Source organism: Taudactylus pleione, unplaced genomic scaffold (genome assembly GCF_031769625.1).
Source record: "Taudactylus pleione unplaced genomic scaffold, aTauple2 ptg000644l, whole genome shotgun sequence".
NCBI lineage: Eukaryota > Metazoa > Chordata > Amphibia > Anura > Myobatrachidae > Taudactylus > Taudactylus pleione.
In genome coordinates, this window is record NW_028285046.1 from 536,421 (window position 1) to 824,778 (window position 288,358).

General features: G+C 45.2%; 4 protein-coding genes across 11 annotated transcripts; 2 read left to right on the forward strand and 2 right to left on the reverse strand.

The window, feature by feature from the left end:
- Positions 1-501: 501 nt before the first annotated feature.
- Positions 502-36,188, reverse strand: COLGALT1 (collagen beta(1-O)galactosyltransferase 1). Its single transcript, XM_088455121.1, has 12 exons — positions 35,820-36,188; positions 33,084-33,194; positions 31,925-32,042; positions 24,969-25,103; positions 24,549-24,753; positions 23,114-23,233; positions 21,583-21,659; positions 19,816-19,922; positions 5,392-5,524; positions 4,693-4,820; positions 4,006-4,212; positions 502-1,275 (listed from the first exon to the last, which is right to left on the reverse strand). The coding sequence occupies exons 1-12, from the start codon at positions 36,041-36,043 to the stop codon at positions 1,008-1,010; spliced, it is 1,833 nt and encodes a 610-aa protein (XP_088311247.1). The 5' UTR covers positions 36,044-36,188; the 3' UTR covers positions 502-1,007.
- Positions 36,189-43,242: 7,054 nt separating this feature from the next.
- Positions 43,243-122,199, reverse strand: PGLS (6-phosphogluconolactonase). 7 transcript variants are annotated; one of them, XM_088455130.1, is made up of 6 exons: positions 122,180-122,199; positions 82,480-82,741; positions 70,563-70,670; positions 68,942-69,043; positions 65,528-65,668; positions 43,243-43,998 (listed from the first exon to the last, which is right to left on the reverse strand). In XM_088455130.1, the coding sequence occupies exons 2-6, from the start codon at positions 82,732-82,734 to the stop codon at positions 43,861-43,863; spliced, it is 744 nt and encodes a 247-aa protein (XP_088311256.1). In that variant the 5' UTR covers positions 82,735-82,741; positions 122,180-122,199; the 3' UTR covers positions 43,243-43,860. The 7 variants fall into 7 exon arrangements, with proteins under 7 accessions (XP_088311256.1, XP_088311250.1, XP_088311252.1 ...); XM_088455124.1 differs by lacking the exon at positions 122,180-122,199 and adding an exon at positions 88,163-88,261; XM_088455126.1 differs by lacking the exon at positions 122,180-122,199 and adding an exon at positions 85,486-85,570.
- Positions 96,429-104,093, forward strand: NXNL1 (nucleoredoxin like 1). The gene is made up of 2 exons (XM_088455173.1): positions 96,429-96,757; positions 103,623-104,093. The coding sequence occupies exons 1-2, from the start codon at positions 96,429-96,431 to the stop codon at positions 103,945-103,947; spliced, it is 654 nt and encodes a 217-aa protein (XP_088311299.1). The 3' UTR covers positions 103,948-104,093.
- A 4,785-nt stretch (positions 122,200-126,984) lies between the features above and the next one.
- GMIP (GEM interacting protein) lies at positions 126,985-232,615 on the forward strand. 2 transcript variants are annotated; one of them, XM_088455132.1, is made up of 22 exons: positions 126,985-127,180; positions 127,853-127,990; positions 135,709-135,802; positions 135,887-135,962; positions 168,534-168,594; positions 172,573-172,698; positions 173,612-173,676; positions 174,212-174,322; positions 176,967-177,047; positions 177,804-177,986; positions 179,393-179,530; positions 188,645-188,835; positions 200,601-200,704; positions 201,446-201,547; positions 201,739-201,834; positions 202,875-203,029; positions 203,169-203,357; positions 203,679-203,816; positions 206,954-207,129; positions 222,113-222,374; positions 226,831-226,870; positions 231,551-232,615. In XM_088455132.1, the coding sequence occupies exons 1-22, from the start codon at positions 126,985-126,987 to the stop codon at positions 231,712-231,714; spliced, it is 2,886 nt and encodes a 961-aa protein (XP_088311258.1). In that variant the 3' UTR covers positions 231,715-232,615. The 2 variants fall into 2 exon arrangements, with proteins under 2 accessions (XP_088311258.1, XP_088311259.1); XM_088455133.1 differs by lacking the exons at positions 126,985-127,180; positions 127,853-127,990 and adding an exon at positions 132,890-132,954.
- The last annotated feature ends 55,743 nt before the right edge of the window (positions 232,616-288,358 follow it).

Consider the following 288,358-nt stretch of genomic DNA (forward strand, 5'->3'; position numbering starts at 1 on the left):
ACATTTGGGGACAGCGACGGCCAAAGTTCCAGAAATGTGGGCGTCTACCCGGTTTTCTATGCGTGCCGAAGCCAGTGGCTGCATCATTGGACGTAGCCTCACTGGTCCCGGCAGCATGATTTTAATCTGAGGGTTACTCAGATGTCCTATGTTCACAGAGTTGATCCAATACTGCATCTTCAGACTCAGCAGCTGATCAGAGAATCAGTATGTGGGAGTCTTTTTACTTAAGATGCCTACTGCGGCTTGTGCATATTTGCATTTGTAGCAGCTGCGTACAAGCTGTGATATAGTGTCCATCTCTATATAATGTCCTGAGAGACTTAGTATAAGCAGCCATTTTGTGAGTTCTTCATTAGAATGGAGATTATCAATCCCCTAAGAACCAATGACATTACTAAGGGATAAGGCACTTCACTGTATTTAGGAAACAGATATATTTTAAAAAATGCACTTTGGTTGTTGCCACTATTGACATGTGAGAGAAATCAATCTAGTTACTAAAGTTTGCTTTACTTTATCCACAGCCATTGGTGACATCACTGAGGGAGGATGAAGGGAATCTGGGCCTACCTGCTTCCATCAAGTTTTCTCAGATCTCAATAATAAAATGTTACTACATCCATCCGACCCCAATCATTCTCTTTACAGCTCTATACTGATATTTAATGTTTTCCCACAAACAGCTCAGCTGTCAGGCTTTAGATCTACCTAGACTGAGCAGATAGAAGTTGTTTCAGTCATACATGTAAATATATAAATTATTATTATTAATAAATCAAGAGCCATGGCCCCACCGTTCAATTTTTCTGATGCGCGTTAGAATGTTCCAATAGACTTCACTAAGGAGAGGGGTTGTCGAAAGTGTGGGAGCAAGCATCCATGCCTAGATCACCCAAAATGGTCCACTGCACCTGTGCCTCACCATTAGTGATCAAATGGATCCCCTACACAAAGACGCTGCAAGGACTGTTCCGCTCGCGTCAGGGTCATAGACTATGTTAAGGTCATAGCTCATCTCGGGCAGCGCTGTCGAATGGGGAACGGAGGGATGGGGTGTTTACGGCTTCACTGCGCAGCTTTTCCTGCTGTTGGGTCTTTCGGGATTTAGCCCTGTCCCAGTCAGTGGTTTCAGTCATGTTGTCCCACAGAACAGATGTCTCAGTGTCACTAATGTAGCCTTCATCTCCAGTGTAATGGCTGGGGTACAGTAGCAAAGGCTCCACAGAGAAGGCATGCAGGTCCCGCGAGGAGAATTGGGAAGAATAATCAGAGCTGGAGAAAGAGAAATAAAAGGGTCAGTTGTGTGTATAGGGCATGAAGGGGGCAACAGACTCACACAGCTGCAGACAGAAAGGTTTCCAGTGACCCAAATATTTTATGGACTTATTGAAGAGAGATATTTGGAGAGAAGTGTCTGGAAGCTTTCACAAGAAATCAAGTCTTCAGATAACAAAGAACAAGTCAGCATGAGGACATGAAACTTCATTAAATAAAATGTCCTAATGAAGGTAGCGGGATCTGCCAAACATGTCACCATAAGGTTTTGTACATATACTCTATTTAACAAGCAAATACCTGTTTACCTGGATTACCTAGTTACATGACTAGCAGTAACATGGAAACTACTTATCCTTGGATTTCACAAGAACAACAGTCCCAGGAGAAAAGGTGCGTACACACTAGACGAAATTATGCCCGATTTGGCTATTTCGACGCAACGGAAACAAATCGCGCGTAATATGTGCAAATCGCGAGTGTACAATCACGATTACATTGCGCGTACCTGCGGGTCGTAAATCGCATCTTCAGATCTTGCCTACAGCAGGCAAGATCTGCCAATCTCATACACGATCCAGCAGCATATCGTTCAGTGTTTATGCCTACTAATACAGCGAAAATATATAAATAAATTTTTTTTTAAAAACACGGCGTGCCCCCTCACACCACACCCCCCACCCCCCCCCCTTCAAAGCACAGCCAGCCCATGGCTTTCATGACCCAGTACTAGTTGTGCTAAATACAGGAGAACAAATGACGTATGGGTCCCCTGTATTTAGCGCAACCAACACTGGGCTCTGATCCGGTCCTGGAAACACAGGGGGAAAAAAATAAAAATAAATAATGAGTAGGGTGTTCCACTGTATTTACCAGAACTTTACTTTTTCTAGCAGGTGGCTAATGCCACAGCCAGGGAAACACTTTCACAGTAGCCCCCGGCCAAAGCATTACCCCTGACTGCTAGTCAGCCCAGGACGGGGTTCCCTGGGGAGTTGGAGACCCCACCAATATAGGGGTCCTCCTCCCCAGAGCAACCCAGGCCAAGGCTGATAGCCCGGGGCTTTTCCCGACACCCCTGGCCGGTGGGTGCCGTGTTATGTAGTGTGGTGCATTTCAAATAGTTACAAATATTGTATTTTGCTCTGGAACTTCAGGTCCCAGCAAGCCTCCCCCGCATGCTGGTACTTGGGACAACCACAAATTCCAGCATGCGAGGCATTACAGGCCCGCTGGTACCTGTAGTTCCACAGCAAAAGCTATATTTAATACCACAGAACACACAGTAGAAAGTAAAAAATCCATACACACACTCACCTAGGTATCTCTGTAGCCAATCACGTCCTCAAATGTAGAATCCATAGGGTACTTGTAAAAAAAAATAAAAAAATCCATACTCACCTGCTCCTATGCGTGGATCATGTCCTCTTCTGTTCATGTAAGCATACCCCGGTCTTGGCAAATACCCGGACCCACGAACTAAGTAACGTCATCTAATGACAGTACTACCCAAAATGACAGCTCAGCCGCAGGATTTCACTATGGAAATCCCGGTGCTGAGCGCTCATTGGCTGAGATAGGTATGCATTCCTTGACTTCAATGGTGAGAATCGAAAGGTTACTTAAGGTCACCTTTGCGGTTCTCACCATTGCAGACCACCCAGCCGCCAGTCCGCTAACTACATCCCGCTGGTACTTATGGTTCTCCCAAGTAACAGCATGCAGGGGTGGCTTGCTGGGACCTGTTGTTCCACAGCAAGAGACAATAATTTGTAAATATTTCAAATGCACCACACTACATAATCAACCCGGCACCCACCGGCCAGGGGAGCCGGGAATAGCCCTGGGCTATCATCCTAGGCCTGGATAGGAAATGGATAGGGGTACCCCTTAATTGGTGGGGTCCCCAACTCCCCTGGGATCCCCGGCCTGGGCTGACTAGCAGTCAGGGGTAATGCTTTGGCTGGGGGACCCGGTGAAAGGGTTCCCCTGGCTGTGGCCTTACCCCCCCACTAGAAACAGTCCGATGTTGGTTCTGGTATATACAGGGGAACACTACTAATTTTTTCCCCCTGAATTTCCAGAACCAGGACCGGATCAGAAACCAGTGCTGGTTGCGCTAAATAGAGGGGACCCTTACGTCGTTTGTCCCCTCTATTTTGGCAACCAGGGCTGATTCTGAATAGCCTGGTGCTGATGGGGCTTAATACAGGCGACCCCCTACGTCATTTGTCCCCTGTATTTAGCACTACCAGTACTGGATCTCCAAAGACTAGTGCTGGCTGTTCCTTTAGGGGGGAGGGGGGCACGCCGTTTAAAATAAATAAAATAAATAAATACACAGGTTATTCATTTTTCTTAAACACAACAGCACAGACGGATCTCACTGATCCCATCCATGCATCCATGTGCATTTTTTTACACAGATGCATGCATCACGAATCTCCCAGATCCGTGCAAGCATCTGTGTCTCAAGATCGGCATTACTTTGCACGACAGATCTTGTGTCACATCGTGCAGCTTTTGCTGCACATCGTGTCCTGGAGTGCCGGGGAGAGTTCAAGGGAAATCGCTCACGATATCGCATCATGAGCACATAGTCTAGTGTGTACGCACCTTAAGATTTCATAGTTTTAGAAGGTGGCCAAATGTAATGGGGAATTTTTGTCTACATACGTTGGTCCTCTTATGATACTGAGTTCATACAGTGGTTATTGTGGCACTCACATGGGATGCTTGTCGTACATGACCGGTAGAAACTCATCCACAGGAAGCATTTTGCTCAGAGGTTCAGCATTTAGAAGCTTCCTTGCCCCCTGCAAAGAAATAAGGTACCCGAGTGTCCAATATGAGTAATCCGACACAACTAAGTTACGGACCCCAGGTACAGACTCTTCAGGTTCTTCCACCTGCATCCTCTTTCTCCCCAGGTAACTGCAAGAGAGAATGGGGGAGATCATCAATAGTATTTGGCAATTCCATCCCTGTGTGTTCAGACATGCATCATTTGAACCCTGTTTTAACTACATCAATGTCAACTTTTGAGTAATCCATCTAAGGATTAGCACTGAGGTCAGTTTTTGGAGAGGACAAGAAAGAAAATGGCTAGCAGGGGATGTATTCACATTAGACATAGTTACCATGTAAAAACAGGAACTCAAGAGACAGCAGGTCAGCTAAGGCCACACTTACTAGATGTAGTCATAGTGATCAAAAAACAAAGACTATCTTAAAACTTAAATAAATAAGACTATTTTACTCCTGAAGTCAAAGATTCATCAACACCATTTTATGGTAATAGGGTGCCGTTTTAAAGGCTACTTTATTTTTAATACTATATACACCCTACTCTACATGGATTAACTTCACGTTTCTCCTTTGTTCCCCCATCAGTCATCCCACCATCAATCTCACATGAGGTCCCAGTCCAGCCGTGCTTTCTCCACATCCTGCAAAAGGTTCTCTAGTCGCCTCTTAAAGAATATTTCAAACCTCAGGTCATCTTCAAACACACCCGAAACAGCAAGCGAGCGCTCCGAGATCTATAGGGACAAACAGAAACCATCTTCAACTATGCATTTAGTAAAACAAAAGTACAAAAACATATATAAAGAAAAAAATTTTTTTTTAAATCAACTGACGGTGGACAACCCCATTAAAAACCAAGGTTGTTACAGGTTGACTCTCCCGTATCCAAATATTCCGAAATACGGAATTATTTTGGCATGACTGAGATAATGAAACCTTTGCTTTTTGATGGTTCATTGTACACAAACTTTGTCTAAGGCACAAAATTATTAAAGATATTGTATAATTACCTTCAGGCTGTGTATAAGGTGTATATGAAACATAAATGAATTTCATGTATGTACACAAACTTTGCTTGAGCCACAAAATTATTGAAATTATAATATAAAATGACCTGCAGGCTGTGTGTATAAGTTGTATATAACACACAAATGCATTCTGTGCGTATATTTGGATCCCATTCCCAAGATCTCATTATAATATGCAAATATTCCAAAATACGGAATATTCCGTTATCCAAAATACCCCTGGTCCCAAGCATTTTGGATATGGGAGACTCAACCTGTAATAGGCTACCCCACTCACCTCCTTCCAGATGTTGTAGTGGCTGAGAAAACATCCCATTTCCCCGCGTGTCAAGGGTCGCCCATGATACGGATCCTTATACCCAGGGAGCATCTTTACTCCCATAGCAGTGACCTGAGATTCATTCAGTGCCCTGAGTACAGATAAATCACATTTACTGAGGAAGGGCTGAGAGGTTAATATAATTCTGGGGGAGGCAGATAGAGAGTCATTTACATTTAGGTATAGGATAACGATACAGACATGGAAAGCAAGAGTGTAATTAGAACCTCCAAAGACCAAGCGCAAAGCTTCTTAGCCAAACTGTCCTCACTCGTAGATGCCGCTACCTCTCAGTATACATTATTAAGGGACATTAAGTTATGGAGACTTGCAGAGTATCTTAGGCACTAGACACAACATGAGTCTATTCTATGCCCCCCCAGGGCAATGACCCACCCTATCCAGTTTGATGAGGAAGGAGAGCTCAAATGGATATTACACATGGTCCCACATTTGCAAAGCTTGGATCTAAAGAAAAATTTATTAATTCTGTTCAAGGCTGCTTACTAAAAGCATATGGGCAGAATGTGCTGGCGTTACCAATCCCATAACTGTATATAACATTCAAAGAAAAGGATTAAAGAAAAGACACATATTTGCATATTTCTGTGTATAATCATAAGACCTGACAAATAGCCTGCAGCCCAAAACATGCAGAAACCAGCATATCCTCTTCAATCATTGACTTTAAGACATAACAAAAGCAAAAAGTGGCCGCTACACGTGCCCCATCATAATTCTGAACATACTGAAAATATATTAAAAAAAAAAAGGTAGCACTATTCAGAGTTATGCAGATGCCAATAATCTTTGCGATATTATATATTTTGATAAATAATGTGCTGTGTTCACAAAACTCCTGTAACCAGTAGCCACAAGAGACACGGGGGATATTTACAAAGTCTTGAAGAGAGATAAAGTATCAGCTCCTAACTGTATTTTTTCAAACACAGCCTGTAAAGTGACCGGAGCTGATTGGTTGGTACTTTCTCTCTCTCCAAGGCTTAGTACATCTACCTCACACTTCCTAACCTGTGCTGGAAGAGTGAGCAGTAGAATCTGACTGGTTGCTACAGACTGCAGCATATTTACACAAAGTTATTGAATAACCTCCAGTATGGTTACTATTACTGTTCTATTTACAGCATACTTGCCGACAATCTGGCTGCTCCTTCCGAGAGGGAGCAGCCAGATCGGCAGAACAGGGGGCGTGGCCGGCAAAAGGGGGCAGGTCCAAACGAGGTGAGATCGGTTTGCGGGCGTGACAGGGGCGGGGCCACGCGATCGCATCATTTTAGCCTCGCCCCCGCTACACAATGCAGGAAAAAAAAAAGGTATTGCGAAGCAGGGGGCGGGGCCAAAATGACGCGAATCGTGTCAGGGCCCCCCCCGCTGCTGGGGTTTATCAGGTAATTCGGAGGGGGGGGGGGGGGGGGGGTCGAGGGATCGGCGGCAGGCGGGAGGCTTGCCTGCCTTTCCGGGGGGGTGGGAGCTGCACCCGTTTATCGGGAGGCTCCCGCCCGAATCGAGAGGGTAGGCAACCCTGATTTACAGTGGATGCAGATATACAGTCAGGTGCATAAATTTTGGGACAGACAGAATTTTCATATTTTGGCCTCTATTCAGCACCACAATGGCTTTGAAATGAAACAAACAAGACATGCTTTAACTGCAGACTTTCAGATTTAGTTTGAGGGTAATTACATCCAAATCAGGTGAACGGTGTAGGAATTACAACGGTTTCTATGGGTGACTCCCACTTTTTAAGGGGCCAAAAGTAATGGGACTATCCATGAAATAGCTTTTGAGTTGACTGGTGTGGGCTATTCCCTTGTTATTTCATTATCAATTAAGCAGGTAAAAGGTCTGGAGTTGATTCTAGGTGTGACATTTGCATTTGGAATCAGTTGCTGTCGTCTCTCAATATGAGATCCAAAGAGCTGTCACTATCAGTGAAGCAAGCCATCATTAGGCTGAAAAATCAAAACAAACCCATCAGAGAGATAGCAAAAACATTAGGTGTGGCCAAATCAACTGTTTGGGACATTTTTAAAAAGAAAGAACGTACCGGAGAGCTCAGCAACACCAAAAGACCCGGAAGACCATGGAAAACAACTGTGGTGGATGACAGAAGAATTATTTCCCTGGTGAAGAAAAACCCCTTCACAACAGTTGGCCAAATCAAGAACACTCTCCAGGAGGTAGGTGTATATGTGTCAAAGTCAACAATCAAAAGAATACTTCACAAGAGTGAATATAGAGGGTTCACCACAAGATGTAAACCATTGGTGAGCCACAAAAACAGGAAGACCAGATTAGAGTTTGCCAAACAACATCTAAAAAAGCCATTACAATTCTGGAACAACATCCTATGGACAGATGAGACAAAGATCAACTTGTACCAGAGTGATGGGAAGAGAAGAGTATGGAGAAGGAAAGGAACTGCTCATGATCCAAAACATACCACCTCATCAGTGAAGCATGGTGGTGGTAGTGTCATGGCGTGGGCATGTATGGCTGCCAATGGAACTGGTTCCCTTGTATTTATTGATGATGTGACTGCTGACAAAAGCAGCAGAATGCATTTTGAAGTGTTTCGGGCAATATTATATGCTCATATTCAGTCAAATGCTTCAGAACTCATTGGACGGCGCTTCACAGTGCAGATGGACAATGACCCGAAGCATACTGCAAAAGCAACCAAAGAGTTTTTTTAAGGCTAAAAAGTGGAATGTTATGCAATGGCCAAGTCAATCCCCTGACCTGAATCCGATGGAGCATGCATTTCACTTGATGAAGACAAAACTGAAGGGAAAATGCCCCAAGAACAAGCAGGAACTGAAGACATTTGCAGTAGAGGCCTGGCAGAGCATCACCAGGGATGAAACCCAGCGTCTGGTGATGTCTATGCGTTCCAGACTTCAGGCTGTAATTGCCTGCAAAGGATTTGCAACAAAGTATTAAAAAGTGAAAGTTAGATTTAGGATTGTTTAGTGTGTCCCATTACTTTTGGCCCCTTAAAAGTGGGAGGCACATATAGAAATCGTTGTGATTCCTACACCGTTCACCTGATTTGGATGTAATTACCCTCAAATGAAATCTGAAAGTCTGCAGTTAAAGCACATCTTGTTTGTTTCATTTCAAAGCCATTGTGGTGGTGAATAGAGGCCAAATATGAAAATTCTGTCAATGTCCCAATATTTATGCACCTAACTGTATTAATAAAACTCTCTCCTAGATTTGTATTAGCCTTCAGAGAGCACAGAGTATTCCCTGAGTTATAACGTTTCTGAATACCTGGGAAGAATAACTGAACACTCAATTAGAAAATATATAGCTCTGATCTTCTCATTGGTTCAGGAGGCTGAACAATGCAATGATTGGTTTGTTTAGCTCACATTTGAATGCAATGATAATATATCTAACTAGCATCTAAATAGAAGTCCACACTTAATAGGGTCTTTGTTCATTAAAAAGGGAGAAACTATAAACAGAGGGGGTACATATTCTTAAACAGCTAGAAAAATGTTCCATAGAAGGATCAAAATGAAAAAAAAAAAAAACACAAAAAAACCCCTCACAAACACTCTTAAGTAGGATTAAGATCCCCTCTGTATCAGACATGGGAGTACCGCTATTGCTTAAAGCAGGGGTCTTTAACGATGGTCCTCCAGCTGCTGTGGAACTACACATCCCAGCATGCACTGCCACCTTTTTTATATAACAGCATGCTAAAACTATGGCAGTGCATGCTGGGATGTGTAGTTCCACAGCAGCTGGAGGGCCAAGGTTGAAGATCCCTGGCTTAATGAGTCATACAAAACTTTTCTTTAGTTTGTTATTATTTACGGTTATGTTCTCAATTGTAAAGTACAAAGGAACGTGCTGGTGCTATATAACTAAAGGTTAATGAATAAATAGAACAATGGTCTGTACCTCCAATTATTTCATCTGGCATGCCAACATAAAAACATTTCTATATTATACAATATTACCATAGTAGTATTTATTCTGTATATAGAAAGTGGATTGTATTGGATCCATTAATGAAATAGACATTAAGAAAACTAACTGGGATATGTATTCTCAGGAATGCGGAACAGCTGTTGCTGTGGGAGGAGGGGGCCTCAGGGATGCCCAACAGCTGCACAGACGGAGAACCAGAGCTGCTACAGCCCGTTTTCAGCAGAAGAAGAACACATCAACGCAAATTCTGTGGTTGAGAAAAGAGGTTTCCTGGCTGAAAACCAAGACACAGTTCTGCTGACTGCTGAGAAGAACCCCGTGCAGGAAGAAGAGGACGAGGGGAAGCGGCGACCATCACAAGCCACACAATGCAATCTCTGCTGAAATAAGCTTTTGAAAACTGAAGTCCTAAAATTACCAAAAAATTGTAGCAAAAACAGTTATCACACAAGAGACTTACACAGGCACGCTGCCAGGATCCATCGCCCTGCAGCAATACTTACTTCTTTTCCTGTGTAGTGTTACTTTACTAGTGTAGAGACAGGAAGCATCTTCTTTTAATAGATTTCCTAAGAATTATTTGCAGTGGCATGTATTACACAAGGTCTTCAAATAAGACACGTCAGCAACCATGGCTTTTGAGAAATATAACGGTGCTAAAATTAAGTGATCTTGTACTTCCACTAGGAGGCGACAGCAAGCACATAATAGAAGTGATATACCAGGAAAAGTACAGTTTACAATGGTGTATACAGGCAGAAAATAATTTTTTTTTTTTTTTTATATATACATACACACAAACATGTGAACAACATTTAATCAACTTATGTATTTGTTTTTCTGAATCCTCTGAGTGCCACTACCTACTGCATTTCTATAGAATTATATATATAGTACCAGTTAAAAGTTTGGACACATCTTCTCATTCAATGGTTTTTATTTTAATTATTTTCAACATAGTAGATTAATACTGAAGACATCAAAACTATGAAAGAGCACATATGGAATTATGTTGTAAACAAAAAAAAAGGTGTTTCAAATATAAAAATATATTTTGATTTGTTAGATTCCTCATAGTAGCCCTTTTTTGCTTTGATGACAGCTTTGCACACTTTTGGCATTCTCTCACTCAGCTTCATGAAGTAGTCTTCTGGAATGGTTTTCCAACAGTCTTGGATGAGTTCCCAGAGGTGCTGAGCACTTGTTGGCTGCTTTTTCTTCACTCTGCGGTCCAACTCATCCCAAACCAGCTCAACTGAGTTTTGGTCGGGTGATTGTGGAGGCCAGGTCATCTGACGCAGCACTCCATCACTTTCCTTCTTGGTCAAGTAGCCCTTACATAGCCAGGAGGTGTGTTTGGGGTCATTGTCTTGTTGAAAAACAAATGATGGTCCCAGTAAGCGCAAATCAGATGGGATGGCATAGCGCTGCAGAATGCTGTGGTAGCCATGCTGGTTAAGTGTGCCTTGAATTTTGAATAAATCACCAACAGTGTCACCAGCAAAGCACCCCCACACCATCACACCTCCTCATCCATGCTTCACAGTAGGACCCAAACATGCAGAAACCATCTGCTCACCTTCTCTGCTTCTCACAAAGAAACGGCGGTTGGAACCAAAAATCTAAAATTTGGACTCATCAGACCAAAAATACAGATTTCCACTGGTCTAATGTAAATTCCTTGTGTTTCTTGTCCCAAACAATTCTCTTCTTCTTGTTGTTCATCCTCAGTAGTGGCTTATTCCCAGCAATACGACCATGAAGGCCTGATTCACGCATTCTCTCCTGAACAGTTGATGTTGAGATTTGTCTGCTACTTGAGCTCTGTGAAGACTTTGTGTGGTTTCTAATCTGAGGAGCTGTTAAGTAGCGGTTTCTGAGGCTGGTAACTCTAAATGAATTTATCCTCTGCAGCAGAGGTAACTCTTGGTCTTCCTTTCCTGGGGCAGTCCTCATGAGAGCCATTTTCATCACAGCGTTTGATGGTTTTTGCAACTGCACTTACAGAAAATTTCAAGAACTTTAGAATGTATCCTTATCGACTGACCTTCATGTCTTAAAGTAATGATGGACTGTCGTTTCTCTTTACGGTTGAGTGGTTGGTGCCATAATATGGATTACAACAGTAGTCAAATAGTGGTGTCCACTGTGTTCTAACCCTACCTCTGCACAACACAACTGATGGTCTCAAACACATTAAGAAGGCAAGTAGTTCCACAGATTGACTCTTGACAAGAAACACCCGTTAATTCAAAACCATTCCAGGAGACTACCTCATGAAGCTGATTGAGAGAATGCCAAGAGTGTGCAAAGCTGTCATCCAAGCAAAGGGGGGCTACTATGAGGAATCTAAAATATAAAAATATTTTGATTTGTTTAACACTTTGTTTACAACATCATTCCATATGTGCTCTTTCATAGTTTTGATGTCTTCAGTATTAATCTACTATGTTGAAAATAATTGAAATAAACAAAAACCATTGAATGAGAAGGTGTGTCCAAACTTTTGACTGGTACTGATGTATATATAATATCACTCTGCGATGGGTCTGTGTAGTCTCTGCGATCGCAGTCCCAATCGCAGTGACTGGTTCGCGCACTTCGATGCATGCGCAGTACCCAACAATCGGTCGATTGTGTGCGTATTAGCAGCTGCAATCCTTGATGAATAAGGCTCTATAAACCTACAAAATCCCTGAGTTTGTGCAAGTGTACCTAGAAGAACTGATGCTGTTCTGAAGGCAAAGGGTGGTCACGCCAAATATTGATTTGATTTAGATTTACAGCGCTTCACTTTTACTACATTTTATGTTGCAGCCTTATTCCAAAATGGAATAAATTCATTTTTGCCCTCAAAATTCTTCACACAATACCCCTTAATGACATTTAAAAAAGTTTTTTTGCAAATTTCATTAAAAAAAAAAAAAAAACCTAAGAAATCACATGTACATAAGTATTCACAGCCTTTGCTCAATACTTTGTTGATGCACTTTTGGCAGCAATTACAGCCTCAAGTCTTTTTGAATATGATGCCATAAGCTTGGCACACCTATCTTTGGGCAGTTTCGCCCATTCCTATTTGCAGCACCTCTCAAGCTCCATCAAGTTGGATGGGAAGCGTCGGTGCCAGCCATTTTCAGATCTCTCCAGAGATGTTCAATCAGATTCAAGTCTGGGCTCTGGCTGGGCCACTCAAGGACATTCACAGAGTTGTCCTGAAGCCACTCTTTTGATATCTTGGCTGTGTGCTTAGGGTCCTTGTCCTGCTGAAAGATGAACAGTCAGCGCTCTGGAGCAGGTTTTCATCCAGGATGTCTCTGTACATTGCTGCATTCATCTTTCCCTCTACCTTGACTAGTCTCCCAGTTCCACTGAAAAACATCCCCACAGCATGATGCTACCACCACCATGCTTCACTTTAGGGATGGTATTGGCCTGGTGATGAGCGATGCCTGGTTTCCTCCAAACATAACGCCTGGCATTCACGCCAAAGAGTTCAATCTTTGTCTCATCAGACCAGAGAATTTTGTTTTTCATGGTCTGAGTCTCCTTCAGGTGCATTTTGGCAAACTCGAGGCAGGCTGCCATGTGCTTTTTACTAAGGAGTGGCTTCCGTCTGGCCACTCTAACATACAGGCCTGATTGGTGGATTGCTGCAGAGATGGTTGTCCTTCCTGAATGTTCTCCTCTCTCCCCAGAGGAATGCTGTAGCTCTGACAGAGTGACCATCGGGTTCTTGGTCACCTTTCTTCTCCCCTGATCGCTCAGTTTAGACGGGCGGCCAACTCTAGGAATAGTCCTGGCGGTTCCGAACTTTACGGATGATGGAGGCCACTGTGCTCATTGGGACCTTCAAAGCAGCAAATATTTTTCTGTACCCTTCCCCAGATTTGTGCCTCGAGACAATCCTGTCTCGGAGGTCTACAGACAATTCCTTGGACTTCATGCTTGGTTTGTGCTCGGACATGCACTGTCAAGTGAGGGACCTTATATAGACAGGTGTAGGCCTTTCAAAATCATGTCCAATCAACTGAATTTACCACAGGTGGACTCCAATTAAGCTGTAGGAACATCTCAAGGATGATCAGTGGAAACAGGATGCGCCTGAGCTAAATTTTGAGCTTCATGGCAAAGGCTGTGAATACTTATGCACATATGATATTACATATTTTTTTTTTTTTTTAGTAATTTTGCAGAAATCCCAGAGAGAAAGTCCCCCTATATACAACAAAGGTGTTATGCATTCCTATATATGCCAGAGAGGATGCACCCTATGTACAGCAAAGCAGGTATGCATTCCTAAACATCCCAGAGAAAGTCCCCCTATATACAGCAAAGGTGTTATGCATTCCTATACATCCCAGAGAGGAGGCCCCCTACTGTATTTACAGCAAAGCAGGTATGCATTCCTATACATCCCAGAGAGAAAGTCCCCCTATAAACAGCAAAGCTGTTATGCATTCCTTTACATCCTAGAGAGAAAGTCCCCCTATAAAGAGCAAAGGTGTTATGCATTCCTATTAGGGGTGAGCGGGTTCGGTTTTACTCGGATCTTTAAACTGCATTTTATTGGCTATCGCCTATCATGTGTTTTGGGTAGCCAATATAATAAATCCGAATTTGCGGTAAAGTGGCGATAAGAACCGAGTAAAACCGAGCCTGCACATCCCTAATTCCTATACATCCCAGAGAGGCCCCCTAAGTACAGCAAAGCAGGTATGCATTCCTATATATCCCAGAGAAGAAGCCTCCCTAGCATGGCCCTCTTGTCCCCCAGTCATGTTGTTTCATTACCGAATGTAGCTAGTGCTATAAAAGTAAAGGTTATTAAAGAATAATAATAATAAAAAAAAATAATAATGTACAGCAGTTATCCATTCCTATACAGATGTGTCCTCATACATCTAGCCTCTATACTCCAACAGCGCAACCTGCCTGATGTGAGTGAGTCGCCAGGTCCCGTGCTACTCTGCTAGCGTCGAGCAGCTTTTTTCAGAAAAAAGCATCTAAATGGCAATGCACTGTGACTAGGACGCACCAGCAGACTGCGCTGATTAATGTGATATGTGACAATTGTATATCTGTGTGCACCTGAGTCTGTATATGAAGCACAACGAAACTTGGAATGAAAAAAATTTGCGGCCGCTACATTGTAGCACTTCATATACAGCTTCAGAGACTCAGGCGCACTCAGATATACAAGTGGGGATGCCGGACATCGAAATCCAGACGCTGGAAGCCTGACTGTATACTAAAGATAGGAGTCTAAATACCGATGCCTATCTTTAGCCAGGCGCTGAAATCCCGACGTCCGGCATCCCGAACGAAGGTAAGCGGGGACTGTTAGCCGCGTGAGTTTTAGGCACCTCCGGGAGGACTTAGGGTTAGGCGCCACTAGGGGGAGGTTTGGTATAGGGTGCGGGAAGGGGAGGGGGATTAGGGTTAGGCATCAGCAGGGGGAGGTTAGGGTTAGGCACCACTAAGGGAGAGTTAAGGTTAGGGGAGAGGGGGGGGGGTTAGGGTACTTACCAGCCCCAGTAGGGATCCTGACTGTTTGGACTTCCAACGTCTGTATTTAGTCCGGCGGCATTACATACCGATTCCTACAAGTGTTGCATATCTAATTAATCAGCACAGTCTGCTAGTGCGTCCTAGTTGCATCGCATTGCGACAGACGCATTTTCTGCGGAAAAAAAGATGCAAAAGAGACACCCGATGCAAGCAGAGTCTCACAGGACATGGTGCGCCAAGATGAGCATTTTAGTGTGCCTGCAAAGATGTACCAGGACACATCCAGGAAGGAAGTCCCCCTATGTACAAGAAAGGAGGTAACCGGTCCCTGAGAGAAATCCCCCTTGGACAGCCGAGCTCTTCTCTATCCCTATACATCCCTGAGATCACATTCCCTGGCTGGCTGCAATGAACAGCCTGTAGTAAGGGATGCGGTCAATATCCCGACCGCAGGGATTTCGGCTGTCAAAAAGCCAGCCCCAGAATCACAACACCTTTCACAATCCCTGTGCCGGCATCCCGCATGCCAGAATCCCGAAGGTAAGTAGCAGGGTTAGGATTAGGGTGTGAGGGAAGGTTAGGATACCTACCGACAGGTGTCTGTATCCTAACCCTGTCGTGATGCCGGCTTCCGGGATACTGACCGCCGGGATCCCGTTCGCCCGCATCCCATACCCATCTCTGTAGTAGCATAGGGCCGATGGTTTGCGCACAACTCTGATGTTTGAAGATCTGCGCAGGATCTGAACTGCACATATCTCCCCTTCTGCGAGATTGCTCGCAGTGCTTTGATGCCGCAGCTTGATTGACAGGGAGCGTTCCTGAAAACGAGGGAGTATCGGTTCGTTTTCTGGGCGTGCTGAAGCCAGTGTTGGGGCCTTGTAGGCAGCTTTACTGGCTTCAGCAGCGTGAAAACACCGGGCATCTTTAGTAACCCGAAGGTATTCTTGCACAGCGGCTGTGCAATAGCGTGCAACTCTAAATCAGACCCATAGACCAAAATGCTGTGTTGGGATTTCTTCCACTGACACATGGAAGCCAATGTGAAGACGGGTTGGGTATGGAAGACCGGCAGTCGGGATGGCTGTCCCCCCCCCCCCGTGGTGCCTAAACCTAACTCTCTCCAATCGGGATGCCGGATGCCTGGATTCCGGTATCGGCAACTCAGCTGATGTAGAGATTCCGGCGCCAGTGTTGTGGCTGCAGGTCGGGATTCCAGCACCAGGCTGATTTTGCTTTTTAAATGATCAGAGACACTTTTCCATTATCCCCAAAGGGGATAGTGGGCAGAGCACACCGTCATGAGATTATTCACATCATTGTGCTCGGCCAAACACTGAGGAAACACTGGAGAGAAGATTATTATTAATAATTATATTTACAGTGCCTTGCAAAAGTATTCAGCCCCTTTGGCTTTTTACCTTTTTTGCTACATTACAATCGGTAATGTATTTATTTTGTTTAATCTGAATTTTATGTGATGGATCTGCACAAAATAGTCTAATTTGGTGAAGTGAAGTGAGAATATATAAAAAAGAATCTTTATAAATAAAATTCTGAAAATTGGCATGTGCATATGTAATCACCCCCTCAAAACTTCTGGTGCAACCAATTACCTTTAGAAGTCACAATTAGTGACATGAAGTCCACCTGTGTGAAATCTAAGTGTCACATGATCTGTCAGTATAAACACACCTTTTCTGAAAGGCCCCAGGGGCTGCAACACCACTAAGCAAGAAGCATCACACCATGAAGACCAAGGAGCTCTCCAAACAAGTTAAGCTGGCCACATATATAAAGATCTGTCCAACCAGCCAACTAATTGATTGGTTGGAATGAAAATCTGGAAACGAATGAAAGCAAATTACAATCTGCAATTTGCTCCCAAACGCCGGAAAATGGACAAAAACTGTTTGAAAAAATTGTTTAGATCAAACATTTAACAAACTTGTCTGACGACCATTTTCATCTGTTTTCTGCCATTTAGGAGCAAATTGCTTATCATCATTTACTCCCCTATGTTACCAGATTTTCATTCCAACCAATCAACAAGTTGGCTGGTTGGTTGTAAATTGGTCTAGTGTGTGGCCAGCTTTAGGGACAAAGTTGTTGAGAAGTACAGTTCTGGGTTGGATTATAAGAAAAAAAAAAAATATCCAAATCTTTGATGATCCCCCGGAGCACCATCAAATCCATCATCATCATCATCATCAAATGGAAAGAACATGGTACCACAACAAACCTGCCAAGAGAGGGCCCACCACCAAAACTCTCAGACCGGGCAAGAAGGGCATTAATCAGAGAGGCAGCACAGATAGCAAAGGTAACCCGGAAGGAGCTGCAGAGATCCACAGCAGAGACTGGTGTATCTGTGCATGTGACCACAATAAGCCATACACTCCATAGAACTGGGCTTTATGGAAGACTGGCCAGAAAAAAGCCATTACTTAGTGATAAATATAAGAAGATACCATTTGAGTTTGCCAAAAGGCATGTGGGAGACACCCCAAATGTATGGAGGCAGGTGCTCTGGTCAGATGAGACTAAAATTTAACTTTTCGGCCACCAAAGGAAAACGCTATGTTTGGCGCAAACCCAACACATTCCAATATCCCGAGAACACCATCCCCACAGTGAAACATGGTGGTGGCAGCATCATGCTGTGGGGATGTTTCTCAGCAGCAGGGACTGGGAAACTGATTTGAGTCGAGGGAAAGATGGATGGTGCTAAATACAGGGATATTCATTGTGTCAGATTTCCCCTTCAACTCTCCCCCAGCAGCTCCCCGGCAGTCATGGGCATGACTTGGTGTTAAAAACTGTCCAATGTGACAAACGATCCATCGTGCCTCCTAACTATTCCAGTGCATCGTGACTGAGATTGTCAGATCTGCCCTACAGCACAGCAGATCTGAAGATGCGATGTACGACCTGCGGGGATGCGCATTGTGATCGTGAGTGGACACTCACGATTTGGGCATATTTTACACGATTTGTCGCGATGCGTCAGAATCGGGCAAACCGTGTAAAATATTGCTAAGTGTGTAGGCACCTTTAAGACTGAGGTAAAAGTCACTGTGGGAATATTGTTTTATGATCCGGTGGGATCCCGCACTGTCCACCACCACAGGACACGACTGTGGCAGTAGCGACGAACTCTATGCAGAGTTGGGCAGCGAGCAACGGCATGACTTACCATTTCAAAAATGGAGTTGCCATTTTTTAAATTCAAGATGGCTGCAGCGAGCAGTCATCGTCCCGCTCTGTTTTGCCAGCTAATATTAGCTACGTGAGGCGGCGGGAGACAGTCCTGCGGCGAAGCGAGGAAGAGCTCCAGAAGGTTGAAGATTCATAGGAAGTCCTGGTTGGGCGCTGGCCATGCAAAAGAGCTTACAGGCCGCCGCCCCCCACGTGAAGGTGCAGTAAAATAAAATCATTAAAAACAAACAGCGTTTTGTTTTTATTTGAATATTTCTTTTACAGGGGTACTATAGATACCAGCAGGCACTTAATGCCCCGGCCTGCTTGTACTTATGGTTCTCCAAGTACCAGAATGCGGGGGAGGTTGCTGGAACCTGTAGTTCCACCTGCAAAAGGACAATATTAAACTTTTACTAATGGACTATCAACTTGGCTCCCACAGCACAGGGGTGCCAGGGATAGCAACGGGCTTCATCCCTGGCCTTGGGTGCGCTGGAGAGGAATCCCCGGCCTTGGCTGCCTAGTTAGGGGGGGATGAATGCTTTGGCCGGGGGACCCCGTCAAGTGTGTCCCCCGGCAGTGGCATTACCCCCCCCACCCCCCAGCTAGTGGAGCCCAGTTCTGGTTCTGTATTTTTTGAACCAGGGTATGCTCAAAGAGCCCAGGGCTGGTTATGCCTCTGTGGGAGGAACTTTGTTTTTTTGGAAACCTGAAATCCTGTCCACATCCAATAATCAGGCAATAAATTCTCAACCTCTCAGTCTTCACCATTATAATTACATTCCTCATTAATAAATCCTCTTCCCTGCACAAGAATTGCATGTAGAACCTGCGACCTTGTATAAACAGTCTGATCTACGGTCTGATCTGCCGTGGACCTAAGTCAAACCACCTGTGCTCAACCATGGAAACGTTGGCAATAGGGAATATTTTTGAAAACTGGTGTCCAGAAGTAATGGTGCTGTATCCAATAGTAACCAGGTATTTATACGGTTTCCTGAACATTACTTGTAATTTGTACAGCTTGAGTCTGATTCTATATCCTCCAAAATGTTTTTAGAGAAAGTACTATTGTTATATTTCACAAAAAGATAAAGAAATTGATTATTTTATTAAAACTAAGCTAAACTTTAATCCAAACACTCTCAATTAGATCTAAATAATGCACCAAGCTGTCAGGTTTTACATCTTAATATAGACATCAAAGAAGTTGCTGATGGGGTAAAGGGTGAAAAAGGTCTCAGCATATCTGGTTCTTAATAAGAGAATTTAAATTCATTCAGATCACCGACTTAGAATCTGGAAACGAAATATGGCAGAAAGGAACGCCCAAGGCAGTTTTTAGGACAAGACTGTTATTCCAACATTAATGGAGAGGTTAGCGTTACAATTCACTTTATATAATATATCAACCACTCATCTTGGAGTATAATTTCACGATCAGCAAAGACATACAGGTATTGCTAGCCAGAAAGCCTGGGTGGAAGGGAAGGAGTGGGACAGGGCCATACAGCTTAAAACACCACTACAATGGATCTCAGACTTGGGAACTGCCTGAAGGGTTTCTCACATTTGTTCTGTGGCTGTCTTTGGTTAGCCCATGACTCAGCTTGTACAGGGAATACAGAGTTACAGTACAGTACACACTTGCCTGCCAGTACACCATTCTCCAAAACCATGACACTTTCATAGATCATAACTCACTTGCCATCCACAGCATCAGAAAACTTGAAGTCAATCTGAAGCTCATAAAGCGTTCTCTTCATACGGTCTCTCCTATCTTGCCGGCGCTTCAGGTTAATGAGAAAGATCTGCGAAGTGCAAAGAAGAAGTCACAAATCTTCTAACAGCTTGTGAAAGTAGCTTTTGTCAGCCTCACTAACCCCGATGGTCACATGGAAGGAATCATCTCCTAACCACTTAACTGGCTAATATTTTTTCCAAAAACAGCTCAAATTGTAGTTTTTTTTAAATTCTTTTTTAAATTGAATTAGGTCAAGTAAATAATAGGCGGCACTCCGAGACTTGTATAACTAATTCAGACTGTATTAAAGCCTGTTACAGCATCCTAACGTTTCAGGGCACTATCGTGCTCTTTTCTTCAAGGTAACATGTGTATGCATAAAAAAGTCTTACCTTATATAACTCACCCTCAGTGCGCCGGTGTCCGGTGGGGATGACGTAATGGATCCCACAATGTGCCTTCATGTCATTTGAGCACTTTTCTGTCTTTCTATGTACTTTTCTTAGTCTCTGTGGATGTTGTTATACATCCTCTTAGGCATCCAGTTTACTATTAGGGAATCTGGTAACATGTTCCCTTAAAACATAAGTTCCTTATCATGTTTATGGTATACTGATAGACAGCCAGTAAATAGAGATTATACTTTATATTTATATGTTGTTATCTCTCACGTGTTGTTATCTACTCCTTTAGGATTCCACAAAGACGCGGCTGCCGATCACCATGGCAATCAGCTAGGAATTGTGGGATCCGTGACGTCATCCCCACCAGACACCGGCGCACTGAGGGTGAGCGCCAGGACCGGAACGGGGACAACATGCAGGTGGTGGTGAGTTATATAAGGTAAGACTTTTTTATGCATACACATTACCTTGAAGAAAAGAGCACGATAGTGCCCTGAAACGTTGGGATGCTGTAACAGGCTTTAATACAGTCTGAATTATTTTATACAAGTCTCGGAGTGCCGCCTATTATTTACTTTGCATTTACTTACCACGGAGGAGGGCACCCGTGTAATTGTGAGACATTGGACATTGAGTGCCGGTCCGCTTTGGGGACTTCTATATATATATTTTTTTATAAAGAACACATAGCATTAATAAAAAAAAAAATAATAATCATTGCCTGCCATTATATTGGAACATTGATAATTGGAAGATCGCAACTTTTCCAGTGATTGGCTGCACAGTAGACACTGTGGGAGGATACAAGGATGCAGAGGGGCGGGGTGGTCCCTCTAAGATTAGTGGCTGCTGGAAGATTATCTTCCAGCAGCCGCCTAGTGGGCATGTCTGACTGGCCACATTAAATGCGACCATGCAAGGAAAGTGGTTAAGATTATACCTGTGTTCTCAACCTCTATTCCTCTCCTCGAGTATTCATTCTGCAGATTGTGGTTTGTAAGATTAGGATATCAATGGTTCATGAACGATAAAGTTAGCAAGAGACAGAGAACTTTCAGACTTGTATGCAGGTGAAAGAGCAAAGCCCTCCATTCCCCAATCTCGCTGTGAAGGCCAAGAAGGTAGGCCAGAGAGACTGATGCATTAAAGCAGTGGTACCAAACTCCAGTCCTCAAGTACACTCAACATGGTGGGTCAGTATTACCCTTTCTGCTTCCACAGACAGAAAGCCTCAAAACATGATTTGTTTGGTTTACTTGAGGGCTTGGGTTGAGAACCCCTGAACTAAGGGAGAACTAATGAATTATTACAGTCTGTAGTTACCTCATCCAGGGTCATCTTGTCAGGCACTTTTGGAGAGATAGATATAAACCTTGATGGCTCAGCAGGAGGACCCTTCACTGGGGACACAATACAGAATTAATGTTATAGGCAGACATTATAAATGCATTGATACAAATGCTGTTATATAGACAGGCAGTCTCAGTAGCCACTTGCATATTTATAGCACTAGGTAAAAACCCCCTTTGGCCCCAGAAAAGCCTCATTTATTTCTGCCATGTACTCAACAGTTGCTAGAAACATTCCTTAGAGATTCAGGTCCATAAGGACATTATAGAATCGCGCAATTGCTGCAGATTTGTCGGCTGCACATTTATGCTACGAGTCTCCAGTTCCACCAAATCTAGAAGGAGCTCTATTGTACTGAGATCTTGTTACTGTGGAGGTCACTGGAGAGCAATAAACTCACCGGCATATTTGTAGAGATGACACTTTCTTTGTGACATGCGCGTTATCCTGCTGGAAACAGTCATTAAGCGATGCACATGGTCAGCAACAATATTCGTCTAGGCTGCAGCATTTAAAAGCCAAGCTGGTTTTAAGGAGCCTAATGTGTGTCAGGGAACATTGCCCATACTATTACACCAGCCTGAGATGACACAAGGCAAGATGGATCCATGGCCTCAATGTTTAAGCTAAATTTGGACCCTGCCTTTCGAATGTTGCAGCAGAAATTTAAATTCTTCAATCAGATAACAGTTTTCAAATCACCACATGTCCAGTGTCAGCGAGTCTGTGTCAAACTACAGCCTCAGTTTCCTGCTCTTAGCAGACAGGAGTTCAACCTGGTGTTGCACAACCACTTCAAGGTTCTTCGTGCTGTACATTCAAAGATGCTCTTCTTTATACTACTGTTGTAACACAGCTACGGCAGATGCTCTGAATAATTATAGCTGTCTGCGATTATTCAGAGCCACTGTCACAGCTACTAGGAGACTCTGCATAAACACAGACGGCTCTGGCTTTGCCCCTGTCATGGTGGCCGGGGCCGACTGGTCCTAAAGCTGAACCTTCTGGGACTTAGCAGGTAGCCCCAACCTCTCTGCACACACAAATTGCCGCCCGTGACCCCTCTCCCTTTATCTCCCCACTGGTACTGCTCTTTAAAAAAAAAAAAAAAAAAAAGGATCAGCAGATGCTCTGATGTGGAGGGAAGGCAGCCTGTAATGCTGCCCCCAGCAGGTGGTGTGCTTAGGCACCTGCCTTGTGGGAAATCCGCCACTGACAGCAGATACCTTATGAAGAGCTCTTGGACAGTAAGGGGTCTATGTACTAAGTTTTGGAGCTAGATAAAGTATCAACCAATCAGCTGCTAACTATCATTTTTCAAACACAGTCTGCAAAGTGACAGGAGCTGATTGGTTGGTACTTTATCTAGTTCCAAGGCTTAATACATAGACCCCTAAGTTTTTTAAATTGTGCAATATATGTACATAGACACACAAGCACATACACCCAAGAGCAGTGTATTTCAGAACCATCCCTCCACAACTAGCGGCAATGACAAGCTCACCCATGATCTCCAGTTTGGTGTGCAGGAAATTGTCAGTTTCATCCAGCAGAGAGCTGTGTGCACGCAGAGGAACCGGAAGATGCCCATAATCCGCCTTATTGCAGAGGAACATCTGAACATCTGAGAGAATAAAACAATCAGTATACAATTCAAGCAAACATGGCCGCTCCCAAAAAGAAATGGAAACAAATGAAATTCTCTGTGCAAAATAATGTACGCACGTCTTACAAACTACTACAGAATATTAAATAAACAAGACTTGTACAAGAGGGTATGCAATGCCTTTAATATATCGCTCAATGAAAAGGAATGTGGGGACCATGACACTGAACACTTGCGGTGTCTGAATGCTAGCTAATATTGGCCATGCCGGAATATTGGAAAGGAGTAAGGAGTGCAGGCGATAACACTATCCAGCACCTTTACCAATGTGCTATGCAACAACTTGTTTCTACTGTTCATCAACGAGATGATGGCGATACGTCCAAATCCTGTTGTGCTGTACATGAAATTTAATATGATTTACTAAAGTTAATTAATTAGCTATGAGCAAATATATATATATATACACAGACAGTAGCCTCAACGCTTACTGCCTATGATTACCGAAAATGGCTGCACTGTACCAAAAACTGCTCTGAATATTGCAGGCAAGCTTCTAGAAACCATTCGCAGAAAGGGCCAGATTCTTAGTCGCATGCTGGGATTGCTTTAGCGTCTTTTGTGGTAGTTTGTAACTTTATGCTAAAGCTAGTATCAGCCCATCTCCTGGTGTACAAGTATGTGAGACGCCCACTTTTTGCCTCTTTGATGTTAAAATCCCACTTGGGCATCATTAGATGCTACAATCAGACGCACCATCAAAACTAACACTAGCCCCATGCTAGGTGCAGAATCTCAGTCACGGTACGGTCTCCGATAGCAGAGATTCAGCATCTGAGTTTGCAACATGCTTGCGACACTCCCATAACACAATGCATTTTGTGGGTCTGAATAGCCACCTCCCAGCCCACACCCAGGAACGTATTTCCAATATATTTCTGAGCCGTGCAACTCAATCCTTACTGCGGCTCTGAATACACACCACTGGACACATGCGCTTTGTGACATTTCGGCTACTTAGACAGATGCATGCACAGTTGAAAAACATAAAACCATTTGCTGCAATTATAATGCAGGCTCTAAGCGCCATCATTCTGCAACAAGCCAAGCAATAGGAGCAGTGCTGTACTATAAGGAGTTAGTGAGATCTAGCCTGCAAAGTGACACTTAGGAGCTGATCGGTTGGTACTTTATCGCTGTCCACTTTAGCTCTCTCCAAGGCTTACTACATAGATTTCTTAATTTCTAAACTGTATCCTCCAAAACTGGTCAGAGAGGCCTTTACGTTATCACTCAAAAACCTTGGGCTCCCCGAGCCAGCTTCCTAACTCACCTGCTTGACGGCATGAATAAGCAAATACTATGATATCGTCGAATGCCCAAGTGTAGTCTTGGTGAGGTGGGTAGAAGTCCAGATATTGGCTTGCCTCCTTCCGCAAGTCGATAAGAAATGTAGAGTGTAACATGGGTACCGCAAAGCAGCCACGACGTTCTTTGCGCCGGATAGGCATGTAGGCGGGGGTACGGCGGTAATATCCCTGTATTTAGATAAAATAGAATATTTAATATACCATGCACATTATACATTGAAGGCAATTGTCAACAAATATTGCACAATATAAATCTAACAGGAGATGGATATCAGATGATATCAATAACTACAAGACCATTATAAACTGCTGTGAAGACCAGATATGTAACACACAACTCATATGTACAATATGTGCACGGTTTTGTACAACATTCGCCTCACCTGAGTGGTCATCCCACACCAGAAGTTAGAGTAGGCTGCCCTGGACTCCAACATGGGGGCAACCACCGTCTTATTCTCAGTAATCAGCAAACTCAGGGTGTCTGGGTTCGTCAGCAAGTTATCAGAGTCTATAAACTGTGGGAACAAATGTAAAATTAGTAATTAAAGTGCCCCAAAAAGGTGAAGGAAAAATTAGCAAAAATGATATTACCTAAAAACTGTATTTTGCAAACTACAGGATGCACCCAAACTTCAGATGGAGTGTAGGGGTGTGGGCAGGGTGTATGCGTGTCACATTCGCCACCTCAGTGCCATCCTAGTCCAAGGAATGCAAAAGGGGCAGTAGTTCCAGAGAGAAGTCAAATAAATTTAGATTGCAAGCTCTTTATCACAGGTTTCTCATTGCTATTGTGTAAAATGTTATATTACATTATGTAATCTTCATAATTAAAACAGCCATCAGCATTTATGTAAGAAATGGCATTACATTTCCTTTTATACAGTTAAGAAATATGAAATGTACAGTGCATACAAAGCTAGTGGCAAGCTTGCCATTTTATATGGGAGATAATTACATAGTTCCTAAACTGAATACTAGGGGTTTACTAAAAGTCGATTAAAATTAATCAAAAAAAAAAAATCAATTAACATCGATGTTGTGTTTCTGGAGCAAAACTACACATTTACTATTAAACATATATATTTTTTTAAGTATTAGTAAATGTGTGATTTATTTAGCCCCAGAAACACAACACTGATGTTGATCAATTTTCAATCAATCAAAATTGATTGAAATTAACCTTTTGCAAATATGCCCCCTAGAGTATGGTGAAACAATGGGGAAATTTATTGAAAAGTGATTTAAAAAAAAAAAAAAAGGAATATTTACACTGTGGGATTTAAAGCAGCAATTTGTTTATTTATTTTAAACAAAACATACAATATTGTGTTGGAAAAACAGGATTTTGGTATTTGCCATTAAATCCGTTCTCCGATTCCACAGGGGACACAGGAGATCAAGACACTGGGATATACAGTAGACGGGTGGAAGAGTGGAGCTGGCACCTTAAAATTTAGAAGTGCGAGCGGCTCCTCCAACTCTATCCCCCAGAAGACCCAGTTAGAGAAACTGAGCCAGAGGAGACGGAAACAGAATCAGAAGACAAACTGAGGAAAAGGAATCAACACAACAAGAAACGTCCAAAGCCGAATAGAAAACACACATAACAGTGCGTACAACATATGTAATAACAGAACACAATGACAGGTAAAACAACGCTGGGAGGGCGTCCAGTGTCCTCTGTGCAATCAGAGAAATGGACTTAACAGTAAATTACCAAAATCCTATTTTCGCCTTCATCCACCAGGAGACACTGGAGATAAAGACACTGGGGACGTCCCAAAGTTTTCCCCCCTAAGGAACCGGGAAAACCCTGCAACCAAAACTAAAATCGGAGGCTTCAAAAGTATCAAACAGATAGAAATTAACAAAAATATGAACCACGTGGCCGCACGGCATAATGGTGATGGTGAGGCGCCACGATGGGCAGCCCAAGGAGCACCCACAGCACGAGTGGAATGTACAGAAATAGAAACCAGCGGATGCCGGGCACTAGCAACATACGTCTGTCGGATGGCCAAAACGGATCCACCTGGCTAACATCTGCTTAGAAGCAGGCCAAACGAGTTTGGCAGCATCATAAAGGACAAACAAAGAATCTGACTTGCATAATGCTGCTGTACAGGCCATATAAGTGCCCGTACTACATACAGGGTGAGTGAAGAGCCCGTCTGACAACACCGGAATCACAATTGGTTGATTGATGTTGAAGGCCGAAACCACCTTAGGTAGGAAGGACTGTTTAGTACCAGAGTTCCGCACGATCATCATGAAAAATTAGATAGAGAGGCCGACAAGAGAGGGCTCTTAACTCAGACAACCGCCTGGCCGAAGCCACGGCCAAAAGGATGACAGTCTTCCAAGAGAGGAGTTTTAGATCCACATCCTCCAAAGGCTCGAACATAGAAGACTGGAGGAACATCAGAACCAGTTTCAGGTCCCACAGAGATGTAGGTGGGACACTCCCTGTAGAAAAGTCTGAATCTGAGAGAACAAGGCAAGGCGGCGCTGACAAAAATATCGACAATGCAGACACCCGAACCTTGTGAGAACAGAGGCATAACTCAGCATCCATAAACTCTAAGTATGATCTGTGCTGGGTGTCTATGGAAATTATGTTGTATACTTAAACTGTAACATATTAAAAATCCATAGAAATGATGGTCACAAAATATTTATTATTTTAATGGATAGTATATAACTGTCTGCACAATTGTACTAAAATTGCAATATAATATATAACCTGTTAAAAGAATAAAAATAAAAAAAGAAGATGAAAACAGCAGCATATAAATGACTACAAAAATCTAAATGTGAATAAATACAAGGTATAAACATGCCATAAAAATTGGCTACAATATGAGCTGTGTATATCAATATAGTTGCAATGTGTAACTGCTAATTCCGGATAGAAGGCCTTCTGTTGTATAAATAAAAAATGTCCACTGTAGGAATAAAACAATGATGTTGCAAACTGTAAGTCAGTTTCCAAGTGAAAATAACCTTTTGTATAAATGGTGTGATCCCATATAAATATAAGGGATCTCTGTAATAATTCGCAGTCAGCACAATGGCACAAATATGTGGCCAGGTAAATCCTGAAAACATGTAGAACGTTCACATGAAATGGGCTGCGTGAGAGGAACTTGCTGGGCTGTTGTTAACGAGGATATTCCAATGCAGTAAAAAAAACATATATCCAGATCAATTATGCAGGCATCAATATGCATAGTCCCATCCACAATAATACCACTTAGTTATAATGCTAACTTTGAATAGGGAGTCGCAATGGGTATCAACTTGTGTGCACAATCAGGCGTTATGCCATATTCTGACTCACAATCTGGTAGCCTTGGAGTGTTGGGCTCTCCATCCGAGCGTCCGCGGAGTTTACAGGAAGCAGTCCTCCTGATGGTGGCTACACGAGTCCCGGCCGGGAGACGGGACGACAGGCAATGTGCGATGCCGTTCTAGCCGTGAAGCAATGAGGTGAAGTGGGATCACTAACGCGTTTCGTCACAACCCATGTGACTTTGTGACTTTTTAAAAAGTCCAGGCCCTTCTGAAGGAAGTGGAGACGAGACAAACTGAAAGCAGTGGTGGGAAACCCCCGCTCTTCACACCAAGCCACATAAGAATGCCAGATGCGATGATAAAGAGCTGACTTAACCGGCTTGCGAGCTCTGAGCATGGTGGTGGGAACTACAGAGTCCGGAACTCCGCTACGTCTTAAGTTAGCTGCCTCAACAACCACGCCATTAAACGCAGCCGCTTTAAGTCTGTGTATACGAACGGACCTGGAAGCAGAAGGTCTAGGCGAATAGGTAGTGGCCAGGGATCCTTGGTGAGGAGCAGTTGGAGATCTCAGAACCAAGGACTGACCTAGTTAAGTGCCACCAGGATGACTGTGGCCACTTCTCGCTTGATACACTTGAGGACTCATGGAAAAAGGGGAAAGGAAGGGAAGTGGTACACGAGATCGTACCTCCAAGGTACAGTCAGTGCGTCTTATCGCCTCTGCCTTCGGGTCCAGAGTTCTGGAACAGTATCGAGGCACCTGATGATGTTTGTGCCTGGAGACCATGAGATCTATGTCCGGCTGGTCCACCTTCTGACTAGCTGTTGGAAAAACTCTGTGTGAAGGGCCCATTCTCTGGGATTAAGGTCCTGACGACTGAGATAGTCGGCCTCCCGGTTTTCCACTCCTGGAATGACCACCAGCGAGATCACCATCACATGGAGCTCTGCCCACCGAAGAATGTGACTGGCCTCGCACATAGCCATGCGGCTGCAGGTCCCTCCCTGACGGTTAATGTATGCAACAACTGTGGCATTGTTCGACTATACCCGAAACCGGCCGACCCTCGAGAAGGGAGGTAGCTTCCAGAAGATTGCGCGGAGTTCCAGCCCATTGATAGGCAACGTTGACTCGTGATGAGACCATCGACCCTGGAAGTGGTTGTCCAGAAGAACCGCTCCACAACCTCTGAGACTGGCATTCGTCATCCAATCCCAGACGCCGAACCGGTGACCAACTGCGAGATAGTCGAGCTGATACCACCAAAGAAGGGAAATGCGAGCCTGAGGAGACAGTCGGACCAGGCGATGCATATGATGTGATCCGGAACATTGAGCCAGAAGATTCAACTGGAAGGGTCAAGAATGGAATTTGACGAATTGTAGAGCCTCGAAAGCTGCCACCATCTTGCCGAGGAGACAGATGCACAAATTAATTGAAACCAGAACAAGCTGGCGATTTGCCTGAGCCTTATCTACTGGGAGGAAGACGCGTTGAGAGGCCGGAAGACCAAGATCATGCCCAGAAAGTGGAGATGCCGGGATGGAACCAGACTATTTCTGGAAATTGACAATCCAGCCATGTTGGATGAGAACCTGGTGCGTCAGAGTTACATGGCCTAATAGAATCTGAGGAAATGAGGCCTTGATGAGGAGGTCGTCCAGATACGGGAAAATGGTGACTCCCAACGAGCGGGGATGGGCGATCATCACAGACAATACTTTGGTAAAGATCCGGAGTGCCGACGACCATACGAACGGCAGAGCCCGAAACTGAAATTGGGTCTCCTTGATTGCAAATCGAAGAAAAGATTGATGTGGTTCCCAAATAGGCATGTGGAGATAAGCATCCTTGACACCAAGAACTCCCCCTGTTCCAGACCTGCAGTCACGGAGAGAAGAGACTCCATTTTGAACCAGTAAAACTCCAAATAAAAATTTTGCGATTTCAGGTTCACAAAAGGCTGCTCCATTTCAGCGTGCCTGAGACAGCTTAGTGTTACATTTGGAATAAGCAAATTCCTTCTGAGATGCTTTTGCAGCTGTCCCTTTTCTTGTCATGGCATCTGTTCAACACACACACACACACACACACACAAAGAGCAGAGTGAAACAAATACAGGCACAGAGGGAGAGGAGTCATTGATTCCCTCCCCAATGTAATCCCCTAAACACTCAGCAGCCCAAAGAAGCCAGTGCACTCCCAACCCTCAGGATCAGTGCTGGAGAGTCTGCAGCCGAGCAGTGGACAGTAGAGCAGCACAGGCTGGGAATCTGTAGCTGCTGCTAGCCTGTGAGCACGCCTGTTAAAATGGCACCGATGAGAGGGGCAGTGGGCTGGTCCAAACCTCCCCTTACCTGGATGGAGGTCAATAGGAGAGCTTTCCTGCAACAGGAGAGCTGCAGAGAACTGCTGACTACAGCCCCTCTCCACCCCGCTGGCACTGAGACACGCAAGTATAAAATGACAGTAGTGCTACTAAGCTGCTGTGTACTATAGCAAGCCGCGCTATCGCTGCCAGTGAAGATGGGTCTAGAGGGGCATGACAGGGGGCAGCAGATTTCATCTTAATCCAAATGCTAGTCAGGGGGAAGAGTTATACTTACAGCTGCTGGCTTTCAGGTCTATGAGATTGTCAAACTGCGGCATGGACACAGCTTCTATAATAAGCTGCGGCATGTCCCTCCCAAGGTCAGGGTGCCAGGGACCCGGACAGCCACCCTAAAACAGCGGCGGCGGGTCCCTCCTGAAGCCTCCTTGTAGCAGGTTGACAGATGCAGCTTTCTGTCAGCCTGTCCTCAAATGCTTGCGAGAGCAATATTAAATAAAATAAAATAAAAGTGTGGGCTGAGCACAGTCCCAAGTGTCGCTCCCTCGGGCACAATTCTAAATCTGATGCTTTGGGGGACTGAGGGGGAGGAGTCACTTACACTTCTAAATTTAAAGTGCCAGCTCCACTCATCCACCAGTCTATACCCCAGTGTCTTGATCTCCAATGTCCCAGATTTGTACAGTAATGTATTACAGTATATAACCTTGCATGTATTCTCAAATGTGGCCTGGAGTGGTTGCAACACTTGGGATGTCGCTTTCTACTTTAGGAGATGCATCTTTAAGCACCGAGCGGGTGTCCTGCTAAAACAGACATGCTGGAGATCGTACATGGTGATAAAGACTGGTTGTCACCTTCTAGGCTTGTGGATTAAACAGTATCTTTCCTCACTTCATCTGTTCAGTGCCGTATAAAAGGTTCTATCATCTGTGCAGCAATGAATGTGTTTGCACAAATCAAGTGAGAAAATTTTTTTTTTTTCCCCAAAATCTGTACGCAATAATGGGCAATGCAGCATTGTATGCAATTCAGTCATATCTCCACTTACCATCAAAGGGAAGCTGTAGCAGGGCGCTATATCGTAGCCTGCGCAATGAGGGCATGTCAACAGCACCGCAAGCTCGGCAGGGTTGTCCGGAAGCATAAAGCCTGTTTTCAGACAGATCAATTGCATCTAGTATAGTACTAAATACACACAGAGGATGATGACTGTTAGGGTAGGTTATGCAGCAGTGCCAGCAGCTCTGCATAGGGCGAACATCCGCATTTAGTTATGTGCAAGTAATGCAGAGACAAATATGGCCGACTTATGTTCAACTCTCCATCAGCCCCATTGTGTTTCAGTAGAGCAGGTCTGGCCAACCTGTGATGAAACTACAAGTCCCAGAATGCCCTTCCACAGTTTGCTATTATGGAATGCTAGGGACTTGTAGCTTCACAAGAGGAGAGGCACAAGTTGGCCAGGCCTGCAGTAGAGGAAGGGCAGCGACAAGGCCATGTTATTAAGGAAAATAGAACTATTTCATGACAAATGTCCACTGCACAGCCCTGCCAGCTCCTATAATGACAACATACAGTAGTGCCATGTTCTAGAGGGCAAGATCCTGTAACTCCTTTTTAATACAATTCCTCAGTGTTTTCTCGTCATCTCTCATTTAATCCAGACATTCCTGATTACTTACTGCATTTAGGTGGTCATTACATACCATTATGTAGTCAGCCCACATTTCCCGGGCAGAGGTTAAAGCTGCCTGACGTAGCTTCATGATATACTCATAACGAGAGCGTGACCAATGCTTTGGCCCCTCCTCATCCTGAAACCATCTGAAAAACAAGACAAGGATCATGAGAGGGGTTATCCTATAGAAAATTACAGCATGTCACGCAGGAGTTAAACCTTAAAATATGGAGAAGCCAGGAAAAAAAAAAAAAAAGGACGGTTATGGGTAAGAAAATGCTGAATTAAAACACTTCCTGGAACAGACACTGTTGTACTCTAGTTTAGTGTGCACCAGGCACCATGTCCTGGGAGTGCCAGGGTACATATATTGTGAATTTAGGGGCTGTATATGAGGGAAAACAGGGTTAATGCGATAAAGAGTCTAACTGTATGGCCAACACCTACATTTTACACTTACTGCAAATCTGGGTACTTTATTGGATGGGAACTATGACTTGGAGACAGAACTATTAGTATATATAGAAGTGTGTGTTTCCGCCCACTAGTGCTGCTGTGGGAGAAGTGTTCCCGGACTAAAGCTGCCCATCCACTAGGCGATTAACTTGAGCGATTGAACAATAACTATATCATTATCGTTCATTAATAGTTTGCAAATCATTCACTAAAATGTCTAAAACGACCAGCAATGTGACCTCCCGCTGGTCGTTTTAGACATCCATCATCGGGCAAACATGCTGGACAACCTGACGATAACATCAGATTGAGCATGTTAGCAGATGATTGATGTTCCTACACAGAACGACTGCTCGATCAGTGTGGGCACATCACAGACTGACAAAAGACTGCACGATTACAATGATGTAATCGTGCAGTCTATTGCCTGTCTTCTAGTGGATGGGCAGCATTACTCAGTTATCTCTCCAAGACATTTTTTTTTACTCAAATTGAACAAATGTACAATAAGGCAATGTTACATTGACTGTTTTTCTATTAGGGAATGCTAAAACTGTGGCAGGGCAAGCTGGGACTTGTAGGCTTCAAACTGGACAACCCTTTAATAAAACAACCCTGTTCATGTTCACATGATGATGCCCTAATAAAAACAAGTCCCGCCATGAAATAATTGTAAGCCACTGAGAAAGGGGAATAGCTAACAGTGCTACAATCATTATTTCTCCTGATACCTGGGATGGTCCTGCGGTCTCCACTCCACATGGTGGTACTGTTTCTGCACATTGATCAGCCATTCCCGTAGGATACCGCTTGTATTGTCCAAGCTATGATCTGTGGCAACCCTGAGAGGGGCAGAGACAGGCAAGCTAAAGATATGATATACTGAAGAAACACAGATCGCATCCTTACCATGAGACACAAATATTGCTTTAATCTGAAAACACGATTAAGACTGGTGCATTGATTATATTCAATTCAGGAGCAAGGGTTCACAAGGATTGGGTTAGGAATGTCAATCCGCAATGTAGTGTTAAAATATGGGGGTTTATTGCAGAACTGAACACAAATCAGCCATAATTGCGCCTGCAATGAAAGCGCAAAACTAAATTATTTGTCTTTTAAGCTGGGTTGTACGCATCTTTGGGATAGAGTGGCCTCTTTGTGTGTGCTGGATTGGCATCCCATCATCAGTGGTCACTAGCACCGGCCCTATCCTTGGTGTAAAAGTAACATTTATTGCACTTCCAGCCAACACAGCACAGCCCACAACTCCATCAACATGCCATATGGGAGTATGGGGCAGAAGTATGTAGCTCTGGAAAGTGATAAACGACCACCCAATCAGCTCCCAACTGTCATTTTTCAAGCACAGCATGTAACATGACAGTTAGGAGCTGAGTGGCTGGTCATTTATCAATCTCCACTTTATCACTTTCCTAGAGCTTCATACATCTGCCCCTATGCCCCATTACAGCCCAGTAAGTGAAGAGACAACTGTAACGTGTACTACTCTGCACCACTCATACTTGTGAGCGCTTGGTTCTGCAGTATGTGCACTGTGCAAACACGCAAGATATGGATTGCAGACTGGCGTGCACTGAAATCAGCATTAATAGGGTAATGCTTGGTCAGTGTTATGTCTCTTGGTAGAGAATGTCCCTTTAGTACAATTCCCATGATGAATGTCATACTCAGAAAAACGTTTGTAACTAGGTTGAGCTATTGCACACAGAACCAAGTCACTCTCCTTCACATACAGAGATGGTCTTTACTTTATATTTGAGAGGAGAATGTTTCATTACTCAGACTACTGATGAATGCATGGGCCACGTCTTCACCGTATTATTACAACCATTTTTTTGCATTGGTTTTGGAGCACACCAGCAACTAGATATGGATCTCTACAGTCTGGTTTTACGAAGCTATGGGGCCTCATTCTTTACTAGAATGTCTCAACTATTTGTTATGACAGCAGTGAGAATATATAATGCTGGGCATACACTATACAATTGTCTGTCAGATCTGTCTGGTTGAAATGAATACTTGGTAATGTATGGGAGCAATTAACAATCGATTATATGGTTTTAAAGACTGGAAAACAGAAAAAACTGTTGTTCAAATTGGTTAAATTTGTTTCATTTAACCAATTTGGCTGAAAGTCCATTTTTGTCTGTTTTCCAGTGTTTATGAACAAAATGTTCGATTGTCATTTGCTCAAATACATTACTAGATTGTCATTCCAAACAGCCAGATTGGACAGATATCTGGTAGATAATTGTATAGTGTATGCCCAGCATTACAGATATGTAGGGAGTGTAATTGCAACATTCAAAAATAAAATGAAAATCAAAACTGAAGCTCTGAGTTCAGAGAAGTACAAAGCATATGAACTAACTCCAGCGCAGCCATATTGCATGTTCAAATGTACAGGGTTAAGGCCCCCATACATAAGCAATCTGAAAACCACCATTGAACAATTTGAAGATTTGTTGCCCGATTTTAGGATTTCCCAAACTAGCAATCTGCGCCCATACATTACTGATCTGTTTCAGTGATTTGCAGATCATTTTCATCAAACACAGATCTGCCAATTTTGAAAGGCCCATCATTTTACTGTGAACAGTCTGCAAATCTGCTGGTCATGTCCATACACTAGCAATCTACAGCCACAATCCATCTGTGAAATCCAACATGTTGGGCAATCTGATCTAACAATTCCAATCACGTTTTGGTTGCAATCTGCGATCTTTGAAGCCCATACATTGCAGATTTTTATACACAAATCGATTGCATATTGCCACAATCAATTGCTGATGTATGGGGGCCTTTACATGCCACATCTGGTATGGAAGCACCGCAAGGCTACAGTAGCTAAACATAATGGGACCAGGTGGTGTCATTATATAAAGTATTTTTTGTCCCGTTCCCTCCCCCGGATACATGTACTGTGTAGCTGCAACTTAGCATTATGTGTAAGAAATCTGTCCATAAGGATTACTGATCAGCTATTTACATACATTTACATATTGTATAAAGTTGCATTGTATGACCTACTAACATCATTTCATCATAACTGATAAGATTTAGGGGGGTTCACTGTGCAGAATGTTCCTGCTTATCCCCAGGTGATATTTCACTCCCTCCACCCCCTTTACTGCCTATAGCAGAGCTGCCTAGTCTGCTCACAGGTGATATGTCTACCCCCTCCCCAGCCCCCATTAAAACCTAAACCAGAGCTGGCCTCCCTGCCTACAAGTGATATATATGTATATGTCTTCCCCCTCACCTTTAGCTACCCTGTCTGTTCACAGGTGATACGGATTTGTCTACCCCCTCCCCATTACTGTCTATAGCAGAGCTGTTCCTGCCTGTACACAAGTGATATACTGTACGTATAACTCCATCCTCCACTGCAGAACTATCCCTGCCCCGTTACATCGGTGCCTATGAGCAGGGCTTGTTCTCACCACAACGAGATTCTGTCCTTAGGGTATCTCAGTCTGTCCACAGCGCCCAGAACTTCGGGCAGGGACCCCTCGGCGTTCCTGGCTAGCAGGGTGATCAGAACGGTGGGCGGCCTGAGGGGGGACTCTGGGTTCCAGCGCTCCTCCGGGAAGTAGCCAGTGCTTCTCCCCGAGAGCACTACGAGCAGAAGCCCCAGCAGCGCACACGCCGCACAGTTTCGGGACATAACTGCTGCCGCTACTCCGGTCACTTTCTGACCTCCGACTACAAACCCAGTGGCCGGAGGAGTACTTTAAAGGGGAGGCGGTGAGAGAACGGGGATTGGCAGCGTGAATGGAACTCTCCTTAAGGCAGTGGATATTTCACCTCCGACTGGCTGATGTGGGAAGTGTTCTGTCATTTGAGAGCACTCTTAAAGGGATGGGCGAACTGCCAACTCAAAGCCGTAACACACCGTCTAGCAGCGCAGCACTGAGCTTGGATGAAACTAGATGTATGGCAGCGTTGGGAGAGCTGTATTACCTCTAATAGAATACTAGCCAGAAAAAAAAAAAAAAAACCCTCTGATGAGGTATTAGTATGTGAATGACCCCATTCAGTAAACCAATACTATGCTATGGTAATGACAACCCCATTCACTAAAACGGTGTTAATACTCACTGACAGATAGTGAAATTATATTATATTACCCATTATGTTATCTCTTTTATCTATTATTTTCTCTGAGCTCCTCTTAAATGAGGGGTTTCCCAGCTCTGTATGAGCACTGAGAAACTCTACATTGACAAAATAGAGCTAGGATCTAGTTACTAAGCAGTGTTAGGAGACAGAGTGAAAAGTGATAAGAAAGTGATAAGGTGCAAGCCAATCAGCTCCCAACTGTCATCTCACAGGCTGTGTTTGAAAAATGACAGTTGGGAGCTGATTGGCTGGTACCTTATCCCTTTCTTATCACTTTTCACTCTGTCTCCTAACACTGCTTAGTAAATAGTCCCCTTAGATTCAATTGCTGGCAATGCACATAACTTACGGTGCGCATATTCCGCATTTAATTAGCTGAGAGGTATTTTTGTAATTACCCACAGTACTATGGGGCTGTAAATAGAATTTGAGAATTTGGTGATTTTGAGGCAATTTGGCATTCTCTTGTAGCTGGCAATGCAAAGCATTGTAACAGCACATTGCAGGCAGGACCCACAAGGCACAACAACCCCCAATGGAAGAAATTCAATTTGGTACAATATGCCACTGGATATTGCTGCAATGTACAGTTTAACATATGTGCCCATAATAATAGTCACCACATTGCTGATTCTCCTGCGCAGTTCTATGGCTGCAAGGCAAATTTGTCAAACTAGGGGTCCCGCAAATTGCTTTTTAGCCTTTTCTGACCCACATCCCAGCCATTTTCATATTCTCCCTGTGCTTGCGTGGGTTTCCTCTGGGTGCTCCGGTTTCTTCCCACACTCCAAAAATATACTGGTAGGTTAATTGGCTTCTAACAAAATTAACCCTATAACCCTAGTGTGTGAGAGTATGTGATAGGGAATATAGATTGTAAACTGCACTGGGGCAGGGACTGATGTGAATGGCCAAATATTCTCTGTAAAGTGCTGCAGAATATGTGTGCGCTATATAAATAACTGGTACTGATGATAATATATTTAATATGCATAATTTGTAACTATTGTGTATGTCATCATAAATGTAATAAAGTGGATTGACCTAAAAAAAATAATACAACAGTTCCTAAAACAAAATGAAGGTATAATTTTCACAACTGCATTCTTCATGGTCTTCAATGTCCAAATGATGAGGCATACGGTTATTGGTTAGCTAAGTTTCTATATATTGTGTTTAAATCTTAATATGAAAATCTCATCTGCACATGAGTATAACACCCATTGAACCAGTCAAATTTAGTCCCGATTGGCTGGCTCAGTGCTGCCTACTCTCTCTCCCAGACTGGTATTATGGCAGAGATGTATATTGTTTTTGGTTCTATGTACAGAGCTCATATTGGTTATTTTCCAGTCACTGGTGTTCTTGAGGTGAATGTCAGGACTGGTAACGTATTATGGCTCCCACTGTACTGACTGAAGAATCTGAGTTTTACTAAAGAACTATGTGGATCAGCGAGTTTTCATATGGAGTCCCCATGGCTCTTGTGGCTGTGTGTGACTGCCAAAGGTGGGATGAAAGTGAAACAGGACAACTGCTTTGCTGGCAGTGTCAGGAGTCTCTGCAGCCTAGGATCAAGCCTGGAGCAAGATCTCCAAGATTGGCCATTATGAAACTGGTATAGAGTTGCTTTTTGTGATTTGTTTCACTTGCTAGTGTGATTTGTGTTTGAACGCATTCAGAAAAGTGTCCTAAAAAACTTGCATGCCTTTATCAGATATTTGCTTGGATGTATAAATATGTTCCAGTGTCCACAATACAGGGGGTAGACAGTAGATAAAAGGTAGCCAAAGTAAACACTAATCTTGTGCAAGAGTCTTTGCTGGGCCATCCTGGGCACACTCTCCGCCAGATGGCCCAGGTAAATAGCATGTACTGTGACAGCCCCACTATTTGCTATACAGGGAGGCTTGTTTTATTGAACAATGGTTGTCCAAAGCTTAACTTGTCAAACCCAAACATTTGTAAATGGCCAAAATATTCTCTGTAAAGCGCTGCGGAATATGTGTGCGCTATATAAATAACTGGTAATAATAATAATAATAATTTGTAAACCCATCTGAATTCAGCCTATTACTACCATACATTACAAACTAGCAATGGTACTAGGAAACAAGCATTAGACATGGATATCAATTTAAACCAAAGTTCGGGATATGCGCTCCCCTTGTTAGAAAATGAAGTTAGTGGTATGAGATATAGTATCACTTCGGATACTGGTTACCCTGGTTTCAAGTTCACTGGCGTGAGGTTTTCTTAGTCCCACATTGATAGAGTAATTCAAGATGCACTCTGGCTGTTTCTTAAATAAGATGATGGCTGGAGATACCTGCTTGGAATCCCGACCTCACCTTCCTTTGTGCATTACAAGTCACTTTATCCTGCTTGGTAGCTCAGGAAATATTGAAACCACAGTAATCCGACATACTTATTGTCAAAACGCATCCAAAATGTCCACTTTATTTATTAACAGTTTCTTATATAGCGCAGCATATTCCGTTGCGCTTTACAATTGGAAACATTAATAGAACAAAACTGGGTAATAAACAGACAGATATATAGGTAGGAAGGCCCTGCTCGTAAGCTTACAATCTATAGGGAAATAGGCATTGATACACAAGGATAGGTGCTATATATTGCAAGTTTGGTCCAGCCAGAATGCAGAGTTTCTTGGTGGGCTGTATGATCCAGTCACACAGGAATGTTGGCCAAATGTCATGAGGATGTGAGAGAAAGACGATGTGTGAGGTTATGTGTGGACTGTGAAAGGGGATGTAATTAGATATGGACGCTTTGAAGGTTATGTGGGGGGTTCTGGAATCTGATAAGCTTACCTGAAGAGGTGAGTTTTCAGGGAACGCTTGAAGGATTGGAGACTAGAGGAAAGTCTTATTGTGCGTGGTAAGGCATTCCATAGAGTGGGTGCAGCCCGAAGAAAGTCCTGTAATCGTGAGTGGGAGCAAGTAATGCGTGGGGATGAGAGACGCAGATAGATCTTGTGCTGAGCAGAGGTCGGGTTGGGAGATATTTTGAAATGAGTGAAGAGATGTATGTTGGTGTGGTTTGGTTAATAGCCTTATGTGTAAGTAAAAGTATTTTATATCGAATACGGTAGAAAACCAGCAGCCAATGGAGGGACTCACAGAGTGGTGCAGCAGATGATGAACATTTGGCAAGGAAGATAAGCCTCGTAGCTGCATTCATAATGGATTGTAATGGTGATAGCCTGTTTTAGGGAAGGCCAGTAAAGAGACTATTGCAATAGTCAATGCGGGAAATAATGAGTGCATAGATTATAGAGTTTTAGCAGTGTCTTGTGTGAGATTTGGTCGAATTTTGGATATGTTTTTTAGATGTACAGTCAGGTGCATAAATATTGGGACATTGTCAGAATTTTCATATTTTGAATATTTTCTATTCAAATGAAACAAACAAGATGTGTTTTAACTGCAGACTTTCAGATTTAATTTGAGGGTAATTACATCCAAATCAGGTGAACGGTGTAGGAATTACAACGGTTTCTATATGTGCCTCCCACTTTTTAAGGGGTCAAAAGTAATGGGACAAACTAAACAATCCTAAATCTAACTTTCACTTTTTAATACTTTGTTGCAAGTCCTTTGCAGGCAATTACAGCCTGAAGTCTGGAGCGCATAGATATCGCCAGACGCTGGGTTTCATCCCTGGTGATGCTCTGCCATGCCTCTACTGCAAATGTCTTCAGTTCCTGCTTGTTCTTGGGGCATTTTCCCTTCAGTTTTGTCTTCATCAAGTGAAATGCATGCTCAATCGGATCCAGGTCAGGGGATTGACTTGGCCATTGCATAACATTCCACTTTTTAGCCTTAAAAAACTCTTTGGTTGCTTTTGCAGTATGCTTCAGGTCATTGTCCATCTGCACTGTGAAGCGCCGTCCAATGAGTTCTGAAGCATTTGACTGAATATGAGCATATAATATTGCCCGAAACACTTCAGAATTCATTCTACTGCTTTTGTCAGCAGTCACATCATCAATAAATACAAGGGAACCAGTTCCATTGGCAGCCATACATGCCCACGCCATGACACTACCACCACCATGCTTCACTGATGAGGTGGTATGTTTTGGATCATGAGCAGTTCCTTTCCTTCTCCATACTCTTCTCTTCCCATCACTCTGGTACAAGTTGATCTTTGTTTCATCTATCCATAGGATGTTGTTCCAGAACTGTAATGGCTTTTTTAGATGTTGTTTGGCAAACTCTAATCTGGTCTTCCTGTTTCTGAGGCTCACCAATGGTTTACATCTTGTGGTGAACCCTCTATATTCACTCTTGTGAAGTCTTCTCTTGATTGTTGACTTTTACACATATACACCTACCTCCTGGAGAGTGTTCTTGATTTGGCCAACTGTTGTGAAGGGGTTTTTCTTCACCAGGGAAATAATTCTTCTGTCATCCACCACAGTTGTTTTCCGTGGTCTTCCGGGTCTTTTGGTGTTGCTGAGCTCTCCGATGCGTTCTTTCTTTTTAAGAATGTTCCAAATAGTTGATTTGGCCACACCTAATGTTTTTGCTATCTCTCTGATGGGTTTGTTTTGATTTTTCAGCCTAATGATGGCTTGCTTCACTGATAGTGACAACTCTTTGGATCTCATATTGAGAGTCGACAGCAACTGATTCCAAATGCAAATGTCACACCTAGATTCAACTCCAGACCTTTTACCTGCTTAATTGATAATTAAATAACAAGGGAATAGCCCACACCTGTCCATGAAATAGCTTTTGAGTTGATCCCATTACTTTTGGCCCCTTAAAAAGTGGGAGGCACATATAGAAACCGTTGTAATTCCTACACCGTTCACCTGATTTGGATGTAATTACCCTCAGATTAAATCTGAAATTCTGCAGTTAAAGCACATCTTGTTTGTTTCAATTCAAAGCCATTGTGGTGGTGAATAGAGGCCAAAATATGAAAATTCTGTAAATGTCCCAATATTTATGCACCTGACTGTATGTAACATGATTTTGAGACGGATTGGATGTGGGAAACAAAGGACAGTTCAGAGTCAAGTATGACACCTAGGCAGCGAACTTGTGGGGCGGGGTGGATTGTCGAGTTATCAACAGAGATTGAGAGATCAGGTTGGTAACTGTTATTGGCTGGTGGAAATACAATTAATTCTGTTTTAGAAACATTAAGTTTCAGGTGGCGAGATGACATCCAAGATGAAATGGCAGAAAGACATTCAGTGACACAGACCAATACATCTGGGGAGGATAGGTAGATTTGAGTATCATCCGCATACAGATGGTACTGAAATCCAAAAGAGTGGATTAGTTTGCCAAGAGAGGTGGTATAGATTGAGAATAGCAGAGGCCCCAAGACAGAGCCTTGCGGTACTCCAACTGATAGAGATAGCGAAGAGGAGGCAGAGTCAGAAAAACGAACAGTAAAAGAGCGATCAGATATGTAGGAAGAGAACCAAGAAAAGGCTGTGTCCTTAAGATCTAGGGATTGTAGTGTTTGTTTGAGAAGAGAGTGGTTAACAGTGTCAAAAGCAGCAGAGAGATCTAGAAGAATTAGGAGTGAGTAATGACCTTTAGCCTTGGCAGTGACCAGGTCATTTACTACCATAGTCAGTGCTGTCTCTGTGGAGTGTTGGGAACGAAAGCCAGACTGAAGTGGGTCCAATAAGTTGTGTGAGTTAAGAAAGTGTGTGAGGCGGGTGTAGACAAGTCTCTCAAGTAGCTTGGAGAGGCCTGGGAGCTGGGAGATAGGACGGTAATTTGACTTTCTTTAAGAATTTTAAACAGCAGAAGACAAGGCAGCCGGGGAGCTCAGCAAATGAACAATATCCTCTTTTTTCTAGGTAGATTTCAGACTTCCACTGAACTCCCCCTTATTTCTGCTTCTTTCCCGTCCCTTCTCTTTTTTTTTTTTGCTCAAACAGTAAAAAAAAAAAAAAAAAAAAAAAGGAGCTCAGTGAATCGACTAGAAGGGAGCACTTTTTTTTTTCTTTTTTTTACTGTCTGGGAGCAAAAAAAAAAAAAAAAGAAGGGACAGGAAAGAAACAGAAATAAGGGGGAGAGGGGGAGGGGAAGAGTACAGTGGGAGTCTGAAAATCTACCTAGAAGATATTGTTCATTTGCTGAGCTGCCTTGTCTTCTGCTGTTTTAAACTTCTTAAAGAAATTCAAAGTGGACATTTCGGATGTGTTTTGACAATAGGTACGTGGGATTACTGTGGTTTCAATATTTCCTGAGCTACCAGGCAGGATAAAGTGACTTGTAAAGCACAAAGGAAGGTGAGGTCGGGATTCCAAGCAGGTATCTCCAGCCATCATCTTATTTAAGAAACAGCCAGAGTGCATCTTGAAGTGATACTATATCTCATACCACTAACTTCATTTTCTAACAAGGGGAGCGCATATCCCGAACTTTGCTTTTCATTCAGACTTTCCAGGTGTCTTTGTGGCCTTCGCCTTCTGGGATTATAGCGGCACTCCGTTGGTTCTAGCGCAGTTGTACTGTTGTTGTTATTATTATGGATATCAATGTAACCTACGAATGCTCTGCCTCTTATGTGTATGGAAACTGTTCACTTGGAGTTAATACAAAGTGTAGTGTGCACATAAATGATTTAAGGCATTAGTCCAAGGGGACAAGTTGTTATGCATTTGTTATACCATATCACATATGTCCTTGTTTTAATGTATGCAGTGTCGTATTGATTACAAAACACTTCTTGAAATTATTATTTTATTTTTGTTCATTCATGTGATACGTTCAGAATGTGCAAATCTTTTAAACGTTTTGGATCATCTAACATGGAGGAGCAGATCCTAGCGGGAGGCAGATGTGAGAGGGGGACAGATTTTGAAGGGTACAGTGGGCAGAGTCAAGAATATAGAGGGTGGGGATATACTGGGCAGATCTGCAAGCTTGATGTTCTGCCCATGATGTTGTCTTCAGTTCTGTGTGCCGATCGGTTTGGGGATCTGGCTATGGTTTTGTGGATTCATCTCTGGATACCCATCTTTATTTTCATGGTCCTCCGTCTTGGTTCCGATTCCAGCTCAGTCTGTGGCTAAGGTGACTGTCTATGTATCCGTGGCTTTTGTTCAAGTTCAGTCTTTGGTCCAGAAAGTCACTGTGCCCATATACATTAGTATGTTCAGAACAACCACTACATGTAGCTTTTTTTGTTAAGTGTCTCTTCATCCCATTGGCGGTCTTGTCCTTGGCTTGACTATGACCTGTAGCTCTGCTCTGTCCGGCTCTCTGCTTCTGCCTGTGGCCCTGGTTGACCCAAGGATGAGGTGTGGGGAGCTCCGGACTCTGGTTCTGAACCCACTCCGGATGCTGTGCTCTTGGAGAGACATTACAGGACAGAGTGTTTCTCTACAGGACAAGTCAAATCCCGAGCAGCAGATTCATCAAGGAACCAGAGCAATTTACCATTCACTGGGGAGACCCGAGCAGCTGGCAATGGATCGGACTCCTCCACTTGGAGGATACGCTGGAAGACACATGAGGTAAGTATATTTATATGCACATCACAAAAAAGTAAAAAAGGTGCAATAATAATAATATACCAATAATAGCACTGTTAATAAATATATATATATATATATATATATATATATATTTTATTTTATTTATTTTTTATTTTTATTTTATCATTATTCATTTATTTATTTTTTGGTGGACCTCATTAAGCATTTACCTGAGGTCTAGCATTCTCCCATCTTCAATTTGGTAGGTTCTGTGATGCCTAGGACAGGACTGCGGATGCTCCCCCTGCTTCTTCTACCACTTGCCTGTTTCAAACGGAATCGGTATGAATGACCGCCGGACCTATGTCCAGCGGTTCAAATCCCGACACCGGAAGACCGGCTGCAGTGAAGATGCCGATAAGTAAACTAACTATACTCAACCCTCCCTTAGGATTGCCTAACCCTAACCTCCCCCCCAAAATCTAACCCTCCCAGGGGGGAACCTAACCCTAACCTCCCCCCGGGGGTGCCTAACCCCCCCCCTTCCCCTAGCTTAACCCTAAGATCCCCCCTGTCCGCGGGCGCCGCCCGGCTTACCATCGTTCGGTATGCCGGGCTCCCGGCGTAGGGATAACGATAGGCGTCGAGATTTCAACACCTATTATTAGTCCCCTGTTGGGATTGCACAGTCGGGAAGCTGGCGGTCTGCATTTCGACCGTCGGCTTCCTGACTGCATACCGTTTCAAACAGGCTGTGGGGTTATGAAAACCCCTGCACAGTAAATGTCACATTCATAGGAATAGGAGTTCACAAAGGAGGAGCTTTAACATTTTGCTGCTTATATGCAAAAAGTTCCATCTCTGAAAACTGCTGAATCAGAGGAAATAAAGGACTATCCTTTGATGCTCACAAAAAACATTAAACACTCTGGGGCTGATGCAGAGTCAAGTCGGTCCTGTAGACGCATCTTGCATGCTTTTATACTGTGCATGCTACGCAGCCCAGCGTACACATCTACAGGCGATGCAGAGACATATTCATTGCAATCTCATCTCCACTAGCAGCTGAAGGGGAGTAGCTGGGTGGTAACGATTAGTTTGCACGCAGCTAATGTCTAGCCAGGGCATATCAGCGGAATTGTGGTTTATGCAGATAAGTACATATACAGTGATAGGTCTATTTTAAGATTGATCTATTGCAGAGCCGTAAATAGACTTTTTGGTGCTCTGTGCCAGAAATAGCATTGGCGCCCCCCCCATTTTTCAAATAGGGGCATAACGCACCCAAACAAGGGGAATAGCCTCATGGGGAAGGGCCAGGGAAGAGACAGGGGAGGCCAGGAAATGCTGGGGATGAAATAAGAGGAAGCTACAAGTGAGAATAATAATAAATAAAAAATTGACAGGCCCAAACAGCGCCCCCATAGCATAGGCCGCAATACCCTAGTTACGGCCCAGATCTATTGTACCAAGGACAGAGCCAGTGCAAGTGTGGCTGTAAAAAGTATATGGATAGGGGTGGTGCGGTCACATGGATGCGTACTACTCAGCAATGGGCAAATATCCGTATTTACTTCTACGCACACAATTTCATCCAGCTTGTGTGCATCAGTCACCGTATATAGCCAGCACAGGAGAAGATCCTGGGGAAAACCTCTCAAATCCTAAATAAAGTATTATGGTTGCTAAAGCATAGAACAACCTCAGTCATGAAGGAATTAAACCGAGCACCTAGGTTAAAGCCTAGATTGCTCTACATGCAGTAAATACGTTACCCTATCCAAAATCACCAAAGCATTATTTTAATTGGATAAATGTGTAGTTGGTAGACATGAGGAAGCTTAAAAATTAATATTAGAAGTAAGAAAATAAATTAATATAATACCATTATATGCTGTACCCAGACTGACTAGTCCTGGAGGTATATTTACTTAGCAGTGGCAATTCATAGTGGTATCTAATAGGGCAATAAAATGAAAAACCAGGAGTGTTTTCCTTTTAAATCCAGTCGCCAGACGTGTCTATCCATAATTCCTCTTGTCCATCTAAAAATAAGAGTTATGGTAGACTTACCTTTGTTAACGCTTTTTCGTCGAAGTCCACGGGATCCACAGGGATGCCATGGGGTTAATGTGGTTTTAGTGATCCAGGCACCAAACAGTTAAGCTTTTAGTTCTCAGGATGCCTAAGATACCCTGCCTCTGGCCACAGGCATTCAGTTTTGTAAACCAGCCCAAGGAAGGAGAAGGAAGAACAATCGTACACCAGAAACACTCATAGAAAAGAGGGAATCTGTGACCGAAAGAAAAATTACCTAAAGCAGCCAGGAGCGTCAGGGTGGGTGACCTGTGGACCTCAAAGAAAAAGAGTTAACAAAGCCAAGTCTCCCATAACTCTTATTTTCTTGTTCAGGGTTCATAGGGATACCATGGGTATGTCCTAAAGCAGTTCACCTAAGGGTGGGGACACTCCTGAGCAAAAAGGAAAACTCGCTGCCCAAAGGAAGCACCCTGAGAGGCAAAAGTATCAAAAGCGTAGAACCTAAGATAAGTGTGGACAGAAGACCACGCGGCTGCCTTGCACAATTGCTTAGGAAATGCACCATGACGAAACGCCCACGATGGTCCCACAGACCGGGAAGAATGTGCTGTTGCCATGTTTGGAACAGGGAGATCAGCCTGCGTGTAAGCCTGAGAGATAGTCATACATAACCATCGAGCCAGAGTTTGTATGTTAGCTGGCCATCCTCGTTTGTGAAAACCATATAACACAAAAAGAGCGTCTGATTTTCGAAAAGAGTCGGCACGATCCACATAGATACGTTGAGCACAAACCACATCCAGGGAGGCTTCACCTACAGAAAGGTCTGAAGACTGGAAAGCTGGAACCACAATCTCTGCATTCACATGAAAACGGGACACTACCTTAGAAGGTAACCCACTCATGTATGGAGAACAGCTCTATCCTGGTGAAAAATCAGAAAGGGAAGCCACAAGAGAGCGATGCCAAAGCAGAGACTCTGCGTGCAAAAGAGATAGCGAGGAGAAAAATTGTCTTCGCTGTCAACCATTTCAAATCTACTGAGCCCAGACGTTCAAATGGGGGAACTTGCAGCCCTTTGAGAACCAAGGAAAAATCCCACGGTGACACCGATGGGATAAGGGTGGCTGAACTCGGAGGACACCCTGTAAAAAAGTTCTAACATGCGGCAAAGAATCAATACTTTGCAGAAACCTGTACTCTCATGGTGGCCAGATGGAGACCGAGGTCTAATCCAGCCTGGAGAAAAGAAAGTACCTGGGAAACCCTAAAAACCTTAGGGTCAAACTTTCTGTAGGAACAGTATTGACCAAAAGAATGCCAAACTCTGTAATAGATGCGGGCAGAGGAAGGTTTTCATGACCTAAGCATCGTTCACAGAGCTGGAGAAACCTTTGGCTCTTAAAATGGAAGACTCAAAAGCCACGTCGTCAAAGACAGACGGGGTAAGTCCGGATGTAGGCAGGGACCCTGTGCTAACAGATCCGGCCATAGAGGAAGAGGAAACGGAATGTCTATGGATAGATTCTGTATGTCGGTGAACCAATGGTGTCTGGGCCAAGCAGGAGCCACTAGTATCACTGTTCCGCCTTCCTGCTTGAATTTCCTGAGGACCCTTGGGAGGAGGGAAATCGGAGGAAAGAGATACCACAGCTTGAAGTCCCACCTCACTGCTAGTGCGTCTACGAACGCGGCTGAGGGGTCTCTGATCCAGGACCCATACCTGGGGACCTTGTGATTGTGACATGAAGCTATTAGGTCTATGTCTGGTAGGCCCCATTTGTTCACAAGGTCTTGAAAAAACCCCGGGTGGAGAGCAAACTCACCTGCCTGTATGTCCCGATGACTTAGGAAATCCGCTTCCCAGTTGAGGACTCCCGGGATGAATATTGCCAAGATAGCCGGAAGATGACGTTTTGCCCAGATTAGAATGTTTGTCACTTCCCTTATGGCTGTGTGACTTTGCGTGCCTCCTTGATGCTTGAGACAGGCTACTGTGGTCGCGTTGTCGGACTGGATCTGGAACGGCCTGCCTTGGAGCAGGTCCTGTGCCATGATAAGTGCTTTGTATACTGCTCGAAGCTCCAGAATGTTTATGGGTAGATGACTTTACTGATTTGTCCATCTTCTCTGAAAGGTGTGGCCGGTCACTGCCCTTCATCCGCAAAGACTGCAGTCTGTGGTGAGAAGCACCCAATTTGGAATCAAGAATGTGTGACCTTTGTCCAGATGATCCTTTTTTAGCCACGAGAGAGAGACGAACCTCCGGAGTAAGAAGGATCCTCTGGGACTGTATTAGATTATACTGTTCATTCCAACATGAGAGAATCAATTGCTGCAGAGGCCTGGAGTGGAACTGAGCATATTGCACCATGTCGAAGGTGGATACCATTGACCCCAAGATCTGCATCGCTGATAGAATGTATACCCTTTGATTGCGTAGCAATTTGCGTACTCGCAATGATGGGGCCGCAATCTTGTCATCTGGCAGAAACACCCCTTGTGCCTGAGAATCCAAAAGTGCCCCCACATGTACCATCCGATGTGTTGGAGAACGAGGATTTCTTCCAATTTATGATGCAGCCATGCGTCTGTAGGCAGGCAATGGTCAGTTGGAGATGGTGTTGTAAAACAGCTGGAGACTGTGCCAATATCAGAAGGTTGTCCAGGTATGGAAGTATTCTGATTACCTGACGCCTGAGGTAGGTCGTCATAACTGTCATTATTTTGAAGACCCGATGGGCCGTTGATAGACCAAAGGGCAGTGCCTGAAATTGGTAATGTTGTTGCAGGACAGCAAACTGTAGAAATTGTTGGTGGGATGGAATAGGTACATGCAGATATGCATCCTGAATGTCCAAGGAAGCCATAAAATCCCCAGGTTCCATTACCAAAATAATTGATCCAAGAGTCTCCATACGGAACTTGGGTACACGGATAAACTTGTTGAGGATTTCCAGATTTAGAATAAGTTGATGAGACCCATTTGGTTTCTGAACCAAAAATAGATTGGAATAATAACCCCTTCCTTGTTTAACCACAGGAACCGGAATTATCACCCCTGCCCGCAGCAGGGAGTAAATGGCCTCCTGGAGGGCCATGGCCTTGATAGAATCTGATGGGGGAGTTGTGCAAAAAAAATTCTGGGGAGGACACCTCCAGAAAGAGAAGGCATACCCGATAGACCACTTCTCGGACCCAGGTGTCTGTTGTTGGTTGATGCCAGTAGTTGCAATTGAAGAAGTCAGCCTCCCACCCTGGGATCCCCCAGGAGAACGTCCGCGCCATCATGGAGAGGGTTTGTAGTCCGGCTTAGAAGCTGGGCGTCTGGCCAGCCAGGAACTCTTAGTTTGCGGCTTGGTAGTCCCGCGAGAACTAGACGGTCTGGATGAAGACTGTCCTTTTGCTCGGCCCGGAGGATGAAAGGGCCGAAAAGAAGACTGCCTAGACTTTAATGTAGCTGTTGATGGCAGACCTGCAGATTTAGAAGCTGCCAGAGTAGCCACTATCTTATCTAATTCTGCCCCAAAAAGTATATTTAAAAAAAAAAACACATTCCAGAGCCTTCTTTGACCCCCATATCTGCTTTCCAGGACCTTAACCAAAGGGCTCTACGAGCCACAACCGAGGCTACCGATGGTTTAGAAGCTAAGAGCTCAGCATCTATTGCAGCTTCTCCCAAACAGGAGGCCGATTCCCATATGTTGGAGATATATATGTCAGCTGTTCTCTAGTAGCATTCTGTTGAGTATCTTCCAATGCCCCCGTCCATTCTTCAACAGCTTTGGATACTCAAGCCCCAGCCATAGTTGGTTGAGTAACAGCTCCAGACATTGAAAAATATGAGATATGGTAAGAACTTACCCTTGTTATCTCTATTTCTACGAAGTCCATAGGGTCCCACAGGATACCTTGGGGTATAGGCGAGGGCGGCAGACATCCAGGCACCACAGAGTTAAATTTTCAGCCTCCCAGGATGCACTGGGGTACCTCTCCTATAGCCCGCCCCCGAGCCTCAGGCCACTCAGTTTCGTAACAAGCCATAGGCCGGAGCAGGAGCAAAAAAGAGAGAGAAGACAGTCTGGAACACACAAGAATCACATTCTCACCAGAAGGAGACGGAGAAACCGGTGACCAGATCAAAGCCCATCTGCAGTACAGGTGCGACAGGGCGGGAGTCCTGTGGAACCCTATGGACTTCGTAGAAATAGAGATAACAAGGGTAAGTTCTTACCATATCTCATATTTTCTACTTCAGGGTCCATAGGGTATCCACAGGATACCTTGGGGATGTCCCAAAGCAGTATCCTTTAAGGGTGGGGACGCTCCTGTGCTGTAAGGAGAATCCGCCGCCGAAAGGAAGCATCCTGAGAGGCGAAGGTATCAAAAGCATAATACCTTACAAAAATATGGACAGATGACCACGTGGCTGCCAATCACCGCTGAGGCGCCACATCGAGCTGCCCACGAAGGACCCACAGACCTAGTGGAAGAGCTTTAATAGAGGATGGAACAGGAAGACCTGTGAATCCATCCTGCCAAAGTTAGCGTAGTGGCAGGCTAACCCTTTTTATGGAAACCAGAAAGGACAAAACCGAGAGTCTGATGTCCTAAATGGACTGGTACGGTCAACTTAAATTCTTAGCGCCGGTACCACAGCCAAATAGGCCTCACCAGCAGAACAGGACTGGGGAAGTAAAGGCAAGCACTGCCCTGTTCCTAGGAAAGATGAGAAAAAGGGAGGTCTACATGACAGAGCCTCCCATTCTGAGATCCTACTGGCCAAATTAAGAGCCAGAAGGAATACAGTCCTAGCCGTAAGCCATTTGAAATCCACTGAGCCCAGTGGATCAAATGGCTGTCCTTAGAGAGCCCTAAGGACCACAGCCAAATCCCAAGGAGCCACAGGTGGAACAAAGGGATGCTGAATATAACGTACACCCTGCACAAAGGTGCGGACATCAGGAAGAGTAGCAATCCTACACTGAAACCATACTAACAGGGCAGAAACCTGCACCTTCAGGTAAGCAAGGCGAAGACCGTTATCTAAGCCCACCTGTAGGAAAGCCAACCTCTGGATATCCGAAATACCCGAGGAGCCTAGCCTCTAGGGCGACACCTGAAAGAAAGTATACCATACCCAATGGTAAATTCTTGCAGATAAAAACTTCCGAGCTCTTAGCATGGACAGAGCCCCTGTTAACTATAGAGCTGGAAAAACTCCTAGACCTTAAGAGGGCAGTCTCCACCGCCACACAGTCAAGGACAGACAACCCAGGTCTGGGTATCAGCCAGGATCCTGAGACAACAGGTCTGGGCGTAGAGGCAACAGCTTCGGAGTGTTAACTGAGAGGCTCCGAATATCTGAGTAATAGTGCCATCTGGCCTACGCTGGAGCTATCAGCAGGAGCGTGCCTCCTTCTTGCTATTACTGGAGGAAGAAGGGATAACGGAGGGACGAGGTACACAACTTGGAAGGTCCACTGGACCTACCTACGTCTATCAGAAGAGTCTCATCTCTGAAAGGCTCCACTTGTTCACCAGAAGATTGAACACCTCCTGATAAAGAGGACATTTCCCTGAATGCACGTCTTGACGGCTGAGAAAGCCTGCTTTCCATCTGAGGATTCCTGAATGAACACTGCCGATGACGGCAGGGATATAGCCTTCCACCCAAGCCAGAATTCGGGACACCACTGTTAGTGTCGCCTGACTTCGGGAACCTCCTAGGTGGTTTACATAAGCCATCATGATGGCGTTGTCAGACTGTACCTGCACGGTACTTCCGTGGAGGACCTGTCCTGCATGCTGGAGAACCTTGAATACTGCTCAGAGTTCTCAGATGTTTAAGGGAAGCGCAAAAACTACTGGTGTCCACCTGCCCTGGAACAAGTGTGGACCCATCACTGCTTCCCAGCCATGGATACTTGCGTCCATCGTCAGAAGGACCCTGTTCGCAATCCCAAAGGGGGTGCCCCTTGTTTAGGTGAGCTTTCTGCAGCCACCAGGCCAGAGAGAGACAAACCTCCGGGGAAAGCCTATTGACTTTATCCTATGGGGCAACCCATCCCATCCGGAGAGGAGCAAGTTCTTTAGAGTGAAGCTGGGTACTCTCCACCATGTCGAACAGCGACATCCTGGAACCCAGGAACCACATTGCCAAGTGAATAGACACTTGGCGACTCTGCAGGCAACTGCGTACCTTTGCCTGTAATGCAGAGATCTTTTCCTCAATCACAAAGATCCTCAGATGTTGGGATATGGAGCATCCTCTGTGAAGAATCAGAGAGAACCATTTCCAGTTTATCAGTCAGCCCTAACGTAGCAACACAGATATTGTCCGTTGCATATGGCACTGAAGTATCTCTGGAGACCGTGGTAACAACAGGAGGTCACTCGGATAGGGTAACAAGCGGACCCCCTGCATCCGCAGGTGGGCTGCCATAACTACCATGACCCTGGTAAACCGTGAGGCGCAGAGGCCAGACCAAGGGGCAATGCCAGAAACTGGAAATGCTTATCGACCACTGCAAACCTGAGGAAAACACTGGTGTGCTAAGAAAAGAGGGATATTCAGGTAGTCACCCTAAATATATCCAACGACACCACAAAATTCCCAGGCTCCATTGGATGATGGAATGCAGGGTCCCCCTCCCGAACCGAGGAACCCTTAAGAATTTGTTGAAGGATTCGAGGTTGAGAATGTCCTGGTAAGACCCATTGGGTGTCTGTACCAGAAAGAGGATGGAGTAATACCTCATTCCCCTTTGGGGCAACGGAATAGGTACTATAACTCCTGCCTGGAGCATAGAGTGTAACACCCTCAAAAATTACAGGGCCTTGTCCTGAATTGACAGAAGACCTGTAACGAAAAACCGTCTGGGAGGCTTTTACCGGGAGGAGACGACATACCTTCAAGAAAATACTTCTCTTACCCCAGTGTCCGTGGTGGTCAGACACCAGCACTGGGCGAACTGGAGAAGCCGGCCTCCAACTCTGGGGGCTCCCGAGAAGAGGCCCGTCCCATGAGGCTGAAGGCTTATAGTCCAACTTGGGAGTAGGACGTCTTGTACTCCAAGCCTGTTCTTATGGCTGAGCATATTTCCTGGCTACTGACTGTCTTGGAAAGCTGTATTTTAGACTTACCCTGGCCTCACAGGGCCGAAAAGACAAAGCCCCAGACCCTGATGGGACTGTAGCCGATGGCAGACACGCAGACGTAGCTGCTGCCTGCAGGGCCACAAATGCGTCCAGACGAGGGCCAAACAGGACTTGTCCCGGAAAAGGCAAAGCATTCCAAATGGAATCTGCGTCCGCTTTCCAAGAGCGCAACCACAGGGAGCGGCAAGCCGCTACTGCTGCCGAGGAGATTCTGGAAAGGAGTAGGCTATACGTAAGACCGTCTCATTATGAACATGGCAAAGTCTCTGAGAATTTGCCACTATCCACCTGCTCTGCTGGAGAGTCAGTGTGCAGAGATCCAGTTACCTACTCAGTGTTCCATGGCTCTGGCCCCCCAGCACCTGGCCATAGCCGGCCTGGAAGCCCCTCCAGAAAGGGAATATTGGATTTTAGATATATTTGCACCTTGCAATCTGGAACCTCCTTCAAAGAGGACCTGGAGGGCATGGGCAACGTAGCACTCCTCACTAGGCATGTAACATGAGAATCTACCCGTAAAGGTAACTCCCATTCGGAAATGTAATTATCCGCAAAAGGGGTATGCAAAAGGTCAACCGTTTTTTGAGGCTGGAACCGCTTACCCGGATTTTCCACGCCTCCTCTAAATGATCCACCTGACCAGATAGAGGAATTACAGTGGCAACACCCTTATCCTTAAAGAAGGCATATTTGGATTTAGCCACGGGGGATATGTAATAACCAAAGCCGCACGGACTGCCCTTAGAAGGCCAAGGTATATAGACTTTAGACCCAGACTACGCCTCCTTTGCACTAAGGGGCTCGTGTCTGAAAAAGTCAATAATGTCACCGTCATCAGACGTCATGTCTTTACCCGTCTGAGACCCTAAAGGCCGTCAGGTGCTATACCATTTGGACAATAAATTCACCCACACAGGCTCCTGCGAGACCTGGGGGGGCGAAAAACAGGATACACTGGGGTACCATCAACTGTCCAGGGACCCCTGCATGTGATGAGACCACCACAGGCTGCGATAACCCCTATGGGGAAACGCAGAGGGCGTTGCCCACAAAGGCTGTAAGCATCTTAGCCAGCCGAAGGCGGTCCCTTTTTTTTTTTTTGTGCAGGCACAGTGACAGAAAATATGAGATATGGTAAGAACTTACCCTTGTTATCTCTATTTCTACGAAGTCCATAGGGTTCCACAGGATACCTTGGGGTATAGGTGTGACGTCAGTCGCAGGGCACCAAAGAGTTAAGCTTCAGCCTCCCAGGATGCACTAGGTCCCCCTCCTATACCCCGCCCCCGGGCCAAGGCACCTCAGTTAGTTACCAAGCCATAGGCCGGAGGAGGAGAAGGAAGAGAGAGAACAAAGATCTGGACACATACAAGAATCACATTCTCACCAGAGGGAGACGGAAAACCGGTGACCAGAGCAAAGCCCATCTGCAGCACAGGTGCGACAGGGCGGGAGTCCTGTGGAACCCTATGGACTTCGTAGAAATAGAGATAACAAGGGTAAGTTCTTACCATATCTCATATTTTCTACTTCAGGGTCCATAGGGTATCCACAGGATACCTTGGGGATGTCCCAAAGCAGTATCCTTTAAGGGTGGGGACGCTCCTGTGCAGAAAGGAGAATCCGCCGCCCGAAGGAAGCATCCTGAGAGGCGAAGGTGTCAAACCTGTAATACCTCACGAAGGTATGGACAGAAGACCACGTAGCAGCCTTGCAGATCTGAACTGCCGAGGCACCACGTCGAGCTGCCCACGAAGGACCCACAGACCTAGTGGAATGAGCCTTCAGAGAAGGAGGGACCGGTAGGCCTTCATGAAGATAAGCTTCAGAAATAGCCATACGGATCCAGGCTGCCAAAGTTTGCTTTGAAGCAGGCCAACCCTTTTTACAGAAGCCATAGAGGACAACAAAGCGTCCGACTTCCTAAACGAAGAAGTGCGGTCAACATAAGTCCTTAAGGCCCGCACAACATCCAAAGAGGCCTCACCCACGGAAAGACCCGGTGAGTTAAAGGCCAGAACAACTATTTCCTCGTTAACATGAAACTGGGAAACAACTTTGGGAAGAAACTCGGGCCGAGTGCGGAGCACTGCCCTGTTCCCATGAAAAACCAAGAAAGGGGGTCTACAAGAAAGAGCCCCTAACTCAGAAACACGTCTGGCCGAAGCAACGGCCAGAAGGAAAACAGTCTTAGCTGTTAGCCATTTAATATCCACTGAGCCCAGTGGTTCAAACGGCGGTCCTTGGAGAGCCCTCAGGACCACAGCCAAATCCCAAGGCGCCACAGGTGGAACAAAGGGCGGCTGAATACGGAGAACACCTTGCATAAAGGTGCGCACATCCGGGATTGTAGCAATCCTACGGTGAAACCAGACAGATAGGGCCGAAACCTGTACCTTCAAAGAAGCAAGGCGAAGCCCATGATCTAGTCCCGCTTGCAGGAAGGCGAGAATCCGAGACAGACGAAACTCCCGCGGTGCATAACCTCTCGGTCGACACCACTGGAAGAACGTATGCCACACGCGATGGTATATCCTCGCGGAAGACGGTTTCCGAGCTCGTAACATGGTACGCACCACAGAGCTGGAAAACCCCCGAGACCTCAGCATGGCCGTCTCAACAGCCACGCCGTCAAAGACAGCCGAGTCAGGACCGGGTGAAGACAAGGACCCTGAGACAGAAGGTCCGGTCGTAGCGGCAACCGCAGAGGACTGTCCACGGACAGACCCTGAAGGTCTGAGAACCAGTGCCGTCTGGGCCACGCGGGAGCTATCAACAGGAGCGTCCCTCCTTCCTGTTTGAATTTCCGGATTACCCGTGGAAGAAGGGAGACCGGAGGGAACAGGTATGCGAACCTGAACGTCCACCGGACGGACAGAGCATCCACCAGAGACGCCCCTTCGTCTCTTGTGCGAGACCCGTACACCGGCAACTTGTTGTTGTGCCGGGACGCCATGAGGTCGATTTCTGGAAGACCCCACCTGTCCACCAGTGTTTGAAAAACGTCCGGGTGCAGGGACCATTCCCCTGGATGAACGTCCTGGCGACTTAGAAAGTCCGCCTCCCAATTTAGCACTCCCGGGATGAAGACCGCTGATATGGCCGGAAGATTGCGCTCCGCCCAAACCAGGATCCGAGAGACCTCTACGAGAGCCGCCCGACTGCGAGTTCCTCCTTGCCTGTTTATGTAGGCCACGGTGGTAGCATTGTCCGACTGGACCTGCACCGGGTGACCCTGGAGAAACCGCTGTGCCTGCAGGAGAGCATTGAAGACCGCACGGAGTTCCAAGATATTTATTGGAAGCTCCGCTTCTGTCGGCGTCCACCTGCCCTGGAACAAGTGTGGACCCGAAACTGCTCCCCAGCCCCGAAGACTGGCGTCCGTTGTCAACAGGACCCAATTTGGAACCCAGAACGGACGTCCCTTGTTGAGGTGGGTCGTCTTTAACCACCACACAAGGGACAGGTGAACCTCCGGGGTGAGCACAATCGTCTGGAACTTCAGAGACTGAGGCAGCCCGTTCCACTTGGACAGGATCAGGTGCTGCAGAGGTCTGGAGTGAAACAGGGCGTATTCCACCATGTCGAACACCGACACCATGGAGCCCAGTAACCTCATCGCCGAGTGTAAGGACACCCGGCGGCTGTGCAGACAACTGCGCACCCTTGACTGTAAAGCAGAGATCTTGTCCTCCGTTACGAAGATCCTTTGCTGTCCCGAGTCCAATAAGGCTCCAAGATGCAGAATCCTCCGAGACGGGATTAGAGTGGACTTCTGCCAGTTGATTAGCCAGCCGTGCCGTTGCAGCAGTGCAATGGTCAGGTCCAAGTGGTGTAACAGGAGCTCTGGAGATCCTGCCACCAATAACAGGTCGTCCAAGTACGGCAACATGCGGACTCCTTGCAGCCGCAGAGAAGCCGCCATGACCGCCATCACCTTGGTGAAAACACGTGGTGCTGTCGCCAGGCCAAAAGGTAACGCCCGAAACTGGAAGTGGTCGCTGCGGATTGCAAACCGAAGGAACTCTTGATGGCGCAAAAGAATAGGGACATGCAGGTAAGCGTCCTGTATGTCCAATGACACCATGTAGTCCCCAGGTTCCAGCGCCAGAATGATGGACCGTAGGGTCTCCATCCAAAACTTCGGGACCCGCAAAGACTTGTTGAGTGCTTTGAGGTTGAGAATCGGACGATATGACCCATTGGGTTTCTGTACCAAAAATAGATTTGAATAGAAACCCTGGCCCCTCTGGGAGAATGGAACAGGCACTATAACTCCAGCCTGGAGCATAGTGTGCAATACCTTCCGCAGCTCCGTAGCCTTGTTCCGGTCTGATGGTAGACCCGTGGTGAAGAATCGAGCCGGGGGTCTGTGCCGGAAGGAGAGGGCATACCCGTGGGAGACCACCTCCAGAACACAAGTGTCTGTCGTAGTGAACGACCAACACCGGGAGAACTGCAGCAGGCGGCCTCCCACCCTGGGATCCCCCAAGGGGAGACCCGGACCGTCAGGCCGCAGGCTTGTCATCTGGCTTGGGGGCCGGACGTCTGGTACTCCATGCCTGTTTCCGGGGCTTGACCGATTTCTTAGGGCCAGCCTGTCGAGGAAACGACTGTGGTTTGGGCCTGCCCTGGGCCCTAGATGACCGAAAGGACGATGGTCCAGAACCAGAAGGAGCAGCGGCCGACGGGAGACAAGCAGATTTGGCTGCCGCCAGCGTGGCCACAATCTTATCCAGATCCGGACCGAAGAGAACTTCTCCGGTAAACGGCAACGCTTCCAGACCTTTCTTGGAATCTGCGTCCGCCTTCCAGGATCGCAGCCACAAGGTGTGACGAGCAGCTACCGCTGCTGAAGAAATTCTAGACACCAGAGTACTAATGTCTAGAGCCGCCTCGTTGATGTAGGTGGCCGAATCACGGAGATTGCCAATCAACTCCGCCTGTTCGGCCGGACAGTCGGATTCAAAAGAAGCCTCTAATGAATCCGCCCAGCGCTCCATTGCTCTGGCAACCCAGCAAATGGCCATAGCCGGCCGTGCTGCCCCCCCTGCAAGGGAATAAGCGGACTTCAGGCAGATTTCTACCTTGCGGTCCGTAGCATCCTTAAGGGAGGACATGGATGGCATCGGCAATGTGGCACTACGGACAAGACGGGTCACGTGGGAATCCACCTGTGGAGGGGATTCCCACTTAGCAAAATAATTATCCGCGAACGGATAAGCCACCGCCAGGCGTCTCTGCGGCTGGTATATTTAGCCGCTGGGGGAACTTCGTCCTCAATCACCAAGGCTGTGCGGACCGCCCGAATAAGTCCAGGAATATATACTTTGGACTTAGCATCAGCGTCCTTAGTATGGAGAGGTTCCTGATCGTAAGGATCCAGAATCTCCCCATCATCAGACGTCCCTTCGTCATCCTCATAAGGAGCGGACAGAGACGCCACCGGCCTTTTATGAGGCCGCATCACAGACTCCCCTTGCAACACATCCGACAAGTGCTGTACAGAACTCGTCAGGGAGTTAACCCACGCTGGCTCCTGAGAACCCGGGAGCGGAGAAATAGGGAGACTGTGGGGTACCACCAATTGTCGTGGGAACCCCTGCATGGGTGACGACACCACAGACTGCTGGGACAAACCCATCGGAGTAAACGCGGGCTGCGGAGCTAACTGGCCCACTAAAGCTGTTAACGCCTGAGCGAAACAAGCCCAGGGCGGCTCCTGTACCGGTGCTGTAACCGTAATAGGCCGCGCCATGGACAAACACTGCCGGCAAAGGCCCTCCGCGCTACCCTCCCCCTCCGCTAACGGTACTTTGCACGTGGTACACTGTAGCCGGAGGGGAAAATCACTTTCAGACATGATGGCACCACGTATGTGACCTCTCTCACCAATTAAGTATTAAATAGGCGAGAGACCACCCTGCAGCACCGCACCGCAAGGGCTTTAGCAGAAGAACAGGGACAGTAATAAAGCTGACAGTTTAGAGAAGAAAAGTTACAGGCAGCGCTAGCACAGTCACATACAATGCAGAGAAATAACAATTCCTGCACTAACAGCGCTGATCACTCAACTACACAGACACAGGGCCTGGTAGGACACAGCGCTGCATACACAGACCTGAGCCACAGCGGAGGAGAGGTATGCGGGGGGACCCAGACCACGATGCTTCCTTCCAGACTTCCAGCAGCGTTCACCATGCGTTGCAGAGAAGATGGCCGCCGAGGAGCAGAGAGAAGCTGGCCTGGGGGAGGAGCGCTGACACAGGACCAGTCAGCACAGTGCAGAGAGGGCTGTGTGCAGCGGGGGAGGCGCCGGCTGTGAGACAGGGAAGGCGCGCTCCCCTGGCATGCATTTAACCCCTGGGACGCCGCAGCGCTACCGCTCTGCTGCGGTCCGCTGTCCCAGGGGGTAGTGGAAGCGCAGGTTGGTCGCCTGGCTCCACGCTGCAGCCAGTCCCCAGGGAGCCCCCTGCCTGGGGACTTAGGACCATGTGATCAGCGGGGACCCACCGCGGGACCCCGCTGCTTACCTCTGTCCCCCTTGAATCCGGCCATGGTCCGGAGCATCTGGGGTCACCGCTAGCTGTGACCCCAGACGCCCACCAGCATCCCCGGATCAGTACCGGCGTTCTGGTACCGGCGGGGTGTAGGGAAGACAGCATGGACGTCAGGACTGACTGTCCATGCTGTTCATCCAGATGTGCAGCCACAGCTGCATGAAGAAAAAGCTTCAGGGGCTCTTCTAGCCCCCACTCCAACAGGTGCACCCGACTCCGGCCGGGCACCAAACTAAACTGAGGTGCCTTGGCCCGGGGGCGGGGTATAGGAGGGGGACCTAGTGCATCCTGGGAGGCTGAAAGCTTAACTCTTTGGTGCCCTGCGACTGACGTCACACCTATACCCCAAGGTATCCTGTGGATACCCTATGGACCCTGAAGTAGAAATGGGGCGTGATATATAATACAACATGCCCTCCATAAACCCTCAGCGTCTACATATCCCTCCGCTAACTGCACATGATATCAGTACATTATAGCTGGAAGAGGATATCCTCGTTCACTTTCCGACATGAGGAATGTGAACGGAGCGTATGTGACCTCCCACACAGAAAAACCACGTTTACTGTGAGGTAATAAACACCCTGCGACACCGCACCGCAAGGGCTGTAGCAGAAGAACAGGGATAGGAAAAGGCTGACAGTCAGAAATGAAAGTACAGGCAAACAGCGCTAGCATTTAAGTCACATACAATGCACAGATAACATCCTGCATTACAAGCACTGCGATCAACTACACAGACCAGAGCCTGGTAGGAAACAGTACTGCATACACTGACCTTAATTGAAGGAGAGGTATGCGGGGGACCCGGACCGCAATGGCATCTGTATCAGCTTCCAGCAGCGTTTGCCATCCCCAGCACATGTAGTGAGAAAATGGCCACCGAGGAGCAGAGAGAAGGCAGGGCCCGGGGGAGGAGCGCTGACACAGCCCGCTCAGACCGCTGTGGAATGGCACTGTGCAGCGGGGGAGACGCCGGCTGTGAGACAGGGAAGGCGTTCTCCCCTGGCGTGCTATTAACCCCTGGGACGCCGCGCTGTACCGCACATGCTGCGGCCCGCTGTCCCTGGTGGTCTAGTGGAAGGCGCAGGATCAGTACCTGGCCCCACGCGCAGCCGGTCCCCAGGGAGCCCCCTGCCTGGGGACCAAACAGAACTGTGTTACCGGCGGGTGCCCACCGCGGGACCCCGCCGCTTACCTTGTTCCCCGTGCATCCGGCCACAGTCCAGGTAGCCGGGGATCACCGCTAGCTGTGACCCCAGCTACCTACCAGCATCCCCGGATCGGTACCGGCGGGGTGTAGGAGTGACAGCATGGACGTCAATACTGACTGTCCTATGCTGGAGCACTCTAGTTGTGCAGCCACAGCTGCAAAGAAATATTCAGGGGCCTTAAAAAGACCCCCCTCTGTACGGTGCGACTGGTCCGGCCAGGCACCTACGAAAACTGAGTGGCCTGAGGCTCAGGGGCGGGGTATAGGAGAGGGACCCCAGTGCATCCTGGGAGACTGAAAATTTAACTCTGTGGTGCCTGGATGTCTGCCGCCATTGCCTATACCCCAAGGTATCCTGTGGATACCCTATGGACCCTGAAGTAGAAATACTGCTTTAAAACATGTTTCAATTATTCCATCTGTTGGATCTTTAAGAGAAGATGCTGACAGAATAGGCAACGTAGCACTCCTGACTAAATGTGTCACATGAGCATCCACAGTAGGAGGGATTTCCCACTTTGTATTCTTTCCCAGCTACTGAATGTACTAAGATGCTAATCTTTTCACAACATGGAACAGCTTAGCCGAGTTACTCCATGGCTCTTCTAGAAGTTCAGTGACCTGCTCAAATTTAGAAAACTCAGCTTTTACCACCTTCTGGTTAAACACTGGAGCCTTCTGTCTAGGAGCTGGCTCATCATCCTGTATATTTAGGATTGATTTAACCGCCCTCACCAAAGAAGGAACATCCACTGTAGAAGGATGGGTCTCCTATCCAGAGATAAACCCTGGAGCCTGGCGCATCATCTGATTCCTCCGATGATGCATCTGAATCTACATGCTGAGTAGACTGATAAAATAACGTCTGCTTAGGCTCCTGTACAGGGGGTGGTAGACTGGACTGGTGAGGTGGTTCTTAATAACGGACAGCACACAAACCATCCTGTACAAAGTCCTGAGGGGCTTTACCTTTTGACATATCAATTATAAAGGAAATAATGCAATGTAATGTGACAGCCTTCACAAGTAACTAGTAAATGTGAAGTAGTGAAAAAACTGCCCACCTGTAGCAGAGGGATGAGGAGAAAAAAAAACACATAGTTATAACAGCAGTAAGAAATAAAAGGCAGTATCAACACAGCACCTAGCAAAAATTCACATACAATGCATATCTAAATTAGTTGCAATGGACCCTGAATCAACTACTCAAACTTGGTAGGATATAGCGCACTATGGCCCTGATTCAGAGCCGGACGCTCTGACAGAGCGCTCGCTCTGATTCAGGGCCCTCCTCCATTAATATGGAGCGTCCTCCTGGACGCTCGTATAGCTGTGGGTCACCACCCACAGCATATACGAGCGTGCAAAAAGATGGTCGCGATGGTCTTGACCATCGCGACCATCGGACTTGCGAGGGAAACCCTGCGGTCGGGTTTCCCAGCCGCAAGGCCAGGAGTGATTTTGGCTCTATCAGAGCCAAAATCACTCCCACTGACATCACTAGTGATGTCAGTGGGGCCGGCTTCAGACGGTAGGCGTTCCAATGGGAACGCCTCCGTCTGGCAGGCACGCCCACCAAAGGGGGCGTGCTGTCAATCAACATCGACAGCACGCCCCCTTTGGTGCGAGACCCGGAGCGATGGAAAGTCCTTCGCTCGCCGGGTCTCGCGCATGTGCACGACGGAGCTCCCTCCGTCGTGCGCATGCGCAGTGGGGACCATCGACCCACTTGCGAGCGTACTGCCACTCGCGAGTGGGTCTGAATGACCCCCTATATACCTGCCCCAAAGGAGAAATATACAGGGAGACTGATCCAAAACCTCCTGAGACCAAACCGCTTCAGCAGAGCACAGACAGTGGACTGTGAGCGTCTCATATACACAAGGAGGGTAGGAGGAGCAACCCAGAGGCGGGAGAAAACCTTTGATGATTCTGCATCTGGGTCGGGGGAGGAGCTGCTGGGGGAGAGCCTACCTCCCCTAAGCTGCATCAACCGGCAGGGTACGCTGGCCTCATGGCAACAGAAGCGTCTGCTGCCGATCCCCGGCGTCAGACGATAAGGCCATGGTAGTCTAGTGAGGGAGCAGACGGCCCCAGGCACTAACTGCAGCGGCTTCCGGTGCAACTCCATCACTGGAAGCAAGAACTGCCACGCGCGATTTCCCATAAGTGAGGATTCGCCTTACCCAACATCTCCGTGCATTCGGTTGCAGTTCGGGCCCCAGCGCCACCGCTAGCAAGCTCTGCCATGACCCGTCAAAATCACCAGACCTGTTACTGGTGTTGCCGCCCGGTGGAGGTAGACGGAGTCACAGTGCAGGAGTCTATTAAGACGCTCAGCACTGCTAACTATTAAAATAAAATATAAACAGTCCCCCTGTTTTAAAGGTGCGTCTGAATCCTGCTGCACCAAACGAAAAACCTAATGCCTGTGGCCAGGGGCGGTGTATATGTGGAGGAGGACATGAGGCATCCTGGGAGCTAAAAGCTTAACTGTTTGGTGCCTGGATCACTCCAACCACAATATCCCCATAGTATCCCTGTGGATCCCTATGGACCCTGACTAAGAAATATCCTTTAGTTGAACATGGTAACCTACCAAGATTTTGAATTGCATCCCTGTGCTGTGCTGATATTTCTTGGCACATCGCTGAGAATTGAATCCCTCCCAAGTGAGGAAAATCTTGCAGTGTGATAACAATGATGTCATCAGGAATTTTCCAAGTGCTAGGTGGACCAGGGAGCTGTTAGTAGATCCACTCTCATCGGGCTTGGGCAGTAACTTCCATATCAGTTGCTAAAACACAGGTTACACTATGGCCCTCATTCAGAGGCGCTCGCAAAATGCGAACGGTCGCACTGAATGTGGGCGGCCGCTTGTATTTTGAAGTGCGGCCTCCTGGTCGCTAGCTAAGCTGTGGGTTACCACCCACAGCTTAGCGACCGACCAGGTTGATGGTCGCGATGGTCAAGGCCATAGAGGCTTGCGATGAGACCCTTGAGGTTGGGTCTCCGCAACCGCAAGCCCCAGGGAGCTCCCCACTGACATCACTGCTGATGTCAGTGCGGCCGACCACAAAACGGCTCCGTTTGTGAAACCACCCCCCCCGACACGCCTACAAAACGGGTCGAGCTGTCGATCAACATCGACAGCCGCCCCTTTTGTAGCGAGCCCCGAAGCAAGAGAGTTTCTCTCTCGCTCCGGGGCTTGCGCACGCGCAGTGTGGCCGCTGCGCGTGTGCAGGGCCTAAACATCGACCCGCTTGCGAGCGGGTCTGAATGAGATCCTATATCCGTAATCCTTGGCAAAATGGGATGTGCTTTGAGTAAGGTGAATTTAAAGAAAAATATGTCAAAATAACAAGAAATGCAACAACAAAAAAGAAAGAGGGTTACTTCTGTATCTAGACCCTATAATTGTATCATACCAGCATAAATAACTTTTATGCCTATAATTATCGTTATTCTCATAGTTCGACTAACTAATAATTTGGTTAAAAGTTTTGCCATCATTTTCTAGCATTGCACTAATCGGTAAAAGATTAATAGAAAAGTGTATTATTTGCTAATTTTGTTTGTTTCTACTTAATAATGTAAATAATATAAAAATATTTTCCTATGCTACTTAAAGTTCAATCTGTCCAAGGTAAAATATATTACTTATTTATTCAGAATACAGAAACGAGTATTTGAAAAAAATAAATAAAAAAAAAGAACTACTCTTGATTTCACCAACGCAGAGCAAAAGAAGAAATGAAGGACTTCAGCTGTAACCTGGCTCGGGTTTATGTGCTGGGAACTATCAAACAAACAATCTGTAAGCAGAAGCAAACAGTGTGGTTACCAGCCATTAGTAAAACTCAGGATACATGCAATGTTTGTTCTTTAGTATTAAATAAAATATATATATCATATGGGCAGTCCTATACTATGGTCCATATCAATGTTTGGAGTATTATTTTTAATGCTTCTGAATCCCTCTACATGTTACTGCTTATTATTTTAATGCATTCATTTATTACGAGCAATGTGTCAGAACTTGCTGGTGGATCAATTGACGGCAAGGTGCTGGCAACAGCTAAACATAAATGTTAACCCCACTTGACATCCCCCGTTCACCAGTATATTAGTATTGTAATATTGTTATGTATTTCTTATGGTTATGTGTGTGTTAGGATGTATTACTGTTACTCTGGTCTTAAAATGGGGCCAGAAGGGTTTCCTTAGGCACTGCTAGAGTTTCTAACATGCCCTCTTAAAGAGCTACCATCACCTGTGATCACCAGTGCACCCAACCAACTAGAGGTAATCCAAGAAGTTTTGTCGCCAGTTGGCTAAAGTCTAATGCGGAAACTGTTCTGGACCATTCTCCCCAAAACAGAATACAAAGGATTAACTAAGGACAGCAACCAGGGGGGTCCAGTTCCTATTGCGAATGTACTGGCCAAAGGCAAGCACCACACACAAGGGCCTTGATCAGTGTGTGTGAGTAATCCTTTTTTATTTATTTTTTTAAGCTTCATACACCATCAAAATGATTAAATGGAATCATGAGGTACTAGTTAACAACCAACTTACTTTCAAAACTGCTGCTTTACTCTCTCCGGTGGTCACAAACACCACTGTTTTAGCTGCATTAATCACTGGGAGAGTCAGAGTGATTCGCTGGGGTGGAGGCTTGGGAGAATCGCTAATAGGAGCAACAATTTGGTCTGTCACCTGTTGGGAGAGAGGAACATGAGAAGTGGCAGCATTAGGAGGAGATAACTATGGATATACAGTGGCGTGAAATGTTTTTGTTCCCTTTCTGATTTATTTTGTTTTTGCACATTTAACGTACTTAATTGTTTCAGATGTTCATTTAATATAACACAAAGACAACAACATCAGCAAATACAAAATACAGTTTTTAAATTAGCATTTCAATTATTGGAGGAAAAAAGTTATCCGACATCAACTGGCCCTGTGTGAGAGTGTAATTTTAGCTACAAGGTCTCAATAAGTAGCACAGTATGCCACAATCATATATATCAGTCTGGATAGGGTTATAAAGCCAATTCTAATGCTCTGGGACTTCAGTAACCAGTGAGAGCTATTATCTTCAAATGGAGAAAACTTGGTACAATGGTGAATTCTCCTAGGAGGGGCCAAAACTCCTCCAAAAACACATCATCGGCTATCACGGAAGTCACAAAAGAATGCAGACGGACATCTAAAGAACTTCAGGTCTTGCTCGGCTCAATTAATGTCAGCATTCATGATCCCACCATAAAAAGAGTCTGGCCCAAATGGCATCCTTGGGAGAGCTGCAAGGTGAGGACCACTGTTAACCAAGAAGAACATAAAGGCTTGTCTAATATTCGTCAAAAGACACATTGTCCACCCTAAGCAGATCTACCATGCAATGCCGAGGACCACCCTGGAAACGACTTACAACTGGAAGCTTGCCCTCTAGTTGCTGCCCTGCACAGAATTGAAGGTCAAAAAGAAAGGAACAGAGATCCCTTTTCGGAGCAGACACCGGGAGGAGAGTACTCTTACCGCCCGTGGCCTCCACAATTACCTTATCCAACTCTGGTCCAAACAAAACACTTCCATCGAAGTGAAGCACCTGAAGAAAATTTTTGGAGCCTGAGTCAGCCTGATAGAAATGCGAGAACAGAACCCTTCTGGCGGAGAAAGCTGAAGCAAAGACCCTGGAAGCCACTTTGGCCGCATCCTTACCTACCTCACAAACATACTCCACAGCCCCCAAGAGCTATTCCGTGCTCATCTTCCTTAGATGGGTTCACTTGAAGGTCAAATAGGAGCTGGTCCAGCCAATGTTTCATGGCTCTAACCACCAAAGCAGAAGTCAATTTTTGTCCAGCAGATACCGAAAGGACGACGACCCTGGCACCAGAAGAGTAGTTGTCTTGGCTAATCACACCACAGAAGCATCCACCTCGGGGGCGCTCCCACTTCAGCATGTGATCTTCAGGCAGCAGATAAGAGACGCAAAAACTCTCAGTTGTGAATTTCTTATCCGGAGCCTTCCAGTTATTTTCAATTAAGTCAGAAAGATTGGAGGATGAAGTCGAGTAACCATTCTTTTCTTCTTGCATTTTAAGGGCCCCGTAGCCTCGGCTTGGGAATCAACCTCCAAGCAGTCCAGGCATTGCTGGACCTCATTAATCAGATCCTTGATGCCCTGACTGGGGAGAAGTAGGACCACGCCTTCCTCCTCCTTTGACCTGGAGTCCTCTCCAAAGGAATCTGCGAAAAGAGATGATGTTTCTGTGACTCCCTGAGCTGTGGTTCTTCAAAGAACCTCTCCAAATACGAAGAGACCTTTGCAAATCCCGACATGGAACGCTCCCTAGAATTGACCCACACCATTTCACCAACAGGGTGAAGCAGAGTTCACGACGTCCGTGGGGGCCGACATCCTGCACAAGAGTAAGGAGGCCCTAGCCTGCTCCTCCTGCTGGGTACCTGCTACAAGCTTGACCAGTTCCGCAACAAACAAACCCAGAGCTTAAACCCATGCAGGTTCCTCCATGATAGGTGCAGTGCCTCCCAGAATAGTAAAAAGACAAAAGTGTGTTGGGGCCCTTTCCACCTGCAGCCTATTCTGTTTTATATAACAGTACCCCTACTGTTTAGAAAGACAATAGATATAAGTAAAAAAACATATACAGGCGCTATGGATGCTCAAAAAGTGTCTCCCAGAGCCTGCACGACACCGTACCTCACAGAGCAGTCCACGCATAAAACCCCGGAATCCAGCCATCCACATGGCAGTTTTGCCTTATATTTAGGCCACATAAAAAAACATGGCAAAAACACCCCATTTTGATTTAGAGGACTTTGCCTCATCAGCCATAATAAAAGAATAAAAAACAGTCAGTCAGTCAGTCTGCTAGATTGCAGAATACATAAGTGGCAAACACACAGTTATCGACCAGCAAAGTTTATACTGTTATAATAATATAAAGAACAAATATAAAGGCAATACTAAAACACTGTATGAGGGGATAAAAAAAAACAGTGGAATACTTAGTCTTATAGAGGCAAAGGATCAGGGGTTACAAAGGACAGGAGCAGATGTCACCAGTAGATCGGTCCCCAGAGAGCCACCTGGAAGCTGCAATACTGAGAAATTGCGTCTTTCTGTTCCTCCTACTCAGCTGCAGCACAAACCTGCAGGGGCTCTAGCACCACGTGGGGGGGGGGGGGGGGAGGACTGCAACAAGCTCTCCCCCAGTAAGAGCTACAATGTACTATTGAAACCACCACGAACTTTCCTCCAGGGATAAAACGGGTGGTACGGCCTACAGAAGGAGCTGCAAGTGCAGCCCCAGGAAACTCATCCCTGCTCTCATGGGCACTTAATAATGATGACCAGGGATTGCAGAGGGGAAGAGCTCTGTCTTAAAGTTATACTTGTATATCAAGTGCCAGCTCCTTTGGACCCTGTGACAACCCATGGTGAGCAAGGTCCCTCAGACTTGAAGAAGAAGAAATTAATGTTTTGGAGTGGCCTAGACAAAGTCCTGACAGATCCAATTGAGATGCTGTGGCTGGACCGTAAATACGCAGTTCAATAGTTAAAGCAATTCTGCAAAGAAGAGTGTGCCAAAATTCCTCCACAGCAATGTGAAAGACTGATCTCCAGTTATCGGTAGCGTTTGGTTGCAGTTGTTGCTGCTAAAGGTGGCAACACCATTTGTTACGATTAATAGGGCAATTCATTTTTCACGTGCGATATGGATGTTGGATTATTGTTTTCCTTGAATGAATGAAATTATTTAAAAACTGCATTTTGTGTGTACTCAGTGTCTGTTTTATATTCAATTTTGTTTGAAGATCTGAAACAATTAAGTGTGACAAATATGAAAAAATCAGGAAGGGGGCAAAAACGTTTTTCACAACACTGTAAGTTACTCAGTGACTGGGAAAGAGTGATGCAAAGCGGGTAAAATAAACTTGTGAGTCGTAAATGGTTCTCACCTCTAACAGGGGGTGGCCGGGGAACAGAGAAGCTGTGTGTCCATCTGGGCCAACTCCTAAAATCAGCATGTCAAAGGCTGGAAATTCAGCTCCGGGAAAGATCTAAAGAAAGGGAACAACATAACCAGCAGGGGAGATACTATACATTTAAGTAATGCCAGGCTCAAAATCCAATATAAAATCAACCACTTTGTGTATAACTGAATTGTAGTGTATTATGGGGTATGTAGCATTGTATAATCAGATGTGTATGTGAAGGTCTGTGGTGTGGTGGAGAAGGGAAGTAGCTTTTCTACTATACAGCTTAAACTAGTAACTATTATAGACTAATATAGATAATTTTTGCTTAAAATGTATCTATCACATAAGCACAGCGGAGATAGACATCTGGGGTTCAGTTCAATCAGGAGCAGGGGTGAGTTACCGTTATAACTCGAGGAAAAGCCGCCAATGGCACCACAACTCGTGCCCTAAACTCATGGGATTTTTAACGTAGCCCTATGAGTCTGCAAACAACAATCTACAAGTCTGGCGGTACTGTAAGTGTGGCATATAGCTGCACTTACTCACAGTCCTGAATATATTGTGCTTAATTGAATTGACCCCTTGATGGGCCAACCTAATATTCCTGAGAATGTAGCCTCTCTCTTCACAAGGAAAAAAATCTTCTGAATATAAAAGTCATGAATGAAAGCTAGGCCTCATAAACATACGTCTGCCCATCAGAGAGCTCACTGGCTTCTAGAAAATCATGGGAGGTATGCACACTAGCTCACCCTACATAATGCAACCATCTACTCTGCGTAGATGACAGGTCCTCCTTAAGCCTTTTGTTTTAGCTCTCACATTTTCAATAGTAAACTCATGAGGGCAAAGCTGTACTCATTTCTATGTGGGTAAGAATTTCTATATTGTTATCTACATTACTTGCTGTGGTTCTGTGCACATTTTGCATTCATTTATTCACATTCAATGTTATTAAATATGTCCTAATCAGCAGTGGGAGACAGAGGGGAAGTGGGAGATGGAGGGAAAGGAAGAGAGAGAGAGAGCGAGGGAAAGGAAGGATGAGCGAGGGAGAGGAAGAGGAGACAGCGGGGTATATTTACAAAAGTTTGATTTAGCTTGATTTTGGATTTTTGGTGTATTTATAGGTGATCGATTTTGCAAATTCAACTAAAAATAGACTGCCAAACCGACCCAAACAATGCACCTGCCTGAGGCAGGAGAGTTTGGGAGAAGTATGCACAGATCACTATGATCTGTGCATGCTTCTTAGGGATAAATAAGGCTAAAAAGTACAAAATACAGGAAAAAACACAGTAAAATGTGCCCCCCTATACCTGTAACCCAGCCCTGCACCTTTTAGCCTGTTCTTGTCACGGAAAATCAAGGGGGAATGCATTTACACCTGCCAATATCGACTCACATTGCATTTGATTTTAAAAAAATCTAATGTTAGTAAATGATAGATTTTGGCAGTGTATTACACTGTTGATTTTGAGTCGATATCAAATCGATTTAAATAGACATAAAAATCGAACCTTTAGCAAATATACCCCTGAGAGAGAGATTACCGTACAGCTTACACCCAATTGCAAAAGCATCATTGTATGCTCACCTTCTGCAACTTCTTAGTATAATCAGCAGCTGCATCTTCCACAGACAATGATGGATCAATGGTGATGAACTGCGACTCTGACAGGAGGCCAAGAGGAACAAGGTGACGCTGGGAGAGAAAGGAAAAGAATATGAAAAATAGTTGTCTGATTCCTAAAGAAGCCAACCTCAGTATTTCAGTATTTCTCAGGGGCTTTGGTTTTAACATGAGTAGCAAACCAGTACCAGGGTAACCACATGAGAAGGAGGATGACAGCTTTGGGCCACTATGATTGTGGTTACATTATAGTAAACCGCTTGTAACAGCCCATGCCTGACACTTGAAGCCTGTAATTGTAACCACAATTGAAGCCTGAATCCATTACATGTTTAGAGACTACTTGTATGGCAAAATAACAGTAGTCTGCCTGACCGTCTTCAGACCAGTTTAACGTTCCTCACTTCAACTTCAGACTAGATTATAGGAGTCCAGGTACATTAAGCAAATGCAGCCCACTAGAAATGAAAAAAAAACAAGACAGATTGTGTGTAGATTATATGCATTGAGGTCAACTAACAAATACTGAAGAGCATCTGGCATAACAAGCACATTGCTGATTACAGGGGAGCTTTATAAAAGAATACATAGATTGACTGTGGCACTCTGCAAAGTTCCTATCAGTGGCAGCCACTCTGGTAGTTTTAGGGAGAGGTTTGGGGATGACAGAGTATTATAGAGCTGAGGGTAACTAAAGATGAGCAATATTAAATATAATACTATAGTATTGAACACTTTACACTCTGCAATCCTTAGAACATTAGTTTAACATGAAATGCTACTGATTAATATTAGTAATGAACTGATTAGCATCTCTCCACAACAGAACAATTTAATTGCCAGTGCCGAATCTTAATTATTGCACTTGATTTTACCAACAAATTAAATATAAGCTATTGCAGTTGTTCCCAAACTGGGTGCTGTAGCACCTTTGAGTGCATCAGGGAACTTGGAGGGGTGCCACGGGATTAAATCAAATTATTTATGGTCAACGTGATTGGCAAAACCAATGCTGGTGGTTGCCAACCAGAAAATAGGTGGAAAAACAGAAGCACAACTCTGTCCACCTTCACATAATGGAGCCCAATGAAAGTTTGCAAGCAATGTACTTTATATTGTTTTGTGATTTTATTAAAAAAAAGTAAAATAAACTTTTGATCTAGGGGTGCCATGAAAAATATACTGAAATTCTAGGGAACCACTGAGCTATTGCAATAAATCCAGGTTCCTTGCCACTTGTCAATTTCCTCCCTGTTATATGTTGCTTTATTCTGCTGTAAAAGAAACATTCACACCACAGAGCTAATAGCCATGAGTTCGTAGTCTACCAGTGCCTCATGAATAGTAGTCAGTACTAGAGAATAGAAGTCAGGTAGTGCATCTTAAAGTGCCTACACACTTGGAGATTTTTTTACACGATTTGCCCGATTCCGACAAATCGAGACGACAAATCGTGTAAAATATGCCCAAATCGTGAGTTTCCACTCACGATGCCGATGCGCGTCCCCGCTGGTCGTACATCGCATCTTCAGATCTGCTGTGCTGTAGGGCAGATTTTCCAATCTCAGTCACGATGCACTGAAATAGTTAGGAGGCACGATAGATCGTTTGTCACATTGGACAGTTTTTTAACACCAAATCATGCCCACGACTGCCGGAGAGCTGCTGGGGAGAGTTCAAGGGGAAATCGGACACATCGTCGGATCGTGAGCACATCACCAAGTGTGTAGGCACCTTTAGGAATGTAATTGATAGGCTCCTCTACTGGATCAGCCTATAGAATATAAGATTCCATTATTTGCACATTTAAGGTCCAACTGAAGTATAATTTTAAGATGGTTACAATGTGTGCTTTGTAGACATGATGGCAGCTATTTTGTCGGCTGAATTGCTGTTCAGTAGCCTCTAGATTTAGGGCAATCATGGTTCATGAATGCATACTCTAAGTGGGCTTTTCACAGTTACAAATTTCTAATTCAGCAGTACACAAACTAAATGTATATCTTTCTTAGAACCAGATTGGTTGCTATAGGCAACTTCTCCACCAGTCCCCTTCATTTCAGGTAGGTCCTCCTTATGGGGATCCTCTGCTTCCAGTAATGCACTCTCTAAAATCAGTTTCCCTATAAATAGCAGTCAGGAAAGTGCCTACTAACTAGGTCCGCCACCAGTTACTGATTATGAATCCTTGTGATCACTGAAATCACCACTTTTGCCAACAGCCTGGGCTGACTTTCAACCCAACAAGGCATATTATACTTGTAATGGGTAAGCAATTGCACTGAGCACCCAAGAACTAATGGAGTTATCCCACCTGTCAAAAATAGGTTACCAGTGGCGTGCTTGGCTACTGCCAGCAAAAAGATGGCACGCGCAAAATGCCAGAGTATTTATTTCCTCCTCCATTGCTCCTAATGTTGACTGACAATCTTAAACTCTACATCATTTTGTCCACTATTTGGAAAAGTTTTCTCTGGAGTTGGGTATCTTTAAGTACCAAAGGTAATGAATGCAAATGAGATGAAAAACAAATTCAAAAGACTTACTTTAGTTTAAAATGAAAGATGGCTTCTGTTGTGGATTATCAATATTTTTTTTTTACCGGTTACCAGATCAAAGTTTGTGATGTTATGGTCTCACTTTGTAACTCTGCAAGAGTATTACAGATTTGGGGGCAGGTTCTGAGTTTCAAGCAATTTGGAATGCAACCTTATATCACAATTTTAGGCAAACTGTGCAGTTGTCATGCTCCACAAACACAATTTACAGCACCTCCAAGATATTCTGAGTTGTGCTCAGCTTAGACACCTCTCACCGATGGCGGAACAGGCGCTACTGGGTGACAAGTGGGCAGTAACAGGGCATTTGCACTTAGGAGATGCATTCGGACGACATGTAGTCAGATTTGCAACCTATTCTGAGTTGAGCTTATGCAGATTTCATCCCATTATCAATTGAATCTTATGTTCCAGGCATGGATTAGGGCCATTACGAATGAGGATGGCTACTCTGGCGGCTGGGACTGGTACGACCCCATAGATGCATCGGACTCAAAATATGGGTGGATATTAGCATGGGGGTAGTGTAGTATTTAGAAGGAGACCCTGCTGAGGAGGAAGGAGGACACTATCAAACGGGGCCCCATTTGTGTACAACATATTGTGAACCTCCTGATACTTTAGGTAGGAGTCCTTCCATATCTTCATGTTTTTTTTGTTTATGGTATTGTGTTTCTGGATTGGAATGAAAAAAGTTGTGAACTTTTCCCATAGCTTTTGTACTCCATACATTAATTGGGAGTGAAATACGAAAAACACTTATTCAAAAGAGGAGGAGGCGAGAGAATCTTTTGAGAATAATACAAGGCTACCTGATGTGTCTGCTTTAAGTCCTGAGTTTGTGAGTGTTTTGTGGAGGGGGCATATATATGGTGATGGGGACGTGTCTAAACAGAAGCAAGACTGTCTTGTGATAGGCCTTACTTACACTTGTAACCTGTAAATGCACTGTTTGGGGGTGTTCTTACCACAATATAATAATTATACACATTGACTACCAACCATAATTCCCAACTGTACTACACAAGGAATTTTGTGTGTTTGTCTCTTTTTGTGTTGTATAAACCGAGGTTGAAAAAGGGGGAATAAATCTTCATAAAAAACCCCAAGGGAAGTAACGTTAATGTATACTCTAAGTGCCATTACACAACAATAGTGTGTGTTACTTCAGGATGGTAGCATAGGACTTTTGGTCACAGAATGCAGCTAGAAATCTGACTGCATTAGGTGCAACTCAGATCTTTGGTATTTCTATTAACAGTAACTCGCTTCTTACGGACCACTCCTACCGGCTCACATAAACCTTCTGCAAATGTGAAATGTGCCCCGACATGGTGCCACCAGTATTAGAAGAATAGTCACTGCCACAACCAGGATTCTTCGCCAACACCTGGAACAGTTTGCATATGGCTGTTGTGTAAATGCTGCATCACCTCTTTGCTGGTAACTGACTCCAGACATCTAAATCTGAACCAGTCCTGCTCGGTAGCAGGTGGAGCATTTACACAGGACTCTGGGCTTATCCTAGGACAACAGAGACAGACAGAAACACACATCTTTACACTTTCATTATTTGTGCTATTTTGCTTGTTATATATTTTTTTTCTGTTTTTCTCATGTTCAGGGCCAAATATAGGGCCTCATTTTATCACCAAAACGAGTGATACATTTCACTGTGTGTGATAACGGTGCTCCAGCCAATCAGCTCCCAACTGTCAACTGTTAGAAATGACATTTGGGAGGTGATTGGCTGGAGCACCATTTATCATACACAGTGACATTTGTTACTCGTTTTGGTGATAAAACTCGTTAATAAATGGGGGCCTACAATACGGTGGGAGTTTAGAAAGTGTGAGAGTTTAGCAGTAAATTCTCACATTGGTCGAATTTACCTTCAAAATGGGAAAATATCTGAATGAGATTTCAAATCGGGAGTTTCTTGAGTCTGAAAAACATGTGAGTTTGCTCTGTTGCTTTGTTCTCTGACTCTATTACATTGGCAGAGTTTAAAAAGTGTGAGAAAACTAACATTTTAAAGACTCTCACCCTATTACATTTGGCCCTCAGTCTGTATTTGATATTTAATAGCACCCATTTTTTAATGAACTAATGAAAAAGTTACATTTTAGTATGAGCCATCGTATATCCTGAGTATGACCCTTTTTCTAGAGCTTCTTTTTCTGTCTGGTTTTTGTTCACATTTGTATTGGGGCACATCATTTTTGATAGAATACTTGGATAGTTTAACTCAAACTATTAGAGATTTGTTTCTTCTGTAGAAGAATCTTTCTCCCCTGTTCTCCCTTTCCCACGTACTTATCCCAGGACAGCCGGCAGAAGAACTAGAGCACTGCACAGTCATCCAGCACTGCACATCACTGCACAGTCATCCAGCACTGCACAGTCATCCAGCACTGCACATCACTGCACAGTCATCCAGCACTGCACAGTCATCCAGCACTACACATCACTGCACAGTCATCCAGTGCTTCACCTCCTGACTTGTGCCAAAACTAATGTTGTTAATGTTCTGTGATGCTGTAACTGGTGGATACAAATATCACTTTGCACTTAATGGAGTAGTTTTATAAAAATAAAATAAAAATTGACAACTGGAAATAAAAAAAAAGTTTTTTGGGTAGCCCAGAGGCAAATTTACAGCTCATGGGGCCTCCCTTCCTCTCAAACAATCCATAGCACTATATGCCCCCCCCCCCCCCCTCCCCATTATTGTGAGCAGGGCCAAGCTCAGGCAGTGTCAGTGATAAAGTATGCCCCCCCATTTGTTGCAAGCAGGGCCAGGCTGTTAGTGTATGCCCTCCCCCACTCTCAATCTGTAACAAGCAGGGACAGGCTCAGTCAGTGTGTATACCCAACCCCACCCCCATTTGTAACAATCAGGGCCAGCCTCAGTCACTGTATACCCAACCCCACCCCCATTTGTAACAATCAGGGCCAGCCTCAGTCACTGTATACCCAACCCCTCCCCCATTTGTAACAATCAGGGCCAGGCTCAGTCTGCAACAGTGTATGCTTCCTCCCCCCCAATTTGTATCAAGCAGGGCCAGGCTCAATCTCAATCAGTGTATACCACTCCTCTTCCCTCATTGTAGCAGTCAGGGCCAGGCTGGCTCAGTCTGTTTGTGTCCCCTCCACCCCTACCCGCACCCCCCAATTAGTAACAGGCGGCTGATAATGCACTCAAAGACTGCAGGCAGGAGTAGCTTGGCAACCGTTGCACCAGCAGCACATACCTCGGGGCTCGACGCACCCTCTCCACCGGGTTGCAGATAGTTCTCCCTCACTAGGTGTATCCTGACTTCTTCAGTTACTCCTCTCCACTCTCTTCTGTTCCCAGGCCAGCTCCTTTCACTGTGCAGGTGATGTCATACGCGCGTGGGTCATGACGGCTCACATGCACAACACAATGATCGGGATCAGGGCCAGATCAAGGACTGTGGGGGCCCCTGGGCAACAAACGTGTGGGGGCCCCTATTATTAAAAGTTGAGTAATATACATATACACACACACATATATATATAAATAAAATGTGTGTGTGTAAATATATATATTATATACACACAGGGCCGGCTCCAGGGGCTGGAGCACCCTGTGCCAGCTGTACTAATAGCGCCCTATAGTCTTGCACAGCAAAAATGGGGGAGCGACCAAATTACCGTAGGCCACGCCCCCTAAGTGACGTTATGTTGAGGCATGCCCAGCACTCCGTCACTAGCTGTACTTCCCCCAGCCCTCTCCCGGCACTGAATGGATGCCGCATGCATGCGCGCAACATCCATTCAGCTACTCCGGGATCCGGCACCGCTGAGGCGGTGGGGGTCCCCAACCTCCCAATTTGACCACAGCGGGTCAGTACTGTCCCGCTGAAACAGAGATGTTGGGGAGGGGTGCGCCCTCTATGGGGTGGCGCCCCTGATCAACCTCACTGGTCGAACACCCCAAGAGCCGGCTCTGTCTGTCTGTCTGTGTATATTTTATATATATATTTATTTATTTTTATTAGATAGCTATACATGCACACACACACAGACAGACACACATCTATACATTACTGCTGCTTACTTCAGTGGCAGCAGGCCAGCAGCAGAATAAGGGGCGGAGCCAAACGCAGGGTCGGGGCTTAATTGCGGGCTGCGGCTCCGTTAAAAGATAAAAAAAAAGAAACAGTTCATCTTGGGTATGGTGCCTATGTGTGCGGGCCCCAGTACGACCGCCCCTGTCGCCCTCCCTATAATCCAGCCCTGATCGGGATGCAGGTGCGTGCTGGAGCTAGCACCTGGCAGCTGTCTAATTACTGACAGCCTGCCGGGAGACAGGGACCCAGCCAGCCCAGCGCTCAAACATTTCCGGCGGAGCTAGTGGTCCGCTGGAAATAAGAAATGCCCTTCATGATTCTGCACCGTCGGTGGGCCCCCTGGCCCTAAGCAGTCGGCTGGCTTGCCCTTCCTTATAATCTTTATGCAAGGGGTCAGGGTTCAGGTCATGGCTCAGTTGGTAATCCAGTGTTCATGCACTGTACATTCCGTTTCTGTATTGGGTAACTTCCCATATTACACAGAATGTTGTCCTTATTTACGAAAGGTTTAACTTATGAAACACAATTGCTGTATTATGTTGACAGCATCTGTAGGCTGTCATTTAAAGTAGAAGAATTACATTATTATGTGACTTCATGACACAGAGGCCCGGATTCAGACCCGCTCGCTGCTACAGGAAGCTCGCAGGGTCTGTGGGCATTTTTTTTTTTTTGTGTGTCCAGGCCGCTTGGAAAGCTGTGGGTGTCCACCCACAGCTTGTGCGAGTGGGCTGGAGACCGTCGCAATTATCGCGACCATCGGGCTTGCGACGAGACCCTAATAGAGCAGGAAGTCCATTACTGACAGTAGGTCCTCCCACAAACGCCCGGCATTCCTAAGGGAACGCCTGCGTTTGTGTAGCCACGCCCCATACCCGCTACAAAACGGGGCAAGCTGTCACTCACCATTGACAGCAGCCTCGCCTTGTAGCGAGCCCCGTAGCGACTGAGTTCAGTTGCTCGGGGGGGGCTCGCGCATGCACACGCCGGACGCGGCGCATGCGCAGTGGCCAAACATCGCTCTGAATCAGGCCCAGAGACTTCAGAGAGAAATGACAATTTCCCACCAAAGACTGCAGGTTATAATATAGCCATTTAAGTGGTCAGTGAATTGTAAATGAATGCAGTTCTCAATGTGATATCAAGAGAACTTGACGTCTGTGAAGTGCAGGGCATTCATAGCACACAAATAAAGTAAAAATAAATGAATCTGGTATATAATAGACATGTTGTCTCTCCCCTTCCACGGATCCACATCAGTCCTTCTCACTGATCTATTGTGTGAGGGTAAATGTTTACCAAGTATACCCTAAAATGTGTTCTTTTACCCAATGTACCCTATAACGTAGATATATTTATTTACACCCCCTAGTCCAGTGGTTCCCAAACTCAGTCTTAAAGGCACCCTAACAGTTCAAGTTTTAAAGGATATCTATGATTGAGCAAAGGTGGTTTAATTAGTACCTCAATTAACTTGATTTAACCATCTGTGCTCAAGTATGGATATCCTGAAAACCTGGACTGTTAGAGTGCCTTGAGGATCGAGTTTGGGATCCACTGCTCTAGTCTGATTATATTTATCCAAATTCACGCCTTGATTAAATGTTACAAACTCCCATTATGATTAATTTTGTTTTAGTGTAATAAGTGTAAGGATATAGGACCTGATTTTGACTCAGCACAGATGTAAACGACGAGCTTTTGCATACAGCGCATACGCAGGTGCGAATTTACACATCTTTACATACTGTATGTCTGTCCTAATCTGAGTCAGATAGAACTTTGGCCAGTGTTTCCATGAAATAGGGCATTTCGGGGTAAGTACTGGGCAGTGACAATGTGATTGCATATAACCGCCCTGACTTGTGGTGGTGTCGTGGGCATGCATCAAAAGCTCCATGCATTCCTGAGTCTCGAGTACGGGGAAAGGGAAGCCTGACGCTGATGGATCTCTTGCACGTAGCATGGGTCTGGTGCAAGTGCAGACACTATTACCATTGCTGCGGCAGCTGGCGTAAAATCAATGGGCAACGTGGCTTTCCACTTGCAGATGCATGAACTACCGCATTAGCCTTAACTAGTGTTAATTCTAGATCCAGCGCTGGGCAAGGGGGCCCGGAATGTGAAAAGGGCACTGTCGCGCACACCTTAATCCAAAAAGGGGACGGATCATTAAGACATGCCCCCTTTTTGTCACTCTTTGGGGCATGCCCAGCACTTACGGACACGCTGGGCTGCCCCCAAGCTCTCTCCTCACTGTGAATAGATGTATGGCATCCATTTACCATTACCAAAACCAATGTTTCCCTCGCGCAGGACAATGCGGCCTCCGGGTGGGGACGGCACCCGGCAGGCTGTTTCAGCAGGGCGCCGGCAGGTATGGCAGGATGCATTTTGCCATTTTAAAATCGGGTAGGGCACGGCACCCTGCTAAATCAGCTTAGCGAGAAGACGGTAGCCCTACAAAATCTTACATTAGCATCTAAGTAAGTAAATTTGGCTTCCGTGGCTGCCCGCAACTACAGCAAACAATCAGTCCCATACTGTATATGATAGTTCAGTGGTTTTTAAACTTTTTCAACTTGAGGCACACTACACAAGATTTTAAAATTGCCAAGCCACACCATCCGGCGATGAAGCGCACGTGACCAATGAAAAAACATACATATTGACTCCTACACACTACAGTACAAGTGTGCTAAGCTGACCACTGCGGCACACTTGATAACCACTCGCGGTTGAAAAACACTGTTAGTTACAAGGCAATACATTTGTTAGGCACTAAGGGCCTGATTCAGCTTTGGGAATAAAGTAATATAGAGCAAATAACGGTGGCCTAGGGTAAAACCATGCTGCACTGCAGGTGGGGCAGATGTAAAAATGTGCAGAGAGATTTAGATTTGGGAGGGCCGTGTCCAAACTGAAATCTAAATTGCAGAGTAAAAATAAAGCTGTGCAGTATTTGTGGGCTACATCCAAAAGCAGCCAGTATTTACCCTACATACCAAAAATTTATGTATTTGCACCCCTTGCATTGTAACATGGTTTGTCCAGGTTCACAGTTACTTACTTTATCTTACTCTATTCCCAAAGCTGAATCAGGCCCTAAGTCAATATTGCATTCCCATATCTGTACATCTGATTAATGTGCTATTAGCCCAAGTTTTTTGCTACAGGCTTCAACTCAAGTGGTGACTAGGAGGACAAATACACCATTAGTGACAGAGGAGGAAAACAGGCCTTCATACAGGAAAATATAAAAGCTATAGACGTCTACTACCCAAAGTGTCAGTTTCCGTTGGGCTGGGAAGTTCCTTATGTGACATGAGCGAAACGTTTAGAAAAATGTTACACTTTTACAAACATTCATTTTTTGTGGCCGGTAAATGGGCTTGTGAAGATTGCTAAATATATGTAGGCCTAAATAAAAAAATTGAAATCAAATTCAATTTTGTACAAAATGTGGTATTCAAACAACAAACGCTCTAGAAAAAAAAAATGTCAGTGATAGAAATGATTTGAACAAATCTACAAAATGTAATGATTTATTTCACGGTGGATTGAACATTTTCTAACATTTATTTGTGACACAATTAGATTAAAGTAGAACAAATCAAATAATATTGGTACCGGACCACAGGAGAATTGCACGTCTTTATTGTCTACGTTTTGTACTAATAATGTTCATATTATTAATTCACGAATCTTGGCTTTGGTCATTGACTTATCGCCAGAGCAGTGAAGAACCACATGACAGGCTCAGCAGGAACAGCTTTCTAGGACTGGTAAATATACATAGCTCTCCCAGACATAAGGTTGCGTGTTTCAGTGTGATGATTGGTTCACTGTTGTAATGAGGGGAGCTTCTCACATTTTAGCACAATGAAAGAGCTACTAGTAAATCTGGCATGCTGACACAGCAAATGGCTGGCAACGGGATATATTATTGTGCAGTATATGGATGGCAAAAAGGGGTATTGATGTGCAGTATTGGAGGTATAATTGTGCAGTATATGGATGACAATTGCGGGTATTGATGTGCAGTATACAGTTGGCAATGAGGGGGTATCATTGTGTGGAATCCCGTCCGCAAGGCCGGCAGTTCGAATCCCGGCAGCATCAGGCCGACAGAGGAAGAGATCCCGGCAGCGGCAGCCCGACATCGCTGGAAATCCCAATCGTCCACAGGTAGGTACTAACTAACCTAACCTACCCCCCTAACCCTAACCCTCCCTTAGGGGTGTCTAACCCTAACCTCCCCCCCCCAAGTGCCTAAACCTAACCCCCCCCCCCCCGCTGCCTAAACCTAAGTCCCCCGGTGAGGGTGCCTAACCCTATCCTCCCCACAGGGGTGCCTAACCCTCGCTTCCCCTAGCCTAACCCTAACCTTCCCGGGGGGTGCCTAACCCTAAGTCCCCCCCGGGAGCCCTAAACCTAACCCCCCCCCCCGCGGCTGTCCGCTCGCGGCGCCCTGCAATCCTTCGATCGGGATGCCGGTCTCTCGGCGTAGGGGCAATTTTAGACGCCTGTCATTTAACCCTAGCCGGGATTGAGGAGTCGGGAAGCCGGCGGTCGGTATTGCAGCCGCCGGCATCCTAAACGTATACACATTGTGTAGGATACAGTTGGCAATGAGGGGGTATCATTGTGCAGTATACAGTTGTCAATGAGGGGGTTTCATTGTGTAGTACAGTATACAGTTGGCAATGAGGGGGTATCATTGTGTAGTATACATTTGACCATGAGGGGGTTTTATTGTGTAGTATACAGTTGGCAATGAGGGGGTATCATTGTGTAGTATACCGTACGGTTGGCAATGAGGGGGTATTATTATGTAATGTATATACGGTTGGCAATGAGGGGTATCATTGGGTAGTATACGGTTGGCAATGAGGGGGTATCATTGTGTAGTATACGGTTGGCAATGAGGGGGTATCATTGTGTAGTATACGGTTGGCAATGAGGGGGTATCAGTGTAGCTTGTGATGTATCATTTCTGCAGTATATGGATGGCTTAGGGATGTTTTCTGTAAGTATGTATGAATGGTTGGAAATGGAGGTTCAGTGCCATGCAAAGCAAGTCAGTTCACTTACATTAATTTGTTATATTAATCTGTATTCAGAAACGTTTTTATCAGTAGAAAACAGATAGTTGCAGCTTTTGTTAGTAAATATGTTTTGAACAAAACAAAAAGCTGTAAAATTTGTATCGTAAGCGCAGCTCACCTGGTACTCTCCATATGTGCTCTCCGGGTCAGTAAATGGGACCAGCCTTTCATCGCACATGGCTACTTTCCACCCTTCTGTATCGAGCCCTGCAGTTTTGGGTAATTCTCGGCTCAGCAGCTGCACCAAGCTTCCGCCAGATAATCCCAGATGGAAGCTGTTTTTGCTCCTAGATTCATGTACCAGGAGCTGTGATAGAGAGAGAGCAAGCTCTGCTGGCGAGGGGAACACACGGATCTGACGGCTGGAGGACATCACAGATCTGGAGAGACAACCCACAGACAATGGATTAGAACACAATTTTAAATCAAATCTGATAGGTGTGGGTACAAAAATGAAAGTCACTGATACAGAATCAGTAGGGTAACATTTATCTGATGCATTAGAACAATGTTTGTAAAATTCCTCTCAATGTGGTGCATGTAGCGATGTTATTAGGGAATACAGATAAGAAACAGCCTTCAGGATTCTCCACATTTTAATCTATTTAATCTGTTCCAGAAAAATGGACCTCTGAGCACTAATCAAACACTTCATTAATATTCCACTGAACTAAAATGCACATCTCTCCCATCACTCCTGCCACTGGGCTGGGCACCACTGACTAGCTCTGCGGAGAAAGAACTATATGTCCACATACTGAGTAGTCATCCTCGGCTGGTGGTCAGCTATGTGGGAAGCAGTGCTGACAGTGTACAATGTCTGCCCCTTTCCTGAGGGTTGTTGGGATGGAAACACTGGATCCTGGGCAGTTTTTTCCATGTTTCAATGACTCACTTATTGTGCAAATAAAAGGTAAGGAGGGTGATGCTTGCATTTGTGAGTACAAGAATAGTTTAGGGATGGGCTAAACCATAATTCCACTCCTGTGTCAGTGAAGTGCTGACAGCAGGTGAAGAGCTTACACCAGAGCCGTAACTAGACTTTTTGGTGCCCTGTGCCAGAAAGAGCATTGGTGCCCCCCTCATTTTTCAAAGGGACATAATGCACCCAAAAAAGGGCCATGTCTTCATGGGGAAGGGCCAGGGAAGAGATAGGAGAGGCCAGGAGATGCTGGGGATGAAATAAGAGGAAGCTACAAGCAAGAATGATAATAAACAGAAATTTGACAGGCCCAAACAGCACCCCCTGACCTGTGGTGCCCTGTGCGATGGCACCGGCCGCACTACCCTAGCTACGGCCCTGCCTTACACTACAGCAGCCCGGTATGGAATCCTAAGATAAATAGGAATCTATAGCAGACTTTTCCAAAAAAAAACTACACATCTATAGCAAAATCTATGGGAGAATTGTCCAAAATTAACACATTCAGTCTTCAGGAGGAGCGATGTTAAGCCTGTTTTTGTTATTGGAATTAAACTTACCATTAGTCTCTCGCTTCGGTAATCTAAGGTGACAAACTTAATGACATCAATTTAATATGCGGCAATGCATGGAAACCTATGATACATTCTCTCTGTAATTGAGTCTGGGATATGGTAAAACTTGTTCCTTTTGGGAACCAATTGATTTAGCTGGGTCCATGCAATCTGGCACAGATGCTCCCAGACAATGTCATCTATAGGTTGGGAGTGGCTCTCGGAGGAAAACAGTTTCCTAGGTAACTAGATCAAACACCACGGGAGTCCTCTGTGGCTCCGAGCCATTAACTTTATACTTGTTATGGCTGCGTGAATCCTGGTAGCTGGAGACCATTGTAATCCTCAGGGTACAGTTGTTTTCCAGGAATGACAGAAACAAAGAAAAACATTTAATGATGCATCAACACTTAAAAAGCCACTGAACCCAAAATTTGAATAAAAGAAAAACTACAAGTAGAACAGTAACAAATACATACACTGTATACTGTAGTCTGTAACAAGGTAACTCTCTCTTACTACTAGAGCCACATACTAATAAAACCATCACAGTAAACACGATATGTTCAGCTCCTGCACACACTTAAATCTACTGGCTCCCAGACTGTGTAAGGATTTCTTTGGCAACCTGAAGCTCTTCTGCTGCTTTAAAACAAAAATCCCATAATGGCCTGTCAACCAAAGGCTGTTATGGAACTACAATTCCTGTGTGTGCATGCTGGGAGTTGTAGTTGCCTGAATCTAATGTAATATATTAACTCACATACACCTGCCCTGGCAGGGTCAATAAGACAAACTTTTCTCTGGAGACCAGATAAATCCAGATTCAAGATTTAAATAAGATAAAATAATGGAATTGGCAAAGTGTAGCGATGTAGTATAGTAGCTACTATAGTTATACACACATTTTACTGATATAGAGAATAAACTGCAAACTGGAACAGCAAAAACAAATCAGATGAGATTAAAATATAACACATTTTATGATTCACCAAGAATTAATTTTCATGTATGAAAAAATGAATAAATAAATCACGCATCATTAGCAAGTGTTTAAAACAAATACCAGCAATAATATATATTAATAAATAATCTAAGAAAAATATCTATGTTACTAAACAGGGCAGGAGCAGGCTGCTGGTGTTTGAAAACTATAAATCACAGCATGCCCTGTCCACTGGATGCCAATACATGGAATGTATGTAACAGGTCATCTGAGTAGAGAATAGTAGGTAGATCTCCCATGAGATCCCTGATGTGATATGACTGACATCACTGGAACCCATTGTATCTGCAATAGTGTGATATATAACTATGGTCACCCACATACAAATCCGTTAACAGATTGACAGAATATATGTTTGTTCTACACCTGTTACAGACAGCAAGCATAAGCACCTTAGGACAACGCTTAATAGAGCAGCATGACCCACGCCCACACATACACTGTATTATGCATGCATTTACACTCAGCATGAATGCAATGACTCGCACTGTGTGTACAAAGAAGCAAGCACACTCCTCCACACACTAATAGCAGATTAATGAGATGAATACTGTACCGAGCACACACTGAGCTGCAGAATGAGATGAAAAAAGAAAGGGAACTGCCAGGTGAGTGGGCGGAAGTGACGTAAACTATCCTCACCTGTGTGGCCTCAGTAAGGGCGGAAGCGTAGAGGAGGGAATCGCTCAACAGTTGTTCAGGGCTGAGTTGCTGCAGAGTGTATCAGTATCAGTAGTAGGAAATGAGGTCAGAAGGGCGGAAATACCCTTATGTGATCACAGGGAACTGGCAGATCAGCCCATGGTGATGATATTGCAGAGCAGTGTTCTATATTGTGTAACTACTGACTGATGTACTGTAAACACCCTATTCATGTGCACTGAAACCAGTAATAACTTGGCTGGCATTGAGCTGTTACACCCTCATGAAAAGTCAGGAACTAACTATATTGAACTGTAGCTTATAGTTACTTTTGATAAACATTTCTCTAGTGTACAAAGCGGGGGAGTGATGTCACAGAGACTTGGCCTCACACTGCTCCAGAGTTGTTATGCTGTTTGGGAGTTAAGTTAACCTCTTTTGCGACCACTGGGATGTAATGTGGTTAGGGCATGGCACGTATCGCAGTGATCTGCCTGGTACACTGATTTATTTTACACAAACTGTGTTATTGTTTAGTGCAGGGATGGGGAACCTCAGGCCCGGGGGCCGTATAAGGCTCCTGGAATCATTTGGTCTGACCCTCAGACCTTTTTCTGCTAGCCTCATCTGGCTGCAGGGTGCCTAGAATGGCACCATGCAGCCAGAATCTATGCAGCAGAGCCACCTGGGGCATCTTTAGGACGCTTCAGATGGTCACACCACTGTCCTTACAGCTCCCAGGAGCATCCTCAGGATGCTACGGGCATTGCTGTAATCACCTGCGATTGTGGCCCGCCCCTGTGTGACATCACACGGAGGGGTCATGGCCTGCACCGGGCCCGTGAATAATGTTATATATATCAAAATGGCCCTCGGCAGAAAAAAGGTTCCCCACCTTTGGTTTAGTGGCTCTGGTCTTCATGGAATTGATTTTGTTTAAAAGGGGCTAGGTCGGGGTGGGCAATAAGCGGCCCTTCAGCTGTTGCTGAACTACAAATACCAGCATGCCTTGCAATAGTATTAGCATGGCCAAATAGCAAATCTGGCAGGGCATGCTGGGATGTGTTTTTTTACAACATCTGGGGGGCCGCTTATTGCCCACCCTTAGGAACATACATAATTTGTAGAGAAGTATAAAACAAAATTAAGTTGTTGGATACTATAGGACCGTTGGCAAACCCAAAACTGATCTATACATAATGTCCTAAAAACATAAATATGTGGGAGCAGTGGTAAATCAGCAGAACCCCTGTGGAAAAGATTCAGTTCTCGGGGGTGTGCTGCCACGATGTTCAGCTGCACATATCATGGAAGCCAAACATTGCTTTTCCCCAGATGTGATTAGACATCAGATTTCAAAGATTATTACACAGTCTAACAACATAAACCTCATGTTAATATAAACATAATAAAATGATGCAGGCCATACATATATGAGCGGATTCTCCATTCTGCCAATGTCAATCCGGTCCGCCGATCGGCAGTTTGCTGAGTGACCAGCAAAATAATACCCAATCCCCAACTCGCGATTCCAATCATTTGTGGGTTGGAATCAACCAAAAAAGGAATTCTCCCGATAGCTGACTGATGTATGGGCCACATAACTTAGAATTAGAGTCAATCAACAAATATTATAATGTGTCCTGCTATTTTCTAATGTGTATGGCTTTATTACTGTCATGAGGTGAAGTATTACTGTAATCGATAATTCAAAATGTGTTACACCTAAGGGGGAATTCAATTGCCGGTGAAGGGTGCGAATTGCCGTTTCTGTGGCGATTAAACGTCGGCAATGGTAGCCTGTCTCTCACCCATAGGCCGTCCGAATTCCAGATTCGCACAAAAGTTCTCGCTACACTATGGGGTAGCAAACACCTTTGTGCAAGATCCTGCTGCCGCGAAGATTCAGCCGGGCAAACAGATTTGCCCGTAATTGAATTCTCCCCATAATTTTAATCAAGTAATTTCACAGTAAGGGTGAGCCTGGGTAATCTGTAGGGAATCGGTATGAATTACCTCCGGACCCCGACAGCGGCTGCCCGCCATGGGTGAAAATCCTGATCGTCCCCAGGTAAGTATTTACTAACCTAACCTCCCCCCCCAACCCTAACCCTCCTTAGGGGTGCCTCGTCCTAACCTGCCCCCCCAGTGCCTAACCCTAATCCCCCCTCTAAGTGCCTAAACCTAACCACCTAACCCCCTCTTCCCTGCCACCTAAACCTAAGTCCCCCGGGGGGTGCCTAACCCTAAGTCCTCCGGGGGGGTGCCTAACCCTCCCTTCCCCTAGCCTAACCCTAACCTCCCAGGGAGTGTGCCTCACCCTAAGTCCCCCCCGAGAACCCTAACCCTCCCTCCCCATGGCTGACCGCAGCGGTGCCCGGCATCACTTCGATCGGGATGCCGGGCGCCGGTCTCCCGGCGTCGGTAAAATGACAGGCGTCTAGATTTAGAAGCCTGTCATTTAACCCTCGCCGGGATAAAGCAGTCGGGAAGCCGGCCGTCGGGATTACGTCCGCCGGCTTCCCGACTGCATATCGATCTATAGTTCATGTAGTTCTAGGTTCAATGACCTCTTAAATATGTCCGCAGAAGGGTGATCTACTGTATATTATTAGTAGATATCAACAGGGTATTGTCACGGCCAGGGTATTTCAGCATGGTGCTAGGCGGGTGTTACCTGTGAGGTCGTTGTGGCGCGGGCTGTCTCGTGGCGGAGCTGGTGTCTGGCGGGGGGCTTTGGCTGCGCGCGTTGTTGTGCGGGCCTGTTGTCACTGCACTGGTAAGGCCTGGTGGCGTCTCCGTTCCGTTTGGCATGGGCGCCGCCATCTTGCCTTCTGGCCATGTGATGCGGCTGGCCAATCCTGGTGAGTCACATGTTCCCTCCGGCCAGTAACAGCACGGCATGGGGTATTTAGGAAGGGTCAGTGCCTTCCTTCTTCGCCAGTGCAATGTGTATCTCAGCCTAGCTGAGAGGGAGTTCTCTGTGCTTATCCTGTTCCTGTGAATTCGCTGTCTGCCTGTCAGCTCCTAACTTCCGCTGGACTACCCCGCTTCCTCCATCACCCTTGCCCATACCTGAGTGCCTGAGCCTGCTGGCATCCTGCTCATTGCCTTAGTTCACTACCTGCATACCTGGCTATTATTTTCCTGCATCACTACCTGCATACCTGGTTGATTATTCCAGTCTCACTACCTGCACACCTGGACAGTTCTAATTGTTTCTACTTGGACATTAACCCATTTCTCCCACCACAGAACTCTTGTGCACATTTATATATTCCTGGACTTTTATTTACTGCCATATTTTATGTCTTCTCAAGCGCTTATTAAAAAAACTAGTTTTTTATTCAAATCCGCTTCTGTGATCGCTCCTGCTACCACCCCGGGTCCACAAACAACCCAGAACATAACAGGTATAAATCCAAATTGGCTCCTTCCAATAATAAGTGTGCTGAGATTTATGTACAAATCATAGGTAAGTACTTTCCCCCAACAGCTTTTAGCTAGTGTTCTCAAATATGTAATTGTGGATTGTCCTCCCCACATACCTAGGCATAGTTCATATTATAAGTATTACAGAAAAATGCAAAGCATAGCAAGTAATTATATACAAGTATTTCTGATAAAAATGTGATGCAGGGGTACGTAATCTATATGTGTGTACCTCTTCAAATTTGTAGTGTTTAAAGGGTTAAATCAAGGGTAAGTGACAATCTGTAATGGATCACGTGGAGAGTATCATGTATAATATTAGTGTGGCACTAATCTGTCTTTGTCCAGTGACTGGTTATAGTGATAAAGGGGGAGTGTATCACACTCTTTAAAGAGTGGAGAAGTGGACGAGTACTGAAGTTGCCCATACCAACCAATCAGCTTTTACATATCATTTTACGGAATGTTATTGATATATGTACTAATGCTGATTGGTTGCTATGGGCAACTTCTCCACTCTTTCAAAGGTTTGATTCATTTCCCCTAAAGTGATAATACGTGAGAGATGATATATACATCTATAATGCAGGCTGATAGAGTGAACAGGGGCTTATATGATAAGGGAAGATTATGAGTTAATCATGGATGTTACTGAGTAGGGCTGTGAAATGAGGGGAGTTATAAGGTGAGGGAATCTGGTGATATTGGTGTTATCTTGGTGATAATGTGAGTTCATTATATCAAGAGCAAATAAGCAGCATCTGTAATTCTGTAATTATATAAATATAACCGATACTAGATCTATGATAGAGAATATATAGCTGGGTAGGAATACACTGGAGTTGATATGTTCATTGAGTTCTTTGGGTGATTTCGCTCCCAGTCTGTAGGTTCATTCACTCTTTCATTCTTTAGTTAAGGCGCATATCCACTACACGATATCCTCCCTGAACGATATAGTTAAACCATTTCCCATGAACTTTCCGGTGTCTAAGATGAACGATATCATTCGTAAACATGAATAGATTGCCTCTTCTGATACCCAATTAAATTTTTTCGAATCCAAAACCTTTAACAACTTTGACACTGTATTTATGTTTAAAGTAGAAGGGCTTAACCAATTAACTCGCCCCCTCAAGTGAGGGAAATGACGGAGTGTGAACACCGGCAACATTATCGGAACTTGCCCAACTCACTGCCCTAACTCACCCCACATTCATGAATCTTTGTATATGGCCCTATGGGAATGTGAAAAAAAAATCCATGTATCCAGCAGTACTGTAAGTGCGGCATATAGCAGCATTTACTCGCACCCGTGAGTAAATCACGGGTAATTGAATTGAGCCCGAAGTGTCTAGCCACAGTTGTAAGTTGGTTGCACCTCTATAGGGTGCAAGGGAAAATGATCAATGTTGTTAGTCATGATGTATCTTCGTTCAATCATTCCAGATACTTTAATGTCCTTCAATGTATGGGCTCCTATAGGACTACTGTCAGTCATCCCTGTACAGTAATCTTTTTTCTCCCTACAGCACTATTCCAATGGGAACCATAATCACCAGCCACTACCATTTTGAGTCTTCTTCCTGTCCTATGGGCTCCAGTTCATATACTGCATTGGGTACAGGGAAAGGGACTATGGGCCTGATTCAGACCCGCTCGCAAGCGGGTCGATGGTGCCCTAGCTCGCATGCGCATGATGGAGGGAGCTCCGAATAGTCTTGCACCAAAGGGGGCGTGCTGTCGATGTTGATTGACAGCACGCCCCCTTTGGTGGGCGTGCCGGGGGCGTGGCTGCCAGACGGAGGCGTTCCCATGGGAACGCCTACCGTCTGGGTCCGGCCCCATTGACATCACTAGTGATGTCAGTGGGAGTGATTTTGGCTCTGATAGAGCCAAAATCACTCCAGGGCTTGCGGTCACCGAGTCCCTACCGCAGGGTCTCGTCGCAAGCCCGATGGTCGCGATGGTCTTGACCATCGCGACCATCTTTTTGACCGCTGGCATATGCTGTGGGTGGTCACCCACAGCTATGCGAGCGGCCAGGAGGCCGCTCCAAGTTTAGGTGGGAGGGCCCTGATTCAGAGCGAGCGCTCTGGTCAGAGCGTCCGGCTCTGAATCAGGCCCTATGCTTGGTCAGTTTGGATTATTGGCCCTTAGTGGATGGTTTATGGCTGAGTGTCTGCCCACTTTTTTCCCTGGGCCCCAGCTGATCCTGGCATCCTTGCATGGCTGTAACTCTGTCAGGAAATATTTGACAAAACTTAAAGTATATACATTGGGCCTGATTCAGAGGTGCACGCTAACTGCATTGAATGCTACTATGCACGCAGTTGGCCGATGTTGGAACTACTGTGCTTGCATCACGATGGTTACCGCAAGGAGACGCAGAACGTATTTGGACACAAGAGCTGTGGATTTCAATGGGTGTTCGTGGTAGGTAACAGGGTGGTGGCTAGCCAGTCGTCGCATGACTCGTGGGCGTCGCTAATAGTGACTGCAACTAAAGACACAGCAGCGCTGTCACAGGACAGACAAATTGCACCTGCTATACGTCTGGTGCAAGCTTCATTGACGGGACTGATGGTGTGTCTAAAGACATACCAAGAAAGATTAGCGCCGCTGCAAGTGGGCATCTCAGAATCGGTTGCGGTATTAACCTAAAGTCGCGATGGTGGAAATAGAATCGGCAGCGCCTGCGTGTGCCTTTGAATTAGATCCATTGTGTAACTTTTGCACAAATTGATTATTTAAAAATTGGGAGCTGCCTCTTGTAGCTTCCCAACAATAGGTCCCATGTTCCTTTATTTTATGGTGTCCAGTAGCCCTCTGTTATCACCATACAGTTATAGTTCCTTATGAGCGGGATGAACATCTTTTTAAAAATCAAATTGACTGATAAAAATGTGAAAGTTGGAATTACTTTGCAGGACTGGATTAAGGACTCTGGGGGTCATTCAGACCCGCTCGCGAGCGAAGGACGCTCGCAAGCGGGTCAATGTTGGGCGAATGCGCATGCACACGACGGAAGGAGCTCCGTCGTGCGCATGCGCGAGACCCGGCGAGCGACGAGGAATACGTCGCTCGGGGGCTCGCACCAAAGGGGGCGTGCTGTCTATGGTGAGTGACAGCACGCCCCCTTTGGTGGGCGTGCCAGGGGCGTGGCTGCCAGACGTAGGCGTTCCCATGGGAACGCCTACCGTCTGGATCCGGCCCCACTGACATCACTAGTGATGTCAGTGGGAGTGATTTTGGCTCTGATAGAGCCAAAATCACTCCAGGGCTTGCGGTCACCGAGACCCTACCGCAGGGTCTCGTCGCAAGCCCGATGGTCGTGATGGTCTTGACCATCGGGACCATCATCATGGACGCTCGCATAAGCTGTGGGTGGTAACCCACAGCTATGCGAGCGTCCAAGAGGCCGCTCCATTTTTAGGAAGGAGGGCACTGATTCAGAGCGAGCGCTCTGGTCAGAACGTCCAGCTCTGAATTAGGCCCTCTGTGGGGGCCCCTGGGCTGAAAAGCTGTGATGGCCATCTGGACCCTGGTCAACAAGACCTAACCATTCACATAAATAGAAAATGTATACTTATACAGTCCAACTCATTACTGAGTCATTCCCTTTCTCCTACAATACTAACTTAGCTCTTTTTCTCTTCTCTTCCTTTTCCTTCTTACTTTTCTCTCTTCTCTAGCCTTCACAAACACTGTGGTGCTCTTTCACATAGCTACTGTCTCCATCTGGCAATGTCACTATATAATAAAATAACACCATCACATCAGGGAGAAAACATGAGAGCTGGGCTCCACCAGGTGTCACTGTGAGGCAGCAGCTCCAGTGTCATGTAGGACTGAGTTACCACTGGATGCCACAAGGAGATGTCTACAAGGAGACATTACACAAAGTGCTACCAGAAGCCACCAGGGGGGCAATAATATAATATCAGCATTCAATAGTAATATAGCATTCAGTCTTGCACCCTGGTGATGGGGTCCCTTAGGTTGCAGCTTATTCAGCCTATCCCTAATTCTCTCTGTCACTCTGTAGCTTGCAGTACAAACTCCCAGACTCAGTCATATCCTAAAACCAGCCTTTCATAACATATGACACAGGGCATGATATTTTTATTTCACAGTTCATAAACTTAATAAAAGTTCATAATTTGATGAAAACAGGCAATAAAGCCAATCCACAAACTTGGCAAAACATTTGATGGATATAGGTATTGACATAAGCTGATTATGCTCCCAGAATCCTTTGCATCACATCTATTTATAGGAAAGCAAACTAAATCCTTTGTCATGCTCACAGACCTCACAAGCAAATGCTTAGTTGAATCTTCAGGCAATGTTTTCTAATAAACCAGTCTTGTCTTCCACAATTCCTTAGAAGGTAGGTAATTAGCACAACATGAATCTGAACACATTTCATGAGATTAACAGAAAGCACAGTTTGCCCACATATGCATATAGCACGAAAACACAGGAAAAGGTAAATATAAGTGTAGTAAATGTATTACTAATAGGCCAAAAGAAGATGGAAAAGAGCCCCCCCAGGAGAATAATGTAATAGGACAATTGTGTTGTTTCCTATAATATATGATATGTATATTAGCAGGCTTAAGGAAATTAAATTTACTTTATTTTTATGTTTACTCTTGCACAGAATATTATGTATTTAACATATTTAAAATAATATACAACTGTAATTGGTTCTCTGTGTTCATTTTTTTCTTTTACTATATATATATATATAATTTGTGTGTCAGTTTGTGTGCAGCATTTTATTTCAGTAGTAATTTAGCCATCTCAGGCTTATACTGTTCTCTTTTTGTTGTTGGTGACTCATTATGTTTGCAATTAAAAATGTATTTAAATAATCACCAGCAATGAAAGTTAATTGAATTTTTTTATATTCAAGATTAACAAACTAATGAAGTAATTACAGGAATTAGACCTTAACAGGTTTACAGTAATCGCCCTGAACATATTTGCTGTTAGTGGTATTTAAGGTTTTAATAGCTAAACTGTTTAATTATCCTACATGCATATAAGTAGAGCATGTATAGGAAAAAGTGTTTTCACTTTTTAATTGATTTTACTTTTCTACACTTCCACAACGTGAACATTGCTTTATTGATTAAATTTGATGCGTGTTGTTAAAGTGAATTGGTAGCAAATCGATCTGCTTTGAACTCACCATTGTTTGTGCCATCTAGTCAGCTACCAGAATCTAAACACAGCAAAGGCAGCCATTTTGTGGGCTGAGACAAAATATATGAGAATGCAGCCTAGACATCACTAATATAAGCAGTGTCATAATTTTGCTACAAAACACTATGAACTGATGGTGTCAGTATTGGTTTAGTACAGAAAGTAGCTGCTTCCCCGTGTGTAGGTGAAGAGTCCACTATAAAAGAGTCATCCATGTTAGTAAACCTTTAATTATATAATTCCCCTCTCCATTTATAAAATACTTGGTTGTCCCCCATAAATCTCTGTTACTTGAAGCCAAGCGTCTTACGCCGCCACTTACAGCGCTGGAGGACTGAATCCATTTATAATTCAGGACAGTTCAATACACCCCTATTGAAGAGTTATTGGACTGCTTGCAGAACTAGTATATTCAGGGGAAATTAGGCTGTGGTACTACAGGTTTAGGTAATCAGACGTGTGTTCCATGGGGGTGGTATTACTTGACAAATGGGAGCATGTTATATTAGGAGGGGTAGCCCAAATGCGGACAACTCATCTAAGAACTAAGCACATATTTGGTTGAATATTTATTTGGATAAAATGATAGTGTCACCTCTAGCTGTGGTGCATTGTGTAACTACCATAGTAACTGGCAGTGCAGCTGCTATTGGGGCTTGAAGCTAAATGGGGCCCATTAAATCAGTCATAGACTCCTGTGTGTTTGCGATTTTGATTCCTGTCTGGGTCCATATTTTTGGGGCCATGAAACCTGAACTGTAATGGGGCCCCTTTGCAACCAGCAACAATAGGGCAAGGACCTTGAGGCCCAAATACTGGAGATGTAGAAACTCACCAGAGAGTGACACTGTAGATAAATGAATAGATGTAGAAACCTTCTGGAGAGTGAGAGACTGTAGATAGATAGATAGATAGATAGATACAGTGGCGTATCTACAATGGGTGGCCCCGCACCGCACACCCTGCACCCATAGTATTTTAAACTTACCTGTCCGTGGTCCCACGGCGGGTGTCAGCACTGCTCAGAACACCGGAAAAATGGCCGCAGCGTCCATTTTCACGGCGTTCTGCGCATGCGCCGTAGACTCTGGGCACCCTCTAGTGCTCGGAGTCTACTAATGCTCTGGTGGTTGGCCAGCCGCGTCAGTCAGCTGCCGGCTACCGAGGAGAGAGGAGGGGGCCCGCACGGGGAGTGCACACGGGCCCCCCCCTCTCTTAAGACGCTCTTGGATAGATAGATAGATAGATAGATAGATAGATAGATGAATGGATGGATGAGATCCCTTACAAATATTTACTATAGAGTCCACAAATTGTATTTATTTATTTATTAACAGTTTCTTATATAGTGCAGCATATTCCGTTGCACTTTACAAATGTAAACATTAATAGAACAAAACTGGGTAATAACAGACAGATATATAAGTAGGAAGGCCCTGCTCACAAATGTCTAGTTACCTTCCTGGTAGCTGGTAGATGATCAACTCAGAGTTCATAGAGAAGCCAGGAGAGGATATGCTGCTGACCACATCGGGGTTAGGACCGGGCTCTTCGTGTCATTAGGTCCTGTCCCCATTGCAGCCATATATAGTGGGTCTGAGGGGAAGGGCCAGGGCTAAAACTAAGCAAAATGTGTAATTTTAGCCCAGCCCCTCCACATCAACCCGCTATTCCCTGTATTATCTCCTCATCCTGCCCATTTTACTAGGACGTGTGCGGGATGCAGGAGATCCATTCACTCATTCAGGGGAACTAATAAGAACTCTACCTTGCTTAGCAACCCTCATTAGTGATTGAATTCAGTTTTTTTACCCGGGTTGGTTACGGGATCCCAGCGATCAGAATACTGACAGCAGCATCCCAATAGTCAGAAATCCGACCTACTAAGGTAAGTGTCCTAACCCTCTCTCTAACCCACCTTTCCCGCAGCCTAACCATAACCATCCCCCCCTCCTGCAGCCTAACCCTCACCCCTGGTAGCCTAACCCTAACCCCTAAACCTATCCCTAACCCCTAATATTTACTGTCAGGATGCCGGCGGTTGGGATTCTGGTGCCGGTATTCTGAATGCCGGCATCCCGACGACCCAGATGGTATTGGTAACTACATCCCTTTTACACTAATTGTTAGGGGTTTATATTGGATGGTTGCAATGCATCAATTGGCAGAAAGTTTTAGGTTTTGTTGGTATCACCTCATTAGAAAGGTGTTTTCTCATTACAGACCTTCCTTAAACTGGAAAATAATTTCACAAGTTTGCATTTCAATCAAGGGATCATCCCCCTGGTCAAGATAAAATGGCTGAACTGTTTCTTGGCAAAGTGTTGGTAAAAAACAACCGCAATCAGGATGAGCTGGACACAGATAAGGAGGTGTGGGAACGTTTGGAAAACCGTGTTGTCCTCCTGTACTTTGCTGACTCGGGGAGTTCACGATGCCAGGAATTTGCACCACTCTTAAAAGACTTCTTTACCAAACTAACTGATGAGTTCTATGTGAACCGATCTTCCCAACTTGTCCTGATCTATGTGTCCCGAGACCGCAGTGAGGAGGAATATGACAGCTTTATAAAGGACATGCCAAAACGGTGGTTACTGGTACCCTTTGAGGATGAAGAGTTCAGAAGGTAATCAGAGGTCATAGCTTTACTACTGTGTTCAGATAATTGTGTTGTAAACTAAGGGAAAATCAAACCTGAAGTGAACTTTTCAACAAAAAAAAATAGAACATTTTTGGAAAACAGTCCATAGCAACCAGTCATTTTTAGAAAATGAAAAGCTGATGTCTGAAGCTTCAGCATAATTGTCCACACTCAAGGAGATTTCAAGGAGATTCCCAAATATGGTGGAGACTTTCCCAGCTCCTGTAAGAGTAGGCAACCCACCCTCATCCTGCCACTTCTCACCTGAACTGCGACGTGATGATATAATTTGCTATGAATCTCGTCATGGTGGCCTCACCACTGGCGAAGTAATACCATAAATCGTGGCAAACTTTGTTGGATTTGGGCAGCAATGATGCGATTTGTAGCATCTCAGCCAGCCTGGATCTACCTCTCCCTGGCCCTCCCAGAACGTAAGAACTATGTGTTATGCGCAGTGCCACAATTTTCTGTACATCAGTTTTAATAAATATCTACATTTCCGATGCTGCTCAGTTTAGAACTGAAGCACCAAAAATACACACTACATAATAATGAATGTAAAAGTTTTAGTGCCACATTATTTTGAAATCACAAATACCTTCTTGAGCAAGCAACTAAAGGAGAACTAAATTAATCAAATATGTATGTGCAAATGATTGTAGAAACTGATGTACTGTGGCTATAAAATGTTGACATTTTATTTTCTGACACAATGGAACAAAATAGTTAGTTGAGTTATTCAATCATTCTTACCACTGACCAATGTACAACATAAAAAACGACCAACAATAATTGTTATAATTCACCCAGTTTGGGTAAATAACACCTAAATAAACCCTGGAGCAATCAGATGTATCAGGTCGCATAATTAGTTGACTGGAGTTCGCCTTTGTATAGTTAACATGTTTACATTGATTTAAAAATAATTATATTTCTTTGCTAAAAGTCCCACTATTACTGCATTTTCAAACACTAGCTTCATCAAGAAGATCACAGGAATTTCAAAGTAAATCCAATAAATAATTATTAAAATGCACCAATCAGGTTAGGTTTGAAATGCATAACTGCCCAACGCCTTTTATTTTGTTTTCTTTTATTCTTCATACAACTGCGCCACAAGATATATTGGTTGGACCCAGCTGCGATTTCGGACTCAGTGGTGCAATTTTCTTTTCTACAGGTGTGTAAGTCACACTGCGCATGCGTCCATAGCATGCACACACAGGGCCGTATTTGATTAGAAGCAAAAAGTCGGAATCCGTGGAAAATTATCGCCGATTGTGACTTTTTTGCCAGGCGGAAACTTATCTCCGTATACAATTGCAAACACTTTTTGCGTACGCGAAAAAGCAATGCAATGTAATAGGCGAAAAAGATTCGCCTCTGAATAGGTGGAGAAAAAAGTGCAAAATCGCTATTTTGGGGTGCAAAGGTGGGGAAACCACTCAGCACCCTTGGGACAGTCCCCCAAAGAATAACTGCATCAAAAACCCCTAAAAAGAAAAAGTGAGGAATACCCCAAAAAAAACACTTTGAAAATGGGGGCGAAAAAGTGCAAAGTGGGGGAACAAACTTAAAAAGTAGCGAAATAGACTTTATGGGGGTCTGCAAGTATGGGTGAGGTGTTTTTTTGATTGCAGGTGCTTGCTACAGGTGCGTTTTTTACGTTTTTTTAAACTTTACTGTAGCAACTTTAAACCATGCTTGCACCCATATTCAAGTACCCTAAATCTGACAGGACTACTTATTTTTACAAAAAGAACCTGCTTAATGCTATTCTTCACCACTTGTGCAAAGACGCTAGTTAGAAGAAATTGACACACCTTAAATACCCCAAATAGCTTTATTAGGGCTAATTGGGGGCATGTACATTGATCCCCAATGTTAGTGCATCTTTTAGGGGGTGTCAGGCTGATTTGCCCAATTCTGTCAGCACTTTTCGTCTGTTTTGCATTCGCCGGGTTGCGTCTTCGCGTCTCTTGGAAATGAATAGGGCGAATCGCGGGTATGTGCACGATAAGCTTCTGCAGCTAAAATATGTGATGTAGTCGATAAGTACGGCAGGCAAAACTTTAACGCGTTCCAAATCTAATTGAATACGGCCCACAGTCGGAGTTGAGCCGCACGGGGCATTGTCTCTGAAATGTTTTGGAACTGTTTTGGGCATTCCGGGTGGTGATAAGGAGGTGGCTCAGTATACACACAGAAATGGGCTGTCGTATAGGCGTGTTCTGAGAGTGTCGCTGAAAGTGGTTGCATACGGAGATGCACATATCACAAACAAAATTGATGAGTGAAACAGTTAAATAGGCTATGTGCAAACAGGCATCTCCGTCAAGGACAACAGCTAACTATCCTAGAGTGGCATGTAACTACTATCTGACAGCTGTAACTCTCTCTCATATAGCTGACCACCTATACATAAAAACACAATTTAAAAGAAGAAAAGAACCTGCAGGTCCATCTAATCTGACCTTTTTTGTGTTTGTTTGTTTTTGTGTGCGGGATCATATGATTTACTCTTCAATAACGGGAATGATTAATTAATATAGCCTTATATCCTATATATCTTTATAAATATAGCACACTTCACCTTTGTAATTGTAAAAACTGATTTACTGCCCCTGATACAGAATGAAGGGTTTACCATGGATTTGTATACAATCCAACATTTAAGACATTATTTAAATATATATATATATATATATATATATATATATACATACTGTCCACCATAAATCCTTCTATTGTGTATAAATCCTTACTAATGTGATCTAGATTCAATCACAGGATTAGTGATTTTAGGATATGATTAATGCTGTATCATTAAGATTATATAAGCTTCATATCACTGGATATTACTGGATAATTATCATTCATGTGTGGTTAAATCCTTGTTAATAGCCTGTCTGTTATATGAATGGGGAGGGCTGTTGATTACTTTAAACAAACTCTTCACAAAGAATTAACAATGAAACCTGACATCCAGTGATAGTTAAATAACTATTGCAAAGTGGAAGTATCTCATGAACCAGAAAATCTTTAGCTGCATTACCTAAGTTGGCCACACATGGGCAGACTCTGTCATTTGTCCTGAGCAGTGAAAGATTGGATCTGTTTCCAGTTTTACCAAGTCCAGCAATGACTCAAAGGGTCATATCAGGGGCATATGTTCATACTAGGAGCTCGGAGGCCAGATAGTTGTTTTTGCCCCCCATCTACTCACATCCACTACCAGTCCCATCAACACTCACACTCTCCCCCTACATCACATTTGCTACCAATACCAAAGTAGCACCCAGTCACACAATTTCACACTGCATTCACTTCCAAAATCCCAGCAGCACACAGACATGCCCCCTCAACATTCACTTCCAACAACACAGGAGCACCCAGACACATACAGATGTGTCCACATTCACCTTTCCTAAAATCGAGCCGTGTCACCATGCCTTTGAATCTCTGTATTATCCACACCTTGTGATTTTTCTTAAAATTTGCTACTTTAATCTGATACTTTATATGAATACTTTTGCAGGAAAAAAAAAATTGGGATCTATCTAATTGCTACTCATCGTGGTGCATCTTAGCCATGACGGCATCTTGTGCCAAATGAAGAAAAAAAGGAAAGGTGTATGAGGACACATCTGTACTCTCCATCCACTGCATTAACTCTTAACTCCTCAGCAGCACTCAGACGCACACAACCTTCCCACACCTGCAGTCACTACTAACAACCTCGCAGCACCCAGACACACTCTCTCCACTCCCACATTCACTACTAACGCCCTAGCAGCACCCAGACACACACCTCATCCCCTGCACTCACTGACAACATTCCAGAAGCATGCAGAAACACACTCTCCCACCCTGCATTCACTACTAACACCCTAGAAGCACCCAAAAACACACTCTCCTTCACTGCAAACATCCTAGCAGCACTCAGACACACATTTTTCACCCTGCATTCACTGCCAACAACCGAGGAGCACTCACACATCTCATCACTGCATTCACTGCCAACACCCCAGCAGCACCTAGACACACAACCTCCCCCCTGCATTCACTACTTGATCCCTAGCAGCACCCAAACACACAGTGTTTCTCCCCCTGCATTCACTGCCAACACCCCAGCAGCACCTAGACACACAACCTCCCCCCTGCATTCACTTACTACACCCTAGCAGCACCCAAACACACAGTGTTTCTCCCCCTGCATTCACTGCCAACACCCCAGCAGCAGTGCTCAGACACACACACTCCTCCCTCAATTAACTACCAACACCCCAGCTCAAACACTACCTGTTGCTGATCAGGGTCTTCCGTTCTTTCACTACAACCACAGAGACAGAAGGTCCCAGATGTGTGAGGGGGAAGAACCAACAAAGAAGGAAGGGTCATGCATTCCCGCCTCTGCCCTAACCATTTTATGTTCATTGGCACAGTTTCCTTACTGGAGATCCGTCCCTAGAGACCGCACTCCAGGGTGGGGGCCCTGGGAGAGGAAGGATTGTAGAACATGGCCCCTGTGCTCCCTGATTACTCCTGCTCTGGGGCACATAAAGCAGAAAATGGAGCAATGGAGGAGGTCAGTGTACCCCCTTCAGGAGTGTTGCCCGGAGGTAACAGCCTTCCATTGTCTCCTGTATTTACACCCCTAGGTCACAGGATAAATTATGGATGACTGTATCTGATGACGTCATATATTGAATTAAATTTTTTCTGGTCACTGTGATAGATATGGGCAATATACAAAATTAGACCAATGTGCCAATGTTGCGCTATCTCTGTGTGTATCATCAACATTAGTAGTGACGTTCGTCAGATTCAAGCAGGCAGGTCAATAGGAACTTCAATTTTACACAGCATGAAGATCAACCACTAGCTCAATCTTGAAATTGTGCCTGTTTTGCAAATAATAAGTGTACCAATATTTACGCTGTCTCCTTTGCTATTCTGTGGTTGAGCCAATATTAATGACAATACAGTCTATCAATAGGAACTAGTACCATCGCTGTACATGAAAAAGTTGATTTAGTCCACAAAATGGCTGCCTTCAGAATATAGAGCTATCAAGCCACATAAATCAGGACCAAATCTATACACCTGGGGTGGGACAGGAGAAGAGTCTCCCCACACGTTACATATCCATCCATAGACATTTAGAGGAATTTATAAATTAAATTGTAAAATAATTATTTCCTAATGTTGGCTTCCCTGAGAGCACCATACCGACACTGCAGGGACCACAGGTAGTTCTCATTTCCCCTTCTACTTGCACCAAGTCTAAAATCTTTCTGGGCTAATCCATAAGGGGGGTCGAGCAGCTTAATTACAGGATAGCTGCAAGATTTACCAATAAAGTAAGTGCTATTTATGACTGAAAATGGAGCTTGTCCTTTGCAATGTCTGACCTGATGTGCAACAAGCTTCCCTTCCCTTTTAGATCCCAATTCAAGGTTCTCACACTTGCTTACAAAGCCCTCACCCATTCCTCTCGCATTTACATCTCTGACCTCATCTCCCTCCACTCTCCTGTCCGCCCCCTTCGCTCAACTAATGAACGCCGCCTCTCCTGCCAACTGAGTACTTCTCCCACTCTCACCTCCAAGATTTTGCCCGTGCTGCTCCCAACCGTTGGAGCTCTCTCCCACTCCCTATCAGACTCTCCTCCACTTTACAATCCTTCAAATGGGCTCTCAAGACCAACTACTTCATCAAGGTCTTCCAGCTCACATCCTAACTTGCTGCTACATGGTCCTTCCTCCGTGCCTACTCCATCTATTTCACCCGTTTGTCTGCCCCTCCCATTTAGAATGTAAGCTCTTACGAGCAGGGCCCTCTACCCTCTTGTGCTTCTCCTTACTTTACTTTCACCTACTTCTTACCCCCCACCTTCTTACCCCCCACCAGGGCACCTAACACTTGGTTTCTTACGCTCTGTTCCATATCTAGGTGTTATGGTCACTAATGTACCAATGTATATTATCCATGTCCTTGTCCTATTTTGTACTGTACTGTACTGTAAGTCACTTGTCAAATTATTAGTTTATGTACTTTGTACGGTGCTGCAGAGCACTTGTGGCACCATATAAATAAAGGATAATAATAATAATAATAATAATAATAATAATAATAATAATAATAATAATAACCACATAATGCTATTTGGGGGACTAATATAAAAACTGGCAGTACAAATTTTCAAATTAGAGAACATTTGCACAATTATTCCTGCTGATCTATTTTATTCAAATCCTCTAGCGGAGTTGAATGTAAATCGCAAATATATGTTCCCACATAGCACGCACGGAAATAAATGCGTACATTCACTGTATGCACAGTTATATGCATCTCGATGTGCGCCTGCCTCCTGTCCATATGCTTGATTGCTTCTCAGCACTATTAGGACTATGCACTTGCAGTAGCCTATAATTTGTGCATCTAATACACCTAGAAACAGGCATGCCTACGCTTATATCCAACTCTGCAAAGCTTACAGATATGTTGTCATGATCTCACCGGACAGTACCTATATGAGAATTACCCATTACAGCCCAGTTACAATTCCTCAGTTGGAAGTGGAGATACAATTGAATTGTTTATGACTTTACATAACCCTTAATTGCATATGCTCTGTCCTGGAGCATGCATACATGTAAGATGATAGGCTCAGCCCCCACATGTTAAGTCTAGTAGATTATGTATTAAATAGAATTTGTTCAAAAGACAACTAGGAATAACAGTGATTATTCCAAATTAGAAGTCATGATTTACAGTAAGAGAATGTTCTGTAGAATTTATTTAACTAAATAATTATTTTTATTGTTATGTTTTCTTCTTTTAGAGACCTTGAAGTTCAGTTCTCAGTAACAGAAGTACCAGTCCTTGTAGTCCTCAAACCTTCCGGACAGGTGATCTCACCTAATGCAGTGGATGAAGTGGCACGCCTGGGGCCACCATGCTTCCAGCACTGGCAGGAAGTCTCAGAGATCATTGACAGGAGCTTCTTGCCAGCAGAATTCAGTGACACAACAGCCTCAAGGAGCATCAGTGACCCAATCCGTAGAATAAAATACAAAGTGGAGGACACCAAAAAGAAGAAGGAGAGGGCAGAAAGGGATGATGAAGAAGATGGTGGTGGTAGAGGAGGAGGGACAGGCTTTTTCTGAACAAAGCCTTCTTTAGAGTTAAACCCTGAAGAGTCAGTTATTTAATAGTTGGAATCTTTCACCTAAGAAACAGAACTTTCAAAGTACAATATAGTTCAAATTATGAATAATTGGAGTATGATAAATAACTGTACAAAGAAGTTGAATAGAAGCCATAATTTCTTCTACCCATTGGATGGTGTGCCATTGCAGCTGCCTGAGCTGTTTCCAGTTTGAGTGTTTACTGTTTTGTCTATTGGGACTCACACAAGGCAGTAGAATTCCTGCTACAGAGAGCTGCTACTTTACATCCCTATGCCTCCCCCTCCCCTTTCATTATTTTAATTATCTTATTTCTCTTATATTTTATTCTTCTCTTGTCCCTGTCATCTGCTTCCACTTTAGGAGATGTAACCAATGCTATATAGGTGTTAGGCTTTAATTTTAGGGATCCTTGAAGAAGGGGGTTCATCCCCTTGCTTCGGGATCAGGGTCGGTTAAGGATTAGAAGGTGCACCTTCTAATCCTTAAGGGTGGGTTGTGTTGGGTGGGTTGTGTGGGTGGGTTGTGTTGCAAAATATACTACCACTGTAACTGTTTTCATGTCTATGAATGTATTATACTTTTTTTAATGTATTTTGTCTATAATTCTTATGTATTTAACTTTCTGTGCTATTTTTCTCTACTGTGCGTAGGACCGGTTACTGGTCGCCATTCAGGACCCCTGTCTTCTCTTCTGTGTTTAAGCTACCATTTATGAACTGTCATGACTGTAAGTGGACCTGCCCTGCAAGGGCTTCTTATACACATCCAGAATGTTAGGGCCCTGCACATAAAAATAAAGCATTCTTTGGTATTGTCCCAGGTTAGAAAGTATAATGCAGATATTGCCTGTTTAATAGAAATGCACCTTTGCAGAAGTAGGATAAGGGCACGCAAGACACCTCAGGAGAACTTGACATATCATGCGTTTCACATCCCTATTTCGCAATGTGTCTCCATAGCAGTTAAACAACAGCTTAATTGCATCCTAGGACTGGTGCAGTTTGACCCCTATAATTGGTTTGCATATGCTCCCAGCAATGATATTCTTTAAAAAAAGAAGCTACATCCTTTGTTACCCTGTCAACAAATACACCTGTATTGTGAATGGATGACATTAACAACACCATGGGCCTGTCATTGTAAGGTGCAAAGAATCTATGGCACAGCTCTTTCCCAGACCAATACCCTTTTCCAAACCTCGTGGATGAGATGGGCCTCGTTGATACATGGAGATTGAGATATCCTTATAACAGGCAATTTTCTTGTCAGTTCACCACAAATAGACTTAACTCTTATTTCCCATAGGCTTGCCTCTCCCAGAGGTATCTGGAATCATTCATTGGTATTTTTTGCAGTGGATCTATGGAAATTGAACTTCTTGCTTGGTGTAATGGATACAGGCTTTGAGCTATTCTCTTTGTGAGAGGGCTATTTAAGTAATAGCACAACTAAGGTAAATTGTGCAAAGCTTTTGAGGTCTTTCTTAGGAGATACTTTATAAATAGAATAGAGGAAATGAAAATCTTAACTAGGAAGAAGGAATCAGCACTTGAGACAAAATGTCTGGTCCTAGAATGTTTTTCTCAACACATATACAAAAGATAGGGGGAAGGGGGTTACCCATACGTGGGTGGGAGTTACATGGTATGCTTTTCCAGGGAAATTCCGGTCCATGGGTTTGTGCCAGCCATACTTGTCTCCTTCAATGTAAAACACTTTACAGGGCAACAGATAGCCAATAAATATTTCCAGTACGTTAAGGCTACTGTACATTCAATTAATGCCAAGTAGGTAGATATTTAAATGAATTTTGACTTACCCATGACCTTTTAGATGCTCCCTTCAGGGTCATTTGGGATAAATCCAATAGATCCCCATTTTTTTGCTCAATTCCTAGTTATTCATCATCTAGTCACTCCTTGCAGTGGACCACAAGATTTATATAATACGGTGTGGGTGTCCAATTTTGCTGTTGAACATATTACACTAACTATAGATCTGATAACAGAATTTGAATGAAATCTCTCCTGTGAATTAAACATCCTTTTACCATAAGAAGTAGGAATAGTTTGGTCAAAATAATTATCCAACCTATGAAGTCCAGGTTCTTACAACATTCCCCAGTATATATCACAAACTGAATATTTTAACATATTAATAAACTTATCTCCTCTTTTGTATGGGAAGAAAAGAGACAAAATTAAGATTACCAAATTGTGCCATTCCATGGCTTCAGGAGGGTTAGGCCCCCTGAACCTCAAAAAATGTTATCTTGCTGCCCATTTGTGTCTGGCTGAATGACTCTACAGAGGATTTCCTGGGTGAACAGAGGGTCTGATTCAGAGCCGGACGCTCTGATAGAGCTCTCGCTCTGAATCAGGGCCGGGCTTTTTTTTTTTTTGAACGACCTCCTGGCCGCTCGCAAAGTTGTGGGTGACCACCCACAGCTATAGCGAGCGGCCAGGAAGATGGTCGCGATGGTCAAGACCATCGCGACCATTGGGCTTGCGACGAGACCCTTGTGGTTGTCACTTGTGATGTCAGTGGGACCGGCCCCAGACGGTAGGCGTTCCCATGGGAACAACTCCGTCTGGCTAGCCACACCCCCGGCCCACCCACCAAAGGGGGCGTGCTGTCACTCAACATCGACAGCATGCCCCCTTTGGTACGAGACCCGAAGCAAAGGTTTGCCCGTCGCTAGCCGGGTCTCGCGCATGCGCACTGGGCCACCATAGACCCGCTTGTGAGCGCACAGCGCTCGCGAGCGGGTCTGAATCAGGCCCAGAGAGAATAGACCATCTACAGAAGCTGCTTATGGGAAAAACACCTTATTACTGCCCAGGCGATTGAGATACTGAATTTCACTCATAAACTCTTTGTCAGTTCTGGCAGCAAACTTCTCTCATTTGCTCAATTTGGAGAATGTCACTGTTTGGCAAAACTGTAGAATTTTCTGGTTTGTTCAAGTATACCAAGACTTAAATGTGTTGAACAACTAAGGTATGAATAATTAATTCCCAATACTGGCTTCTATCATTAGTAGCAGCTGCGTCATTCCCTGGATGCAGAGTTTTGAGAAATGTATATTAAATGGATATTATTTAGGGTCCCATTAAAACTGCAACTTTGAACGTGGATAATCATCAAGATAGCTTCCAGGTTGTATACCGTTCTCTCAAGGGGGTTTGACTCCCTTTAATGTAAAATGGGAAACTGATAATGGTTAAGTTTCAGACCAAAACTAGAACTTTAAAGTGCAAGAGACGTTACTTCCTGTTTACCATACGTCTATCTTTTTTTTTTTTTTAAATGGACATTAGTACCTGTCCCAATTGTACAAAGTGTGGGACTACATCAAGTACATTTTGATATATGCATTGGGACTATGCATGGGTTTTGGGTCAAGGAGTGGAATTGCGTCCAAGCTACAGTTTTTGCTGCTCCGCCCCCCTTCTCTGCCATGGGGTGTTCCATTTTGGTATCTCTTGGAAGACCCCCAATAATACCATTTCTAAATATATCTTTGTTTTATCAACCCTAGCAATAATATAAATGACTGTGGAAGCCACTGAACTGTACAACTTTAAACTTTGTGCCACTAAAGGTATATGTATAGAAGTAGGAATGCAATCCATAATGACCATGCAATCTGGTACTGCTGGCAGAGCTCAAGGTATGGAATTAGCTGCTTGGAGGAGAAACTATGTACAGTAGATTAACGGCTATGGGGATGCCCAGCCCTGTGCACTAGTATCAATATGTAATAGTTTATTATATTACTTTTTCATGTCATATATGCTTTTTATATGTATATGCCTCTATCCATGATTTGTCATCCAACCTATGGATGGTTCAATTAAATGTTTTACTTTTGAAAAGTGCATCGTATAGCAGTACATTTGGTTTGTTTGTCTTAAGCTTTTGTATTAGTTAACAGTAATGCATGGCAGGCTTTTTGTTTGTTTGTTTTTTTTGTTTCATTTGTTAACTGTTAAAATGCAAATAAAAATATCAGATTTTTTTAGATGGGGTATTTTTTAATTTTTTTGAATTCATTGAAATTATTTGTCAGTATTATAAATGTTAGGTGCAATAATAGTGTACCAGAAAGGATTGCTAAAGGCAGGGGTGTATCTAGGGATCCGAGCGCCCCCTGGCAAGGTAATGGACTGGTGCCCCCCCTCCCCCCATAATTTCATAAAGTGCCCCCAGTAGTAGTCCCCCCTATGCAGTGCCCCCAGTAGTAGTCCCCTCTATGCAGTGCCCCCAGTAGTAGTCCCCTCTATGCACTCCCCCCACTAGTAGTCCCCTCTATGCAGTGCTCCCACTAGTAGTCCCCTCTATGCAGTGCCCCCAGTAGTAGTCCCATCTGTGCAGTGCCCCCAGTAGTAGTCCCCTCTGTGCAGTGCCCCCAGTAGTAGTCCACCCTATGCATTGCACCCAGTAGTAATCCCCCCTATGCAGTGCCCCCAGTAGTATTCCCCCCTATGCTTTGCCCCCAGTAGTAGTCCCCTCTGTGCAGTGCCCCCAGTAGTAATCCACCCTATGCTTTGCCCCCGGTAGTAGTCCCCCTATACATTGCCCCCAGTAGTAGTAGTCCCTATAAAGTGCCCCCAGTAGCGGCCATCCCCCCATACAGTGCCCCCTAGTAGCCTCACTCCTCCCCCTGTGCTGTACCAGAAAAAAAAACACACACACACAGAAATAAAAAAAAAGCAACTTACCTGATCCCCGCCTCTGCCGACATCCACCACTGTCCACTCCTCCGGGCCCGCTCTCGCTCTGCACTATGGGATGGGAGAGACGTCATAACATCTCTCCCATCACCTGCTGCGGGGGGAGCCGGAAGGCAGAGCTCATGAGTGCATGTTTTGTAGAAGCAAAAAAAAAAAGGAAACAAAATCTATTTTTTAAACCAGCAGTAGGTGGGGTAATTCTAACTTTTGAATTGAAAAAACAAACAAACAAAAAAATTGTAATTGAAATGATTGTAGTCTTAGTTGCATTTATACAATGTGCCAAAAATCATATGGTTTAAATTATAATATTTTATTACATATTTTATTAAATTGTTATGTACATGATACATAATGTACATAACAATTTATCTCATTGCTATTTATGGGTAGATTAACTAAACCTTATTGTTTTTAGAAGCTTTAGTATATCTGGGGTCATAGAGTTTTTTTTGTCAAATAGAAAAGCAAATTTAATAAGATATCATATGAAGATACGGGGTTCGCAGATCACTCTGGCACGGTCAATGGTGGTTTATTGAACAGAATGAGTGATAAACAGCACGGCACACTTAAAAAATACAATTCAACAGTTCCCCACGATAGTTCTTACAATGATTCCCCGGCAGAATATCAGCTCAGTCACTCATATTCCAATACAAGCACCTTCTGATACCCTCAGAATAGCCTCAGGCTGTAGGAGGTGTGTTTTTCTTTCGTCTGTGTTTAGGATCTCAAAGCATTTGAGTACAATACACCTTTCCTAATTAAGGTGATTAAATCAGGCACAGTGAGTCACCCTGTCTGGCTAGATGTGGAACAGAAGGGGAACCCTACACGGAGCTAGATCACCTGTTGTAAACACAGATATCTTTTGTTGAACAATAGACTGGTCTACACGACTGGTTTCAACAGATATAAAATATACTACACTGATCGATATATCACCCGTTCGTTTGAATGGGCGATATATCTATAGTGCATCGCCGGGTGTGTACAGCGGATATGTCTGTGAACAATCTTGTTCACAGATATATTCCATCTGCTGTGCAGCACAGCAGATGGCCGATATATCTGAAAGATCGCCCGTACACTTGCTGCAGAGACCCGGCGGTGATTGACAGCTCAACTGAGTGCGGGCAAATTTAAATGCATGCCCAGTTGAGCTGTCAAGCCTGCACATCGGGAAAATGATTAGTAAGTGTGTATGCACTTACCAATCGTCAACCTAGTCTGAACCCAGCTATAGACTTATTCCCTCTGCATAAGTAAACAATAGGAAGCTCTACTGGTAATATGAATATCCCACCTCCAGTGTAACAGATAACATAACACTATATTACCAATATTGCGGCTGACATTCAAACACAGTATGTGGGTGAGCAGAGACCTGCTATGGGGAATGAACAAGCACGCATATTGAATGTAGATAGCCATTGAGGGCAGGCAGTCTAGGAGAACATAGAAAGTACATATTCAATAGGTTTTGTAAAATGTCAACACATAACCATAAATGTAAATACAACATAATATCATACTGTAACTACAGGCCCTGCATAATCACCAGGGTATGAAGTAATTACAGAACATGTGGCTTAATAGTACAGTCCATGTAGGGTTTGGAATAAGGTGTTGTTTAGTCCTCATACACATTTCCGGTTTCATTACAAATGGTATTATTTATCAAAGTATCACTAGCTTGCAGGTAACATGTTAAAACACCTTGTGTAAAAGAAAATAGCATACAGCTGGCCATACACTAGACCAACTTTCATCCCGTAATCTAGCCTTCTTGTCACCAATATGATTGTGTAACACAAATATATATTCATATTTGGAGAGATTTCCATCTTGTGTGCTCTCCCTTTGTAAAAAAGGTTAACGGTATAGGACCAGTCAACAAACCATTAGTTTCCATTTTAAATGATGTTGCTATTTTAGAATACCTCCCAACTATCCCATCTAGGGCTGGACAATGACTAACTATTTGAAGGGATGTTTGACTACAGCGCCCAGAGGCAGGATACCACCCCCCAGGGCTGCCATCACAAATTGTGGGGCCTGGTACTGACAAAATAGGATGGGGGTGGAGCTACACTAGGGGTCGGGACATCAATTGGTGCATTTAAAAATTCTCAAACTTTGGCCTGTGGTTGTTTTTATAGCATGCCAATCTATCATATAATATATGAAACTATACGAGAGAAAACCAGAATCTATATATATGGAAATCAACGTCGATTCTAATATATAATACACAGAGAAAGCCGGATCCACAAAAAGCCAGAAGGTTGGGTAAGTGCAGAAGTGTAAATCACAGGGCAGGGAAGGCTGGCTGGACATGGGGGAGGGGACAGGGAAATCTGATTGGACTAGGGGTGGAGGCATAGGGCAGGGAAAGCTGGCTGGACTGGGGGGGGGGGGGGCGGAAAGCTGTCTGGACTAGAGGAGGAGGCACAGGGCAGAGAAGGCTGGCTGGACTGGGGGACAGGGAAGGCTGGCCGAACTAGGAGGGGAACATGGAAGACTGATTGGACTAGGAGGGGGACAGGAAAGGCTGGCTGAACTAGGGGGGAGGCACAGGGCAGAGAAGGCTGGCTACAATAGGGGGAGCTGCGCAGGGAAGGCTGGCTGACTGGGGGGGCAGGGAAGGCTGGCTGGACTAGGGGCGAGGCACAAGGTAGGGAAGGCAGTAACAGAGGGGAGGGCAGGGAAGGCTGATTGAACAAGGGGGGAGTCATGAGGCAGGGAATGCTGAATGGACAAGGGGGGAGGCATAGGACAGGGAAGGCCAGCTGGACAATGGGGGGCAAGGCACAAGGCAGGGAAGGCTGTAATAGAGGGGAGGGCAGGGAAGGCTAACTGGACATGGGGGGTAGGCATAGGGCAGGGAAGGCTGGCTGGAACAGGGTGGTGGACAGGGATGGCTGGCTGGAACCGGGGGGGAGCACAGGCCAAGGTCAGGGAGTACCTGGTTTAAAGGTTTGTTCAGCTGGCTGCGCTGGTGCAGCCAGCCAGGTAGAATCAGCGCTGACTCCTTTTAAAATATGGAGAGAGATGATGGCATTTCAAAAGCTGGCCGCGAGCCAATCACAGCTTGCGGACCGGCAGCCGATCAGGAGCTGCCGTTCCACAAGCTCTGGGGCCGGGACTCGAGGCCCGGTGGTCCTCCCCTGATGGCGGCCATGCTACCCCCACACACCTTCCCTGGCCAACCATCATTCCCCCTGGATAATCTGAGCAAATTTTGCTTTACAACATGGTTTGTTCAAGGATCAGATTGCTCCTTGTTTTTATTTTTTACTTTTAATAAGGCTCTTGGTATTTGGAAAGTGATGGTGCATGAATGAAATGCCTGAGTAAACAGTTAAGACTTGAGTTTTTCTTTGAAGAGAGGAGGCTTCTTGCACATATTTATTATAGGCGATTCTACTTGTACTCGTATGCTGTGTACACACTAGGCTGACCTGCCAACCTATCTGCATATACACTTACCAATATACGGCCCGATGTGGTGGGCCTGACAATGCAACTGGGTGGGCATTTAGATTTGCAAGCCCAGGTGAGCTGTCACTCACAGCCAAGTCCCTGCAGCACGTGTACGGGCTATCAACAGGCTGTCTGTACTAGGGGTGAGCGGGTTCGGATTTCTGAAATCCGAACCCCCCCGAGCCCCCCCGATCCGAGTCCGATCCGAGTCAGGCTCGACTTTTCCCGCCTGACTCGGATCTGACATCGAGGCAAAACGTCATCATCCCGCCTTCCGAGTCTCGCGGGTTTTGGATCCTATATAAGGTACCCGCGTCGGCGCCATTTTCTCACTCGGCTGTGGACAGTGAAGAGGGAGGGTGGGAGTTAGTGCTGTGTAGTGTAGTGTAGTGTAGTGCTGCTGTTGTCCACTACTTCAAAGTCCATAGGGGCTGGCTGTGTTGTGCTGTGCTGCTGTTGTTAATAGGGGCTGTGTCCACTACTTCAAAGTCCATAGGGGCTGGCTGGACTGTGTTGTGCAGTCAGTTCTCCATAGGGGCTGTGTCCACTCCAAAGTCCTGTGCAGTGTCCCAGTCCTAAAGGGGTGCTGTAGTGTTGTCCAGGGGGTGCTCTGTCCATCAGGGGTGCTCCCCCCAAGTGCTAAAAAAATAATATATTTTCTGTGTTTGTGAATTGTGTGCGCAGTAGCCGCACGTGCATCAACAAAGTAGTGCCAAGCGTGCGCCTGTGTCATAAGTAAAGGGCCGGCTGGCTTGACCGTTAAAGGGTGCTGTAACCCCCGAAAGTACACTCCAGTCCAAACCAAAAAAAAATTATTTTCTGTGTTTGTGAATTGTGTGCGCAGTAGCCGCACGTGCATCAACAAAGTAGTGCCAAGCGTGCGCCTGTGTCATAAGTAAAGGGCCGGCTGGCTTGACCGTTAAGGGTGCTGTAACCCCCGAAAGTACACTCCAGTCCAAACCAAAAAAAAAATTATTTTCTGTGTTTGTGAATTGTGTGCGCAGTAGCCGCACGTGCATCAACAAAGTAGTGCCAAGCGTGCGCCTGTGTCATAAGTAAAGGGCCGGCTGGCTTGATCGTTAAGGGTGCTGTAACCCCCGAAAGTACACTCCAGTCCAAACCAAAAAAAAAATTATTTTCTGTGTTTGTGAATTGTGTGCGCAGTAGCCGCACGTGCATCAACAAAGTAGTGCCAAACGTGCGCCTGTGTCATAAGTAAAGGGCCGGCTGGCTTGACCGTTAAGGGTGCTGTAACCCCCGAAAGTACACTCCAGTCCAAACCAAAAAAAAAATTATTTTCTGTGTTTGTGAATTGTGTGCGCAGTAGCCGCACGTGCATCAACAAAGTAGTGCCAAACGTGCGCCTGTGTCATAAGTAAAGGGCCGGCTGGCTTGACCGTTAAGGGTGCTGTAACCCCCGAAAGTACACTCCAGTCCAAACCCAAAAAAAAATTATTTTCTGTGTTTGTGAATTGTGTGCGCAGTAGCCGCACGTGCATCAACAAAGTAGTGCCAAGCGTGCGCCTGTGTCATAAGTAAAGGGCCGGCTGGCTTGACCGTTAAGGGTGCTGTAACCCCCGAAAGTACACTCCAGTCCAAACCAAAAAAAAAATTATTTTCTGTGTTTGTGAATTGTGTGCGCAGTAGCCGCACGTGCATCAACAAAGTAGTGCCAAGCGTGCGCCTGTGTCATAAGTAAAGGGCCGGCTGGCTTGACCGTTAAGGGTGCTGTAACCCCCGAAAGTACACTCCAGTCCAAACCTAAAAAAAAATTATTTCTGTGTTTGTGAATTGTGTGCGCAGTAGCCGCACGTGCATCAACAAAGTAGTGCCAAGCGTGCGCCTGTGTCATAAGTAAAGGGCCAGCTGGCTTGACCGTTAAAGGGTGCTGTAACCCCCGAAAGTACACTCCAGTCCAAACCAAAAAAAAATTATTTTCTGTGTTTGTGAATTGTGTGCGCAGTAGCCGCACGTGCATCAACAAAGTAGTGCCAAGCGTGCGCCTGTGTCATAAGTAAAGGGCCGGCTGGCTTGACCGTTAAGGGTGCTGTAACCCCTGAAAGTACACTCCAGTCCAAACCTAAAAAAAAATTATTTTCTGTGTTTGTGAATTGTGTGCGCAGTAGCCGCACGTGCATCAACAAAGTAGTGCCAAGCGTGCGCCTGTGTCATAAGTAAAGGGCCGGCTGGCTTGACCGTTAAGGGTGCTGTAACCCCCGAAAGTACACTCCAGTCCAAACCAAAAAAAAAATTATTTTCTGTGTTTGTGAATTGTGTGCGCAGTAGCCGCACGTGCATCAACAAAGTAGTGCCAAGCGTGCGCCTGTGTCATAAGTAAAGGGCCGGCTGGCTTGACCGTTAAGGGTGCTGTAACCCCCGAAAGTACACTCCAGTCCAAACCAAAAAAAAAATTATTTTCTGTGTTTGTGAATTGTGTGCGCAGTAGCCGCACGTGCATCAACAAAGTAGTGCCAAACGTGCGCCTGTGTCATAAGTAAAGGGCCGGCTGGCTTGACCGTTAAGGGTGCTGTAACCCCCGAAAGTACACTCCAGTCCAAACCAAAAAAAAAATTATTTTCTGTGTTTGTGAATTGTGTGCGCAGTAGCCGCACGTGCATCAACAAAGTAGTGCCAAGAGTGCGCCTGTGTCATAAGTAAAGGGCCGGCTGGCTTGACCGTTAAAGGGTGCTGTAACCCACAAAGTACACTCCAGTCCAAACCAAAAAAAAAATTATTTTCTGTGTTTAGCCACACGTATATATCAAATCGATATAACATAAATGGAGGACCAAACTTTCTCCGATAAAAATAAAATAGAGAAAGATCAAGAACCACTTCCTCCTAGTGCTGAAGCTGCTGCCACTAGTCATGACATAGACGATAACATGCCATCAACGTCGTCTGCCAAGGCCGATGCCCAATGTCATAGTAGAGGGCACATACAATCCCAAATGGCAAAGTTCAGGAAAATGACCTTGAAAAAGACATTTAAATCAGCTGAAGAGAAACGTAAACTTGCCAATATGCCATTTACGACACGGAGTGGCAAGGAACGGCTAAGGTCGATCCCTAGTATGTTCATGACTAGTGGTTCAGCTTCACATGACGATGGAAGCACTCCTCCCACTAAAAAAATCAAAAGAGTTAAGCTGGCAAAAGCACAGCGAAGAACTGTGCTTTCTAAGAAGATATCACAAATCCCCAAGGAGAGTCCAAGTGTGGTGGTGGTTGCGATGCCTGACCTTCCCAGCACTGGACGGGAAGAGGTGGCTCTTTCCACCATTTGCACGCCCCCTGCAAGTGCTGAAAGGAGCACCCACAGTCCACTTGCTGATATGCAAATTGAAGATGTCACTGTTGAAGTACAACAGGATGAGGATACTGGTGTAGCTGGCGCTGAGGAGGAAGTTGGCGAGGAGGATTCTGATGGTGATGTGGTTTGTTTAAATCAGGCTCCGGGGGAGACAGTTGTTGTCCGTGGGATGAAAAAGCCCATCACGGTCATGCCTGGGCAGAAGACCAAACATTCCACCTCTTTGGTCTGGCAATATTTCTATCCAAATCCGTACAACAACTGTCTTGCCATATGTACCATATGTAAAGGTGAAATAAGTAGGGGTAGGGACGTCAACCACCTAGGAACATCCTCCCTTATACGGCACCTGCAGCGCGTTCATAAAAAGTTACTGTCAAGTTCAGAAACTTTGGCTCAGACCGTAAGCAGTCCAGGGACACCTAAATCCCGTTGTCCTGTTGTATCCAAGCGCCTGCAAACCACACCGTCAACTCCCTCCTCGTCAATTTCCTCCTTAGTCAGGATCGGAAGTAGTCCTGCAGGCCATATCACTGGCATGACTGACTCTCCTATCCGGGATTCCTCCGGAGGATCCTGCATTGCTACGCCTACTGCTGCCGCTGCTGCTGTTGCTGCTGCTGCTGGGAGTCGTTCATCATCCCAGAGAGGAAGTAGGAACACCACTACTTTTACTAAACAATTGACCCTCCAACAGTCCTTAGCGAGGAGGATGAAGTACGACAGCAGTCATCCTGAAGCAAAACGTATAACTGAGGCCTTGACTGCTATGTTGGTGTTAGACGTGCGTCCGGTATCCGCCATTAGTGCAGTGGGATTTAGACAATTGATGGAGGTAGTGTGTCCCCGGTTCCAAATCCCGTCTAGATTCCACTTCACTAGGCAGGCGATACCGAGACTGTACAGAAACGTCAGAAAAAGTGTCCTCAGTGTCCTGAAAAATGCCGTTGTACACAATGTCCACTTAACCACGGACATGTGGACAAGTGGAACAGGGCAGACTAAGGACTATATGACTGTGACAGCCCACTGGGTAGATGTATCACCTTACGCAGCAACAGCAGCAGCGTCACCAGTAGCAGCATCTCAGAAACGCCAGCTCGTTACAAGGCAGGCTACGCTGTGTATCACCGGTTTCAGTAAGAGGCACACCGCCGACAACCTCTTAGAGAAACTGAGGGAAATCATCGCCCAGTGGCTTACCCCACTTAGACTCTCCTGGGGATTTGTGATATCTGACAACGCCACCAATATTGTGCGGGCATTACATCTGGGCAAATTCCAGCACGTCCCATGTTTTGCTCACACAATAAACTTGGTGGTGCAGAATTTTCTGAAAAGCGACAGGGGCGTGCAGGAGACGCTTTGGGTGGCCCGAAAAATTTCTGGCCACTTTCGCCATTCAGCGACTGCGTGCCGAAGACTGGAGCGCCAGCAAACACTCTTGAACCTGCCCCGCCATCACCTGAAGCAAGAGGTTGTGACGCGGTGGAACTCAACCCTCTATATGCTTCAGAGGATGGAGGAGCAGCAAAAGGCCATACAAGCCTATACATCCACCTATGACATAGGCAAAGGAGGGGGTATGCACCTGACTCAAGCGCAGTGGAGAATGATTTCCGTGTTGTGCAAGGTTCTTCAGCCCTTCGAACTTGCCACACGTGAAGTCAGTTCAGACACTGCCAGCTTGAGTCAGGTCATTCCCCTCATCAGGCTTTTGCAGAAGCAGCTGGAGAAAGTGAAGGAGGAGCTAAGACGGAGCGATTCCGCTCGGCATGTGGGACTTGTGGATGAAGCCCTTCATTCGCTTTGCCAGGATTCCAGGGTGGTCAATCTGTTGAAATCAGACCACTACATTTTGGCCACCGTGCTCGATCCTAGGTTTAAAGCCTATGTGGTGTCTCTCTTTCCGGCCGACACAAGCCTGCAGAGGTGCAAAGACCTGCTGGTGAACACACTGTCAGCTGAAGCGGAACGTGACACGTCAACGGCTCCTTCTTCATTTTCTCCCGCAACTGGGGCTGCCAGGAAAAAACTTAGGTATCCTAAGCAACCCGCTGGCGGTGATGCAGGGCAGGCAGGACCAAGTTTGGACATCTGGTCCGGACTGAAGGACCTGGCAACAATTTCTGACATGTCTACTGTCACTGCATATGATACTGTCACCATTGACAGAATGGTGGAGGATTACATCGGTGACAGCATCCAAGTAGGCATGTCAGACAGTCCATACCTGTACTGGCAGGAAAAAGAGGCAATTTGGAGGCCCCTGTACAAACTGGCTCTATTTTACCTGAGTTGCCCCCCCTCCAGTGTGTACTCCGAAAGAGTGTTTAGTGCAGCCGGGAACCTTGTCAGCGAAAGGCGTAGGAGGTTGCTTCCACAGAATGTGGAGAAGATGATGTTCATCAAAATGAATTATCAGCTCTTCCAGGGAGACCAGCCTCCAGAACGTACAGAGGGACCTGTGGTGGTGGATTCAAGTGGGGACGAGTTAATACTTTGTGAGGATGAGGATGTACACACTGAAGAGGGTGAGGAATCGGTGGATGAGGAGGATGAGGATGACATCTTGCCTCCGTAGAGCCAGTTTGTGCAGGGACACATTAATTGCCAGCTTGTTTTGTGGGGGCCCAAACGAACCAATCATTTCAGCCACAGTTGTGTGGCAGACCCTGGCGCTGAAATGATTGATTTGTTAAAGTGTGCATGTCCTGTTTATACAACATAAGGGTGGGTGGGAGGGCCCAAGGACAATTCCATCTTGCACCTCTTTTTTTCTTTGCATTATGTACAGTTTGGGGCCTAGTTTTTCTAACTGCCATCCTGTCTGCCACTGCAGTGTCACTCCTAGATGGGTCACGTGTTTGTGCCGCCCACTCGTGTCGCTTAGCATAGTCATCCAGCTACCTCGGTGCAACCTTTTGGACATAAAAACACTATTGTGAGGTGTGAGGTGTTCAGAATAGACTGGAAATGAGTGGAAATTAAGGTTATTGAGGTTAATAATAGCATAGGAGCAGAAAAACCTACAAATTCTGTGATTTTAGCTGTTTTTATGCTTTTTTTCAAAAAAATACAGATCCAAAACACAAAACCCAGAACCCAAAACACGGAAGGGTGGTTTTGGCAAAACCAATCCAGATCCAAAACACGAAGAAAGATCCAGATCCAAAACCAAAACACAAAACACGAAAAGTGGCCGGTGCACACCCCTAGTCTGTACACACCAGCAGATGCACCAATATATCTGCAATATATCTGCACAGCCGATACGATATGTCTGTGAACGATGTCGTTCACAGACATATCAGGGGTACACACCCGCTGACACGCTCACGAGACATCCGCCGTTTGATTGGATATATCGCCAAGTATGTACCCAGCTGTAGTTCTTCATCTGCAGATCTAAGTGAGAGACAAAAAGGAGCTGCTTCAAGTGTATAGGACCCTGATTATGTAGGACATTAAATGCCATCAATAGGAAATGCAAGATTATTACTTTAAATGTAAAAAAATATATTTTGCTTACATTATACTCTGTAATTACTATACATGTTCTATACATGTTTGATTCTGTGCTTTATTTAAAATGCTACATTTCATTTTTTTTCTGTAAGTTTGATATTGCTGCTTTATACTATTTCATTGTTTTACAAAGTATGAGAAATGGCATGAACATTATGTGGCATGGCCATGCCCGTTACTACTTCCTACTTGTGCGAATGCCGCTGCTATGTGACAGTGCGCACACTACAGCCTGAGGGGCAGATTTAATAAAGCTTGGGGAGAGATACAATTGTGAGATATAAAGCACCAACCAATCAGCTCTTAACTGTCATTTTTCAAACACAGCCTGTACACTGGCAATTAGGAGCTGATTGGTTGGCAATATGTTATCAGGTTGAATATTTGCTTATGCCCCAAAATGACTGCCACCCTGCGGTGTAGCAAGTAGTTACAAAACAAAACAAAAACATACGTGTCTTGGGGTGCTGTTTAGTACACAAACCTCCGCCCAATGCTCTGGTGTGACAGCTATATAGCTCTTTATTTCCTGTGCTCAAATTGTGTCACAGACAGTGATGAAACATTTCCTGCCACATAAGTTGTGATGTAGTGTTCTCAGTGTACTCCTTATGCTTGTAGTCAGCTTCATGAAAAATAAAGATGATAGGGTCAGGAACTGCAGCAGCTCCTGCCCTTTTACCTGAGGGGGCTGCCGCTGCTGCTGGTCTGCCCATGGCGCCTGCCAGATTCATTGCGCAGGCGCCGGTGGCGCTACGCATGCGCATAACACCGGTGGCGGCTCCGCGCGTGCGCATAACACTGGCTTCTGGGGACTGCATTGACTGTAGCCCCCAGAGAAGCCCTGGCTCACTGCAGTAGCGGATTTTACTGGGGCGGCTGCAGCCCCGCAGCCCCTAGGTAAAATCCGTCACTGGTCAGGGCACATAGAATCTGCTTGTGCCTCTCATTATGGGCATTGTAATTGCAATAATCTACTATATATATACTGTATATATATAGATATATATCTATATATATATATATATATATATATATATTTTATAAGAAGAAGTTTGTATCTTAGTTGGCGAATATCTTCCACAGCTTTCAAGGAAAAGTTGCCAAGTTTTACATAGCTTACTTTTTTGATACTAAATAACTATCACACCACATAGCGAGAAATCTTATATATAAAATTAATTGGTCTGTTTGTTTGTTTGCCTGTCTGGTTATGCACCGATTGGGATGAAACCAACGCGAGGTGGTCCAGTTGGATCTTGGCCAGATTTTAGGGGGTTAGGGTCCTGGTCGGACCTCCCGTTGGTGTGCGCTGGGCAGAACTTTGACCCGAGGAGCCTGTTCTGAGCCTTACACTAGATGGATTTGGACAAAAACTCCACAGAGTGGTAACATTGGACCCCAGAAGACTTACTGGGGGGTTGACCCGTGGAGCCTGTTCTGGGTCTTCCACTGGATGGATTTGGATGAAAACTTCACAGAGGGATGACAATTGGTCTGGGATGCCTAATGGAGTGGTTGGGGTCCCAGTCGGATCTCACGGAGGAGTACACTGGGCAGAACTTTGACCCAGGGAGCCTGTTCTAGGCCTTACACTGAATGGATTTGGATGACATCACATAATAAAACTTAATAACTTGAAGATAATGAAATATATGAAAATGATGATCATTATCACCTGTTTGGTATGATTAGTTAATCATACACCTGAGTATAATCCTACATAATCCCTAACTTTGTGCAAGTGTACCTAGAAGAATTGATGTTGTGTTGAAGGGAAAGGCTGGCATATGCCGGGTCACCTCACTCTGCTGACTGCCCGATGCCTTTGCTGCCAGCTCACTCTCCCCCTACCCCACCGGCGCTATGTCCTGTGTTTAGATTAATGAAGTGACTGGGTCACTTCAGACTGCTGATTACCCGGTGCCCTCCAACGATCCGACGGTGGAATTGCTCGGCATCCGTTCTGCCCCAGTGCCCCCTAAGACCCGCCGCTGTTATAGTAAATATGTATATGCTGGGTCCTCCCCACCTCACTGACCCATCCAATGCTCCCTCGCTCTGCCCCTACCTACTCCCCCCCCCCTGCCGGCGCATTGTGCAGACCTAAAAGAAAATGGTAAGGGTACATGAATAGCTACTTAGCTAAGTTATAGATCACATGAAACTGATGCGATCTATAGTGAAATATAGCAATTTTGTACCACACGTCTTCATAAAAAGACCCCACTGTCCTCAGCATTATATTATTAGGTAGCATGCATGCTTCTTTTACTGAACCATAGCAGGGTGCTGGGGAATTTGTGTCTTGTTTTTTACTTGTCTGGATTACACCCGTTACATGTACCTTTGATGGGTTATTAAATTGATTCTGGGCAACTTCTATTCTGTGAATCTACTATATAAAAGCGAAAATTTGTCCTTCTGTCTTTCTATACAAATCCATAGTTTACCAGCCACGATCGTGAAATTTTTACATACGAGCGTATTAAAACACGGTGGAGGCAACTAAAAAAATGTGAAATCAAAATTAATTACTGTTAATTTTTAATTAATGAAAAACCACAATTTTTGCATAGCATTCGCCCTCTACAGGTCAGGTACGGAATTACAAAAGGATTTACCTTATCTACTATTTTTTCTTTTCTATCTTCTCTACTAAATCTAAATTAATTACTGTTAATTTTTAATTAATTTAAAACCCACAATTTTTGCATAGCATTTAAATAGGGGTGGGGCCAAATGTCTCTATCTTGTAGAATTGCGTCATTAATTCTTGTAGAATTGCGCCTATTCAGGGACCATCGATCTCCGTGAAAATTCTCCCCATTCTGCCCACTTTACTAGGAAGTGGGCAGGATACATGAGAACTGCTTACTCTTCTGGGGGTGTGGGGGTTACCCGAAAAATCAGGAGCCTCCCACGCCTTCCGGGAAAGTAGGCAAGTATGCTGCAACTACATGCCAGCATTCAGCAGCTCCTCTATAAAGGGTCTATTCATCATTGGGGGCCGCATACTTTAGTTTCCACCTTGCCGCTGGGGATACTTATTTATCATTGCTCTGGTACAAGGACAGCTCCTCTGAAAAGCAGCTGTCCCCGTGATTATTAGCACCACTACAGAAATAGCAGCATCACTTACCTCTTCCCGTTGCCAGCTTCTGTGCATATGTGACGTCACGCATGTGCAAAGCCGCTGGGGAGACAAGGAGGAGGAGGGATCCACTCGCTTCTTTGCATCCCCAGACCACCTTCCCATAGAAAGGAGAGAGGCTCAGAGAACAAGCACCGTCTGCAAATGGCGTTCTTGCAGGCAAACTCTGAAAAATCCCTGATGAGGAATGACCCATTACCTTAAATATTGATAACAGGCTAAATTAGTTGTGATGAATAGGCCCCTTAAGCTGCATACACACGTAAAGATTTTCTGTCCAACCATCCAACTAGTTGATTGGTTGGAATGAAAATCTGGTAACGTATGGGAGTAACTGATGATCAGCAATTTGCTCCTAAATGCCAGAAAACAGATGAAAATGGTCATTCAGACAAGTTTGTAAAATGTTTGATCTAAACAGTTTGTTCAAGCAACAGTTTTTGGCCATTTTCCGGCGTTTGGGAGCAAATTGCTGATTCTCATTTGCTCTCATACCTTACCAGATTTTCATTCCAACCAATCGACTAGTTGGATGGTTGGAGAGAAAATCTTTATGTGTGTATGCAGCTTAAGTATAAAAGAAAGATGACTCCCTATGTTGAGAAAACTGAGCAACATCAGAATCTGCATTTCCCTATTCTCTTAGACAAATACATATTAAATGCTTGAAGTGTTTTCTTCGGAGGGTATCAGTATTAGGTGAACTAGTCGTGAGATTGAAAATAAACATGAATCTGGTCATTATACAGGACAATAAGAGAGTGATGTATGATGCCTGAGTTTTGTAGCCATTTTACTAGTTTTAGCAATGATGGAAAATGTGGATACACACTTATACCCCTTTTACACCGGAGCTAAATCCGGGTTATTGCAGGGTTAACCCGGGCAGCTCCCTGGTGTAAAAGGGGTCAAGGTTGGATCGCCAGGTCGAGTGACCCGGCAATCCAACCCAGGTAAATAGCAAGGTTTAACAAGCCCGTGAAACCCTGCTGCGTATACGGCGACTCCGGGTCTTGATGACCTGGAGTGAGCCGCATGCCGGCCGATTAGTCCGGCTTCAGTGGCGCTTAGACATGACGTCATCTCCAAGCGTCCACTTTCACGCCGGAAAAGCCGGGTCTATGCAGACCCGACTGCGGTGTGAGCGGCGCCGACTCGGGAATATCCTGAGTCAGCGCCGGCTAAATTCCGGGTCTGATCCGGATAGGAACTCTGTTCCAACTTCGGGTCAGACCCGGAAGTTTGGTGGAAAAGGGGTATAATACTCCTCTCAGTGCCATGGACAGTGGTTTAGGAGGCGGGTGGGGTGGTGGGCGTATTGCTAACTGATCAGTTTAGTTTAGGAGTAATTTATGAAATGTGTACTACCAATATCACACAAGAAAATGAGAAAAATAAAAACTTTTGCTTGCAGTAAATATTTGTTCCTGTGCTTCGTTTTCACTTTGCCATAGAGGTCAATTAGTTATATTTAACTTCCAGGTTGAAATGTGATTTTGTATAATCCTCAGTTTTCTGGCAAGTTGCAAACTGCCGTCTCTAATAAGTGCAAAATCATTAGAAAATCAACAGAAAGTCATGATTTTAAAACACAAATCGCCACCCTGTTTTTTTTTTCAGTTTACTAAATACAAAACACAGAATAAGGGGAAATTTACTAAAGTGAGAGTTTTTAGAAGTGGAGATGTTGCCCATAGCAACCAATCAGATTCTAAATATTATTTTCTAGAAGGTGCTAGTTACATGTTAAGTAGAAACTTATTGGTTGCTATGGGCAACATCTCTACTTCTAAAAACTTTCACTTTAGTAAATATACCCCTAAGGCTGGGTACACAGATTTTGTGTCCAACCATCCAACTAGTTGATTGGTTGGAATGAAAATCTGGTAACGTATGGGAGTAACTGATGATCAGCAATTTGTTCCTAAATGCCAGAAAACAGATGAAAATGATCGTTCAGACAAGTTTGTTAAATGTTTGTTCTAAACAATTTGTTCAAACAACAATTTTTGTCCATTTTCCGGCGTTTGGGAGCAAATTGCTGATTGTAATTTGCTTTCATACTTTACCAGATTTTCATTCCAACCAATCAACTAGTTGGATGGTTGGACAGATAATCTTTATGTGTGTATGCAGCTTTAGTGTTGAGGCTCTCCCAAGCAATTGCTTAGCTGTGTCTTATCTTTAAAACAACACATTACTTTTTATTGGTTGTTTGGATATTAACCATCCAGGCAGCTTAATTTTAAATCATTGGGGCTCTGTGGGGCAAATTGTGTTGTTTTTTTTCACTTCCCATTGGATTAGATCAGATTAGTCCATCAAAAAGAGAACAGGTAAGTATTCACTTAAGGAATTATTATTATACATTTTCTCTTGCACTTTTCTATTATTTTGAAACAATTGTGTGTATAGCTTTTAGCAAAAGGGGGCAATATGCTACTAGGTCTATAAAAAGTGGGCAAAATTTAATATTTATTTTAAAATAGGCACTACTTTATAATTTATTCTACTGCAAGGGCACATAAAATGATTACTAACTTTATAACGGGGCACAATATTTATTTTAATGACTCTACTACCCACAGCCCAGGGGTACCAGAATGGGCCCAAAGCCATTTAGCATTGGTCTGGTTAACTCAGTGTTAGCGGACCGCATATTTGTTCATCTTCCCCCAGGGTACATTAACCGATGCTGAATAACACAGGCCTATGGGAGGTGTGGGGTGGTAGATATTTATTATTTTATTTCACAGCTACCAAATGGTAACACTGGGGCTGATTCAGACCCGCGCAGGACGCTCGCAAGCGGGTCGATGGTGCCCGAATGCGCATGCGCACGACTGAGGGAGCTCCGTCGTGCGCATGCGTGAGACCCGGCGAGCGACGAGGAATCCGTTGCTCGGGGTCTCGCACCAAAGGGGGCGTGCTGTCGATGTTCAGTGACAGCACGCCCCCTTTGGTGGGCTTGCCGGGGGCGTGGCTGCCAGACGGAGGCGTTCCCATGGGAACTCCTACCGTCTGGGTCCGGCCCCACTGACATCAGTAGTGATGTCAGTGGGAGTTATTTTGGCTCTGATAGAGCCAAAATCACTCCAGGGCTTGCGGCAGCGAGACCCTACTGCAGGCTCTCGTCGCAAGACCGATGGTCGCAATGGTCTTGACCATCGCGACCATCATCATGAACGCTCGCTATAGCTGTGGGTGGTAACCCACAGCTATGCGAGCGTCCAAGAGGCCGCTCCATTTTTAGGTAGGAGGGCACTGATTCAGAGCGAGCGCTCTGGTCAGAGCGTCCGGCTCTGAATCAGGCCCACTGTTGATTTTGAGCTCAGCACACATTGCCAGCAGCTTAGGGTTTCACCCTCCAAATCACTGCAGTGGCAAACGCAGGATTTCTAGAGGGGGGTTTCCAAATGCTTGACTTTAGAGCGAGTGTGCCCAGTCCATGAAGAGGGCATAATTAGCACTTAACCAGCTTTAATATGTGTCATACATAGTGTATAGCGTGTCATGATAATTCCAGCATACACAGGACCAGTGATCACAGTAAACCATTATATATGAGCTGAATGTTTTAATTTCAGATGTGGGCTCCATTCCAGAGCATTGGAGCAAATCCGGGAGTCTGGGGGAGCAGCAGAAGAACCCAGCACTACCCTGGGCATATATGTACATATTGGCCTCGTTATGCACTGGATAGTGTATTATTATATGGTATTAATAATTAACCATATTGATGGTCTATAGCAGTGCACCCCTAACAGTGCATGTTTTCCAGATCTCCTAGTTGGTGCACAGATGTATGTTAAAAGATCCACAGGCTGGTGTTAATTATTTAATTTGTGATACTGAGAAGCACATGCAGCACTAGTAAAATTCTATATTACTATTTCTATTGTGGTCATGGTGTGGGCTGGGGAGGGGGGTTTGCAGGCAACCGGAAACCCCCCCTGCGTTTGCCTATGCACTGGGTAGTACATTACACACTGGGTATGAATTTTGCCGCAATCGTCGATGAGATACAATTGATACAGAATCCGCATGCTATCTCATTTCTCCCCCAGTTTGTACTAGTAACTGTTACAGGAGATTACAGGAAGCCATCCAGCAGGTGACTGGATGGGGAGTAGTTAATAGAAAGACGCTGTATAAGTTATTCTTCCTCATCCTGCAGAGCAGGTTATTTTCAATTTGTGGTATAATTAAAACCCCAGCACACACCCTTTACAGGAACTTAACCCTTGATGTAAATATCTGTATATGAACCGACTGGCAAAAATAAATATTACTGGACCATGCAAAGTCAATTGGTGGATTAATAATTTCATTGGAATCTTAGAATTAGGAATTCTGGCCCATCACACTGGGGTTATTCTCTGGTATTATCTCCTTACATGCAACTCATTTCTTGTTTAACAGCAGTCACAGAGTTATTAGGGTGTTTCCTCCACTCACCCACATTGATTTGATTTCCTAAGTATCCCAAATACAGATTCTCAGCATCATTTGTCAAGCTAGCACGACAAATTGAATGTCATGTTTACAGACTGCAGCTAGTGTCAGGTGTGCAGGAGATAACTAGAGAGAGAAAAAAATGAGTGTCCGCTTTGCAGATTAGAAGAAATGAACGCAAGGGGCCTCATTCTGAGCCGGATGGAGGATTAGAATGTCAGTTCTGCAGCCCAGTCAATTAAAGAAAAGGACGACACAGGCAGAGGCAAAAATTTGTATTTCCTTGAGACAGTAAGAACTATCTGAGTTGGTGAGTGAAACCCCTAACTCTCCAGGACATGAGCTGTGCAGGGGAGTTTGGGGCTGCGCCAAGATGTCTTCTAGGTGAGTGCTATCTCTCTGCTCTCTGCCACTCAACATGGATGGGGTGTTATGGTCCCACGGTGAATTCTCCTCAATTGGTCCAGTTCTGCTCCCGGCTCAGAAAAATAGACCAGAAGCTGCAGGAGATGAGAGACATCTACCAGGGGTCAGGTGAGAGGGGAAGGACTGAAGAGACCATTATCAAATTACACTCAAAGGGATGTGGAAAAAGTTGTTTTACCAGGAGACAGAGCATACTGATAAAAAAGGGTTAGGGTACTTGATGCTGAAGTAATCATCTGGCCGGGTCATTATGAGATGTTTAAAACATAGTTATACAGAAACAATTAGGCAATTTGAAAAAAATATATATTTGATTAAGTATTTAAAGATCTTAAAATTTCTTCTTAAAAATATATTTATAGTCCAATTTTAAGTCTGTAGCAATATTTAGCCTATGAATTATCTAATGTCTGATGCCGGCTCAGCGATGTCACTAGTTCATAGCAAATTATTAAATGTTTCATGTCTCATTAATGTTACTATTTTCTAGTGAATTGGTAGATTATAACCATTTTCAGCCTACAGTACAAACTCTTTACCGTCACTGCTTAGGGGACAGATCTATTTTGATTATAAAATAAGCGATTAGGCAGTTGCATGCTGTTAGACTGAATGCAGTTACAATGGCTTTTGGTGTATCAGGTTGGGTTTATAACTACAGAGTTGAGGTTTGATGATGTCACTTGATATCTGCTTATGAGTTCTGCCATTACGCTTGCTTATTTTCTCCTTATTCTCTCCCCTCCTCTCCCTTCCACAATTTTCTTACCACTCTTTTAGGTCCTCCCTCTTGTGACTACACTGAGCTGAAGTTATCTGAGTTACTCCAGTCAGTTGTATTCCTGCTCTTCAAACATCCGACACTCAAAACTCACTGTGTACAAGAGGCAATGACCAACCTTATAAACAGAGTGCGAGGTATGCACCCAACATCTTGATCTGTAATCTCTACTACATATGCATATATTATACAGTACTACATAGTATATCTCCATACAGAGCACTGTACTACACACTTCATCTTCATGCATTTAACTTTATTACATACTACAGCTACATACAGAGCACTTTACATTATACTAAATTTCCACACATTGTACTGTACACCATACCATATCTCTATACTGTACAGTATTCTACTGTTACGTATTACATCTCCATACATTGTACTATGCTACTGATCATTTTATATCCCCATATACAGCACCGTACTACATACTATATCTCCATACATTCTATTGTACTACATATTATACCTCCATGCACAGAACTGTGCTACATACATTGTACTGTACTACATATTATAACTACATACATAGCACTGTGCTACATACTACATCTCCATACATTGTACTGTACTACATATTATAACTCCATACATAGCACTGTGCTAGTGCTATGTACTACATCTCCATACATTGTACTGTACTACATATTATAACTCCATACATAGCACTGTGCTACATACTGCATCTCCATAAATTGTTCTGAACTACATCTCCATGCATTGTACTGTATTACTTATTATACCTCCATATATAGCACAGTGCAACATGCTAGATCTCCATACATTGTTCTGCACTACATATCCATACATTGTACTGTACTACATATTATACTTCCATACACAGCACTATGCTACATACTACATCTCCATAGATTGTATAGTACTACATAAATCTCAATAAACAGCACTGTACTATGAGCCTGATTAAGCAGTGCACGCAAGTGTACTGCTGATCGCAGATTCACGATTATCAGGAATCTGCGCATGTGCAGGACCCATTCTGCAAATATGCAGATTGTCACCGAGTTTTTTTAGTTTAAAAATATGCGAGTTGGCATGTTCCCAGACTCTATTACATTGGCCGAGTTTAAAAAGTGTGAGAGTTTACTGTTAAACTCTCACATTTTCTAACCTCTCACCCTATTACATTTGGCCCACTGAGCGGTATGTAGTGTTGGTACATCCATGTGGAGATAGAAAGGAGATAGTTTAGTTTATTTCATTAGGTTAGAGATTGCCATTGGTGGCTTAACCTCGATGGTGTATAACCTTTGACAGGGAAACCATCAATGGTTTTGCCCATGATGGCCAGTATTGTTCTATTAGTTACTGGGCAAGACATGGAGTGGGCCATACCAACCAATCAGATTCTAACTATCATTCTATGTAGTTATTAAACTTGGTTATGAAAAGGATATCCATCTGTTTCACCACTCTGTGTTATTCCTCTGGTTCCTCATAAGATCCTGATGTCACGGGTCCACTTCCTGGTACAGATATCATCTCCAAGAAGGAAAATTGAGTGCCAACCCAGGAATTAGATACTGACTTTGAGGCGAAATTGTGGCGGATGCTAGTTATTTTATTGGTGGGGTTGCAGACTACTGAGACGCCCACTGGCCGCAAGAATGCGGTCATGGTGCTCAAAAAGTCACACAAAACGTTGGACATCAGCCACATTATTGGACTTCTGAGCAACCTTATGTTTGCTCAGAATATCCAACGGAATTTGGCTGCTGGTGTCAGTGGAACTGGGTCTTTTGATGCAGTCCCTGACACTAGCATGCCCCAGACAAGCCCGTCGATGCCATCCACCCCCGTCACTGACCAGGAAAGCCTACCGGAATTGCATGGATCTCCATGCAAATCCAAACTGCTTCCCCCAGCGGTGACCTGAATCAGGCCCACAGTCTAGGACTGGCAAAAAGCCCTATGAGAGCTTTTCAGAAGTTTGTTGGGGGATGAGAATACTGCAAAATAATAGACAGCATTAGGTCTTCTTGAATTACTAGAAACAAATGTACATTTTCGCCACAAAGGCATATAAGGTGTATCACTACCTACGTAAAAAAAACTTTATAAATAGAGCTCTACATCTCTTTATACTGCTTTAACTATGGCGTTTTAAATCGGCCCTGTGTGCAGACTCTGTGTGAGCAGGTAGTGCAGGGGTGTAGACACTGTTACTGTGCATGCATAGGTCTCCGGAAATATGGCACCCCCTGGTGATTTTTCTACTGTGCATGTTCAAATTACTGGGAATATGTCCGCCACACCATTTTCACAGTGGTTTGTGCATGGATGCAGGGTGTGCACTGTTCACCCTGCTTCTATTATTAGATATGCCACTGTGGTGTACCGTACATCCCCACACACTGTACTACATCTTCATACACTGTACTGCATCCCCCACACACTGTACTACATCTCCATGCACTGCTTTGTACTATTTACTACATTTGCATACATTGCTCTGTTATATGTATTACAACTCCATACAATGCTCTGTACTATGGGCATGATTCAGAGGTGGACGCAATACTAATGTTTATTCAGTGCATCTGAGTTATACTGTGCTTGCATCACGCTTCAATCACTCATTATTGATGTCGCTTGATAATGATTAATGAATAATGATAATGAGGAAGAAAATGTTTGCTTCCTGGCTCCCCCACTTCCTCTCTCTAGACCTTCCCTCCTTCATCTTAGGTAACTTGAATAACCCTATTGATGTCCCTACTGACCCCTCTGCCTCTAAACTCCTTCCCCTCACATCATCACTTGGTCTCTCTCAATGGATCTCCTTATCCTTCCATGTGAGTGGACCCTCACTTGATCTTGACTTCACTCACCGTTGTGATGTCGCTGACTTTTTCCTCTTCCTTATTCCCTATCTTTGACCATCATCTTCTTTCTTTTAACCGATCCCTCAATCCTTCTCCACCTCTGGCTCTCAAGGCTGCTATCACCAATCTATGACTCCATGGGTTTGGTGTCAGTAGCTTGATTCAGAGTTGTACGCAATGCTGATGTTTATCTCAGTCGCACTGTGCATGTGTCAAGGTGCATTAACGTAGTCTTATGCATCAACTTTTTCCTCTTGTTGTGATTGTCAGTGTCGTGACCATTTCGAGGGCATGTCACACCCTACATCTGTGATCCTCTATGCAAGAAACATGACTCCAGTTTATTTAATTAGGTTATAGATTGCCATTGGTGGGTCAACCTCGATGGTGTATAACCATTGGCAGGGAAACTATCAATGGTTTTGCCCATGATGGCCAGTATTGTTCTATTAGTTACTGAGCAAGTGAAGGCGTGGCCCATACCAACCAATCAGATTCTAACTATCATTCTATGTAACTATTAAACTTGGTTATGGAAAGGATGTCCATCTGTTTCACCGCTCTGTGTTGTTCCTCAGTAGATCCTAATGATAATGAGGAAGAAGCGTACATATATACTGTGCTTTGTACATCCACCTGTGGCCAGCTCAATACATCTCTTGGCATCTGTGAAATTTGCATATTTTCTATTAGCATCTGTGTAAACATTCGCAGCTGTGGCGGCATTAGCGTGCCACTCTGCATCAGGCCCTATGTCTTTATCCTCCCTGCTCAGCTCACTTCTCTTCCACATTGTCTCTTTCTTCTGCCCTGACAAAGCTGTTTCCCTATACAATGCCTCCTTTACTTCTGCTTGATACTGTATTGCTCCATCAGTCACTACTTACCTTATCAGATCTTCTTGGAAGTTCCAGCATTTTTAAATGTAACATGTCGTAAGACTTAGCTGATAATCTTCCACCCTTCCGATTAACATCTCCTCCCTTAATTTCATTAAGTATTGACAGCACCACCATCTCTTCTAGCCTGCAAGTGCACAGTCTTGGAGTTATCCTTGACTCCTCCCTCTTCTTCAAACAACACTTTCAGTAACTTTCACAGTCTTGCCATTTCCATCTCAGAAAAATCTCCAGAATTAGACCCTTTCTCACCCCAGAGGCAACTAAGACCCTCATCTACTCACTGGTTATCTGTAGACTGGACTACTGCAACCTTCTCTTATCTGGCCTCCCTGTCTCCCATCTCTCTCTACTCCAATCTGTCCTCAATGCTGCTGCTTTGCTCATCTTCCTCTCCAAATGTACATCGTCTGCCTCCCCTCTCCTACAGACCCTACACTGGTTCCCCTTCCCCTTCAGAATCTAATTCAAACATATCACACTCATTTACAAAGCCCTCACCCAATCCTCTCCTGTTTACATCTCTGATCTCATCTCCCTTCATACTCCCGCCCACCCATTTTGCTCAACAAATAAATTGCCCTTGCTGCTCCCTATCACTGGAACTCTCTCCCTCTCCTTATCAGACTTTCCACCTCTCCTCAAATTTTCAAATGGGCTCTCAAGATCCACTTCTTAATCAAAGCCTTCCAGCTCTCATCCTAATCCACTGCTCCATGATCCTTCGTCACTGTCACACTACTCTGTGTCACGCCTGTCACTATCCCACTCCCCTTTAGATTGTAAGCTCACATGAGCAGGGCCCTTTTCCCACTGCCAGCAATGGCGCCAAACCGTTGGGTACATAAAAGATAATAATAATAGTTTATACCTCTGGGCGATCAATCATTTTTTAATTGTCGTGAATAGCAGCTATAAGAAATTATACTTATCAGGTATAAAACCTGATAATTGATAAATATGCCCCTTAATAAAAAAAAATCCTAGGAAGGCAGTTATGTGTGACGTCGCTATGCTGGGGGCACCAGAACAATAATATGTTTAACATCATTTCCATTCTGTGAAGGTGGCTTATTGTGAGCTGCTCACTTATCTGGTCAAATCGTTTATGTGGCAAAGCTGCAAGAGCATATGATCTGTGACTACAGCCCTGGTTCTCTATATTACACATATATAGGCCTATCAGGGTGATTGCCGTGCTCAGCACTCTCACTTTGCACTTCCTGATGTGATGTCTGCTGTCAGGAAGTTGTGGGTCTTTGCAACTACATCAGTAAACCCGGGTTCCACAATTGGCAGGGGCAGCCACTCCACCCGGGCCTGGAATAATGGCGTCAGGCATAGGAGGGGGTAAGAAGCCAAGTACCCTGTCTCAGTATTTCACTGTGCCACCTCTGTCACCCTTGTTGTCTCTGTAGCTCTCTCATTTCCTGTAGCTGTGTGCCACAACCTGTTCCCCTTTGTGTGTTTCTAGCTTGTGAATCCTTGCTGTACAAAGATGCAATGTATTTATTGTACATGTGCTATATGCATGAATATGTGCTCAATCCACTGCAGGATTGATATATATCACAGATAATCTGTGTATGTAATCTCTACTGAGAAAATTATAATGTATGAAAAGAGTATGCACAGAGTACCATGCGTCTGATATACACATATATATATATATATATATATATATATATATAAATGTAAGCATATATACTCATAACAGTTATTTTATATGCAGAATATCTAAATGTAACACATGTATGATATGTGTGTATCTGCATGTATAGGACTGTTACATTTTCTTTAAATGATGTTTTGCCACATCCTGCTTCCAGTTTATTAAAACAGTTGCTTACATTTTAAGTATCTGTATAAATGTATATATTTCATACAGAAGGGTGATCTTCATCGATAAATGTGTCGCTTTCCTCACAGTTGTGGGGATGTGAATGTATTGAAGATTACAGTATATTATATGTGCACACCAGTGTGATAGCCTTCAGATAAAAGGAGGATGTGAGTGTCTCAGGTGATGGTCTCAGATACTCAGCAGTTGTTTATTTCAGGGACTCTGGGCCCGAATCAGACCCAGTCGCTAGGCTGCGCTCGCACGCAGCCAGCCGACGTTTGCAATATGCGCATGCGTATGCATTGCAGTGTACGAACCAGCCCATGCAATCGCCCCTTAAGTATAGAAGGCGCGCTAGGTTGAGTGACAGGATGAGCCATTTGTGGATGGTGACAGGGGTTGGTCGATTGAAACGGGGGAGTGGTGGTGCGAACACAGGCGTTTCTGAGCGTCTTAACGCCATTTAGAAGGCGTGCATAATTAAGATGCAGCGTCATAGTACACGTCACATGGTTGAATTACACACTGAAGCACTCGCAGTGCTTGCGGTAGGGTATGGTCAACCACAAGTGCTGCATATGCTTCCGATGGCACTCGATGTTACCGATGGTTGCATACACTTCCTGGAGATGACGTGTATAAGTGGGTGTCTTAACACAGGCTGGTGGGTGTCTAAATACACACCGCGATTGCATGCCAAGACATAGTGGGCGTGCTAATGCCTTTCCATGCGATCACCGGATTTGCATACTTTGGCAGCTGATGGCTGCATGCGAACGCATCTAGCGAGCGGGTCTGAATCGAGCCCTCTATTCAAACACTATGGGGAGAGTCTGGTAGATAGCAGGTGGTTTTGTATTACTCTGAGGGGGTCATTATGAACTATATTTACTAAAGTGCAGGTTTTTAGAAGTGGATTTGTTGCCCATAGCAACCAATCAAATTCTACTTATTTATGCTAGAATCTGATTGCTTGCTATGGGCAACAACTCCACTTCTAAAATTTTGCACTTTCATTGAAAAAAAATGGTGTGGTGATCTCCCCCGAAAGCAGAACAAGCCCTGGACCTTTGAGCAAGTTCTGATACAGGAAAATATTGGGGAAAGATCGACGTGGGGTTCCCCCTATTTTCCTATATCCAGCACCCAGCTGAACAAGCCGGGGTGGTAATGTCACAGCAGGTAGACACACAGTGTAGGGTCTCCCAGCCAAACCATTTTCCAGCCGCAAACTGGTCAGCCCAGGGCTGGCAATCTTTGGAAAGTGGAGTCCCCCCAAAAATAATGGGTAATTCTAGGGCTCATCCCTGCACCCCTGGTGGTGGTGTGTGCGTGGGTAATGGGTTATTAATATTAATAATATATTGTTCTTCACAGTGCCACTACAGGTTTCAACCAGCCTACCCTGTTTCACTTGTAGAACCACAAGTGCCAGCAGGCCATTGGCACCTGTACCTCCACTGTGAAGAAAATATTTTAGAAAATGACTTTACACACATACAGAATATTGTAGTCTTTTATTACAAATTCACTCACTCACACTCCATACTTACCTACTCTCTGGCGTTGGTCGGTCCTCTTTTGTATGATGGCATACTGGGACTTGGCAAAATAATAAAGCGCTTACCCGATCCCATGGACACAGAAGCCGGGTGTATATGTATTGCTGAGCACAGCTAAATGTAACCAGGCGCAAAGAGCACTAAGTATTAGGGGGAAAATATTTTATTTTTGGGGTGTCGTATGAAAAGTTGATATGTCAACATGGACTTAGTTCGTCAACCAATATGTCAACATTAAAAATATGTTGAAAATGTCAACATGTGCATAATGTTGCCATATAACATGTCAACACCAGAATGCCGAATACAGGTTTTTGCTTATTTTAGCCTTACCCTAAATATAAGCAAAAAACTGCATGTCGGCATTCTGATGTCGACATGTTAAATGGCAACATTATGTACATTATGTCAACATTTTAAGTGTCAATATTTTTGAATGTTAACATTATAGTTGTCGACCTAAAGTCCATGTTGATTGTTGACATTGAGAACCTGTCGACATTCTGGTGTTGACATTCTGACTGTACAGCTTCTGATTGTCGACATGACACCCTACTTTTGTTGTCTTGTAAATAATCTCCATGTTGTTTATGATATAACAGACAGGCATTTGTAATTTATTTTGATGCACTGATTTTTACTGTGTATGTCTATTTGTTAACCATAGTATGTCAGTATTAATCAATGTGTCTGTTGTAGATGCCAACGCGCAGAGTGGGTCCTCAGAGGGTCGGAAAAGATTCAGTGAAATTTTTCGAGATCTGGATAACTTGGAGATTAGCATTGGGAACGAGTATGTATAACTTGCCTAAGGGGTGATTGGTGGGAATTGTGGTACTGTGGATCCTTGTTACTGATACCACTTCACTGTTCCTAGGTCAGTGGACATGTTCTTAAATGATATTGGGTTAGGAAACTCTGAGACCCAGCAAGATGAAGAGGAAGAGCCCATGGTAAGACACATAAACATACACAACTGTTTTGAGTTCTACAGAGGATGAATGGATCCATTATTGTGTATTATACTGTTATACTCACAGTATAAGAGAATGGTAGCAACCAATATTGAGACTAATTCTCACAAGCAAAATAATTGCAGTTGCCGGCAGCTGCGTAAGCCTGATTTACTGCCTCACACTAACGCGAGATTCTGTTCAGCTGATGTGGGAATCTGTGCCTCCCGTTGATTTTATGCCGGCCACCGCAACCATCATTAGTATCAGCAATTGCACCAGTTCCATGCTAGGTGTAAAAGATCCAGCAGAAACAGGGTTCCCTTCCTCCCTGTGCAGGACAAGTCAGGGCGGTTCAGTGCCATCACACTGTTGCCTGTCGGTTCCCGCTCTGAGATACCCAGATCCAGCCAAGTTCCATCTGACTCAGTATAGGACAGACATACCCAAATTATTTGAAATATGTGTAAATTTGCATCTGTGTACGCGCTGTATGCAAGAACTCACCATTTGTAACTTTGCACAGAGATCCGCCTATCTCAGAATCAGGCCCATTGTGTGAGATTATGGGCTGGCACCAATATTGTGTATTATCATTACTGCATGTGTTTGGGAGGGAAGCTGGCACCAATGTTGTGTGGTATTATCACTGGATGTATTCGGGAGGGAAGCTGGCACCAATATTGTGTGGTATCATCACTGTATGTGTTAGGGAGGCTGGCACCAATATTGTGTGGTATCATCACTGGATGTATATGGGAGGCTGGCACCAATATTGTGTGGTATCATCACTGTATGTATTAAGGAGGCTGGCACCAATATTGTGTGGTATCATCTGTATGTATTAGGGAGCCTGGCACCAATATTGTGTGGTATCATCTCTGTATGTATTAAGGAGGCTGGCACCGATATTGTGTGGTATCATCAGAGTATGTATTAAGGAGGCTAGCACCGATATTGTGTGGTATCATCACTGGATGTATTAGGGAGGCTGGAACCAATATTGTGTGGTATCATCGCTGGATGTATTAGGGAGGCTGGCACCAATATTGTGTGGTATTATCACTGGATGTATTCGAGAGGGAAGCTGGCACCAATGTTGTGTGGTATTATCACTGGATGTATTCGGGAGGGAAGCTGGCACCAATATTGTGTGGTATTATCACTGGATGTATTCGGGAGGGAAGCTGGCACCAATGTTGTGTGGTATTATTGCTGGATGTATTCGGGAGGGAAGCTGGCACCAATGTTGTGTGGTATTATCACTGGATATATTCGGGAGGGAAGCTGGCACCAATATTGTGTGGCATTATCACTGGATGTATTCGGGAGGGAAGCTGGCACCAATGTTGTGTGGTATCATCACTGGATGTATATGGGAGGCTGGCACCAATATTGTGTGGTATCATCACTGGATGTATTAGGGAGGCTGGCACCAATATTGTGTGGTATCATCTCTGTATGTATTAGGGAGGCTGGCACCAATATTGTGTGGTATCATTACTGGATGTATTAGGGAGGCTGGCACCAATATCGTGTGCTATCATCACTGTATGTATTAAGGAGGCTGGCACCAATATTGTGTGGTATCATTACTGTATGTATTAAGGAGGCTGGCACCGATATTGTGTGGTATCATCACTGGATGTATTAGGGAGGCTGGCACCAATATTGTGTGCTATCATCACTGTATGTATTAAGGAGGCTGGCACCAATATTGTGTGGTATCATTACTGTATGTATTAAGGAGGCTGGCACCGATATTGTGTGGTATCATCACTGGATGTATTAGGGAGGCTGGCACCAATATTGTGTGCTATCATCACTGTATGTATTAAGGAGGTTGGCACCGATATTGTGTGGTATCATCACTGGATGTATATGGGAGGCTGGCACCAATATTGTGTGCTATCATCACTGTATGTATTAAGGAGGTTGGCACCGATATTGTGTATTATCATTACTGCATGTGTTTGGGAGGGAAGCTGGCACCAATGTTGTGTGGTATTATCACTGGATGTATTCGGGAGGGAAGCTGGCACCAATATTGTGTGGTATCATCACTGTATGTGTTAGGGAGGCTGGCACCAATATTGTGTGGTATCATCACTGGATGTATATGGGAGGCTGTCACCAATATTGTGTGGTATCATCACTGTATGTATTAAGGAGGCTGGCACCAATATTGTGTGGTATCATCTGTATGTATTAGGGAGCCTGGCACCAATATTGTGTGGTATCATCACTGGATGTATTAGGGAGGCTGGCACCAATATTGTGTGGTATCATCACTGGATGTATTAGGGAGGCTGGCACCAATATTGTGTGGTATTATCACTGGATGTATTCGAGAGGGAAGCTGGCACCAATGTTGTGTGGTATTATCACTGGATGTATTCGGGAGGGAAGCTGGCACCAATATTGTGTGGTATTATCACTGGATGTATTCGGGAGGGAAGCTGGCACCAATGTTGTGTGGTATTATTGCTGGATGTATTCGGGAGGGAAGCTGGCACCAATGTTGTGTGGTATTATCACTGGATATATTCGGGAGGGAAGCTGGCACCAATATTGTGTGGTATCATCACTGGATGTATATGGGAGGCTGGCACCAATATTGTGTGGTATCATCACTGGATGTATTAGGGAGGCTGGCACCAATATTGTGTGCTATCATCACTGTATGTATTAAGGAGGTTGGCACCGATATTGTATGGTATCATCACTGGATGTATTAAGGAGGTTGGCACCGATATTGTGTGGTATCATCACTGGATGTATTAGGGAGGCTGGCACTGATATTGTGTGGTATATTCATTTGACACCCTCTATACGGACAGTTCTAGACGTGGTGTAATGGAATAAATGCTTACCAGGTAACACTGCCTCTGAATCGTCTTTGAATCTTCCGAAATGTTATGTGATAAATATATTGGGCAATTTATTCAACAATATTTGTTTAACCAAGAAGCAATTTTCACACAAGCATTACATAAACTTCCCATCGTCTGAGGATTGACCTGCGTGTGAATCAGTGACAATAACATACTTAATTGAAATAAAGACACGGAGACTTGTATTTGGCAGAATTTGTTAGCTATTTATTTAAAAACATATAATGAATTAGTTACTATATTAATTAAATTAATTTAAATATGGTGGCAAAGAAAGAACGGCTAACAACAGCCCAAGCCTAACACTATAAACACTCCAACCACAACACAATACGCTCAAGCCTTCTATCTTGACTACCCACCCGGTAAGGTGATGATGCTGCCCCCGGCAGGGTGGTCCAGCAGACTTTATGAGTCAACGAAGGTGAGCAAAACAATGAGTAAACAAATATTCACAGTGCTAATAGGTAACCTGCCGTTCTTTCCCGCCAAAAGCAAGGTTCTGCCAAAAGAAACCTTGCTCCGCCACCATAGAACTAACGCACAGAAACCACAACCTCAAACAGATCCTCAAGAAAAATAAACATACCTTCCTCCGCTAAATGAACCCCGTCAGACCGAAAAAGGTAAGTATACCGAAAAATCTGACCACTGCCCCACCATTTTCCAACACAAATTTTGAAACCGTAAAGTTCACTTTCTTCCGGGCTTCATCAATGGCTCTGCCGTCAACCACACCACGCCAACACAATCTAGGGACCATGAAAGATCAAACTATTGTGCAAGCTGGCCATGCCATTATAATCTGACCCAAATCCTCCACCACCGCATGCCTTAAATCCAGAGATGTCCTCTTGCCCAAATCATTCCCGCCTAGATGAATAACCACGACTCTCGGTAAGCCATACCGCTGAACCTGCTGCAAGAGTTTAGGCTTAAGGCTCTCCCACAACATACCTCTGACCCCTATCCATCTAACTCCACTAGCCCCCGGAAACAACGGCGCGTCCTGCGCCTGCATGAACCTAGCCGCCCAAAAAACAAATGAATGGCCAATTATCCATACAGTACAATCATCAAAAGCCATTCCTATAATGAGGGAAAAACAAAGAAAACATTAAAGTTATTGTAAAATTTTAGCATATTTAATCATGTATATCTAACGGGGAACATATTACTGAGGATCTGCCAAAAAGAAAAAATTTTTGATTTGAATCTTTAAAGATCAACAAGCTTCTGTGCCAATTTGAAGCAACATAAAGACACAAGAAGATAAGTTAAAATAAAAAAGAAGGGGGGGGGAGAGCGGGGGGGCGGGGTGGGTTTGGGAGAGATATCGGATAACACAAGTGAACTCGACCAGAGAGAAAACGTAAAACCTGCTGAGGGACATATAATTGTAATTATAAACCAAATAGCCGAATTAAATCCGTCAGATCAGGTAAAAAAATCGTCAAAACTCTCCAGACTCCCACTGAAATCAATGGCGAGTAGCTAGTCCCCGAGTAGGAAAGACAGGGGAAAACAAACAAGACCAGGACCAATGACATTTCATAAAACATAACAAGCCATATGTAACGTGCATGCACAACATTAACCTCAATGATTCGGTCGAATGTAACGCTTATAACTGGCTGATTTCCATCGGCCCAGAGCTTGAATCTGTGACTCTGGAAATCCCGCAGCAGCGGCGGAAGTGGCAGCACCAATTCGAAACGAATGCGTGCCGAACTCCCCTGGTGAGAGGCCCACGCTGCAAAGACATCGCCGCAGCATCCAACTAAACTGAAATTTTGTCAGCGGAAGCCCATCGCCATGCATCAGCCATGAGCCCTCCGCTGAGGGTCTGACAGATGCATAACGAGTGGCCAAGCCGACCGGACAAATTCGACAATCCGCCGAGGGGACCAATGTTATCCAGCGACCCCTGCCTAACTGATCGGTCTTAGAACGACGCAATCTGCACAGCAAGGACCTCTCACCCACCTTCACATCCGAACGCAGCATAGTTGAATCCCTCCACTTGGAGGGAGCAACCAATTCCGACACCCGGAAAGCACCATGAAAAGCCATGGAAAAAGCTAACTTAAACAAAAGCGTTTCGAAACCGGAGGCCGCCACGTCCGCAACCGCTCCTAGAATGGACGGTAACAGATAAATGTCTATAGGCCGTCTTTTATCAGGGTTAACCGGCTCAGCGCGCGCCCAACCTTTCAAGGCCTTTGTGATGACAAAACTCCTTGTAAGGTCAGGGATTCCCTTCAATTTGGAGAAAAACGAAATACCTGCCAGGTACCGTGAAACTACCGCTCTCGATTTGCCAGATACATACAGCTGCCAAATAAAAGCAAGCATCAATTGATGCTGACCCTTACCTCCAAGGCCTTGGCTACGGGAAAAAACTTCCCATTCTTCCCAAGACCGACGGTAAGCCTTGAGGGTACTTGGTGCAATGGACAGCTCCGCTAACCCCTCCAGTCCGGCTTGATAACCTGCCAAACATAAGAGGGGCACAGCACACCATCAGTCTCTGCATCAGGAGCCAATGTACGGAACCGACCCCATTGACATCTGGACAGCGCATCGGCAATCCCGTTGTCAACTCCGGGTACGTGTTGAGCTCGAAACAGCACATTATGGCGCAAACAGGCAAGCACCAGCTGCGCTAGCACACGCAAAACCAGCAACGACTTTGCTCGCTGCCCGTTTATCGCATGCACCACGCCCAGATTGTCACATCTGAACAGAATGCTGCGATTGCAGATGCGCTCGCCCCAGACCTCCAAGGCGACCATTATTGGGAACAGTTCTAAGAGCAGCATATCTCTTGTCAAACCTGCACGAATCCACTCCTCCGGCCAAGTTGCGACGCACCAGGATCCCCTCAGGTAGCAACCGAACCCCGAAGATCCTGCTGCATCGGTGAAAAGCTGCAAATCGACATTGCCCACCAGAGGGGATAACCATATCCTGATCCCATTAAAATCTGCCAAAAAGGAAACCCAAACTTCCAGGTCTCTCTTTATTTCTGACGATAAACGGATCAAATGGTGAGGTTTGGAAACCCCCGCTGTGGCCCTCTCTAGCTTTCTGCAAATACCCCCCCCATCGGTATAACTCTACAGGCAAAGTTCATACAACCCAACAGTGATTGGGCCTGCCTGAGCGAAATTTTGCGCGCAACCAAACACTCTGAAATGGAATCTCGCAATCTGTCAATTTTATCGCGCGGCAGCCGACAGGATCCAGCCAAGGTATCAATCTCGATACCTAAAAATGACAAACACGAGAGGGGTCCCTCTGTCTTTTCGTCTGCCACAGGTACTCCAAAATGAAAAAACAGCGCTCTCATGGAACCAAGTAACTCGTTACAACGCTCTGACCCAGCGGGCCCCACGCAGAGGAAGTCATCGAGATAGTGCGCTATCCCATGACCCCCACAAGAAAACTCTACGCACCAATGAAGGAAAGTGCTAAATTTTTCAAAGTATGCGCAGGAAATCGAACACCCCATAGGCAAGCACTATGAAGTATTCCCCCCCAATGCGAAAACCCATGAACCTAAACGATTCGGGGTGCAAAGGAAGCAAACGAAAAGCTGACTCCACATCCATCTTAGCCATGAGGGCCCCGCGTCCATATGCCCTAACGATACTGAGAGCATCATCAAAAGACTGATACCTCACTGAACAGAATTCAGGAGGTATAGCGTCATTAACGGAGGACCCCAATGGACAAGACAGATGCTGGATCAGCCGAAATTTTCCTGGAGTTTTCTTAGGCACCACCCCCACTGGGGAAAGAATCAGATTCCCCATTGGAGGATGCGCAAATGGACCCACCATACGTCCTAACTGAACCTCTTTCTCGACTTTTAACTGAAGAACGTCAGGAAAAAGTCGAGCTGATTGTAAATTTCTCGGGGAACCGACTCGAACTTCCCCTATAACTGGTAAACGAAAACCCAACTTGAACCCGAAAAACAAAAACTTAGCGTCCTGCCTATTAGGGTACCACCCTAGCCACCTGGACATAGCATCCAAACGGATAGGGGTTGGTGTCCTATTTAGCGCCTGCGCTACCTCCCGCTTTGGGAATAGCTCCTCCTCCCGACTTGGATCCCTGTTGGGCTGACAACCTGAAACAATTAGAGGCGGGGTGCGATCCGTTGCAACGCAAGCAAAGGTGTCGAAAACGACACCGTTGGCCCTGGGAACAGGAGGCATTATTAAAGGAAAAACATTTACCTTTAAAAGGTGTCTGCGCAGAAAGCCGACCGGGGCCCGTCTGTCGACGCCCCGGGGAGGGATCAGAACTCGGGCGCCACGCCCCGGACCCCCCCTTATGAGTATCCCCGCCTACCCGAGAATCCTCCACTCCACCTTTTGGTGGTTGCGTGACGTCAAGCCACACTTCCACGTCCTTGCACCCAAAATCTAAGCGCTTGGATCCGTCCTGCTTGCGCCTAAATTCCTCATCATATGTTCTCCAGGCGCTGCCCCTGGATTTACGCTGCATCCCATGAATCAGGTGGATATACCTTATTACGTTCAGGTGCTCCCCTGGGCGATCTTTCAAGTAGCATGCTGCAAATACGCAAAACCCAGCAAGCCAGTTATCATAGGAACGAAAAGCTTCCAACCCCACCCCGCCTTTAAGCTTAGCTGCCTTGAAATCTTTTTTGGCTTGCTCAGTTAAAATGAACATGTCCACATAATCGCCCTTCCTGATTTTTTTCTTGCAACAATCGCGCAGACCCCGCAATACTGCTGTATTGTCGCAATGCACCACACCTGGTTGATGCTGACGCTTCTTGGGCTTCCGCGCGCTACTACTCTGACGCTGCCGCTTAGCCCGCTTATCCCGCCTATCCGCCTCCTTGCGCGCATATTTAGCAGCCCTCTTCCGCGCCTTTTTCGCGCTGCTGACAGAAGAAGCCAGAGAAGAAGAGGTTGACGACAAGTCAGAGACAGAGGAAGAAGAGGAGGCAGAGTCAGCAACATCATCATCTTCTGAGATCTCACCTGACGATCCGGACTGCTCCCTCCCGGACACGACCGATGATAAAGCCTCCTCGACGATGAAATCCTGTTCCATAGCCTCGCCCTCAGCAGTATCTGAAACAGACAATGAAGCCGCCCCCTGGGCCGAAACCCTGGGCACGGTCGACACAGCAGGAGAAGACACAGCCGCACCAGCCCCAGACGCCTCTGGTCTTGCCAACTGAGCCGCAGCGGAGCCCATAGCCCTGCAAGCCTGCATGAACTGATCTACCGCTGGCCCTAGAGTAGCAGAAATTGAACGCTGCCTCTGATCCACCCTTTCACTATCTGCTTGGCTAGGAGCCAATGCCGCAACCATGGGAACAAAAGCAGATGTCATTGATGACATCATGGCCGCAAAAGCTGCAGGGTCAAAGGACTGACTTGCACCCCCACTAGGGACCTGAGTATCCACATAGCCAGAAGCTGCTGTCCCAGACATGGCCCTGTCTGCTGATTGCTGACTAGCCTGCCAATCATCCTCCATATTAAGTGGAAGCCCCGTCCCCCTTTCATCAGCTCTCCCTGTCCTAAAATGGCTGCCTGCCTCCCTGACTGACAAAGCCCCTAATGTGCTGCCAGGGCTGTCCATCTCCCCCACTTCGACATTCCCCACTTCATTAACTGTGGGGGAGTCCCCCCTGCCCCTCCGGGCACTAACAGGGCTATTAGCAGCCCTCCTTGCGGTGCGCGTGTGCGCCTGTGACCTTTGAACCCGCGGGGGGCGAGCGCTCACCGCCCTAATCGCGGCAGCTCTGCCCTCCCGCGGGCTCACTAACTGCCTCTCGCGGCTGCTCAGAGCAGCCGCGCCTTCCCCCCGCCGGCGGCTGTGTCCAGCCGCCCTGACAGAACCTGCTTGACGGCCGCGGGTAAGCGCGGCCGCGCCCGGCCGCCCATGACGCCACGGGGCCGCGCGACTCACGTTAGCCCCTTCAGCTCCCTCTTGAGAGGCAGGAGCCTCCCCAGAACTCCCTGGGCCTTCTTCCTGTGCCCGGTAACGGGCGGGGATCCGCGATGAGCGGTGCGGGCGGGGCATGCTACCAATTTTGGGGGGGGGGGTCACAGTCCTTATAAGGGTTAGGAGGATTGTTAGAAAATGCAGAGCGCAAAGGTGGGGGAGGGCAGAGAGAGAGAGGGATAGATGAAGAAGGTGAAGAACAAAGATAAGAAGAGGAAAGAAAAACAGAAGGATGGCTATGAAGAAAATATAACAGAGCTCAGGTAAGAGCACTTACCCATTCCCAAGACAGGAACAAAAGAGGTTGACTCCGCCTCCAACAATCTCTAATATCCCTGCTATAACCTACAACCCTAAAAACCCATTGGCCCTAATTATCACATGATTCCTCACACTGGTCTGCCCCCAGCCTAGGAAGTTTAACCCTCTCCACTCCTATACAGTCATTTCGTTTATCATACATCAGTTACAATACGATTTGTTCAACACACTTTAAGCAAATAAATTACACTTGGATCCAAAAATGTTATTAAAACTGGAACTCTGGATTCTCGATCAGACTGCGAAAAAATAGGTTAAATGCAGGTATACATATAGCATCACAATCACATGTAAGAAGAATGAAGAAACTATTGTATAACCCTCTGTTATTTGTGTTCCCTCTCTGCATGCCAGCCTCCCTAATACATGTAAATAGTATTCAGTGTTTGCAAACGTTGCCTGGGTTGAAGAAGAATTTCTGCAATCTAAGGAAGTATAATTTATTTCTAGCTCCAACACCTCTCCTGCTTGCACTATTCCTGCTATGTGTTTCTTGTATTATAAAACACACCTGTAGTTTTCTGTGGACTACCTTACTGTAGAATGCTGACAACTTGCCTGGGTACAATGTACTGTACTCTGCAACACTAGCAACTTTGCTGTCACTTTTACTGTAGCTAATTGTTTTTTAGGCATTGAAGTAATTTGTACAATTTACTGTACAAATTTTGCTGCTGTCGTACTGACAAATTACTGTATCTTCAATGTCTATGCTAGAAGTAGTACTAATGAGGGCACTGTTGTTTCACCACAAAACTGCTGTTAGCTGTTATAATCAAGACCTCCAATCTACTGAATCGAGGGTTTAATCTGACGTTATGGGTTCAGTCTGAAAGCCCGGTATAATTATTGTAGAGGGACGTACACACGGGACGATTCTCCCTGAACGAACATCGTCCCGTGTGCCCCCGGCAGTTTGTGCTCAGTGTCGTTAACGACACTGAGCACAAAACACTGAGCGATTTCAGGAATGAAATCGTTCAGTGCCGGGCTCCCTCCCTCATCCCCGAACATGTCCAACCTGACAATATCGTTAGGTTGGACAGGAAGTTCGGACGATGAACGAAAACTACAAACGGGAGCGCGCATTTGTAGTTTTCGTTCATCGTTATACCTCAGAAAATGATTTTTTGAACGATTTGTCGTTAATGACGTAGTTAGCGACAAATCGTTCAATAAATCGTCCTGTGTGTACGCACCATTAGGGTTGCTGCTATTTGGTGGTGAAGATATAATCCTATTCTGCTTTTAATTCAGTGAGGATCTGCCTCTGATCACTTTCCGCGTGAGGTAATGCATGGCAATAACGGAGGGTAAAGGGGAGGTAATACTATGAGTCTATATTAGTTATTAGCTGAGGGGGCGATTCATACTGCTCGCGAGGAAGCGATTGCTCGTAGCTGGGCGATTTTTGCAATCTGTGCACGCGTATGCAGCGCAATGCGCATGCGTGAACCACTGCAAAAGATCGGGAAGCGCTCGCTCGCCTAGCATAGACAGCCCAGCTGAATGAGTGACAGCAGAGGCCGTTTGTGAATGGTAACAGTGGCAGGCCACTAGAAACGGGGGAGTGGAGATAAGAACGCAGGCGTGCCTGAGTGTTTCAACACCGTTTCAGAGGCATGCATAATTATCAGGCAGTTTCATAGTACACGTCACCTGGTTGTATTTCACACTGAAGTGATCACAGTGCTTGCGGCAAGGTATAGTCAACCTCAAGCGCTGCAAGCACATCCGATGGTGCTCAATGTACCAATGTTTACATGCACTTCCAGGAGATGACGTGCGCAAGTGGGTGTCTTATGATTGGCTGGTGGGTGTCTACATACACAAAGTGATCGCACACCAAGACATAGTGGGCATGCTAATGCCTTGCCGTGCAATCGCCTGCCTTGCTGTACGATCGCCTGCCTTGCTGGGTGTGCGCTGGATTTTTTTACGCTGGGAGCAAGCGAATGCATCTTACGAATGGGTCTGAATCAGGCCCTGAGTGTGTCTACTGAGTACTCTAGGATCAATGAGTGCTTGTATGAGGGTGTTGTGAAATGTTCCTTACCCCTCCGACGGTATGTAGTCAGGAAGCCGGCAGTCGAAATGCAAACCGCCGTCTTCCCGACAGTGAAATCCCGGCATGGAACTAATGATTGGCGTCTAAATACCGATGCCTATCATTAGCCCCATGCCAAAATCCTGACGCCCGGCATACCGATCGTAGGGGAGTCGGGAGTGGATAGCTGCGGGTGGGGGAGGGTTAGGGTCTTCCGGGGGGACTTAGGGTGAGGCAACCCCCTGGGAGGGTTAGGCTAGGGGAAGGGAGGACTAGGGTCAGGCACCCCCGGGGGGAGGTTAGGGTTAGACACACCCCCAGGAGGGTTAGGCTTAGGGTGCAGGTAGGGGGAGTTAGGCTTATGTACCCCTGGCAGGGGGTTAGGGTTAGGCACTAGAGGGGGAGGTTAGGGTTAGGCACCCCTAAGGGAGGGTTAGGGTAAGAGGGGGGAAAGGGTTATGGATAGCCTTTATACTTACCCTGTCAGGATCTCCATATGCCGGCTTTCTGACGTCAGTATTTCATTCGCCGGGCTGACATCCGGCGGTATAACATACCGATTCCCCTCCAACATGTCCAAGCTCCACTTCCTGGTCATTTACATTCTCCGGCTCTTTCTTTGCATCTCCGCCCGGGGCAATCCCTCCTGAGCCGTCACTCAAGCTTCCACTGTCATTCTTCAGCCAGGACCTGTAGTCGCTTCAGCTTACTCTGCCTTGTCCCTGGAAGCGGCTACTGCTGCGTCGGCCACAGTCCCCGTTCTCCTCTGAGGTAGGAGAGAATTAGCGCAGGGGTCTCCTTTACTTGAACCGCCTCTGGCGCACCACACCATGACTATCGGTTGATGGACCTCAGGGGTGGATTGGGCCACCGGGACGCAGGGTCATTTCCCGCTGGACCCTTCCCTGGCAGTCACCCTTTACTCAACCCTCCCACCGGCTGCCACGATCGGAGCTCAGCTCAGCTCTGAATGGGCAGAAGTAATACACACACTGTAGCTAAACAAAAATAGCCATCGAGGGAGCTGCTGGCATGCCCAGCAGCAGCTCCTCCCATAAGCCTTTGCGGAGCCAGTCAGCCACCACTGACTGCTCCGCCTCCAGCCCATCAGCTGCCCGCCTCCAGATCCATCTCCACTCTCCAGTCCATCTGCAGTATGCTCTGACTGAGTCTGCATCTGCACAGCTGCGAAGCCTAGACAGAAGGTAGGCAGTCAAAATACACTATATACATACAGTATGTGCACATAACACCCAGCTCTCTCCCCCTACCACTCACAGCTCCAAAGACATCCCCCACCCCCAATTATGGCACACCCGACACCCCCACACACACACTCACACAGGTCACTAACATACACACAGGTCACCTTTGTTGCTTCTCTTCTCATGGCTCCAAACACTCCTCCTCCACACACGCACACAGGTCCCTTTTCCTGCTCCTCTCCTCATAGCTCCAAACACTTCCCCTACCCCCATCCACTGTACCCCCAATCCCCTACACAGGTCACCTTTTCCTACACCTCTTCTCATAGCTCCAACACTCCCTCACCCCCAATCGCTAAACCTGCGACCCCCCGCACACACACACAGGCCACCTTTCCTGCTCCTCTCCTCTTAGCTCCAAACACTTCCCCTCTCTCCCCAAACACAGGTTCCCTTCCCTGCTCTCCTCTTAGAACTCCAAACATGACACCCCACCCCCACACATCACCTTTCCTGGTCCTCTCCTCATAGCTCCAAACACTTCTCCCACCCCCATCCACTGTACCACCGACCCCCCCTCCCCCACACATCACCTTTCCTGGTCCTCTCCTCATAGCTCCAAACATTTCCCCCACCCCCATCCACTGTTCCACCGACTCCCCACCCCCACAAAGGTCATCTTTTCCTGGTCCTCTCCTCATAGCTCCAAACACTCCCCATACCCCCAATTGTGGCACCTCTGACCTCCCCCAACACACAAACAAAGGTCACCTTTCCTGCTTCTCTCCTCATAGCACCACACACTTCCCCTCCCTCCCCACACACTTCCCCTCCCTCCCCACACACTGGTTCCCTTTCCTGCTCTCTGTTTATAGCTCCAAACACTTCCCCCACCACCATCCACTGTACCACCGACTCCCCCCCCCTCCCCCACACATCACCTTTCCTGGTCCTCTCCTCATAGCTCCAAACATTTCCCCCACCCCCACCCCCATCCGCTGTTCCACCGACTCCCCACCCCCACACAGGTCACCTTTTCCGGGTCCTCTCCTCATAGCTCCAAACACTCCCCATACCCCCAATTGTGGCACCTCTGACCTCCCCCAACACACAAACAAAGGTCACCTTTCCTGCTTCTCTCCTCATAGCACCACACACTGGTTCCCTTTCCTGCTCTTTCCTGATAGCTCCAAACACTTCCCCCACCACCATCCACTGTATCCCCGGCACCCCCACCCCCACCCCCACCCAGGTCCCGTTTCCTGCTCTTTTCTCATAGTCCCAAATATTTCCCCCTTTGCCTCCCACACACAGGTCACCTTTCCTGCTGTCTCATCATAGTTCCAAACATTCCTCATTCCCAATAGCGACCACCCTTCCCCCCCTCTCCCACACAGGTCCCCTTAACTGGTAAATAGTGTAAGTGACTAAAATAGATCGACTTTTTCTGAAATGTGTACAGTATGTCTGTCAGTGAGGTGGTGATGTGCTGTTATTTTGTCAGTAGAGTCTCTGTAGGGGAGATTCAATTTAGCATGATGTTGAATAGCCCGGGAAGGAGTTCCATAAGCTATTCAATTGACCGCGCTGTTAAGCCGACTGAGAGGTTTTTTGCTCGCACCCTCCTAAGGTGAGAGCAGAAAACCGACTAAAGTGCCAAGTGCTATGCCGTTTTCCGGATTAGCGCGGCGCTAACAGCATCATGGCCGTCACTTTGATCAGAGAATGCCGGTTAGCGCGACTAAATACCCAGCTTAAGACGCGGTAACCAACATTCTCTGACTTGTGGTTCTAGTCGGCCTTAACAGTGTGGTCAATTGAATAGCTCCAGTAACTCCTTCCTGGGGCTATTCAACATCGCACTGAATTGAATCACCCCTTGTGCTAGTGTTTATGGTTGGATAAGATTATTGGGGAATAATGCACATCATGTGATCTATGGTGTCCAATCATGTTAGTGAGTTTTATATATATTATATTATACCCTTTGGCTATTGTACCTATATATATATATATATATATATATATATATGTGACATATATTTTCCGTACATGACTAGTATGTTGCAGCATGTTTGGTGTGATGGTCACCATAATGTCACATAGCAAGCACCGGTATGGCATAGTAAAAAGCATTATTCTGAGTCAGACGCAGTGGAGTGGTGTTTGTTGTTTGAGTTACACCATACATACATACTGAATGTGTTTGTACAGATATGCATTACAGATTCGGACACACACACAAAGAAACACGTCAGAAATGTGTTGGCCGTTCCTGTTTGGTTACACGGGATTGGCTAATCAGATGCAGATGTAACGATGGGCGTGTTGTTTCAATGACACAGGAGTGTTGCGGAAAGTGGTTGTGTACAGAGACGCTGAATCACTCACATTGGAGGACATACTTATTTGGATCATCTGCCCCTAGCATAGGGCTGGTGCAAGTTTCAATGGTGCTACTGATGTTGGCGTCTAAAGCTGCACAAAGCATGAGTGCAGCATCTGTGAACACTGACAGTGGGTGTCTTAGTCCTTGCACATTCAGGTACACGGATGTACACCAGGGAAGGGCTTTGTTGGCATTAGCATTTAGTCGCAGACGCAACTGCATCAAAATATGCAAGGATGGCCACTATGAGAGGGACTATCCTGCTCCCCTCAACAGTCCCCCGTCCCTCAGCAGACTCGCCCCCAATAGGGCTGCTACCAGAATTTTCCTGGTCTGGTTTTTCATTCCAATCCGCCCCCTACTGGCCCTTATATAGACTGGCCTAGACCTAAGCACGAGCCAGCTGTGTTCCTGTCAGAATCACGCACCGCTCCAAGTCCCTTCATTCATTCGGCCCCCTAAGGGGCTATTTCTCCCTTATACTGCGGCTGCATTTCAAATGTAACTGCCATGTGCCCCTTAGTTTACATACTCCTGTGAGGCAGCCTGCTCCAAGTTCCCCTTTGTGAGGGGTTAACACATAAAGGAACTGGCATTTTTTTTAACTATTTATTACATGAGGAATTAAATCTGTGTATTAGTGTACATATCTTAATTACAAGTATTTTAAATATTTATTAATTGGACAGTAAACACTATAGGGGTATCACATTCACTGTATGTGTAGTATCTTACTGGATGTATTATAGAGAGTGAGGCTAGGACCAATATTGTGTGGTATCATCACTGTATGTATTAGGGAGGCTAGCACCAATATTGTGTAGTATCTTACTGGATGTATTATAGAGAGTGAGGCTAGGACCAATATTGTGTGGTATCATCACTGTGTGTTAGAGAGGGAAGCTGGCACCAATTTTATGTGGTATCATCACTGTGTGTGTTAGCACTGTTCTGCGCATGCACCATCTTTCCAAATTTATCACCATTATAGTGTGTTACCATCACCGGATGTATTTAGGAGGGAAGCTGTCATCGATATTATGTGGTATCATCACTGGATGTATTAGGGAGGCTGGCACCAATATTGTGTGTGCTATCTTCACTGGATGTATTAGGGAGACTGGCACCAATTTTATGTGGTATATTCACTATATGTATTAAGGAGGCTAGCACCAATATTGTGTGGTATCATCTCTGGATGTATTAGAGAGACTGGCACCAATATTGTGTGGTATCATCTCTGCGTGTGCTAGAGAAGGAGGCTGGCACCAATATTGTGTGGTATCATCACTGGATGTATTCAGGAGGGAAGCTGGCTCCAATATTGTGTGGTATCATCACTGGATGTAATCGGGAGGGAAGCTGGCACCAATATTGTATGGTATCATCACTGGATGTATTCGGGAGGGAAGCTGGCACCAATATTGTGTGCCTAACCCTAACCCCCCCTGTAAGTGCCTACACCTAACTCCCCCTTCCCCGCAGCCTAAACCTAAGTCTCCCGGTTGGGTGCCTAACCCTAACATCCCCCTGAGGGGTGCCTGACCCTAAACCTCCCGGGGGGGTGCCTAACCCTAAGTCCCCCCCCCCCCCGAGCCCCTAACCTAACCCTGTCTGCACCCGCTGCCCGGCTTACCTTCATTTGGTATACCGGGCATCAGGCTCCCGGCATAGGTAAAATGACAGGCATCGGGATTTCTACGCCTGTCATTAGACCCCTGCCGCGATTAGACAGTCGGGAAGCCGGCGGTCGCCATTTTGACCGTCGGCATCCCAACTGCATACCGTTATCATCACTGGACGAATTAGAGGAGGAGACTGGCACCAATATTGTGTGGTATCATAAATGGATGTATTTGGGAGGGAAGCTGGCACCAATAATGTGTGATATTATCACTGGATGAATTAGAGAGGGAGGCTTGCACCAATAATGCGTGATATCGTCACTGGATGAATTCGAGAAGGAGGCTGGCACCAATATTGTGTGGTATCATCACTGGATGATTTAGAGATGGAGGCTTGCACCAATAATGCGTGATATCATCACTGGATGAATTAGAGAAGGAGGCTGGCACCAATATTGTGTGGTATCATAACTGAATGTAATTTTGAGGGAGGCTAGCACCAATATTGTGTGGTATCATCACTGGATGTATTAGGGAGGCTGGCACCAATATTGTGTGGTATCATCTCTGCGTGTGCTAGAGAGGGAGGCTGGCACCAATATTGTATGGTATCATCACTGGATGTATTCGGGAGGGAAGCTGGCACCAATAATGTGTGGTATTATCACTGGATGAATTAGAGATGGAGGCTTGCACCAATAATGTGTGGTATTATCACTGGATGAATTAAGGAGGGAGGCTGGTACCAATATTGTGTGATATCATCGCTGGAAGTATTAGGGAGGCTGGCACCAATTTTACGTGGTAGACTCACTGTATGTATTAAGGAGGCTGGCACCAATATTGTGTGGTATCATCACTGAATGTTTTTGGGAGGGAAGCTGGCACCAATATTGTGTGGTATCATCACTGGATGAATTAGAGATGGAGGCTTGCACCAATAATGCGCAATATCATCACTGGATGAATTAGAGAAGGAGGCTTCAATAACGTGTGATATCATCACTGGATGAACTAGAGAAGTAGGCTGGCACCAATATTGTGTGGTATCATAAATGGATGTATTTGGGAGGGAAGCCGGCACCAATTTTGTGTGGTATCATTACTGGATGTATTAGAGAGGCTGGCACCAATATTGTGTGGTATCATCTCTGCATGTGCTAGAGAGGGAGGCTGGCACCAATATTGTATGATATCATCACTGGATGTATTCGGGAGGGAAGCTGGCACCAATAATGTGTGGTATTATCACTGATGAATTAAAGAGGGAGGCTGGCACCAATATTATGTGATATCATCACTGTATGTGTTAGAGAGGGAGGCTGGCACCAAGGGTTACTGGGTGTGCAGTGCACTGTGCCTCCCTAATAGTGCGCCGCCTCCCTTATTCTTCTTGCATGGCGCCATCTTGTCAGTGATGTATTCAGAAAGATGGCACCGCACAGGAGCTAGCAAAGAGTCTGGCACTGTTCTGCGCATGCACCATCTTTCCTAATTTATCATGATTATTGTGTGATGCCAACACCGGATGTATTCAGGAGGGATGCTGGCACCAATATTGTGTGGCATCATCACTGGATATATTAGGGAGCTTGGCACCAATATTGTGTGGCGTTATCACTGGATGTATTAGGGAAGCTGGCACTAATTATGTGTGGTATCATCACTGGTTATATTAGAAGGGGAAGCTGGCACCAATATTGTGTGGTATCATCACTGTAATGTTTTAGGGAGGGAAGCTGGCATTAATATTGTGTGGTATCATCAATGTATGTATAAGGGAAGTTTGCACAAATATTGCGTGGTTTCATCACTATATGTATTAGAGGGGGGAAGCTGCACCAATATTGTGTGGTATCATCACTATATGTATTAGAGGAAAAAGTTAGCACCGATATTGTGTGGTATCTTCACTAAACAGTATGTATTAGATGGAGAAGCTGGCACCAATATTTTGAAGTATTATCACTGTATGTATTAGGAGCTGGCACCAATATTGGACATCATACAGAGTTGGATGGGATATAGTTATGAAACCGGCGGCTGCATGGCTGCCGGTCTCAATCCCAACAGCGTAATCCCGGCAAGGGATTTAACATAGTTGTCAAAATACCGACGCCTATGTTAATCCCGGCACCGGAATGCCGAGGATGCTGGACCGATCGTCCTCTTTGCCAGGTACGAATACACTTAGCCCAGGGATGGGGGGGTTTGGTTTAGGGACCCCCAGGGGGATTTAGGTTCATGCAAACTCTGAGGTTAAGGTTAGGCACAGGGGGGGAGGTTAGGGTTAGGCACTCCCTCAGAAGGTTTAGGGTGTAGGGAGAGGTGGTTAGGTTTAGGCACCCATGGGGGGAGGTTAGGGTTAGGCACTAGGGGGGAGGTTAGGCATCCCTAAGAGAGGGTTAGGGTTAGTGGGGGGAGAGGGGAGAGTTAGCATACTTACCACTGGGCGCCGGGATCTTCACCTTTCGGCCTGTCACTGTCGGTGTGGTTCCCCTATTTGAGTTTTGGACTATGCTGCAGCCCCACCTCTGGAGCCGCCACTGGTTACTTTATCTGGATTAGAAGAGTAGATGAGTAGAAGACAGCTTTTAATACTCATTCTGGCCATTTTGAGTATCTGGTCATGTGTTTCAGGCTGTCTAACGCCTCAGCTGTCTTCCAGGATCTGATTAACGTTGTTCTCCGCGAATTTCTGGGCATATTTGTTGTATATCTGGATGATATCTTGATTTATTCCCAGTCTCTGGATCTACATCGTCAACATGTGTAACAGGTATTACAAAAACTGCGTGAAAATCATCTATTTGTCAAACCTGAGAAATGCGAATTCGAAGTGACAGAGGTTTCCTTCTTAGGATATATCATCTCCTCTCTGGGGTTCTCTATGGATCCAAGTAAGGTCACAGTTATCCTGGACTGGGTGCAGCCCATGACTCTTAAAGCCATCCAAAGCTTTCTCGGGTTAACCAATTATCGGATATTCATCAACTCCTTCTCTACCATCGTGGCTCCAATAGTAGAGTTGACCAAAAAGGGAGCAGACACATTTAACTGGTCTTTTGAGGCCGTGCAAGTGTTTAATCACCTAAAAGCTGCTTTTGTAAATGCCTCAGTTCTCCGACACCCAATTCTGGATCTCCCTTTTATCGTGGAGGTGGATGCCTCGGAGGTTGAAGCGATAGCCATTCTATCCCAGAAAGAATCTCAAGACAATAGGTTGCATCCGTGCGCTTTTTTTCCCCGTAAATTTGCCTTAGCTGAAAGAAACTACGATGTGGGCAATCGTGAGTTACTGGCGATTAATGGGCTTTAGAGGATGGGAGGCACTGGTTAGAGGGGGCCAAATTTCAGGTCACTATTCTTACTGACCATAAGAACTTGGCATATATAGAATCTGCAAAATAACTTAATTCCAGACTGACACGCTGGGCATTATTTTTCACCAGCTTAAACTATATCATCTCTTTCCATTCGGGATCTAGGAACATCAAGGCGGTTGCGCTGTCCAGGAGTTTTCTACCTGCTCAACAGTCCGTGGCTTCAGATGATCCTATTATTCCTGCTTCACGTATCCATCTGCCCTTGCATGCAACTTGGCTGATTCCCTTCAGGCCTACCAATCGGAAGCCCCATCTGGAAAACATACTGGACTATTGTTCATTCCAGAAAGACTCTGGGATGCAGTTCTGTTGGACTTCCATTCCCAGAAGGCCATAGGTCATCCACTTATTTCCAGGACAAAGTAATTACTTTCTCATTCAGTGTGGTGGCCTTTGTTGTCAAGAGACGTCTGTGAGTTTGTTGTAGCCTGTGACACCTGTACTCAGAATAAGACTCCGCGAGTTGCTCCCTCTGGCCTCCTTCTACCTTTGTCCTTACCCAGGAGACCATGGATGCACATTGCCATGGACTTCACTGTTGACCTCCCTGCCTCTTCCCAGTATTCTGTGATTTGGACTGTGGTGGATCGCTTTAGTAAGATGGCACATTTTGTTCCTCTACTCAAACAGAGTTGATTGCCTTTGGATATCGTGTCCGATTGGGAAACTCGGGGCTAATTCAGACCAGTTCGCTAGGCTGCGTTCGCACACAGCAATCAGCAGCCAAAGTATGCAAATCCCGCAATCGCTAGCAAGACATAAGCACGCCCACTATGTCTTGCCGTGCGATCACGGTATGTTTTCAGATGCCCACCAGCCTGACACAAGACTCCCACTTTCCCATGGTAACAGACGTCATCTCCAGGAAGTGTATTAAACAATCGGTGACATCTACTGACATCCGACCCATACGCAGCACTTGTGATTGACCATACCCTACTGCAAGCACTGCGTAATTCAGCCATGTGATGTGTATGCTGATGATGCATCGTAATCATGCACGCCCCATAAACAGCATTCAGATGCACATTCACGCCTGCGTTCGCACCACCACACCACCGTTAAAATCGACCACCCCGTCACCACCCACAAATGGCAAGTCATGACACTCATGCTTGCTGAGCTTCTATGTACATAGTGCGAACGCTTCCTGATCGCATGAACTAGTTCGCTCATGTGCACTGCATCTTCTACACATGCGCAGATTGCAAACATTGGCAGGCTACGTCCGAACGCAGCCTAGCGAACGGGTCTGATTCAGGACCTGTTCATGGCCAATTTTGGAAGAATTGTTGTTCTTCATTAGGTATTTGCCATAGTCTTTCCTCGGGGTATCACCCTCAGTCCAATGCCAATCAGTCTCTGGAACAGTTCCTCCGCTTTTAATAATTCTTGCCAATTTGATTCCTCAGTTTTGCCATTTTACTGTGTCACCGGACAACATCCTAGAGCAAATTCCTTAGAACCCAATGCCAGGGAATCTACATCACCAGCCTCAGTTTCCCAGTCGCGCTCCATTTGGACCAAGGTTCGCCAGTGTCTCCTTCGCCAGTTTCCTTCTATGTGCTCCAAGAACTTTGTAGATAAACATCAGAATCCGTGCAAATTTAAGGTTGGAGACTGGGTTTGGCTGGCTACGAAGAACATCAAGCTGTAACAACCCACACAGAAATTGGGCCCTCGGTTCATTGGCCCTTTCCAAATTATTGCTCAAGTTAACCCTGTCACTTTTCGACTTAAACTGCCTAAGTCTTTATCAACAACACTTTTCAAGATTCAAGTCCAGGCGTCCGCTTAGACATTCCCCAATCGTGGTTCAAGGACAAAAGGAATTCATGGTGGAGAAGATTTTAGTTTCTAGGTTCTCTCAAGGGCAATTACAATTCCTGATCCATTGGAAGGGGTATGGTCCGGAGGAAAGGTCTTGGGGTCCGGAGAAGTCTTTACATGCGCCAAGATTGAAGAAGTTGTTTTTCGAAGACTTCCCTGATAAACCAGGTTCTAAGGGTTCTTTAAAACTTGTCAAGGGGGGAGTACTGTTACAGGTCGCTGGCACAACTTGCTACCTTTCAGCACTTCAGTGGTTACTCCTTCTACTTCTGCCTGCCATACGAGTACTGTGCCATCTGTTGCTAGGCGAACTGGACGCCAGACGACATCATGTGTTACTGGAACACTGTCACACCTTGACTTCAGCTTGGACCCGGAGTGGAGTCGGATGAAGTTCACAGGATTGCCTTTTGGTACAGAAATGCAGCTGGTCTCAGAGGGGTATGACTCATGAATGGCAAGGACAGAGCAGAGTAGGTAGCAGGTGCACGTTGGAGCGAGAGAACAACTGTGGAGAATCCGGCGGAACTCAAGGAACTGGGGTCGGCAGGAGCACCACCGGCAGGCGGATTACAGGAGACACACTCAGGTAAACAGGAGTCAGAGAAATACGAGAGCAGGGTGTGGCATGACCAGAGTGGTGGATACAGGCTGGAACTGTGGGCAAAGGCACTGAACACAATGGGAGCACATAGAACTAGCTCACAGCATACGCTTTGATAGACGTTGCACTGGCAACTAAAGGGCTTCCTGACAGTCCTTAAGTACTATCAGATGGTGCAGGAATCAGTCACCTGACCCGAATCCAAGATGGCGGCACCCATCAAACTACAGCGCGGAAGCACTGCCAGACTCATCCCTTCTCACCTGCCTCTCGATAGCCGTCCTCACTCTCCGGAGCCTCAGTGTGCCCAGCCTGATCTCCAGGAGACCACACCCCTGCTGGAAGACCCCTGACAAAGCACTCGGACCGGTAAGGACCGCTCTCTCCGCAGCCCCTCAGCCCTGATCGTGACAAACACTGAAGGATCTTCTGTTATTTTAATTGGTTCTTCATTTGTTAAATATCCGGCGGCATCTTCACGGCCTCGCCGGCTATAGCATCTCTGCATGTGCCCTTCCGTTTCCTGCTCCTGCATCTCTCTAAGCCGTACCTCCGTCATCAGGCTGCACCATATCCTCCAACTCTCGTAGCCACGCCACGGCTAACCAAGCCGCACCTCAGTCATCAGGCCGCACAATATCCTTCGGCTCTCATAGCTGCACCATGGCTAACCAAGCCGCACCTCATCATCCGGCTGCACCATATCCTCCGGCTCTCATAGCCGCACAATAGCTAACCAAGCCGCACCTCGGTTATCAGGCCCACCATATACTCCGGCTCTCATTGCCACACCACGGCTAACCAAGCTGCACCTCGGTCAAGGGCCTCACCATATTCTCCGGCTCTCAAAGCTGCATCACATCAATGGCTCTCAAGCCACACTACTGGCCCTCAGCCGCATCTCTGGCTCTCTAAGCCGCATCACGTCAATGGCTCTCAAGCCACACTACCGGCCCTTAGCCGCATCACTGGCTCTCAAAGCCATATCACATCAACGTCTCTCAAGCCACACCACTGGTATTCAGCCGCACCTCCGGCTATACCAGCCATATCAATTCTTCCACCTACTTGCTGCATCAATTCAAGCAGACTATACCAGCCACATCAATTCCACCGGCTACTAGCTGCATCAATTCAACAGGCTATTTCAACCACATCAAATCTACCAACTACTAGCTGCATCGATTCCATAGACTGTACCAACTGCATTACTTCACCAGCGGCAGTTGCCGCCTCTATACCACCAGTGCTTCATTAACTGCATCTATACCATCAGTGCTCCATTAACCGCATCTATACCACCAGTGCTGCACTAGCCGCATCTCTGCTACCGGCTCTCGTTGGTGTCATATTTTATTCTGGTACTCCTGGGAGATCTGTGTTATCCCCTACTACTCTGAGCTTAAGTCCAGGAGGCCGTCTAAGTACAAATTATTGCTCAAGTTAACCCTGTTGCTTTTCGACTTAAACTGCCTAAGTCTTTACGCATCAACAACACTTTCCATTGTTCCTTGTTGAAATTTATGTGGTTGCAAATCCACATGATCAGGATGTCATCAGCAGTGGCAAAATTAATTGGCGGTGCCTGTAGACAAAATTGCAGTCCTCCTGTCAGCCAGGGGCGGAACTATGGGAGACAATGGAGACGCCTGCCGCCGGGCTCCAGCTCTGAAGGGGCACCTCCTCCATTGTCCATAACATATTCACCCCACGTAGGGCTGTAACTATGTACCCGGAGTGTACCGTCATGGTCGCCCAATACATGGCACCCCTTCCGGTACCTGAGAAGCCACCATACACTAGTGGAGAGCTCCATGTCAGACCATCAGCTGCTGCCTTCGTCTATCTATAGCCTGTCTTCATGCGAATTGCTACATTACAGTGTCAGCGACTGTGACGGTTGGGCACCATATTATAACTTGCCTCCGGGCGTCTGGGATGAACTTACGCCACTGCTGTCAGCCCCTTGCTCTTGGACAAGATCTTTGGCAACAATGCCATGAAATGACTACCAAAATGGTCCCCCTCTGTTGTAAATATTGAAAATTAGCTGTGTGTCAATATGAATTGTAAACAGCTCATCACTATATCTGAAGGTAAGTTCTGGTGTACAGGGGAAATCCCCGGTGGGCCCCACTGCCTTAGGACCCTACCCTCTCCTCTAGGGATGGGTAAAATAAGGTGCTTGGTTTGTTTCTATGCAATCTAAACCAAGATTTGCCCTCCTGCCAATCAAAGTGGGTGGCCTTGACATAGCCTGTTTCCTGCTCTTTGCATGTCTTCTCTAATGGTTGGCCAAGTCCCTGTGGTGGTTGGCACGATACCCCTTAAGCTTGTGCCACTACCACTGCATTCCTTGGTGGGCCCTTCATGCCCCAGGGCGACATTGCTTATGGTCCATATTTCTGCAGAATGTTTGAGTATAATTTCACATCCTTGTTGCCAGGGTGGTTTCATCAGGTAATCATCCAAAATGAGCCAGGATGTTTAGTAAGTCAGTGTTATCCAGCTCTCTGTATTTTATAGTAATGATTTCAGGGTAAATTCTCTTTTAGGGGCAGATTCGTACGCATCCCTATTCATGGACGGGTGGGTCTCTCTTTGTATGAAATGAGTGTTTCAAGGTGTGAACTGGCTAGCAACAATGTGTTTACACGGAGCTATTCCGTTCTGTAGGAGTGTCTTGGGAGTATGAATACCTAATAATCTATACACCCTAAATGTCGCTATTTAGCATTGTAAGTCGCACAAGAAATAATTGCTTTCCAGACTTTGAGTGTGGTTCCAAAGCACAAAAAGTTATTATTCACATAAAAAGCATTTAGTTACACGCTGTGATCTAAATACAATTAGCGCAAAAGATTATACATAAACAAGGTACAGTCGATACATACGCAGGCACACCGGTCCCAGTTACAGTCATCTATCCAGAGGTCTGTGGTCATCCAAGAGAATGGCTTCTAACTGGGAATAAACAGTGTGTCAGTTTAGTACCAAACATGCCATGTCTACCATGTTGTATACCATTAATATCAAATACATGCATTTTACATCATAATTAATAACTTTAATATAAACCATAATGTGCAGGAACCTTTTATGAGTGCGTGTATATTTATGATTATATGTAAGTATGCGTTGTGTGTCTACATGCAGAATAAAAGGTGCACTGTGTGTGTTTCTATTTATAAATGCAACTGTATATATATGTGTGCACACATTGTGGATACCCATGTGATCGTTTAAATATATATATATATATATATATATATATATATATATATATATGAGAAAAAAAAAGAAAAAAGCAGGAGGGCGCACTGGTGAGAATATATACAAAGTTTTAATAAAACAACGTGTAGCTCACTTACATCAAAGAAAGTAACAGCAGGTAAGGTTTATAAATCCCGGGGATCCGTTCCGATACTTCCAGATAGTAAAACTGTCCGTCTCCCGTCACTGGACACACATCCGCGTCTGCACCAAATAGTCACGCCGGAACACAGTCTCGGGTGCTGGAGGCGTGGCCTCTAGGATGTAGATGTGGTGACGTGAAACGCTGTCTTTCCAGCACCCGAGACTGTGTTCCGGCTTGACTACTTGGTGCAGAAGCGGATGTGTGTCCAGTGACGGGAGACGGACCGTTTTACTATCCGGAAGTATCGGAACGGATCCCCGGGATTTATCAACTTTTATATTATCCCGATACACCTGTGGTAAGGTGTCAGTTGGAGGGGCTGCAGTACATCTTCATCTGTTGGAAAAGACTGCTATAGCTGTGAACTTTTAAGGACTGTGGCACATTCTGATGTAATATATATATATATATATATTTATATACATAGCTTCAAACTGGTTATTATTAATATTACTTCTGTCTGAACTAAAAGAATGACAGACAATGGAGTTTGTCCTGTTCATAGATGGAGCAAGCTTTGGAAAACAGTCTGATAATTTTAACAAAAGGCTCTCCTATGTTTATCCAGAATACAACTGTTAGTTCTACTTAACCACATCAGCATTGGATACAAGGCCTACAATTGTTAAACGATAGCTAAACGTCTGACCATTGTTTCCAGATTCACATTCAGCATATCAGTGTCTGTGTTATACTTCAATTGTCAGACACACTGTATCTATATGCAGAGCAAACACTCACAGTATCCTTGTGTGTTCTTAATTATTTGTCACAAACATGTCCACAAGACATGTCTGTCATCATATATATTTATATGTGTATTCGTGCGTATGGGGTATGATAGGATTTTAAACAGTATGCGGTGGCAATGCGATCACATGATGCTAATAATAGCATATTAGCATCACGCACAATGGTTTCATGCTGACGACGCAAGATGGCGTCGTCTGGGGCAACCTAAAATGGCGTCACTCGATATTAATTTTAAGATCTGGTCTCAGCCAATCATCCGGCTTCGACAGTAGTATTGTGGGTGAGTGTGCAGCTGGATTTCTGGGCTATTCTGAGTCATGCGTATGGAGAAGGGAATTCTAAATTCAGACAGAACTCTTGCAACTAGGATGGGGCTGGTGCAAGTACCGACTCTAATGATGACGGGTGTGTTTGTGGACGTAATAACAGTAGGCGGTGCGCCTTCCCAGCTGAAGTTGTGCAGATCTCTGCATTAGCCCTACTTAAACTCGCATTGGCATAATGTAGTGATTCTAGATTCTGCTGCATAATGCAAAAACAGCCATATTGTGTCCAACTCAAAATTGGTCCCTTAAAGTGCAAATACCTAATGCAAAAGCGGTGCTGTAACTACATTTCCTGGTGCCTGGGGCAGGCCACACCCCTCTACATGACATCACATAGAGGGGGAGGGGCCACAATTAACAGTAATTGCAACAATGGCTGGTGCCTCCTCTGGATGCTCTGGGGGGCTGTAAGGGCTATGGTGTGCATGTCTGAAGCGTCCTAACGATGCTCTAGACGGCACTGCTGCAGAGATTACAGATACCCTGCTAGCCAGATGCAGTGACCATGGGTGAACAGCGTTGCCGCCCACAGGGCTCTGCACTCCGTGTGGCCTCCCTGCTCGCGCACCCCTAGTTACTGCCCTGGCAAGAAGTCGTCCTTGATTTTTTTTTTCTTGTGTATCTTAGAAAGCATGCAGAAAGTATCTAGTATGCAGAAAGTTTTTGGTATTAAAATCTTTGGACATGGTGGTTATGGTTGTTCGTTTATTATGTTTTTCAGTTCCTTAGTGTTCACCAATGTGGGGTCCATTGAGTTTCTGTAGTAAATGACATTTGAGAGTTGTCTGTTTACTTCCTTCATGTTCATGTAATGGGAAGTGTGCAGCATGACGACAGCACCCCCTCTTCAGGAATCCCTGCTCACTTCCCCTTTCAGACTGTGCTTGTCAGAAGCCTCATTGACCACTCTGTAGAACAGCTTATTGAAATGGGTCTATGTTAGAGCTGTCATTCATGCACAGTCTGTTCACCAAATAGACAGCCTGCTGTGCTCACATATTATCTTGCCTATATCAAGGGTCCTTCCACCAATCATCAGCAAGCTCTCTCCTTCGGCCCTTCCTAATCTTATTACACTTGAAGGAGATAACACATGCTAGTGTTGGGTTAAAGTATTAAGGGTGGTATGAGTGATGTGACCAGAGAATGAGTGACAGCTCTGACAGGGACCTGTCTCAAAAGGAGACTGTATGGAGTGTCAACATGTTAATAAGTTTGATGACAGGAAGAGAATGAGAGAGGAAGTAAGCAGAGTTTCCTTAAAGATTGGAGAAATACAGTAAGTAATATCCATCATATATACACAAGATTACATGTTGTAAAGGCCTATTAAAATCTTGGTTGCTGACCTTGTGTTTCTCCCTTCTGGGAGAACTTATGGGAGAAGGTGCCAGGCCAACTGCATCAAAACGGCCTTGCACCTGTTGCCAAAATTAGCTATTTGTAGCATTTTACAGCAATGACATTATCCACAGCAAATTGTGTCATAGCGGTACTGACCACCTCACTGCAGAAGTGGATGGAATGGGATGGTTGTTGACTTGAAATCAAAGCACTGATTTTCATTTTATTATTATACATCCCATTTACTAGAGCAATCCATGGGGTTCACCAGTGCAGAATGCCATAGGCTGGCGACACGTGCTGAAGGCTCAAGTGGCAGTACTGGACAAGATCTGGTCTTCGAGTACTTTGGCCGTCTCGTTGTACTTATGGGTCACACAGAGGGCCTAATTCAGACCCGCTCGCGAGCGCAGGATGCTCGCAAGCATGTCGATGGTGCCCTAATGCGCATGCGCACGACGGAGGGAGTTCCGTCGTGCGCATGCACGAGACCCGACGAGCGATGGGGTAGCAGTCGCTCGGGGTCTCGCACCAAAGGGGGCGTGCTGTCGATGGTGAGTGACACTAGTGATGTCAGTGGGAGTGATTTTGGCTCTGATAGAGCCAAAATCACTCCAGGGCTTGCGGCAGCGAGACCCTACCACAGGGTCTCGTTGCAAGCCCGATGGTCGCGATGGTCATGACCATCCCGACCATCTTTTTGGCCGCTCGCATAAGCTGTGGGTGGTCACCCACAGCTATGCGAGCGGCCAGGAGGCCGCTCCATTTTTAGGTAGGAGGGCCCTGATTCAGAGCGAGCGCTCTGGTCAGAGCGTCCGGCTCTGAATCAGGCCCAGAGCCTGTTAGAGTGATTGAAAAATTACCAAGCACACACATCCATGGGACAAACCTGCTCTATATTGATTGGGTTAATTTCTTGCTTAATTCTTGTCTTGAGGATATATAGGGGATGATATAGATGCAGTTGGCCGCTATGGTCACCAGTAGAGCTGTGTATAACCAGTGACAGTGGAGGCACCTTCAACTACTGAAACTGCTTCCCTCTGGAAAGTTTACTATTTAGAGGGGGGTGTTCACATGAACCACAGGCTCTCACACATGCAAAGTTACACTGACAGCAGGCTCTCACACATGCAAAGTTACACTGACAGCAGGCTCTCACACATGCAAAGTTACACTGACAGCAGGCTCTCACACATGCACAAGGTCACACAGACAGCAGACTCTTACACATGAATAGGATCTAGGGGTGTGCCCCGGCCACTTTTCGTGTTTTGTTTTGGTTTTGGATCTTTCTTCGTGTTTTGGATCTGGATTGGTTTTGCCAAAACCACCCTTCCGTGTTTTGGGTTCTGTATTTTGTGTTTTGGATCTGTATTTTTTTTAAAAAAAGCATAAAAACAGCTAAAATCACAGAATTTGTGGGTTTTTCTGTTACTATGCTATTATTAACCTCAATAACATTAATTTCCACTCATTTCCAGTCTATTCTGAACACCTCACACCTCACAATATTGTTTTTAGTCCAAAAGGTTGCACCTAGGTAGCTGGATGACTATGCTAAGCGACACGAGTGGGCGGCACAGACACGTGGCCCATCTAGGAGTGACACTGCAGTGGCAGACAGGATGGCAGTTTGAAAAACTAGGCACCAAACAGTACATAATGCAAAGAAAAAAAAGAAGTGCAATATGGAATTGTCCTTGGGCCCTTATGTTGTATAAACAGGACATGCACAATTTAACAAACCAATCATTTCAGCGCCAGGGTCTGCCACACGGCTGTGGCTGAAATGATTGGTTCGTTTGGGCCCCCACAAAACAAGCTGGCAATTAATCTGTCCCTGCACAAACTGGCTCTACGGAGGCAAGATAACGTCCTCATCCTCCTCATCCACCGATTCCTCACCCTCTTCAGTGTGTACATCCTCATCCTCACAGAGTATTAATTCATCCCCGCTGGAATCCACCACCACAGGTCCCTCTGTACGTTCTGGAGGCTGGTCTCCCTGGAAGAGTTGATAATTCATTTTTATGAACATCATCTTTTCCACATTTTGTGGAATCAACCTCCTACGCCTTTCGCTGACAAGGTTCCCGGCCGCACTAAACACTCTTTCGGAGTACACACTGGAGGGGAGGCAACTCAGGTAAAATAGAGCCAGTTTGTACAGGGGCCTCCAAATTGCCTCTTTTGCCTGCCAGTACAGGTATGGACTGTCTGACATCCCTACTTGGATGCTGTCACCAATGTAATCCTCCACCATTCTGTCAATGGTGACAGTATCATATGCAGTGACAGTAGACATGTCAGAAATTGTTGGCACGTCCCTCAGTCTGGACCAGATGTCCAAACCGGCCCTTGACTTATGACACAGGCGCACGCTTGGCGCTGCTCCTTTGTTGATGCACGTGCGGCTACTGCGCATACATTTCGCACTCACAGAAAAAAAAGAATTGTTTATTTTTGGTGGAGCACACTTTGGGGGTTACACCACCCTTTAACAGACTTATGGGACACAGGTGCACGCTTGGCGCTGCTCCTTTGTTGATGCACGTGCAGCCACAGTGCACACAATTCACAAACACAGAAAATAATTTTTTATTTTTGTTGTAGTGCGCTATGGGGGTTACACCACCCTTTAAGGGATGAGCCAGCCGGCCCTTTACTTATGGGACACAGGCGCACGCTTGGCGCTGCTCCTTTGTTGATGCACGTGCAACCACAGTGCACACAATTCACAAACACAGAAAATAATTTTTTATTTTTGTTGTAGTGCGCTATGGGGGTTACACCACCCTTTAAGGGATGAACCAGCCGGCCCTTTACTTATGGGACACAGGCGCACGCTTGGCGCTGCTCCTTTGTTGATGCACGTGCAACCACAGTGCATACAATTCACAAACACAGAAAATATTTTTTTATTTTGTTTGGAGTGCACTTTGACGGGTAACAGCCCCCTTTAATAGTCAAGCCAGCCGGCCCTCAACTTTTGACACAGGCGCACGCTTGGCGCTACTTTGTTGATGCACGTGTGGCTACAGCACACAATTCACAAACACAGAAAAAAAAGTGTTTACATTTTTTTTTGGAGTTCACTTTGGGGGAGCACCCCCTGGACAACATTACAGCACCCCTCTAGGACTACAGCCTTTATGGGACACTGCACAACACAGTCCAGCCAGCCCCTATAGACTTTGTAGTGGACACAGGCCCTATGGACAACTGACTGCACAACACAGCCCAGCAAGCCCCTATGACAGCAGCACAACACAGCCTAGCCAGCCCCTATGGACAACAGCAGCACAACACAGCCAGCCAGCCCCTATGGACAACAGCAGCACAACACAGCCCAGCCAGCCCCTATGACAGCAGCACGACACAGCCCAGCCAGCCCTAGCTCCCACCCTCCCTCTTCACTGTCCACAGCCGGAGTGAGAAATGGCGCCGACGCGGTGAACTTTTATAGAATCCAAAACCCGCGAGATCCGACAGCGGGATGATGACGTTTTGCCTCGATTTCAGTTCCGAGTCAGGCGGGAAAACCCGAGCCGGACTCTGTTCCCGGCTCGGATCGGGGGGGTTCGGATGTCAGAAATTCCAACCCGCTCATCCCTAATAGGATCACAGAGACACATGCAAAGTCACACTCACATCTGGCTGTCACACATGCAGAGTCATTCCGGCGGATCGGACAAAATATCATCCATACCGGGCAGTGTGTACCCACTATGTCACTAACAATGTGTGCTCCCACACGACATCAGCGACATCGCCCGACCAACCTGCATGCGGGTCCGAATGGTGATATCAGCGAGGACCATGTTGCCGAGTGCAGCATGGACCAAGCTGTTGCGCCGTTGCTTCTGGCATCAGCAAGTGTGTACGCACTTGCCAATGCCAAAACCCACCGCACGACACATCAGCTGGGTACACATCATTAAGAGTGTATCCAGAGTCAGACACATGCATAGGACCACACTCACAGCAGACTCTCACACATGCAGAGTCACACTCATAGCAGGCTCTCACACACATATCAGAGTCATAGACACAGAGAGTTGCACACACAAAGAAGACAATCACAGGGTCACATACATTCACAGACATACCTACATACATATACAGTTACACAGACTGGGGCACACAAAATTGTGTCCCCTCCTCCTTACATTACATTACAGGCATGGTAGTTGTCACTGTGAGGAGTATAGACTCCAGCTGCATTTTCCCTTCTAATATCCCATGCTAGTGCATAATGCTTACAGGTCAGGAGTCAGAGCAGTGTAGCCCAACTCCGCTGGCTACACCACTGTGTATAAACAGCTTTAGTAAATATATATATAGTGATATTACATGGCTTGGCATATCTTATCACATTGTGTAATAATTACATTATCTACTGTTGTTGTTTTGTATTATCTTATAGATCAGCACTCCACTGGAGCTGAGTAGGACAGCGTGTGACAGAGACGGTATACCTGTATCAAGTAAATACCATTTTTAGCTTTCATTTCTGAGATATGTGTGTACTAAATACATTGACTCACTTACCTTCTCCTAAGTAGTAATCAGCAGAAAAAAATATCTCTTCATGTCTTCCCATATATTCCTCTAAGTGCAGTTCATCTCTATTTATCACTATCTTAAATTTCTAATGTCCATTACTGTCTAACATTCATGTTCCTCATTTTCCTATTCTTTTTAATCATTAATTGTACTTATTTTTTCCTGATAACTCTCTTTCCACCACTAGACATACTTCTCTTTCCACCACTAGACATACCTCTCTTTCCACCACTAGACATACCTCTCTTTCCACCACTAGAAATCATTCTCTCCACCACTAGACATAACTCTCTTTTCACCACTATACAACACACTTTTTCCACCACTAAACATTACTTGGAACTCTACATTCAACATTGTATATCAACACCTCAAATTATAAGCCAACTCTATGCTCCCAGTTATATCTCTACACTTGCCCATTATTAGTATATACAGTAACCATGACACCACTGTTCCATATAAATATCTCTGGATTTTACCTGTTATTATTTACATGCTGCACAATCTCTATAACTCTGATCACACCCCATTATCTCTCTAACCTCTTTATTTTCTCCTATCTACCTTGACTCATTTATTTGGCCATATTAGTACTCACCAACTTGCTTTATTCTTCTGTACTGCCCAATTGTTTCTGATAGTGGTAGTAATAGCTATATTGAAGAGAAGGGTTTCAGAGAATGATGTTTGGGGAGAATCTGGCAGGTGAGATAGGGAGTTTTATAAGTGCAGAGCAGAATGAGAGATGTCTTGGTGGCAGTAATAAGTGATAACTATCAGAGGGAATGAGAGGCATAGGTCAGAGACAGAACAGAGTTGTCGAGCCACAGTGTATCTTTTGGTGAGGTGAGAAATGTATGAAGGGTGCTGGTGAGGTCTTTGTAGGTGAGGGTGAGCAGCTTGAATTAAATTCTGAAGTTAATGGGCAGCCAGTTTAGGAATTTGCATGGGTGAGGAGCAGAGAGAAAGATCAGTCTTGTTTTTGCATTTAGGACAGATTGTAGAGTGAAAAGGTTGGATAGGGGAAGGTCAAATAGGAGAGGCTTGCAACTGTTAAGGCGAGAGATAACAGAATGGACAAGCCTTTTGGTAATGTTGTGAATGAGAAAGAGAGTTGATGTTGGCAAAGAGGCATCAGGGGTTGTCTGATAAGGCTGAGGCTAGAGATGGAAAGTAAGCTTGCTTGGCGGGAGAGGGCAGAATAGTAGGAACACAGCCTGAATTTTACTGTGGATGAAGTCAAGTCTTTGAGGTTCAAAGTTAGAAGGAAAGAAGATTGCAGTAAGAGAGTAGGAAGACTGAATTAGAAAAGCTAATAAGCTGGGAGAACACGAGTTCTAGGAAGTGACAATAGAGATGTGTGTGAGAAGAAATCTGCTGGGAGAGTCCATAGAATATATATTATCTGGGGTTGTACCAAGCGCTCATCTATGTAGTGCATGCGGCCTAAATGAAATGGATATATGTGTCTAGATTATCTGTTAGTGTGTGAGTTTGGTTAGTGTGTGTGGGGAAGAAAAACAGGAGTGTAAGTGAATTTTAAAATAATGTTTATTGTCTATGCGGTAATGAGGCGTAATGCTCAACTTAAACAACAGACAAATGGTATATCGTAGTATTGTGTACGGGAGATGAGAAGCTCCATGGTGTTTCTTTTCCGAAATATATATTATGTATCCCTATTGCACCACTGTGTGGTCTGACACGCCTTGTATATGATGTGATCTGCCCTCACAATATCACCTGTGCCTCTTGGTGTTGATGAGTTGCTAGGTAGGGTGGCTCTGTCCGTATGGTACACTGTATCTAAGTTTCCTATAGAATACCTATGGTATGACAACTCAGAGGTTACGGTGGTGTCTTGTGAGTTGAGTGCCCTCTGACTGGACTGTCTGTATTGTCTTACCGTCTCGCTTGCCCTGGCAGTGGTTATACCAGAGTGAGAAGGTAGTGTATAATATTGTATACGTGTTGGCGGCATCCCACACTGACGTCACTTGCTGTTAAGTGTGTTGTATGAGGCACTCTGGGAGCAGCTAAAATGAAATAGGAGTATGCTCCTTCCCTCTGAGGGGGTGATCCTGCTGTGCCCTATTTTTCCGGGTTGCAGCAGCCTGTGAACTTTGGCCAGATGGCTGTATGGTGTTCTGGTCACCAGATCGTATAAAGCGCTGGCTGTGTCCTCCGATAGCCGTGCCATAGCGTGCGGCAGCGCTGTAAGGAGTCTATGTACTAAGCCTTGGAGAGAGATAAAATGGATGGAGATAAAGTACCAACTAATCAGCTCCTGTCATGTTACAGGTTGTTTGAAAAATAACAGTTAGGAGCTGACTGGTTGGCACTTTATATCCATCTACTTTAGCTTTCTCCAAGGCTTAGTACATAGACACTTCAGGCTATATGCAGTGGAAGCTGGTCATGTGTTCTGCCGTGTTTCGGCCAATCACAGTCTTTCTTAATGCCCATCTGCAGGAGATATTGTAAGGGCAGATCACCATCATATACAAGTCGTGTCAGACTACACAGTGGTGCAATAGGGAAAAATAATATACATTACAGAAAAGAGGCTCTCTGACGGAGCTTATCACCTCCCAGACACAATACCAAGATATATCATCGCTTAGACAATAAACATTATTTTAACATTCACTTACACTCCTGTTTTTCTTCCCCACACACACTAACCAAACTCACACACTAACAGATAATCTAGACCAGTGGTTCTCAAACTCGGTCCTCAGGACCCCACACAGGTCAAGTTTTGCTGGTCACCCAGCTGGTGCACAGGTGTACTCATTACTCACTGACACATTTAAAAAAATTCACAGGTGGAGCTAATTATTTCATTTGCCATTTTGTGAGGAGACATGTAGGGACATTTGTGAGGAGACATGTAGGGACATTTGTGAGGAGACATGTAGGGACATTTGTGAGGAGACATGTAGGGACATTTGTGAGGAGACATGTAGGGACATTTGTGAGGAGACATGTAGGGACATTTGTGAGGAGACATGTAGGGACATTTGTGAGGAGACATGTAGGGACATTTGTGAGGAGACATGTAGGGACATTTGTGAGGAGACATGTAGGGACATTTGTGAGGAGACATGTAGGGACATTTGTGAGGAGACATGTAGGGACATTTGTGAGGAAAACACTGTTTGGGGCCCTGAGAACCGTGTTTGAGAACCTGTGATCTAGACACATATATCCATTTCATTTAAGCCACATACACTACACAGGTAAGCGCTTGGTACAACCACAGATACTATAACCATCTGTGAGATAGGACATCTCAAGTACCTAGCTTCTCCCGAATCATTGAGGAAGGCCATTTTGTGCCTTATCGCACCACCAATAACACTGTTCACAGTTTCTTGCAATCTTTAAATGCTAATACCAAATGCAACTTGGTCACATCCCCGCTTGTGGCTGAATGTGTGTAACTACTGTAGGTAGAAATGGGGTATCCAAAAGTCGCTCCAGGCAGTGCTCTCCTTGCTGATGCCGGTGGCTATGTCCCACTGCGTGATGTTGTTGCATCACATGTTTGGGAGCAGGGGCAGCACAGGGCGGACAATTACCCTATTACAACACTGGTTGGGTTGCATAGATGGGTACAACTTGGCATATGGGCAAATACCACAAACACTTGCAATGCAATCACGGAACTAATTCCCATCAACATGGGTTCAACTCTGCAATAACCCCTATATCTCTATGATCCCCATAATATCTCTAAATTACATTTCTACAGACCCTTTTATCATTCTACTATCCCAGTAATGACTGCAGATCTCCATCAGTGCCCCATTATATATGTTGGTGCCCCATTATATTATACTTCCTCATTATTTCCCTACCTTCATTATATCTCTTCATCTCTCTCTCTACAGCAGAGGAATCAGATGAAATTCTCATTCATAGTGAGGGAGGAGTAGAGTCTGCTCTCAACTATGCCAAGCGCTGGTGTAAATATGTCCGAGAAGTGCTGGGATATATCGAGAAAAGACTTAACTATGGTATAGTATAAACAATTACAGCACAGTTTTAGCGTTTGTTTGTATCAGGTCCTGCTATCCATATACACTACAGGCATAATAATAAAACACTTTTACTTTTGCAATAAACAGTTTATTTGTGATATACATTGAATAATGCCATAAGTATAATGACAGTTTAACACAGTAAGGTATGTTAATAAAAGTAAAAGGCCTCGAACTTCCTGTATATTCTTACTGCAAACGGAGAGATCTAATGACTGAATAGATAAACATGAGCTATACATTTTTATTTAGTACAGATGGAAAGTACCCCTTCTCAGCCTGCATTTGCCTAAATATTTATCACACGTTCCTGATTTTGAAATATAATATTATTGTGATGAATTTGTCAAAGGATAATTAACCCAAAAATAAAAACTTTTCTTGGGTTGACTTTGGTGAGATGTAGTATGTAAAATATAAAATTGTCACTTACCTGCACCCCCTGATTCTCTGATCAACTTGAATGTTTTACATCCCCTCCTCTGTTTAGATTGATTTCTTTAAAAGCTGCTAATGGTATTGTCAAGGTCCTTAGGAAAACAACTGTCCCTAATCAGTAGAAACAATTCATTTGTCATTAGAGGCATTGTGAGAACTTTATTTATGTTTGTACACTTTTCAAATATGGCTTTATCTTTCTATTTTGATGTTTATCCCAATTTTAATTTTTTTTTTTAAGTGAATGTTACTTATAAATGAGGTTTATCTGTAGTTAAGTATTTTAGATTCCACAGTCATGTTTTAGATTGTATTTTCCTCAGGTATTTTATTGCTAGATGGTGATGTCTATATTATGCAATTGTGGGAATGTCTTAGACAGCTGTCTATGTATAGCCGAAGTATGTGTAGAGTATTTCTACCATTAGTACAGTGATTCTTCTTTCGTCAGAATCTGAATTTGCTAAGAACACAATCAGATTGTCCGAGTCTGCGAAGAGCATCCTCAGCCAGCAGGTAATGGAGTCTGCATGGGAATCTGGCGGGTAAAGGGTAGTACCTTCATCAGTCCTGGTTTTCCAATGACTGTCCTGATTTTTACCTCATTAAAAAAAAAAATTGGAATGGTCATTTCACTAAAAAACTGCTAATCTGGGATAATCAGGATCATAACTCATTCCAATATGGCCCTTAAATTATTTTGCAGATTTACCAGCCAAAAAGAAGCATATTATGGATTTTAGAACTTGGTAAACTTCATATAGGTGTCCCTGTTTTCATATTATAATATATGGGAGCCTTAGTAGGCTGTCTACAGTGATTCATGATAACGGAGAGATCATGGGCATTGAAGCCCCATTTCTTCCAATAAGTAATTTACTACTGACTGTATGTATTGCATGAGCCCCACAGTACACACGTGCCACCCACAGTACAGAGTTACCTCTTTACCATTAATACTCTGCCTGAGCCACACCGTCTGAGCCATACGGTAGCTATGGTTTATTTTCTATGCCTTTATAAATAGTCATTCAATCTCTGGACTTTACAGCACTGTATGCCCCTGCAAGATGTCTACCTCCTACTACTGGACCATGAATCCCAGACAGGAAACTCAGCCCTTGAGACAGTAGCCCGTCTAGAGAAGAAGAAATATTGTCAGGTAAACGGCTGTTCATTTCTCTGTCCTCAAAAGTTGTTTGTGATCTTCAAAGTCATAAATGTGTAACCATTCGCTGATCAAACTAATCAAAGTCCTGGAAACGGTCATGATTTCGATTATTGTCATAGGATAGATTAAAGTGCACCTACCACCTAGAAAAAGTGGAGTCTGCTATTTTGGGAACACAGCCTATCCGATCAGTAGAAATTAGTAACATCACTTCATACTAGGTAAATTATAGGCTGTGTTTTCATCAATACTGGTTCTGCGCACAAAAGGTACACTACCAATATGTCACTTCTGTGAAAGGACAGCATATTACAAGATAATCTGCTCTAGACCCCATTTCTACATTACTTGACGTGCCTAGAAACATGTTTATGCTGAGAACATCAACTGACAGGTACAAATTGTGTCTCTGTAAAAGTTAATACGCAGACCTGATCGCTGGTTATTAGTTGAATATTTTTGCAGAATCAAAAAAGCTGTGTGCCCTTCTGCAAAGCAGTGAATGACCAAAGGTGCACCAACTACACACACATATTATATATATATATAATTTTTTTTTTTTTTCATTACTTATCTTGCTTCTTAAAATGAAATCTCATTGTCATTGCTGCACCTGTGACCCATCTCAGTAGTGTGCAAGCGAGTACTCTACGCCTACAACGAATGGTGGAAATCTAATTGCTCCAGCACAAGTCACTGCATGTAACATCACAGAGACTTTGCACCAAGCCATGGCCTTTTGCACTTTATAAATGAGGTTCACTGTTATAACAATGACTGACATCTTTCATTATACTGGGAGAATGTATTATACTGGGAATACTTAGCACTGCTTTATGTGACATCAGAATGTACAGTATTCGCGGCCACAAAGTGATATGTAGAAATATATAAAAAAATCCACCCAGCTTCTTGGTTGGTGATGCTGATACCTATAATTTACAAACACATACTTGGAGCCTTTGGTTGTCTATGATGGTTTGATTTAATACATCCAGTGAGGAATAGGAATAAGTTATTTTTCAGTAGAACAAGGGGTGAATCATTCTATAGCTTAAGGCAGTACAGTAACTAAGTTGGCACCAACACACGCAGACAAAAACACTTACATGCACTAATAAATATAAGATTTGCCATGCAAATCATTATTATCTGTCAGCAATGTCAATCCTCAGTGGTTGGCCTGACAATAGAGGGCACAAAAGAAACAAATCACCAATGCCCACCCCATGACTAATACTTTAATAAAGTATCCATAACAGTAAACAATACTGCCCAAATAAAATATATTATTAAATCCACACTGGCCAGTATACGAGTAGAGGGCCTGATTCATTACGGATTGCAACTGCGATTGCAATAGCGATTAAGCACGCAGTCTCACTGCAATAGTATGCTAATCCACTGCGATCGCTATGCCGACGCAGCACTACATAAGGAGGTCCACTTTACCTTACACACATCCGTAATCCTTAGCAAGATTGCAAAACCATTGGTAACATCTAGTACCATCGCAGCCTCACCCACACTTGCACAAGCTCTGACCTTACTCAGGAATTGCTAACCTCATCGCACGATGTGAGTACTCAAGCTTTGTAAGGCAGCGCAGTGGATAATTTATGCACACCCCTGCAACGGTGTTCAAACGCACTGGCACGCCTGCGTTTTGCCGACCATCCTCCCGTCACCTCCCACTAATAGCACTTCCTGTCAATCATTCTGCGATGGGTCTGCGTATGCATATGCAGAGTGCAACAATCAACCGATCACGTGCAGTTGCGAGCCGTAATGAATCAGGCCCAGAGCCCCATGAACAGTATATTAGTGCAAATACATGAGTAGTATATTAATTAGAGATGAGCGACTGTTCTTTTCCCCAAATTAGCGTAAATTCAGATTTATCTTATTGACTATTTAAAACACATTATAGCTGTATAGCCAATAAGATGCCATTTTTCAGATCCGAACGTAACCAAGTAGAACCGCTCATGTCTAATATTAATACAACCCATGTCGAGCTAATAGAGCCCAATATTCACGTTATATTGGTTTATATAGCTTTCTCATACAGGTTGAGTCTCCCTTATCCAAAATGCTTGGGACCAGGGGTATTGTGGATATCGGAATATTCCGTATTTTGGAATATTTGCATATTATAATGAAATGTCTTGGGAATGGGACCCAAATCTAAGCAAGGAATGCATTTATGTGTTATATACACCTTATACACACAGCCTGCAGGTCATTTTATACAATATTTTTTTATAATTTTGTGCATCAAAAAAAGCTTGTTTACATACATGAAATTCATTTATGTTTCATATACACCTTATACACACAGCCTGAAGGTTATTTTATACAATATTTTTAATAATTTGTGCCTTAGACAAAGTTTATGTACATTAAACCATCAAAAATCAAAGGTTTCATTATCTCAGTCATGCTGAAAATATTCTGTATTTTGGAATATTTGGATATGGGAGACTCAACCTGTACTGTGAAAATCAGTACTGGTGCCTTTTTCACTTACAATCTTGGCAGAACTATAATCTTGAAAATACCAACAACCAATGTATAAGGTTTCCGTCATATTACATCTACATAATACATTAATATCTTGGTGAATGTGTTTCAGCCTTTGTCAGCAAAGAAGACTGAGATAGAGAAATGGAGGAAAGAGTTTAGAGAGCAGTGGCTAAGAGAGCAGAAAAGAATGGTGAGTCACTTAGTCTATGGTAAGAGGTTGGGTCCCATAGCTTCAACAACCCCGTTGTAACTGTATACAAACCAGCAGGTTCCCTTCCTAGTAGCCAATATGATCAATAACCTTAGAAACTGCTAAGTACAAGTCTGAAGATGTTTATTGTGGATATAACCATTTATTACATTTAATTGTGTCATTTGTACAATGTCTGTTATGGTGCTCTTGGTGTATATTCACACACTAAAGCAAATTGTCCTGGTTATGATCAATACTCACACCTGAGTCAGTATTATTGGTATCCAAACCAGGATCACATGTAAGTGGCAATCACTGGACAACTTCTAAGAGAAGAGAAGAACCAATTCAGATATACAAAGTTTAAATTATTTGGGAATAAGTTATTAGGAGCTGACTGTGAAGGCCCCCATACATCAACAATTGATTGCAGCAATCGTGCAATTTCCAATCGATTGTGTATAAAAATATTTCCTTTTTTCAATCGATTGTGGCAATTCTGCAATCTGCAATCGATTGAAAAAGGGAAAGATTTTTATACACAATCGATTGCAAATTGCACGATTGCTGCAATCAATTGCTGATGTATGCCCTGATTACTCAACTTGCCGGTCAAGACCTATTAGATTTAATCAAACCTGCCTCTGCCATAATTCTGCCATAACTCTCTTCTAATAACACAAGTCCACACACACTGCCAAAATACCTCACACTCATGCCACGTTCTGCCTCACATTTACCTCTGCTCTACAGTCCGATTCCCTGACTTCACTGCGCAAGGCCCGCCAGCAGTACATACAGCGCTGTGAAGACCTGGAGAAGGCCAAGCAGCTAAGTGCCAAGATTGAAGAGGAGCAGAACACAGGCAGTCACCTGGGGAGTGCTAGCAAACAGCTGGAGAAACGCAGAAAGTCCCGGGAGGAGGCCCAGACCAAGGTGAAGCCAAAAATGAATCTATTTTACGTAACAAAACGTCAAAAGACATATGTTATGGAGCCATTGTTTAATTTATAACAAGTACATTTCTTTTACATGCAATAAATAATGAAGAATAGATACATTGTATTGAAGATAAATGCATTATATTGTCCTTCCTTCCCTAAACTTTGTGTTACCGCAGTGATAATAAGTTGGGTCATGCTTAAGAATGGGAGAATGCCATGCAGCTTATTATCTGAGAAGTATAACGCATTTCAATCTTATGCACTAGCTAGAAAAGACTTGAGGGTTGATTCAATTATGAGTGATGCCGGCGATGCCAGCGATGTGGTGCGCACTTACGTAATTCCCAAATTTGCATATTTTAATAAACACTCCTATAGGTCTGTGAACTAAAATGTGGGATTCAAGAGTGACATTGGGATGATTTATCTGCCATTGCCGGCGTTCCAAGAATTTAGTATCTTTGGTATGGACAGTCCAGCAAATACGCCCTCTCTATTCCTTTATATCACTTACATAATTCTATACAATGAAATTAAATCCCATTTCTGCTCTTTAGTGCAAAACTGCGCATTTTATCTCTAGCATATGAGAATCATTGAAGGCTACATCATTTTATACTGGACATAAAATTGATCAGTCAAGGCTCCCAGACCCAACTGAACTTACAAACTAGTGTTGATGCCTCATACACTGTCAAACAGCATCAAACAGCATCACAAGGAGCAGATACAGTAGTATGAAACAGGCACTGCAGCACATTCCTCACTTTCATTGTTATATGCTCTTAACACTACGCTATATCATTTTGATGTTACTCCTAGCATTGCTTCATCTACAGTATTAGAGCCTGTGTGTTAGGGGTCTATTTACTAAGCAGTGTTAGGAGACAGAGTGAAAAGTGATCAGAAAGTGATAAGGTGCCAGCCAATCAGCTCCCAACTGTCATTTTTCAAACACAGCCTGTGAGATGACAGTTGGGAGCTGATTGGCTGGCACCTTATCACTTTCTGATCACTTTTCACTGTGTTTCCTAACACTGCTTAGTAAATAGACCCCAAAGGCTGAGAATATTCAAATCTTAGAGAGATATAAAGTGGAGAAGTTTTCTAAAGCAACCAGTGACCTTCTAACTGTAGTTTATTTAGCACAGTCTATGAAATTATAGAAGCTGATTGGTTGCTTTGATACATCTCCCCTAAAGGACTAATCTCTGTAACTATGAAAATATAAGTGGTGTCAGCTTCTAGATTGCTGTACTTCTACAACTGTGACAAGGATAAAATATAGATTTAGAAAAGAAAACCTTTTTGGAAGAGAAATGTGTTTGTGTCTATTTCTTCTATACATACGAATGTTGGTGACCCAGTAGCTGAGGGCTATCTCTCTTCACCTCTCAGGCACAAGAGGCTGAGGTCCTATACAGGACTTGTGTGTCAGAGGCGAATGCCCGCAGCCAGCAGCAGGAAAAAGTCAGGCAGAGAATAATATCTCACATCAGGAAACTCATTAACCAAGGCGACCAAGTGCTGAAGGAGGTATGTATAAACGTTTTTATAAAACTCTGCAAAGTTATATTTAATTCATACCCCATTTCATATAATGATTTAAGTCATGGTTATTTTTTCTGCTGCATTATGGTTGAAATATGGCACTTACCTGCTTGAAGGAGGATCATGCACCTGTATGAGAGTAGATTGCTTTTCTTACAGGTATTTAATGCACCATTTTATATATTTGTACCAACCAGAACCTCCTAGTTTGTCTTTAGCAGAGTGTCCAATTAACTGTATTGATAATATGCTGAATGTTACTCTGCTAAGATCTGCAGAATATTTCAGTCCATCTACTAAACTAATCTTCAGAAAATTGCAGTTCATTTACTAAATGAATCTGGTTACTCTGTATCATATCCTAAAGTGTAATAGGACTGATTCCGAATTGTACGCTATGACAGTATTCACGCAAACAGGCGATGTTTGTAAAGAAAAAATCTAATAGAAGGCCAAAGCGCTGTCTGAGAGCAGCTGGTATAGGTGGTGTCAGCCCCTTCTGATAAAGAGGTATACAAATATGTAGATGTTACCAGCGCTAGAAACATAGAACCAATAAAACATTTAGATTCAAAATAAACTATAACATTTATTATGATACAAACAAAAGTTACCAATATGCTATACACATGTATTAATTATCACACTTTAAAACATTAAAAGGTTCTCTTGGACCAATTATCTCATACTAGGTTCATCTAAACCCTCATCAAACTTAAAATCTAGATACTATACGGTCCCCTATTAGCAGCAGGATATGTTACTAGAGCCAGGAATCAAGGATCCAGGAATCAAGTCCCTTTAGCAGCGTTTTTTGCATATGAATGGGTTGATGTAAATCCTCCGGATATCCTTCAGGTCTGCTAGTAAGCAAGGGGGAAAAAAGTCCAAAATCCGCAGTATGGAGTATTAGAGAGATTAAAAATGGTCCACAGAGGGCATCTGCTGCTCATGTTTGTAAAGAACTTTAATTAACTAAAAGAACCAAGCGCTAATATAAATAAACTTTATAAACAATAAAAGTAAAATAACAAATAATAAAAAATATATAAAAGCAACAGACGAAAAAATTTGCTTGTGGTAGCACATCAAACATACACCTGTAAAACAGGTGAACCACAGACCTTTAAATGTTAATCTCTGCACTAATCAAATAAAAAAGAAGAAAGGACCTGGCTAAAAAAAAAATCACATAATCGTAATATACCAAAAAATTCATTTAATATCCTAAAACATCGATTAGACCTGACAAAAAACTAATAATTCACATCTATAGCATATTACACAGAAAAATCTATCAATAAATGAATAATGTCACAAGATTGTATTTATAATGTATCTAGAGGAGGTGGATCCTGAAAAAATCTGCTAATACCAGTATGAAATACATATATGTATAAGTGATACTTGAAGGTTTCTGTTCACACCTGCAGTGAATGGAATTAAGTTGGAATCCCCTAACTGTTCAATGTTAATCAGTAATATGAGTTCTGTATAGTCCTGCGGGGTTCCGCAATGTGGATATTGGTTCCAGAACTTATATCATGTAATAAACACATGGAGGGAACAAGGAGAGATGAAGGGAGGCACTTCTCCAGCCGGAGACAGTGGGCAGCAGCTAACTGTCAGATGCACACAGTCCCGTAGGTTGCGTTATTAGCCCAGCCTCAACCTTGTCAACATCAGTGTGTCCAGCTGCATAATGTGGTATCTGACTCTCCGGAGCTCCACACCTAATAGCAGGTACCAAGAGTATCCCAATGGGTCCAGTATCTCGGCTCTAACGTGTTTCGCAACGAAACTTGGGGGCTTTTTCAAAGAGTGATTTGTAACTCCACAAGGACCCTTCCTTAAAACAGGGCAACTTTCTTCTCATTTGTACTGATTTCTATCAATTACACCTGTTTGGATACCAACTCCTGATCTACCTCCTCTCATATCCTAATTGAAAAGTAATATCTATCAATTTGTAACATACACAATAACAAATTCTCCACACGTCAGTCATTCAAAACAAGTTACTCTCTTCAAAAGATGCTAAATAGCCTTATACATATAACACTGAGGCATATATAAATATAAATTTAAAAGAAAATTAATTAAACAGATGAACATAAAAATAACAACATATCTATGGACTGGAACCATTGACCTAGCAGATCCTAGTCTGTAACTCTACCACTACCCTATCTGGCTTCTTAGATCATGTCAATGTAAATTTACAGTATCACATATACACAGTAAGCAACAGCAACAAACGGGATCTATAAAAAAAAAAATGCCTAAGCTCACCCGAGATTGCAATCTCGACCAAACTTGAATCTTAGTAAATTTACCCCTAAGGGTGCCCGGACTTACCTACGTTCGGGCTGGCATCCTTCTGGATTAAGGCGTCAGGATTAAGATAGGCGTTGGTATTTCGACGCCTATCTTAAGTCCTGATTCAATCTTGTAAATCTGCAGTATGGAGCAGATTAAATATGGTCCACAGAGGGCATCTGCTGCTCATGTTTGTAAAGAGTCATATCAAATTTAGATGCCCATTAGCAGAAATGTAAGAGGTGTTCCTGGACAGTGACAGAGAGGTAACATGGATGTGGCCACAAAGACAAAAGAAAATGTTGCGTCTTATGCGGGGTACAAAGGAACAAAGGTAAATGCCAACCACAACAGCTAATGAACCAGCGCACATGCTCACTACTACAGCAGCAGTAACAAAAGAACACACGGGGGTGAAACCAATAATCAGGTAAGAAAAGTACAGAAATAGTTGTAAAAAAAGGAGACAGGGGTAAGAATAGGGAGGGATGGGAAGAATATTGGGAGATGGGAAGAATAGGGGCGATGGAAGGAATAGAGGAAGAAAGATGGGAAGGTAGGGGAAGATGGAGTTGCTATTAGTAGTTTTTCTGTGGGTGATAGACCTTGCACTGGAGAAAGTGGTGTTATTTGTCCCTTACATCTGTAATAAAAACATTTATTTGTTAAGTGTGAGACATAAGAAGGCATATTAGTTAGATCCCACTCTGGATAAATGTAGAGTAGGTTACACAGGAAAAAAATGTATCTATGAGTTCCTTCATAGATGCATAACGGGATGTAGCTATCAGACCGGCGGACGGCATGGCGCCGGACTGAATCCCGACGGGAGAAGCCTGAAACAGGACTTAAGATAGGCGTCAAAATACTGATGCCAATCTTAATCCCGACGCCTTAATCCAGAAGGACCCCAGCCCAAACGTAGGTAAGTCCCGAGTGCCCTTAGAGGTGAATTTACTAAAATTCGAGTTTGGTCGAGATTTCAATCTCGGGTGAGCTGAGGCATTTTTTTCAACTCGCAAATTTACTAAAGGGATTTACTAAAGGGATCACTCGAGTGATCTGCAGATATATCTGCAGACGATGGTTGTTCGTACACACTGAACAACCGTCATCTGTGTCTGCCTGCAGGGGGCGTGTCCTGGCGGGCGGGGCATGCCCCGCCCCTCTCCTCGCGGCTGCCGCTGCGTGTGTACGGGCGGTCTGCAGACTGCCCATACACACCTGCCGATGGACTGATATGCTGTGCAGCTGTGCAGCAGATGTGAGAGCATGCCTCCGTGCAAAGTTTGGATTCCGGTACTTGCCAACCAAGAATAAAAAATGCATATCTCTTTAGACAAGCAAATTAACTCCTTTACCTGTCCATCGCTTGTATGTATAACCCCGCTAATCGTCTTTAATCCTCACAATTGATAAATGTGTGAATTGTCTGTGTCTGTGGGTGGTATTTATCAAAGCTGGGAGAGAGATAAAATTGTACAAAATAAATTACCAACCAATCAGCTCCTAACTATAATTTTTTAAACACAGACAGCAAAATGTAAATTGGAAGCTGATTGGTTAGTACTTTATCTCTCACAATTTTATCTCTCCCAGCTTTGATAAATACACATCCCTTTGTGTGTTATGTTATTATGCAAAACACAGTGGAGTAGATGTACGAAGCCTAGAAGCGGTATCAGCGCACGTTATGTGCGCTGATACCGCTTCTCCCCGATGTATGATCGGGGGTCTGAACGGTAAATGACAGCGGCGCTATGCGCCCCTGTCATTATCGGCGCTGCTATCTACAAGATAGCAGCGCCGAGTGGCAGGGCCATGTACGAACGGTCATACCGCATGACCGTTCGGCCGGCTGTAGCTGTCATTATCGACAGCTACAGCCTGGCGCTAGCCTATCCCCACAGCAGGGACAGCGCTGTCCCTGCTGGGGCTGCTGCCGGCTCCAGGGCTGCATGCGGGGATCTCGCGATACTTGCGAGATTCCGCACATGCTCAGTGGAGCCGGCCGGGACAGAGACACAGGGCATTAGCACTAGGCTGATGCGCTGCGGTCTCTAGCGGGTAGAGCCGGAGGGGGGAGTTAATGCTCGGTAAAGAGGCGAAGCGGGAAGCATTATAGCGGCACGTTAACTGCCGCTATCATACATCTACCCCAGTATGAGCTCAACTTTTATTTTGACTTATTGATGTTTAAAATTACACCCAACCCTGTGATAAGGCAGCAAACATTTCTTTTATACAATTATCTAATCACACAGTAGCTATGTTTATGTATCAGGTTTTGGATTACACTCATTGACACAGTATGTCATTATAAAATAAAAACATCTTATGAAACAGACTCTGCAGGGCAATAGTGAGACACTGATGGGGTTAATTTCAAAGATCATGTAGCATGTACAGTACACTTCTCATTCTTAATGATGGCTAGTATGGTTTCAGGCGCTGATCACCTTCATTTAAACTTTAATTTATTCGCTTATCCATTCACTTTTTTTTCTAAAATACAATATTTTATGATCTGCCTGCTTACATTTTAGTTGTTTCAGTCATCTACTGATATCACTAGAGAAAAATCTATTCTACTGATATCATAATACAGATTTTTTTTTTATATATTATCGATACCCCTTAATCTATATACCCTAAATGTCGCTGTTTAGCGATACAAGTTGTATAAGAAATAATTGCTTTCCAGACTTATATTGTGGTTCCAAAGCACAAAAGTTCTTATTGCAATAAAAGAAAGTTACGCGCTTAGATCTAGCACAATTAGCGCAAAAGACAATTAAATACAAAAGGTACAAGCCGATACATACGCGTGCGCACTGGTCCCAGTAAACAGTCATCACTTCAGAAGCCTGTGGTCATCCAAGAAGAATGGCTGTATGCTATAACCAGTAAGCAGGCTATATACCTTACAGAACAAAGAAACTAGTTAACAGGTTTCCATTAGGCCTTGCTCCTGGACATTCTGGTACGATGCAGATCATTGGACAGTTCATATAGCATCACTGGGGGTATGACCCAGTTCCTCAGATGTTGCTTTGTGTGGTTTTCCCGCCAAATAACTAGTTTAAACTAGTAAAAGGCACTTCATACAGCTTTACATTCTAACCACTAATTTCATATAGTTCATATCTTGCGAACGCATGATGCAATTTCCTCGTGGGTAGAACCGGAAATCTGCAAATAAACAGTGATTTAGAATGGTACCAAACATGATATGTCTACTAGCTTATGTACCTTAAATATTGTATAAATTACATTTTGTTAATAAAACCTCTAATATTAAGCTTTTAATGCGGAGGAACCTTTTTATAAGTTATTGTATGTGTAAGTGTGAGAATATTGTGTAAAGTCGCTAGTATACGTGGTGAGTCTGTGTTTTGTGCTTTGATAAACAGCGCAACTGTGCACTGTGCGTCTTGTATTTTTATGTTTTATTTAATGTGCGTATGGTTTATGGTAGGACTTTCAACAACATGCGGTAGCTACGCAGACGCACAACGCTAATAATCACAACACAAGATGGCGTCGTCAGGGGCAACACAAACTGGCGTTGCCAGATATTAATTTAAGATTTGGTCTCAGCCAATCATCAGGCTTCGACAACATATAGGGATACAGACATGCCAGAGCAACACAGAAGGATAAAGTCATGTATTTATAAAACAAATAAATTGAGGTTGTCAGAAGGTGGACACCTTTAGATATTCTAAAGTCCAAATTTCTTGAAGTTTGCAAAATCCGTTTTATATAACCAAATAATTAGTGAATGATAACTACAATTCATGTATGTTTTGAGGCAAATGCAGGCAGGACAACAGTTATATAGCGATATAACATTGTTGAAGAAGGACGTACCATATGCGTTTGGCCTCAGTTGATACAGAGACATACATAAATAGCCCAGTAAAGCAACCAGTTTGCATTAAAAAGAAAAATAAATTCCTCCCTGTCTTAATACTTGCAATAAGATCAACACACAGTATTATCATATGTCTTTATTAATACCCATATCCCCGAATGATCTGTTTTTTTCGAGGATGTTTAGTCATTTTGTGGTTCTATCTATTGTCTCTGCCAATGCCAGTATTTCATAGTTTCACTGCTCTTACTGCAAATAACCTTTTTCACAGCTGACTTTGGGCTGATTTTGAGTTAGCCTCAATTCTGCAAAGCTGATAGTCACACAAATGCTCAATGTTTTTCAACTGTGCATGCATCTAAATAATGAAAAAGTTGCACAGTGCCTGCGCCCCACGGTGTGTATGCACAGAGGCACAGTTCCGATTGAGATCCATGGTCTCAGAAATGCATTGGAAAAGTATTCCTGGGCAGTGACTGGGAGGCGGCTATTCTGGCATACAGCTATTGTACCGTATTATGGGCGTGTTATGGAAGTGTTGTGGGAGTTACATTGGAGACCATACTCAGATGAAGAATCTGCACCTAGCCTAGGGCAGGTGCAAGTTTCAATGGTGTATTCGAGGGTAGCACCTTAAGACACAAACAGTGGGCATCTCAGTCCATGCGCAGTCAGACGCAGGCTTGTACACCAGGGGATGGGCTGATACCAGCGTTAGCATAATGTCGCATACGCGACTACGGCAGAAGATGGTAAAGTGGTTGTAGCAGTGTGTGACTCTGAATCAGCCCCTTTTTGATTACCTAATACTGATCCAATATCAGTATTGTGCTCTCATGGACATACTGTATACTGCGATCAGGGGTGTATCTAGGGGTCTGAGCACCCCTGGCAAAGTAATGGACTGGCGCCCCCTACCTCAATATTTTTTTAATAATTACATTCTGTCTCCATAGCCATCCCCCTGAGGGGCAGGAGAGAGATAGACTGAGGGGCAGGAGAGTAAGTTGCTGATGGGCAGGAGAGTAAGATGCTGAGAGGCAGGAGAAAGAGACACTGAGGGGCAGGAGAGAGAGACTGAGAGGCAGGAGAGAGAGAGACTGAGAGGCAGGAGAGAGAGAGAGACTGAGAGGCAGGAGATAGAGAGACTGAGAGGCAGGAGAGTAAGACGCTGAGGGGCAGGAGAGTAAGACGCTGAGAGGCAGGAGAAAGAGACACTGAGGGGCAGGAGAGAGAGACTGAGGGGCAGGAGAGAGACTGAGAGGCAGGAGAGAGAGAGACTGAGAGGCAGGAGAGAGAGAGACTGAGAGGCAGGAGAGAGAGAGACTGAGAGGCAGGAGAGAGAGAGACTGAGAGGCAGGAGAGAGAGAGACTGAGAGGCAGGAGAGAGAGAGACTGAGAGGCAGGAGAGAGAGAGACTGAGAGGCAGGAGAGAGAGAGACTGAGAGGCAGGAGAGAGAGAGAGACTGAGAGGCAGGAGAGAGAGAGAGACTGAGAGGCAGGAGAGAGAGAGAGACTGAGAGGCAGGAGAGAGAGAGAGACTGAGAGGCAGGAGAGAGAGAGAGACTGTGGGACAGGAGAGTAAGACACTGAGGGGCAGAAGAGTAAGACACTGAGGGGCAGGAGAGTAAGACACTGAGGGGCAGGAGAGTAAAACGCTGAGTGGCAGGAGAGTAAAACACTGAGGGGCAGGAGAGTGAGACACTGAGGGGCAGGAGAGAAAGAGACTGGAAGGTAGGAGAGAGCGAGAAGGAGGGGCAGGAGAGAGAGAGATGGTGATGGGCAGGAGAGAGAGACGCTGATGGGCTGGAGAGAGACGCAGAGGGGCAGGAGAGAGAGACAGAGAGAAAGAGGCAGGAGAGAGAGAGACTGAGGGGACAGACACAGGAAAACACAAAGGATAGACAGTAGGAAAAAACATCCATTCAATGCCAGGCATAACTGTCATAAATAAGCCTTCCTTATTATGAAAGCAGTTAATGTGTTCCCCCACTGGGAAGAGGTTCTGCAGCAGCTGAGCCCCACCCGCCGGAAGAGGTTCTGCAGCAACTGAGAGTCTCCCCCCCGTTATACCTTTTGGCCATGCAAGGTCAGTTGCTCAGCGCCGATGATTGACCCAGCGTCTGGGGGAAGCATCCTTGCTACTGGCCAGTCGAGTTGCACAGCAGCCGGGGAGCCATGCTGTGGGTGGCTGGCATGATGAGGAGCCCTGCATAGTTCACAGCCTGCCGGGGAGCCATGTTGCGGGTGGCCAGCACGATGAGGAGCCCCGCGGAGATCGCAGCCTGACGTGCAGCAGCCGGGGAGCCATGCTACGGGTGCCCGGTGCGATGAGGAGCCCCGCGGAGATCGCAGCCTGATGTGCAGCAGCCGGGGAGCCATGCTGCGGGTGCCCGGTGTGATGAGGAGCCCCGCGGAGATCGCAGTCTGACGTGCAGCAGCCGGGGAGCCATGCTGCGGGTGCCCGGTGTGATGAGGAGCCCCGCGGAGATCACAGCATGTCATCTGTAGGAGGGCGCAACTATGGAGACTAGCAGTAGCACCCCAGCCAGCAGCCAATGACAGCAGCTCAGGCCTGGTCACCAGGCACTAATCTATCCCTTGGCCATGTGTGGCACTGCCAGACGGCGCCCCCCTCTCGGCCGGCGCCCCTGGCAAGTGCCATCCTGGCCAATGGATAGATACGCCCCTGACTGCGATCATACTCTCCAATGTCAGCTCCCACGTGCTGAGCCCTCTCTCCTTTTGTCTCATCCCTCCCTCACTCAGCCAATAGGTATACACTGCGAATATGCCTTGTACATATTTTATTAGGTTAGTTTATTGCTATGCTCATTCTGTCTGTATCTTTTGCTATACGGCAGCTTATAATAAATGCTAATAATGATAATGTCTCTTGGCAGGTGACGCAGAATCTCATGCGTATGAAACGGTCTCAGTGTGAATCTGTCCCCTTTGGGTATGGGAACTTGCTCAGCACAAGTGAACCTTATGAAGTTGGAGACCGATATCTTCAGTTCATCTTGACCTTACCACGAAAACACGTAGAGGCAGAAACATTTACCTTCCAGGAGTACATCTTCACAGGGCAGAGGTGATGTCACCAGACACTGGAAAAGAGAATTGTATTACTGCATGTGGGGGTAGAGGGGGGAGTGGAATTATTAGACAATGGACCTGTAATGATATCCTCCAGCACCCAAACTTCATCTCCCATAGATGAAGATTGCTTTCCAGAGTTAACATGCAATACTCTGAACCCCAAGCACTTTCCCATTCCTACTCCACTCATGCTGTTAGTCACCATATAGATGAAACAGTGCTTGTAGGATGGAGCGAAGATAATTTATTTCTTGCTTCATCAAAGCAAAAAACGTGTGCAGAGCTTGCCCAAAGCTACACCCATTTATCTAACTGCTCCCGAAAGATCAATCTGCAACAACTCTTGTGGGATTAAGAGTCTTCTTAAAAAGATTGTAAAGATCAGCAAAAAGTCTGTCCAGTCCTGAGTGTATAACCAGTTGAATCCACCAATGTTAATTCCAAAGATGAATCCTCATGCAACAGAAACAAGAACATGCGAATATAGTATAATACCGTATGAACTGCCAAAGAGTTCTCCACTGTACACACAAAAGGTGGATTAAGGTGCTTCCAAAGACTCCCAAACCAGAATATACATGCTATGAGATACAGTATAGAGCGGTTGGGTATTACATGCCGGCAGCTGAAAAGGCTGATGGTCACATTCCCAACTACGGCTGGTAAGTACCCTAATCCTTCCCTTCTCCTCCCCATAATCTTAACCCTCCCTTGGGGTGCTTAACCCTAACCCTAACCTCCCCCCAGTGGTGCCTAACCCTGATCCCCCCTTCCTGCACCCTAAACCTAACCCTTCCCGGGGGGGGTCCCTAACCTTATCCTCCCCCCGATGGAGCCTAACCCTAACCCCCCCTGTCTGTAGCCTACCCTAACCTCCCATCTCGTGCAGCCTAAGCCTGTCACAATCGTGGGATTTTGAGGCTGTGCTCCTGGGTTGGGCCTTGGACCTGTATTACTCGGCTCAGATGTTCGCTGGAGGAGAGTTGGCTTGATAAAGTTTCTCCGCATGAGAGGGTGCAGAGGACTGTTAGAGGATTTGGGTAATGCGGAAGGAGCTCGGTGCGGCTAAGGAGCCGTATCGGGACGTTGATAGCGTGGTAGTTGCTTGGAGCGGCTGGATAGCCGTGGGGAGAAGGTGGTAGCGTGGATGCTACTTGGAGCGGCTGGTTAGCCGTGTAGAGGAGCTGGTAGCGTGGGAGCTACTTGGAGCGGCTGGATAGCCGTGTAGAGAAGCTGGTAGCGTAGAAGCTACTTGGAGCATCTGGATAGCCGTGTGGAGAAGCTGGTAGTGTGGAAGCTACTTGGAGCGGCTGTATAGCCGCGTGGAGAAACTAGTAGCGTGGAAGCTACTTGGAGCGGCGACAACAACTACAGAGCGCAGTGGGGAGGCTCACTTAGTTGGACTAAGGGACTTATTGCACTGGCAACTTGTGTCAGCAGTGGGGATCCTTTTATAGTGGATGCTGGGAGCTGGTAGGCTGAGAGAGAGGGAGAAGGCTCCTCATTGGTGGTAGTGGAGTCACATGGACGAATCCAAGATGGCCGCGCCCATGGACCGGAGGACAGCGCTTCCTGGATGTGAGCAGCAGGGACCAAGCAGTCAGCAGGAGCCGGCGTGGAGGTAGAACAGCAGCGGGACCCGCCCTGAGAGAGGAGGAAGCAGCGCACAGCGCGGGAGCCGAAAGACACCGCGGGTCAGCGCCCGCAAACGTAAGTGACGGGGTCTGATTCTGGGGCCTCTGGAGCGACGTGTGACAGTACCCCCTTTTTCACGAGTGGCCACCTGACACTTCCTTGGTCTATGAGGAAATTTCATATGGAACGCCTTGACTAGACAGGGCGCATGGACATCGGAAGCGTTTATCCAGATTCGTTCTTCCGGACCATAATTTTTCCAGTCGATGAGGTATTGAAGACGGTTGTATCAACAGCAAGAATCTAATATTCTGTCAATTTCGAACTCCTCTCCTTGCTGTGTTTGGACACTAGAAGCATTATGAAGGACCTTCTGGAATCTGTTTAAGACCAATGGTTTCAGAAGAGAAATATGGAATGAAGGTGGAATGCGAAGAAATGGAGGAAGCTTTAGCTTGTAAGCCACGGGGTTCAGGACTTTGACGATTGGAAATAGACCAATGTAACGTGGGGCAAATTTCATCAAGGGAACTCGGAGTCTTAGGTTTTGAGTAGAGAGTCAGACAATGGGCCAAATGTAATAGGGTGTCAGTTAAGGTAACAGTACAAACTCGCACTTTCTCGCATTTTTAAAAAGTGCGAGTTTGTACTGAAACTCGCAAATTCAATAGCCTGCGAACTTTTCAGCTCGAGGCTACTGCATTTGCGAGTGCAGGCGAGTTTAGGACTATGTAAACTGACACCTTTTAATGCGAGTAGCATTAAAAGGTGCGAGTTTTAGAGAAGCCATCACAGATCAGTGAGATCCGTGATGGCTTCTGTGTGTGTTAAAAAAAAAAAAAGTGCACCCCCTCCCCAAACGCATAACCGGCCCCGGGCTTTATAAAGCCTGTTCTGGTTCAAAAAATACAGTGGCCAAAATGCGTAGGGGGCCCCTGTATATTAAGAACCAGCACAGGGCTTTGTTGAGCTGGTCCTGGAAAATCAGGGGACAAAACGAGTAGGGGTCCCCTGAAAATTCCAGAACCAGCACCGAACTCTTTCTAGCAGGGGGATAATGCCACAGCCAGGGAAAACCTTTCACCGGTTTCCCCGGCCAAAGCATTATCCCTGACTGCTAGTCAGTCCAGGCCGGGGATCCCTGGGGAGTTGAGGACCCCCCCAATAAAGGGGTCCCCCTCTCCAGGGCACCCCAGGCCTAGACTGATAGCCCGGGGCTATCCCCGGCACCCTAGTGCGGTGGGTGTCGGGTTGATAGTGTAAAATTAAAGTTTCCATATTGTCTTTGGTTGTAGAACCACAAGTACCAGCAAGCCTCCCCTGCATGCTGGTATTTGGAGAACCACAAATACCAGCATGCGGGGCATTACGGGCCCGCTGGCACTTGTAGTTCCACAACTAAAGAAATACGTAAATAAACAAACCTACACCGCGAAAGTATAATTTTAATAAAACATACATGCACACTCACACATACTCACCTGGTATCCGAAGTAATCCATAGGGGTGTACCTGAAAAAAAAATCCATACTCACCTCTCCTATGCGTCGATCATGTCCACTGGCAATCCAGGAGTTAAAATAAAAAAACGCAAAAAACCCAATCCATGCCGGACACAGCAAAGGTATGTGTGTACACATACCTTTGCTCCGCGTAAATGACCGGGGCACACGTGTGCCCCGTCCGTGAAGGGGCCGCCAGCCAATCAGGGAGCATCTCCATCGGAGGAGCTCCCTGATTAGCCGAATGCGGCCAGCCTGTGTGTCCCATAGACATCTATGGTGAGAAATCCCCATAGACGTCTATTGTGGGAACCGCTACATCGGAGCCGCAAGATTAATTGAGGTTAATCTTGTGGTTACATCACTGATACAATGTCGCGGGTTTTTTGCGTTTTTTTATTTTAACCCCTGGATTGCCAGTGGACATGATCGACGCATAGGATAGGTGAGTATGGATTTTTTTTTTCAGGTACACCCCTATGGATTACTTCGGATATCAGGTGAGTATGTGTGAGTGTGAGTGTGCATGTATGTTTTATTAAAATTATACTTTCACGGTGTAGGTTTGTTTATTTACGTATTTCTTTAGTTGTGGAACTACAAGTGCCAGCGGGCCCGTAATGCCCCGCATGCTGGTATTTGTGGTTCTCCAAATACCAGCATGCAGGGGAGGCTTGCTGGTACTTGTGGTTCTACAACCAAAGACAATATGGAAACTTTAATTTTACACTTTACACTATCAACCCGGCACCCACCGCCCTAGGGTGCCGGGGATAGCCCCAGGCTATCAGTCTAGGCCTGGGGTGCCCTGGAGAGGGGGATAATGTTTTGGCCGGGGAAACCGGTGAAAGGTTTTCTCTGGCTGTGGCATTATTCCCCTGCTAGAAAGAGTTTGGTGCTGGTTCTGGAATTTTCAGGGGACCCCTACTCGTTTTGTCCCCTGATTTTCCAGAACCAGCTCAACAAAGCCCTGTGCTGGTTCTTAATATACAGGGGCCCCCAACGCATTTTGGCCCCTGTATTTGTTGAACCAGAACAGGCTTTATAAAACCCGGGGCTGGTTATGCTTTTGGGGAGGGGGTGCACGTCATTTTTTTTTTATTTTAAAACATTTAACATAAGTACACACAGAAACATGTACATATCTCATGGATATGTGCATGTTTCTGTGTTAATCTGACCTGCTCAGGATGTACTCGCTAGCCTGAAGCAGGTCTATTATTTGGGGACTTTTGGTAATCTTTTTTTTGCGAGTCTGAAACAGACACTCTATTACATTGGGCGAGTTGATTGTTTTCAATGTGAAAACATCTGGATGCGATTTGAGAATGGAGAGTTTTAGTAACTCTGAAAAATGCGAGTTTTAGTGAACAGACACCCTATTACATTGGAGAGTTGTGAAAAATTGTGAGTTTAGCACCAAACTCGCAATTTACCAAAACAGACTACCTATTACATTTGGCCCCATATCTCCAGGTTGAAGACTTGGAACTGCTCGTCTATTGTGGTCAGCAAATTTCTTGTATTGAGCTGAGGTCTTAGTCAGAGAGGAACGAACCTTTTCCCAGATGTTGGAGAACCGCTGAAGAGACACCTTGGCAGCAGGCACATCCAATGTTGGAAGAAGAGGGAAATCTGGTACCCGAAGATTATGACCAAAAACTGTAAAAAAGAAGTTGAATTGGTGGACATGTGATAATGGTTGTTGTGAGCAAATTCGGCACAAGGGAGAAGTTCAATCCAGTCATCTTGGGAGAAGGAGATAAAAGTGCGCAGGAACTGTTCCAGGTCCTGATTGACCCTTTCGGTCTGACCATTGGTCTGGGGGTGATATGCGGTAGAGAATTAATTAGTTTTAGTTGAAGGGCTGAGCAGAGTGACCTCCAGAACTTCGCCATGAACTGTACTCCCCTGTCGGAGATGATCTCTTGAAGAAGGCCGTGAAGTCTGAAGATCTCCTTTATAAAGTTCTGGGCGAGTAGGGATGCAGACGGAAGCCCAGTAAGAGGTACGAAATGGGCCATTTTGGAAAATCGGTCCACGATAACCCAAACTGTGTTGTGACCCCGAGATGGAGGAAAATCGGAGATGAAGTCCATAAATAAGTGGGTCCATGGCTTCAATGGAATTGCTAGAGGTTGGAGCTGTCCGAGTGGAGCCTGCCGAGGTGTTTTGTGCTGGGCACACTTGATGCATGATGACACATAGGACCTAATGTACCCTTTCATCGAAGCCCACCAATAGGACTGCTGGATGAATTCAAGAGTTTTATCCATACCCAAGTGACCAGAGAACCGAGAAGCATGGGCCCACCGTAGTAATTTCTCGCGGAGTTCAGGAGCAACGAAAGTCTTCCCAACAGGGGGCATTGAAGATAACTTGGTAGAAGCGAAGGTAGCTGGATCTAGGATTGGATAAGACTGTTCCATCGGTAGATCAGAGTCACTCGTCGTGGAATGAGAGAATGCGTCAGCTTTGAGGTTTTGTGAGCTGGGACGGTAGGAGAGTTTAAAATAAAATCTGGAGAAAATCATCGCCCACCTGGCTTGACGAGGGTTCAAGCAATTTGCAGACTTAAGGTAAAGCAGGTTCTTGTGGTCCGTATAAATGGTGATGGGGTATTGGGCCCCTTCTAGAAGATATCACCATTCCACGAGATCCATTTTTATGGTGAGCAGCTCTTGATCTCCGATAGCGTAGTTTTTTTCTGCTGGCAAGAACTTCTGAGAAAAGAAACCGCAGGTATGAAGTTTTTCATCTTCAAATAGTTGGGAGAGTACTGCACGGACACCTTCGGAGGATGCATCCACTTCCAGGATAAATGGTCGAGTAGAATCCGGTTGCTTTAAGACGGGAGTGGAAATAAATGCTTGCTTAAGAAGTTGGAATACAGAGGTAGCTTCGACGGACCATTTAGTTGGATTTGCTCCCTTACGGGTGAGGGCTGTTAGCGGAGCTACCAGTGTTGAAAAACCCTTCACAAACTTGCGATAATAGTTGGCGAAGCCTAGGGACCTTTGTATGGATTTCAAGGAGGAAGGAAGAGACCAATCAAGAATGGCTTGTAGTTTTGAAGGATCCATTTGAAGGCCGGTTCCGGAGATGATGTACCCCAGGAATGGTACACTTGAGACTTCAAATAGGCATTTTTCTAATTTGCAAAAAAGTTGGTTGGACCGTAATCTCAGAAGAACTTCTTTCACCTGAATACGATGAGTTTGGAGGTCTTGAGAAAAAATCAAGATGTCGTCCAAGTAAAAGACCACACACTTGTATAGAAGATCTCGGAAGATTTCATTGACAAAAAACTGTAAGACAGCCGGGGCATTACAGAGGCTGAAGGGCATAACGAGGTATTCATAGTGCCCATCCCTGGTGTTGAAGGCCATTTTCCATTCGTCTCCTGGACGTATACGGATTAAATTATAGGCTCCTCTTAGGTCGAGTTTGGTGAAGACTGTGGCTCCCTTGACTTGATCGAATAACTCTGTTATGAGAGGAAGTGGGTAGCGATTCTTAACAGTTATTTCATTAAGACCCCGGTAGTCAATACACGGACGTAGCCCACCATCTTTTTTATTTACGAAGAAAAATCCAGCCCAAGCTGGAGACGTGGAAGGTCGAATGAAGCCTTTACTTAAATTTTACTCAATGTATTCCGACATGGCTTGAGTCTCAGGAAGAGATAGAGGGTAGGTTCGACCCCTGGGAGGATTCTTCCCGGGAATCAGATCTATGGGACAGTCCCAATCACGATGGGGAGGTAATAAATCTGCGCTCTGTTTGCTGAAGACGTCCAGGAACGATTCGGGTAGGTCTGTAGAATTGTGTAGGACAGAAGATCGAACAGGTACTACCCGCTGAAGGCAGCCCTTGAAACAATTAGAACCCCAGGAGGTTATTTGCATGGTTGTCCAATCAATTTGTGGTGAATGTCTCTGTAGCCAGGGTAATCCAAGAACTAAAGAATGAGAGGCTTTGGGAATCACTAGGAAGGATAGTTGTTCGGAGTGGAGCACCCCGATGGTAAGTTTAAGTGGTGTTGTACGATGGGTGATGGTTCCACTAGTAATGCGACTACCATCGATGGAGGTTAAAGTGATGACTCGAGGCAATGCTTCAATGGGAATTTGATGTTTCTGGACAAAGTCCGTGGTGACAAAGTTCTCTGCCGCTCCAGAATCCAGAAGGGCTAATACATCTTTGGAACCTCGAGGAAGCTTTAAATGAGCCTGGATGGTGGAATAAGACTTCCTATGTGAGTCGATGGCAACTCCTAACTTAACCTCTCTGTTATAAGTTAGGAGGAGGCGTTTCCCGGACGGATGGGACAGGATTTAACTAAATGTTGAGGAGATCCGCAATACATACATAGATTCTGTCTTTGCCTTTTCTACCGTTCCTCAGCCGATAAGCGGGAGCAGTTGACCTGCATGGGTTTTTTTCGCCCACAGGAGGAGAAGGTAATCGAGAAGCTGGACGTGGCCTTCCACAATCAAGTCTGCCTCTCTCCAAGGCACGCTCTTTGTGTCGAAGATCCACCTTATTGCAGAGAGAGATTAAATTATCCAGACTGGCTGGAAGTTCACAGGAAGCTAGATCGTCCTTGAGTCTTTCTGAAAGACCACTCCAAAAGGCAGCGATGAGGGCTTCCTCATTCCAGTTGAGCTCTAAAGCAAGAGTCCGGAACTGGATGACATATTGTCCGACGGTCCTGCTGCCCTGACGGAGGCGTAGAATATCAGCTGATGCGGAAGTGGTTCTTCCAGGTTCATCAAAAATCCTTGCGAAATGTGGCAACGAATTCAGAATAATTGGAGAGCAGAGGATCCGACTTCTCCCAGAGAGGCGAGGCCCAATCGAGTGCTTGACCAGAGAGTAGAGAGATAATGTACGCCACTCTGGTTCTGACTAACGGAAAATTGGCGGATTGAAGCTCGAAATGGATTTCACATTGGTTCAAGAATCCTCTGCATAATTTGGGGTTGCCATCGAACTTGCTTGGAGGAGAAAGCTGAAGACGAGCAGGAGGTGATACCGGACACCACAGGTGACACCACAGGAGGAGAGGCGGCTTGAGAGCCAACGGGAGCAGGATGAGCCATCAAGGACTGAATGTTGTCCAGACGTGAGGACATATCCTGGATGAATTGGATCAACTGGGCCTGAGAGGTCTCCTGTCTTTCCAGACGAGATAGCACATCCTGAGAGGAATCTACCCCAGATCCTTGACCACTTGCCGAGTCTATTTGGCCAGTGCAAACTGTCACAATCGTGGGATTTTGAGGCTGTGTTCCCGGGCTGGGCCTTGGACCTGTATTACTCGGCTCAGATGCTCGCTGGAGGAGAGTTGGCTTGATAAAGTTTCTCCGCATGAGAGGGTGCAGAGGACTGTTAGAGGATTTGGGTAATGCAGAAGGAGCTTGGTGCGGCTAAGGAGCCGTATCGGGACGTTGATAGCGTGGTAGTTGCTTGGAGCGGCTGGATAGCCATGGGGAGAAGGTGGTAGCGTGGACGCTACTTGGAGCGGCTGGTTAGCCGTGTAGAGGAGCTGGTAGCGTGGATGCTACTTGGAGCGGCTGGATAGCCGTGTAGAGAAGCTGGTAGCGTGGGAGCTACTTGTAGCGGCTAGATAGCCGTGTAGAGAAGCTGGTAGTGTGGAAGCTACTTGGAGCGGCTGTATAGCCGCGTGGAGAAACTGGTAGCGTGGAAGCTACTTGGAGCGGCTGGATAGCCGTGTGGAGAAGATGGTAGCGTGGAAGCTACTTGGAGTGGCTGGATAGCCGTGTGGAGAAGCTGGTAGCGTGGAAGCTACTTGGAGCGGCTGGATAGCCGTGTGGAGAAGCTGGTAGCGTGGGAGCTACTTGGAGCGGCTGGATAGCCGTGTGGAGGAGCTGGTAGCGTGGAAGCTACTTGGAGCAGCGACAACACCTACAGAGCGGAGTGGGGAGGCTCACTTAGTTGGACTAAGGGACTTGTTGCACTGGCAACTTGTGTCAGCAGTGGGGATCCTTTTATAGTGGACGCTGGGAGCTGGTAGGCTGAGAGAGAAGGAGAAGCTCCTCATTGGTGGTAGTGGAGTCACATGGGCGAATCCAAGATGGCCGCGCCCATGGACCGGAGGACATCGCTTCCTGGATGTGAGCAGCGGGGACCAAGCAGTCAGCAGGAGTCGGCGTGGAGGTAGAACAGCAGCGGGACCCGTCAGAGGACAACAGTGAGACCTGCTCTGAGAGAGGAGGAAGCAGCGCACAGCGCGGGAGACACCGCGGGTCAGCGCCTGCAAAGGTAAGTGACGGGATCTGATTCTGGGGTCTCTGGAGTGACGTGTGACAAAGCCTAAAGTCCCCCCGGGTTGCTTAAACCTAACTTTCCCTCCCCACTGCTAACAGCTACCCGGCCCTGCTGTACTTACGTTCGGGATACCAGCTGTCGGTATTCTGGGCATCGGCATCTCCGATGATTGCGATTCCGATGCTGGGATCCTTACAGACGGCATCCCGGCCGTCAGTCAAATAACCGCATCCTGTATAGAGAGTCTGCAGAAACACCATGTAAAATTAATGCTTTCTAGATATCCAAATTGTGTGGGCTCATCACAATATCTTAATCATCATACGATACAACAATCCTAGCAGATGAAAACTATAGTAGATACATGTGAAAGAAATGTATAAAACATATATAGTGCAGATGGTATTTTTTGTTATAAAAAATTTAAAAATTACTTTAATTCTCCAAGTAAAAACAATTAAATGGATTTAGGTCAGCATTCAATAATGAGTATTGCCAGCCTACCTGATCAGTGTTACAAAGTTCGCAGAAAACAGACACCAGCTCCAGACACATGGGATCCACACGACAGTCAGCTGACTGTCTTGCCTCCTTGGTCTGGTAGTGTCCTTCTATCCCCTTCACTCCCACCATGTTGCGATGCTCCAATGCCTCTTCTTTATCAACGCTAGTACATGGGAGTGAAAGTCAGAAACATGCTGAAAAAACAGAAGATCTGTTTTCCAAGTTGTGTCCCCATTTGCTCCGTCTTTAATAAAGTTATTCAAATGCGCCTCTGTCTGCAGTGATTGGCACTGGATGTTTATCATACAAACACACAGTTAGATGTACTAAGCTTTGGGGAGAGATAAAGTTCCAACCAATCCGCTCCTAACTGTCACTTTACAGGCAGTGTTTCAAAAATTACTGTTAGGAGCTGACTGGTAGGTAATTTATCTTTCTCCACTTTATCTCTCCAAGGTTTAGTACATCTCCCCCAGACATCCTTATCTTAGTAACATGCTTAGTATGCTTCGGGTCATTGTCCATCTGCACTGTGAAGCGCTGTCCAATGAGTTCTGAAGCATTTGACTGAATATGAGCATATAATATTGCCCGAAACACTTCAGAATTCATTCTGCTGCTTTTGTCAGCAGTCACATCATCAATAAATACAAGGGAACCAGTTCCATTGGCAGCCATATATGCCCACGCCATGACACTACCACCACCATGCTTCACTGATGAGGTGGTATGTTTTGGATCATGAGCAGTTCCTTTCCTTCTCTTCCCATCACTCTGGTACAAGTTGATTTTTGTCTCATCTGTCAATAGGATGTTGTTCCAGAACTGTAATGGCTTTTTTAGATGTTGTTTGGCAAACTCTAATCTGGTCTTCCTGTTTTTGTGGCTCACCAATGGTTTGCATCTTGTGGTGAACCCTCTATATTCACTCTTGTGAAGTCTTCTCTTGATTGTTGACTTTGACACATATACATCTACCTCCTGGAGAGTGTTCTTGATTTGGACAACTGTTGTGAAGGGGTTTTTCTTCACCAGGGAAATAATTCTTTTGTCATCCACCACAGTTGTTTTCCGTGGTCTTCCGGGTCTTTTGGTGTTGCTGAGCTCTCCGGTGTGGTCTTTCTTTTTAAGAATGTTCCAAACAGTTGATTTGGCCACACCTAATGTTTTTGCTATCTCTCTGATGGGTTTGTTTTGATTTTTCAGCCTAATGATGGCTTGCTTCACTGATAGTGACAGCTCTTTGGATCTCATATTGAGAGTTGATAGCAACTGATTCCAAATGCAAATGTCACACCTAGAATCAACTCCAGACCTTTTACCTGCTTAATTGATAATGAAATAACGAGGGAATAGCCCACACCTGTCCATGAAATAGCTTTTGAGTTGATAGTCCCATTACTTTTGGCCCCTTAAAAAGTGGGAGGCACATATTGAAACTGTTGTAATTCCTACACCGTTCACCCGATTTGGATGTAATTACCCTCAAATTAAATCTGAAAGTCTGCAGTTAAAGCACATCTTGTTTGTTTCATTTCAAAACCATTGTGGTGGTGAATAGAGGTCAAAATCTGAAAATTCTGTCAATGTCCCAATATTTATGGACCTGACTGTATGTATCTATCTATATGTATGAATTTTACAAAAGGCATTAAATATAATTTTTATATGCATATATGTTATAATGATATCAAAATCAATTTGCTGCTTGTACTAGGCTATACTCTCATGAATAAGTAGACCACAAGATGGCAGCCTCCACTGGATGCACTTTTTTAGCTATAGCACAAAAATCCTGATGTTTCCTGTGATGATTATGCAGGTTGTCACCTGGTGGCAGAAGAAAGAATGCAGTGCAACTGGTCCGAGTGTCGTCTTCATTATCTGACCTGAATGTGAAGATTGATGAAACAAGGATCACTCCAGGTGTTTTATTTATTTCATTTTTTTGTAATCTGATTTTTCCATTTAAAATAAAAGGGCAAAGTGTATAACCTATAGAAACATAATTGCACATAACATAGTAAACTAAAATAAGTTAAGAAGGTTGTACAGACATATCCATACACAACTATATGTTCAGTTTTAGCTTACATATTCATACATAATTATATATATAGACGTAGCCATACTAGAATGATAGATAGATACAGGGGTGCCGAGAGGGGGGGGAGCAGGTACAGATGGCCCGGGCTTCCTAAGGTGACCGGCGGGGGCCCGGGTCCGGCGCCGCTCCCCCCTCCCTTCTATCTCTCTCTCAGCAGCCACAGCAGTCTCCTTTGCCTGTGTTTGGGGGAGCGATCACACTGACCGTGCCCCCGCTGGCTTTGCGCCGGGCTGAGGGGCTTACAACGCTTCGCGGCGCTGTAAAACTCTGTCCTTTTTTTTGGCTCGAGGGGGCGTGGCCACGCCTCCCGCGATTAGGTCACGTCCCCTCTGTACCTGGGCCCGCAGCGGCTCTCTACGGCCCTGGATAGATAGATATGAGATATATAGAAAGATAGATAATATAACAGACATACAAACACATAAAAAACGAAACATACATACTCAATTTAGACATATAGAATCATGAGTGATGTCATTTAATAGGATTTTGATAGACTGGTGGTTAATCATCGTTGGATCAGATGCCCTATGGCTCAATCTGTGTCTGTTTTCTTTTAGGTGAAAGAAGATCCTGGGGCAACAAGATTTTGCACAGTGACTCTGATAGTATGGGGGGCAGCAGTGAGCCCAGATCCCTAGAGTCTCCTACAGATAATCCAGGTGACGAAATGCAAAAGCTTCATGAGATAATAATAACAAGGTTTAGTTTATCTTTCACTCCAATGTAGGTTTCTGAAAATTTCCTGCCTGGCCATGGTACAGCCACAGCCTGGTTTATATAATGTAATTTGTGGGATCCGGTGTGTATGTTAGACCCTTCCTTATCATCACTGTATTATTCTTCCATTTAGTTCACTTGGTCAGAAAAGTTGCAAAAGCGTCTTCGACGGGGACCATGTCTTCTGATGACCTGGAAGAGAGAGACTCATACCAGGCAGAAGATGTTGGTAAGTACCGTATATACTCGAGTATAAGTCGACCCGAATATAAGCCGAGGTACCTACTTTTACCCAAAAAAACTGGGAAAACTTACTGACTCGAGTATAAGCCTAGTGTGGGAAATGGCAGCAGCTGGTAGTGCCCCCAGTAGTAATTCCCCCTGGTTGTGCCCCCAGTAGTAATCCCTCCTGGTAGTGCCTCCAGTGGTAATCCCCCCCTTTCAGTGCCTCTAGTAGTAATCCCCCCCTGGTAGTACCCCCAGTAGTAATCCCCCCTTTTAGTGCCCCCTGTAGTAATCCCCCACTGGTAGTGCCCCCTGTAGTAATCCTCCCCTGGTAGTTCCCCCAGTGGTAATCCCCCCTTTTAGTGCCCCCTGTAGTAATGCCCCCCTGGCAGTGCCCCCTGTAGTAATCCCCCCTTTTAGTGCCCCCTGTAGTAATCGCCCCCTGATAATGCCCCTTGGTAGTGCCCCCTGTAGTAATCGCCGCCTGGTAGTGCCCCCTGATAATGCCCCCTGGTAGTGCCCCCTGTAGTCATCGCCCCCTGGTAGTGCCCCCTGTAGTCCCCCCCCCCTAGTAGAGAGAGACGTGAAAAGAATAAAAAAAAAATAAACACTTACCTTAAACTCCCGCTCCTGGTCCCGCCGCTGTCCGCTCCTCCGGCCGCTTTGCATGGGAGAGACGTCGTCATGACGACGTGTCTCCCATCACCCACTGCGGGAGCCGGAAGATGGCTCCCGCAGTGGGAGCAGCAGCAGCCGCTGAGAGTCTGACAGACTCTCAGCGGCTGCTGATTACACCAAACACGCAGCTGCCGGCTCCGGCGGCTGTGTGTAGCGCTGACCGAACTCCATCCGGTCAGCGCTACACTTGACTCGAGTATAAGCCGAGGGGGTACTTTTTCAGCACATTTTTTGTGCTGAAAAACTCGGCTTATACTCGAGTATATACGGTAGTTTAAATTCAGAATGACATGGACACATCAATATTATAAACACGTGTCCTATCGCTCTTCTTATTTCTAACTGATTCTGTATGTAATTGTGTAGACTCTACAGATGCCTCGTCTGAGAATGGCTTGCAGTTCTTGGATAGGCTGGTCTTGTCACCAGCTTCTCAAAGCCACCGCCTACGACGCACAAGAGTTCCTAGCAAGTGCAGGGAGTGTGAAGGCTTCATGGTCTCTGGAGTGGAGTGTGAGGAGGTGAGAGACCATTCGTGCATCTACATCTATTATGTTAGGACTGGTCCACAATTCCTCCTCCAAACAACCTTCAAGTTCTGACCAATTAATCTCCAATGCACTCATAGTAAATTCCTGATTTCTTGTCCGTTCAACACAGTGCTACTTGACTTGTCACAAGAAGTGCCTGGAGAGTTTGCTTGTCAAATGTGGTCACCAGAAGCTGCCCCCGAAAGTACCCTTGTTTGGTGTGGATTTTTGCCAGTTCCCAAGACACTTCCCTGAAGAGGTGCCCTTCGTCATCAGCAAATGTACGGCAGAGATTGAGATAAGGTCTTTAAGACAACAGGTATAACCATTTACTAAGCATTTCACAATGAACTGATCTCTACTACACCCGCACATTTCTCACTTTTCAATACTTTAATCCGCTTTATCATTAAAATTAATTGTTTTCATGAATGATTGCTGCTATTTGTTTCTCATTATTTTTACTGATACAATTTGGCATAATTTTCTTATCCCTATTCCCTCTATGTTTCTTCCCCTACATTTCGTATATTCAGTCATCGTCACATTCTTCCCTTTATTTCTCACCCACTTTCTGGTGGCGTCTTTTGCCTCATCACCACCTATATAATAAAATCTACTCTTCCCATCTACCTGTCAGGGACTGTACCGCATTAGTGGGGCCAAAGCTCGTGTGGACAAGCTTTTCCAGGCGTTTGAGAATGGGCGAGAACTTGTGGATCTGTCATGGCATTCGCCCCATGACATCACCAGTACCCTCAAAAAATTCCTGAAAGAGGTACAATATACTATATTTGTATGTCCAAAATACAGGAGGCCTGCTGCATTTACCCTACATTACATAATGTACAGAAAGTGCACTATATGGGCTTTGTGACATAATATTTTCTGGGCGGAATTCAATTGTTTCGCCCCTCTAAGCGCCCAACAGGGGCTATTTAATTGTTGCTCCTGTCAGGCGCGATCAGCTGCCGGCGCACCATTTCAGCTCGCAGCCCCAGGGGGGGTGCGAGCTGAAATGGGCGAAAAGGGCGAAATGGGCGAAAAGTGGCCTGTTTGGACGCCTAAACTGCACTTTTTGAGATCGCTCCCAGCACTTTGGTCGGGGGTAGCCATTTTACATGGCTAAACCCGACCACTATGGGCGCGATCAGCGCGAAAATGGGCATCAATTGAATAGCGCCCCACGATCTCCTGTCACTTTATGACCCAGAAATACTGCAGAGCTGCTGTGAATACACAATTAATTACACCTATCCTTACTCAAAGACTATGCATTGGGAAACACGCCTTTCTGCCTAATTGCCCAGTGATATAAAAGTGGGAGGAGTTTATGATTATTATTAATATTGGTCCCAGTGGTGTGGTTCTTTGTTGGGAATGTGTTGGATGAGGACAGAGCTTTCAGACAGATTGTTAGAGCAGCCTCCTGTGCATCCAGTGTTTCTGTGAATGGCAGCAACTCTCCCAAGTGTATAGTAGAGTTATGAGACAGTAATGAGAACTTTGTGTAAGCGGTTGGGTGTTGTGTGCGAGACTAGTAATGTGCTACAGTATGTTGAATCCAGGTTTCTAGACTAGTGATATTACTAAGAGGAAGCATAATGAGCACTCAAAGTGCATCAGTTCTAGGATTCATGCACACAGAAGCCAAAAAAGTATTTAGCACATAAACAGTTATGCAGACAATGTGCTCCAAGAACCACCTAGATGCAAAAATATCTTGCAGTGCCACAATGTAAAAGCGTACTAATTAAAAAAAAAAAAATAGCCAGGCATTTCATATTTATCAGTAATATACTGTGTGTGGCTCCAATGCTATCTTTAGAAGATAGAGTCAGCATCCCAATTAGCCTAAAGGAGGGTACACACTAGGATAGCAGATAGGCTGTACTATCTGATGATTGGTAAGTGCATATACACTTACCAGTCGTCGGCCCGATGTGTTGTGCCTGATGTCACAACTGGGCGGGCATTTACATGTGCCCGCACAGTTGTGATGTCAGTCACCCACAGCCTCTGCAGCAAGTGTATGGGTAGTCAGCTGATCACCCGTACACACAGCATTATGAGCTGATATAACTGAAGATATATCAGCCATCAGCTGTGCTGCACAGCCGACGAGATATGTCTGTGAACTACATTGTTCACAGACATATCGTCTGTACACACTGGCCGATGCACACACAATGTATTGGCTGTTTAATTCAATGGCGGATATTTCGGCCAGTGTATCCCCAGCATTAGCACTGAGGGCCTGATTCAGAGCCACTCGTAAGCGGCCGCTCGTTCGTTCTTACCGATGTTCGCACAACTGCGCATGCGTACGGATTTTAATACGCATGCGCGAACCAGTCAGTGCGGCCGAAAATCGTGTGCTCACTAAATAGCGAATGCCTGCTATTTTGAGTGACAGGTGGAGGCGTATGTGGGTGGTAACAGGGAAGGTGCATTAAAACGGGGAGTGGAGATCCGAACGCAGGCGTGCCAAACGGGCGTTTTAAGGGTGTGCATAATTACTAAAGCAGCGTCATCGACCACGTCACTTGGTTGTTTTATAGTCAGAACTGCTCGCATGATTGTGGTAGGAAAAACCAACCACAAGAATAGCGAGCAGTTCATAGGCCGTCCGATGTACTCGATTAATCTAATATATAGTGGACATGACGTATGATGCGAGCGGCCAGGGGGCGTTTTTTTCAAAATTACGTTCGCATGTTTTGTTCGCTCGTTCAGACATAGAGGCGTGAACAGACCGCAAAGAGCGAGCGGTTAATTTAAATAGCCAGACCCTTTTTCTGGACGAGCGAGGGCAAATAGCATCCGGCTCTGAATCAGGCCCTGAGTTAACTTCAACAAGATTTGCTGGAAGATGACCCTTATGATCCAGAATAGTGGCCACTTGGGGCCGAATTCAGTTCAGTGCGATGTTGAATAGCCGAAGGAGGAAGCTCCTGCAGCTATTCAATACACCGCACTGTTTGGGCGGCTAAAGGATTTCTTCTCGCACCCCCCAGGGGATGCGAAGAGAAATCCAACAAAAGTGCCGGGCGCGCAGCTGATTGCCGGCTTAGTGCGGCGCTAACAGCCACGTGCCCGGCACCTTTGTCAGAGAATGCTGGTTACCGCGCCTTAACACCCAGGTAAAGCCACGAGAACTGGCATTCTCTGACTTAACCAATTCCCGACAAGGCAAACAGCACAGTGTATTGAATAGCTGCGGGAGCTCCCTCCCACGGCTATTCATCATCGCACTGAATTGAGAAGCTCATTCAGACCCGCTCGCTAGATGCATTCGCTCGCACCCAGCGTATGCAAATCCGGCACACATCCAGTAAGGTAGACGATCGCACGGCAAGGCAAAAGCACGCCCACTTTGTCTTGGCATGCGATCACTTTATGTTTGCAGATGCCCACAAGCCTGTCTTAAGATGCCCACTTGCGCACGTCATCTCCAGGAAGTGTATGTAACCATTGGTACATCGAGGACCATAGGATGCGATCGCAGCGCTTGAGGTTGACTTTACCTTGCCGTTAGCACTGCGAGCACTTCAGAATGAAATACAACCAGGTGACGTGTACTATGACGCTGCCTGTTCATTATGCACACCTCTGAAACGGCGTTGAGACGCTCAGGCATGCCTCCATTCGCACCTTCACTCCCCCGTTTCTAGTGGCCTGCCCCTGTTACCACCCACTAATGGCCTCTCCTGTCACGCACCCTGCTGGGCAGTCTATGCGCAGCGAGCGATCACTTCCTGATCTCTTGCACTGGTTCGCGCATGCCCACTGCGAAGCATACGCATGAGCAGAATGCGAAAATCGGCCAGCTACGAGCGACCACTTCTTAGCAAGCGGGTCTGAATCAGGTCCTGAATTTGGCCCTTGATGTCTTAAAGTTTGTCTTTCTTCCAGCTCCCAGATTCTGTGGTCTCTCATCATCTCTATGAAACATTTATGGCTTTTGCAAGAGACTTCTCTGAAGAGCATGAAAGTCGACAAGAGGCCATTCAACATATGAAGGATATTCTTTGCCAACTCCCAGCTAGTAATTACAACACGCTACGCCACTTAACAGGCCACCTGTTCCGGTGAGTAAGATAGATATTTCTATAACAGACTGGCTCACATGTCTCTGTCATGCATTTTACACAACACTGCCCCCTTGATGCCTAGTCACAAGACCAAGTGTTAACACATCATATAATGCACAATGACCAGTGTCGAATTTGTAATTTTGTATTCAATAGTCACTAAAGCTGCATACACACGGTTCAATATGCACAACCAATGATATCGCTGAACGATTTCCCTTGAGCTCTCTGTAGTGCAGGACAAACGATATCTTTGATAGTTATCCTGCCACATCTCTGAACATGCAAATCTTGCTAAAATCGTCCAAGTTGGACTGCATGTACGGACGACCATAGACATCGTTATCGTCCATGCGGGATCGCGCATCGTTGGTCATTCACTGGTCATTCAGTACATAAAGATGAACGGTATGAACGATTTATCGTTGAACGATATAGTTATCGTTCATTTTATTCATAGATATCATACCGTGTGCACGCACCTTAAGGGGCTGATTCTTAGTCACACGTATATGATTTTATAGATGCAAACAGCAAGTTTTTCGCAATACAGCGCATGCACAGACGCGACTTTCCGCATTTTTGCATATGTCTGTCCTATTATGAGTCATACGCAACTTGGCCGGATCTGTCTTTCCATGAAATAGGTCATTTCTGTTAGGGATGTGCATCGACCCCCATGTTTTGGTTTTGGATCTGTATCTCCTCGTGTTTTGGATCTGGATTTGGTATTGCCAAAACCGCCCCTTGTGTGTTTTGGTTTTAGATCTGTATTTTTTTTTTAAATTTATAAAAAATGCTAAAATCACATTTTTTATTTGTTCCTACAGTATTGTTAACCTCAATAACATTAATTTCCCCTTGTTTCCAGTCAATTACGACCACCTCACAGCTCACAATATTGTTTTCATCTGGTTTAGGCTCAAAATCTGCACCAAGCTAGCTGGCTGAATAAGATAAGCAAAAAGGAGAGGGGGGGGGGGGGGGGGGAAGAGGAGCAGGTGCACACTATAAGCACTAAGAATACAAATGATCAAAATATCTATAATAGACTGCAATAATTAACATGGTTTTAAATGTAAGGTTTCTTAGTACATGTTTGGCCAAAGATGTTTGCCCACCTACCACATCACGGTGAACCTTATACAGGTGGGTCCCTAACATCTCTAATACTGACACACTAATTAATTTATCTAGGACTTACCTATCATAGTGCCCATTAGATGTGTGTACTGCCAGGGCCGGATCAAGGTCTGTGGGGGCCCCTGGGCAACAAACATGTGGGGGCCCCTATCAATAAAAGTTGAATAAATATTATATATATATATATATATATATAAGGGGTCTACCACACTCACGCCGTTCATTCAGATATTGATGGAACCTTTGTGGCGGGTGCATTATAAATAAAGGCAGCTGTGAGAAGCAAAGGGGTGGAGCCAAATTCCAATCTGTGTTACAGGAATGTCTGACAATATAAGCCCGATAATACTAGCCCTGGTGTCTCCAGTGGCAGCCCACCCTCCGACCGGGAGGTAACAGAGGGGGTTTCTTAGACTGTACAGTGCACTCTGTCAGCGCTGCTGCAGCTGCACTAGTTGTGCCAAATGTGAAGGAGCCGGAGGAGGCAGAGCCAGCCAAGGGACACTTCAGCTACAGCTAAGAGACAGAGCCGCGCGGCTGCACGCTGTGTTTGACTCATACCTGGCAGTTAACACAGCCGCAGCTCAACTCCAATCATCAATTCTGCTGACTGAAACGGAAGATCGCGGACAGGCTCCGGTCTGGAATCTGCTTGCTCCTCACCTCCCGCCATCACCAGCCCGCGGATAGGGTCAGGTCAGGACAGAGTGCAGCCAAAGGGCTCTTACACCCTGCACCCCTGGCCCAGCCCGCCCACCCATTGTCATTAGGGTGGCCTCGGTCCGGCCAGGGTACTTCTGAGGCGGCTCGTGTTCTTGGTGGGGCAATCCACCCTTTGAAACACTTCCCTACTTGCGGACAAGTGGCAGGGGTTGCCTGGCCCCCTATGACCATCGGGCTCTGACAGGCACATACTAACAGGGGGGCGGCAGAATACTGCAGGGCTCCACAGTGTTAAGGCAGGCTGTCAGCAGGAGTCCAGAGCGTGGCTGAGGCTGAGTGAGATTGTGATTGTCACTCAGCATGTAGCTTCCACGCTCTGCACTGAAGCCACGCCTCCACCAACAGCAGCGCTGTTCTCATTGAAATTTGCAAAAAAAAAAATGTTTAGTGCAGTGTGTGGGGGCCCCCTATGTGTGGGGGCCCTCGGACGACCGCCCCTGTCGCCCTGCCTTTAATCCGGCCCTGTGTACTGCAATGCAAGGACCCATACCAGTTAAAATCACCTGGGGCAGGCAGGAAGAGTGCCTGCCTGCCATGGTAGCATCTATTATCATGTTTAATATTAGGATGTGCATCCCAGCCCCTCCCATTTCCTGTGTGTGTGTATTTAAGGTACATTCTGAAGGTGAGACCCCTTCTTTGGGCTAGCACTCTTCCTGCCTGACCCAGGTGATTTTAACTGGTATGGGTCCTTGCATTGCAGTACACACATCTAATGGGCTCTATGATAGGTAAGTCCTAGATAAATTAATTAGTGTCAGTATTAGAGATGTTAGGGACCCACCTGTATAAGGTTCACCGTGATGTGGTAGGTGGGCAAATATCTTTGGCCAAACATGTACTAACAAACCTTACATTTAAAACCATGTTAATTATTGCAGTCTATTATAGATATTTTGATCATTTGTATTCTTAGTGCTTATAGTGTGCACCTGCTCCTCTTCCCCCCCCTCTCCTTTTTGCTGTAGAACTACTGGTCTCAGCATGGTAGCATGCTATTATCATGTTTAATATTAGGATGTGCAGCCCAGCCCCTCCAATTTCATGAATAAGATAAGCAGCAGCAGTGGGCGGCACAAACACGTGACAGTTCAACTTCCAAAATGGCACATAAGGACACATATGTTTTCATTAATCAAGAGGCCTGAGGGAGTTGAAGTATGTATGTAGTTGAAGTCAGGGATAGGAAGGGTTGATTGGTAGTGAATTTAATTGAATTTTTTGATTCCGAAGCAAATTTATGAGGGATGAGGGGAGGAGGGAAGGCATTTACTAAAAATATTTAAATCATTCAGTCCTTGTCCCAGAAGAATCATTGAGAGCTATGCCTGCTGCAGCTGCTGGGAGTGGATTTTCATCCCAGAAGGGGACCAGGAAGACTACTAGTAGTACTTTAAAAAACAATTGACTGTTAAACAATCCTTTGCAAGGGGGAGCAAGTATGACAGCAGTCACCCAGTTGCATAGCGGATCACTGACGCCATAACATCTATGCTGGTATTAGATGTGCGTCCAATATCCGCCAAATAATGCAGTGGGTTTTAGACAGTTAATTGAGGTTTCCACTTCACTAGAAAAGCAATTCCCAACCTGTACAGGGACATTAAAAAAAACTTAATTAGTGGTCTCCAAAATGCCGTTGTATCAACTGTCCACTTAACCACAGATATGTGAACAAGCTGAACAGAGCAAATGCAAGATTTAAGATATAAGGTTTAAGTCATACGTTGTGTTCTTCTTCCCAACGGACACAGATCTAAAGAGATGCAAAGAGCTGTTGGTAAGCAAATTGTCAGTTCAAGTGGCACGTGATGCAGCAATGACTTCTCCTTCAGTTTCTCCAACAAGTGCATCTTCCGAGAAAAAACTAAACTTTCCCAAAAGTCCCACTGGTGATGCAGATGAGTCAACACAAAACACAAAATCTTTTTGGATGGATGCGCTGCAGATGACGTAACAGGGAGGAGATTCCTAGATGGTTAAGGTTCCTACCTCTACTTACTCTGGCTTTACAAAGGGTACTTGACAATTGTTTTCCGGATTTGGGTAGAAATAATTCCACACATAAGAAGTGGATTTTTTTGTCTTGTGCCCAGGCATTACAATGGGCTTTTCCTTATCCTGGGCAATAACTGTTTTTTCCACTGGTGCCTGATTTACACAAACAACATCCTCATCAACAACAACCTTATTAGCGTCAGCTACACAAATATCCTGCTCATCCTGGTGCACTTCTACAGAAGCATCCTTGATTTCTATATCAGCATGTTCACTTGTGCTTACATCATCATTAGAGGCAGAACCACCAGTCATAAATAAAGGCTTAGCCTTAGCTTTTCCTTGCCACATCATGTGGTGAAAGGCATATTGCCAATTGTATGTCTTTCTGCAGCTAACTTTCCCGTTGATGTTTTTTTCTTTACCACTGTAAAAGATTGGCTCTTGATTTTAGATGCCCTAACTTAAGCCCTGTATGCCCTTGGGTGTCGGCTTTAGTAGATGATGTAGACGGACTAGAATCGTCATAACTGGTGGCACTGGCAGCAGCTCCAGCACTAGTATGTGGTTCCTGCTCTCCTCTCAACTGATCATTCTCCATATCAACAAACACGAATGAAGTGGGGTACAGCACACACATCAATTTGTACCAATTTTAAATATTACACTGCGGCATCAATGACCTACAGTGTCACAAGATTATTTATGAATAAGAATAACACACTGTGATACCACTTACAGTGTCACAAGATTATTTATGAATAAGAAAAGAATAACACACTGCGTTGCCACTTAGTGTTACAAGATTATTTATGAATAAGAAAAACACACTGCACTGCCACTTACAGTGATGTCATTATGTTTTATATATAACGCATGTTATTTAGCACTTTGTTGTGGTCTTGTAGTCGGCGTGTAAACTTTTCATTTATTCACGATTATGGAAAGTAAAACACTGCGCTACCACTTACAATGTCACAATACTTGTTCTGAATAAGAACACACTGCGCTACGACTTATAGTGTTATAGTGTCACAATACATGGACAATAAACTGTGGTCTGGCCGGCAGTGTCACCAAACAATAATAGCACAGCTAAGTAGCTAACGCACACACATACAAAAAAAGCACTTTTATTTTTTTTGACACTGGAGAAGAGCACCCCCGAATGAGGCAGCAGCCCCTTGATGAACAACACAGATTGCACACCTTTTTTATGGACAACAAAGCACCCCTGCCGAATGCGGACAGACCACCTGCAGAGTCACAAATACGTGGCCGATAAACTGCGGCCGTGTCACCGTACAATAATAGCGCAGGAAGTTACTAACGTACACACACAAAAAAAAGAAAATAAGTGCACTTATTTGTTTTTACACTGGGGAAGAGCACCCCTAATTGACAGAGCACCCTCCCTGGACAACACAGCACCCCTTTATGGACTGCAGCCCTAGCCTGATGGACAGGACAACAACACAGCAGCAGCCACAGTTAATTGACAGGACAAGTGACACAACAGCTGCAGCACACACTGAAGAAAGCCCCCCTTTATATTAGAGAGGTGCGCCGACCCCTGTGTTTTGCTTTTGGTTTTGGATCTCCCCTGGTTTTGGATCTGAATCTGGTTTTGGATTTTTTTCCTTGGTGTTTTGTTTTTAGGTTTTGTATCTGTATTTTGTTTAAAAAAATTATATAAACAGCTAAAATTACATAATTTGGGCCTGTTTTTGTTCCTACAGTATTATTAACCTTAATAACAATCATTTTCAGCATTTCTAGGCTTTTTTAACCACCTCACAGCTCACAATATTGATTTCACTATTTTTCACAAATATAGGCCAAATGCTGCAGCGAGCTAGCTGGCTAAAGTAAGCAACAGAGCAGCGGCACAAACGCACGGCAGTTTAAAAAAATATCAGACATCTATGAAACATTGCCACACAGCAGTGGCAGACAGGATGGCAGTTTAATAAACTATAATAATGTCAGTCGGCAATGCCCCAAATTGTGCCAAATGTAAAGGAAAGAGATGCAAGATGGAATTGTCCCTCCCACCCACTCATATGTGGGATATTAAAAAGGACATGCACAATTTCACAAACCAAGCACTTTAGACACTAGGACTGACACTTTCGTGGCTGAACTCCTTGTTTTGTTTGGGCCCCCACAAAACATTTTTTGGAAGGACTACCTTCAGGAGGAGGTTGATGATGAGGGTGTTGGTGGTGGAGATTGCATGTGCTGGTCCAAACTGCTGGTAGCTGATAGTGGACTGCTTGTTATTAATTTACAAATTATAATTTTGTTAAACAAATTGCATGAACTCTCTGCAAATGACGTAACAGGGAGGAGGTTCCTAGATGGTTAACGTCCCTTCCTCTGCTAACTTTGGCTTTACAAATGGAACAGATGTCTTCACAACTGTTGTCAGAATTTAGATTAAAATAATTCCACACCAAAGACGTTGCTTTTCTGGCTTTCTTTTTATCTTTAGCAAGAACTGCTGCCACTGGTGGCTGATTTACGCAAACCACATCCTTATCATCAACTACCACATTAGCGTCAGATAGGACACAAATTTCCCCCTCATCCTCCTTTTGCAATTCCTCCACACTATCATCCTCATTTTTTATTATTTCACCATCTAATACTAGCACAGCCGTCATGGCATCAGTGATCCGCTGTCAAACTGAGTGACAGCTGTTATACTTACTTCCTCTATCAAAGGACTGTTTAATAGTCAATTGTTTTTTAAAATTACTTCCGATCACGAATGAGGATGTTGATGATGATGCAGGTGTTGGTGTTGGAGATCGAAGGCGCTTGGATCCCACAGAGAGGGAGCAGGTAGGTGACACTGGACTTGTTACGTTTTGAGTTTTGGAACTTGGCGACATACACTTTGATATTTGATGAATGCATGCTCCAAGTGACGTAACAAGGAGGAGGTTCCTAGGTGGTTTAGGTCCCTCCCTCTACTCACTCTTGCTTTTCAATGGTTACATATGGCTTGACAACTGTTGTCAGGATTGGGGTGGAAATAATTCCACACGTGAGAAGTGGATTTTTTTGTCTTTTGCCCCGGCATGACAACAATGGGTTTTGGCTTTTTCAATCCATGGGCAACAGCTGTTGCCTTACTTACGCAAAGGACATCCTCGGCATCAACATTCTCATCACCATCAACAACATCATCATCATACTTAGCACCTTCAACTACCAAAATATCCTCCTCCTCCTCCATATGCAATTCCACAGAAGCATCCTCAATAACTACGTCTGCAAGATGGTGACTGCCCTTCCCAACTTTTACAGAGGGCACACAAATGTTGGAACTTGGAGAATCCCCCAGTACACTAGTATTTAGGTCTGACTCACACATGGCAACCGCGGACACCCTTGTACTCTCCTCGGGGATTTGTGATTTTGATTTCTCAGGGCACAGAGTTGTTTTTTGCGAAGGGCTATCAGAATCAGAACCAGCAGACTTCATAAAGAAAGGCCAAGGCCTTATCCTTTTCTTGCCACTTCGTGTAGTGAATGGCATATTGCCAATTTTTTGTTTATCTAAAGGCAAATTTCCTTTCAATTTTTTTTTTATTAACTTCAGTAAAAGTAGCTTTGCAATATCGAAGGCGTGACTTAAACCCTGGGGCATGGGCCTTCATAGAGGACGAGGAAGTTGATGGCCTTGCACTGCTGGCAGCAGCTAGAACATGTGGTTCTTGGCCTTGCTCTCCTGTCATGTGACAGCCCTCCATATTTTATGTGGTCTTGAAGCAGTGTCACAAGCACCAATAGTGTAGCCAAGGTGCGGTTACAAAATTCACACATGTGCAGTCGTACACACACAAAAAATTTTTTACAAAAAAATACACTGTTTTTTTTCTGCCGGTCCACAATTTGGGCCCAGAGCACAGATTGATGACGACTGCAGTCGGGCAGCACTAGGTTGCGTTGCCGACTTGCTAGATCTTGTGCGGCTAAGCGTAACACGCCCAGACAAATATATTTTACACACAAAAAAAATATTTTTATTTTTTGGGGGGGTCCAGAACTTGGGCCTAGATGGACGCAGCAGACAGCACAGCAGACAGCACCAGCCCAGATGGATCAGCAACAGCCCAGATGGACACAGCAGACAGCACAACACCAGCCCAGAATGGATCAGCACCAGCCCAGGACATAGCAGACAGAACAGCACATCACCTCTCCCTAGCCCTACACTACCCACCCTCCCTGTTCAGTCTCCACAGCCGGAGTGAAATGGCGCCCGCCGCGTCCCTTATATATAGAGATGAAAGCTCACGAGCTGCAAGATTTCATCTCTATAGTTTTGCCTCGATTTGAGAGATCCCAGTAAGCGGGAACATCCGAGCCAGCTTGGATCCGACTTTGATCTACAAAATTCGGGTGGGTTCGGATCTCTGAAAACGAACCCACTCATCTCTAGTTGAAAGAGAGGCAAATAAATTTAATAGTTGCTGCTAACGCCAAATCAGCCTATTGTATATTAAAGACAAATAAGAGGAGACTGACCTGCTAGCCATAATAACACACCCCTGTAGTTTGGGTAACACACCCCTGTAGTACATGTAAAAACTTAAAAAGGCCATAAAATATTACATTGTCAATATCCAAGGATTCCTGACAAGGGTTGAATGAGAAGCCAAGAATCTTAATAGTTGCACTGCAGAGCAGCTATCTCCAAATCAGCGGAGGAGACTAAGAAGAGGCTGACCTGCTGGCCATACTACCCCCCAAGTGGGTAACACACCCCTGTAGTAGATTTATGAGCACGTACATCCACGTAAAATGGACGTACATTATTCGAAAGAAATGTAAATAGTGTATTTTTCACACATAAGCACAGTTGTGCGCCTCTCTATAAATATACGCCAGCCTCTACATCGTCACCACACACACGTTATCTTATAAGTCATCAGCAGCAGCATGCCATTATTGCCACATATAGTAAATGAAAAGTACAGATATATATATATTAGTACATCTGATAATCAGAGAAGGGCACAGGAAGTGGTGTAGTATCAGATGTTTATTTTTCTCCGACAAAGTATTTCTTAACAAAAAAAAGGCATCCAGACACCAATAATCCCTCTGTAACCTGTCTTTACTAGAGATGTGCGCCAACCCCCATGTTTTGGTTTTGGATCTGGATCTCCCCTGGTTTTGGATCTGGATTGGTTTTGCCAAAACCTCACCTCTGTGTTTTGGTTTTGGATCTGGATTTTTTCTTAAAAAATAAAATAAAAAGCTAAAATCACATAAAATGGGCCTTATTTTGTTCCTACAGTATTAATAACCACAATAACATTTATTTCCACTCGTTTCCAGTCAATTTTGACCACCTCACAGCTCACAATATTGATTTGTTCATCTTGTTCAGGCCCAAAATTTGCACCAAGATAGCTGGCTGACTAAGCTAAGCTGCAGCAGTGGGCGGCACAAACACATGGCAGTTCAACTTCAAACATGGCACATCAGGAAACACTTGTATTATTCAAGAGAGGCCTGAGGGAGTTAGGGTATGTATGTAGTTGAAGGTAGAACAGGGACAGGAAGGGTTGATTGGTAGTAAATTTAATTTTGTATTTTTGAATAAAAAGAAAATTTATGAGTGAGAAGGGGAGGCGAGGAGGCATTTACAAAAATATTTGATACAGTACATTTGCATCAGTCTTTGCCACAGAAGAATCCTTGAGCATGGCTGCTGCTGCTGGAAGTTGATTTGCTCATCCCAAAAGGGGACCAGGAAGAAGAGTGCTTTACAATACAATTGACTTAAACAATGCTTTGCAAATCTTCTATAAAGGCATTTCCCAACTTGTACAGGGACATAAAAAAAACAAGACAAGTTTAAGATCTATGATTTAAGTGCAGGGGGTAGCCAACCCTGGTCCTCGAGAGCTACCAACAGTGCATGTTTTCCAGGTCTCCTCACAGAATCAAAACTATAATAATTAACTCCACCTGTGGATCTTTCTAAATGTTTTGGTGAGTAATGAATACACCTGTGCACGAGCTAGGCCGTCTGGAAAATGTGAGCTCTCGAGGACTGAGGTTAGCTACCCTTGATTTAAGGTCCTACTCTTGTGTCTTTCTTGAGAATCCTGTGCCTGTTTCTGCAGGTAGGGGTGGATTTTCAACCCAGAAGGGGACCATGAAGAGTGCTTCCAAAAAACAATTGACTTAAATAATCCTTTGCAAACCTTCTGTTCTGTAAAGGCATTTTCCAACCTGTACAGGGACATTTAAAAAAAAACAGATTTAGTTAGTGGCCTTCAAACTGCCGTTGTTCCCACTGTCCACGTAACCATATGAGATATGTGAACAAGTGGAACAGAGCAGCAAATGCAACATTTCAGATTTAAGGATTAAGTCTTACGTTTCTTGGGAATTCTTTCTTGAGTGCCATGCCTGCTTGGTGGGAGTGGATTTTTTTCATCTCAGAAGGGGACCAAGAAGTGTGCTTTCCAAAATTAAATAAACAATTGACTTAAATAATCCTTTGCAAACCTTCTGTTCTGTAACAGAATTTCCCAACCTGTACAGGGACATTAAAAAAAAGTGTTAGTTAGTGGCCTTCAAATTGCCATTGTTCACACTGTCCACTTCTTAGATATGTGAATATATTAGAATGTAGAAGGCCAAAAATTGGGTGGACCACACATGGCTGATTGATCAACCATGGCGACTGGATTAGTGTCATAAGGAAGAGGAGGCTGCAAACTGGGTGTCATGTTATGAGTTGGCCATGTGGGGTATGTTGCTGTTAAGGGATCAGGCTGGTTATCAGTGGACACATTATTAATATAGTTGTTATTTTGGGTTGCCATCTCCTGAAGGGTGTTTACCAACAGACAGACTACCTACCTATCAGCTCAGGCATAGACACTTCCTGAGGAACAGAGCTCTGTTCTCTGGAGGGAAGCCAAATAGGTGGGAGCCCCTGTTCCAATATCTGAAGCTCTTATCTCTCCACATCATCTATTATAGATGAAAAAAATGTAATCGGGGACATCTAGCTCCTATTTCTGTACCCTGCTTACACTTTTTGGACAGGAAGTCCAGGATGGATGGTTTGGAAGAAGGCCTAGCAACTGATGGGGATGGTCATTATTAGGACCTGGTCCCCTCAGTGGGTTTAGTCTGGGAGGTATTGGTTGGTATGCATGCAGCGGAATAACAAAGGCCTCCATGTTGTCTGTGCTTACTATTCCGTATTTCAGTTTGCGATTCAGGTAGGAATAAATTTGGCTACAGAACACAGTGACAGAATCACTGGATGTCTTAGTGCATTCAGGCCAAATACGATCCATGAATTCCCAGACAGATTCTGGACAGATGAATCCTTTGCTTGTAATAATCTTTGGCAAAGGTGGGTGTTATAGCCAGACACTTTAAAGGCTGTAACTTTGAAATGCTTTATAGAAAACGTGAATGAAACCTTTCCACACTGCAGAACATGATGGAGAAATCCCTTGAAGTTCAGCACCAAGAGCATCTTTTTTCATGTTCTCTGAGGCCTCTCTTGCCTTTTGTTTACATTTTTGAATAAAACAGTTTTAGAATTTAGGATGTCTACTCTATATAGGTTTGTAAATAAATATAAGCTTTAGTTTTTTAGAGCATATAACTTTATAAGCAGTTAGGATAACATTTCTGCTATGTTTAAGATAAAAAAACAACGTTTTATAACCCAATAACTTAAAAAAAAAGTTTTCATTGCAATATTCATGCAGCCCCTTGACAGACAGCAGCACAGCACCCCTGCGCAGCTACGCCGATGACAGGTGTGGCTAACATCCACACAATAAAAATTGTTTATTTATTATTTTGGGCAGCAGCCCCTCGACAGACAGGAGCACAACACCCCTGCGCACCTACGCTGATGACAGTGGCAGCCAGGGGTGGTTGACACGCACACAAAAAAAAAATGACATAAAAAGACAATATATTTAAAAAAAATTTCAGCTTCAGAACTTGGGCCCAGACCTCAGATTAATCACGACTGGTGTCGGCCAGCACTAGGTTGCAAGTTGCGTTGCTGGCTGGATCTTGTGCGGTTAAGCCTAACACGCACACACACACACACACACAGAAAAATATTACACTAAAAGACACTTTTTTTTTTTACAATATTTTTTTTTTTTGAGAGTCCAGAACTTGGGCCCAGATGGACGCAGCACCAGCCCAGATGTATTCTGCACCAGCCCAGATGGACACAGCAGACAGCAGAGCACCAGCCCAGAATGGATCAGCACTGCAGCACCCCCGGACACAGCAGACAGCAAAGCATTAGCCCAGAATGGATCAGCACTCAGCAGCACCAGCCCAGAATGGATCAGCAGTGCACCAGCCCAGGACACAGCACCACTCTAGCAGCCTTACTCTACCCACGGTCCCTGTTCAGTCACCACAGCCGGAGTGAAATGGCATCCTCCACGTGGTCCCTATATACTACATTGATGATCGAGACGTAAGCTCGCGAACCACAAGATTTCCGACTCTATGGTTTTGCCTCAGTTTCGAGATCCGAGTCAGGAGGGAAACTCCGAGCCTGCTTGGATCCGACTCGGATCTGCAAAATTCGGGTGGGCTCGGTTCTCTGAGAACCGAACCCGCTCATCTCTACTTTATACACTGCAGCCTAAGCCCCTTTATGGACAACACAGCAGCAGCCTTCAGCCCAAGACTCCTACTGGACACACACATTGAGTGACTGACTACACGTCTGCTAGCTTCTCTCTGCACAGCCAGAGTGAAAATGGCGCTGATCACGGGGACCTTTATACAATACAAAACCCGCGAGAATCCGACAGCGCTTTGCCTCATTTTCGAATACGAGTCAGGAGGGAAAACTCGAGCCTGACTCGAATCTCACCTCGGAACACGAACCGCTCATATCTAGTTTCTGTGCGTGAACTTGGTGTTGGCAAAGCCATCGCACATAACCACCCTGACTTGTGGTAGTGTCATGGGAGAGTCGCAGGCGCGTATCAAAAGCTCTGTGATTCTGACTAGTGCTTACAGGGAAGGGAAGCCTGATTGTGATGGACCTCTTGTACCTAGCATGGAACTGGAGAAAGTACAGATACTAATGATGATGATAACGGCGGCAAACGTAAAATCAATGGGAAGCACAGGTTACGCTTGCACACCCATGATTACTTACATTAGTTGAATGGATGGATACTCGCTTTAGCATAAAGTAGTAAATCTGGTTTCCATGGCTGCCAGCAACTACAACCTTTTTGCGTGTGACTCAGAATAAGCTCCTTAAAGCTTAATATTAGTTTGCAATTATATTAACTGTAAGCACTACATAATATGTAGGCATTATATAAACAACTATGAGTAATTGTAATAGTTGTAATAATAATAATAATAAATCTAAACTTTTTTATAAATTGCAGTTTCTTGCATAAAGTAGATAAAATGTCCCAGTTTGAAAGATATGTGACATAAGTGCAGCTTAATGACTTTTTTTTTTCTCCCAACAAAAACCACTCTTTGGACTAGGGGCCTTATTCAGACCCGGTCGCAAGGCTGTGTTCGCACGAAGTCTGGTGATGTTTGCAATCTGCGCAGATATACAAGACACAGTGCACGTGTGCGAACCAGTCCATGAGATCTGGAAGCGTTCGCACCCAGTACACAGACTCTCCGCAAGCATGAGTGACAGGATGAGCCGTTTGTGGGTGGTGACAGGGGTGGTCGATGGTAATGGGGTTGTGGTGGTGCGAACGCAGGCATGTCTGTGCGTCTATACACCATTTCAGGGGAGTGCATAATTAAGATGCATCATCAGCATACACGTCACATGGCTGAATTACACACAGCAGCACTCGCAGTGCTTGCAGAAGGGTATGGTCAACCACAAGTGGTGTGTATGGGTCCGATGTCAGCCGATGTTACCAATTGCTTAATACACTTCCTGGAGATGATGTATGTTACTAAGGGGAAGTGGGCGTCTTGTGTCAGACTGGTTGGCATCTAATTTCATACCGCGATTGCACGGCAAAACATAGTGGGCACGCTATGTCTTGCTAGCGATCGCGGGATTTGGATATGGACAGATGTGTGCGACCAGGTCTGAATCAGGCCTTAGGTACAAACAATTATCTCCTATGGAGTTATTACTTTCTATTAGTGATGAGTATGTTAGGATTTCCAAAATCCGAACCCCCCCCCCCGATCCGAGACGGGAACAGAGTCTGGCTCAGGTATTCCCGCCAGACTCGGTTCACGAAACGAGGCAAAACGTCGTCATCCAGCTGGCGGATTCTCACGGGTTTTGGACTCTGTAAAGGTCCCTTGATTGCCACCATTTTTCATTCAAGCTGTGGAGTGTGCAGAGTTAGGGAGCTGGGATCTACTTTTTGACTTGTTAGTTGTTATTATAAATAATAAAGTACTGCTGGCTGGCTACTATGAAGAGGGAGGGAGCTGGGAGCAGTTGCTGACGCTGACCATAGGGGCTGGCTGGCTGGCTACTGTTGTCCATGTACATTACATAGGGGCTGGCTGACTACTGTTGTCCTTGTCCATATAGGGGCTGGCTGTTGTCCTGTCCATAGGGGATGGCTGGCTGTAGTGCTGTGTTATCCTGGGGGTGCTCTCTTCACCCTCCCCCAGTGTGAAAAGCTGGTTATACACTGCCCTTCATCAAAATAATTTTTACAGGGGCTGTTCTGTGTGGTGTAGGGGTACGCTGCCCTGTGCCCTGTGTGCCGCTTAGCATAGTCATCCATTTACCTCGGTGCAACCTTCTGGCCTAAAAACAATACTGTGAGGTGTTCAGAATAGACTGGAAATTAGTAGAAATTAATGTTAATGAGGTTAATAATAGCGTAGGAACAAAAAAAAATAATTCTGTGATTTTAGCTGTTTTTATGCTTTTTTCAAAAAAATACAGATCCAAAACCAAAACACAAAACCCGGAAGGGTGGTTTTGGCAAAACCAATCTAGATCCAAAACACGAAGAAAGATCCAGATCCAAAACTAAAACACAAAACATGAAAAGTGGCCGGTGCACACCCCAACTTCCTATGAGCACACAGCTGAAATCCATTCTCTTTCCACATTCTCCAGGGTTTCAGAGAGATTTGAGGAGAACAAGATGAGTTCCAATAACTTGGGGATCATCTTTGGGCCAACGCTGATTCGTCCATCTCCTGGGCAGGACAAGCCTATGACCTACCTGCTGGATTCCGGTTACCAGGCACAAGTGGTAGAATTCCTTATTAACAACTATGAGAAGATCTTTGGGATGGATGAGCTGCCCATGACTGTCCGCCAGGGGGCAGAAGAGGATCCGTCTGAGGTAGAAATGGATGAGTCACCAGTGGCTGAAGTAAGTAATACATATACTGAAGCAAATCTTTAGCCTAACCCTAAACACAAAGGAGACAGTTAATGATAATGGAGCCTCTTCATTCACTAGGGGCTATTGGCACCCATGATCACATATTTGATGATAATGCCACTTTTTTAACTCATTGATGTTGCTGGTTCCTAATGAACTGATAAACTGTATTTTCATGAACTTTGCTTTGCCAACAGTCATAAATGACCATGGAGCCTGGGATGGCTAAATGGTTATTATAGAACTGACAGGTGCAGAACACTAAGAGCATCAGACTTTATTAATAGTTAACTTAATACCAATCAGAAACCTTACACTATGTGCTATTAGTGGCATTATCTACCACCTACAATGACTAACCTAACACTGCAGCTGCCAATAGGATACAGTTATGTTTTATATTATCCAGTAATCTGATTGGCCACCTACATTTGCTCAATTGTAGACTAGGATCTGTCAAGGTACTTAAGTCTTTCTCCTGAATGCCTAAATATGTCTCCAGCTCTCTCCACATAATCTCTCTGTTGCCATCTTCATTTCTTTACTTCTTCTGAATACTTCTAATACAATATCTCACAATGGCGCAATCACAGTAATGTTATACGGTTCATCACAAAAGTAAAAACAAATGTCTCTTACTTTCTTCTCTCGATTCATTAAGATCTCCAAGTATATAGTGTTAAAGCACATAGGGGCCTATTCATCAACAATAAAATAAAGTTTTTAAGGACATTTTCCTTAATTACCGTTATTTTAGTATTCATTAACACACTTAACGCAGGAGATATCACTGATATCTCCTGGTTAAGTCCATCTGCGTTAACTTCCACCCTCCCCATACATTAGTACATTAGTATGGGGATGTCGAAATTATGGTATTCATCAAATTCCGAAAATTTTCGGAATTTCATAGTGTTACTATACGCCACTCTCAGGTAGCGTATAGAGGGTTACACTTATCTGCTGTCAGCTGGACAGGTACTCCTTCGTCCCCCTCCATCGCTCCGGCTGCTGCGCTGTGTGTTCTCCCCTCCGCAATGCTGCTGCTGCCGGGTAGCATCTCCCCTCTGTTCCCCGGTGACACTTGTAAGTGCTTTTTCAATTAACTGCACTTACAAGTGCCCCGGGAACAGAGGGGAGACGCTACCTGGCAGCAGCAGCATCGTGCTCAGTCCTCAGGCAGCGTCTGGTATCGCAGTGAATAATTTATGCACGCCCATGCAATGGCATTGAAACGTACTGGCAAGCCTGTGTTCACCCAACCACCCCCCGTCACCACCCACAAACGGCACTTCCTGGCAATCACTCTGCCATGGGTCTGCGTATCCTCTGTGATCGCAGTTCCGATCGCAGTGGCTAGTTTGCGTACTGTGATGCATGCACAGTACACAACAATCAACCAATTGAGGCCCTCATTCAGAGCCGTACGCTCTGAGCAGAGCGCACGCTCTGAATGAGGGCCATCCTCCATAACTATGGAGCGTCCTCCTGGACGCTCGTATAGCTGTGGGTCACCACCCACAGCCTATACGAGCGTGCAGTTTGATGGCCGCGATGGTCTTGACCATCGCGACCATCGAAACTGCGAGCCGGAGCCTGCGGTTGAGGTTTTCAACCGCAAGGCCCGGAGTGATTTTGGCTCTATCAGAGCCAAAATCACTCCCACTGACATCACTAGACGGTAGGCGTTACCTTAGGAACGCCCCCGTCAGGGAGGCACGCCCCCGGCACGCCCACCAAAGGGGGCGTGCTGTCAATCAACATCGACAGCACGCCCCCTTTGATCAGACACAACGAGCGAAGGAAAGTCCTTCGCTCGTCGCGTCTGGCGCATGCGCACGACGGAGCTCCCTCCGTCGTGCGCATGCTCAGTGCAGAACATCGACCCACTTGCGAGCGGACAGCCGCTCGCGAGTGGGTCTGAATCAGGCCCTGAGTGCGTATAAGCAACTGCGTTCCTTGCTGAATCAGGCCCATTGTGTGTTATGCGAGTCAAGTTTATTTACGAATAAAAGTAAAGTTTTAACTGCTAAATTGATTTATATTTGCCCCAGCAAAAAGAGTTTTATTTGTTCCTCACCAGCTTTGTGGAGCTCCCTGAGAGATGAGGCAGTAACAGCTTAGCTTCTCTTCTGTATAGTCTCTTCTATATACAGACTGGGCCTGATTCAGAGCCGCTCATAAGCGGCCGCTCGTTCGTTCCGAGCGATGTTTGCATAACTGCGCATGCGTACGGATCGTAATAAGCATGCGCGAACCAGTCAGTGCGCCCAAAAATCGTTTGTTCGCTAAATAGCGAATGCCTGCTATTTTGAGTGACCGGAGGAGGCGTATGTGGGTGGTAACAGGGGAAGGTGCTTGAAAACGGGGAGTGGAGAGCCGAACGCAGGCGTGCTTCAAGGTCAAAACGGGAGTTTTATGGGTGTGCATAATTAATACAGCAGCGTCATTGACCACGTCACTTGGTTGTTTTATAGGCAGAACTGCTCGCAAGATTGCGGTAGGAAAAACCAACCACAAGAATAGCGAGCAGTTCATACGCTGGTCGATGTACTCGATTAATCTAATAAATAGCGGACATGACGTAGGAAGCGAGGGGGTGTAGTTTTCCAAAAAACGACCGCATGTTTTGTACGCTCGTTCAGACCTAGAGGCGTGAACAGACCGCAAAGAGCGAACGGTTCATTTGAATAGCCACCCCTATTTTCTGAACGAGCGAGCCGCAAATAGCGTCCAGCTCTGAATCAGGCTCTCTGCTTGCAGAGCTGAGGCGGGGCCACACCACAACACTAAGATGCACAGAAAGATAGCTAATAGAAGAATGTCTCTGAGGAGGGAAGCAGTCGGATGAAATCCCATCCGCCGGCTTCCCGACTGTCTAATCCTGGCAAGTATCTAATGACAGGCGTCGAAATCCCGATGCCTGTCATTAGACCTACGCCGGGAGCCCGACATCCAGCTTACTGATTGAAGGTAAGCCGTGCGCGGGCACAGACAGTCACGCCAGGGGGGGGGGGAGTTAGGTTACGGGCTCCTGGGGGAGACTTGGGGTTAGGCACCCCCCTGGGAGTTTAGGGTTAGGCTAGGGGAAGGGAGGGGGTTAGGGTTAGGCACCCCTGGAGGGAGGTTAGGTTAGGCACCTCCTTGGGAGATTTAGGTTTAGGCAGAGGGGAAGGGGGGGTTAAGTATAGGAACTTAGAGGGGGGTAGGGTTAGACACCCCTAAGGGAGGGTTAGGGTTAGGGGAGGTTAGGTCAGACTTGCCGACTTGTCGCTCCCTCCTTCCGGGAGGGAGCTGTCGGCCATCCTCAGCAGGGGGGCGTGTCCCATCAGAAGGGGCCGTGACCCGGACTATGACTAGTGAATGGGGGCGGGGCATGGGCGTGACAACGCGATCGCGTCATCGCGGCCCCACCCCCTCTTCACAATGCCAAGATAAATGGCAGTGTGAAGCAGGGGGCGGGGCCATGATGACGCGAATCGCGTCATCGGGCCCCCCGCTGAGAGGGATAATACTGTATTTACGGGGGGAGCGGCGGCGAGCCAGATGGATCGCTGGGGACCGGGAGAACTACCTACCTATCTGGGGGGGCCGGGAGCGGCACCCGATTTTAGGGAGGCTCCCGACCAAATCGGGAGGGTAGGTAAGTATGGGTTAGGTTAGTAAATAGAAAATATACTTACCTGTCGGGATCTTCCCTGCCGGGCTTCCGCTGTCGAGATTTGAACCATACCGATTCCCTCTGAGTATGGGGTGTGTGCCTTGAGCACCGATGGACATGTGTCATGTGACCAGCAAGTGCACTGCAATGTTTAGAGATTGGAGCTAGGAGAGTGTCATGTGACCAGGAAGTGCCCTGCAGTGTTTAGAGATCGGTAGCAGCAGCAAGACAAGACAGTGATGCAGGTAGGAGAATCAATGGACACTGAAGCTTAGTGTAGTGAGGGGACAGTTACAGTGAGTAAGGGGTGAGACAGGCTACCAACGCTCAGACCCATCTCCATGTGTGCCTCCCCAGCCATTGACCTCACTGCACATCAATGCCAAGTGGAGGATGTTACTAAAGTGATAGGAGGCTGGACTATGATGTGATGGCTACAATGTGCACCTCTTCAGATTTTACTGCTGGCAAAACTTTGATCTGCATATGGGTGGACCATGTATGCATGTGCTTTGTAGGTGAGGCAGAAAACCTAACATTTAACATAAGCCAGAAAGCTCATTCTTTACATACAAGACCGTAGAGTCCCTCTAATATATAAGCAGGGCTGCAATCAGACATTTGACAGCGCACACTGAATGGAACACAGAATATACATAAATATGCATTTTTTTACATATATAGTCTAAAGATCATTTACTGCATTTACACGACTATTCATATAGTATACATAGAAACATAGATGACATGTCATATGGTTTATGTGTGTGCTATGTTCCTTAGGGTCTTGCGGAGGGTGCCGTTTCTTGTACAGACATACCAGGTAATATTTCACATTGCATTATATGTTAAGCTGGCCAACTACGTCAGTCTTCCCTTATGGCTAGTCCTACTCTCTCTCTTAGAAATGTAAACATGACAATTGATCTGCTTCCTTCCGCACTAGATATCACACAGTTTTTATACTATGCTAGGCTTTTGTATGTGGGTCGAGGCCTTTTGCATAAACGCTTATAGAGATATGTCCTCCACCAAGCATTGCACTTAATAGATACCCGGGGAATTAGCTGACACAAATTGGCCTACATAAGTTGTAAATGGGGTGCATAAGAAATGTGACCACAAACTGCTTAGAAAAAAAAGACATTAATCCACAACATTCTCCACCTATCTGGGATGCTGGAGGGATGTGACCACTTTATTTCAAATAAAAAAAAAAAAAACATAGATACTCTACTCTCACCTAGTAAACTCCAGAGCTGTAGCAGAGCCCGCCACACCTTATCCCTGGCTCATGTAATGTCATAGACCAGCACCCAAGAACCTTTCTAGTTAGAAAGGGTACTGTTAGGGCAGAGACTTTGGGGGTCATTCAGACCCGGTCGTTAGCGCCGATGCGCTCGGACCGGGTCGATGGCCCCCCACAGAGCATGTGCACGACGGCGCCATCGTGCGCATGCGTGAGACCCGCTACGACCGACAGCGCCGGTCGTAGTGGGTCTCGATCCAAAGGGGGCGAGCTGGGGGCGGCCCCACTGACATCACTAGTGATGTCAGTGGAGAGCTTCCGGCTCAGACAGAGCCAGAAGCTCTCCGGGGCTTACGACAAGGGAGACCCTACCCTAGGGTCTCGTCGTAAGCCCCGATGGTCGCGATGGTCTTGACCATTGCGACCATCACCTTAGGCGGTCGTAAGGCTGTGGGTGTTAACCCACAGCCTTACCACCGCAAAGGAGGACGTCTTGAAAATTCAAGACGTCCTCCCCTCATTCAGACCGACCGCACGCTCTGTGCGACTGGCTCTGAATGAGGTCCTTTGGCCTTGCACCCATGGCAGCGACATTGGCTGCACAACCCTTGTTACAGCCGTGGTGCTCTCCAAACTGTATTCCATGTTATGTACTTGTACAAAAAGGATCCTGCGCGCTTAATCAGAGAATTAGCAGCTGTCCTATTGAGTGTAATCAGACACCTGATTGACACTCTATAACTGGAAATACAAATGGGGTTTGGACGCGCTAGTGATTACAGGTGGGGTGGAAAAAAGGGTATTGTAATGAACAAAACAGATATGTGCAGATGTTACAATGATCAATAGTTAATGAGACCGGCAATTGCTAAGTAAACAGAGGACTGAAAATAGACACATAAAGACAAAAGGATGTTTGTAGCTCTTTCATGGAAAAAATGTGTGTGTGCTGGAAGAAAGTGAATCTGTTGTGGCAGTCCCGTGTCTTGCACGCTGAGAGTGGAGCAGAGGTTGAAAGCTTACCCTATCTTACCCTATTGACGGCGCAGACTGGAGTCCGCTGACGAATTGTGGGAACGGGTAGTGTCGGCTATAAGCTCTGTGCTGTTGCCGTCTTGCTGGAGTCTTCTCGGGCTGTGTTGTTTCGGGCTCTGTGGAGCGAGTCGAAGTCCGGGGTTATTGCTGTCGCTTGCGCTCCTGTTGTCTCTCCGTGCTCTTACTGCCGCCTTTCCTAACACCAACACTTTTCGTCATTCAATGACTTTTTCAAGGTGTCTGTCAAAAGGATTCCAGCCTTCTTAAATACCCATTGGAGTGTTCTCATTGGTCCTTTCTTAATTAGCGGCTGGATTCTCTTATTGCTATGTGGCCTTGCTGTTTGTAATAAATATATGAATAAACATGATAAATGCAACAATCTTTAATGATTAAAATATGTGGGGATTAGAATGTTTAAAATTATTATATCAAAAATATATAAAAATATAATTATATAAAAAAATATATATATATATATAAAAAAAAAATATATATATATAAAAATAAAAAAAAAATATATATATATAAAAAAAAAATATATATATATAAAAAAAAAATACATATATATATATTTATTACAATCAGCAAGGCCACATAGCAATAAGAGAATCCAGCCGCTAATTAAGAAAGGAAAAATGAGAACACTCCAATGGGTATTTAAGAAGGTTGGAATCCTTTTGACAGACACCTTGAAAAAGTCATTGAATGACGAAACGCGTTGGTGTTAGGAAAGGCGGCAGTAAGAGCACGGAGAGACAACAGGAGCGCAAGCAGCAGCAGTAACCCCGGACTTCGACTCGCTCCACAGAGCCCGAAACAACACAGCCCGGGAAGACTCCAGCAAGACGGCAACAGCACAGAGCTTATAGCCGACACTACCCGTTCCCACAATTCGTCAGCGGACTCCAGTCTGCGCCGTCAATAGGGTAAGATAGGGTAAGCTTTCAACCTCTGCTCCACTCTCAGCGTGCAAGACACGGGACTGCCACAACAGATTCACTTTCTTCCAGCACACACACATTTTTTCCATGAAAGAGCTACAAACATCCTTTTGTCTTTATGTGTCTATTTTCAGTCCTCTGTTTACTTAGCAATTGCCGGTCTCATTAACTATTGATCATTGTAACATCTGCACATATCTGTTTTGTTCATTACAATACCCTTTTTTCCACCCCACCTGTAATCACTAGCGCGTCCAAACCCCATTTGTATTTCCTGTATTCCATGTTAGTTCCATATATTGCAATATATGTTAAACTGGCCATCTGCATCAAAGTCATACCTATATTATATACGATGACTCAATGTGTTCCCAGGTTTCAAAAAGTTTGTGTTTTTTTTATTTTGTGCTCCAGTGCTGGTTCTAATCTAGCTAAAAGCATACAATTATTGTTTTATTAAATGAAAACTGTTCCCTCCTCCAAACTATTAAAATAATAGAGTCCCATGCCCGGGACTCCCAAGTGCAGGAAATAAACCTCTAGCCTCAGTTGCCCCTGGATGTGACACAGCACAACACTTAATACCAGATGTCTATTACAGCTGATTGGACATCTGATAACGTCCAATCACCTCTGTTAAGTGTTAGTTCCTGTATGAAAACACTGTAAACATATATTTTTAGATGCATATTTGTTGCATTTTCGATTTTTTTTTTTCCAACAAGTTTTCAGGATTTTAGATATAAGCTATTTTTAAAGATGCTTAGAGCCGTAGTCAATTTGAGCCGAGCCGTGAAACTTTTTTGCGTCCCGGACTTTTCGCCTACTTCGTCTGTTTTGCAGGCGGAAAAGTATTCGTGCGCGTGGCCGCGTATCGCCGGATTCAATTTGAAAGTAGGCGAAAACGGGACCCGGCGAAACTTAAACAAGCGGAAAGTACTGTCAGATTTGGGGAAATCAGCCTGACACCCCCCAAAAGATGCTCTGACATGGGGGTTCGCTATGGTTACCCCCAATTTGGCTTGCTGAAGGTATTTGGTGTTTTTAAACGGGCTCAATAGCTGCTATATAGTGTTTTTGTATAAGTGGTGAAGAATAGTATTCTGGAGGGTTTTTTTGCAGAAAATAACTTATCCCAGCAAATTTGGGGTACTTGAAAATGGGGGTCAGCATATTTAAAAGTTGATAAAGTTAAGTTGAAAAAAACATGAAAAATCCACCTTCCGCAAGCACCTGCAATGATAAAAACACCTGGGGTATACTTAGGGACCACCCCAGAGTCAAGTTCGCTAGTTTTTTCCTTTGTCCCCCAATTATTATTTTTTGCCCCCAAAATCAAAGTGATTTTTTGGGGTGTCAAATCTTTTTTAAAACATTTTTGACACCTTTGGGGGACTATCTGAAGGCTGCATGGGGGTTCCCGCAATGTTTTACCCCAAAACCCCAATTCTGCACTTTTTTCTGCCTGGTATCGAAACTTTTTCGCCTATTACATTGCATTGACTTTCCGCCTAGGCGGAAAGTCTTTCAAATTGAATGCGGAGTAGAATCAAAACAGGCGAAAATGACGTCATCGGCGAAAAGTTTTCGCCCAAAACACGCAAAAACGGCTTTTCGCTTCAAATTGAATACGGGCCTTAAGTTGATCAAAACAAACCATTAGCGACAGCTCAGCTTGGCAACTAATAACAAGATCGCTGATCATATTTGCAACATGAGTAGCCAAAGTGGATAGATATGGGCGATCACTTCCACCATACAAGCCTGTTGCAGTCAGAAAATGACCCCACATATACAGACTGTAAGCTTCTGACAACATTTACCAGCATGCTCCTGTTCCTTTCGGCAGGACCATTATAGGGCACTGGGCCAGTTTAGGGCCACACAGTTGGTCATATTAAATCAATGCCTGATCTAATCAGTTGACTTACAGCGATTGTTATCTGTAATGTCACCCATTACTGATTAATCAGCATATTTAGTTGCTTCTTACCAAGTCACCCAACCATTGTGTATATATTGCCCCACAAATGATTGCTCTAAACAATTGAAATCTGGGCCAATTACATCTGATGAGTCAGTAAGAAAAACAGCTCAGCCTCCATCAGCCCATGTAAGAGTTCATCGGCTGCAAGTACAAGATGGTTGCTTTCCATTTCAATAGATTGTTTAGCCTAATGACTTAGCAGGTTGGATTTTAGCAATATTCCCACAAATCCCCTTAATCTGATATGCTGGATCAGTAATAAACAGTGATTCGGTTCTCTTCTTCCAGTTTTAGATGAAACAAATGGTGACAGAGTTTCTCAGGGAGAAGAAGAGGATACAGAGTTTGGAAACTCAACATATTCCAGAGGTCACTTCAGCCGTTTGCCAGTCAAAGTTGCTCACGGAGAACAAATCAAGAGATTTGATACTGAGGTTGGGAATGAGCAGTGAGGACTCTCTAAGAGGACAGCAAGTACACAAGAAAGTAATGACATCAAGAGAATAAACTGAGAAATAGGTTCAGCTTATGAGATGCTATACAAATATGTTTAATAGAACAGTGGCTTAGAATGAGGACATTATGTCATACCATAGAGTATTAAGAATTGACCATGATGGAAGGGGACGGGAAAGTCTACCAGGACTAAACTTTCCTTGTCTTTAATACTGGAGACCATCTGTTCATATTCCCTAAAAGATGTGGACTTTTTTCATGGATTTATTTCTCATCTATGTATCTGAAAGTGTTGAATCATAAAAGGTATTCCAGAGATCAAACCTGCCAAGGAGCAGCACAAGTGTGTATACCTGGGAAACAGAGCACTAGAAGAGCACACACCGAGGCATAACAGTGGAAATGAAAGATCGAAGAGGTTCCCCAGTGTGGCTGGAGATTCGGTTACGGCAAGGGCAGGATATACTTACAGAGGAGCAGAATGATACTCTAAAATTAAAGCAGATTGAAGAAGGACATTGAAGACATTATGGGGATGACCAGGATTTACTTGGATATTCATATGAAACATTAACTAAGAAGAAAACTTAGATAACTAGAAAAATACTGTATATTAGGAGTTGGATAATACCACAGCAAATGGCTCCATGCGTCTTTATTTACCAGGACAGTCCTAGTTTTTGCCTGTAGGAATGTAGAACTTTGGAAATACTATTTTTATACACTTGATTTAATTAGATTAACTAAATGAGTACCGATGCGTTTCTATAACTGGTTTACAGTATATCATCACTGACTGGCTTTTGTGAACAGGCCATACATTATGTGGTGGGCTTTCCTGTGTCAGATATATGCAGGGGTGGATTGGAAATTTAAAGTGGCCCTGGAAAAAATTGTGAAGCGTCCCCATGTGCGCGCCTTCGATGCGCACCTAAAAATGTGGGTGTGGCCTTGCGGCTAGGGGTATGGTCGCCAGTGAAATGCTACGCCCACAAGCTACTCCACTTGTTTATCATGCTGGGGGCATGCCCACTGCTCCGGGAGCTGATGGATATGCCCCAAGCTCCTCTTTCCAGTGAATAAGCACAGCGAGCATGTGAATAAGTATTTTCTTACCTATTTGATTTCTCTGCAGCAAGGAACCTCTGAAGAAATTGATCCTCCCTGGACAGGCTGTGTCTTGGCAGTTGTTGGTTTTCACTATTCATGCAGGAGATCACATGGTCCGGAAGCCGCCTGTTAGCGTAGGAATAATGCCAATGTCATCAACATGCAACAGAGGTTCCTGCAAGTACCACCCCCCTGTATCTCAACACCATCATCCCCCTGTCACTCTCCAATACCATCCACCTGGGTCTCTCCAATACATCCCACTGTCCTGCTCCAGCTCCTCTTTGCCCCCATTGCCATCTCCTTTTTGCCCCAGCACAATCTCCCCTGTGCCCCCAGTGTCAACCCTCTCCCCACATCATAACATGCTCCCAAAGCACAGCAAAACCCTCTCCCCTCACAGCACTCCTCACAGCCTCCTTCAGCACAGCCCTCCTCACATCAAAGCCCCCCTAACATCAGAACCTCCTCACATCATAGCCCCCTCACATCATAGCCCTCTCACATCATAGCCCCCCTCACATCAAAGCACTCCTCACATCTTAGTCCCTCAGCACAACACTCCTCACATCATAGCGCCCATTACAGCCCTCCTCACATCAAAGCCCCCTTACAGCCCACCTCACATCATAGCCCCCCTCAGCACAGCCCTCCTCACATCATAGCCCCCTCACATTATAGCTCCCCTCAGCACAGCCCTCCTTACATCATAGCCCCCCTCAGCACAGTCCTCCTCACATCTTAGCCCCCTCAGCACAGTCCTCCTCATATCGTAGCCCCCTCAGCACAGCCCTCCTCACATCGTAGCCCCCTCAGCACAGCCTTCCTCACATCGTAGCCCTCCTTACAGCCCTCCTCACATCTTAGCCCCTTCAGCACAGTCCTCCTCACATCATAGCCCCCTCAGCAAAGTCCTCCTCACATCATAGCCCACCTTACAGCCCTCCTCACATCTTAGCCCCTCAGCACTGTCCTCCTCACATCAGAGCCTCCTCACATCATAGCCCCCTTACAGCCCTCCTCACATCATAGCCCCCTTACAGCCCTCCTCACATCATAGCCCCCTCACAGCCCACCTCACATCATACCCCCCCTCAGCACAGTCCTCCTTACATCATAGCCCAACCCAGCACAGCCCTCCTTACATCATAGCCCCCCTCAGCACAGTCCTCCTCACATCGTAGCCCCCTCAGCACATTCCTCCTCACATCATAGCCCCCTCAGCACAGCCCCCCTCACAGCCCCACTCAGCACAGCCCTCACATCATAGCCTCCTCACATAGCCCCTCAGCACAGCCCTCCACACATCTTAGGCCCCCTCATGGCCCTCATCAGCCACAGCCCTCCTCAAAAAAGCCCATCTCATCACCCCACCAGTAGTCAACTTACCTGTTGGGTCCTCCCCAATAGGAATTGGCGGTGGCAGCAAGGGACTGTCGATGACAGTGCAGCCGCTTATCTGGAGAACGGGCGGGCCAGCAATATATGTGCTGTGACATGTCTGCCTCTGAGGAGAGGAGAGGGGAGAGAGCGGAGGGAAGGAGACTGGAGGAGGGGGAGGGACCCGGCCAAGTGGAGACAGCCGGCAACAGCAACACTGCAGCAGGCAGAGAGAGCGCCTCTCTAGCCTGGCACCTCTCTGCAATGCAGGCTTTGCTGAGCGTGTTGCGCCGGTGATGCCCGTACCACTTCCTCACCCCTCGATGACGGCAAGCTGGGTGGGTGGGGCTTTAATAGGCTGGCCTCTCTTCTCGCGAGAGAGGCTCAGCCGCGGCCAGGCACTAACAGGCTGCCTGGCTGCCTGTGTAAAACACAGATTGTACAGGGGCCGGGTGACGCGAGTCGGGGGGCGGGGCCTCAATTGGAAAGCGGCACCACAACCAATCGGCCCACCAGGATTCTTCCCACAGAAAGTGATTGTCAATCCGCCCCTGGATATATGGTACTAAGGGCCAGATTCAGCAGCGGACGCATTGCAATCGCTTACATATCGCAGTTGCTAAAATACAGCCGACACAAAGACGCCCACTGCTGCTTTCTCATTTCCATTGAACTTGAAAGGTTTGGTGTCTGCACAGGAACTGTTTATTTATTTAAAATCTATTCCCCTTTCATTTCTTCTCATATCCTGCCAATGTCGCACTCCTGCATAAACATCGGCGCACATCAAGCAGTCACGCAGCATGTACCGCAGGTCTGACCAGCCGCAAACACTGCAGCTCTCCTCACACACAGAGAGGTTCACTTTGCGAATGGAACCTCTGTGCGTAGCGTAATCACAATGCAACCGCGACTTGTGCACAGTGCGACTTATGGGGCATACACACTAGACAATAAAAGTGAATGATATGAACGATAACGATATCGTACCATGATATATCGTTCATATCGTACAGTGTGTATGCACCAAATGACCGACGATGCGCTCTCCCCCCGTGGGTCGTTAACGATGTTTGCTGTCGGGCAAACATGCAGGCCAATCTGACAATATCGTCAGAAAGTCCTTGTTCAGGGATGTGGTAGGATGACTTCACTGAACGATATGCTTAACGATATTGTTTAGTTTGTATACCCAATATAGTTTGTCCTGCACTCTGGCAAGTTCAAGGGAAATCTTTCATCAATATCGCTCACAACACACATTGGCCCTCATTCAGAGCCACTCGCTAGCGGCAGTACGCTCGTTCCGAGCGATGTTCGCACATCTGCGCATGCGTACGGTTTTTAGTACGCATGCGCGAACCAGTCTGTGCGGCCGAAAATCGTTGGTACGCAATATAGCGAGGGCCTGCTCTTTTGAGTGACAGAATGAGGCGTATGTGGGTGGTAACAGGGGAAGGTGCTTGAAAACGGGGAGTGGAGATCCGAACGCAGGCGTGCTTAAAGGTCAAAACGGGCGTTTTAAGGGAGTGCATAATTAATACAACAGCGTCATTGACCACGTCACTTGGTTTTTTTTAACTCAGAACTGCTCGCAAAATAGCGGTTGAAAACACCAACCACAAGAATAGCGAGCAGTTCATACGCTGTACGATGTACTCGATTAATCTAATAAATAGCGGACATGACGTATGGTGCGTGCGGCCAGGGGGCGTTTTTATCAAAAAAACGAGCGTATGTTTTGCTCGCTCGTTCAGACTTAAGAGGTGGGAACAGACTGCAATTTGCGAACGGATCATTTGCATAGCCACCCCTTGTTTTTGAACGAACGACCACAAATAGCGAACGGCTCTGAATCAGGCCCATTGTGTAGTGTGTATGGCTCATACACACTACACGATGTGTGTTGTGAGCGATATTGATGAACCACGCATGCGCAATGGTAAATAATCACTCGACCTGCATAAACATTGCAATTGTGTCCACTGCTGAATCAGGCCCTAAGTCAGAATTAACCAGTAAGAGTGAAATTGATCTGCCATTCACATATGTGCCAAGTGCTTGTATTCAAGTACCACCTGTCACTGACTACCCAAGTTGCCCACTCATGCATTAATATCCAAACATGTATTACATTCTAGCCTGCTTGCACTCTCAAAATGTTCCTTGGTCTCTTGCAATGGGAATGACCCCAACGTAGTAATACATTCTCTGTGCCCCTATAAAGCCACTATCTCCTGGCACAGAGATAAACTACTGTACAAAGGATGCTAATGTGTATGACATATTATGCAAATTAGATTCTTTACCAGGAACATGAAATAACACCAGAAACCTCACTAATGTGGTATAAAATTGGCAAATAAAATATACAGTATATTTATGAAAACTCTATATTGCTCACAAAACAAATGTGCTTAAACCACATCATCAGAATTGCACCAGATTTATTACCCATATAAATGCCTGGACTGGTGTTTGTACATACGCAAATGGTACTGATCAGTGCTCTGGTTTTTATCTCTTACAAAAGAGTAGTGAATGTTTTCTGAATGTAACATTAATTGTCAGACTATATCTCCGTCATTCATAAACTATATCTATTTGAAGCAGCAATATATCAGCCTATGCTACTATATGTATAAATTCTTGTACATAATATCTGTATGAATAGTAAGCTTTAATGTCATCACTTCTGCAGTCATTAGGAAAACTTGTGTATTATAAGGATACACTCTACTGTAAATTATTGCAGATATTAGATTTCACCGTGGAGATCTATATCCTGTGTAAGAGCACTTAGATTACAGCCGTGTTCCTGTTATGGACCTTCTCTCAGACTTATAATATCTACTTAATTTCCAGTAGGTGTACATACAGTATATTAACATTGAGATGTGATTAGAATAAGTAATCACTGACACAGAATTTTGCATTCATACAATGCATTCTGGTACTGTATTTCCCCAAGGTAACAAGTTGGAGGCGTCCACTATATCGTATTTTATAATTTGTAAAGAGTTGAGTATATATTTGGTGTTCTATAAATAAATCTATGAATACAACATTAAAACAGTGTGTGGTGAAAGTTAATAGTTTGTCTCAATCTGCCACTGGGGTGGATTCAGTCAGGACCAGTGGCGGCACCAGGGGTGAGGCTGCAGCACAACCCAAAATTGAAATAGGGGAGCAACACCAACTGCCAGTGAGTCCCAGCCAGAAATGTGTTTGGCAGCGTTTGGGGTGGCAGTTGGTGTGGCTCAACTATTTGAATTTTAGACCTCGCTGCAGTCCCACCTCTGACTGTTGGGTTGCAAAAGTTGGTAGGAGGAGTTGTGTGGATCAAGAGTGTTCTTATCTTAGGAGACTGTTTAATAACTGAAATATAGCTACTCGCCATCAGTGGCAGATTTTACCCAGGGGCTGCAGTCCGTCCCCCCCCCAGTAAAATCCACCAACTCAGTGAGCCAGTTGCAGTTCATGACTGCACTGGCTACACTGTGACTGGCAGTGACTTCCCATTGGAAGCGCTACCTGCAAATCACACACAGGACAGGCATTCCCAGGGGAAGGTGTTTTCTCCCCCTGGGTCTGCCAGTTCAGGCTGTGATTAGCAGAGAGCGGCTTCGAGTGGAAACCGCTGCTCTGGCTTTCAGGCAGCCCCACATGACTTCTACAAGCTACAGCCAATGCAGTTCCTAAAAGCCGGTGTTATGCGCATGTGTGGCGTCACCGCCGCTTCTGTCCATTCGCCGGTCCTGTTACCTGCCAGATCCATTGTGCAGGTGCCGGGACCTGGCCAGCCGGACCAACAGCAGCGCAGCACCACTCATGCAAGAGGGTAAGAGCAGCTGCTCGCCATCATTTTAGATGGAGAAAGCCATAATTTTGTTCTCTCTATATACAGTTAATTGGAAATTTCAGAGAAATCACTAATTTATCTGCATTTTTATTTTTCCATTGTGATAAAATTCCTTTTAATGATCTTAAAATAGACACTTTTTACTTTGTTTTTATCTCTATATTTATATGGGACAGCCCTTGCAGTAATGGGCTCTCCTGGTGGGGAGATTGCAAACCTCATTTGTATTTGAGAAAGATATTTGCATCCAACTATCGGTGTCGTGATGTCTGGAGCCGAGAGGAGGAAGCTGGTCAGGGGAGAGGGAACTGCCAGGGAAGTAGAGAATACGGAGACGCCGGGGGCAGTGGAGAAGAGCAGGAAGAGAACGCCTCTTCCCTACTTTTCTCTGTTTGCGCAGGTAAGAAGACACATAACACCATCTTGAGATGGTGGTATGATTCTCATCTTCTCTCATCTATATAAATGTCGTTCCTGCACAGTCCCCATTATATCTAATGGGGGCTGCAGGAATGTGACAGGAGAAATGAAAAGACAGAGAAATAAGTGATTTCTCTGCATTTTTCATGTGACTAAAGACAGCTAAAGCAAAATAATGACTTTTTCCAAACAAAATGCTGGAGAAAAGTCATATTTATGTTTATGAAATAGACCTTTTGCATAAGAAAATAAGGCAAACGAAACAAGGCTGGGAAAAGTTTAACCAAAATGTTGATTTTAACGGACAACCTGAAAATAGGGTCAAATGTTTGAAGGATAGGAATATAAAGATATGTAAGTGAGGTCTGTTGGCACAAAGTCGGTGAAAGGTTGGGGAGTTTATTTAGTAAAGTTGACATCAAAATGTCTTAAATAGTAAACATTTATATTAAAATTGATACCACCTTATTTAATTGATATTATCTGCTGGGACAGCTGAAGTGAAAAAGGGCTGTCCCAGCGAGGAGACTATTGCATCTTTTGCGGAGTGGCTCTGGCTGGGCCTTTTTCAGGGCATCACCACTTAATTCACTTAGATATTTTTTCATCATCTTTCCATTTGTTTGTTTATTATTTATGTAATTTTAATTCTTTCTTATTATATTAACACTTATTGATTATCTTGACACATCTATACTTTACACTTCACTATCACCTTTCTTCCATTTTTCGTATGATGCCCTGGGAGTGGTCCTTGGCTGGGTTCTTTTGGGCTGCTCCTAGCCTCGGACGTGAACCCCTTAATGTTAGGGACGCCGGTATAGAGCAATGACGCTGGCCTGGCGCTTAATCATATATTTGCAAATGTATGCAACCAATACCACTGAATTTCTATTATCATGTAGGATTCAAGTATTTTTGCTAATATTGCTGCAGTGTACTGGAGGGGATCTTCTTTTTTCTGGGGGGAGATGGTAGCCAGATGGGGCAACAGTCAGCCAACCGGGGAGCAGACAGCCAGCCTGGGGGCAGAGAAAAGGCCATGGGAATTGGGAAACCTAGGAAGAGAATGCCTCTTCCTGGCTTTTCACCACTTCATCAGGTAAAAAAGACACATAACGCCTTCCAGAGAGATGAGAGAAGCTCATAGAACAAGTAAAAGGTAAGCTCAAATAACAAGTAAAGTAACACATTAAGGAAAATGAAAAGTGAAACAGCTTTAAGCTTGGTCATAGTGTATCAATTATGCATGTACAATTATTGTGGTACATTGTAGAATAACTATTTAGGAGGTTTGCCAATCATAAACCCTCAGCAGCCCTGACCAAAGTGACCCGTCTCAGGCATCATGTTACTCTGCTGTTCTTAAAATTCCCTGAGATGCAAGTGAGGTAATGGTAAATAGCTAAATAGAAGTAGTAAATTTGATTATGATTTATTCGAGAAGATAAAGAACAGACAAGAATGTTAAGTGAGTATGATTGAGGAGCCAACAATTAGGATATGGAACAGGTATGTGGATCCTCAGGAAAGAAGTTGATAGAAGATGGAATCACAGATTATGAAACTGCAGATAAGGTTAAGCGGAAAGTAATTCAAAAGGTAACTAAACTAAATTAAATGATCACATTACGAAACTGGAATTTCAATTGAATAACAACGGACTCATTACCTCATTCCCTAACTCACACGTATGCAAATCATCCAAGAGGGGGAATCTACTACTGCTAGGATTGCTAAATATTACAAAGCAGAATCACTGAAAAAATTATATATTTTACAACCTGTGCCTATATTCTGTATAAAAAAAAAATTTTTTTATTTGACAGAAAGTTATAAAGAATTACATATAGCATATAAATAAAGAATAATAATAATAATATATAAAATAAATAATTTAAAATAAATAAAATATAATATAAATAAAATAATGAAAAGTATATTATTGGCGAACATTTATGATGTGATTTAGATGTGATGTGAGATTCGGCAATGATTCCAAAATGCATGAATCATGGAAACGGAAACTCCTAGAGATGTCATAGCCGCTTGTATAAGCCGTCACTCTTTTTCGCCCAATATGTTGGAGTCATGATGTAAAAATATATTATAAATTAAAATCAGATAAGGGGTGAGGCAATGTTTAAAATGAAATAAGCAAAAAAAAAAAAGAGAAAAAGTATGTTTACCAAAAATGATTGCAAATGTGGGATGTGATTGTTTCTGTGTATGACTGCACAACTGCACTATATCACACCAGTCCCAGACTGAAGCATGAAGGACCCACTGGGGACTGCAATAATAGGTCCCCGGTTTAGGGGACTGTCTGTTCGTTCGGGTTAATCTCCTGAATCACTGGACAGACTTCCGGAAGTTTGTAAATCTGAGAGCATCGCATCCCCTATAGAAACCTACGGGGACTACGGCTGCCGACAGGAATGGAGGGATCGCAGCAGGTATTGGAGATATCTGTTATGGGGGATGTAGTTAGCAGACCGGCAGTCTAAATCTGACATGGGACTTAAAATAGGTGTCGAAATACTGATGCCTATCTTAATGCTGACGCTGAATCCAGAAGGACGCCATCCCGAACGAGGTAAGTCCAGGGCATGTTAGCTGTTAGCCACGGGTGGGGGAGTGTTAGGTTTAGGCAGCATAGTGGGGTTAGGGTTAGGTTTTGGGGGGGGAGTTTACCAATAGGCACCCCTAGGAGGGAGAGTTAGGGTTAGGCACCACTGGGGGGGTTAAGGTTAGGCACTAAATGTGGAGGGTTAGGCTTAGGTATGAAGGGGGGAGACTTAGGTTTAGGCACTAACGGGGAGTGTTAGGGTGCGGGTGGGGAGGGTTAGGCTACAAGAAGGGAGGTTAAGGGGAGTAGGGTTGGTATACTTACCCGACCCCTGTTGGGACATCCGACCATGGGGATGCCGCTGACGATATTTTGGCAGGAGGTATCCAGGCTGTCGGCACTACATACCAATTCCCAGTTGTGGTCCTTCCTTCATACATGAAATTAAATATTTGCGTTCCCCCCTAGGTGTTTTCAGGGAAAAAGCCACAAATAATTAATGATAAATGGGTCACTGAATGACTCCAACCCCACCCATCACCACCGATACCACCCCATCCCCATCACTTTCTCACATTATGTCATACTGTGTGCCCACATATTATACCACGCTGTAATGCATCCACATTATACCACACTGTAGTGCCCACACATTATGCAACACTGTAGTGATCACACATTATACCACACTTTAGTGCCCACACATTATACCTTGCTGTAATGCATCCATAATATTCCACAATATGGTGCCCACAACATTATGCCACACTATAGTGTCCACACATTATATTTCACTGTAATTCATCCACATTATGCCACACTGTAGTGCCCATTAAGAAAAAAAACTTGCAGAAACACAAAGCTGCGATATACGCTGGGGAGGGGGTACAATGAGACCCTCAGCCCAGCACAAAACCAGGGTGGATGCGATCAGTGTGACTGCTTACCCCCACAGGCAAAGGAGAGCAGTCTCCTACTGCAGCCCAGAACACAGCAGCATGTGCTGGGCTGCTGACAGGTAAGAGGGAGGAGGTGCGGCTTTGGACCCAGGCCTCTCCAACAAGCCTGGGTAATTAGTACCTGTTTCCTGCCCTCTCAGAGCCCCTGCCCCCACATTATGCCACACTGTAGTGTTCCTATATTATGCTACACCAAACTGCCATATTATGCCACACTGTAGTGCCCCTACATTATGCAACACTGCAGATATCGAACATCATACCACTTTCTAGTGGCCTCACATTATACCACAGTTTACTCTCAAGAAGCCACGGCCAAATCAAGCAGCCAGCAGAGGGCAGACACAATGAGTTACTCCCACGAAGCTGCGCTGCTGCTGACCTCCACGGGTCAGAGCATGTGATGGGTTCCTACTGTACAATCAGACTCCTCTGACCCCATTGCATGGTCTCATGGGATTTTTTTCCCAGTAGTGCAGTGTGCCCCAGTCCTCTGCGTGTAGCCGCCTGCCGGGTCAGTCAAAACAACTGTGATGTAGCCTGCATCCTGTTATAGCGGCCATCGCCATTGCCGTAGCTCCTGTCCTCGCATGAGAGAGGGCGTGAGTATGAATAAGTGAGGTCGACCAGGGATTTCGCTGACTCCCTGGTGGCTCAGTCTGAGCATGTATCACACCCCTAGTATTGTTATGACTGCATCAAGATTACCATTGCCCTGGGCAGGAAGGGTATGATGCAAGGTGACAGGGTGTGGGGAAATGGAGAGAGGTCTACCATCTATCCCTAGGCGGCATGCATGACGCATTGCATTTGGGATGCGATGCATCTCGCCATTCTTTGCATGCATGCTGGTGTTAGTAACGCCGGTATGCAAGAAGAAAATCACAAAGGACAGCTCTCTCGGTAAGAGCTGTCCTCTGCGATTGAGAGACTTCCAGATCTATGACGCAGAAGCCTCTCTGGTATCATTCTGTGCATGTGCAAAATGACACGCACCGAGGGGGGTGCTTTGGGGGATCCTGATAGAAGCCCATAGGGCTATTTTACAAATGCTGGTCTTTTTTTGCCGGCAGGTCAAAAACGGCGGGTGTGAAATAGCCCATAGGCTTCTATAGGGTATTGCCATCAGGAGATGGTGTGACCCACTGCAACCAAGCAGTGCATATGAGAAATATGGTGCATATGAGAAATTCTGTCAAATCCACATTTTTGCGTTTTGACCGCATTTCTCCCTTTGCTGCATCACGCTGCCTGGGAAATGTAATAAAACCTTCTACAGAGGACAAGTAGAAGTGATCCATAGCCGCTAATCAAATTCTATCTATCATTCTATAAAATGACAAGCTAGAATATTTAGTTGCTATGGGCAATACCTCAGCTTGACATCTTTAGTAGTGATAGTCATCGACGGGTCTACCGTCAATGTTTTCCATTGATGGCACCATCAATGGTTTACAACAATGCCAAGAAACCATCTACACAATTAATGACAATCAGTACAGTGACTATAGCACACCAAGATGCAGGACTCGGTGGGCCAATCAGCGAAGGGGTGGTGCTTTGCGTGCTACATTGGGTACAGAGCTAAACTTCTTACTTCCAATGCCAGGGGTAAAAAACAATTGCCTTGCTCTCTGCAATCACTTATTGGTAGCAAACCTACTTTGGTTGCTAACAATAGATGATCAATGGCCAACTCTATTCTTTGAGGTTTTTATAAATCTCCCACAGTCAGTGCCTGAGGTGCAGAAATTTTTACTTCCACCTATGATCCAATTTGTAAAATGTGAATGAACTGACAGAAGTCATGCAATATGTAAATAAGCCCCCATAGTTCCTCTCCCCAGGATATATACAGCCATAGTTACTGTAGGTCATTCTGTTTCAGCTGTATGATGATATTTCTCTAACTCCGAGACTACTTATCAAAGCTGGAAACCTGCTGTAAATTAGACATTTGCACTATTTTAACTAGAGATAATTTTTCTATACATCAGCCTAAAGATCTTGGTGAGGTTATCTACAGAATGTGCACAGAGGGCCTGATTCAGAGATGCACGCTAACTCGATGGTTAGCGCAAATCTCCAACTGTTAGAGGACTGCGCATGTGCAGCCCTCCTTCTACGAATCTACACAGTGCTTCCCAGGCTGCAGCGTTTGGAAGGCAGAGCGGGGGCATTCCTGGGCAGTATTCCCGGAAAAGGAGACTTGTTGCGCTCATGTTCTGGGAGGAACTAGGCCAGGATCTGCATCAGGGGACACAGATTTCCTGGCCTGGCAAGCTCCCAGGACCCGGTCACGCTGCGGTTAGCTTCAGCTGTTTACAAACTACAACCTCAGCCGCAGCGCTGGGATCGCACATGCAGCAAGGAGATGGCTGTTGCCTACAGACACCTCCTGCTGCATTTGCATTTTAGATGCACGGAATTGCACAGCCACTTTTGTGCGGCTCTGCTATTCCGTCTGAATCAGGCACAGAGTCTTGCATTCATTCATATGCATAAGTATATAAATTAGTAAGTCCTGGTGTAAACTACCATGTTGAGGGTGGTACTGCAAAGTAAGATGTGAAAGTAAAATAGTGACACTCCCGTACATCTTCATTGCAGCATAATGAGGAATAACTGAATCATTTACAGAGATACTGTATAGATGGCTATAACAAAATATGTTATTTAACAAAATTTTCCTTTAAAAACTGAATTAAAAATATATTACATAATTGTCCATAAAATTGTTTACTCCCACTTTCTACAAGAAAACTTTATAACTGAATTTAGGGAAACTTTACAAAAAAAGAGAATGTGACATAAAAGTATAACAAATGCCGAAACTTAATTTTTTAGATGTAAGTCATAAACATTTCAACAGCTGCCTGAAGACAGAGTAGTACAGTGTATGTAATTACCAACTGCTGGGAACTGGTATTCTGCCTTTTATCAGCTGTCTGGGGTTAGGAACTAGCACAGTATCTGTATACAACAACTGCCTGTAGCCATGAATCAGCAAGGTGCCTATAGCAATGAACATGTATCCTTAACCAACAGCTGCAATAGCTATTCTGCATCCTTACTTATCAAATGTTTTCACCCACCTCTTGTAAACTCGTTTGGACAGAGCCCTTTTTACATCTGTATATTTATATATTATTTGTTTACAGTATATTACATTGTACAGTGATATGTTGGTATTTAGTACTTAAAAGATAATATAAAAGATCAAATGCAATGTGGATTGTAATCCTGATATTCCATTGCTGCTGTAATACAAATTTCACTCCAATACAGGCAGCTGAATCTCTCACAGTCTGAACTGTCAAGTCTCCAACTCAATGACGGATATGTGTTTCTAGCAGTGCTATCATTTGATAAGAGAGGATCTGTTTGCTGAAGATACGTGCTTAAAGAAGGGACTGTAATGGGCATCATCTGTGGCCACAACCGTGTGTTATATAAGACTGTCTGAAACTGGGATAGTTTTTTCACATTCCAGGCAAACAGCAACAGACCGTGGGTTCTGACACATTCTATAGAGACATGAGGTGGTCTCCATTGTGCGTCCTCTACTGCATCACCAGCAATGAGATGTGAGTAAAGCTTTTCTCACATTCTCCAAAGGTAAGTGGTCTCTTGACAGTGTGAGTCTCCTGGTGTTAGGCAAAAGTAAGATGGTTACTGAAGCTCTTTGCACAGTCAGAATAAATATACAATACGTCATTGGAGTGGAGAACCTAATGGTCTACCAATTGCATCTTGCTGAATCCTTTCCCATATGCCCTTCAGATGTATGTCTTTTCCCCTTGTAGATCCTCTTATGAATCACTAGACAGGAGATGTTGGCAAAAGATTTGCCACACCCAGTGTACCCATAGGGTTTTGCTCCAGTATGACCCTGGTGAAAAACGAAGTTTTCGGGATGCCTGCGTCGGGGTTCTGATCACCGGAATCCCGAGCACCGGAATCCCATACCCATTTCCTCAGGTTCATTGCGGGGGCAACAATTTTACAGATTCCGAGTGTCAAGCCCTGGGGTTTAAGGGCTTCTGTAGTTGAGACATGGACCAGGGGGCCAAGGGCAGTGGTTATAGCAGGGAAGGCAATATATAAGTACTCTTCATACGTCTCTCCCAGGAGTTGGCGAGACCTACCATAAGGTGCGGAGTCTAGTCCTCCTGATGGTCTTCAGCATTGACCCCTCCAATCGGGATGTGGGTTTCACTGCACCAGGTGAACAGGTCACGGCCCCTGGGATAGGTACCTGGAGAAAACACGGAGATAGATATGGGAGGACTATATAAGCACTGACATTGTTGGAAAAATAGTTATAATAGATCCTGAAACCAATGAGCGGAGAAAGGTGCTTTGGAAATCGGTATGCTAGTAGTGAAGATAACCAGTACTTGATATGAGATGCTGAATAGCGATGTAAGCTGTTCCTGATATGAGATACTGAATGATGATGGTAAGCTGTACTTGATATGAACACTGAATAATGATGGCAGCCAGTACTTGATAAGAGATGCTGATTAGTGATGGTAAGCTGCACTTGATATGAAACACTGGGTAGCGATGGTAAGCTGTACTTGATATGAACACTGAATAACGATGATAGCCAGTACTTGATAAGAGATGCTGATTAGCGATGGTAAGCAGCACTTGACATGAACACTGGATAATGATGTTAAGCTGCACTTGATATGACCACTGGATATCGATGATAGCTAGTACTTGATATGAGATGTTAATTAGCGATGGTAACCAACATTGGATGTGAGACGCTGAGTAGTGGTAATAACCAGCCCTTATTTATTACCAGTTATTTATATAGTGCACACATATTCCGCAGCGCTTTACAGAGAGAATATTTGGCCATTCACATCAGTCCCTGCCCCAGTGGAGCTTACAATCTATGGGCCTGATTCAGACCCACTCGCGAGCGGCTGTCCGCTCGCAAGTGGGTCGATGGTGTGCACTGCGCATGCGCACGACGCTCTGGTCAGAGTGTCTGGCTCTGAATCAGGCCCAGTGTACCTTGGGGTGAGGCTACAGGGCCGGAACTAGGGTAGTGAGGCCTGTGCCATGGCACAGGGCACCGCAGGACAAGGGGCGCTGTTCAGCCCTGTTAATTTTCTGTTTATTATCATTCTCACTTGTAGCTTCATCTTATTTCATCACCAGCATCTCCTGGCCTCCCCTATCTCTTCCCTGGCCCTTCCCCATGAGGTCATTCCCTTTTTTTTGGTGCGTTATGTCCCTATTTGAAAAATAGGGGGAGCACCAATGCTCTTCCTGGCACAGGGCACCAATAAGTCTAGTTACGGCTCATTGAGGCTGTACAGCAATTCCATTCAGGGAGAGATGAGCGGTGGTGGTGAGTGTTCTATGTACTGGTTGGGGGTGGGGGTGTTGTTTTACACCCCTTACTCAGAGCCTGCACATGACTATGCATCGCTCTACATCTTTATCAGTGTGCTTCATAATTAGATTTATGATATTGTTTGCAGTCTTTTGGAACAAAATGCTGACATAAATATTTTAAGAAAGGTCCTAAGTTGATGGTATATTAAAGCAAAATGAAACTCACAATATGAAAACGTATTTTAAAATTGTATGGGGCATATTTACTACAATCCTCATTTAAAATACGGTTGTAGTGTGATATTGTTGCCTAAATTCGCATTGCAGATTTAGGAAATATAACTTGAATTTATTAAAAATCCCTTGCACGAAAGCTCTGTACCCACGAATCTCTTCGGCACAATTCTCACTGTATTTTTCAGAAAAAACTACATTCAAAATGTGTCAGTGCATGCACCTCCCAGCCCCCTGCCTCCTCTCCTGTCCCCGCTGCCCCTCGCGCTCTCTGTCTCTGCCCTAGACCCACTGTCCCTGTTGTAGAAATAAAAAAAATTGAACTTACCTTCACCTGACTGCTGATCGGTGATCTCCTCTCTGTAACCCAGCTAATCTGTGCAGTCAGTTGAGATGCAGCCGGCACTTTCACTGCAAGTATGGCAAATGCAATCTGCTTGCTAAAAAAAACCCTGCAAATTTCAGGGCTTGGAGAAGAATTTTGCAAATTCTCATCTAAAATTCCTTTCATACATTTAAGTGATACTGAAATAATATTAAATGGGTGTGAAAATAATATTGACAATTATGCCCGTATGTGTGAGACATCTTGGCAGGAACTCACTGCAATGTCTAGCTGTGCACATTACTATTTGTTACAGCTGACATTGGCGGTGAAGTTGTACGTTGAGCTGCTGCTGCATCTTTGGACGCAAGAGCAATGCGAAAAATATGGTAATGCCACAGTAGGCACCAGAAGAAAAAAAGACGCCTCCTGCCGGCATTGCAGATCAGAAAGCTGCGTCTGATGACGTAGCATCGGATCACCATCATGGCCACAGCAAGCGCAGTCCTCCCGCAATCGGAAATGTACACAAGCTATCAAGTTTGCGTACAACTATGAATCAGGCCCAATATTTCTCATTTTCCTACACACCTCTATGGAGTTTGAGGAAAAATTAGCAAACATATTAGTCGCACAGTGCATTCGCCTGTCCATTCAAAGGCACTTCACGGGCAATGCCCAGAATTGTATTCTCCTCGATTTATGTAGGCAAAATTGTGTGATTATTCGCATTTATACTAACTTAAAGGTACTCCAGACAATAGGAGGAATGTAATAACCTCCCATTTTGGAAAACCAGCAGGTTCCTGTCGAGTTTATTATGGTGAGTTTCAAGTCACCTTATATAAGAATGCAGAATGCGCAAAGTCACCAGGAATCCACCATAATCAATCTCAACTGGATTCAAGTCGTCATCCTGATTTTTTTTTTTAAATGTGAAACATACAAGTAATCAGATGTAATAGCCTGTAACTTGTAGACTTGCCAAAAAACAGCAAGAAAGATTCATAGAATAAAAAAACCTTGCTCAAATTGCATGCATTTTGTACTATTTGTCCAGGCAGAACAGAATAAAGAGCCACAATAAACATACAGAGCCATAAGTATGTAAATAATTTATCATTTGGACAATAATATTAAAAATCATGAACATTTTAAATCAGACAATAATATTATTATGTTATTAAAGTTTGTAACATAATTGGTGCTTCTATCATTAATATGTCCCCAATTATAGTTAAATATTTATTATTATTATTATTATGATGTCTGCAAAATTTTAAACAGTTCATACAATAATAAAATCTTTAAATAATGTAATAATTATGGCTCATCAATATTTTTTTTTATTTTTTGGGGGCCCTTAATGTATTATTAATTAGTGACAAACTAATACATATGTTTAATGTGGCTGTTTATGTTTATTCTGTTCTGTCTAGTCAGATAGGTCACAATGCATGTATTTCGAGCGATCTCTGTGGCCAGAGCCATTTTCTGGTGAGTTTTTCTGTGAGTTTCTAGCAAGTTTGTCCTTTCGTACCTGCCACAAATCACTGAAACTCACCATTGCTTTTCATACTATCCAAATATCACCTCAAAATCGCCTTTAAATTAATTTGTTGACTTTGAGATGAAGGTTTCCAAAATTTCATAGCAATTTCTGGAAACACCATCTGCCTACTTCTGTATGTAAAAATGGATAAAAAAATGTGTGGATGTTCCCCCCCACTTTTTAACTAGAACTGCTAGTTACCCCAAAATAAGGGGGAAAACCAATGTGCCCACCCCTGATTTCAGAGTAACCAGCCCTGGGCTTTGCCAGCCCCGCAGGGTGGCACTATACAGGGAGTACCTGTAGTGTGGGGGTCCCTACTCCATGATTCCAGCCAGCCCGAGGTCAGTTGGCACCAGTGCTGGTATCCCCAGGGTAGTTTGGATCGCAAGAAGCTTACACCCCCACCCCTCCTGGGTATACATAGCCCTGCTGTCAACAGCAACAGAACTTGTCCAGCATCGGATGCCCAGTGGGTGCTAGGTAATAATAATACAAAATAAATGTTTAAACATTTGTCATTGACAAATACAAGTCCTAGCATAACCTGGTTAACAAACATGGTTGCTGGTGCAAACTAGCACTTGTATACCACAAGTACCAACTTTCCCTGGCACCATGGCCAGCTGGGACCTGTAGCCAAGGATTAGTGTAAATAAAAACTCAGTTTTAGAAAATACTGACCTTAATAAATAAACATACACAGACACCTGTTTTAAAGCATACTTAACTAGTCCAAAAGTTCTGAAGTAGTTCAAATGGAAGCAGTGTACTGCCCTGTACACCTCTCCACCTCCCCACGAAAAAAACTAAACTGGACTGTGTACAGTAAATGATAAAGCTATCTGTTCCTTTAGTCCAGTTTACTCATTGAAACTTGGTGTCTAATTATTGTACACTGAACACCAATTCACCACCACTGAGTATCTTGGGTATAGAGTATATCCCAGACTACTGTCTGGTGGATTGCTATGTCACAATTCATGGTTTGGGTGGAGGCATTACCAGGAAAAGGTCACTCTGTCATCAGATAGAGAAAACCCTTGGCTGAGAAATACTTATCGCTCCTAAGAAGGTAAGCAAGGGTTACATATGGAGGCACCGCTGGGAATCGAGAGGCCAGGGAGACATATTCAGAAAGCCTGTATATCCACAGGTGATAGCGCCCATTAATCATAAAGAAGTGTGTGGATCCCGATTGTGCATACCTTATGGATCCCACCATTATGAGAAATAAATCAAAGAACAAAAAGGGAAAAAAAAGACAAGTGGGGTCTCGTCGCAAGCCCCGATGGTGATGGTCGCGATGGTCAAGATCATCGCGACCATCACCCTGGTCAGTCGCTAAGCTGTGGGTGGTAACCCACAGCTTAGCTAGCGACCAGGAGGCCGCACTAAAAAAAAAGAAGAGGCCGCCATCATTCAGAGAGACCGACTCTGAATGAGGGCCTTAGTGCTGTATTTATTTATACAGCTATTTAAGGATTTCTGGAGTGGTCTTCATATATATATATATATATATATATATATATATATATATGCATGATTGCATGTCTTATACTGTTATTGATATTATGTGTTTTTTATAAATTATATTTTGAATTGATTATTGGCGTCTTGGTTCTAATTTCTGTCATGTCAAGGTTTTATATACATTTTTTTGATTCAATTTAAACATTAGCGCAACATCATTCTAGCGGATTCTAATGTATTTACAACTATCCTAGGATAGTTTGTTTTTTAGTAGGTTCACACAAACCTACAGGAGTATGCTGCTATCTGTTATGTTTATCTAGTCCACATAATTTTAATTAGTGCCTAGCTTTAATTGTGTTGTGGTAAGCCTCAGCTTACTCAGAAAGCCTGGCAAACTGCTCAGCCAGGGCCAGGATGTGTGCATCGGAGGACACAGGCCCTGGCCTGGCCACACAAGCAAAACTGAGGCAACACAGAGGGAGACCTGCACATGCAAAGTACAGATCCTGCACATGCACAGGTCTCTCACATTCATTGTTGTATGAAACTATCGGTGCATAAAGAGATGTCAAATTCTGCACAAGAACATAAACCGGATGTGGAGTATGATGATGCAGTGGTAGTAAATGAAGAAAAAAATATGATGATGAAAGGGGAAGAAGAGAAAGAGAAGTGGTAAAGAGGATTAACCAAATAGCAGGGGGACTAAGAAAACAAGGGGAATTATTATTAACTCTCCCAGATGCGCGGGAAATAGCAGAAAGTTTGCCTGATGTGTTGTACCGGGAACAAGTGGACCATATAGCAGATGATTTGTGGAAATGTTAAATGGCTTAGTGAGTATATACAGAAGTAGTAGATGGAAGTAAAGGATTGTGAAGTGGCTGAACTGCAGAAAATAAATGAGGAAGAACAGTTGCTTAAAGTTCAGCTAAAGAGGAAAAATGAGGATTTGCAAGAAGAGCTCAACAAGAGAACTGGAATTCCTGATCCAGAGGAAAAGAGAAAGAAACCGGAGAAAGAACATAATGGCCCTCATTCAGAGCCGGACGCTCTGAGCAGAGCGCACGCTCTGAATGAGGACCGTCCTCCATAATTATGGAGCGTCCTCCAGGATGCTCGTATAGCTGTGGGTCATCACCCACAGCCTATACGAGCGTGCAGGTTGATGGCCGCGATGGTCTTGACCATCGCGACCATCGCCACTGCGAGCCAGAGCCTGCGGTTGAGTTTCTCAACCGCAAGGCCCGGAGTGATTTTGGCTCTATCAGAGCCAAAATCACTCCCACTGACATCACTAGTGATGTCAGTGGGCCGGCTTCTGACGGTAGGCGTTCCCTTGGGAACGCCCCCGTCTGGGAGGCACGCCCCCGGCACGCCCACCAAAGGGGGCGTGCTGTCAATCAGCATTGACAGCACGCCCCCTTTGATCAGACACAACGAGCGAAGGAAAGTCCTTCGCTCGTCGCGTCTGGCGCATGCGCAGTGCACACCATCGACCCACTTGCAAGCGGACAGCCGCTTGCGAGTGGGTCTGAATCAGGCCCAATATTCAAAGGTCTACACAACAGGAGAGAATCCATCTTCTGGAAATCCAAGTCAGCGAGATGTCCCAACTCTTGGATGCTGAAACATCCAAGCAGAGGGACCAGGTTACTATCCATGAAATGAAGTGTGTCTGATCCAGTTAGAAGCTGATACCATAACAAATGTGATGGTGACCTCTCTGAGCCGATTTCTAAAACCTGTTGTCACGTCTGAGGGTTGGGACAGGTGTGGGAGGCTGAAGAGGAGATTTGGGAGGCATGAAGGAACTTAGGTGACTTGAGCCAGGACTTCCACATGTATTGATGTGAGGAGGTAGAGATACGACAGTGGATGATGGGCCCAAAGGCGAGGACAGGAATAGAATGTCTTTCTTGAACAGCAAGTTAGAATGGGACTGGATATATATTACTGAGGGAATGGGAAGAATCGGATTGGGACCGACGATGCTGGATTGGTTTGAGACCAATGTTGATGAATTGAAGAACTTGATGGATTTTTATTTTGATGAATTGATTGACTTGATCGGTTTGGAAGCGATGTTGAAGAATTGAAGAACTTAATTGGATATGACTCCGATTTTGATGAATTGATGAACATGATTGGTTGGGACCAATGTTGATGAATTGAAGTTGATGAATTGAAGAATTTAATTCATATGAATCCAATGTTGATGAAATGATGAACTTGATCGTTGGAACGGTTGTTGATGAATTGAAGAACTTAATTGATATGAGTCCGATATTAATGAATTGATGAAGTTGATCGGTTGGGACCGATGTTGATGAATTGAAGAACTTAATTGATAAGAGTCCGATGTTGGAGGCATCGTATTGGACCGATGGTTAGAGATGTCGACTGGAACTGATGGAGGCTGTAAATACAAGTCTCAGTGGTAAAACCAACAAGAAACCAAGGCGCTTCTTTGAGTTAAAATACCAGTTATCTCCTAACGACTGAATGAGGTAGTCAGCCTCATAAAGAAAAAGCTACAATATATATGAAAGCAGTCGTGGTGATAATCTGGTAACAATTAAACATTCAAGTCAATACACCGAATTCTGAACCTAAACGGTTTTTATTAAAAGAAGTAAATCACACAAAGAATCTAACGTGCTGCAATTAGAAATAGAACAATGCCTATTTTAATTAATATAAAACAGTTTTAACAACCTGCAACAATGACATAACAATGCAAGTATTATATTAATTATATGATCCCCTGTTGTTTAAAGGGTAAACGTGGCAGGATATCCAGAGATGATGGAAAAACGGACTCCAGCATGTAGTAAATAGAAGCAACTGAGGGGGGGAGGAAAAATGGGGGGAAGTTGGTATACCCCAATACTTCCTTGGTATTGCGCTCAACCTCAATGTAACAGGGAGCGACTTAAATTTGTGAAGACGGAGTTATTAACCAATATTATAGGGTGAAAAGTACCTCAGTGTAGTCCTGTCTGCTCCGGCAGAATCTATGGACTAAATAGATGAAGTATTCCTCCGTGTAATCTCGTCTGCTCCGGGAGAAGTGGTGAACAGTTCCCAAGTGCTTCTCAGAGCGTACCTTCTGCTCCTGTTGTCTTAGGGCAGTACCGTCAGGTGAAGAAACGGTCTCCGTCCTCCGTCTCCGTCCTCTCAGCTCGCACCGGCTCAAATGAATGTGCAGGTATGGACGTGAAGGTAATCACCTGATGTCTGTACGGCAGCTGACTTGCAGAGGTTCTAATAGAAGGGGAGCCAGTTGCCGTGAGGGGGCAACAATAGAAGCTGGATCCTGACAGTCCCAAGGGGTATAAACCAGCTCCTACGCGTTTCGACGTCAAAGGCGTCTTTATCAAGGCAGATGCATTGTGGTACATTTCTAACGCTTAAATAGTATTCTAAAATCTATTAATTAATTGCAGCTTTATCTAATTAAAACTAATTGACTTGGATAGTTTTGTTTCCATTAGAGGAAAATCAATGAGAGGAGTTAGAGGAGAAAACGATATACTGAATACAAAAATCCCTTACATCAATATACATTTAACTCAAATACGATTAAATAAAATAAAATATATAAAATTAATAAAAACAAAAAAAAATATTGGTAATCATTGGATCTAAAGCAACTCGTAATACACATATAGAATGCCCATAATACAAGGTATTTTTCTTTCATACACATTTCTATTTGTATATTATAGTTTTTAGTACATGTATATTTATATTAACCACCCATCATAATATGCTCAAGAAAATTTTAAAAAACATGAACAATAATAAACCCAGTCTAATACCTAATAAGGAAAAGGTTAAGAATTAATTACTTAACCCATTATACTTCACATTATAGCAGAGCAAAACTATCTATATAGTCAAAAGCTAATTGGCACAGATATTTTATTATGTTTTATTATTTTCAGGATGCCTAGAATTCCTAGAAACCATACATCTTATACACAATTCCACTTTAAATTACCAAAAAAGTATATAAATATACACAATACCTGAACCGTTACTGGCTCAGATAAATAGATGGAAGAAATGAGACAATCAAAATCTAACAAAGAACTCTCTAATCAAACATAAAAAGAGCATAAAAAGAAGGGGTATGTTGTTTAAGCTGCAGCTGTTAAAGTAAACCCATCAGAATATTCAGGATACATAGAGTGCACCAACACAGATGTCAAAAAACAGTGTTAAGTTCTATCTGTTCATTCATAATAATAAGATAAAGCGCTCTGTGGTAATGGATCTAATATATAAATATCAATACGATAGTAAGTAAACTATCTGTAGTCCCGTATCTTAAATGTCGGTATTCAGTACCAAAAACTGGTTAGCAAAATCTTGGGGCTGTGTGTTCAAAACTGGATTGATTATGTAAAAGATGTCGTGGGATATAACGGCTCTCTACATATATATACCACAGTCTGCTTTTATTAACAAGCTGGTGGGCAATAACTTGAGGCTGGGTTTTCAGGACTAAAATTTTATACGTCTGAAGTTCTGGTGTGGCATAAATACCACTACAGTATAATCGAGGTGTGTCTCTCCAATAGATGTAATATACAGACACCATGTATTTCAGGTGGGCAAAAACTGTCGGCAGGATATTCAGAAATATAATAGTCTTGTAGCAATAATATAATATATTGCAAGTTATTGATAATAAAATCATTACAAAAAATTATTGCAAAGAGGTCAACTCCAATAATTATCTACATTTCCAGAGCTGCCATTTCCTCCTGTGGAAAACCAATATTCCTAAAGGACAACTCATGCGGGTTAGACAAAATTGTTCTCATCCATTAGACTATAAGGAACAGGCTGCTGTCCTATGTAAGAGTTTCCAAGAAAGAGGATATCCTCCGCAAATATTGGAGAAAGCATGTGAGGAAGTGGCCGCTATGGATAGGACTGATCTTTTGAAAATGAGAAATAGGGAGACTTTAAACATGGATAAAAAAAGACAATTGCCATTTGTTTCCACCTTTAATGAATCCTCGGGTAAAATTAATCAAATAATCAAGAAAAACTACCATATGTTAAAATATGATTCATTATTGAAATCGATTCTTCCCGATAAACCCATGATAATACATAGGAGGAATAAATCCCTTAAAACCATTTTAGCCCCTAGCCAACTTAGAACTGAACCCCCCAAAAAATCCCTGAATACGGGGATAGATTGGTTACCAGTAAAACCATTAGGTTCCCACAAGTGTGGAATACATAAGTGTATTACCTGTCAATTTATGAATAAGAAAACAATGCTCATTAAAGGACAAGATAGGAGCTTTCAGATAAAACAGTTTATAAACTGTATTACCAAATATGTGATATACCTACTCACCTGTAGTTGTGAGAATATTAGATATGTGGGGAGAACAACTAGATGTCTACGAGAAAGGTTTCTTGAACATAGGAGAAATATCCTAAAGAGGAGTACCCTACAAAGTGTTTCAAGACATTTTGTTGAACGACATGGAGGTGAAGTGTCTTCTTTGAGAGTTACAGGATTAGAAGCCATTCCCCCCACATTGAAGAAAGTGGACCGTTTTAGATGCTTGTGTAAACAAGAAATCTTTTGGATATTCAATATGAACAGTCTGTTTCCAGACAGCCTGAACGAACAGATAGAACTTAACACTGTTTTTTGACATCTGTGTTGGTGCACTCTATGTATCCTGAATATTCTGATGGGTTTACTTTAACAGCTGCAGCTTAAACAACATACCCCTTCTTTTTATGCTCTTTTTATGTTTGATTAGAGAGTTCTTTGTTAGATTTTGATTGTCTCATTTCTTCCATCTATTTATCTGAGCCAGTAACGGTTCAGGTATTGTGTATATTTATATACTTTTTTTAAAGTGGAATTGTGTATAAGATGTATGGTTTCTAGGAATTCTAGGCATCCTGAAAATAATAAAACATAATAAAATATCTGTGCCAATTAGCTTTTGACTATATAGATAGTTTTGCTCTGCTATAATGTGATGTATAATGGGTTAAGTAATTCATTCTTAACCTTTTCCTTATTAGGTATTAGACTGGGTTTACTGTTGTTCATGTTTTTTAAAATTTCCTTGAGCCTATTATGATGGGTGGTTAATATAAATATACATGTACTAAAAACTATAATATACAAGTAGAAAGGTGTATGAAAGAAAAATACCTTGTATTATGGGCATTCTATATGTGTATTACGAGTTGCTTTAGATCCAATGATTACCAATATTTTTTTTTGTTTTTATTAATTTTATATATTTTATTTTATTTAATCGTATTTGGGTTAAATGTATATTGATGTAAGGGATTTTTGTATTCAGTATATCGTTTTCTCCTCTAACGTCTCTCATTGATTTTCCTCTAATGGAAACAAAACTATCCAAGTCAATTAGTTTTAATTAGATAAAGCTGCAATTAATTAATAGATTTTAGAATACTATTTAAGCATTAGAAATGTACCACAATGCATCTGCCTTGATAAAGACGCCTTTGACGTCAAAACGCATAGGCGCTGGTTTATACCCCTTGGGACTGTCAGGATCCAGCTTCTATTGTTGCCCCCTCATGGCAACTGGTTCCCCTTCTATTAGAACCTCCGCAAGTCAGCTGCCATACAGACATCAGGTGATTACCTTCACGTCCGTGCCTGCACATTCATTTGAGCCGGCGCGAGCTGAGAGGATGGAGACGGAGGACGGAGACCATTTCTTCACCTGACGGTACTGCCCTAAGACAACAGGAGCACAAGGTACGCTCTGAGAAGCACTTGGGAACTGTCCACCACTTCTGCTGGAGCAGACGAGATTACACGGAGGAATACTTCATCTATTTAGTCCATAGATTCTGCCGGAGCAGACAGGACTACACTGAGGTACTTTTCACCTTATAATATTGGTTAATAACTCCGTGTTCACAAATTAAGTCGCTCCCTGGTACATTGAGGTTGAGCGCAATACCAAGGAGGTATTGGGGTATACCAACTTCCCCCCATTTTTCCTCCCCCCCTCAGTTGCTTCTATTTATTACATGCTGGAGTCCATTTTTCCATCAACTCTGGATATCCTGCCACGTTTACCCTTTAAACAACAGGGGATCATATAATTAATATAATACTTGCATTGTTATGTCATTGTTGCAGGTTGTTAAAACTGTTTTATATTAATTAAAATAGGCATTGTTCTATTTTTAATTGCAGCACATGTTAGATTCTTTGTGTGATTTACTTCTTTTAATAAAAACCGTTTAGGTTCAGAATTTGGTGTATTGACTTGTTACCAGATTATCACCACGACTGCTTTCATATATGTTCAGTGGTAAAACCAGAATCGTGTGCAAGATGGTATAGGAGACTTGTTTACCAGATTTAGGAACAGGATATAACGGACTGGGACTGTTCAGATACAGAGTACCTGGGAGCTCAGCTCAGAGGTGTAACTTCAGACAGAAGTGCAACTGTACTGGCAACAGAGGCCAGTCAGAAAATGGAACTTATAGGAGAGGATCCCTAGGGATTGGATGCTGTGATCAGCTGGTCTGGAAGCAGCACTCTGAGTGGAGGAAGAGCGTCCAACATGGCTGCGCCCATACTGTGGTTTAGGAGGGAACTCTGGTGTGCAGCTTGTGTGCCATTATACTGGGAAGACATGATATGAGCAAGGAGCTGCGGAAAGCCATCTCCATGCTCAGTGACAGAACACTAAGCGGACGGGGCAGGAGCAGCACAGACAGGCCTCAGGGCCTGATTCAGACCTGTTCGCTAGGCTGCATTCGCACGCAGCCGTCAGCAGCCAAAGTATGCAAATCTCGCGATCACTAGCAAGACATTAGCACGCCCACTATGTCTTGCCGTGAGATTGTGGTATGTGTTTAGACACCCAACAGCCTGACACAAGACGCCCCCTTTCCCTTAGTAACAAATGTCATCTCCAGGAAGTGTATTAAACAATCGGTAACATCAAGTAACATCTGACCCATACACAGCACTTGTGGCTGACCATACCCAACTGCAAGTACTGCGAGTGCAGCTGTGTGTAATTAAGCCATGTGACATGTACGCTGATGATGCGTCTTAATTATGCACGCCCCTGAAACAGCGTTAAGATGCACAGACATGCCTGTGTTCGCACCACCACACCCCTGTTGCCATCGACCACCCCCTGTCACCACCCACAAATGGCACGACCTATCACTCATGCTTGCAGAGTGTCTGTGTACAGGGTGCGAATGCTTTTCCCAATCACATGGACTAGTCTTGTACGCATGCGCAGATTGCAAACATCGGCAGGCTACGTGCGAACACAGCCTAACGAACGGGTCTGAATCAGGCCTAATAAATAATCCCATGAAAACTCTGCATAATGTTGGAGATGGAGCATATGTAGAATATAATGTAGTAAAAGGAGTTTAAGAGTGAGCAATAGGCATTATTACTGCTCCTAGAGGGGTGCTCCATGCCAACAATGGTGCTACAGATGTTCTCATCAGCCAAGAAGATGAGAGGTAGAGGGAGGAAGTACATACACAGAATGAAGGAGAGAATGCAAGAGGGAAGATGAAAGTTTTAGTCCCCAGAGATTATCCCAGCATATATGCCAAACTCATTTGCCCTACCATCCTTGTTCCAAGTGGAGGGACAAAGAAACCAGGTCACAGTCAAAGTCAAGAAGAGCATAATAGCTCATGCATAGAGGAAACAGATGGGCCAGCTCAATAGGAGCAACTTAGAGAAAGGAAATGAGACCAATTGGCATCATAAAAAAAAAAGTTAGTGTACCAAGTCTCAGGGCTGGATGTAATAATAATAATAATTTTATTTATATAGCGCTTTTCTCCCATAGGACTCAAAGTCGCTTTACATACATCAGAAAACATGGTACATTGTACAAGGATTTGGTGTTGCAAAAAAATAGAAAACCACACCGAGATAATTAAAATCAACCGAAACCTAGAGAGCACAATAAGCATATTGCAGGGTTGGTGCAGACATTTTAGGCAATAACTTCCATGGGTTATATATTCCACCCACAAAAGGTACCAAATGAGGCAGCCGTCTTGGGCGCACTATGTAGGATTACCCTGGGTGGAATAGGTTACGCCTAGAAGAGATGACACAAAATGGGTGGTTGCAGTGTCCTGATGCTAGGAATAGGGTCCCACCATAATAGTCAGGTCCATGTATTTTTCATCCCATCCACGAGTGTACCAGGTGAGGCAGCCATGGTGGGCGCACTACGAAGGTTGCACTGTGGGTGATAAACCATACAGGGACCCTAGGAATATATGGGAAAAGTGACACGTGTGGCAGTATGATATACCCTTTATGAATAGATTAGGGGTGAGCGGGTTCGGTTTTACCCGGATCTTTTTATTGGCTGTCGCCGAACATGTGTTTTGGATAGCGAATAAAATCGAGCCAAATTTGCAGTAAAGTGGCGATAAGAACCGAGTAAAACCGAACCTGCTCACCCCTAGAATAGATCCACATGAAGTACATCCTGCCCATGGAGGAGGCACTTCAGTGGATATATAACACACTAGTATATCATACAGTGGGTTGGAAGTACATTTTACAAAACAGGGAATATTAAATACAGCAAACAGAGCTGCAGTTCGGGCATGAGATTTACGGGTGACTGAAACATATGAAATATGAAATGCACTGAATGAATAGATCCACGTGTTTGTTCATCCTGCCCAAGAATGAACCATCCGAGGCAGCCATCTGGGGTGCACTGTGTAGGTTACATCTGGCAGGGTGTGCAAGTAGCAGAAGTATAACGTCCAGGTGGAGTAAAAAAAATAAAAAAGAATAAATGGTGACCGCATTTTAAGTTAAAACCATGTTAAACTTAATCAGAAATTAAAAAATGATAGAGTGATCTGCAAAAAGCCACAGAGTCTCCTTCGCTCGAGTGTGTGGGTTTGTTGCATTCAGCAGTTTGTGGAGTTCGATTTGGCTGCAGCATGAGACAGCAGCCGAACCCAGTCTCAGGGGAGTGTAAATGAAGGTGGAGTGGAAGCATTCCTGTGTGTTCATGAAATTGTTTAAATTTTGGTCAGAAATAGTCAAAAGTCCAAATCCAGTTCTAACTCCGGTTCTAACTCCATGCTTCAGATGACATGCTTAAGATGTAGGCTACAGTGGTAGGCCAAGCCTGTGTGTGCAGGCTTTAAAATGAGTCCCTTTTGCAGGAGAGGCTAGGTCAGCTGGTATAGTAGGAGGGCATGTTTGAGGAGTTTGTTCAACAAGCTAATTAATGGTGGGGGGAAGATGCAGCCTCACAGTTGGAAAACAAACTTTCAAAACAGACTATTCTTTCAGTGAAAGGCATCAGATATGGAAGATGGCATTAGTTTACCTGGAAAGAGATGAAAGATGGTATTAAAACTCAGCTCCGGTTCGAACTCCATGCTTCAGATGGCATGCTTAAGATGCAGGCTATATTGACAGGCCAAGCCTGTGTGTGCAGACTTTGAAAATGTAATGTAATAGGGTGCGAGTGTTCTGTAAAAAAAACAACTCGCACCTTCTCACCTTTTTTGAAGGTGCAAGCTGGTGCTAGAACTCGCAAATGTAATAGGCTGCAAACTTTTGAGTTTGAGGCTACTACACTATGCGAATGTGTGTGAGTATTACCTATGTAAACTCACACCTTATAATGCGGCTATTATTAACCCCCAGGATGCCTACATGGACCAAAGAGGACGTGAACTACACTTAGGAATAGGTCAGTATTGAATTTTTTTCTTACAGGTGACTTAGATTTCTACATGGACAAGTGGACATGAATGGCTACAGGGATACTAGGTAAGTTTGCATGAGTGTGAGTGTGCATCATGTATGCTTTAATAAAAAATGTCATGGTGTTTGTCCTGTGTTTATTTTAATATTTATTTTGCCAGTGAACTACAGGTACCAGTGGGCCCATAATGCCCTGCATGCTGGTACTTGTGGGTCTCCAAGTACCAACATGTGGGGGAGGCTTTTGCTGGTACCTGTAGTTTGCCAGCAAAAGACATTATTAGTTTGCCTATTTTTTACACTACACCATACATAATCAACCTGGCACCCACCACCAAGGGGTGCCAGGGATAGCCCTGGGCACCCTGAGCAGGCCTGGGGTACCCTGGCAAGGGGGACCCATTTATTGGGGGTCCCCACCTCACCAGGGATCCCCGGCTTGGGCTAACTAGGTGAAAGGGATCCCCTGGCTGTGGCATTACTCCCCCGCTAGAAAGAGCCAGGTGCTGGTTATGGAAAATACAGGGGGCCCCTACTCATTTTGTCCCCTGTATATCCACAACCAGGACCCGCTCAGGAAAGTCCTGTGCTGGTTTTTAAAATACAGGGGACCCCTACGCAATTATTCTCCTGTATTTTAACAACCACAGAGCCCGGGGCTGGGTATGCTTCTAGGAGTGTGTGTTGGGGCATCATTTTTTTAAAAACACACACAAACATGCATTTATCTCATGGATATGTGCATGTTTCTGTGTTATTCCAACCTGCTCAGGCTAGACTCACTAGCCTGAGGCTGGTCTATTGTTCTGGAGATTTTTTGGTAATGTTTTGTGTGTGATGTGTAAAATTGCACACTATTACATATGCATTCGCTATTGCTTTCTAATGGAAAACATCTGGATGCGATTTCTAGTAGAGGCTAAAAAACTTTGGATGGTACCCGCACGCTATTACATTTGTGAGTTGTTCTTTATGTGCGAATTTACCACAAAAATCGCACTACATTGCATCTGGCCCTCAGTGTCAAAATGGAGACTAAAGATGGAAACCTTGTATCTGTGAAGGAAAAAAGAACAGATAAACCAGCCAAAAAGAGGGTTAGATAGAATTTAATGGATGAAGATGACTCCAAGTCAAAGGAGAAAAATTAGGATTGAGAGAGAGTAGGAGTACGGAAGTAAGAATGAAAAAGGAAGAGTAGTTAGAGATACGTTGAAAATGAGAAATGATGCATGATATACTGATTAAAGACCCTGATACCCGTCAGGTGTCTAATTATTGTACACAGAATACCAGTCCACCTCTCCTAAATACCCGGGGGATAGAAAATACTGTATATCAGACCAATTTCTGGTGGATTGTCACATTTAAAAGGTCTGGTTGGAGCACTACCAGGAGAAGGTCACGCTGTCATCTGATATACAAAACTCTTGGCTCCTCAGCAGGAAAGCCAGGGTTACACAAATAAAGGTGATATTTTAAAGATTATCGTTTATCGACATCCGGTGCTCATGTAATTTGCCCTTTCTCTCCCATGAACCTCATCTAGCACTGCTAGCAAAGGGTCAATGTGAAATACACTTGAGAAACCTCCCTGAAACTCATTACTGACCTTAAGCAAATTATAGGTAGAGTAACAGTACCTGAAGATGGCATTAACTAACTTTAGATATAATCCTAATTTAAGGATTTAGCAACACTTAATCTATTCAAAACTGTTGTCTGAAAAGTATGTTTTTTAATTCTACACAATCAAATGTAATACCTTTTTTCTAGGACATCTCTGGGTAGCATATTGAATAATATGGTGGTTTTTTTTAGCAAGAGAAAAGCAAACTTTGTCTGTGCTACATATTTGAAACAATATTCCTCCTCTGATGAAATCACTAATGCAGTGTGGAGAAATGCGTCAGAACCTGCGAGCATATTAGGCAAGAATTACAACTAATACTATCCTTGTATCCATAGATTCATGATTGTATAGTAAGTTATACATGAAATGCTGGGAAGGTTTCTTCTGCTGTCTCCACTTATGACTTCATGCCTCAAAGGCTTTTCATTCATTTTCAGCTTCCAAATTACTTTGTGAGTCTACTGGTAGTAATGGAATAATATCTTGATGTGCCAGCATGTATTCTGTATAAATTACCAGCCTATTTATTTAAAAGATTGCTACTTATTATTATTGAAGACATTGCTTAGATATCTGAGAGAGACTGAATTTCTAATTTGTTTTTGGGACTTTTATCATGTATAATACATACATGCATACAAAATCAACGGGGACTGCTTTTAAGATAAATCCTCTGTAGACATATTTATACTTGTAATTACATTTTAGAGTACTGCTTATAGTTCTTTATATGTCTTCAGCTTCTCACATTAGTTCTTTTGCTGATTTTCATTGTAATTTTTGGAATTTTTTATTTTATAATAACATTTTTAATTTGAAAGACATAGCTGTGAAGGGTGTGGTATGATATGTCGGCAGTCATATTGTCATGAGAATGCCGACATTGTCATAATGTTGATGTTGACATTCATCATGTAGACAGTGATGAAATGTTTACATGTTAGAATGCTGACATATCATTCCTTGTGGAACAGCGGTGACATTCCTTGCCCTTGATGGCTGCAGCAAGTCCAACACAGCTTCCGGCGGTCATGTGACTTTCGGGTCAGAGCTGTGATCCTCCGGCTTTAGCCTGACCCTAACCTCCCCAACAGCCTAACCCTAACCCCACCATGCAGCCTAACCCTAACCCCCCCACATGCAGCCTAACCCTAACCTCCCCTCACAAATGCAGCCTAACCATAACCTCCCACAACACCCTAATCTTAACCCCAACATGCAGCCTAACCCTAAGCCCCACATGCAGCCTAACCCTTACCTCCGCCACAGCCTAACGCCCCCCACACATGCAGCCTAACCCTATTGTCAACATTCTGACAATGTTGAGATTTCACCTGTCGACACAAAGAATGTAGACACTGTCGAAGTCAAATAATTGAGTATGATCGCTGTACAAATATTATCTGACAATTTAGACACGGACGCACATATGCGAACGCATATGTATAAAAAGGTTCCCTCACATTAAGCTTAATATTAGAGGGTTTTGTTAGCTAATAATTATGTTGTGAAAATGTATGTATAAGATATTTAAGGTACAGAAGCTAGTAGACATGTCATGTTTGGTACCATTCTAAATCCCTGTTTATTTGCAGATCTCCGGTTCTATCGACAAGGAGACCGCATCATGCGCCCACAAGTTATGATTTATAGGGAATTAGTGGTTAGAATGTGCCTCTGTATGTAGTGTATTTTGGCTATTTTAAACCAGTTCTTTGGAGGGAAACCTACACAAAGAAGCAGTTGGAAAGCTGATCCATACCTCTGATGACACCATATGAACTAACCAATGAACGGAGTGGCCTGAAGCAAGAAACAATGAGCATCTGTTATTCTGTGCCTTTGTTTCTCTGAAACCTGTACCGAATATAGGCTTGTGAGCTGGGGCAGTAGTCAGTCATTTCTCCATATCCTTGGGTGACAATGACCGCATATTCAGGATTGAAATACTGCATACTGGACCAGTGCACACGCGTATGTATCGGTTTGTACCTTTGTATTTACTTGCTTTTTGCACTAATTGTGTTAGATCAAAGTGTGTAACTTTCTTTTATTGCAATAATAACTTTTTGTGCTTTGGAACCACAATTGGATTGGAAAGCAATTATTGCTTATGCGACTTGTAGCGCTAAACAGCGACATTTTGGGTATTTCACAACATTACGCTGTAAAGAGTGCACAACCTAGAAAGGATGGAGACAATGGACAATAGCTTGTAGTGAGGTAAACACACAAAGCCATTCATTTAATGATCATCTGTCCAACGAGAACAGTTTTTTTTAGATTGACTTAGGGCAATTAGTTAATAGTTAGGCTGTTAATACATAGAAAACAAAAATATAAAAAGAAGCTGCTGCAGCAAAAACAGGAACTGCCAACCTCAAAACTATGTGCAGCTGGAACAAAAGTTTCAGAAGCGCTGGCTTATGATCAAAGCCGACATGAATATTATAATTAGAACAGTATGTAGGTGCAGCATTTACTACAAACTCAGTATCTAGGTAAATATAAATAATCAAATAATAAATTTTAAATGTGCGTGCGTGTGTAAAACAAAAACATAGAAAGCTAGGTGTAATGTTTTATATCTATTAGTGCATGTACATATCTATCTATTATATCTATCTACTAGTAAATTACATAGACAAAAAACCTTACGGTTTCATATATCCCATTAAGGCTTATTAGACATAATCTGAAATTTCACAAAACCTACTGAATTTGTGACACTCAAACTTAAAAAAGCAACGAAATCCCGATCATTACGGCTGACGCCTTAATGTTCCTTGTGCAATACAGATATGGTATGCCATCACACCCTGTGGTTAACTGCAGATTCAGCACTCTCACAGCGTGAGATTGATGTCACTGACAAAATGGTGGAGCTGCTAATTCACAGAATAGTATGCTCATTGGAATACACACATGCAGTCTATGCAACTGAGGTCTGAGCAGTTATGTGGCTCCCACATCCCACTCAGTGCCCATTGGATCACCACAACAATCTCACTAGGTTCCAACATACTTCTCACTCCATACATCCATCTTATTCAGAATACACATTCAGCTCCCTAACTGCTAAAACTATCATACTCTGTCTATGCATGTACAGTTTCTGCCCCAATCCCTACTGCTGTGTGGTCTCCCAACTGTGCTAGTCTGTGTTCCCTCATCCGCACCAATCTGCACAGCCCTGCATCCATGCCACTCTGTTTCCTTCTGCACCACTGCCTTCCCACCAGCCATGGCACTCTGTCTTCTTCTCATCTGTGGCACTCTTTCTTCCTCCATCTGCACCACTCTGTCCCCCCCAACCGTGCAACTCCGTGCAACTCTGTCTCCCCCCACTCGCACCACTCTGTCTTCCTTCCCATCGGCAACAATCTGTCTTCCCCAATCCCTACTGTTGTGTGTTCTCCCATTAGTGCTAGTATGTATTCCCTCATCTGCACCAATCTGTCTTTACCCATCTGCACTGCTTTGTCTTCCCATGTTCATAACACTCTGTACCCCAATCCACGTTGATCTGTCCCCCCAAACCGTGCCACTCAGTTTCACCCCCCCATCCGCACCACTGTTTTACACCCATCTGTATCACTTTGTTCCTCCCCCTAGCATGGTTGTTGTCAGCTGACGCTGTCCTCCAATGTACTTATACCTTGGGGTATATTACTGGGCTCTGGACAACAGGAAGTTGCCTGTACAACGTTGTTTCTACTAGTGTTTGCTTGCCGTCACTTCGTTCCAGGTTCCCTTGCTATTCTGCTCTCGAGTCATTTCTAGTTACTCTCCTATGCCAGCGGTGCATCTGGATACCTTGCCAACGTACTCTGTACATCTTCCGAGTACAACTACAGTGTCACTCTCCTGTGCCAGTGGTGCATCTGATACCTTGCCCGCGCACTCCGTACAACATCCGAGAACAACTACAGTGTCACTCTCCTGTGCCAGCGGTTCATCTGATACCTTGCCCACATACTCAGTATAATATCTAGAGATGAGCGGGTTCAGATCTCAGAGATCCGAACCCACCCGAATTCCGGGGATACGGGGTGATCCGAGCGGATCCCTGACCCGAGGCAAAACCTCACGACCCCTCTGTCGAGTCGCGAGGTTTTATTTTCAGCGGGCTTAACGCTGATTGGCTGAGAGAGCAGTCTGTCACGGCTCTCAGCCAATCAGCATTAAGCCCATTGAAGACTGCACAAAAAGAGGAAAAAAAGATGGCGTCCGCCATCCCCGCCGCCTGACACCACGGGCACCCCCAGCTGCCGACACCGCCGGCACCCCCACTGGCAGCATCCCCCACTGTCGACATCACCGCTGCAGACACTCCTGCACTGCTGCCCAACGTACTGAGGACACTGTCAGTGACCCCCACATTGCCGACACTCCCACAATGAAGACACCACCAGCACCCCTGCACTGCTGACACAGTCAGCAAACCTGCACTGAGGACACCACTGGCACCCCCGCTCTGCCGACACTGCCGGCACCCTGCATTGAGAACACCCCTGCACTGCCGACATAGTCAGCAAACCTGCACCTAGGACACCACTGGCACCCCCGCTCTGCCGACACTGCCGGCACCCTGCAATGAGAACACCCCTGCACTGCCGACATAGTCAGCAAACCTGCACTGAGGACACCGCTGGCACCACCGCTCTGCCGACACAGCCGGCACCCTGCATTGAGAACACCCCTGCACTGCCGACATAGTCAGCAAACCTGCACCTAGGACACCACTGGCACCCCCGCTCTGCCGACACTGCCGGCACCCTGCATTGAGAACACCCCTGCACTGCCGACACAGTCAGCAAACCTGCAATGAGGACACCACCGGCACCCTGCATTGAGAACATCACTGCACTGCCGACACAGTCAGCAAACCTGCAATGAGGACACCACAGGCACCCCCGCTCTGCCAACACTGCCGGTGCCCTTCACTGAGAACACTGCCAGCACTGCCATTCCATGTACTGAAGACACAGCCAGCAAACCTGCAATGAGGACACCGCTGGCACCCCCACACTGCCGACACAGTCAGCAAACCTGCACTAAAGACTCCGCTGACACCCCCGCACTGCAGACACAGCCAGCAAACCTGCACTAAGACACCGCTGGCACCCCTGCACTGCCGACACAGCCAACAAGCATGCACTAAAGACACCGCTGGCACCCCCACACTGCCAACATCACCGGTACCCTTCACTGAGAACGCTGCCAGCACCAGCACCACAGCACTGCCATTCCATGTACTGAGGACACCGTCAGCAACCCCGCTCTGCCGACACTGCTGTCACAATAAGTGCACTATTGGTGTATCAAACCCACACTGTATAACACACTGTATCCATGTTGGAAATTAGAAGCTGAAATGCCACATGTCACTGCCGCCCACTGTGTCACTTAGCTTAGGGCCTGATTCAGAGCCGGACGCTCTGACCAGAGCGCTCGCTCTGAATCAGGGCCCTCCTCCATGAAAATGGAGCGGCCTCCTGGCCGCTCGCATAGCTGTGGGTGACCACCCACAGCATATGCGAGCGGCCAAAAAGATGGTCGCGATGGTCTTGACCATCGCGACCATCGGACTTGCGACGGAGACCCTGCGGTAGGGTCTCCCTGCCACAAGCCCTGCAGTGATTTTGGCTCTATCAGAGCCAAAATCACTCCCACTGACATCACTAGTGATGTCAGTGGGGCCGGCTTCAGACGGTAGGCGTTCCCATGGGAACGCCTCCATCTGGCAGGCATGCCCACCAAAGGGGGCGTGCTGTCAATCAACATCGACAGCACGCCCCCTTTGGTGCGAGACCCAGAGCGATGGGAAGCCCGTCGCTCCCCGGGTCTCGCGCATGTGCACGACGGAGCTCCCTCCGTCGTGCGCATGCGCAGTGGGGAACATCGACCCACTTGCGAGCGTACTGCCGCTCGCGAGTGGGTCTGAATGACCCCCTTAGTCAGCTAGCTGGATGCATCCTTTTGGCCTTAACTAGATGAAGCAAATAATATTGTGAGTTGGTCAAACTTGATTGTAAATTACTGGAAATAAATGTTATTGAGGTTAATTATACTATAGGAACAAAAACAGGCCCATTTTATGTGATTTTAGCTGATTTTATGGTTTTTTAAGAAAAAAATACAGATCCAAAACCAAAACACGAAAACAAAACACCAAGAAAAAAATCCAAAACCAGATTCAGATCCAAAACCAGGGGAGATCCAGATCCAAAACACGAGGGTCGGCGCACAATAATATCCAAGTACAGAATCCTCGCTAGTGCTTCTTTTAGAAGTACACTCTCCTGGGCCTCATCAGTGTTATCTCCCTCAATTTTCCACCTGTATCGGATACCTGACCAAAGGGCCGTGACCTGCTTGCTGGGTGCAGGTTAAACCCATATCCCGCTTGGAGGGGTCACTGGTGAACACCTACCAGCAGTTTAGACTCCACGCCTTTGGTCAGGTCTCGCCAACATCCAATACTTGTGAATGAGGAGGAGATACATCGAGGCCCCTCGCTTCTGATTCCTTACACAACCCGGGACCTCAGCTTTCAGCTCCTCAGTAGGAGATCCTCCTGAGCCAGTCGTGACAAACATATCAGTGAGATATGTGAAGGCTGCTTGTGTGCTATACCTGTAAAAAAAGGGTTAAATGTAATAAAAATGACGTAGGGTCCCCCTCAAAAGCATAAACAGCCCTGGACTGCTCAGCCAATCATGGTTCCTAAAATTACGGGGGAAAAAAATATGTAGCATTCCCCTGCAATTTAGGAACCAGCACCTAGATACACGGTTTTAAATATAGGGGGGGGAATGTGTAGGGGCCCCCTATATTTAAAATCACCACCGAACCCAAACTGACCGTGGTGTAATGCCACAACCAGGAGATCCTATCACTGGTTCTCCAGGGCCAAAACATTAACACCCCAAGCTGGTCAGCCTAAGCCGGGGAACTCAGGGGAGATGGGGACCCCTCAAGAAGAAGTCCCCCCTCTCCCAAAACCCCAGGTTTAGGCTGAAGCCCGAGGCTCTTCCCCGCACCCCTGGAGCAGTGGGTACGGGAGTAATAATGTGAAAAAACTATTGTATTTTACAGTGGAAATACAGGTGCCAGCGTGCCTGCCTTTGCAGGCAGCCGGCACCCATACTTCCACTGTAAAATAAATATGTAAAAAAACATAGTACACACACACACACACACACCGTCTATATTAAAACTTTATTACATTCACCTACCTTACACACACATACCTGCTGCCAGATGTTCACATCCACTTGTCTCGTAGAACCTGTTTGCAGTACCTGGAATAAAGATCCTATACTGACAGTGGCAGTTATGAGCTGATTGGTACAGTGGCAGTTATGAGCTGATTGGTTGGTACTTTATCTCTGTCCACTTTATCTCTCTCCAATAGACCCCTTTATTTGGTGTCCATTGTTCTTTTTAGTTGATCTATCTATCTATCTATCTATCTATCGGAAGAGAGCCTCATGTAACCTATATGTCTAGCAACTAATGATAGTTATAAAAGACTGTTGCAGTGGCATAATACCCATGAATAATACTCACAAGTATATACCTCACAACATTGGAGGTGGCCATTTTGGAAAGGGGGCATGACTATGGAATGTAGGGCGTGGTTTTATCATGAGGGAGTGGAACCACGCCCACTGGAATGTGACTAGTTCTGAAAGCGCAAGGCTGTCTATTACTATCCCTCTCCACCCTTTTACTGCTGCACCCAACAATGTCGCATGCATGCAGTACCCATTCACTGCTGCTCTGCTATGGAAATATAGCCTATCTGCATGGCAATCAGGACAAATCAGTAAAATCCTCTGAAATCAGGACACTTAGAAGGTATGTTGGAAGGTTGGAGGAACCTATGCATGCAGGATTGTGTATGGCAAGACTCAAAGCAGATAAATCAGTGATTTCTCCACACTTTTCACTAAATCTGGTGAAACCGTATATATACTGCTTCATATCTCCCAACATGACCCTCTCCAGGAGGGACACAATGCTCTGGTCCTGGACTTCCCTGGTAATTTATGATTGGTGGCGACTCCAGAGGTGGGGCTGCAGCACAGTCCAAAATTTAAATAGGGGAGTCACACAAACTGCCAGTGAGTCCCAGCCAGTGATGTTTGGCAGTGTGTGATTTGAATTTTGAACTGCGCTGCAGCCTCACCTCTTACCAGGGAAGTCCAGGACCAGAGCATTGTGTCCCTCCTGGAGAGGGTCATGTTGGGAGGTATGCTGCTTTGTCCACCTAAAAGGCTTTAGAAAAGCAGTTTATGCCTTTACTAAATATACCCCTTCATATCCATAACTTAGGGAATTTCAGATGGATACATGCAATTCCTCCCTTATATGTCCCTGCTGGCCCATAGTGCTTCCAGAGACTGCTGATAGGAGAGGCATTGACAGATATGTAGAGCCATACAGTATTATAAAAATTGCATAATCTGAACAATAAAGATAAGATGTTCCTTATTTAGTCTATTGACGTCTATAAGAGAAAGCGGATATTGTGAGGACACAGCATTGGAGACCAGTACAATCACTGTAAAAGGCCTTCAGCCTTTGTAAGAACCAGGAATGCTGACTCAAGGTAATGAACTGACTACAGGAAAATAAAATTCTCACTTGCTTATCAAGTGAAATTATAAGCACCTTTCACCTTTCATAGCTATAGTTTGCAAATATTAACAGCAGTAGTTTAGAAAATAAACTAGAGATGTGCGCAGACCACCATGTTTTGGTTTTAGTTCTAAATCATCATCGTGTTTTGGTTTTGGCAAAACCACCCTCAAGTGTTTTGGGGATATATTTACTAAGGGCCTGATTTAGCATAACCACAATTGCAAAGCTGCACACTGATCCCAGCTTCCCTACAGCCGCCGGGATCAATGTAAATGGAGGCTCCAACGGCAGCCTTTTTGCCCGGCGGCTGCTTCTCCCTGCAGCCCCTGGGTTCAGTGAGAGTGAGGTGGAGGGGCTGCAGGGCTTCTTCCTGCAGCCGCCGGGTACAGCGTTCGGGGAGGTGCCGACACCAGCCTGTTTGCCTGGCGGCTGTAGCCGCCAGATCCAGTTAGTGTGGAGGGGCTGCTTGTAGCGTGTTTCCCCGGTGGCTGCGCTTACCTGCAGTCGCCAGGAACAGTGTAAATGGAGGCACCGATGGCAGCCTTTTTGCCCGGCGACTGCTTCTCCCTGCAGCCACCGGGTCCAGTGAGGGTGGAGGGGCCACTTGTTGCTTGCTTCCCCGGCGGCTGCAGAGGGACGTGATTGGGGAGGCGACGATGGTAGCCTGTTTGCCCGGCAGAAGCTTCTCCCTGCAGCCGCCGGGTCCAGTGAATATGGAGGGGCCGCTTGCAGTTTGTTTCCCCAGCGGCTGCTTCTCTGAGGGGTGCCACCGGGCCGCCGATCAGCAGTGATTGGCACCAGCCAGAGGTGTAGACTAGAGGGCGGGAGGTCCATTTAGGATAGGCAGCAGCTGGAAGATTAGCTTCCCGCAGCCCTCTACTGGGCATCAGATGCGACCATGTTAGGGAAAGCCCAGCCTGATGTGGTCAAATCTGATGCGATCGTGCTAGGCAAGTGGCTAAATGTAAACCAAAACACCCGAGAGGTTTTTAGATCCAACTTGGAGAGAGCCCAGAATTGGGACTCTGTTCTACTGGGAACCCCAAAGTGATCTGAGCCGAGACTCGATTTGACTTGGAACTAGAGATGAGCGTTTCGGATTCTGTGGAATCCGAACCGCTCCGAACATTGGGGATCCGAGTCCACCCGAACGCTGTTCGGGTGTTCCCTGCCTGACTCGGATCCCCGTTCGAGGCCGAGCCGCAGCCTCCTGATGTCGGATTCTCGCGAGAGAATCCAACGTCAGGGCTCCTCTAGTGTAGGGCAGACCGCTGTGATAGCGGTCTGCCCTACACAGATCAAACACACAGCCGCCAGCGGTAGCTGTGTGTTTGTAATAGCAGCCAATGAGAGTCACAGAGACTCTCATTGGTTGCTGCACGGAAGGAGCCGGTTGGAGTTCAGTCATGACCTCCATCTTCCGGCTCCCTCCGCGCGTTATACAGCAGAGCAGGGCAGAGCGGACGGTGGTGGGAGCGAGGATTCAGGTAAGTTTTTTTTTTATGTGTGTGTGTGTGTGTAAGGGGGCATACTACTACTGGGGGCCTGCTAATGGGGGCACTACTACTACTGGGTGCCTGCTAAGGGGGGGGCACTATTACTACTGGGGGCCTGCTAAGGGGGGGCATAGTACTACTAGGGGCCTGCTAAGGGGGGCATACTACTACTGGGGGCCTGCAAAGGGGGGGCACTACTACTACTGGGGGCCTGCTAAGGGGGGGCATACTACTACTGGGGTCCCGCTAAGGGGGAGCATACTACTACTGGGGCCATTGTATAAGTGGCACTACTACTGTGGGCATTGTATAAGGGGCATTACTACTGTGGGCTTTGTGTATAACGGTCACTACTGTGGGCATTGTATAAAAGGGTCACTACTGTGGGCATTTATGGTGCAATGTGAATCAGGGGCACTATGGGCCTGATTCAGAGCCGGACGCTCTGACCAGAGCGCTCGCTCTGAATCAGTGCCCTCCTACCTTAAAATGGAGCGGCCTCCTGGCCGCTCGCATAGCTGTGGGTGACCACCCACAGCATATGCGAGCGGCCAAAAAGATGGTCATCGGGCTTGCGACGAGACCCTTGTGGTAGGGTCTCGTTGCCGCAAGCCCTGGAGTGATTTTGGCTCTACCAGAGCCAAATCCCTCCCACTGACATCACTAGTGATGTCAGTGGGGCCGGACTGAGACGGTAGGCGTTCCCATGGGAACGCCTCCGTCTGGCAACCACGCCCCCGGCACGCCCACTAAAGGGGGCGTGCTGTCAGTCACCACCGACAGCAGGTCCCCTTTAGTGCGAGACCCATAACGACGGCTTGGCCGTCGTTATTTGGGTCTCGCGCATGCGCACGACGGAGCTCCCTCCGTCGTGCGCATGCGCATTGGGGGAACATCGACCCGCTTGCGAGCGTCTTGCGCTCGCGAGCGGGTCTGAATGACCCCATATGTGCGGTGTAATGTGAATAAGATTGTGCACTGTGACTCCTTGGGCTGTAGCCCACTTTGTACTGTGATTCTGCTGGCCGTACCCCACTGGGTGGGTGCACTACTTTTAATTTCTGCCACTGCTGTGTGGCAATGTTTCATAGATGTGCTTTAAATAGTGGTGTCTGTGCTGCTGCTTTGTTGCTTAGTAACCAGTCAGCTCACTGCAACCTTTGGTCAATAATGTTGAAAACAATATTATAAGCTGTGAGGTGTTCTAAATTGACTATAAATGACTGGAAATTAATGTTATTGAGGTTAATGATACTCTAAGAGGAAGAAAAGGACCAATTTATGTGATTTTAGCTTTTTTTGTAAATTTTTGTAAAAAAATTCAAATCCAAAGCCAGTCACCGCAGTTTGGCAAATCCAAATCCAAAGCCGGACGACAAATTAGAACCAAATCCAAATCCGGCAAAAATGGTCCGGCGCCCATCCCTACTTGGAACCCCAAAGTTTGGGTGTTTTCGGTTTTCAGCAAAACCAAACCGCTCATCTCTAAAATAAACTTCATTGCTTTATAAACAAAATGCTACAGCTATGAAGTTACTTTGGGTGGGTTACATTTTGATGGGATGTAGTCGAAATGCTGACCGCCGGCTTCCCGACAGTGAAAGCCCGGCCTAACACTATTGACAGGCATCTAAATACTGACGCCTGTCATTAACCCCACACTGCAATACTAACGCCCGGCATACCGAACATAGGTAAGCCAGGCATTGGGAGGTGATAGCCGCTGGGGGGGGGGGTTAGGTTTAGGGACTCCCGGGGGGACTTAGGGTTAGACAGCTCCCCAGGAGGGTTAGGGATAGGCCAGGGGAAGGGGTGGTTAGGGTCAGGCATCAGTGGTTCAAACGGCGGTCCTTGGAGAGCTCTCAGGACCACAGCCAAATCCCAAGGCGCCACAGGTGGAACAAAGGGCGGCTGAATACGGAGAACACCTTGCATAAAGGTGCGCACATCCGGGATTGTAGCAATCCTACGGTGAAACCAGACAGATAGGGCCGAAACCTGTACCTTCAAAGTAGCAAGGCGAAGCCCATGATCTAGTCCCGCTTGCAGGAAGGCGAGAATCCGAGACAGACAAAACTCCCGCGGTGCATAACCTCTCGGTCGACACCACTGGAAGAACGTATGCCACACGCGATGGTATATCCTCGCGGAAGACGGTTTCCGAGCTCGTAACATGGTACGCACCACAGAGCTGGAAAACCCCCGGGACCTCAGCATGGCCGTCTCAACAGCCACGCCGTCAAAGACAGCCGAGTCAGGTCCGGGTGAAGGCAAGGACCCTGAGACAGAAGGTCCGGTCGTAGCGGCAACCGCAGAGGACTGTCCACGGACAGACCCTGAAGGTCTGAGAACCAGTGCCGTTTGGGCCACGCGGGAGCTATCAACAGGAGCGTCCCTCCTTCCTGTTTGAATTTCCGGATTACCCGTGGAAGAAGGGAGACCGGAGGGAACAGGTATGCGAACCGGAACGTCCACCGGACGGACAGAGCATCCACCAGAGACGCCGATGCGCTCGGACCGGGTCGATGGCCCCCCACAGAGCATGCGCACGACGGCGCCGGCGTGCGCATGCGTGAGACCCGCTACGACTGACAGCGCCGGTCGTAGCGGGTCTCGATCCAAAGAGGGCGAGCTGTCGATGTTGATTGACAGCTCGCCCCGTTTGGAAGGCGGGCCGGGGGGGTGGCAGCCCAAACGGAGGCGTTCCCATGGGAACGCCTACCGTTTGGGGGAGGCCCCACTGACATCACTAGTGATGTCAGTGGAGAGCTTCCGGCTCAGACAGAGCCAGAAGCTCTCCGGGGCTTACGACAAGGGAGACCCTACCCTAGGGTCTCATCGTAAGCCCCGATGGTCGCGATGGTCTCTGACCATTGCGACCATCACCGGAGCGGTCGTTAGAGCTGTGGGTGTTAACCCACAGCCTAACGAGCGCAACAGAGGCGGGCGGTCAAGATGCAAGCGGCCGCCCAGTTTCTGAGCGACCGCTTGCATCCTCCGACCGCCTCTGAATGAGGCCCTAAATCCCCATGAAGGGGTGTACTTGGTCTGCAACAATGTTTAAGTAGGTGGTAAATGTCAAAGTAACATCCACATTATTGCCAGGATGCAAGGTTTCCCAGCAGAACATTGTCCAGAGCAACACACTGCTTCTCCCGAGATGTCCTTTTCATATAGTGCATCCTGGTGGCATCTCTTCACCAGGTAAATGACACACGCACCCAGCCATCCAGATGATGTAAAAGAAAATGTGATTTATCTATCCAGACTGCCTTCCTCCATTGCTCCATGGACCAGTTCTGATGCTCATGTGCCCATTGTAGGCTCTTTTGGCAGTGGACAGGGTTAGCATGGGCACTCTGGGGGTCATTCAGACCCACTCGCGAGCGCAGGACGCCGCAAGCGGGTCGATGTTCCCCCAATGCACATGCGCACGACGGAGGTCTGTCCACCGGCAGTCTCCACAGCGCAATTACTGGTGTGAGTATCAGGTTAACTGAGCCGACACACAAGCAAGCATTGTGATCACACGGGCAGTTTGTAACTTGCTGCCGTCTATTCTTCTACGTGTTTCTCCGCCTGTACAAAGATCAGCGGCTTCTTCAGGGAGCTAACCACTAACCACTGCATATTGGGAACACCCCACAAGACCTGCCATTTTGAAAATGCTCTGACTCAGGGTCTGATTCATTACTGATCGCAACTGCGATTACGCACACAGACGTACGATTGTTGCGTACTGCATATGCATCACAGTGCGCAAAGGCTTCACTGCGATTGGACTGCGTGCGATGAGGTTAGCAAATTCTGAGTAAGGTCTGACCTTGTGCAAGTGTACATGAGGCTCCGATGTTACCCCAGACTTGCAAAGTATTACGGGTGTGTAAGGGTATGTGGGCGTCCTTATGTTGGGCTGCTACGGCATAGCGATTGCAGAAATTAGCATATTTTCACAGCGGAACTGCGATCCATAATGAATCAGGTCCTCAGTCATCTATCCATCACAATTTTGCTTTTGTCAAAGTTACTCAGATCATTACACTTGCCCGTTTTTTCTGCTTCCAGCACATCAATTTCAAGAACTGAGTGTTCACTTACTGTCTAAAATATCCCACTCCTTGACAGGTGCCATTGTAATGAGATAATCAATGTTATTCACTTCACCTGTTGTATGCATATTTATCCAAAACAGAGTCTTTGCACTTATGGTATATGCATGCATAATATCAGCTTGGGTACTTTTCTCAGCTTGCAACAGGCTCCATCTTCTGTTGTGCAGGTAATTTGTATTGGAAATATAGAAAGGCACTCACCAGTCTTCTTTATGAAAGTAGCAAAATGCTTATTCCATCATAAAATAGATCAACGTTTCAGTACATGCAGGCAGGGCCGGCCCTAACCAATGTGGTGCCCTAGGCAAGATTTTGGCTGGTGCCCCCTAGCAGATAATCCCACAAGACTGCACTCTTCAGACACTCTCCACCACCTCTTCATACATTATACCAAATTTTCACTTGCCTCTTAGGTGTTCCTCCCTTTTCTTTCTTCCTCTTCTTTCTTAATTTAGGAGTCTGGCAGAGGACATATAATTGTGATTCATTTGCCTCCATCTATCTATTACATCTCTCTCTCTCTCTCGATAGATGTATAACTACATGTACGAACAACACAGAACTTACACTGATCCAGTTACTACCCACCTCACATCACCACATAATGCCCCCTTCACTGCCAGCCTCACAGAACAGCACCCCTCTTACATGGCCCATACTCGGTGCGATATGCACTGTGCAACGTGACAGGGGATCCGACATATCGGGCAGTGCACACACACGGAGCGATCGGGTGGCCGACAACCCAATATGCCGGCTCCCCCCTCCCCTACCCGCATAGCGCTGCCTGGGATCGCACACCGCATCCCCAGATCAACTGAACCTGCAGTAAGATCTGGAGGTGCAATGTATAACCCCGCGGGTGCGCACCCTGGCTGATATCATGCCCATACTGGTTGAGTCTCCCATATCCAAATATTCCAAAATACGGAATATTCCGAAATACGGAATAATTTTGGCATGACTGAGATAATGAAACCTATGATTTTTGATGGTTCAATGTACACAAACTTTGTCTAAGGCACAAATTATTAAAAATATTGTATAACATTTCCTTCAGGCTGTGTGTATAAGGTGTATATGAAACATAAATGAAATTCATGTATGTACACAAACTTTGCTTGAGCCACAAAATTATTGAAAATATTGTATAAAATTACCTGCAGGCTGTGTGTATAAGGTGTATATAACACATAAATGCATTGTGTGTGTATATTGGGGTCCTATTCCCAAGATATTTCATTATGATATGCAATTATTCCAAAATATGGAATATTCCGTTATCCAAAATACCCCTGGACCCGAGCATTTTGGATATGGGAGACTCAACCTGTACTTGGTGCGATATAGGAGCAATATCGATCCAATCCGTCGGATCAGCTGCTATATCGCACCGTGTACGGGCCGCTTTAGCACAGCACCCCTGGCCTCATCCAGCACCCCTTATCCAATACAGCACACCTTTCTCAGCACAGCACCCTTGGCCACATTATGCACCCCTTATCCAGCAGTCAGCTCCCCTCATTCAGGACAGCACCCCTCAGTCATCCAGCAAAGTCAGCACCCCTAGCCAGACTGACCTCTATGCATGCCTTTCCCAGCACAGTCAACACCTCTTAGTCACCCAGCAGCACCCCTCTACCAACTGAGAGCTCAGCTGACTTACTTAGGGCCCCATTTATCAACAATGCATAAACCCATTAGTGCTCGCTAAATGGCTTATATCATCCTTTCTGTATTAAAAAAATAGCGGTAATTTAAGATTACAGCCGTATGTCACAGCATCGCTATCGCCATCTTTAGATGGTGAGAGTGATGCGGTCTCCATTACACTGCCAGGTCCCTGTCGGGTTAAGTGGCATGCACATGCGCAGACGGACCGTTCCACATGCGCATTACACAGAAGGTCGTTGCTGGCAGTGTTAGGCTGCCAGCAGCTGAGCGGAGGAACTCGCCCACAAAGAAAATATCGCTGGACTTTTCCGGAGGGGTAAGTATAGATAAACACCAGTGACATTTTTGTTTGTATCACTTAGGGGTGTGCACCGGCCACTTTTCGTGTTTTGTGTTTTGGTTTTGGATCTGGATCTTTCTTCGTGTTTTGGATCTGGATTGGTTTTGCCAAAACCACCCTTCCGTGTTTTGGGTTCTGGGTTTTGTGTTTTGGATCTGGATTTTTTCTTAAAAAATAAAAAAAAACGCTAAAATCACATAAAATGGGCCTTTTTTTGTTCCTACGCTATTAATAACCCCAATAACATTAATTTCCACTCATTTCCACTCTATTCTGAAGACCTCACACCTCACAATATTGTTTTTAGGCCAAAAGGTTGCACCGAGGTAGCTGGATGACTATGCTAAGCGACACAAGTGGGCGGCACAAACACGTGGCCCATCTAGGAGTGGCACTGCAGTGGCAGACAGGAAGCCAATCAGCGTTATGGTGCCCATTTGCATGTAGCACGAACCCGGGAGATCCGTGCTACATGCATCTATGTGATTGGCACAGAGCAATGACAGGTCCGTGAGACCCGTCTGTGCTGCTGTGGTAAAAAAAAAAACCTGTGTAAAAAAAGAAAAAAATGGCGTGCACCCCCCCAAAAAAGAGCAACCAGCCTCGGGCATTAGTAACCCAGTGCTGGGTGTGCTTAAATACAGGGGACAAACGACGTAGGGGTCCCCTGTACTTAAGCACAACCAGCACCGGGCTAGTCAGAACCAGTGCTGGTTGCCAAAATACGGGGGACAAACGACGTAGGGGTCCCCCGTATTCTGCGCAACCAGCTCTGGGCTCTGATCCGGTCCTGGTTCTGGAAATTCAGGGGAAAAAAATTAGTAGGGTTCCCCTGTATGTTCCAGAACCAGCACTGGACTTTTTCTAGCGGGGGGCTGATGCCACAGCCAGGGGAGCCCTTTCACCGGGCCCCCCAGCCGCAGCATCAGCCCTGACCGCTAGTCAGCCCAGTCCGGGGATCCCTGGAGAGCTGGGGACCCCCCCAAATAAAGGGGTCACCCTCTCCAGGGCACCCCAGGCCCAGGCTGATAGCCCAGGGCTATCCCCGCCACCCCTGGTGGCGGTGGGTGGCGGGTTGATTGTGTGGTGTGGTGTAAATAAAGAATATCAAACATTGTCTTTACAAGTAGAACTGCAAGTCCCAGCAAGCCTGCCCCGCATGCTGGTACTTGGAGAACCACAAGTACCAGCATGCAGGGCATTAAGGGCCCACTAGTACCTGTAGTTCACCTGTAAAAAAATTAAAAAAAAAAACACAGGACACACACACCGTGACAGTATGTTTATTAAACATACATACACACACACACACACACACACACACATGTACACATACTCACCTATGTAACCTGTAGCATCGGTCCACTTGTCCGGTAAAGTATCCATAGGGGACCTGTGAAAAAAAACATACTCACCATCTCCTATGCGAGGCTCTGTCCTCTTCGTTCCAAAGTAGGCATCCCCGGACTTGGCAAAAAAAAAAAACGAAAACGCAATCCACGAACTTAGTACCGTTCTATAGAACGGTACTTCCTGAATGAGAGCTTAGCGGCGGGGTATCACCATGGAAACCCCGCTGCTAAGCGTTCATTGGCTGAGAGAGGTCATCTCCCGTCTCTCAGCCAATGAACGGCTCCCTCCATTGTAGTCAATGGTGGGAGCCGCAGGGTAAACTTTAATAACCTTGCGGCTCCCACCATTGACTACAATGGAGGGAGCCGTTCATTGGCTGAGAGACGGGAGATGACCTCTCTCAGCCAATGAACGCTTAGCAGCGGGGTTTCCAAGGTGATACCCCGCCGCTAAGCTCTCATTCGGGAAGTACCGTTCTATAGAACGGTACTAAGTTCGTGGATCGCGTTTTCGGTTTTTTTTTTGCCAAGTCCGGGGATGCCTACTTTGGAACGAAGAGGACAGAACCTCGCATAGGAGATGGTGAGTATGTTTTTTTTCACAGGTCCCCTATGGATACTTTACCGGACAAGTGGACCGATGCTACAGGTTACATAGGTGAGTATGTGTACATGTGTGTGTGTGTGTATGTATGTTTAATAAACATACTGTCACGGTGTGTGTGTCCTGTGTTTTTTTTAAACATTTTTTTACAGGTGAACTACAGGTACTAGTGGGCCCTTAATGCCCTGCATGCTGGTACTTGTGGTTCTCCAAGTACCAGCATGCGGGGCAGGCTTGCTGGGACTTGCAGTTCTACTTGTAAAGACAATGTTTGATATTCTTTATTTACACCACACAATCAACCCGCCACCCACCGCCACCAGGGGTGGCGGGGATAGCCCCGGGCTATCAGCCTGGGCCTGGGGTGCCCTGGAGAGGGTGACCCCTTTATTGGGGGGGTCCCCAGCTCTCCAGGGATCCCCGGCCTGGGCTGACTAGCGGTCAGGGCTGATGCTGCGGCTGGGGGGCCCGGTGAAAGGGCTCCCCTGGCTGTGGCATCAGCCCCCCGCTAGAAAAAGTCCAGTGCTGGTTCTGGAACATACAGGGGAACCCTACTAATTTTTTTCCCCTGTATTTCCAGAACCAGGACCGGATCAGAGCCCAGAGCTGGTTGCGCAGAATACGGGGGACCCCTACGTCGTTTGTCCCCCGTATTTTGGCAACTAGCGCTGATTCTGACTAGCCCGGTGCTGGTTGTGCTTAAGTACAGGGGACCCCTACGTCGTTTGTCCCCTGTATTTAAGCACACCCAGCACTGGGTCACTAATGCCCGAGGCTGGTTGCTCTTTTTATTGGGGGGGGGGGGGTACACGCCATTTTTTTCTTTTTTTACACAGGTTTTTTTTTTTTTTTTTACCACAGCAGCACAGACGGGTCTCACAGACCCGTCAGTGCTCTGTGTCAATTAACACGTAGCACGGATCTCCTGGTCCGTGCGTGCATCTGTGTCATTGAAATACACAGCAGCACAGACGGGTCTCACTGACCCATCTGTGCTCTGTGTCACTGTCAGTCACACAGATGCATGTAGCACGGATCTCACGAGTCCGTGCTACATGCAAATGAGCACCATAATGCTGATTGGCTGAGAGCTGTGACAGACGGCTCTGTCAGCCAATCAGAACTTTGCCCATTAAAGGCAAAGGCATTTTTTTTTAAATGGCCGCTCGAGGCAAAACCTCGAGATCCGACAGCAGATTTCGAGGTTTTGCCTCAGGAGAGGGATCCGGGGCAGACAGGGAGATCCGAGCTTGGGCTCGGATCGCCCCGGATCCCCGAAGTTCGGGTGGGTTCGGTTCTCAGGGAACTGAACCCGCTCATCCCTACTTATAACTAGGGGTGTGCACCGGCCACTTTTCGTGTTTTGTGTTTTGGTTTTGGATCTGGATCTTTCTTCGTGTTTTGGATCTGGATTGGTTTTGCCAAAACCACCCTTGCGTGTTTTGGGTTCTGGGTTTTGTGTTTTGGATCTGTATTTTTTTGAAAAAAAGCATAAAAACAGCTAAAATCACAGAATTTGTAGGTTTTTCTGCTCCTATGCTATTATTAACCTCAATAACCTTAATTTCCACTCATTTCCAGTCTATTCTGAATACCTCACACCTCACAATAGTGTTTTTATGTCCAAAAGGTTGCACCGAGGTAGCTGGATGACTATGCTAAGCGACACAAGTGGGCGGCACAAACACGTGACCCATCTAGGCGTGAAACTGCAGTGGCAGACAGGATGGCATTGAAAAACTAGGCCCCAAACTGTACATAATGCAAAGAAAAAAAAGAGGTGCAAGATGGAATTGTCCTTGGGCCCTCCCACCCACCCTTATGTTGTATAAACAGGACATGCACACTTTAACAAACCAATCATTTCAGCGCCAGGGTCTGCCACACAACTGTGGCTGAAATGATTGGTTCGTTTGGGCCCCCACAAAACAAGCTGGCAATTTATCTGTCCCTGCACAAACTGGCTCTACGGAGGCAAGATGTCATCCTCATCCTCCTCATCCACCGATTCCTCACCCTCTTCAGTGTGTACATCCTCATCCTCACAGAGTATTAATTCGTCCCTGCTGGAACCACAGGTCCCTCTGTACGTTCTGGAGGCTGGTCTCCCTGGAAGAGTTGATAATTCATTTTATGAACATCATCTTCTCCACATTTTGTGGAAGCAACCTCCTACGCCTTTCGCTGACAAGGTTCCCGGCTGCACTAAACACTCTTTCGGAGTACACACTGGAGGGGGGGCAACTCAGGTAAAATAGAGCCAGTTTGTACAGGGACCTCCAAATTGCTTCTTTTTCCTGCCAGTACAGGTACGGACTGTCTGACATGCCTACTTGGATGCTGTCACCGATGTAATCCTTTAACAGACAGACGCACGCTTGTCGCTGCTGCTTTGAGGATTCAAGTGCGGCTACAGCCCACACAATTCACAAAGACAGAAAAAAGAAGAAGAATATTTTAATTGTTTGTGTAGAACACTTTGAGGTGTCACCACCCTTTAACAGACAGACGCACGCTTGTCGCTGCTGCTTTGAGGATGCAAGTGCGGCTACAGCCCACACAATTCACAAAGACAGAAAAAAGAAGAAGAATATTTTAATTGTTTGTGTAGAACACTTTGAGGTGTCACCACCCTTTAACAGACAGACGCACGCTTGTCGCTGCTGCTTTAAGGATGCAGGTGCGGCTACAGCCCACACAATTCACATAGACAGAAAAAAAAAGAACAATATTTTAATTGTTTGTGTAGCACACTTTGAGGGTGTCACCACCCTTTAACAGACAGACGCACGCTTGTCGCTGCTGCTTTGAGGATGCAAGTGTGGCTACATCGCACACAAGTCACAAACACATTAAAAAATAGTTTTTTATTTTTTGGAACATTTTGAGAGTTACACCACCCTTTAACAGACAGACGCACGCTTGTCGCTGCTGCTTTAAGGATGCAGGTGCGGCTACAGCCCACACATTTCACAAAGACCAAAAAAAAAAGAACAATATTTTAATTGTTAGTGTAGCACACTTTGAGGGTGTCACCACCCTTTAACAGACAGACGCACGCTTGTCGCTGCTGCTTTAAGGATGCAGGTGCGGCTACAGCCCACACAATTCACAAAGACAGAAAAAAAAAGAACAATATTTTAATTGTTTGTGTAGCACACTTTGAGGGTGTCACCACCCTTTAACAGACAGACGCACGCTTGTCGCTGCTGCTTTAAGGATGCAGGTGCGGCTACAGCCCACACATTTCACAAAGACCAAAAAAAAAAGAACAATATTTTAATTGTTTGTGTAGCACACTTTGAGGGTGTCACCACCCTTTAACAGACAGACGCACGCTTGTCGCTGCTGCTTTGAGGATGCAGGTGGAATCTAGACGGGATTTGGAACCGAGGACACACTACCTCCATCAATTGTCTAAATCCCACTGCACTAATGTCGGATACCGGACGCACGTCTAACACCAACATAGCAGTCAAGGCCTCAGTTATACGTTTTGCTTCAGGATGACTGCTGTCGTACTTCATCCTCATCGCTAGGGACTGTTGGAGGGTCAATTGTTTAGTAAAAGTAGTGATGTTCCTACTTCCTCTCTGGGATGATGAACAACTCCCAGCAGCAGCAACAGCACTAGGAGGAAGTGGTTCTTGATCTTTCCCTATTTTATTTTTATCGGAGAAAGTTTGGTCCTCCATTTATGTTATATTGATATATATACGTGCGGCTAAAGCGCACACAAACACAGAAAATATTATTTTATTTTTGCTGGAGAGTAGTGCACTTTGTGGGTTACACCACCCTTTAAGAAATGAGCCAGCCGGCTCTTTACTTATGGGACACAGGCGCACGCTTGGCGCTGCTCCTTTGTTGATGCACGTGCAGCCACAGTGCACACAATTCACAAACACAGAAAATAATTTTTTTTTTGGTTTGGACTGGAGTGTACTTTCGGGGGTTACAGCACCCTTAACGGTCAAGCCAGCCGGCCCTTTACATATGACACAGGCGCACGCTTGGCACTACTTTGTTGATGCACGTGCGGCTACTGCGCACACAATTCACAAACACAGAAAATAATTTTTTTTTTGGTTTGGACTGGAGTGTACTTTCGGGGGTTACAGCACCCTTAACGGTCAAGCCAGCCGGCCCTTTACTTATGACACAGGCGCACGCTTGGCACTACTTTGTTGATGCACGTGCGGCTACTGCGCACACAATTCACAAACACAGAAAATAATTTTTTTTTTGGTTTGGACTGGAGTGTACTTTCGGGGGTTACAGCACCCTTAACGGTCAAGCCAGCCGGCCCTTTACTTATGACACAGGCGCACGCTTGGCACTACTTTGTTGATGCACGTGCGGCTACTGTGCACACAATTCACAAACACAGAAAATAATTTTTTTTTTGGTTTGGACTGGAGTGTACTTTCGGGGGTTACAGCACCCTTAACGGTCAAGCCAGCCGGCCCTTTACTTATGACACAGGCGCACGCTTGGCACTACTTTGTTGATGCACGTGCGGCTACTGCGCACACAATTCACAAACACAGAAAATAATTTTTTTTTTGGTTTGGACTGGAGTGTACTTTCGGGGGTTACAGCACCCTTAACGGTCAAGCCAGCCGGCCCTTTACTTATGACACAGGCGCACGCTTGGCACTACTTTGTTGATGCACGTGCGGCTACTGCGCACACAATTCACAAACACAGAAAATAATTTTTTTTTTGGTTTGGACTGGAGTGTACTTTCGGGGGTTACAGCACCCTTAACGGTCAAGCCAGCCGGCCCTTTACTTATGACACAGGCGCACGCTTGGCACTACTTTGTTGATGCACGTGCGGCTACTGCGCACACAATTCACAAACACAGAAAATAATTTTTTTTTTGGTTTGGACTGGAGTGTACTTTCGGGGGTTACAGCACCCTTAACGGTCAAGCCAGCCGGCCCTTTACTTATGACACAGGCGCACGCTTGGCACTACTTTGTTGATGCACGTGCGGCTACTGCGCACACAATTCACAAACACAGAAAATAATTTTTTTTTTGGTTTGGACTGGAGTGTACTTTCGGGGGTTACAGCACCCTTAACGGTCAAGCCAGCCGGCCCTTTACTTATGACACAGGCGCACGCTTGGCACTACTTTGTTGATGCACGTGCGGCTACTGCGCACACAATTCACAAACACAGAAAATAATTTTTTTTTTGGTTTGGACTGGAGTGTACTTTCGGGGGTTACAGCACCCTTAACGGTCAAGCCAGCCGGCCCTTTACTTATGACACAGGCGCACGCTTGGCACTACTTTGTTGATGCACGTGCGGCTACTGCGCACACAATTCACAAACACAGAAAATATATTATTTTTTTAGCACTTGGGGGGAGCACCCCTGATGGACAGAGCACCCCCTGGACAACACTACAGCACCTCTTTAGGACTGGGACACTGCACAGGACTTTGGAGTGGACACAGCCCCTATGGAGAACTGACTGCACAACACAGTCCAGCCAGCCCCTATGGACTTTGAAGTAGTGGACACAGCCCCTATTAACAACAGCAGCACAGCACAACACAGCCAGCCCCTATGGACTTTGAAGTAGTGGACAACAGCAGCACTACACTACACTACACTACACAGCCCTAACTCCCACCCTCCCTCTTCACTGTCCACAGCCGAGTGAGAAAATGGCGCCGACGTGGGTACCTTATATAGGATCCAAAACCCGCGAGACTCGGAAGGCGGGATGATGACGTTTTGCCTCGATTTCAGATCCGAGTCAGGCGGGAAAAGTCGAGCCTGATTCGGATCGGACTCGGATCGGGGGGGCCCGGGGGGGTTCGGATTTCAGAAATCCGAACCCGCTCACCCCTAGTATCACTGCGATACTAAATGAAAAATACCGCTGGTGTTTAGCTTCATTAATATATGGGGCCCTTAGACTCAATCTCTTCAGGACCAGGGAGGCAGTCGCGCCCACCTCTGCTTGTTTTCCAGCTCCTGGACCGTCCCTGCTGCACTTGATGGGCGCTGGGTGGCAGATGGAGGTGGAGCCGTGAGGAATAGCTGCAGCTGGGCATGCGCATCATGCCCTCCCATGGCCATTTTACATACCACAACCCAGTGGCGGAAATAGTGAGTAGTGGGCCCAGGTGCAGGGGATTATCTGCATGTATCCAAGGTGTGCACTCAAAAAATAGGCGTGGTCGCCTGGCCTCACAGCACATGGGGTATCAGTAGCAGCCTATAATGCAGAGTGCGTTGCAGTGAGGGACATCTAGAGCAGAGTGTGTCACAGTGACACTAGCGCACGCAGGGGGGGGGTTCTGAGTACCTAGAAACCCCCCCTGCTTGCTGATCAATCACTGCTAATAACTGATATGAGGAGACAGCTGTGTCAGTAACGCGGCATCTGCCTCCTCATATCGAGAGGTTTTCAGGTGTGCCGCTGGAGAAGAGGTGGAGAGATCCCTTGCCCGCAGTAAACTATCTTACTTTGGGTCCGGGCAGCGCTGGGCTCAGCCGCTGCCCGGGCCATGACCATAGGTCACGCCCGCCACTTCGCCGTCACGCCCGCACAGTGCTCCCTGCTGTGCAGTGAAAGGTCCTCCATGATAGGCTGCCGCTGTACCTGCTTCCACGGCTGAGGGGCAGGAAACACCTTTCTCTTCCACGGACAGGTAGGACCAATATAAAATCTTATATCCAGTGTGGTTATATTTTTATGAGGGAATAATGTATTGTTTTGCCTTCTG

Bases quoted from the DNA above. Each gene is read 5' to 3' on its own strand.
- COLGALT1 (XM_088455121.1), bottom strand. From the start codon at position 36,043: ATGTCCCGAAACTGTGCGGCGTGTGCGCTGCTGGGGCTTCTGCTCGTA. The intron at 32,043-33,083 runs GTATCAGGAGAA...CTTGTTTTTCAG, and splicing joins AGACCGCAGGACCATCCCAG to ATGGTTTCAGGATGAGGAGG. The intron at 25,104-31,924 runs GTATGTAATGAC...TTGTTCCCACAG, and splicing joins TGTGGGCTGACTACATAATG to TTTATAGACTCTGATAACTT.
- PGLS (XM_088455130.1), bottom strand. From the start codon at position 82,734: ATGTCCTCCAGCCGTCAGATCCGTGTGTTCCCCTCGCCAGCAGAGCTT. The intron at 70,671-82,479 runs GTGAGCTGCGCT...TTTCTCTCCCAG, and splicing joins GCACATATGGAGAGTACCAG to CGTCACCTTGTTCCTCTTGG. The intron at 65,669-68,941 runs GTGAGAACCATT...CTCTCCCAACAG, and splicing joins CCGGCCACCCCCTGTTAGAG to GTGACAGACCAAATTGTTGC.
- NXNL1 (XM_088455173.1), top strand. From the start codon at position 96,429: ATGGCTGAACTGTTTCTTGGCAAAGTGTTGGTAAAAAACAACCGCAAT. The intron at 96,758-103,622 runs GTAATCAGAGGT...TTCTTCTTTTAG, and splicing joins GAGGATGAAGAGTTCAGAAG to AGACCTTGAAGTTCAGTTCT.
- GMIP (XM_088455132.1), top strand. From the start codon at position 126,985: ATGAGCTGTGCAGGGGAGTTTGGGGCTGCGCCAAGATGTCTTCTAGGT. The intron at 173,677-174,211 runs GTAATGGAGTCT...TGGACTTTACAG, and splicing joins AGAGCATCCTCAGCCAGCAG to CACTGTATGCCCCTGCAAGA. The intron at 174,323-176,966 runs GTAAACGGCTGT...AATGTGTTTCAG, and splicing joins AGAAGAAGAAATATTGTCAG to CCTTTGTCAGCAAAGAAGAC.